Source organism: Myxocyprinus asiaticus, chromosome 18, assembly GCF_019703515.2.
Source record: "Myxocyprinus asiaticus isolate MX2 ecotype Aquarium Trade chromosome 18, UBuf_Myxa_2, whole genome shotgun sequence".
Taxonomy (NCBI): Eukaryota; Metazoa; Chordata; class Actinopteri; order Cypriniformes; family Catostomidae; genus Myxocyprinus; species Myxocyprinus asiaticus.
This window is the reverse complement of record NC_059361.1, coordinates 15709049-15933696: the sequence shown is the minus strand read 5'-3', so window position 1 is coordinate 15933696 and position 224648 is coordinate 15709049. Positions and strand designations below refer to the sequence as shown.

Genomic DNA, 224648 nt, shown 5'->3' with positions numbered 1-224648 from the left:
AAAAATTCATTTTTTACACTGGACCATTTTAAATGAACTAGTGAATTTAAAAATGTGCTTAAAAATTCATAAAAGAATCTTAAAGGAGATGGTGACCATTTACAAGACCTGTACATGCTGATTATAGCCTACTGATTAAATTCTAACCTAAAATCTTGATGTAGCCTATTATTCATTTTACCCAAGAATTTTACTGCATTCGTCAGTCTAAAGAACAGCATGGCATCATGGCTTAAAGTTTGTGGGTAAAACTAGAATGTTAGGGTGTGTTGACTAATTGAAACATTTGTCATGAGCCTGTTGGTTTATATATTTTTAATATAAAATTTTCACTCAAATTTGGTGAATCTTTGCTTGTCTTTAAAAAAAATTGCACGTCCACAAATAATAAAACCGCAAATGATGTTTTATATGCACGTACAGGGGACATTTAAAGTATAATACAGTTGCCCCCCTGCAAGCACACCTGGCCCCATCCAGCCCCACCCAAACCAAACTTTTGACATTGCATGCAATTTTCTCATGGATCAGGAAAATATTGCCATGTATAGTGACAAACAGAAGTTAAAAAAGTACATTTACTATGACTAAATCAACCTGAATACATTAGGTTACACCTTTAAAATGTATTTCTTAGGGTCAGATCAAGTAGAAACAGCACCTTAATGTAACAACGGCATGTAACCACTTTTTTGACTCACTTGTCATAATTGTATGTTTATTTGATACATATATAAAAAAAAGTGTGGCAATGTTTTATAATTGCAACTGTGTGACAAATTAAACTTTAGGTGCATTCACAGGTAAAGGAGAAATAGCACATACTTGATTGGGCTGACAATATTACCTTAAGCTCAAATAGGCTATTTGCATTTGTTCATGTTTTTAAATGCTGTGTGAATACTGTTTTAAATTTCATGTCGTGTCAAAGACCCATTTAAAGTTTCAGGCATGAAATATAAAATTAAATATGATTTTAAAAAAATATATTCAAGAATTGCATATACAGGGGTAGCATATATATGATTTGTTATTACAAAGTTCCCCTAAAAATGAATTCAACATTGGCGGAATGAAAATGTAATGTAAACTACCTTTTTTTTTGTTTTGTCATTGACATTCTGTTCCAGGTCTTTTGTGTGTTCTCATACTTCATTGCAAACCATTAATGTCTCCCAAAAAAAACAAACAGAGTCAGTGTGTCCAGATTTTAATTTAAACAAAGGAACTTTAACAGATCCTTGTTTCACTAAGCACTCAGTTCAAATTACCATATGCAGTCACACTGTTGTATTGTGTAATCTCAGGGGTTCACCCAAGAACCAAGTTTTCCTCCACTGTCACTTGGCGCCTAATACACTTAACATAATGATGCACATCATGACAGGATGTCTTAGATGACTCCGGAGGTTATTTGAGATCTGAAATAATGTAGTGGTGTAATATGTTTATGAGGACTAATATGGCACACTCTTTTGTTGTTAGGTGTCGTACTGTCCAAGGGGAGCACGAGTGCAGGCCAAATTGGAGGTGGCCCCACCATTAAGACTCAGCAAATAACTTCCCCTCGGCCACCATCAGAGCTGTTTATTTTCCTTTTCTGTAGAATGTTTATTTTCTTTTTTCTTTCTCCATATCCACCTTTCGCATTAACTTTATCTGTTTCTTGTTTTCTTTTCTGCTATCTATCCATCTCAGTTGTGCACAATGAAAAACACTTGTGCATTCCTATCTCTCTCTTTCACTCTCTGACATCTTTTGGAAAATCTGCCACTCTAATAGTTCAGGCCTTGCTTTGGGGAGTTCCGGCATCAGATCATTGGCTGGAGCTTTTTCTTTTTCCTGTGCCTTCATCTCAATAATCTGTTTGGTATTAGCATGCTGGCATAAACCCATCATCCTCAGGCTCCAAGGAGTGGCATTTCACAATGCATTTTTACGTTCCCATGGAAATACTTTTGGCCTTTACAAAGATTTATGGCAACTCCAAAAAAAAATGCTCTGCCACTGTGTCAACACAAAACTATCAAGGTGAATCTTGGACCTTAGATTTACAAACATTTTATAGACGTGAGATGATGTTACTGCATTTCCTGAAACAGCTTCAGTGAAGACAGTATCATTTTGGGGAATGTACATAACGTGATCACAAATATTACTAATTGTTCAGAGAAATCTTGAATGTCATTTCTCACAATTAGAGCCTGCACATTCCAGAGATGAGCAGTGTTGGGTAAGTTATTCAGGGAAAGTAATCCACTACAAATTGCTAACTACTTCTATTAAATTACAATCTGATTACTTTTCTGATTACTTAATCAAAAAGTAATCACATTACTAATTACCTTACTTTTTAGTTACTTTCTAAAACACTTTTTACAGAAAAGTTTTTGTCTTTTTGCTCAACGAATTTAAAATAATCTCTATATTTCCTCCTTGTTCATTGTCGCACACAAGTCATACACTCAGCACCGTACGTTTCTTCTGAATGGCTCATTATGGAGTGTAACCACTTCAGCTGTCACAGAAACAGGCATATTTTTGAAATTTGTAACCCAAGTAATAAAAGAAATTGCTTTGGATAAAAGCGTCTGCTGAATGAATAAATGTAAATGAAATCAACTTAAGTGAAAGTCAGTAGTCTGATTATTAAAGTACTTTTTTGCATTAAACAGTAGATTACGGTAACTAATTACTTTGTAATAAGATTACACCCAACACTGGATATGAGGGTGTGGTTATTACCAGCAACTGTGAAATGTCAATAATTTATTAGGCCTACTGATACATTTATGCTTACACATCTCAGGCTAAGCATTTAATTGCTTTATGTATTTTTTTATTGTTATCATACTGACACAGGTTATTAATAAATGTGTAGTAATGTAATCTAAGAAGGCATGTTTTGTTATGATAGCTCAAATTGTACAGTATGTGCATCAAAAGGTATTTGCGAAGATACTTCATATTTTATAAATGCTCTCAGCAAATTCCCTCTCTGAAGTGTCCGATGAATAATTGATGTTAGCATGTGTCTGTTTCTGAACAGTGTGTGTGTTTGTGTGTGTGTGAAAGGTGAATTTATTTGTGTTTTGTCCATGTTTTTGTTTGAACGTAGACATTGATGTTAACGCGAACTATATGTTTTTTTGGCAGGTCTGAATTAGTTTTAAGTGCTGCATAATGAGAACTCATTCTAGGAATTCACACACAACACTCCATTGCCCAAATACAATTATGCTAATGGGCAATAAAATATCACTCTAATCATTTACTGTATAAGCAGAACATGTTATTGTCAGTGGCCTCACAAAATGTTGTTTGCATTAATGAAAGTGGCCTTTTTATGGAATATATTAGGTTCACAGAATTTACCCTTGTTGTTTATTGGTGTGTTGTAAGATTTAATTATCTGAACACAGTGACAACTACTTAGCAAAACAGTGCTTTATTCAATATTTTTTTTTTTATCTAAATAAGGGGGCCTTGTTTGCCTCTACCGTAACAATAACTCTATTTTATGTTCAGGGTTGGGGAGTAACGAAATACAAGTAACGGGAATACGTATTTAAAATATAAGTAACTGTATTCCACTACAGTTACAATTTAAATCATTGGTAATTAGAATACAGTTACATTCAAAAAGTATTTTGATTACTGAAGAGATTACTTTGCATTTTATTGTTATTTGTATCATTTAATATTTAGTCCTTTCAGATGGAAAACATTTATACATATAAATGATGTGATCCAAAGTGCATTTGAACAGTGGTGAAACACTTTCTTATGATGTGTTACATACATACAAGTAGACAGAGAAGTAAGTTTGAAGTAAGTTTGGAGCAGAAGAAATAGAAATAAACCTTGGGTAAATTGTCAGCTTTACGCTAAGCTAAAATGCTATTTCTAGCCATTTTACATGCACGTTACCAGGCACGATCATATTTTTTATCAAGAAAATTCACGTTGGATCATAATTTCTTTAACTAGTAAGACCTTTGATATTAGGGCAAAAATCATATTCTTGATAATAATTTTTGTATTATTTTCCTGTAAAAATATCTAAAAATCCATCAAACAAGATCAGTTTGATTTATCTTGTTTTAGAAACAACACTGCATAAGATATTTAGGTTTTTCAGAGAATGTATTTTTAACGTGTATTTTCTCTTACTGTACTGACAGAGTTTTTATAGTCAAAACAAGTGAAAAAATCTACCAGGTGCTGAAGTATTTCAACCCAAAGTATTTAAAATACGTTACTGACCTTGAGTAATCTAACTAAATACATTACAAATTACATTTTACAGCATGTATTCTGTAATCTGTAGTGGAATACATCTCAAAAGTAACCCTCCAAACCCTGTTTATGTTGATACAAAAATGATACTTAATTTAAAAATTAAATATGCAAATATGTGTATGTGTTATAGCTTTGTTTGCAGATAAATCAGTGATTGTGTAGGCATGCAGCCATCATATTCCAGTCTGATTACATCCCCACTTGATTACATGCACACAGTCTCCCCAGCTCCCTTTTGTAGGCCTAGGGGACCGGGTAAATATTTTATTTGCAATTTCCTCTGAATTTGCTTCTGGACTCTTGCTTTTACACACAGAGACAAATATATAAACTCCAGCAGGGCCCTATAAATTGAAAGTTAGAATTTACCTTTATCTTTGTCTACTGCCCCCTGACCACACTACTCTGTGATGTAGAGAGACATTTTATTTTTAGGATACAAACGCAGCAGGGTTGTATGGACTCAGTATGTGGCTAGAGTGAGCTCTGGGTCACTGGAATGCAGTGTTAGAGCGTTGGGGCATGTTAAGAAAACAAAACTCATACAGAAAATAGCAATAGTACTGGGCTCATTTTATCCAACCCACAGTGACATGTGTCAGACTCTTAGTATGGAGAGCTAAACTTTTATTTGTGCAGCTCTTTAAATATTTATATTTAGATTAACCATATTGAGCTTGTTGCAAACATCTGACATTATGAGCTATAATGTGCATTGAATGTTAAGAAATATTAAGAAATTCTTAAGGAGTTGTGTCTACTTCATCTAACCCTTAAAATTTGTTTTGTTGGTGTAACCGAATGTATTCCGGTTAAATCAGTGATAGTAAATAATATTTTTGACATGATTCAAACCAGTTAAGTTACCACGTGAAGCATATAAATATTTTATGCTGCCCTCAGAGCAAGTTTTCTCATTACATTTACATTTAAGGTATTTAGGAGATGCTCTTATCCAGAGCAACTAACAAAACATGCTTTAGGTTCTCAAATGAAACTGCAATGCTCAACTGATGGAAAATCAGTGTTATCTGCTGGAAAAGAAGTACTGCCCATGTAATGCAAAGAGATTATATCTAATACAAATGAACATGTTAACACATGATTGTTTTAAATTATAAGCCTTTTGCTTTAAGCATTTAACTCATTATTGTTCATTTCCTCATATGAATTCAGAGGACAAAGACAATAATCATCCTACTCCAATACACATTTGTTCATTTTTTGCATAATTATTAAAAAACGTTCTCCATTGAAATGTGACTATATCCACCCACCCACTGATGCCTTCCTGCTATTGTGAGGGGTGAATGTGGTGAGTCTGTAATTTGTTTTGATAGAATATTTGGTCTTTTTTTGATGTTTTGTTTTTATCAGTGTTGGTGTGGCCCAGAGACCCAAGCCACATTAGCGGGTGATCTGTCTTCACGGCAGGCATGTTAAGTAGGCAGTAGCTGATGAACGCTATCTCTCTGCATTCCTGCTCTGGCATTGCCACTCACAGATATCTGCTATAATGAAGTGCTGATATGGCTGACTAACCATAGATAGAAATCAGAAATTGGATTCAGTGACTGACTACATAGATATTCTCTTGCAACAAAACACCAACATTCATGCACACATACACAGTACCTGCATAAGCACATATGGTTGACGTCATAACGTATGTTACCTTTGCTCGTTTTGGAAAGTTGCGGCATGAGAGAGAAACAGAGAGATTCAAAGTGACAGAAGTGAGGGAAGACTCTTCTCGAACAAAAAGCCACTATTGGCTCTGGCTTGAGAGCCAAGTCAGCGTAGTTTTTTTTTTTTGTTGTTGTTTTTTTTTTTTTTTTTTTTTTAAAGTATTGAATACCATGTAGCTGCACACATAATAAGCATAATGAACATAGGCCTGCTGGTTTGTATGTTTCACCCAAAGCACTTTTGATACACAGTGCATTTTCCTAATTTATTATGCAGTTTTTCTATTACAAATTATATTTTCATCATAACAATTTGAGTAAAACGTTGAATTAAAAAAAATATCATGAATGTCAGAATTTCAAATTATTCACTGTAAAAAAAAAAAAAATTACATTTATGGCTAAATTCCTACAGCAATCTACTGTGATTCTTAAATACAGTAGTTTGCTGTTAAAAATGTTGCATTCTGGGAGATCAAGAGCAGTCTCACTGTGAAGTGACTAGTTTTATGGTAAATAGCTGTTCTATGCAAGGCGTTAGGGGCAAATGAACATTTAAAATCATGATATCATCTTGGTGAAAGCTATAGTGACATTTTGAAACTTATATTTTAATGTGAATGTTGTGGCACATGGTTAGTGTTCATGATGTTTCTGACCAACTCCTCTGTTCTTTATCATCTCACATCAGCCTTCACTTGTCTGTCTAATGAGAAGTCAAATAAAAAAATTAAAAAAATTAACCTTTGAAGCAATGTACATATTAAATGTACAGTTTTGCCAGGATTGAATAGTGTATTTTTTATGAAAAAAACACAAACAAAAAAAACCTGCACACAGTAAAATTACAGTTTAGAACTGCATTGTGGGTTATAATGGTGAAACACCCATAAGCCTTTGCGCTTGAATAAGTATGTATGCTTTGGCAATGCATTGGGGCTACAAATATTGTAAAAAAAAAAAAAAAAAAAAAAAAAAAAAGTTTTTATTCAGACTTAGAAGTCTTAGTTTATTTAGTGTTGTTGTTGCTGTGTTTTGTTTGGAGTCACCATTACGGTGATTAGTGTTCTCTTGTGCTGGCACCTTGGACCTTCTTTATTATTATATTATGTTCTTCCAGTCAGTCAGTTTATGTTTAAGTAAAACACAAGTTGTTGCACTGTGTTACTTGGAAGACAAAACATAAGGTCAGACTGAATATCTGATCCTACCTTGCAAATGGCACTATATGTGGAAATAGTGATGCATTACACGTAAAAGCAAAAACAGTAAAGTATATTTCAGCAGAATGATATTAGCAAAATTAATGTTTGATGTTTCTGATGAATTTACAGCATAACTCAAGTTGTTATCAAAACACACACAGAAATCAACTCTCGGCATACAAAACGCAACAATGGTGACAATTAACAAACATACTTTTATGTAAAAAAGTAAAAGCTGAACATTAAAATACAAGTAACTTAGACTACAACAAAATCAACATCAAAATAAACCAGTACATAGTAAAAAATTTAAGTAATTTCTTCATGCCGCAGTGCATAGTACGTCAACAATAGTAGACAGTATGTAATTTGACGGCTATATGCTGCTAAATTACAGTTGTATACTGTAGCTGTAAAAACAGTATCTAGCTGTTAATTTCAGCAACAGCAAGACACCGTTAATTTTACAGTAACATGCTGGCAACCCTGCTGCCAGTTCTTTACTGTTTTTTTATGAGAAAATCTTTAACAGTGTGCATCCCCCTTTTTGCGCAGACTTGGACCTCCAGGTGTTTGTGCGAAACCTGATTATCCATGTTATCCCAGCATGATTTGAAAATGTTCCAAAGAGCATTCCAAAGTGTGCTTCAATGAAAGCAAGGAAAATATTCTGACCTTTTGTTGAGTTAACATGGTCAATGCAGTGTCTTTGATTATTTGATAAGTGTCCTAGAAATATTACAGAATTTTAAATATTTCTTATTTTTTTACATTATAACTTTTCTGCGTTATAGATTTTCAATGTGGACTCCCACTTCAAATGACTTTTTTCCCCTCAAATTCAATATTTCTTGTTCTCTTTCATTAGAATCACAGAAAAACATGACATTTAACACCCATTGAGCCGTTCAAGGATTAAGCATTGTCAACCACATCATAAACTTAAAAAGTTAAGTTTTTTCAACAAAATAATATTTTTCTTTTGATTTCTGCCACGAGTTGTGTGTGGCCTAGAAACATTTTGCAAGGAAATTACAAAATATTTCTGTTATGTAACGCTGATACACTGAATAGACTACACTGATGTCTGTTTTGCTTGAGTTGGCCCATCAATGTGTGCATACATATTCTACTATCCCCTGTGTAATAGTTCATATCAAAGTCGAATCAGGCCTCTGCAGAGACAAGCCCATAAGAAACATTCATACTAATGAAGTGTACACATGGCCTGATTTGTCCTGGGACTAGGAGTCAGAATACAGAGAGGAACTGAATCTCACTGATTTCTCATAGAAACTGCAAGTTTCTGGCACTGTCACCATCACTGTCAGAGTATTCCAGGCAAACAGTTCCCACCAGTGAGAAAACCACAAGCCACCATGGAGCTGTGTTAGAATGTGCACCTAAAGCCAGAACCTGACTGATTGGTGAACATACTGATTGACCATTCCACTAATTTACTGCCAAAACCAAAGTGACTGTGAGTTTGTGTATATATGTCTATTAGTCTACATTATGTTCATTTATTTGTGTTTTAATGGCTCAAAAGCCTGCAATCATTGTTATTACCATGTTGTTTTTGATGCCGTATCAAGTATTTGTTTTATTTAAATATCTTTTGTTTGTAGAGGTGGAAAATAAATCATATAGAAGTCTGTTTTGCACATGAGGCATAATCGATTAGTCAGTAGGAACCATGCAAAACTACTGCCATCTAGTGTACCAAGGGAACGCATAATGTATTTTGCTCATGTCTATTGCAGCATGAACTTACAGTAATATTACAATAGGCCTACAACTCACAAGGTCTTGCAAGCCATCAAAATCATTTAAAAAAGTTGCGCCAAATCTCCAAATGCAACCAAATCTGCATTTGTTTAGCTGTTTTGCTTTTTCTCTCAATTTATAACCTATGTAGCCTATAGATAGATAGATAGATAGATAGATAGATAGATAGATAAGGCTAAGTGTATGGCTTGTATGTGTTTCTATTACACAATACTCCAGGATACTTATGTTTACACTTAGGGAGGTCATATACTACCTCTTGCTCTGATGATTGTGGTCGTCAAGAGATCAAAGCAAAACTCCCTAATGTGCAGATGTTGACTAATTAATTGTTTGGAGACTGCTTATTAGAGCCTCTCGCACATGCATTTACAGTACACACACACATACACATTCCCTATTGGACCTTAACACCAGATGGTCTTTTTATTGACCTCTGAATGTGATCCTTACCTGTAAAATACTTATCTCCTCTTCACCTTTTTTCCTTCACACAATGGCTAACGTTTAATCCCTTGGATCTGAGTTGTTTTCACAGTGATCTGTGCTTTGAAGTGTCCAGATGGATGAATGTGAAAGACGTGGGACTGAGCATGTGCACGTATTATCCAGGCCACGCACAACTTGTGCTTTCCATAGTTTCTTTGGACTGTTGTTTATGTATTTACTCAATGTACAGGTGGTCCTTTGGAAATAGAGGATAATCTGAACCGTTCTGAGATGTTTGTTGTTCTATGAAGGGGTTTTATCATAATTGTTATAATTGTTTTTTATCAAGGTAATTGATTCCATTAAGCGGCGCATGCTGCAGGAATATATTATCTTGATTTGCATGAGCTTTGAGTGGAAAGTCATCTGAGATAGGATTCTTACGTGGGTTTGTGATTGCTGTGACTCTCTTGGGGCTGTATGTCATTATGCGGATGTCCACATCAATTTCATGTCTTTTATAGACATTTACTCACGGGTCTCTGTGTGAGTTTGTGAGTGTGTGTGTGTGTGTGTGTGTTTGGATCTGCTATTTTAATTACCATGTCCTCCAAATTTACCCAGAGCATCTGCTCAGGCATTAGCTTACTGCAACTTCAAAATACCACAAACAACATTTTAAAGCACCCGCACAGAGGCAGCAAGGAAGGACTCTGATTGAGAGACAAGGGTTGACATTTTGTCCAACAGATCCATCTAGTGGCATTACCTTAAGATCTGGTCTCCATACATGGGGAGATCTGGGAAGTGACCTGCAGCATGGAGCTGAAATCATGTCTTTGACGTCAGTCAATACATGGTCTGGACTAGAGGATGTGTGTTTGTACTGTGTATGTCTGGTTACACAGGAACCAAATGGGCGTCAGTGTGAATGAAACTGTCAGGAGAATGGCAAATCAAAAAGTATTGAACAGAGGGACACTGTAGCTAAAACACCAGATCCATCAAAATAAATTTTGATGCATTAGCAAAAAAAGAATGGAAGTATAATCAGCTGACTTTTACTGGCTGTAAAATACTGTATATCTTTTCCTGTAATATCTTACTTTTGAAGCATTTATTTATTTGGTAGTATACAAGAAACTTAAAAATAATATTATTTTGTTGCCTGATGCTATATGCAATTAGAGAACCAAAACAAAGAGGAAATTATAATTGTTTAATTTATGATTTTTAATAGAGCAAAGCAAATATACATTAATAAATTAACACAATATATAAGAAAAATGCTTAGAATTTTTAATAAGTAATTTAATAGGTAATTCTAATAATAATAGTTAATAAGTTTGCATTATTGACAAATCTGTAATTCTTCTAATTCCACACTGTGTAAATTTCCTACACTATATTGCTAGTAGCAGAAAAAAAGTTGCTACCATATTGTCTGCACACATATAAACATTATATATATATATATATATATATATATATATATATACATATATACATATATATATATTGCACCATATAATATTCAAGTACATCTGCTAGAATGATCCAGTGAGGAGTACACTCAAAAAAAAATAATGAAATGGGATGGTCTGTTGGCTGTTTTTAGATGGATTTTGGGCACTTTTCAGCTGGTCAGACTGTGAGACCTGCTGGCTGCCCAACTAAACCTATATATATAATGGGAGAAAATGATGGGAAAAGATGTTGTGTTGCTTCAGGGCAATGCAGTGCAGTAGAGTGTTATATAATCTCTGGTTATTTAAAAAAATCTAAAGTGTGTAGAAATAGAAGAAACTAGCAAAGTGATTTTATACCTTTGGTGCTGTCCGTTTTTAACCTCACAGAATCATTAGGACATTGAATAACATGCAGTCAGTCTGATCTTATCATTAGGGTGAAGACTCATGGAAAGTTTAATGCCTCAGGACAGCATTTCACAGTCGTCAGGCCCTGACCGCTGACAAATTGGTCATATTCATTAGCAGTTGCTTTCACCGACCTTGTAGTGTTTGACAAAATGATAGTTTCCATGGTAACTGATAGTGTTCCATTACCAAGAGCAAGACAGGTTGCAAGTGGACCACTCATGTTTATAAATGTAGATTGTGAAAGATTATACCATAGCTGATAACAGAGTTTGATTATGCCTTTATTATGATGCTTTTACCTCAAAGGGGTGATATAGAATAGTTGGATAGGGCTGTGCCAAATGGCACAGTCACTAATTTCTCTCATTAAATGAATGGCCTGTCACCCATCCCCACATTCAAACATTCATATGTTTGCATTCGGTGAGTTTCACTGTATCCATAGAAACAAGTCATTGGTGTTAGGCAGGGTGTTAGGAGCCCCCCTTATATCACATGTCATTTAGAGTTTCACACTTCCAGAGTACACACACACACACACACACACACACATGCACAAAAACTACAGGTAAGAGAAGGTGAAGGCTTTTTCTTAGTGTTCCCCATGAGTGTTACGAACATGTGGCAAGGTCTTTTATTATCTGAAAACGGAATTATCCCTGCTGCTTTCTAAATAATGTTCTAACCATCATGTCCTTGACCCCATTAGAATCTATCTCTTAATCTTGTATGTGTGTGTGTGTGTGGGGGGGGGGGGGGGTTAAGTGGTTTACAAGGACTTTTTTTTAGGTTATAAACTGGTATTTACAAGGGTATTATGCTATAAATGTTGTTTATGAGGACATTTCTAGTGTTCCCATAATTCAAATCGCTTAAAAAAACATACTAAACAATGTTTTATTGAAAATGTGAAAATGCAGAAAGTTTTATGTGAGGGTTAGGTTTAAGGGTAGGGTTAGGGGATAGAATCTATAGTTTGTACAGTTTAAAAATTGTTATGTCTATGGAGAGTCCTCATAATGATAGCTGCACCAACGTGTGTGTGTGTGTGTGTGTGTGTGCGTGTGTGCGTGTGTGCGTATGTGCGTGCATGTGTGTCATGTTTTGTCTACATTGTGGGGACATGTTTTGTCTACAATGTCCCCACAAATATAGTAAAACTTGAAAACACATACATTTATTGGGATTAGCCAATGTTCCTTATGAGGAAAATGGCTAAATAAACAAACTAAATAATGACGTAGTGAAAAACAAAAAATGCAGAAAGGTCTGTGTGTGGGTTAGGTGTAGGGGGAAAGTTAAGGGATAGAAATATCAGCAGCTCAGTATAAAAACAACAGAAGTCTATTGAAAGTCCCCACTATGATATAAATCCAACATATTAATATATAGATCACAGTGTTATGGTAAGCTACCAAGAGATCTTCCAGCTATCAATACATGCATAATTGTAAAAAAAAAAAAAAAAAAAGAAAAAATACAAACTTTTGATATCTCAAGAGGGAGTGCATGAAAAGAGAGAACACATATTATGGAGGGGAAAGAGAAGGATTAAAACAGAAAAGCCTAGGGAAGAAATCGGAAAGCGATCATGATGATTGACCTTCCATGGGGTAAGATTCTTATGATACACTCATATGAACAGAATGAGAGAGAGAGAGAGAGAGAGAGAGAGAGAGAGAGAGAGAGAGAGAGAGAGAGAGAGAGAGAGAGAGAGAGAGGGATGTTTGTGCATGGGGTAACTATGAATGGCTGGGTCTGATCTGTTTTGCTGCCACAGCATCTGTGAAATGACCTGTTTTTAACCTGGTTTCAATCACACTGGATCAGAGAGAGTATGTGCTGTGACATCATCACCCTTCAGTACTCAGAAATCAAGCATAATTAAACACATACCTGTACATGATTAGAGAATAAGGCAGGTTGGAATGATCTATGCTGTGATTCTTTTCTTTTAATCTCAACGCACCTGTATTATAATAACCCTAAATGGTTATAGATAGATATTTATATGTAGAACTTGAAAATGTCCATGTTCATTAAAAAAAAAAAAAAAAAAGATTCCTTAAACTTTCTTTAATGATATTTAATAGTTACATTTCAAACTATATCTATCCAAGGACAGCTCTAGGGTCAGTGGACATCCGGGCTTAGCCCAGAGACATGCATGTATGCATCATAATACACAGGATAACTTTAAAAGAAGTTTAAAAGTTACATTGGCAAAGAGTACATTTTTAAATGAAGTAAATCTTTTGATATTGTTTGTTAAAGAATGCAAAACTTAAAATTTATGCCTGAGCATAAAATGAGTTGGACTGAAAACTTCTCAGATCTACCAACTGTTTTATTCCACCACTATAGACAATCATCCACAGTCCTCCTTTATAATACTGCTCAATGCTAACATAATTTGCAATCAAATTCACTGAACACATATACATGTTTAAAACCTACAAATCCAGAGCCATGACACCAAGCTGTTATTCCTTGTCTAATTAGGAACCTGCCTAAAGAACATCCACAAATTATATCATATTCATCAACAAAATACCACAAAGTGAGAATACAAGACATTCCAAAACATTAGATTTACAAACAAATGTACAGCACAAGTAAGATTTAACATGTACACTGCTGTAGCCACTGATGACAGGGAAATCAGTCCATCCTCTTTCATATTATTGTATTTTGAAAGTGAATCCCAACTTCTTTCCAAACACTGAATTTTTAGAAGCTATTTTTGTGAGAATAAATAAATATATACATAAATATCTATAATAAGTAATGATTACTTACCCATTCGTCAATCACATATTTAATTTTATATAATCTATTCTTATTATACTCAAACACGTAGATACATAACACACACACACACACTTGTTGAAGCCAATTACAGTTAAACATGGAGAAAAGTCTTGCATAATTAACATTATGCATCCAGATCAGATCAAGTGGAAGACGTGAACCATACTCTGTGATTAGTACAAGGTTATAAAAACATTTGGGGCTTTTCCTAAAACATCTGGGGCTTAAGCCTGGTAAACCCACCCCTAGCGCCACATCTGTATCTATCTAAAGCACCATTTTATGATGATTTATTTATTTATTTATTTATTTTTTAAGGCTATAAATTGAACATGAAATCAGAATTGACTATTTACTTTCTTAATGCACCGTTCATCCGAGCACATTATTCCAAAGAAAATGTTTATCTTTCATCAAAATGTAATAACTTCCTCATGAAATGAAATGAAACTTGCTACTGAAATTACTTTCCTTTTTGGCTGATATTACCAAGGCTGTTTGCTTATGGGAATGTGAAAAATAGCTAATTAATTCCCAAAGGAAAAAATCTATTTTTGCCCCCATTGAATGTGCTTGGAACTTGGAAATGTGTCACATTACATAAGTAAATGCTGTTTCATGTTGACTTTAAGGTTCTTTACTCTTTTACTAGGCTCCTATATGGGTTCCACTATTGTTACAATTCAAACAACCCTAACCTGGGGGTATTTAGAACAAATTTTCTTAAAGGTGTACCCAGTCACTTTTACCTCATTAAATACCACTCTGTTTTTGGGCACTTTCACTCATGGATTACATTAATCATGGCTGACTGTGAATAGTGAATGTCTGAAATGGCACTGGTAACTGAAAAATATTAAGTTTGAATAATGCCTCATCCACGCAATAGGTATAGCTGCAGACCGAAGATCTCCAAATGGGGGCGGAATCGCCAAAATAGGGCGGGGTTACTCCAAAAGGGGGTTGCGGCAACTCTAAAAGGGTGCGTCAAGGTTAAGGTTAGGGAAAGGGTAAGGTTAGGGGCTCCCAATAGCTTTAATGGCAAATTGGAGCTCACGCCCCTTTTTGAAGCTATGCCTTAAGCTATACCCTTCTCCATCCACGCCTCTAGGTGTCAGTGTGAGGCCAAGGTGACATAAACAAAAGAAATCACTGAGTGCACCTTTAAAACACACTCATGAACCAAAGCAGTAATCACTTAAAAATGTTCTTAACACTGTAAATATGATAGGCAAGATAAACTTTATAATCTATGTTATAAATATGCCAGGTATCAGAGGAGCTGAAAATAACAGAATACATAAATTCAGGCATCGTCATAACCACATATTACAATAAAATCACACCAATCTAATGTACTTTCAACACTTATTTCACACACATATTAGAACCCTATTCTTTTATTTTTATAGTGCACACACACAAAGCCACACATGGGCTGACGTTAAAGTCCCAGTTTGCCATGCTGTGCTGGCAATGGCGCACTGTTTATGCAGTGGCTAGCTTCAAACTGTAACGACAGATGCCACTCTGTCTGTGTCCATGAACATGTGGTCATTTGAGTCATTAGGGTGTTCTTGTGTCTGCAGTCAATGTTATTTTCTGCCTTTTCCTATCACTGCACAAAAATTATTCTTTCATCAAAATTAATTTGAAAATATAACCAAAGATTTACTTGATTATTGTAGTTTTTGGGTTTGCTTATTCCGAAGTTTTAACAACATGATACAGCTTTCTGGAACACAAGAAATGCATCTTGCTACAGCTATTCAATTCCAATATGCTCTGATTTTGTAAGTCGAAATGACAAGCATGGCAGGTGAATTGGATTAATGTACTTTTTAGTTCAAATAGGCCAACACTAAAAAGAAAAAAAAAAAAGGTTTTGAATACACAACATTGAACAGTTTACAACAATTTGAATGTAAATAAAGAGAACAATTTGTATTGACTCGTTTCATGTGACGTCACTGTATGACTGCGCCACCATGATTGTGACCAAAATTCCATATGTGCTGTGGGATGTTTTATTTTTTTCTGTTTAATAAATCTTGAAAAAGAGAAACTGCTGTTTACTTATCAGAGCCTAAATGTTATATTTATGAAATGTTATTCAAATCTAAAAGGTTGTGGGTGAAAACAGACCAAAATGTAACTCCTTTTTTCTCTATAAATCTTGCCATTGCAGTCTCTAGGCACGATCATGATTTCAAGCACGACTGCACTTCCTAGTGCTTGAAGCATGCACAAAGCACTAAATTGTGTTTGGAAGTGTAATCGAGCTTGAAATCATGATCGCCAAGGATACTGCTGATGTCAAGATTTACAGGGTTGTACTTGCTAGTCTTCATTATTGGGGGGTTACCCTCTCCCCACCCCCCAGAATCTACACCCCTATAGTCAATAACAATGCATCATAAGATTATGAAGCATTGACTACAATATAAACAACATATTAGTCATATATGCCTCAGTATATAGCAATATTTGTTGTGACTTCAGACATACTGTATATACACTTTTCCTGGGTCATGGCATGGATCAAAAGCAATTCTTTTTATGTTTTTCTTGATACTGATTCATGGGTGTTTTTCCATTAACCACCATTTCTTCCTCCCACTGATGCTCACAAATATGGCCGCTGCGAGGAAAAAGTGATGTCACTAATACAGGTCAATAGATCTATTTTTAAGTTGATACTGTACATAGAAATAAACTCTTTGCACTTTGGTGTTGCCACCCATCAGAGTCCTCATGCCATCCCATAAATAATTTTCTAGATCCGCCCCTGAAGAAAAAGCCACGCAAAGTGTTGCCTTCATTATTTTAAGTTATACAAACACCTCACTTTTTACAGAGTATGCAGGCAGTTGTTTTATTTATTTTCCTCAGATACTTGCTTCAATTTACATTTTCCACAGCTGCTATGTGCAGTACAAACTTGACATTGTCCAATGAAAAATTCATATCTGTTTATTTTCCCTTTGCCTGTATACTTCAAATATTGATCTGCAGGTTGGTGTAGCTGTCTGCTCCTCAGTGAACATTCCAGGCATCATACATTTCTGCCACTCTTTGTCTGTGGTGCTAAAGTTACACACTGCAAAGACCCTATGTGCCCCTGAACCATCTTTTTTGGCAGGAATATATGTGTGTGGGGGGTATGCAAGACATCTGTTCAAACAAGACTGCTAGGATGGTGAATATTTAATGTAGATGCCTGCCCTCTGTGAGCTCATAAGCCAAATGGACTAGTTCTCTGTCTCTCTCCATCATGTGGAATGTCATATGTTGTTACTAGCATGCCAAGCCACCCAGTGGACTGTTGGTTAAACTTAGCTATCCCTCTAGGCCTTCACTCATTCACATTGCTGAGTGTGACCATAGGGGGACTGTGTAGGTGACTAGTTGTTAGATGAGAATCGTGGCCCCTTTTCAAACTTCTGGGCCAGAGCAACAGGAGGTTATGAGATGCTTTTTGCCCCAGTGTCTCAAACTGAATTCGAGCACCAGAGGGATTTGGAAGACCCAGGTCACGGTGCTCAACAACCGAGAAGGATATAGCTGCAGTCCGATTCCCAAACGGCCAGCAAAGACATACAATGCCCCTAACCCAACCCTTACCCTAAACCTAACCATGGGTGGAAATGCCACAGCCTTTTGGAGTGGGCCCAACCCCCTTCTGGATTAACCTTACCCCTTCTGGAGTCTTCCCTGCACTCTTTCAGAGATCTCTGGGCTGCTGCAATACCTACTTGCACCAACCGGCTTCCCCTTGCTCACGCTCTCTTTGCCAACCCACCAACTGTGATCACGATTTGATTAAGTGGCTTCAGATGCATGCAGGCAGCCCATGTGAGTCTGGCTCGCTCTGAGTGATGTTGTTTCCGACTGTGTGTGTGTGTGTGTGTGTCAGCTGTAGATGGAGAGACAGAATGAAGAAATGGCATTTAGATGATGAGTGTCTAAAGGTGTGATTTTTCAGATTTGATTTATCTCCCATATCTCATTTTTCAAAGCCTTGTCCATGCCATCACTTGGAGTCAGGCAGAGAAAGAGAGAGAGAGAGAGAGAGCGAGAGAGATGAAATAAGATCCAGTGTTTCAGACACATACACATATTCAGTAGAGTGGTGACAGCTGTGAGTACTGCTGCTGCATACATAAAAGAAAACATGAAACTGATAGAGAGAGATATTTAGGGAGGGAGGGAGGCAGAGGTATTATTTCTCCATCAGAGATGCTTTATTCAAAAAGACCTCATCCATGAGCATAAAATTGCAGGACCTTTATGCTGTCATTTAAGCTGTAGAAGCAAGTGGAGATATTCTGTAAGCTGAACACACTAAACTGAATAGATATACAGTTATTCATTTAAAAAAAAAAAAAAAAAAAAAAAAAAAATTACGTGTTGTTTTATTAGTTCAATTACATGTTTCTGTTTAGTGTTTTGTTTTTTTAAATAATAAAAATAAAAAGGGAAGATGTAATGATATGTTATTGGGTTGAAACTGGTCAGTTGATGATAATAATGATGATGCAATAATAAAGGCTAAATTAGTCATCCTGTTGTGCTGTTGCAGTTCATCTCATCACACCACAGCAACCTCTCCCTCTCTCTCTAACACACACACACACACACACACACACACACGCACACACACACACTAAAGGGAGAGATGTTGATACGTCTGATGTTTAATTTCAGATCACTTTGTGTGACAAGTTTGGGCTGAAATTTGTGGAGAAGATAAAAAATAAAAAGAAACGTAACATAAATGCAGTGCTCGCACTGAAAGTGCTGTAATTATATTACAACAACTTGAAAGGAGTAAAACTTGTCTTTTAGAAATACCCACATACACGCTGGTATTCTATGTTGGCCTACTTCTTATTCAACATAATTACTAGCAGATTGGTTTACATGGCTGAGTACTCTCCAAGAACAAACTGTTTGGGAATTGCTCATGATTGATTTGCCTGAAGAAGAAGAGAAAAAAAAGAGAGAGAGAAAAAAAAGCTTGGCTATCAAACCTAAAAAACAAACAAAACAAAAAGAAAACTTTAATTTGTTGATAAATCTTTCCCTGTAGTGCTTTGAACAGGTCTCTTAAGAGTCCAGCCAACAGAATTTAAAAAACCACAAAAAGAAAAAAAGAAGATAAATAGAATGACTAGAATGGCAGTGATGTCACACACTCCAGACACTCACCTTTAAAGATGTGCACTGGCATTTTTTTTCTCACATCCAATTTTTCTACTATATACCTACATTTTTGCAAAATTAGTTTTATGTGCCTCGTTCTATGCATAGCAGCAGTTTTCTGGTGAAATAAACACTGGAGGCGCTACTACAACGAGTTTATTCACTTTCACACAATTAACAAGTAAAATAGCTCATAAACACATATTTTTCAATCTGTTACTCATAGAGTGCTATCTTATGCCATCTAAACACTTTTACTATAACGCATGATTTGAACGACGATGCATTTTAATGCTTGCATAAGATAACCAACTACACTTAAAAGCTTATTCTGAAATGATTAAGTTGTGCGGTAGCTCAACGGATATCGTGTTGGACTTTTAATGCAGAAGACTGGGGTATGAGTCCAGCAAAGCACGCGGGTTGACACGTGAACCGAACGTATTATAAAACCATCATGGATTTATGTTGTTGCGTCCAGCTATTAAGTTATGACACAATTGGTTAGGTTTAAGGTTTAAGGTAGGGAGGTCAGTTTTGTTTATTTAAAACTAGATAAACAGATGAGATTTTTAAGGTTAATGCTCTATCATCTCACATTTGATTTTTATGACACTATTGGTTATGTTTAGGTTAAAGGTTTAGTTTAGGTTTTGTTCATTTTAAACTCCATAGAGCATTAACCTTAAAAACCTCACCTTTTGGGGGAAACATTTAACATTTCACCTCGAAACTACAGCAATATGTGTAATGAACCACGTCATTTAATTCTGCAAAAATGTTACCAGTCACGTAACTATCATGAGATTAGGCTGCTGAAATGCAAATGTACAGTATTAAATCAAAAAGCCAGTAAATGCTGCACATTAAATCTGAGACATCTAATATAAATTATGAAAGGTATATCTGGTATTTTTTCACAGATATACAAAAGCAGGAGCAATTAGAAATATTAAAGAGGACAATTCAGTAAGTATGATTAACTGCAAAAATAAAGATTTTCAAATAAAGAATAATTCATGAGCAGACACAGTTTAAAGTGTTTCTTATACACTGAAAAAAAAGTTGAAACCTATAATTGTTACCTCAATTATCTATTTCTATTTAATCTAACCCATAAAAATGACTTTCGTTGGTGGAAATGAATTTATCATGCATGTTTTATCAGATTAAATAACATTTTTGATTTTATCAAAACCAGTTAATTTAGATGTTACCACATTTAGCACATTTTAGGTTACCTGACAAAACATTTTTACAGTGTAAAAAGCCTAATGCTGAAGAAACTCGTCATTCAAGCATAAACCTTGAGCATGTCAATAACAGAAGACAAGGCCAAGCTTAAAAACACGTGTGCATGCACACACACACACACACACACACATGTTGGTGCAGCTATCATTATGAGGACTCTCCATAGACATAATGATTTTTATACTGTATGAACTATAGATTCTATCCCCTAACCCTAACCCAACCCCTAAACCTAACCCTCACAAAAAACCTTCTGCATTTTTACATTTTCAATAAAACATTGTTTAGTATGTTTTTTAAGCAATATGAATTATGGGGACACTAGAAATGTCCTCCATAAACCACATTTATAGCATAATACCCTTGTAATTACCAGTTTATAACCTATAAAAATGTCCTCGTAAACCACCCAAACCCGTCCACACACACACACACACACACACACACACACACACACACACACACATGCACACACATACCTTACTGTTCACCCTTGAATACATAAACTGACTATACACATCACATGTCAATGTGCTTTGATTGAACTGACTGTGAAGTTACAAAACATTAAATAATGATGAACTACTTTGTAATTACCACTTAATGACTGCATCTAATTCAGGGGTTGGCAACCTTTTTGACATGGAGTGCCATTTTTTATTTTTCTGGTCAATGGTGTGCACTGCCGGCTTGTGATGCGTGAATGGCTTGCACGTGCTGCACGAGTCTGTTAGGAATACTGAAGTTTCGTCACATTTTAACTTTTTGTTTAGCCTCCCATTCAGCTCATGAAAACACGGTGCGTGATCATGAGGAAGGATTACATCAAGATGTAGATTGGAATGCAGGTGTGGAATTTATATAAATAAAATAGTCTACTCCTCTCTCGCTGTTGCTGGCATGCCAGTGATTACCCCACCATGTGCCAATGTTGGCAGGCGTGCCATAGGTTGCCGACCCCTGGTCTAATTAATTAAATCTCTCTATTCCTTACACTGTAAAAACTGGCAACCTGCAGTTGTTACCTAGCTGATCTTGCCCTTAAAATCTAGTTTTGTTGGTTTAACCTAATGTTTTCGGTTGATTCAGACATCCTAAATAATATTTCTTACTTGAATCAAAGTAAATTTTGTTGGTTAAAATTTTTTTCCAATGTATTTTTCACTTCCTCTATCACATTGTACAATAAAATATATATTTTGGCATAATAAACATTATTTTTCCCAATTTAGTTGGCCAAGGTTAGATGACGATCACACCCTGGCACCATCTCATGCAGAATAATTCACAAATCAATCCAGTCAATGTGTGTAAGCTTTCTAACCAGAGCCACTGATCAATGCTGCCCCTTCTTCCAGCTGTGTGTCAGTGGTTTGCCTGCAGAGGTCATGAGATTGACTTTAAACACATTATATTGCTGCACATCCAAACTCTGGCATTAGCTGCAATTATTGTATTGCTTGCTCACGGATGATATGACAGAGCAAAACACACAGTGGCTAAAATCATTAGGGAATCATCAGCTTTAGGGAAGAATGCATTTTATCATGCACTCTCATTGCCCCCATAAACTGATTAAGGAATGATACAGGAGTTTGTTTTAAAAACAATGTAAAAATCGTTTACTTCAAAAATACTTGCGTTCTACTCACTTGATTGTATAGTTTTATACAAGACATTTTGGACAAATGTGAGTGCATTTTATAGTCTTAAGGAAATATCCCCACTAATATTGTATGATTTGTTTGTCTTGAATTCTTGGGCCATCACATAAATTAAAAATCACAGTGAATTTGTGAGGACCAAGGTCATCTGATGGCTCGTTTTGAGATAATAAGGATAAAAGGACAGGTTGCTGATTTCTGCATTCTTTTTCTATAATTTTTCCATACACTAAAAAAAAATACAAAAAAACATTTAAATGTTAATCTAAAAAAATGTGTTTCATGTGGTACCATCTTAAATAACTGGTTTTATTTAAGTCAAAAATATATTTAACATCACTGAATCAATATGAATAGCTACATTATGTTACACCAACCAAAGTTAAGGGTTAGACTAGGTAGAAATAGCTCCATGAGGTAACAAAAGTTGCCACTTTGTACAGTGTAGTATGGTTCTTTTTGAGATATTATACTTTACTGCACATTACATTACATTGTTCTTGTTACTGTGTATCATCTGCACTGCAAAATGCACTGTAAAAAGTGTAAATGTGCAGTTGTTAACCTTAAGAAGCTATCTCTACCTGATCTTAAATATTACTTTAATTGCTTGCTGAAAATAAAATGTTAACCTAAAAATGATGCTTCAAGTGAAAACATTTAAATTAACTGGTAACACTTTACAATAAGTTTCAATTTGTTAACATTAGTTAACAACATTTATTAATGAACTAACAATAAGCTGACTCTACTCATTTGATTGAGTAAACTCGTTGCCTCAACTGAATTGAGTAACAGCATCTCCAAAACGCATGTAATTAAGTTTAATTAACTTGCTGTCCATATAGAATGAACTTAACTATTTGGGTTAAAGGGAGAGTTCACCCAAAAATTTACATTTTCTCATCATTTACTCACCCTCATGCCATCCCAGATGTGTAGCGCATCTTATCACGTGGCTTGTTGAGCGCATTCCTGCGGAGACATAGCATCCACGCACAACTCACCATGCGCCCCACCGAGAGCGAGAACCACATTATAGCGACCACGAGGAGGTTACCCCATGTGACCACGGGCCAATTTGGTTGCTTAGGAGACCTGGCTGGAGTCACTCAGCATGCCCTGGATTCAAGCTCATGACTCCAGGGGTGGTAATCAGCGTCTTTACTCGTTGAGCTACCCAGGTCCCCCTTTATTCAGTTTTACTAACACATGATAGAAAAGTAGCAGCAAAATTTCAAGCAATCGTAGAATGGTCCCATCATTATACACTTCAGAAAATTGTGCATCATTCATTGAGTTCATGAGTGCACAACTACTTCTGGGCTTAAAAAGATACAACTATGAAGAACTTTTATCTTCTCTCTTCCAGGATCTACTTAATGGCTGATGTGGCACACACCTGCTCAATTGAATATGTAAGACTAATACTGTAAATTGGCAAGCAGATTTCCTTGAATCCCAGCAAACACACAAAAATCCCTGCATTTTGTGAATGCACAAAATGCTACATTAATGTATGTCCTAATCTGCAGGTGCAGTATTTTGCTGTCATTTTCAGCGACAGATCATGTGAAAAAACAAAACAGAAGCAATAAATGTTTTGTACATGAAAAACTGTGGGTGTGGGTGAGAAACAGATAATATTTAATTCCATTGTTGCTAGAAATTTTCTCCCTGCCCAGTAGGGTGTGTATGCTTGAAGAACGCGAATCACCAAAAACACAAGAAGAAGAATGTGAAAGTGAAAGTTAAAATGGAGATTGACTGAGTAGTGAGATTAATTTATAGTAAAAACTGACTAAAATATTGATCTGTTTTTCACCCATAGCTTCTGAAGACATTGATTTAAACAATGGAGTCATATGGATTACTTTTATGCTGACCTGTTTGATTTTTGGAGCATCAAAATTTTGGCACCCATTCATTATATTGAATGGACCAAAAGAGCTGAGCAATTCTTCTAAAAATCTTCATTTGTGTTCTGCTGAAGAAAGAAAGTCATACACATCTGGGATGGCATAAGGGTGAGTAAATGATGAGAGAATTTAATTTTTGGGTGAACTATTCCTTTAAGTTAACTAGATGTAAGTAGACTTAACTCAGACTTGATATTTAAATATTGTTGTTTCTACTGTTGTTAATAATTGATTCAATTTTAGATCAAACAATAGCACAGCTCAAATAAAGTTCATAACTGATTCTAGGATAGTCATTAAATAAACTTAATTCTCCAGAGAAATGCATATATACCTACACTTTAACCTTGACCAAATGGGACACTGATTACCCTAATGGTGACATCACACAAAACAACTATTTGCAACAAAACAACATAAGTAATACTATAAAAGAGCTAAAACCTCTATAAATTCTTAATTACAACTATTTAAATGCCACCATAACTTCCCTTTGACCAAGGAAACATAATAAAAAAATTCAAGCACAAAGCATTATGAATATTCCCCATAGCTTTAATTTTAAGTTTTTAATACTTAAAATTTTAAGTCTATGGATTTTTATGAAAAATAAGTTCAGTGAACTTAAACATTTGAGTTATTATGAGCATAAAACTTGATATTTCAAATAATACTTGATTAAGACAACTTGATATCTCCAGTAATGACAACTTTTAGCTAACATATTTTTTTAATCAAAAGTTGTAAACGTTAACATTTGTTAATGCACTATGAACTAACATGAACTAACAATGAACAACTGTATTTTCATTAACTAACATTAACAAAGATTAATAAATGCTATAAAAAACTGTATTGTTCATTGTTAGTTCATGATCCCTACTGCATTTACTCATGTTAACTAATGGAATCTTATTGTAAAGGATTACCAATTAATTGCTTTGATTCGAGTCAAAACAATGATTTAACATGTAATCAACTTGACTACATTTGGTTACACCATCAAATCTTATTTTAATTGTTAGATCAAGTAGAAATGACTCCATAAAGTAACAATTGCCTGCAGGTTACCATTACCATTTACAGTGCTGATGTACCTTACTTAATAATTATTTTATGGAGCCGCATATGTTTATACTATTATTGCTGTATTAATTATAGTAACGTGTAATATGCAATACAAGGGAACTGTAATGTAAAGTGTTAGTCTTTTACATAAAGCGCACGTTCCTCACCCAGCAGTGACAGATGAGAGAGGATGGTGGCTCCACCCCTCTACTAGCAGCTTCAGTGTGAGAGCTCATTCATAATGAAGCAATCTGCTGCGCGAGGCGCACACTGAATCGGCAGTAATCTACCGCGCGACACATTCATCCACATATCATAATGTGAGAGAAGCAGTTAAACTGTAAAATGTGCTGTTCGAAATGGGACCATCCTCGTTTGGCTCTTTTATGCACTAGATTTGTTGAGCAGAAGTGCATGAAGACCTATGGATAACATGCCGCGCACTGGTCAACTACAGTACATACACTTCGTGACGCGCGGATCCTCTGTAGGGAAATGAGACGAGTGAAAAGTTAGACTACATGAAAATGTCGGCGACTCATGCCTCACCTTTGCCCAACAAAACTTACCAATATGAGGATGTGGACCAGGATAAGGGCAACTGGCAGATTATTTTTGGCTTATCATTTGCCATTGCAACTGTCACTTGCATGGGAGGTTTGTACTCGCTTCTGTCGCTACTTAGGATGAGGAGTAAGTCTTCCCTGTGTATGATAGTGGCTTCACTGTCCATAGACGACCTGATCAGCGTCGTGCCGCTCACGCTCTTCATGATCCTGCAATGGAGGAGCGGAGACGCGAACCGGTCGGGCGTAATGTGCACCTTATCCGGACTCCTCTATGTTTTCCAAGGGTTGTCGAGCAATATGAAAGCCTGCCTCATGGTTGCCTACACTTTTTACGTGACAAAGCGCTTTGGAGTGTATCAGACACCTAACCGGCCTCTCGGGGTGTTCGTGGCGGTGCTCGCGGTATGGACGGTCAGTCTGGTGGTCAGCGTCCTGCCCGTGTGCGGTTGGGGTCGCTTCGCCCCCGCGTCTCTCGGCTGTCTCCCTGTGAACGACAGCTTCTACGTGCTGCTTCTCTTCGCTGTTTACTCACTGTGTTTCTGCGGGCTGGTAGTTTGCTCGGTTCCTCTGATATATCAACTCATGTGCTCCTCAGAGGCCCTAAAGGCATTTTACCCGAGCTATTTTGAAATTGCCGGCTCGGCGCCGTTGTGTGAGATACCCTCTCTTTCACGGGATAGCTTGGAGAAAAGTTTAGGAGCCTACAATGAATTCAACACGACCACAAGCAAAACGGAGACATATTCTCTCTCATATTCACCGGCAACCGGTCATTTTCAGAAGGATGTTTCGCAGAGTGCACGGCATTCCCCTGTGTTTTTCTCTCAGAAACGCTTCTCGATGATTCTGGCCATGGCTCGAATGGTTTTGTGGATGCCAATGATGGTGAGAGCGTTTCATGTTCAAAGCATTTAAGTGTATTAATCATAATCATATCGATCAAAAGTGCACTATAACCGCACTTTGCAGCCTTAAAGGCATAGTTCACCCAATAATTTAAATTCTCTCATCATTTACTCACCCTCATGCCATCCCAGATGCATATGACTTTCTTTCATCTGCAGAACATTAATGAAGATTTTTAGAAGAATAGCCTATCCATTCAGTGCAAGTGAACGGTGACCAAACCTTTGAATCTCCAAAAAGCACATCAAGGCAGCATCCATAAAACTCCAGTGGTTTAATCCATGTCTTCTGAAGCGATCCAATCGGGTTTGGGTGAAAAACCGATTGGATCGCTTCAGAAGACGTGGATTAAACCACTAGAGTCATATGGATTACTTTTATGGTGCCTTTATGTGCTGTTTTGAGCTTGGTCACCATTCACTTGCATTGTGTGGACCTACAAAACTGAGATAATCTTCTAAAAATCTTTGTGTTCTGCAAAAGAAAGTCATACACATCTGGGATGGAATGAGGGTGAGTAAATTATTAGAAAATTTTCATATTTGGGTGAACTATCACTTTAAATGTCTTTTTGAACTGAATTCATGATGCATTGTTTGTGTGAGCCAGGGGAGGCATTTTTATGTCACGTCAAGTCAAGTCAACCTTTATTTATAGAGCACATTTAAAAACAACAGAAGTTGACCCAAAGTGCTTTACAGATCAGACGAAAAAAATGACAGTGATATAAATCAGATTGATTTTAAGTTAAATATAAAACATAATAAAATAATTAAAAACATTTAAATACAACATCATGCATTTATCCAGTTTATATAGGCTGACCTACCAATACAACCTACAGTATCAGTGTAAATGTTTCCATAAATATATTTCTTTCTCTTTGTAATTTATTTGTTCTGTTTAACATCCTGGAATGATTGGATATTCATATTAAGTGATTACCTTTCATTCTCATTGGGATATGTTGCTCTTGCAGACACAGATCTTGGTGAGTCACGCTGTTCACATGCACAGCTCGTCCTTGGAGACTCTCTGTTTTTTCCTGACCTTGCTCTCCGCAGCGGTCACCCCGGTCTTCGTGCTTTCAGAGCGCTGGATCCATCTGCCGTGTGGCTGCTTTATCAACTGTCGCCAAGGTTTAGGATCCGAGCTCTCTGACGGTGGGTTTTCTGATAAAGTGATACCCGGTTGGCATAATGTCTTTTGATACCTCCAACTATTGGGCGCAGCTGTTTAATTATCATGGCATTAATGATTGTATATAATTCATGTAATAGGCCTTTTAGTTCATATAAGGTTTTCCCACTCATTTAATTAATAGAGCTTTGCACTCATGCCCTCAATTCCTCACTTTAAAAAGGGCACAGTGACATCTAAAAAAACTTTACACAATTCCCTTCATCATGTTTTTTTTTCTTTACAGCAAAGAAAAGGAGATTTGAATTCAATCTCTCCTTCCAGCAAGGCTATGGCATGTACAAGATCTCCCACGCCAAGTCGCCGTCTATCGAGAAACCCTCGTTTAACAGTTTATACAGTTGCGATTTCTCGGAGAGCAGGGTGGCAGTGCTAGACAGTGGTCAGATCGGTAAGTTCAGCACCACGGCAGCGGAGGACAGCTCCCTCCACAGCGAGCTACTACTGGAGGAGAGAGCAGACGGCCCGCCTCAGAGCTCCGTGGAACGAGACGGATCATGCAGCGTCTCTCCTCAGGTCTCAGTCTGCTGTCGTGAGGATCTTAACCTTGACAACTCGTCCGTCTTCGATGGCCCAGAAAGGAGACTATCCCATGAGGAGTGTCGTAAGATCGAGCTGACGGACTGGGAGTGGTGCAGGAGTAAATCAGAAAGGACTCCGAGACAGGTAGGATAACACTCAAGCTTCGAACCAACAAACAAAAATAAGCCTTGGGGTGTGTTTCTTTGGAGCACTTTTAAAAAAGTTGGGCTCACTTTCCATTACAGTTTTCATGTTGTTGTGTATTTACTTAAGCAATGTGTAATTGTAATGAATTATAGTTTACAGACATCATAATGAAATAAAAAAAAATCAGAGTGACTATTTGCACTTGGTGTACTAGCACCTGCCACACAGCATGGCTATTTGAACTCAAATGGTCTGATGGAAACACAGAAATTTAAGACAAACTGCAACACCAAGTTTTGATGCAGTAGCGTAGGGTGTAAAGATGGTATGGACATACTTTTTTCATGCAGACGACCCGGGTTCAATTCCCCCTTTTGCCCCCCTTTCCATCCTGTTTCCTGTTTCCACTCTTAATATTTCCTTTATTACAACTTATAATAATTAATAAATATTCATATAAAGATTAACTGCCTCGCAGTGATTTGGTCATGGTGTTACTACAGTAATAAGGTGTTAATATAGTAACCATGTTTAATTTTGTTGTGACTGATTTTACTACAAAATACTTTGGTGATACTATGGTTACTGTTGTAAAACCATGTGTGACAATCTTCCCCTGTCTAGGGGTTGGTGAAGAATTTAAATAAATGGATAAATGGAGTAAGACATGAATTTCTAGTCTCCAGCCCCAGCACTCCTTACACACGAATAAACAAAAGTCAGTTCAAATATTGAGTTGTTTCTTTTGTATAACAATAATGGGAATGTCATAAACTTCAGGAGGGGATATTAGCCAAAACCACAAACATTAAGAATCTTCTCTTAAGAGGGAAAATAACTTACCTAAAAAGAAACACAAAAGAAAAACACTCAGGACTTCCCTGTCTCCCTCTCTATGAATAAACAGGACCCGCCTCCCTACTAAATTTCCCAATATAACAAACAAAAGATAACTAAATTGTAACAGATAAATGAGAACAGTATGAATACAGTTCGTCAACAACAGACTAACAACAGCACAGCTGAAAATTACACCATCTGGGGCAGGAGAGAGGAAATTCTCCCATGGATGCTAAACGCTCAACTCTATTCTTGCGGTCGCTTACAATGCAATCTCTCTAGACAGCTCACAATCGATGCTGCCAATGCATGCCTCTCTTCTCTCATTCTACCTCTCCTTTTTATGTGAGCCACAGTCCACTTAGTGGCCAATCACAGCAAGCAGGACTCTGCGATGGTAACAGGAAACAGGTGGCAGTAATTAGTACCTGCTCAGAGGAAAGTGGAAGAGACAACAGGAGAAACTGATAGATAGAACACACCCAAATAGTGACAATTCACACACCAAAAACACAGATGTAAATAAATACATTCAGGGATGTAACATCCCCACCATTAAATTTACAACCCAGTGTTGTAAATACAAACTTTAAATTTATTAGTTTTTTTTCCCTAGTTTAACACTAGCACAGCCGGTGTACACATGATTAATTCTCGACACAGGCACGGCATTCTAACCCTTTCTTATGTCGTATGTCAAGCGCGTATTCCTGCACAATGAGTGACCAGTGTAACAAGCGCTGAATCGAGCTAACATATGAGAAAGAAAGAGCAAGGGGTTATGACAGTATAGACTACAATCGGCACACAACTACCACCTAGGTAGGCCTCAAAGTGCTGAAGTGCCAGCAGAAGGGAAAGGGCCTTCTTCTCAATGGTACTGTATAGTTGTTGACACTTAGAGAACTTCTTCGAGAAGTACGACACAGGATGTTCGATTCCTACAGGGTCCTCCTGCAACAACACAGCTCCAGCTCCCATAAAGCTAGCATCTACCTGCAACTGAAATGGTAGGTGAAAGTTAGCGGCAGACAGAACCGGTGCATTGCAGAGCAGGTCTTTTGCTGCTTCAAATGCATGCTGACATTCAGCACTCCAGAGAAATTTTCTAGAGGTACTGAGTAGATCAGTGAACGGAGAAACTACCACTGAAAAATTCTCACAGAATGCATGGTAATAGCCAGTCATTCCTAGAAATTGGCGCAACTCACGTTGATTACAAGGAGTGGGGAACTTAAAGATCGTCATCACTTTTGCTTCCAATGGTCTTAAACAACCTTGACCAACTTTTTTACCAAGACAGTTTGTCACCACCCTAGCGAACTCAAACTTGGTCAGGTTTAAAGTTAACGAGGCGTTAGTCAGACAGTCAAATACATGAGCTAGCGATTTCGTGTGGTCTTTCCAACTGTCTGAATAAATTACCACACCATCCAGATATACATCGCCATTTGTCACCCCTGACAATACTCTTTGCATAAGTCGCTGAAATGTAGCAGGTGCATTTCGCATTCCAAAGGCAAGGACCGTATACTGCAGAAAATTGTCTGGGGTGACAAACGCAGAAATTTCAGAGGCGCGAGGTGTGAGGGGCACCTGCCAATAGCCTTTAAGCAGGTCAAACTTGGTGACATACCTTGATAAACCTACCCCTATCAACGTAGTCTTCTAGGTGAGGCAGAGGAAACAAATCTGGCTTCGTTATGCTGTTTACCTTACGGTAATCAGTACAAAACCAAAACGAAGAGTCAGGTTTTGGTACCAAGAACCACGGAGAGCTCCAAGGGCTCTGGCTAGGTATGGCCAGTCCGTTTCGCAACATGTACTCAACTTCTGCCTTCATTATTGCCCTTTTTGTGGGGTTCACCCTATATGGATGCTGTTTGCACAGGGAACACTCACCTACATCAGTATCATGGGTAATGACTGTGGTCCTACTTCAGAGAACAGATTAGAATGAGTATTCAACAGCTCATTAACATCCTCACTCTGTTTCTCAGACAAATGAGAGAGACAAGTTGGCAAATCACTCAATATCTCAGAGTTTTTCAAACTCCCTGCAGCGATTTGGCTTTCCTTCACATTCAAACCATCATCTTTCAAAGTATAGACGGGAGACAAGACAGCAGTGGTAGCAACAACAGCAGGTATTTTTCAGCGGGGGTGGTGGTTTTACTCTAATTTCAAACCAGATATCATTTTAGCATGTTAACGTGACACACTCGACTCTTTCACTTTTGGTCAGGAGTACCTACAACATAATCTGTGTCACTCAGTTTTTTCTCCACATGGTATGGTCCAGCAAATTTAGCTTGGAATTACAGTCCCACTTTCGTACTCGGGACTGGCAGAAGAACAAGAATGTCACCAGGCTGAAAACTGCGTTCTATACTTTTCTTGTCGTAACGAAGCTTCATCTTAGTCTGTGCAGCACCAAGAGAATTTTAGCAATCTCCCAGGCCTTATGAAATTGCTCATGAAAGGAAGTAACATAGTCTATGACTGTTACTGTGGAAGGAGTTTTTAGCCAGTAATTTCTCACTCAAGAGCTTTAAAGAACCTCGGACCGTGTGACCAAACACGAGTTCGGCAGGGCTAAAACCTAATGACTCTTGCACTGACTCTCTTATGGCAAACAACAGCAAGGGGAGACTGTCTACCCACTCTTTTCCTGTCTCAGTACAATATATGTGAAGCATTGATTTGAGCGTCTGGTGAAACCGCTCTAGCGCACCCTGGGATTCCAGGTGGTATGCGCTCAAGAGCTTGTGGAGTACACCCACCTCTTTCAACATTTGCACAAACACTTTGGAAGTAAAGTTCGAACCTTGGTCCGTTTGGATTACCTTGGGTAAACCAAACGTAGTACAAAACTTTATCAGCTCTTTTATCAATGCTTTGGCTTTGAGTGAGCGCAAGGGGACAGCTTCAGTGTATCGAGTTGTGGTACATATTATAGTCAATATATACTGATGTCCAGACTTGGACCTAGGCTATGGTCCTACACAATCAACTATTAGGCATTCAAATGGCTCACTCATGACTGGAATTGGCTGAAGAGGCGCAGTAGGGACTTTGTGATTTGGTTTTCCTGCAAGTTGACAAATGCTACAGGTTCGGCAGAACTTAGAAACAGCAGATCTCATTTTTGGCCAAATAAAAGTACCTAGAAATGCGGCAGATTGTTTTTTGTAACCCCTAAATATCCGGAGAGAACATTATCATGGGCCAATTTTAGAACCTGCGTACTGTAACTGAATGGCAGTACAATCTGACATACTGCTTTCCAGCCTTCATCTTCAGTAAATGGAGATTTCCACCTGTGCATTAACACCTCATTCTCCCAGAAGTAAACTGCCCTTGCATCTGGCAAATGTTTATTGTTGTTTGCAGCCTCAACACAATCTGCAAGGGAAGGATTGGACATTTGTGCTGCAATCAGTGCTTCCCTATCAACTTTAAATGAGATGTCTTGAACATTCGACAACTCCTTAGATTAAGTGTGAAGTTCAGGGCCAACTGAAAACTCACACTCCACAGGATCTGAATGGGAAGGCAGAAAGTATTAGAGAGATCAATCACATCTCCAAACTTTCATTTCATTTTACCACATATGCCAGGAATATAGATGAATATGCAGACGGCGGATCAGCTGTTCCTTCAGGGTAGGTCCTTGTACCACCACCGGATGAGGAAATACTTTACCTGCCGCGATATCGTTTCCGAGAACAAGACCGACTCCATCAACAGGTAACTGTAAATGAACACCCAGCTTAACAGAACTGTGAAAAGGTACAGATTTTAAGTGCACAGTGTGGAGAAGTACATTAACACAGCCCATTTCAATGCCATGCACTAATACATCCGTGCCAGTGGACGACTCCTCAGAGAAAGGTAACACTCCCTCTAAAATAAATCACTGAGCCACTCCAGTATCTCGGAAAATTACCACTGGCTTTTCTTCAGAGTTATCACCCAGGGACACTAATGCTGTAAAGCTAGTAATTTTTAATTTCAGCACCAACTTAATGAGTCACGGACTGTACAGAAGCAACAATTTTTGGCTTTACATGCAATTTCTATTCTTCCACACCTTGCAGTCTGATATGAGGTGACCAGGATCGAGGCAGAAAAAGCAAACTCGTGAATCACTCCTCTGCATAAAGACAGATCTAAGAGTGGAACCTGTTTTAGGCTCATTTTTAGAACTGCTTGAAAATATACAGGCAGTTTCTCTCACCAAATCCCCATACATTGGTGATGAAGTATTGGACTGATGAACCGGAAAAACATTACGGTGTGTCAGCACAAATTCATCAGCCAATACTGCCACATCAGCAAGTGAAACTGTTTTCTGTTTATTCAGATGGACAACTACCTTCTCTGGTATACAACTCTTGAAATCCTCTAGCAAGATTAACTCCTGAAGTTTCTCAAAAGTCGTAATCTTACCTTGCAAGACACCACTTCTCAAAAAGTGTTCTCTTTTGCGGATTCAACAAAAGTCTGTTTGGTGTTTTTTGAGAATGACCTAAATTTTTGCCCGATGAGGTCCATGCCAATTCTTTCGAAGGGTACCTTGATTAGCAGTAGAGGGCACAATGGCACTTTTGGGGTGGCCGGTGGATTCACCAACTGACATTCACGGCACACCGCACACCACCCGCTAATGTCTCTGTGAATGCCCGGCCAAAAAAAAAAAAACAGGTCATTATTCGGTTGAGTGTTTTTTCCTGTCCTAAATGGCCAGCTATCGGATTATGGTGAGCCGCCTGGAAGAGAGTTTCCCGATGGTTCTACGGCACTAATAACTGGGTTGTATCCTCTTTTGTTTGAGTGTCCTGCGTCACACGATACAACTGATTTTAATTAATGAAAAAATATGGGTATGCGAGCGCGAAGTTAGGCTGGAGCTGTTGACCATCGATTACTCTCACTTGGTCAAAAGCGTGTTTGAGGGACTCGTCACGTGACTGCTCTAGAGGGAAATCCCCTTCAGGGAACTCTCTCAGGGCTGGAACTTCCTCCCTTGCGTCATTTTGACACAGAGCAGACGTAGATGGCCTTGGCACCGCCTATTCTGCCATAGCATTGCACGTCACACACCGAGATATTATTTCACAGGACCCGTCCACACATATTTCCCTTAATAAATTCTTAAAATCAGGCCTTTTCATCCCCAAAATCAGTGGATGGGTGAGGCAGGAATTAACCGCAGCCTCTAATCTATGCTTTCTCCCCTGAATAGTATCTCAGTGATAACCACCGGATATGTGTGAATATCCCCATGCACACACCGCACTTTCACCCATCTATTTGTGTCCAATGTTCCGTCTTGTACCAAGCATTGGTGGATAGATGTTTGGGAACAGCCAGAATCCACCAAAGCTTGATATGTATCCCCCTGGATACTCACCGGTATCCGATACGCCCCAGCTCGATCGGTGGCAGCCTGTGGAATGTCAGAAATCCGGACCAGGGTCCCCAACTCCATCACTGGACACTGGTCCTGGAAATGCCCTGACTCCCCGCAGCTCCAACAGACCGGCCCAGGCTTCCCTACCACACCCGTGAAGCTGGGCTCGTCAACCTGGGAGGGATAGCTGGGAGAGACAGGGTTAACAGGGGACACAGGTGAGGGGAAAGACCCCCCTAACCGGCAAAGAGGTTTGGGAATGGGACCACCTGATTTCCTGGGGCAGGAATGGGAAGGGCGGGAGTGGGGTTTGGGGGTAGGAGAGAGAGAAGAGAGAGAGAGAGAGTCTCCGGTCCACGGCTTCTCGGGAATCCCGTCATGTAATCCTCAGCCAGCTGGACAACTTCCTCCAGCAACGCCGGACGGTGGCACCGGACCCACTCGGCCATACCACGGGGCAGCTGGGAGATGAATTGCTCCAGTACCACCAGATCTACAATGTCACGAGCGCTGCGGGTTCCCTCAGCCAGCATCTATTTCCAGCAGGTATCACGGAGCTGCTGCACAAACACGAATGGGCAGCCGTGCCTTCTCAACCTCAAGGAGCGGAAGTGTTGACAGCTCTGTTTGGGGCTCCGGCCGACCCATTGCAAGATGGTTCTCTTCAGGTAATTATAGACGAAGAGGTTGGCTGTGGGGAGTTGTTAGGCCGGGAGTTGCGCATCCCCAGAGAGTAGTGGCAGCAACCGGGCCGCCCACTTTTCGGGCGGCCACTTCCACACCTCAGCTGTCTTCTCGAAGAGGTCAAGGTATGCCTTGGGATTGTCGGCGGGCCCCACCTTCACCAAGGTGACTGGTGGGATGGCCGAGGTGGGCTCCGGGGTTGAGGTAGCAACCCCTCATGAGCGATCAGTCTCCAAAACACCTGCCGATCTTCTGCTTTAGCCTGGAGCAGGAGTTGGAAACGCTGCTCCTGCTCCAGGTGCAGCTCCACAAGTGCCTGGTGCTGGGTCTGTTGGATGATGGCGAGGGTCTTAATCACTTCACCCAGAGGTGAGGATTCCATGATGACGTCACTCCTTCGTATGTCCTGGGTTTCGGCACCAGTGTGATACAGTGCATCCGGAAAGTATTCACAGCACTTCACTTTTTCCACATTTTGTTATGTTACAGCCTCATTCCAAAATGGATTAAATTCATTATTTTCCTCAAAATTCTACAAACGATACGGATGGGGAGTGTCGGTGCACAGCCATTTTCAGATCTCTCCAGAGATGTTCAATTGGGTTCAAGTCTGGGCTCTGGCTGGGCCACTCAAGGTCATTCACGGAGTTGTCCCGTAGCCACTCCTTTGTTATCTTGGCTGTGTGCTTAGGGTCGTTGTCCTGTTGGAAGATGAATCTTCGCCCCAGTCTGAGGTCCAGAGTGCTCTGGAGCAGGTTTTCATCAAGGATGTCTCTGTACATTGCTGCATTCATCTTTCCCTCGATCCTGACTAATCTCCCAGTTCCTGCCGCTAAAAAACATCCCCACAGCATGATGCTGCCACCACCAAGCTTCACTGTAGGGATGGTATTGGCCAGGTGATGAGCAGTGCCTGGTTTCCTCCAGACATGACGCTTGACATTCAGGCCAAAGAGTTCAATCTTTGTTTCGTCAGACCAGAGAATTTTGTTTCTCATGGTCTGAGAGTCCTTCAGGTGCCTTTTGGCAAACTCCAGGTGGGCTGTCATGTGCCTTTTACTGAGGAGTGACTTCCGTCTGGCCACTCTACCATACAGGCCTGATTGGTGGAGTGCTGCAGAGATGGTTGTTCTTCTGGAAGGTTCTCCTCTCTCCATAGAGAAACACTGGAGCTCTGTCAGAGTGACCATCGGGTTCTTGGTCACCTCCCTGACTAAGGCCCTTCTCCCCCGATCGCTCAGTTTGGCCAGGCGGCCAGCTCTAGGAAGAGTCCTGGTGGTTCCAAACTTGAAATGTTTCTGTACCCTTCCCCAGATCTGTGCCTCGATACAATCCTGTCACGTTGGTCTACAGACAATTCCTTGGACTTCATGGCTTGGTTTGTGCTCTGACATGCACTGTTAACTGTGGGACCTTATACAGACAGGTGTGTGCCTTTCCAAATCATGTCCAATGAACTGAATTTACCACAGGTGGACTCCAATCAAGTTGTAGAAACATCTCAAGGATGATCAGTGGAAACAGGATGCACCTGAGCTCAATTTTGAGTGTCGTGGCAAAGGCTATGAATACTTATGTACATGTGATTTTTTTTTTTTTTTTTTTTTTTAATAAATTTGCAAAGATTTCAAACAAACTTCTTTCACGTTGTCATTATGGGGTATTATTTGTAGAATTTTGAGGAAAATAATGAATTTAATCCATTTTGGAATAAGGCTGTAACATAACAAAATGTGGAAAAAGTGAATACTTTCGGATGCACTGTATTGTTGGAAGTTCGTTATCAAGAAGGAAGGAGTCGGGAAGCAACGAAGCAGTTCAGACAAGTGTTTATTTTCTGCCCTCTCACACAGTTCATGCAATCGTGCTTGGTGGCTTCTTAACTCAAGGTGCTCAAACAGGTTTCTTAACGGTTTCACAACATTAAATTTCTTCAACAACTTCTCAATAACATAAACTCTCTGTAAACACACCAACATCACACTCTTGTGTCACTCTCTCCCCACTCTGGCATGTTTGGGCTGCTTTTGAGGTCTCCCTTTGCTATCACTGTAACAAGAAACAGCTGTTAGAAATTACACCAGCCAGTTTGATGAACCACACCACTCCCCCTCTCCCGCAAACAGACACACGACCACGCCCCCATCCCCACAGCTACCAAATACTAACAAAGTCTACGTAAACTTCTGACCCACTGGGAATGTGATGAAAGAAATAAAATCTGAAATAAATCATTCTCTCTACTATTATTCTGACATTTGACATTCTTAAAATAAAGTAGTGATCCTAACTGACCTAAGACAGGGAATGTTTTCTTTGATTAAATTTAAGGAATTGTGAAAAACTGAGTTTAAATGTATTTGGCTAAGGTGTATGTAAACTTCTGACTTCAACTGTACCTTGAATTATGTCTAAGAACGTTTTAAAAATAATAATTAAGATGGCCTATATACACTCACATATGTAGAGTAAGAAAAATATGTTATTACTTTTTACTTTAGTGTTGTACCACCAGACATTTTTAGAGTTATTAAATAAAAACATTTGATGGTTTAAAGCTTTTCAAAATTGCATGACTGTAAATGCATATTTGAATCATTTTAGACAGCTGTATTAGCTTTATCTCTGATTTATTTAGTGTTTGCAAGGAAAAATCATAAAGCTCAGAGACACTAATAGACAAAATGAAGCCTCTATTTAATAATTGTTGGGGAATAGCTAAAAGGTTGCTGGAAGTGAAAGGATTCTACGATAGAGTGTTTATAGAGTGGATGAATTTAACTGAACTTGTATTAATGTAACACATCATAAGAAAGTTTTTCACTGCTGCTCAAATGCTCCTCAGATTACATAATTTATATGGATAAATGTTTTACAACTGAATAGTCTAAATGTTAAATTAAACAAATGACAATAAAATGCAAAGTAATCTCTTCAGTAATCAAAACACCTTTAGAATGTAACTGTATTCTGATTACCAACTATTTAAATGGTAACAGTAGTGGAATACAGTTAATCATATTTTGTATTTTAAATACAGTACATAATCCCATTACAAGTATTCTGTTACTCCCCAAACCTGTAAAAAACTTTCAGAACAACAACAACAACAACAAAAAAGCCATTTACATATATTTTTATTTTGGCTGTATTGTATCAGGAACACAATGCACTCTACAGAGACAGGCAGAGGCACTTAGTCAGATACATTGACATGATTTAATGCTGTTTTGCTGAGAATTGATTTGCTGGCTTGTTTAGGCGTGGTCTCTCCATTCAGACATCCAGCTCACTGTTTAAGTATTGCGTATGGGCCAATTTCATGTTAAATGCAAATACAGAGGGACAGTTTTTACCTGACGGTACTTTCATGTAGGTCTATGGATTAAAGGTTAAAGGTGGGCATGGTGGACCTCTGCCTTTCTTATAAAGGAGGAAGCGGGAGCTGGGTAAACATCCAAACGTAAGACATTTATTAACACACACTTTTCAGTGTCACACAAAACAGTGTACTTTTGAGCACCCCCTCAACATAGACACACACAGACAGCTTCATGCATCTCTTTCTCTCTCGAACTGTGGCTCTGACTCCTCTTTATCTTTCTCCCAGCTGATTGCGATAATTCTCCCCCAGCCGTCCATCCTTATCGCTCGGCCATGACCTGCTCGCCACATACCCCCATCACCCGTTTCTGGAGAGGGATTGTTGGCCTCTGGGGTCACAACACTCTGTTTCCGGGGAACAGGAACAGGATGGGGAGGGGGGAGAGAGAGCAGAGAGAGAGAAGAGGGCTCGCCGGCCCCCGAATACATCACCAAACGGTCCTCAGCCAGCTGGACTGCCTCCGTCAGCGACGCTGAGCAATGATATTGGATCCAGTCAGCCGTCCCTTTCAGTCGCCAGTTGACGAACTGCTCCAGCACCACCAGATCGGGCAACTCCTCAGCATTGCGATCTTCAGCCAGCGGCGAGGACTCCATAACAGCGCATCCTTCCTCCTCCAAAATCCCGGGTTTCGGCACAAATGTGGCAGACCTCTGCCTTTCTTATGAAGGAGGAAGCGGGAGCCGGGTAAACATCCAAATGTAAGACATTTATTAACACAAAAACTTTTCAGTGTCACACATAATGGTGTGCTTTTCAGCACCCCCTCAACACACACACAGACAGCTTCATGCGTCTCTCTCTCGAACTGTGGCTCTGGCTCCTCTTTATCTCTCTTCCAGCTGATTGTGATAATTCTCCCTAGCCATCCATCCTTATCTCTCGGCCACACCCTGCTCGCCACAGTGGAGTAAGCGACTCCTGATAAAGACTGTTGATATTTGAACTTAACAGCCAAACAAACACACCCCTCCCTTCAGTGCTCCTTCTGAAGCTCCGCCCCCCAAATTCATGCACATGCAATAGTGTTGTGTGGATTGGTCCTATCCACTTTGTTTATTTTCCCATTTACAGAGCCCGAGCTGTGTACAAACACTGGATTTTTTTTTCAGTGCACACACAGAATGGACAGCTAGCAGACCGTGAAGAGATATTCGTGGGATTTGACAAAAAGTGTATTGGATTAAAATGACTTAATCCACCTTTAATAGAACACAGATAGTTAGGGTGACCAGATTCCTGCTTTAGGAAAATGGGACAGCTCCCTCCCAGCAAAAATTAAATTTACGTATCGTTACCTAGGCACAGGTCAATGCAAAGTAGAGGGTGCATCCGCATCTGTAACTGTTGACGCCTTGTACTTTTCACTGGCAGAAATTTTTCTCATTGTGCGCTTGTCTTTTAAGAGGTTTATTGTAAAATGCAGAGCAGTCCAGTTCATAAGACATACGAAAATCATTGTCTTCATGGCTGTACATTTAGTCGAGATTTATCCGGTGTCCAGGCTGCATTCATTAATGAGAACACATGCTTCACAGATGCAGATGTCCTAGGCAGACATAAAACAAACTCCACTGGTCTTGCTCTCCATCTCAAGAAAAATGTCTGTCCATCTCTCAGATGTGGCTGTCTTGTTCATGTTCCACTCAGTGATGCGACGAGTGACAATGTTTTTCACCCAAGCCCACTCATCAAAGAGCATGGTTTCGTCAATCAAACTGAGAGTGGGGATTCTAGAGTATAAGTGTCGAAGATGCTCTGAATGTCTTTCCACTCTGGGATGTCTCTCAGTAGGGGCCACTCAAGTTTTTCTGTGAAATTTGGAGGTAATCCACCAATGCTGAATAAAAGTTTCTCACTGCACAAAAGAAATCATCTGCTCGCATGTCACCGGCTTCAACCAGTGCATCCAACTGCTTTTTAATGTCAGAGGGTATTAATGATTCCTCCAGCCTGTCCTGCAAGACTTTTCTCAGGTCATGAGTGTGCAAAGCTATGGCCATGCACAAAAGAATGATAAGTAAAAAGTCTTTAACTTGCGAGAAATCGCTAACACTTGGTATGGCACACTTACTTTTAGCAGCAACCGCATGCTTTTTTGTATGAACATGCTGTGCGATGTCAGTGCAGCCTCCATGGGCGGTGAAAAAGCGAGCTCCACAAATCTCACACCTCACTTTACTAGGCTCTGTCTGTGACTCCTTTTTTAGAAATGTAAACTCTTTTTGAAGATCCTCATTAAATGTAATTGCGCGTTTCTTTGAAATTTTTCCAGCCGCAATTTCATCTGTGTGCTCTTTCAAATTGACTCTTCAATCAGTTCACTAACTGGACATCTATTGATAGGGGATTGTGATTGGATAGTTTAATCCAATCACGTACTTCAAATAACACAGTGTGATTTTATTGGTTTTACAAGCTGTATCCTTGGCTACCTTCGATTAGAATACTCACGTGACTGAGAAAGCCGCATAGGCGATAGAGAAATTTTAGGAGAGTGGAAATACGGGACAAAGCACGATTTGTTCTGAATAAGTCAGGACACTAGAAAAAGTGCTTAAATACGGGACTGTCCTGGGAAAAACGGGACATTTGGCCACCCTACAGATAGTGGAATCTGACTCTTCCTCTCCACTAAACACTGGAGTCAGCTGTTTTGCATTGCAGACACCTAGCAGGGGCTCTTTTATTTAAATTAATTTTTTTCCATCACAAATGCATTTTTCATCCCTCATGCACACTGACTTTTTGATGAACATGCAATCATGTCTATGCTCATACAAAATCACATACATGACTGTATACTGAATTCTTCATACAGAGAGAAGGGGAATCTTCTTACCTCTGTAAGGTCACCTTACTCCTCTCCTCAATCTCAATTTCAGACAGAGACTTGGGCAGGAAGTTGGCAGGCCCACCAGAGTCCATCTCTGCATTGGGTATTCACCCTATATTGAATGTATTCATCTCTTATTAATGTAATTTTCCTAATCAAACCTGCTCATAGCTCTTACCTCCAGCTAGTGAACATTAATTTGATTAAGAGTGCTCCCACATTCTCTGCAGTAGAGGATGAACGTGATTACACAACTAACTGGTTTTGTCTTGTTTTGACATTGGAATTCAGAATGACTACCTGGACAGCTATTTTAAGACTCACAATTCTAGGTTAAATGTATTGCATCAACTTCTTTTACAGAAAATTTTTATTATTGAAAATCATGTGTTAGTGGTAGCTGTTGGTAGTAGCATGGATCTTAGTTAGTTTTACATAACAATTTTCTATTCTTTCTCTGACCCTTAGAATTAAACAGGGCTGCTGTGCTTTTAAAGGAATTGTTCATGCAAAAATGGAAATTCTGTTATTATTTACTCACCTTCATGTCGTCCCAAACGCTTATGACTTTCTTCCTTCTGCAGACCACAAAAAGGAAATGTTTAAATAATATATTTATTATTAGGAGACCTACTTTAATTATTAATATAGCACTCAAAAGTGTCATAAATTTGTCCATACAACTTGTGTATCATATACCATGTTTTCTGAAGGCATATGATTACTTTGTATGATGAACAGACGGTAATTTAAGTTGTTATTTACTCAAATCAAATCATAAAAAATGTCCATAAACACCCTGCAGTCCAATATGGCTACATTTATAACATCAAACCTCATTGGTTCTTCTGCGTCTTGTGACCAAACTTCGTAACAGCCTCTTTTGAAAACCTGCATTAAATTGTGACAGGAACACATAACTACACAACATCCTGATGTTTAAAGGTGCGCACACATCTGTCATATGTTGGATTTCTCTTGTCAGAAATCCAGTGATTTCATAATAAGCCATTTTCCTGCTTAGTTTCAATAGATGTTTATTTATTTATTTATTTGACTAGAGAGGAAATGTTTAGTTTGCACAGAATGTTTTAATAGAACACCAAACTAATTTACTTCAAAAGATCAAAGAAAATGTATATATGTTTAATTATATGACCCCTTAGAACAAGTTGATATTATTTTCTCTTTTCTATAGTGCCTTAAGCGGTGTGTGTTTCCTACCCTTTTTTGGTACTATTTGGTCTTGCAAGAAGTATGATAAAAAATAATGATCTCATTTTTCTCTTGCAAAGGTCTTCTTGCTATGAGGAATGTAGGATTTATGACAACAAAGGCAGTTCCAGTAAAAGCATGAAGCTAGATCATGACTTAGACATTCACATTCTCCTGTGGCAGTGACACAGAGTAGGTGGAGAGGTCATAACTGTCACCGATGGCACCCATTAACCTGGGGCAGAGAGTATTTTGTGAACTTGGGTCATATGTAAGTTTACAAGTGGTCATTTGTGTAAGATAGCCATTAGTTTGGGTTGCTCTACAGTATATGTAGAGATTGGCTGTCTTTGTGAGCAAGGCATTATCATTTTTTTTTCTTTACAGCTCTCTGGAATACTTAATTCTGATTGGTCAATCATAGTATTTAGTGGTCAAACATTTCTGAATAAGGACAGTTGACCATAGCAACATTATGTAACTGACTGCTCATCTGGGAAATCTATGTTTACATAGCTGTGCTAATTTTTTTTTTATCTCTTTGCAGTCTCAACAAATAAACTAATAAAATAATTTAAACTCATGGATCAATATTTCTTGTCCATGTATTTATTTATTTGGTAAATAGCAGTGTAATAAGCAGGGTAAAGTACAGCCAGCCTGTCATTATCACAAAACAGACTGATCACACTGTGAATTCGTCAACAGGAGGTTGAAAGTTCAGCTGCTAAAATCGGTCTGTGCTTACCAAAATTTGAACCACTTGCCCCAGTGGCCGAAGCTGAAATTATTGCTACTAGCAAACCCCAACCCTAAACCTAACCATCAGTGGACTAAAAATGCAATTTTAGAGTTAAAATGCAACGTCCAAATCACGCTTACCATTGTTTATGTGAATGCGATAACTTCCTGTTTTCCATGAAAGCAGATCCCAGAGACACACAATGTGTTATCATTAGTGCCACAAGAACAGGTGAATAGATTTGAATTGATGCAAAAATGTCTGATTGGGGATGGTGCTTGTCAGTAATTCAGCAGAATATGGTCGATGTCAGTGTACATTTGAAGCAGCATGTTTTGCAAAATTATCCCCTTCAGGGTGATACAAGACCTGATCACCCTGTCAGGATGCAATAGCCTAATGACCAGCTGGCTGTACATTATCCCTGATGTGGGTGTGATGTAAGATTCAAGTATTCATGTAGACGAATATCTGCATTTTTAAGATTTCATCAAAAATTATTCATTGCAAACAGAACAACTAGGCCAATCACACACGTAATCATAAACAACATCATAAAAGGCCTGGGACTTTTTTGCATTTGCCATTTTATTTCCATCTGCTTTTCCTGCCTTGACTCTGTGATTTGGATGATGTAGTTATTATCCTTCATCGCCCCAGTGCCTCTAACTCATCCAGCGGTGTTATTCTACTGGGCGAACTCACATCCATACCCTTACCCCAGTCACATGGTCTGTACGACCTCTGATGAGCATTATCATGATATCTGATGATCATTTGAATGATGCACTGCATTTTGGGCATAGCTTGCTTAAGGCACACATCATATTGTTGACATCTCATTTCTAATGTAACGAGAGAAGAAATGAAAGGAGGGAGAGAGAGAGAAAGATCCTTATCTACGGCTGCTGAGTTGAATGGTCAGATGAAATCAGATCAGAATGCTTGAATTATTCACAGTCCTCAGTCAAGCGTGGCATTTCAATCTATTACACACAGGCTCCATGCCGATTGTCTCACTTTATTGTGAAAGGGGTATTGCAAGTACCACCATACAGACTCATCTGAATGTCTCTTAGATGACTGATGCTGCAAGTTGCTTCCAGGAGAAAGATCTAACAAAGGAATCATGGATGTGTATGGTTCTTGCCTTAATTTAACCGAGCTTTTGTTCTCAATGGACAGGGCAAACTCGTGGCAAATGTCTGGCAAAACGGAATCACATTTATCAGCCTGCTTTTTAAATGTCATTGACTTTGTGTGTAATTGAGAGCTTTTTGACCTTTGAAATTCAAGTTTTTTTTTTTTTTTTTTTTTTTATAATTGTGTCATGCCCAACAAAAGTTACATCCTGTGAGATAGTACAATCCACTGTGTTGGACCACATTAATAAAATGTGTTAATGTGTACAATGATAAACTTGTAGCTGCATAATTGAAGGGGATGTTATTACAATTTGATCACATGCATGTTTGTTGTCATATTGTATCTGTACTGTAAAATATATTTCTATAATATGCTATAAACAGGGTTCATATAGAGTCTTGAAAGTTGTGAAAATGCTTGATTATCCCAGTTAGTTTTTCAAGGTTTGAAAAATGCTTTAATTATGAATATATTCCTTGAAAATGCTTGATTTGTCCTTAGGTTGTTGACAGTTATAAAAGCTCTAAAATTCTTGCGAATTTGAAATAGATATCATACAGTTATGTTATGTTTGTGGTGTCTCGTAACCGCAGGAGCGCACGTGCGCCGCTCCGCATCTTGTTTTGATGTCGTGCGCACACTGAAGTAGCCTACTGCACATCTCACTGTGGTAGATTGGCGCCAAAGAAATTATACTTGTATCTCCTGCTTTCATCAACATGCCAGAGTGCCGTTTCTATGACACCTGGCTGAAAGAGGAGACATAAAATATCAACAACAAGGGAATCCGTAAAGTGTGCAAAGAAAAAAAAGACGTCAATGGATGTTTGCACTTATCAGCAAAGAGACATTCTGAAGGTTTTAGATGAGACAAAGGTTTCGTTAAAACTTGAATTTACTTGGGAATAATTTACAATCAATAATACAATAAGTGGTATCGCATGAATACTTAAGTAGGGCAGAAAGTCAAAGTATGTGATAAATTAAATATGTTAAATCTAGAGCTGAATTAATAAAAATAAAATAGAAACCGTGATATCACCCCACAAAAGGCAGCAATTTAATTAAATAAATGTACTTAAAGTCTGGATTAACATGGTCCAAGCATGGCTACTGTTTTCAACTGTCTCAGCGGGTCGCAAACAGCGAACAGCCCACACACACAGGCTTTTCCACTGCACGGTATGGCTCGACTCGACTCTGCTCGCTTTTTGGGGGTTTTCCACTGTGGATAGTACCTGGTACCTGGTACTTTTTTTAGTACCATCTCGGTCGAGGTTCCAAGCGAGCCGAGCCGACACTAAATGTGATGTCAAAACCCTGCAGATCACTGATTGGTCAGAGAAAATCATCGCTACCAGCGTCATTGTTATAAGCTAGATGGCAGGTTAGCTTAACCTCGTGTGTCATCTTTGAGCTAACACAGTGGTGTCCTCGTCTGTGCTTTGGTGTATGATTTCCCAAACTCTCCTGTTTTTTTAGCTGTATTTTGTCTTGCTGCCGTCAGCCTCTTTTGAAACAAAGTTTGTCGTCTTGCTGTGAAAATCAGCCACATGCCAAGAATCAAGAACACCATTCCTACGATATCCTCCATTGCTCCTTTGTTGTAAAGGGGGGACACTCACGCACTCCCGAAAAATAAATAAATAACCAAATCTATTTGATATTTCTTTTAGTTTTCTACATGGAAATAAAAAAGTAACTACAGTAACCAGGATTGTTTTCTGTGTGTTAATGCAAGAATTTGGTTGTAATCATACTAAGGATTCCAGTCTTAGCTGTCTGTGGGTTTAAAGGAATTCTTGAAACTTTATTTTTAAAGATTGAGCAATGTTTGAAATCACGGAGGATGCTTTTTTATTATTGTATTTTTGTCAAGTAACATTTAGCATTGGATAATATTTAAATCTTCGAGTTGCTTGAAAAAGATTATTAAAGCACCTTGAAAATGCTTGAAAAGTGCTTGAATTTCACTCTTAAAAAGCTGTGCAAACCCTGTATAAAAACATCTTGGTATCCATCTATTTAGATTTCAGAGTTCTTTGGATTTTCAGTAATTAAATTAAAAGTGGTCGAAAAGTACAATGAATTTACCACTGAAGATTGTAACTTTAGAACCACTTTGATTTTATATAAATTATACTTTAAGGAATGGTTCACCCAAAAATGGAAAACAACTTTTTCGTGAGCACTTAACCCTACACTCAATTTTTTTTATTAATTATTGTTTACACTCTAATCTCTGTCTTAGCTCGTACTTTTCTAATACAATTGAAACTTTGTATTGCAGCACTTTTCATGTTACTGTCTCCTTAAGATGAATCACTTTTGTTATATTTTTCCTTTGGATAAAAGCGTCTGCTAAATGAAGAAATAGAAATGGAAATTTTATCATCATTTCATCACCCTCATGTCATTCCAAATTGGTATGACAAATATTTTTCTAATAAGGACCAACAAAGGAGAAAATTTTATGAATATTTCCGGTCCATCTTTTAAATATACAGGTAATTGCGGTTGGCTTGCAAGCTCATGTGAGAACTTGGGCTGTTAGTAGTTCTAAACATGTTCTCGCGAGAACAAGTTTCTTTCATAGTGGTCATGAATGTACAGAGATTTTCTGTGAATAATGACTTAAGTTTCAGGTTGTTTCTCAGAAAAACCTAAGTCACATAGACTAATTTTATGAGACTTTTGGTTGTTTTTTTTAAGCTTTAAAGTGAGTCACTACGCAACTGTCATTGCACTGAAAAGACGGACCGGGATGTTCATAAAATTATCTCCTTTTTTATTCTGCATAAGAAAGAAAGTCATACAGTTTTGGAACGACATTATGGTGAGTAGATTATGACAGAATTTGTATTTTGTGGGGAAGTTTTCAGTTTTAGTGAGTTGAATTTGTATGTAGTGGATGTCACACTGTTTAACTCTTAAACCATTTAGTTTTTGTCTCTTTATTTCCAAACAGAGATCCATGGCTGGGTTGGCCATTCCGTTATGTGCCTTCCAGGGCACAGTATCCCTCCATGCCCCCACGGGAAAAACACTGTCCCTCTCCACCTACGAAGTCAGCAGTGACGGCCTCAAGATCTCCCCTAACAACACCAAAAAGGTTGAAGTGTACCGTTCCAAATCAGTGGGTCACGAACCCAGTGCGGAAGAGCCCAACTCCGACAGTGGGGGTGTTGGAGCTGGAGTCGGTGACACCAATGTGAAAATCCACCTAGAGGTTTTGGAGATCTGCGACAATGAGGAGGCCATGGACAGTGTCTCCATTATTTCCAACATCAGCCAGTCATCCACACATGCACGTTCACCTTCGCTACGTTACTCTCGCCGGGAAAATCGTTTTGTGTCATGTGACCTGGGTGAAACGGCATCATACTCGCTGTTGATCCCTACCAGTAACCCGGATGCTGACAACATCAACATACACATTCCAGATACGGTGGAAGCACATAGGCAAAACAGCCGAAGACAGCACCAGGAGGCTGGAGGGTACCAGGAAGAGATACAGCTGCTCAATGAAGCCTACAGGAGGCAGGCAGATGACCAAGGGAACTAACACCAACAGATACATTAGGGTACACAAATGGGCTGAGATGGCCCAGGGAAGAAGTATGGAATGTTTGCATGGAGAATTTAAAGCTTTGGAGAAAATACAGTTAGCAGCAAGAATATCAGAGGCTGAAATGGGGAAATACTGCCTGTTTCAAAGAATCACAAGAGAGATATTGTTCTGCCAAGCTGTTTGCTTTAGTAAGCAATTTTGGTGTAAAAATAGGCTGGAAGCATTATGTGGTTTTCAGATTTTGTAACTGCCTTTAAGATTAAATGAGAGTACCCACATCTTCAAGGTAACGCACAGCAAGGAAGGGCTCGGGGTTTGGAAAGCGAGATGATTTATCTGCCAAAGTGCAGATAAAATGTGCTCGGAGGTAAAACAAATCTCAAGATGAGGTTTATGAGACAGAGAGAGAGCTTGCTCGGATGTGCCCTTAGTTTCATGCCTCAGCGAGGATAGATCAGAGGGTTATGATGCGGATGGTAACTTTTAGATTGTGAGAAGTGGAGCTGTCATGGTATGAATGAAGTGCTGGAGAAAAAGGCTGAAGTCCTTGAGCTGTTGACATATAGGCTAAAATAAAGGTTATTGAAGACTCGAAAGAGGAATGGGCTTTACTCATCTTTTTAATGTTCTGGCATTTATTAAATATAAATGTAAGTGAACAGATAGAGAGGGTTGAGGAGAAAGCTGAATAGAGGAGGATAAATTCTGTTAGGTGTGTGTGTCTGCAGTGCTTGTGAGACAGACAAAGAAAAGGATTGCGAGGGTGTGCGGAGAAGAAGCAACTAAAATAAATGACGTAATTTAAGTATTCTAGCTCAGGCACAGACCATACGGCATACTGAAAAAAAAGATGCCAAATGTGTACGTTGCAATTTTGGTAAAATACACATTACATTTTGTTTCTCTGCTCAAGAATTGCTAATAACACAGTTGGGGTGTATTTTCTCTCTGGCTAAATGTACACTTAGTATGTGTGAATTTATTGATAGCTGTATGTATGCTTGCTCCTGTATGTGGGAATTTGTACACCTTCTTTCTTGTTCTAAAGCCATGCACATATGTTATGGTTTATCAAAATTCCTGAGCTTGACTTCTGAGACAGAGACAGAGAGAGAGAGAGAAACTTTCACAGATGTAAAAGTGAGAATGATGCATAGGCCTATTTTATATGTTAATGTATGTGCAAATGAATGCTCGTTTTTGAGTCACTTAGGAATCCTTTCCCCCCATTTTCAGTGCATTACATTTGCAATCAGAAATGTGACCCAGGCCACTCACTTGCATTTAATACAGGCATAAATGTAGCTCTGCAATGAAACATTCATGGACGATTCCATGGATGCCTCAAAACTAAGATTAATGCAGGCTCTGACGATTCTGCTTATTTACATTGAAGCTTTGCCATATTAATATAGCCTATAAAACAGTTATTTAGAAATGTGAAAATGAAATACAACACATTCATAGAGGTGCACATAGCTATCAGAACTATTAATAATCAACTGCAGACATTACCTTATTGTTTTGTTATTTTAAAATGTCAAATCAAAGTGTTTTTCTTATGTATGTATATTGTGTATTCAGAAAAGCAGATCAAAATTTGTCTTTGTGTCATCAAGCAGCAAAATGCTACAAAATATTTGCATCTCTTCTCATTAAAGATTTATCTGCAGCAAACAGCCTTATTCAAGAGTTCAGATTAATTTATTGTACTCCCATTTGCTCTTCGCTGAACTGACTCCCATGGTATATACACCGATCAGCCACAACATTAAAACCACCTGCCTAATATTGTTTAGGTCCCCCTCGTGCTGCCAAAACAATGCCAACCCACATCTCAGAATAGCATTCTGAGATGATATTCTTCTCACCACAATTTTACAGATGGTTATCTGAGTTACCGTAGACTTTGTCAGTTCGAACCAGTCTGGCCATTCTCTGCTGACCTCTCTCATCAACAAGTCATTTCCATCCGCAGAACTGCTGCTCACTGGATGTTTTTTGTTTTTGGCACCATTCGATGTAAATTCTAGAGACTGTTGTGAGTGATAATCCCAAGAGATCAGCAGTTACAGAAATACTCAAACCAGCCCGTCTGGCACCAACAATCATCCATGCGATTATCTAATCAGCCAGTCATGTTCACATCAACCATCAGAATGGGGAAAAAATGTGATCTCAGTGATTTAGACCATGGCATGATTGTTGGTGCCAGATGGGTTTGAGTATTTCTGAACTGCTGATCTCCTGGGATTTTCACAGCATTATGGAAAATAAACACATGTCTGGAAGAAAATGTTAATGAATGGGAAACAATGATTAAAGCAGAAAAAACAAGTGCTCATTTAATGTCTACACATTATACATAATTATTTGCTCTATTTGGTCAAGGTATAGCACAGGGGAGACTGGGGCAAGTTGTCACAAACGCTGTATATCAGTAACTATAAGGTTTTAAGTCAGGGGTGTCCAAAGTCCGGACCAAGGGCCATCTGTGGCCCTCCGACTGCTCCGATGTGGCTCGCGAGAGACTTCAGAAATAGAACAGAATTAGGCCCACTATGGAGATATTATATGAAATTCATATTCTGGGCACTGGATGTCACTATCACGTGCAGCCGCTTTTCACAGCGCATCGTCTCCGCTAGTGTTCTTGCGTCATCCATTGGCAGAGTTCAACAGGAGTTTGGAATACCCCTTATTTCCAAGGATGAAGCGCCCCGCCAAAAGAATGAAGCATTTATTAAAGATTGACATCAGGTTAGATACTTTACTCATGTACTTGTCAGTGGCGTAGCCAAGGGTGGGCTTAGACCCAGGCCCACTCAGAGTATTACAGATTATTCTCTGACTTCAAAGATATATATTTATAAAATAGTTTAAAAAGGCATAAATTCTGATTTCTGAAAGTGTCAAATAACTGTTCGAATGTGCCATTTCTCTGTTGTTTAGGAAAATTTGGTAAAAAAAAAAAAAAAAAAAATTAATTAAAGAGGCCCACCCAAAAGTAATTTCCTGGCTATGCCCTTGGTACTTGTTCTTGTAAAAATGTCCCGATACCTCACATCATACAACTGAGTAGAGCTGCTGTTGTGTGAGTGGCTGAGCAGAATTTATTGAGCATACTCTTGCAGAATGTCCTCTGTAGCACTGGGAAGTATACTGTACTTAATTGGTTCATTCTGATATTTCGCTGAAACAAGAAAAATTATTCACGGGCTTCCCAGTGCCATTTGGGTGATGACATACTGAACAGTACAAGAGAGCGCTTAAAACATTCGCACATGCACGTCTACAAAATAAAATGAAGCACAATAATTGATCAAATTAAAATTATATTTGTAACGCAAGTAACAACAGAACAGACGCTATAATTGTATAGCTATAAAGAGTAATTCCTTGAAAAATAAAGAATAATTCCTTGTATCATTTCATAAAGTGATAAAATGTAATCTGATTCTGATTATTGTGATGGGTCACACCCAACAGTCAGTAGCAGATCTATATGTTCTTTGCAGTGCCACTGAATAAACTTCAAAAAGATAAAAAATTTGAATAAATTAGTATAATATTTTGTGTAAGATGCATCACTGTTCCATTATAAGAGTTCTTTGTGAGTGAAATACCCTATTCTTTATTTACACGTAGGGCCTACACAAGCATACCATAGAGCACAAATTATGATTAAAACTTTGCATAATATTAAGCGTACAATATAAAGATCATGCACAGTGGCAATGTAGTAGCTTCTAGCTGTTCCGGTTTCTGCCGGCATGCTGCACAAGTGTTTGTATCTTGCTAGCCTGCTTAGCATTGCTTATTCTTATTCTTATAAGTTCATCGTGTTATCCTTTGCCATTTTGCCACGTGCTTCGGGTTTTTTCGCTTTTCTACTGTTTCAACTGTGTGTATTTTACCGTGCGCACCCATTTTCTCTCCTTATCAAAAATTCAAAATCCACAACATATATGTTAGATCCAATACCAACTGAGCTCTTAAAAGAGGTATTCCCTGTAATCTCAGAACCTCTTCTTAATATTATTAACTCCTCGCTATCCTTAGGACATGTCCCAAGAAACTATATAATGGCAGTTATCAAATCGCTTATTAAGAAGTCACAGCTTGATCCTGGAGAATTGGCTAATTATAGACCTATTTCAAATCTACCATTTATGTCGAAAATACTAGAAAATGTAGTGTCCTCAAAACTATGTTAATTTCTACAGAGAAATGGTATATATGAACAATTTCAGTCAGGATTTAGGCCGCATAAAAGTACAGAAACTGCACTTATCAGTGTTACAAATGACTTGCTCTTATCATCTGATCGTGGCTGAATTTGTTTTCTAGTGCTTTTAGATCTTAGTGCTGCCTTCAACACGATAGATCATGACATTCTCTTGTATAGGCTGGAGAATTATGTTGGCATTAGTGGACTTTATAGGTTTATAGGTCCTATTTATCAGAGCGCTACCACTTTGTATGTGTAAACGAGAAATTATCAAATCAAACAAAAGTTAAGTATGGAGTGCCACATGGATCAGTTTTAGGGCCTCTGCTTTTCTCCTTATACATGCTTCCCCTGGGAGATATTATCAGGAATCATGGAATAAGTTTCCACTGTTATGCTGTTGATACCCAACTTTATATTTCTTCTTAACCCAACGAAAATTTACAATTCTCCAAATTAGCAGAGTGTATCAATGAAATCAAAGATTGGAAGGCCAGGAATTTCCTTCTACTCAATTCTGACAAAACAGAGGTACTAATTAATGGACCAAAAACCTCTAAAAATAAGCCGCTAAAATATAATTTGACTCTCGATGGATGTACTGATGCATCATCTTCTACAGCGAAGAACTTGGGTGTTTTATTTGATACCAATCTGTCCTTTGAAATACAATTTCCAATGTTTGTAGAACAGCATTCTTCCATCTCAGAAATATTGCTAAATTACGACACATGCTCTCTGTTGCTGATGCTGAAAAACTAATTCATACGTTCATGACCTCTAGATTATTGTAATGCATTACTGGGAGAACATCCAGCAAGTTCAATAAATAAACTTCAATTGGTTCAAAATGCAGCTGCCAGAGTGTTAACTAGAACCAAGAAATATGATCATATTAGCTCCATTTTATCGTCATTACATTGGCTTCCTGTTAAATTTCGTATTAATTAAAAAATTCTGTTAACTACATAAAAAAATTTTGAATGGTCTAGCTCCACAGTACTTTAGTGACCTTCTGACACGCTATATTCCATCACATTCATTACGATCACAAAATTCTGGCTTGTTAATAGTTCCTAGAAAATCAAAATCCACAAAAGGAGGTAGATAATTTTCCTATTTGGCTCCTAAACTATGGAATAGTCTCCTTAACACTGTTAAGGTAAATTAACAGCATTTGTTGCATAAAGTTAATTTCCACAAAAAATAATTTCGACTCGTCCCCCGTTTATAAAATAAAAAATCGCTGTTACAGTAAGGCACTTACAATGGAAGTGAATGGGGCCAGTCAATAAACATTGTACTATATACTGTTTCAAAAGTATACATAAACATTTAAGATGTGTTAACATGATTTTAGTGTGATAGAATCAGACAGAATATATATATATTTTTTTTTTTTTTTATTTTTTTTTTAATTAGAGACGGCTTTGACAGCTAGGTTTTTAAAATCAGCATTTAATAAAATAATCAATTTGTGCAACTGGACTTTTGACTTAAGGTGCCGTGAGCCGCATCACTGTAATAATTAAACAAATGGCTAGAAGTCAAGTCATTTTTATTTGTATAGCGCTTTTCACAACACACATCATTTCAAAGCAGCTTTACAGAAAATCATGCATTAACAAAAAATATATATATATAATAATAATGAAACTGTACTATCATTGTGTAGTTTGATTAAATATGATTGTAAACTGTGTATAAAAATAAATAATTAAATAATAATTGTATTTAGAACCACAGTGAGCAAGTCGAAGGCGACTGTGGCAAGGAACACAAAACTCCATAAGATGTTGGTTAATGGAGAAAAATAACCTCGGGAGAAACCAGGCTCACTGAGGGAGCCAGTTCCCCTCTGGCTAACCAGCATGAATATAATGCCAATATTAGATATATATATGCAGTGCAGGTCATGGTTTAAGATAGTAAACTAAGTAAGTGTTAAGGTCCAGTGTTTAAAAAAAAATATTTTTTTTATGAACTGTAAGATTAATGACTAAAGTCTTTGAAGTAAATCCTGGATTAACTGCAGAAGTTCACATAGATGAATTGTCCTTTGTTAGTTGGCTGATGAAGGTGTTTGTTGGCAATTAAATGATAGTCTATGTATTCCATTTCAAAAGTGTAGTCCATCAATAGACAAAGGTGATGCAGGCAGAGATCAATGAGGTGCATCGCAGTTCAACCGGCAGGTTATTTCGGTGAGGTTCGGTGGGGTCCAAGTCCAAGGTTCAGGCAGTTGCATATGAAGTATCCGATGTCTTACAGTTGGAGTTGGCATCAGTTCATCCTCTGAAGTCCATTGTAAAAAACTGAAAAGATGTCTGGCTAGCACCGGCTGCATTTAGTCGTCATCACTTAGAGACACATAGCAGTGGAGTCCGACTCCAAGCAGGAACGGAGCTGGATCTGGCCGGCTCTGGTAACCTTGGGATATGAATAATAGAATAATATTAGCGTAGATGTCATTCAATTTTATGCAGAGTTATAGATCATGATAGATGTTTCTGGTTCCGGCAGACCTGATTAAAGCAGCCTAATTGTGAGTTGATGGATAAATTAGGTGTATGCCTGGCTAAATAGATGAGTCTTTAGTCTAGACTTAAACTGAGTGAGTGTGTCTGCATCCTGAACTTATTTAACCCATAACATTCCTTTAAGGTATGTGTCTATGCAAAATAAACCTACCCTGACAAATAATCAAATATATAATATTCCAAGTGTACAAAGTGTTACAACAAGCCCCGGTCTCCCCGTTTAATGTACTTATTTCCAATTTTTAGAATGCGATTATTTACTCACCCCTGTGTTGTTATAACCCCACAAGTCTTTTTTCTTTGTCTTAACACAAAGGGAGAAATTGTGGAAAAAAATTGTGCTCAGTGATGTCATACAGCGGGAGTTAATGGTGACCACCTCTTCAAGCTTCACAAAGTACACAAATGTAGGGGGCCTGGGTAGCTCAATGGTAAAATATGCTGGCTACCACCCCTGGAGTTCGCTAGCTTGAATCCCAGGGCGTGCTGTGTGACTCCAGCCAGGTCTCCTAAGCATCCAAATTGGCCCGGATGCTAGGGAGGGTAGAGTCACAGGGGTAACCTCCTCGTGGTCACTATAATTTGGTTCGTTCTCGGTGGGGCGCGTGGTGAGTTGAGCGTGGCTGCCGCGGTGGATGGTGTGAAGCCTCCACACGCACTATGCCTCCGTGGCAATGCTCTCAACAAGCCACGTGATAAGATGCACGGGTTGATGGTCTCAGACGCGGAGGTAACTGGGATTCATCCTCCGCCACCCAGATTGAGGCAAATCACTACATGACCACGAGGACTTCATAGCACATTGGGAATTGGGCATTCCAAATTGGGAGAAAAAGGGAAAAGAAAAAAAAAGTACACAAATGTATAATTCAGAAGTCTAATAAATTATTGTATGCGACTAATGTCTTGTTCTGAAGGCATACGATAAGGTTTGATGAGAAACAAACCAAAATCTAATGCATTATTTAGTAAAACTCTTGACCAACCGTTGCTGTTCTGTGCATGCTCTTGAGAGTGCATGAGAGCAGCAGTTACTAGAGTTTTTCTTTGTTCAGAGATTTTGTCCTAAGCAGCCGCAACGAGTGACGGGACATTCTTTCGATCGCTTGGTTTCTATTTGCGGTGGCGCACTGTGCAGCCCCGTCCGCTATGATCTGGCACCGGTCCTGCCATTGTGTGACATCACTGAGCACTACATTTTTTTCACAATTTCTCCCTTTGTGTTAAGAAAAAGAAAGAAAGTCATATGGGGTTATAACAACAAGGGTGAGTAAACAATGACCAGTTTTAAATTTTTGGATGAACTGTCCCTTTAAAAATTATTGAATGGATTTCCCTGAAAGATTGATCAAATTTAAAATATCTTTATTATCTTGGCACCATTCATAAGTATGACATCTAACATGCAGGATTTGATTAGGCTGCTTTGAATGGTGTGCTCTAAGGTCGTTGCCAATACTTCCCTGCATCTGAGGTTCTGATTTCTCTTTAGCAACTCAAGAACACTGCAGACCCTTACAGCTGCAGGGTGTTGGAGAGAATGTGGGCTGGTGGTCACCCATCACATGCTCACAGCAGAGCAGCTCTTATTAAAATAAAGACTCTCTTTTCCCTATTTTTCTTTCTTCACAGACACTCTCCGAGTCCCTCCCTCCCTTGCTCTCACAAACAAGGCAAGTTCTTTACAAGAGCCTGACATTTAGATTGTGTTTTAAAGCAATTAACTGTGAGTTACATCTAAAGCTATCAGGAGATGGTTGTGCAGTGAGAAAAAGAGAGAGAGAGAGAGAGAGAGAGAGAGAGTGAAAGGCTACTGACAAAGGGAAAAGGGGTTGTTATATAAGAAGAGAGTGACAGAGGTGGTGATTAAAGAGTAAATGTGAAAACAAGATTCTGCTCAACATTAATTAAAAGATTTTTCAAAACAACTTTTTCACACAGGCTGAGGGTCAGGATGTGTTTTAAAAGGTAAGGACACAAAGGAAAATAAGAGAGATGGACACATCATATGACTGAAGGGCGACAGATCACATTGTTTATTCATAAGGGGATGTGTCATGCTATTTGTCAGCAAGTCACAAGTTGATACCTATGACATCCTGACTCTGTACCATATCCAAACCAAAATAACACCTTTTAATCCTGTGTGGAAAGATACGAGTATGCACACCATGTAACTCTTACGCACACACACTCTCTTTACTGCCTGCCACATCCTGCCAAAGACATCAATCTCATAGATCTCCAGCTCCCTTTCCAGCTTAAAAATGTAAAGACATCGGCTTTAGAGCACTTCCACGGGTCTATGGGTGGAGTTGAAAGCTATTAGTCAGCGTTTAAAGCTGTTTGTGAAGATCACCTGTTGGACTGGACTGATTGATACTGGAAATGATACTTTAATGGAGCTTTCATGGCATGTGAAATTGTTAGCATCAACTGGTAATCACTACCATCACCCTAAATGTATTTGGAGGTGAACTTACGAAGCATCTTAGACCTGCACGAGATTCCATGCTTGTTTAAGCTGGTTTTGTGACTGGTCTAGCCGAAGTCTTGCTGGTTAAAGGAATATTCTGGGTTCAAGTTAAGCTCAATCGACAGCATTTGTGACAATGTTGATTACCACAAAATTATTTTGACTTGCCCCTCCTTTTCTTTTAAAAAGTACAAATTTAAGTTACAGTGACTCACTTAAAATGGAAGTGAATGGGGCCCATTTTGGGGGGGTTTAAAGGCAGAAATGTGAAGCTTGTAATTTTATAAAAGCACTTATATTAATTCTTCTGTTAAAACACATAATATTTGAGCTGTAAAGTGTTTAAATCATAGTTTTTAAAGTCATTTTAGGGTTTTAGAGTTTGTTTACATTATATCGTTATGGCAACAAAGTTGTACAATTTACACAGAAAAGGTTAGTAAGCGATTTTATCACACCAAAATCATGTTAACATGCATATTGTTTATGTCTTGTGACTTTACTTTTGAAATAATTAGTATTTTAACATTTACTGATTGGCCCCATTCACTTCTATTGTAAGTGCCGAGTGTAAGTGCTGGAATCCAGATTTTTGCTTTTTTTAAAGAAAAGGAGGGGCAAGTCGAAATTATTTTTTGTGGTAATCAATATTATGCCACAAATTCTATCGATTGAGCTTAACTTATATTGAACCTGTAATGTTCCTTGAAGCTAGAAGCCTAGTGGGGGTCCCCAGGGAAGAAAAATCACAAATGAGATCTTTTTAATATCTTAAATGTTTCTCCAAAGCAGCTATGAGATAAAATGGGGAGCAAATAGAGACAAGTATCTCTAGAGTTTCATCAATATGTCCTGGAGCTTATGGTAGGCTTTAGGATGAAAATAGTGTGGAAGTACAGCCAAACATGGTATTTTATATGTAATCTTTTTGAGCGCCCAAAGTTTTTCAATATTCAGTAAAAATAAATAATGATAGATTTGTATAGACATGGTTTCAAATGCTCAACTTTATAGAGAAGTACTTAGTTGCGACTAACGTTCTAATTAGTTATTCGGGAAACCCATCCAAAGTGATACTTTAATGAAATATAAATGGTAACTCCATTATAAAGAGCAACATCTGAGTAATAAATATGCTTATGTTTTTCTTTTTCAACTGGGATGATACCTGTTACCTGTAACGTGTAACTTGTGGCACATTTAACCGTATCTTTGTGAAAGTCTATAAGTGAGTTTCAAGCAATTAATCAAAGCTATTCTCACTTTATGTAAAAGGTTTTCACATTTTCTTTAATAGAATGCATTAAAAGCAAAATATGGTAGTAGAGTGAGTGGTAGAGTGTGTGGATAGAGCAAGAGATAAAGAATGGTGGATGTGAGTTCATTTAAAAAGGGGGACTTGCTGTGGCAGTAAAGATCTAATAAATATTTCATGTCTGGGTCTGGAAGCTTCCGCAGGATAAGTCCTCTGCACCTTTCCCACACAGCTTTCCCATCACAACACAACAGGGTTCTAATTATTATCTCCTTGCTCTCTAAACAGTCATTGTTTCACCTCGCTGTAAATCCCTGCCTCTGCTTTGCTGCCTTTAAACAAGACACTAATGACAATATGAGCATAGACCAATTAGATTTTGTAAGCATTAGGACCATTAGCGCCTGAAGACGTGACGCTTAGATGCAGTAAACACACAACTCCTTTTGTTCATACTGTTTTCGCTCTGGGATACTGTAGGAAACCCAAAGACAATAACTTCACTTAGACTAGGAGATGTATCTGTAAGATTATGCAAGCGATGGAGATGCTACGCAAAGATAATTAGTGTCTCTGGTTTTGAGATGAGCATTAAAAGGATTCACCATGAGACACTGTTGTTTTCTGTGTCTTCAAAATAAAGTTTTGTTTCCTGAGGTATAAATTTTTCCTCTATTTGGTTACATCATGTTCAACCACAGGCTATATTATTATTTAGGCTGCATTCTTTGAACATTTATTAATTATTTGTTAGATGATGTTTGATGATATAACAGGGTGCCACAAAGAATAATAACCTGAAATAAGATTTCCAGAGATGTTTCTCTATGAGGTGGTGTAGTTTGGTGTAAAGAGGTTGTGGGATGATGCTCTTGGGTAATGCTTTTTATCTAAAAGACATTTACATGTGTGAGGGACATCATTTATTCCCTTTGATGAGCATGTAACTCCCTGTTTCAATAGGATTAAAGCTGAAGTATGTAACTTTTTCAGTATTAACATACTTTTTCTATCCAAGCCTAATATGCAGAGACAACTATAAGTAAGTCATCCATAGGTTAATATTCACGTAAACACTAAACGCTGTTTTCTGTGGCGCTATAAAAATTCCTGTTTGTTTTGATCAACCTGCTTAAACCCAACCCAACAACATTACTCAACCAATGGCGTGAGTTGAGGGTGGGACAATCTGACAGTTTGAACATCTGCAGACGAGGGGCATATTCAGAAACATTGTTTATTTTTCAATTCTGTTCGGTGGCGCTAGTGTCGCAGAAATTATATACTTTAGCTTTAAGGCAAAGAGGGCATTCGTTTAATTTTCTTGTTAAATAAATAAAATAAATACAAAAATTTGGACACACTTGACAGAATTTTTGTTCCTCATGATCTTAAAACATTTGATCTAAAGACCTCTGCTTGAATGCTTTAATTAGTTTTGTAGACTAATATACATTTTACCTATGTATGAATTTATTTACAAAACAAACATTTTAATTACTTTTTTGTTTAAATGGATGAGTTGGACCAGACTGTGGTGAAAGTTGTCAACAAGTGCCCAGTATACATGTGAACTCCTTCAATACTGTCTACAATGCATCCCAGGTGGCCCCATATGAATTTGGTTGGGATGCCTCTGTAATCTAGGCAACGAGTGGCTACTTTGGAAAAGCTAAAATATAAGACATTTTTGTTCACTACATACAGGGTTGGGGAGTAACTAAATACATGTAACGGGAATACGTATTTAAAATACAAAATATAAGTAACTGTATTCCACTAAGGTTACAATTTAAATCATTGGTAATTAGAATACAGTTACATTCAAAAAGTATTTTGATTACTGAAGAGATTACTTTGCATTTTATTGTCATTTGTCCCATTTAATATTTAGTCCTTTCAGATGGAAAAATGTATACACATATATTATGCGATCATATAAAGTGCATTTGAACAGTGGTGAAACACTTTCTTATGATGTGTTACATTCATACGAGCAGACAGAAAAGTAAGTTTGAATAAGTTTGGAGCAGAAGAAATAGAAATAAACCTTGTGTAAATTGTCAGCTTTACGCTAAGCTAAAATGCTATTTCTAGACATTTTACATGCACACGTTACCTGGCACGATCATATTTTTTTTTATCAAGAAAATTCATGTTAGATCATAATTTCTTTTTTTCTAGTAAGACCATTGATATTAGGTAAAAAATCGTATTCCTGATAATAAACTGTGTATTGTTTTCCTGTAAATATCCTTAAAGGTGCAATATGTAACAATTTTCGTGTAAAATTCACCTTTTTTTTTTGCCAAAGTGTGAACGGCTTGTAACGCAACTTAAAAAACGAGCCCTTCCCGGACTTCCTAGGTTGCCTATTAAAGCCTGTAGACTGATTTTCATGCGAAGGGAGCGGGTTGCTTTTGCCGGGAAAATCCAAAGGATGTAACGATTATGTGCGCTCCCGAGAACCTTGCCTCAGTAATAGCTTCTCTTCCACTATTCAACAGCGTCAACAGACAGTCTGCAACACTAGGTAACATTATATTAACACAAACTCAGAGTAAGACAAAAAAAAAAAAAAAATAAATAAATAAATAAATAAATAAATAAATAAATAAATCTACTGAATCCAGTCTGGCTAAGCGGGAACGTGATCGTGGTCGAGCGAAAACTAGAGTGAACATCGGCAGGGCATTTGATTCCTGGAGGGACCTTCGTTCGTTTTTGGGGATCAAAACCGACCCTGAATTGGCGTTCTTCTTATTGGACAGGTAAGCTTACATAACTGCAAAGCATGTGAAATATAGTGCCATAAGGATTGATCTGTGTAATTTTAGCTAATTTGATCTTGCCTGCTAACGCTGATGAATTGCAAGCTACCTTGCTTCGTAACTTTTAAATAATTCAACAATCTTCTCTTTATACTAAAAGTCAGGTATACAGGATAAATTTAAGCAAATACACTGGTTACTTATTCGTAGTACAACATATGACATACAAAACATACAATAGTGCAACATAACTGCAGTGCAACAGTAAACTCTCTGGTATAGTTCGATAGTATGTAGCTGTATGTGTGTATCAGTATGCTATGTTAGCTGATAAGTAGTTTTAGTTTAGTCTCAAAGTTTGTAGTAAAACAATCATAACTGTGTAATTTTAATTATGCTACCTCATCTCTCAGCATGATGTCGGTGAATCACGTTCAGCCTCTTTGTACATTGCGTCATTGTTTTGGTCGATGCTTGCTCACTTGTGTCCCAATGGAGTGTGTGCATGAGCACGAGCAACAAGTAGCTGGCTGCAGTTCACTTAACGGCCACAGGTGTCATTAATAACAAGCGTTTCTGAATCTTACATACTGCACCTTTAAAACAAGATCAATTAGATTTATTTATCTTTAGCAACAACACTGCATAAGATATTTAGGTTTTTCAGAGAATGTATTTTTAACATGTGTATTTTGTCTTACTGTACTGGAAGAGTTTTTATAGTCAAAACAAGTGAAAAAATCTACCAGTGCTGAAGAAGTAATCCAAAGTATTTACATTACATTACTGACCTTGTGTAATCTAACGGAATATGTTACAAATTACATTTTACAGCATGTATTCTGTAATCTGTAGTGGAATACATTTCAAAAGTAACCCTCCCAACCCTGACTACATAATTCCTACATTTTCATTTGTGCTATTTCATAGTTTTATGACTTTATATTATTGAAAAAACCTTTAATGTATGTAAATAATAATTATTATTATATGTAGAAACAATCATTATTATTACTAAACTACTACTATTATTACTAATAATACAAAAGTTTAAATAAATTAATACATTTAGAATTGCACATTTTAGGTGGACAGGTTAATTATCAATATGAGACATTTTTGGTCACTACATAATTCCCATGCTTCCATTTGTGTTATTTTATAGTTTTGATAACTTTATATTATTAGAAAAAAAAGAACAAAAATATATTTATAAGTGATATAAGTGATAGTTCACCCAAAAAAGAAAATTCTCTCATCATTTACTCAACCTCATGCCATCCCAGGTGTGTATGACTTTCTTCAGCTGAACACAAATTAAGATGTTTAAGATCAGCTCTGTAGGTCCAAACAATACAAGTGAATGGTGCTCATGCATTAGAAGCTCCAAAAAGGAAATAAAATATCTTCAGAAGTGGTCCAGTTGGTGTTGGGTGAGAACAGACCAAAATGTAACTCCTTTTTCACTGTACAACTTTACAGCAGTCTCCTTGTTGATTATGATTTCAAGCTCAATTACACTTCCTATAGCGCCATCTGGAGCTCTGCGCATGTGTCAAGCACTTGGAAGTGTAATCGAGCTTGAAATCATGATCGTACCTAGAGACTGCAATGGAAAGACATACAGTTAGAAATGAGTTACATTTTGATCTGTTCTCACCCAAAACCAACTGGATTACTTCAGAAGACATTGATTAAGCCACAGGAGTCTGGTGGACAGGCACGTGCACACATAGACATCAAAGCGGGCTTGAACACCTGCCCTTTTTTTTACTTCCAGAGAAAGTGCCCTTTTTTCTGGAGTGCATCTTTTTTTAAATAAATGAATATATATATATATATATATATATATATATATATATATATATATATATATATATATATATTCTGATGCCCTCCCTCCCTCCCTCCGCGTCTCGGCGCAGCAGTGCAGCACACATCGGCACATCAGACAGGCAGACAGAAGCCCCTCCCAGCTCCTATCCCAGTAGTGTTTTTCTTGGCTCATGTGGAGGTGAGTGGTGATGAACAAAAGACTAAGCTACCAGTGCCTCGACTTTACAGCTAATTAGCCAAAAGCCAAATATAGTTAAATTGTGTCTTGCTAACATGCATGACTCATGAGCTACTAGCTAATGTAATAAGTTAGCTAAAGTTTAGTTAAGGCAATATATCATGGCCATACAGGCTAATGTACTGTACTTAATGGAGACACTACAGGTGAATACAGTAAAATTTGTGTCTGATAACGTCATCACAATCGCCACATTGATATGCAAATTAGGCGTTAACTAATTAAAATGCGCTCATTTGCATACATTTGACAAGACACTGCAGGTGAATAGGATAAACTAAATAACTAAAGCATATCACCACAGAACTTCCCCAGTTAATGACTTACATCAAGGGTCTTTTCCCCTGAAATGTTATGTTTAAATAAGCAGATTAGTTTGTTTTGGTAAATTTAGAAGAAATCTATAGATGCAAACAGACGGAGGGTAGTAGGCTTAAAACAAACACCATCTAAATGTGTATTTTGTAAGTTTTCTTTCCACTAGAGTAAAAGAAGACATGGAAGCAAAATAGACCAAAATCTCAAAGTTGACCACTACATGAAAAAAGTGTCCTGCCTTAAACAGTAACTTCATAATTTTGATCGTAGGCTCCTCATCTAATAACTACCCATTCTATTAGTTTGTTGTATGCTGATAGAGGGAGGAAGGAGAGACAACAAGGGAATGGAAGGAATGGAAGTAACAGATTTTATTTCAAAGTTCAAGACCTTTTTTTGTAATAATTTCAGTTAAGATGCTGTATTTTTGTATTTTGTCAATCATTTTTTGCAGTGTTTTTTCATTATTTTTGCAGTGTTTTTTCCTGTAAAATTAACAAAATAGCAGCAACAGCCTTTTTCAGTTTAGTGTGAAGATTTTTGTTGATTTTGAAGTGTTATGTATTCAAGTAACACCAAAAGAATTAAAATGATTTATTGCCCTGTGCAAAATAAACAAATTATTAGTGAAACTACCTCTCCTTGGTGCAGTCACTTATTCTAAATATATACTTGAATAGTAGCATAGAAAACATGCACATTGTGGCATAGTTTCCTTTGCTGTTGCCTGCTCTTGTGATAAACCTAGTGAATACTAAAGAAGACCATGGTCTCTGTGTGAACTGATTATTTTGTAGAAATCTGTTGAGTATGAAACAATTGCGTGAGTGTGAGGGAATTAAAATAAATTGGTAAGGAAGTCAGAGTTGTGTTAATATATTTAAAGTTTTGTTTACATTTTTTTTTTATTTTAAATAAATAATTACGAGAAGTGCCCTTTTTTTCCACTTGAGCCCCTGCCCCCCAAAATGTCTGTGCACGTCCCTGCTGGTGGATTATGTTTCTGCTGACTTGATCTCCTTTTTGGAACTTCACAGGCCTGATCACCATTCACTTGCATTGTTTGGACCTACAGAGCTTAAATATTCTTCTAAAAATATTTGTTTGTGTTCAGCAGAAGAATGAAAGTCATACACATCTGGGATGGCATGAGGGTGAGTACATAATGAGATAATTTTCATTTTTTGGTGAACTATCCCTTTCATTACAAAAAACTACTAATACTACTAGGCCTACTATTTAACAATAATAATCATAATAATCATTATAAATAAATAAAGTAGGTTTGACGGGTAAATAAATTAATACATTTAGAATAGTTTATTTATTAAATATCTCCAATTCATCACCTACTTATGACAGCAACACACACTGCACAACGTTTTGCTCAGCCAGCACCTATCGGTTATCTTACGTCATTAGTTATCGCCGAACTATTTCGTCATATATGTGCGACTTGCCAGATACAAGCAGTTGAAAATCAGCGGAACGTATTTTTACGATAACAGACAACCAGAAGCATCCTTATAACTGACAAATATATGAACTGTATTCCTCGTATGTTGTTCTCGCTCGTGCTCACTGACATTGTGTATACGACTGAATCGGCGGTTGGTTGATTTAGTTTAAAACGGCATCATAAGAACAGCAGCGGCTCTGTTTCATGCCTGCGGTCGAGAGATCTGTTTTTTTCCGGTGAAAACAGTGGATCAGCTGCTGTAGTCTGACGGCATGAATCGTGGGTATGGTAGTAATAGACGGGGTCGAGGAGGAGGAGGAGGCCGGCGGTTCGGAGATGGAGGGTCCAGGTGGGATGGAGAGGCTGGATCCAGTGGAGGAAGAGGAGGATACCAGAGGCATTCCGAGTGGGACTCAAATGAAGAACAAGGACATGGAGGGGGACGAAGAGGAGGAGACGGTGGTCCAAGAGGCAAACACCCACCCCATCTGAAGGGTCGAGAAATAGGATTGTGGTATGCCAAATGGGGAGGCAAACAACGAGCTGACGCAGAGAGAAAATCTGTGAGTAGGAAGCATTTACATTCTATTTTATTTATTTATTTATTTTTTTTATTTTTTTATTAAATATATTTTTTATTTTAATTACAGTGCTTGTTAATGTTTTCTAATGATGCAATTGCACAAGTCAAAGGTTATTTTTCGAATTCACAGGAATGTGCAGCAATAATGGCTGGCAATGGCATGCTATTTCTGTAAGAGAAAATGGAAATATGAGGCAGTCAAATTATATTTATAATGTAAATTATAACATTTCATATTTTTGCTTCTTTAAAGTGGTCACTCTTTGCCTATTAAAGCTCTCCACAATGCACACTGAGGTGCATCCTAGAATGCTTTTCCTACAATCCCGAGGAAGTTCCCTTACACCCTGGGAACTTATTGGCTGTTGTTTTTTCTTTCACTATTTACTAGTCCAATAATAAAAAAAAAAAAAATAAAAAAAAAAAGTAGAATAAATAAACCTTTGTAAAGAAATTAACATGGGTACAATTTATATTTGTGTATATTCATAATCATTTCAAGCATTTAAGCATACGCCTTTATGTTATTACATGTTTTTAAGAGCATGAGAAACATAAGCAGTCAGGTGTGTTAAGATGTTTGACTTGTAGCCTATATCAATATAAAAATTGGTTGGGTCTGTTTTGTCATTTTTAGAGGGCTGTTGTTCAAATGGATGAAACGCAAGAGCAGCGCATCACTCAGTTGCTACACACTGTCCAGAGAGATCCAAGCAGAGATGCACATCCCTCTACATCTCAGACCTGGAGGGTGAAGGAGGAGCCCAGCGGCCACAGGTGCGAGTACAATATTGTACAATTGACAGCGTTTGCATGGTCATAGAAAACCTGGAAATATCATGGAATTTTAAAACGGTGTTTTCCAGGCCTGGTAAAGTAGTATAAATGACTAAAATCTTAAAAGTAATGGACATTTCTAAAGTTATATGATTTTTTCCCTATATTTTATGCTCTGCTCTATAATATTTCTTAGGCTAGATATTGCTCTTGTTTAGCGTTAAACTTGTTATGACCCCTTCAAATCACTTGCAACAGAATCTGTTCCTACTGAACCATACCATGTGAATCATGAGTTTGATAATCTTTCATTTGAGTCAGTTCTTTCAATGAATTGGTTGAAGTGACTTGAAAATCAGTCTGAATGATTCATTAGCGAATCGGTCTAAATTGGAATAATTTTGAAAAATCCTTCTCTATCAGTATTTACATTTATTCATTTGGCAGACGCTTTTATCCAAAGCGACTTACAAAAGAGGAACACATAAGCAAATCATCTTAAGGAGACAGTGGTATGATAAGTGCCATATTACAAAGTTTCACTAGCATCAGAATAGCATTCAAAACAGATTAAAGTGCAACAAGGAATTTATTTATTTATTTATTTATTTATTTTTTTGTGACTGGTTAAGTGCTCATGGAAAAGATGTGTTTTTAGTTGTTTTTTGAAGACAAAGTGAGTCAGCTTCACGGATGGAGTTGGGAAGATCATTCCACCAACGTGGTATGATGAAGCCGAAAGTCTGGGAAAATGTTTTGGTGCCCCTTTGTGTTTGTACAACAAGGCGACGTTCCTTAGCTGACCGCAGGCTTCTAGTGGGCATGTAGCTCTGCAGAAATGAGGTATGCTGGAGCAGACCCAGTGACTGTTTTGTATGCCAGCATCAGAGCCTTGAATTTGATACGCGCATCAACCGGCAGCCAGTGGAGAGAGACAAGGAGTGATGTAACGTGCTCTCTTTGGTTGATTAAAGACCAGACGTGCTGCTGCATTCTGTATCATTTGCAGGGGTCTAATTGCACATGCAGGGAGGCCTGCAATGAGAGTGTTACAGTAGTCCAGTCTAGTTATGACAAGTGACTGAACAAGAAGTTGTGTGGCATGTTCAGAGAGGAAGGGTCTTATCTTCCTGATATTGTAGAGTGTAAATCTACATGAACTTGTGGTCTTTGAGATGTGGTCTGTGAAATTAAATTTGTTATCGATGGTTACCTCTAGGTTTCTGACCGTTTGGGAAGGCGTTACTGTAGTTGCACCCAGCTGCACGGTGATGTTGTGTTCAACAGCAGGGTTGGCTGGAAAGACAAGGAGTTTGGTCTTGGCTGGATTAAGTTGCAGGTGGTGTTCCTTCATCCAGGCCGAGATGTCTGCCAGGCAGGCAGAGATTCGAGCAGTCACTGTGGTGTCGTTGGTTTGGAAAGACAAGTAGAGTTGCATGTCATCAACGTAGCAGTGGTAAGAGAAACCATGTGCCTGAATGATGGGTCCCAGTGATGTTGTGTATATAGAGAAGAGAAGTGGCCGAGCACTGAGCCCTGAGGTACCCCAGTAAGTAGCTGATGTGACATGGACACCTCACCTCTGCAGGCTACCTTGAAGGACCTACCTGAGAGATAGGAATTAAACCAGTCAAGCACAGTTTCTGTGATGCCCAGTGAAGGGAGGGTGGAGAGTAAGATCTAATGGTTGACTGTGTCGAAGGCTGCAGAAAGGTCCAGTAGAATCAGGATGGATGATCTGGATTCAGTTTTTGCCTGTCTCAGCGACTACGTGACAGACAGCAGGGCAGTTTCGGTGGAGTGTCCACTTTTGAAGCCTGACTGATTGTCATCCAACAGCTTGTTCTGTGAGAGATAGGCGGAAATTTGATTGAAAACTGCCCTTTCAAGTGTTTTTGCCATGAATGGGAAGAGAAAGACTGGTCTGTAGTGTTCACTTTGCTTGGGGTTAAGTGCGGGTTTCTTCAGAAGTGGGGTTACTCGAGCCTGCTTAAATGTAGTGGGAAAGGTTAATTATGTGAGTGAGTGCATGTAAGATGGAAGGAGAGATGGCCTGGACAGGTGAGAAAGAATGGGGTCAAGGGAACAGGTGGTGGGGTGGTTGGAGAGGAGTTTAGATACCTCAGAGTCAGTCAGAGGAAAGAACATAGAGACAGAGGAGTTGCATACAGGAGACGGGTGTTTGACAGGGTGAGATGCTGAGAATGTATTGCTGATGGTTGTAACCTTATTAGTGAAAAATGTGGCGAAGACATCTGCTGTCAGTGATGTGTCAAGCGGTGGAGGGGGAGGACAGTGAAGTGTGTTGAATGTTGTAAACAAGCTGCGAGTGTCAGTGGTGCTGTTGATCTTGTTCTGGTATTAGGACGTTTTTGCAGATTTAACGTTATCCGAAAAAGTTGCAAGCAGAGACTGAAACTTACCTAGATCTGCTGGATCTTTAGATTTCCGCCATCTCTTCTCAGCTGCCCTGAGGTCAGTCCGATGTTCACGAAGGACATCAGAGAGCCAGGGGCTGGGTAGTGTAGTACGTGCTGGCCTTGAGGAGAGAGGAAAGATGTTGTCTAGACAGGTTGTTAAAGTAGAGCTTAGTGTGTCTGTGGCAGTGTTTACATCAAGGGTGGAAAACACATTTTGTGTGGGAAGAGAGGTAGAGGCAGCAGTGGAAAAGCGAGAGGGTGAAAGAGAACGGAGGTTACGGTGAAAGAAAACCAAAGGCAGAGTCTGTTTTAATGTAGATGGGAGAGTCATGTTGAATTGAACAAAGTAGTGATCAGAGACATGTAAAGGAGTAACAAGAATATTTGAGTTGGTACAATTATATGTAAAAATGAGGTCCAGCTGGTTGCCCGATCTGTGAGTTGCTGTGGTGCTTAGTCTTTCCAAGTCAAATGAGGCCAGAAGATTATTCAGTTCAGTGGCCTGGGGCTTGTCTTGGTGTATGTTGAAATCACCAAGAACCACAAGTGGCTTACCATCCTCCGGGAAGGAGGACAGCAGGACATCCAACTCCTTGAGAAAGTTTGCCAGCTGACCTGGAGGGCGATAGATGACAACAATATGTATTTTTGTGGGTTGTATTGTAGTAATAGCATGGAATTCAAAAGTAGTATTGTTACATAGAGAAGAGTGTGGTGAAAAAGTCCAGTTGTTATGAATGAGCAAACCTGTTCCCCCACCCCTACCGGTGTTTTGAGGGGTGTGTGTGAAGAAGTTGTTGTTGGAGAGAGCAGCAGGTATGGCTGTATCCTCTGGACGTATCCATGTTTCTGTCAGTGCCAGGATGCTGAGGGTGGACTGTGTGGCAAAGGCTGGAATGAAGTCAGCTTTGTTCACAGCTGACTGGCAGTTCCAGAGTCCCACTGAGAAAGAGAGCGGAGCAGGTGCTGAAGCGCAAAGTGGCCGTAGGTTGTGTGGATTGTGTTTTGTCTTGCAGCTATATCGTGTAAACGGTCTGTTACAGATAACAGGGATGTGCTTGAAGGCATATGTTATTCTTGAAGCTGACATGTATGTACAAGGAAAATAAGAAAAGAGATAAAATTAAAAGATACTTAAGTGCTATGGTGAGTGGCGCCTTGTAGACTCGCTGGTCTTTACATGAGGAGGGCTTTACACGAGCGCTACCACTTCCGCTGCCACTTCCGCGTCAGCATTCACATCAAATATATATATGATGCTAACGAGCCGTACAGTGAAAAAAAGCAGGACATGCCTTAATGCTACTTAGCACAAAGCTAGTCACGTGGGCAACCGAAACTATGGGTTGCGCGAGCTGAACAGCACGAGAACAAACGTGAATTCAGTACACCGCAAATAAATTATGCTACACTTTAGCAATAAATAATACTCTAAAACAAGTGAAGCACTGTTTATAGACACTAAGAACAACGATGGTTTTACACACACTGGACAAACAACTCTAAATCTAGCAGTGAATACCCTGGGACAAGTCAAAAACAATATAGCACACACACCAACACATGTTTAAGCGATGCGAGTTCAAAAAAAACTTTCTTTTAAATTCTTACCATAATGCTAAATTTCACATTATGCCACATCTCAGTCTTGTTGTTGGCCAATATTATTATAAACTTTCCTCAAGTAACTCAAGATCTTTCCAAAAGCATGCAACAAATAAAATAATGCATAAGTAAAAAAAAAAAACAAACAAACAAAAAAAAACAACGAAAATAAACATTCTTGCAGAAAATATCCAAAATTATGTGAACACTTCTAGCAGAAAATACATATAAAATAAAAATAAACAAACGTTTTTAATGAATTAATGCAGAGAACATCTTTTGTCTTTCATAATATTCTTTTGCGTGCTTCATTTGAAAAAATAAACACACTGTTAACACATTTTTGTGCTTCATGTTGGCTTTTGTGAAACCACACCATAGATGTCGTGCCTGTTTTAATAACAAGCTCCTCTTCTTTTTCTTTGACTTATTTGGCAGTCATCCCATTCTGTGGAAATGCTTTTTCAGGGTTTTTCCTGGGTCAAAAATTATTGAGTAGCATGAGTGATCCCAGATGAGTGTGTCAGATGAAGAGAAAACTAAGCACATGTCATTGAATCTGCTTGGGCGGCCGCCGAAAATGTTTTAATGCCATATAAACCATGTCCGTGTTTCTTAAATTCTCTCAGTCTCATGTGAAGCCCTGCCCACTGATCGATAAGCCCACGCTGCGCACATGGATATTACATATCACGATATAGCAAAATCTCTATCGATTGACACTTTATATCGGCGCCACAGTGTATTGTCATATCGCCTAGTCCTAATTTGTATGTACGTTATCCATTTTCCTATTTCCTTGCTATACTATTTTAATAATTTTTCCTGTTCTACTTTATGCAATTATTTATCAGTTCAAGCTACGTGTAACAGAAGTGTCTCCACTTTCCAGTTACTTTGATGGTGAAGATCCTCCACAACCTGAGAATGTTATGAAAGTCTCAAAAATTGAGCCTAAAGAGGAAAAGCAGGAAGTTGAGTTGCAGGCAAATGTAAAAAAGGAACCTTATGACTCAGACCTGGAGTACTTATCCCAGAGTGTGGTGCGGAAACCCTCCCTGGACGAGGAGCTTAAGAATGATCAGCAGAAGAAAAGAGAGAAGCCTAGATACCTTGAAATGTTGGTGAGACAGATGGAGAAATCTTTTTTTTTTTTGCCCACAATAACAATGATTGTATTTAAATAAGTATTATTTATTTTTACATACAGTAAATGTTTGCTTTAATGTGGCATTTCCTTCTTCAGAAATTCAGAGAAAAGCTGCCATCATATGGGATGAAAGAGGTAAATGTAAACCTTTTGTGATTGCTGTCCAGTGTTTCCCCCTAGGATTGTTTTCAGCAGCGGTGCTGCTGTGCACGCGTCTATGAGCCTGCAATGACGGAGTCATGTTTACGCACGTCGGTGGAGTAATAGCTTAAAATGACCTTAGAATCATTATAGATGGGTTATTATATTTAGCCTTGTCATGTGTGTGTTTATTATTTACTGGGAGCTTTTGACACTTGAAGCACTCAGAAAATCACTTTCACTATTTTTATTAAACATAAACACCAATAGAAAATATAAACCTATCTAACAGAACATACATGTCACCACAGGGCTCCAGACTAACATATGAGAGCAGTGGCACTGGTGCCACCAAGTTCTACAGATGGTGACACTGGCACCTAATTTGGAAGCAACAGTGGAAAAACAAATATTTTTTGTCCTTAATTTAAAAAAATACAATAATAATTAATGATAGAAACAAATAAAAATAGTGACATTTGTTATAAATTGTATTATTTGTTTTTTATTATATTATTTTATTATTATTATATTTTGTCGCCGAAATGCACATTAGACAGTATAGCATTGAATTTGACTTGATGCAACAGTAACATCTGTAAAAAAGTGTATTGATATATAGGCCTACCTAATTTATATAGGGCTAAATTGAAACATTCTGTGTGCGATCTTACTGATTAAGTACAGTCATCTCTTTGAATTTCTGAAGGCAAACAAAGCCATTTACTTTTTCCTAAAATCAAAGAGCAGATTCTAGAACAGATTTTACACCAAAGACAAACTGATTGCTTGGTCCATAATTATGAAAAGTTGCCATAGTTCCTCCATTAGTGTCCATAGTTTTAAGTGACATTTGTAACTAGATCACAGGCATGGCTCCTTACTACCATAGTAAGTAACTTCAACAAAACTATGGCATTCTTGTTATGAAATGAAAGAAACTATACATTTAGAAATTGTAAAAACAAAATATAAACTTTTTGAAACGTACATAATTATAACAGAAATGAATTATTTAATAGGACTATATAAATAATATGCAACTATTTAGTATGAATATATCACATCTGCCAAAATACCATTGTTAAGACAGTAAGTGTTACTATAATAAATCCAAAATACAGTTTTGTTAGGGTGGTGATGTGTGGTTTGTACAGCCTTATAATTTATGTTGTGGTCAGTGTTGTTTATAATGGTGTGCCGTTAAACAGTGTTTTAAACTCGTTCAATCACCAAGGCAAGAGACACTAAGGGTTTTCATAGGATTTTTCCACAGGCAAATTTCAATGAGTCTCGTGCCACATTTCTCACAGCGCTGTTTATAATGATTTGCGCTGCGTGGGTGAGACTGCTCTGTGCTCGTGCTGCTCTGTTCATTATCCGGCTGAGAATTGATCTGGGTAGTGGCTAATGCTGTTACATTCCATTTTTCTCATACGAAATAGAAACAGACACATCATGCATAAACAACGAGAGTTGGCAAATTCTGTAGTCGTGTGTGACCTCTAAAAAAAAAACTTAAGTCTCACTGGTGGGAAAAATGATTGCAGGATGCGACCATTTAGTCGAAGTCTGGAGCCCTATATTTCTACTACCTTTGCCAAAGAAGTTATCAGAGTAAAAGACTTTCTGCTAGAAGGGTCAGGTCTCCTGCTTCTCTGTTGTGTATGTGTATGCCCTCGCGAACCGCTATTGATGGGCTGCTCTATGATGACGTCACTGTGAATACATGCATGTATATTGTGAGGTCCCTTTCGCTTCATACAGGTGTCCCATTTGACTGCACACAGTATAAGCGCGCAACTGACTGGTGCTGGCAAGTGTTACGTTGCGTCATGGATATTAATGAACCATGCGAAATGTCAATAGATAATAGCGCCGCTCATAATTTAGCAGCGGTGCAGCACCACTCCTGAATGTATATAGGGGAAACACTGTGTTTCATATATCATATGTGATGATGTCTTTTAATCTTTTTAGTTTTATGTAAATGGTTAACAAGAAAAAGAGAAACCTTTTAACCTAACGTTGGCTGATCACCCAATGAAAGTTAGTATTTTTAGGCAGATCTCTGTCTTCTCATGCACCTTTCTGTATTGTTCATATAATAGGAGCTGGTTAGGCTGATCAGTGCTAATCAGGTACTGGTAATCAGTGGAGAGACTGGTTGTGGGAAGACCACGCAAGTCACTCAATTCATCCTTGATGACTATATTCAGAGAGGCATGGGCTCTCTCTGCAGGGTGGTCTGCACCCAGCCACGCCGCATTAGTGCCATATCTGTAAGTACAGAATACTGTCTGGGAGTATTGTCAGGTTCAAGACCAGCCTAGATCATGTGCTTAAATGGGTCATATCATGATCTTTTGGGACGAAAGAGACCATTGTACTATGTGAACATACTGTAACTTTTCGAACTGAAAATGCTGTATCTAATTTCACTTGCAAAGAGGGCTTTTACATACAAATCCTAATGGTACAACAGCAAAAAAGGGCTGTTAATTCTAAGGTTCAGTGAGAGGGCGGAAAATGGTCATAGAAAATTGTATTTAAGACACAAAGGCACACAAAACATTCCAAACATTTAAAGTGGACCTCAGAAAAAATAAGTAGCATACATTTTTTTATTATGACCCCTTTAAGCACTTGCCTCACAATCTGTTCCTACTGAAGCATATTTTGTTGGTTAAAAAGGAATGTGTGTTTTAGTGTATTTGCTTGTGTTTAGGTTGCAGAGAGAGTAGCTGCAGAGCGGGCAGAGTCGGTGGGGGAGGGGAAGTCCTGTGGGTATCAGATCCGTCTACAGAGGTGAGTGAATCAGAGTAATTTTTTAATCCTGCAATCAACTACGTAAGGGGTAATGTACAGTCTGCCTGTTATCTGACTGCTCATTGTCCAGCTTATTACAAGTCTACTTGCCAAATAAATAAATAAATGGACATGAAACATTAATATGAGTTAAAAAGGGGGCCCTGGGTAGCTCAGTGGTAAAAGACGCTGGCTACCACCCCTGGAGTTTGTTAGTTCGAATCCCAGGGCATGCTGAGTGACTCCAGCCAGGTCTCCTAAGCAACCAAATTGGCCCAGTTGCTAGGGAGGGTAGAGTCACATGGGGTAACCTCCTCGTGATTGCTATAATGTGGTTCATTCTCGGTGGGGTGCGTGGTGAGTTGAGCGCGGATGCCGCGGTGGATGGCGTGAAGCCTCCACACGCACTATGTCTCCGTGGCAACGCGCTCAACAAGCCACGTGATAAGAAACGTGGGTTGATGGCCTCAGACGCGGAAGCAATTGGGATTCGTCCTCCGCCACCCGGATTGAGGCGAATCACTACGCGACCACGAGGACTTAAAAGCGCACTGGGAATTGGGCATTCCAAATTGGGTGAAGAAAAAAAAAAAATATGAGTTTAAATGATTTTATTAGCTTACTTGTAGAGATCACAGAGTGATACAGGAAGTAGGAAAGATGACTCGCAATACCGTATCGGGAAAAAAAAAAGAAATGTCACGCTTTGTTTGTCTTTAATTACTTTTTGCAGTTTATTATCATGCAGTGACAGTGATTGATGTATGTTGTCATGAAATCAGAAACCCTCCCCTCGAAATCCAAACACAAGTGGTCACTGGAGAGTGGAAACACATGAACGTGAAACCAGAACCAGGTGAAAACAGGAATGTGTCTCGGCTGACCACATGTGATCGGATTACTGAAAACGGATCTTAATACTAAGTGGAAACAGGGCCTAAGTTTGATTTTGCCTAATAGAAATTTTGAAATTGTCAACTGTCCATAAAAACCCTAACTAATTTAAAGGTGCAGTATGTAAGATTCAGAAACGCTTGTTATTAAAGACACCTGTGGCTGTTAAGTGAACTGCAGCCAGCTACCTGTTGCTTGTGCTCGCGCACACACTCCATAGGGATGCGAGCGAGCATCGGCCAAAACAATGACGTAACGTACAAAGAGACTGAATGTGATTCAACGACATCATGCTGACAGATGAGGTAGCATAATTAAAATTACACAGTTATGATTGTTTTACTACAATCTTTGAGACTGCATATTATATTTGACTCTCCAGTACTGGAACAGGGCTAAAACAAAGTGTGGATATAGGTCTGACTATGCGAGACTGTAGTTTGAAGTAATCACTTTTCTTTGCATGATACATTGACTGCATTTATACGATAGCCTATGTCGGTGTTAGCTAGCTAGCCAGCTTTATCAAAAGCTGTTAGCTGAATTAGGTGGATGATGACAGTAGCTGTTTATAAAATAGACTGTACATTATAAATATGTTGACACAATTCAGTATTGCATCACAATTCCGTCACAACTGTCATTTTGATATATCTATGTGCTATTGTTTTATAATAATAGAATGTATATATTTTCTGTATAACCAAGTTACGTTACACTAATGAATGGAGCTTTTTGCATTATCTTGAACATTGTCTAGCATTAATTTCATGTATTATTGTAGTTTACCTTGCTGAATAATTACAGATTAACATGGACATTAACCTGACTTTTAGTATAAAGAGATGATCGTTGAAATTATTTGAAAGGTAGCTTGCAATTCGTCAGCGTTAGCAGGCAAGATCAAGTTAGCTAAATTTACACAGATCAATCCTTATGGGACTATATTTCACATGCTTTGCAGTTATGTAAGCTTACCTGTCCAATAAGAAGAACGCCAATTCAGGGTCGGTTTTGATCCCCAAAACCGAACGAAGGTCCCTCCAGGAATCAAATGCCCTGCCGATGTTCACTCTAGTTTTTGTTCAACCACGATCACGTTCCTGCTTAGCCAGACGGGATTCAGTAGATACATTTTTTTTTTTTTTTTTTTTGGCTTACTCTGAGTTTGTATAGGAGTCGGTGTTGTGCTGGGAGTCGGACGTTTGCTGGATTCCATCTCTAAGATAATGTTACCTAGTGTTGCAGACTGTCTGTTGATGCTGTTGAATAGCGGAAGAGAAGCTATTACTGTCTGAGGCAAGGTTCTCGGGAGCATGCATAAACGTCACATCCTTTGGATTTTCCCGACTTCGCATGAAAATCAGTCTACAGGCTTTAATAGGCAACATAGGAAGTCTGGGAATGGCTCATTTTTTAAGTTGCGTCACAAGCCGTTCACACATTGGCAAAAAAAGGCGAATATTACATGAAAATTGTTACATACTGCACCTTTAAGCTTCGTCAACACTTTAGGCTCTGTATGGTTTTCATGGTTTGTGGAACAACATTTAGACCAATTTAAAAATAATGACAATGCTGTTGGAGGGGAGATATAGGCTGTGGATTTATATTTGTTTGACAGTACTTTAATGGTAGCCCACAGATCCAGACTGCACTGAATTTTTTAAATATCAGGTAAAATTTTCTCTCATAGACAGAATATTCTGGACTTTCATCTGAAGGAGAAATTTTTATGGATTGAACGAGAATGATTTTACTCAGTCCCACTGGAGCCACTTTGTGTTTAATTATGAGAGAAAGGGCAGATGATGTTTAATAGAGGTGAAGATGTTTAATTATGATAGATGGCTTGGAGGTCCTTTTGTAAATTGTCTTTCTTTTTTTTGCTTTTTTATTCAGTATTACTCTTATTTACTATTATTCGGGGCTGAATCAACTTATGAATGGCTTACTTTTCTACATATTCAGCTGGGGTAGCCTTTTTTAACGAGCTTCTACATATAAGCTGCCATATTTAGTCTGTATATGGGTATTTTTCAGCTTTGGGCAATAAAATGTCCTGGGGGTTGATATATATTTATATTTATATGATATATAAAAAAAAAGAGAAATAAACATAAACCATTTTAGTATTTATTGTTGGAAAATGATTTCTTTAAATTTTTCAAACTGTCCCACATTTGTGCAATCATTTCCACCACAGCAAACAATTTTGCCCCTAACCAAATTATTATTATTTCTTTTTAAGTGTACTTGTAAACCAGGTTAACAAAAGTGTCAGTGAAGAGCATTCTTGATATGAAATATGAAACAAGTGATGTTTGAGGAAAAATTCAAGGAAAAGCAAAGTAAATACAACTTGTGAGCAGAATATTTTTTATTGGGCATCATTTCCAATTAAGCTGTAATTTTGCCAGACTATGCGAAATGTGTGAAAATTGTGTATTTAAGATACATCAAATGTTAGCAAGGAGTAGGACAGTATTCCAAATCCTTGCAAATGTCATTTCCATCATAATCCTTTCCACCACAGAATTCTGTTAGAGGTGTGATGGAAATGACACTGTGGTGCAAATTTTTTATGACTTTCGAAAAAACGACAAAAATGACAAATATCCTGTGATGCCCTTTTTAAAAGCCCTTTTTAAGGTCATTAAGATGGCGCCGGCAATTAGCAGCCACAGTTGTTTGGTCTTGTAATTGGCATATTGAGATGTCTCTGTGTTTATTGTAACTGTCCTCTGTTGCATGTTGAGCAGATGTCAAACTTGACTCAAGTAATATACTGTACTGCACAAGTATTAGCGAATAAAAGAGATTCAGATTCAGATGCATATGCATACACTGTTGGACAATTTTAGTAGACAAATAAAAAAACTAAAAAAACTAGTGAGAGTGTGAAAAATGTTTTAATGAGAGTCCACATTACTAAAAGTGCTCAAATTTGAGGAAACATATATTTGAGAGAGTGCTCTGTGTGTGTTCACACAAGTGTGGGAGAACAGTGGATTTAGATAGGTCACAGGAACATGTTGTGGCAGAGAGCATAATTGGCTCTCTTCTGGAGGGGAAGAGAGGACTGATTAGATGTCTCACAAATGTTTGTTTCTTAGTTCTTTTTTCCTATCCCCCTTTGTTCCATCTTGTCGTATTAATAGTGGTTCCTGTCAAGACCAACATCACTATTACTGTTGCTCCTGCTAAGTGTTAGGGATATAGCTAATACCCGAAATATTATGACTTGTAACTCGTCATGTACCATTTGTCCTACAGACATGAATGATACTCTAAATGATGTGTGTTGTTCTGGAGAGGTGTGCTTTTAGAAGAGATCTAATTTACAGTTAGTAATTAAATATGCTTGATTTGTCATGAAAACAGTTTCAAAATGCAAAAGTCTTATTGGTCCTACAAAATAGGCTTTGTTTTTAAGCACAATACAATTCTTATTTTTATCATATTGATTTTGGGTTTAAATAGGACCTGGACATGGTCTTGACAGTTTTGTGATATTCAACCACAGAGACTTGGGCTTTTTCGACTTGGCCCAGTAAGCAAGCACCCACAACCCATTATTATTCACAAGATAAGACGTTGGAGACACATTGAATGTGCTGATTGGGCACGTTTCCATATAGTTGCATTTTTCTTTGCATGCCCTTGCTTCAGTTTATATTACTTGATTATGTAATCAAAATAGCGCCAGCCACAGAGGAACACGGAGGAATAAAAAAAATAAAATAAAAAAACGATGGGCATAGATTTTTGCAGATAACTGATAGTTGCAAAAAGCAGTTATTGGCACCGATATATTGGTCTATGTCTAATAATTAGGCGTGATCTAGAATAGACTAAACTAACATTTAGTCTAGACTATCCTTCACAGCCTCGAAATTTATATCACATGCATTGTGCACAATTATGTAGTGGAAAACGGCCAACCGAAGCATACTTTCGTCTTAAGGTCTATTGGATACCAACATTGAAATTCACTTGCCCTTTGTGTGATTTGTTAGGCAACTAGAAACCTGTTGAAAAGCAGTAAGAGAAAGTCTGCTGGTGTTTTTAAAAACTATAAAGGGTTAGGGAAGGAAATGAAGACTTGAGCTCATCAAGTGTCTAATGCCTCTTTCACACAGGTCACACACTTAAGAGCACGAAAGGAGGGAGAAAGAGGGTTACTGAGAGGTGAATCAGTGGGGAATTAGTCACTTTAGCTGTGCTTAAAGAGATGGAGTGATAATGTAGAGAAGTGTGGATGGGTGGGACGGGGAGAAGAGAAATTGGCTGTTAATCTTGTCTTGCTTTGGTGAGGAAGTGAAGAGAACTGGACCTGAGAGAATAAGGTGGAAGGGCCGAGGGCGGATAGGAAATGGATTAGAGAGGTGAGTAGAAAGACAGATGAAGATGGTCTCTTCATGCCATGAGAGGTTAATATGTGCACAACCTCTCACTTTTTTATCTCTGGTATTCTCTTTCATTCACTTATACATCAATCTAAAGCCTTTGGTAATCCCAGACACCTTTCTCTATTGCCCTAATGTGAGTCTCTGTGTGTGTGTGAGAACAGGTACATTAAATACAAAGTACATTTTAATTACTGACATAAACCTTATTGTTAGGCTTGATTTTTTCACATGAAAGAATGTTGGAATGTTATAGGATAACCATGTTTTTCACTCTACAATTTAAAGGAGTGTTCTGGGTTCAATTCAAGTTCATTTCAACTTTGTGGTCATGATGACAAAACTACAGGGTAAACCCTGTAATCTGGTAAATGGCATAACACTGGTAAATCCCTGATTTTATCATAGTAAAATCATGTACATATAATGTTTACGTCTTGTGGCTATACTTTTGAAACAGTGTTTTCAAATAAACGAGGGGCAATTTGAAATAATGTTTTGTGGTAACCAACATTATGCTACAAATGCTGATTAGCTTAACTTTTCTTGAATCTGGAACATTCTTAAATATGAGTGTATTTTGTAAGTGTATTTTTTCACTTGGTTATAATGTGAGTGCAGTAAAGACAAAATATACTTATATTCAAGATCTATTCTCTAAAAGCAAGTCTAAATATCTTATATGCTGCTTCTCATGTGAATGCATCTTTTTTTTTTTTTTTTTTTTTTTTAAGGATTTTTAGATATTTTAAAATATTTGTATTTTTAATATTATATTCAACATTCTCAGATACAAACTTTTTCTTCTGCAGTATAGCTGCTAAAGTAAATGTACGTTGTTTTAAAGGATATTTATATTGGAAAACAAGCCAAAACAAAAACAAATCAAAAACGTATTTTGTTGCAGTGTATAATGGGGCAAAGACTACCCTCTCTCATCATTTTGTTCACTTCAATCCATCTTTAACTAAAAAAAAAAAAAACAACTCTCTTATTAATAAAGCTGCATATTGCCAGTTTCCTTCATGATAAGAAATGCACAGTGACACATGTATTATGATTCAAAAAGTCGCGAGCCATCATGTTATAATCTAGCTGCAGCAAGTGCACGCGCTTGAGGGACAAGCGTCCCTGCGACAGAGTGTGCATGAGCCGGGTGCAGTTTCAATCTCTCCCCCTTAGATTGGGACACTTTGCGCAACTCATAGAAGAGGCGTTGACTGCACAGAGAAATGCCAGTTTCGGAGTTTGTAGTTATTTACATGATCTACTTCCCTATTATTTGAACTTTAATAAAGCTATAATGCATTAAATAGAACTGCATTGAAGATGTAATGCCGGGGTGTTTCCTTTAAAGACACTCGACACACAAGTTTTGTGTAAGCGGAGCAGCAGCTCCGGCTCTGCTTATTCCACATGAGAGTGCGTCTGTATTTACTTTTTTTTATTTTTGTATAATTCCCTCATACTTTGCGATCTACATCACCTAAAGCTGTTTGGAAAGTTAGAGTGCATCTGGACTGTGAGCTGTGTAATTCTTCCTCCCCTCAGTCAGGCGCAAGCTGCAGTGCTGCTCTCCCGCGTCATCATTGGAGTTTTATATGATCTCATGTTACGTTAAATGAGATCAAACGACTATTCGACAACGAAAATTTTTGTAGACAATTTTTTATTGTCGACATTGTCGATAACGTCAACTAATCGTTTCAGCCCTAGTTTGAAACAACATGGGAATGATAACAGGATCCAGGACTGGAATACATTAAATTTGTTGAAATTGCACAGGAATAGATGTAAAAAAAAATGTGTCCTAATCAACGTTCAAAAGTATTTTGGTCGGAGCCATGGCGTAGCAGTTAGCTAGCACATGCTACTGGCCTTGGTGCTCATCCAGGTGGTGCAGGTTCGAGTCTAGCTTGTGGCATCTAGTAATACCATTCCCCCTTTCTCTTCCCAATAATTTCCTGTGCCCTCTTAAAAAAAATTACAAAAATAAACTGTTTTGTTTTGTTAAATGTTTTTTTTTGTTTTATGTAGGATGTCCTGAAATAGCATTGTTGTAGTAAACAAATTTTTATGCTCCCTTTCTCCCACCTCCTCCTCACTCTCTGGCTCTGCTTTCCAGTCGGTTACCACGGAAACAAGGCTCAGTGTTATATTGTACAACGGGCATTATTCTTCAGTGGCTCCGCTCTGATCCGTAAGTGTTTTACACCTGCTTTTCTCCACTCTACTCTTTTATTACCCACATCTGTATGTATGCTTTGCCCATTCTTTACCCTGTAAAAAGCTGCTGTGTTTAAACAGTCCACAGCAGGTGTACTGCGCACACACTCATGCACACTCAAAGCACTATCAAACATATAAACTCACATACATCCAATATCACTCACTGACTGCAGAAGGGAGAAACCTACAGTTCAGCATGCCTCTTAACTTGACTCATCCACTCAGACAGATTTCACTCCAACCCACATAGAAAACACATTAAGCACTGTTGATGTTTTGCTGCTGAAATGTTCATACACACAGAAGTCTCTGATAAAAGCCCTGTTAGCGATCTGAATGCTGTAACTTCAGGCTACTTTCACACAGACAGTGTTTTGGAGTCACTTCAGTTATAGAATGCCTTTAACACTCTAAAACAGGACTGACAACTGTATTCTGCTGCTGTGTTAATGTAGCCTTCGAACATCAGGGCATCAGGAATCTTTCCCTTTGTTTCTTTATGTTCTAGTTCATTCTGCACACAAATATAGAAAGTCCTTTCCTTGTTGAAGTGCTCTGTGTGTTCGTTCAGGAATCTCTCCAGCATTAGTCATTTGGTCTTGGATGAGATTCACGAGAGGAGTCTTCAATCCGATGTTCTTCTCACCATCGTAAAGGACCTGTTAACTGCTCGAGATGATCTCAAAGTAGTCCTCATGAGTGCCACACTCAACGCTGAGAAATTCAGCAGATATTTCGGTAAGAAAATTTCAATAATGTCTGTACATGATTCAGGTGGATGTGTTGATAGTGAAAGGAGATTCAGCTCTCAGTTTAGATTATTCAAATGTAGTGTGGAAGAATGTGTGCATTTTTTTTGTTTGGTTTTTTTTTAGGTCTTTTGTAGGGATGTGTGCTGTTTTTCAGATGAGCATCCAATTAGGCACAAGAGGCTGTGCTATAATTTATATATAGTCCAGTGTTGTTAGGCACAAAGTGTAGCGGCCTCAAGTGCCTTATTGGTTTTATAAAAAGTCATAATAAAAATACATATATTTCATTAAAACATTTTATTAAAGACTCTTTACGAATGCGGTTTTCTTTCCCGTGTCAGTGTTATTCCTATTGAAAAACAATGTTGGGGTATATTGCTAATACTAGATAAAGTTAGGTGGTATAAGTTAGGGAGAGGGGTTTCTCATTCTAGAGAACATTTTATTACGCAACAAATTGTGCAAGAGGAGTCATTAAAATTTTGGTCCACTTTCCCAGAAGAGAAAGCTATTAGCACAATGAGAGAAGCTTGTTCATAGTGGTTTGCATGTTCATGTGAGAACTTGTGTTGTTTGGCGCTGAAAACTCTCATGTTCTCGCGTAAACATGCATGCTGTTGTCAACGAACTTCTCTCATAAACGCGCAATGGAAATTTTGGTTGTTTCTCACCAAAACGTATCGTATGCCTTCAGAAGACTTGAAATATGACACATGAGTCGCATGCACTACTTTTATGATACTTTTGAGTCCTTTTTTTTTTTTTTTTTTTTACTTTAACCTCGTGTGACCCATGTACACATGCGTGGATGTTGTAATTTGGGTTCACTATACGCAACGCTCAATTTAAATTCCTTTAAACTGACTGATCTCAGTTCAGAAGACTCTGGGCTGTCAGTAAAGGGTTAAACTTGTGACAAAACAACATGGTGCTGATCACAGCGGAATTTGTCTTTTGGAGAAATGGCAACAAACCTACATCTGGTAAGAAGCCTAATTGAGTTTTTATGTTGAAACCTGTTTGAGTCCAAAGAACAGAGTCTCCAGTTTAATGTGATATGCCATTTTTTAAATTTTAGTGAATTATCACGAAACTGTGAATTATCACATTGAGAATCAATGGGTTCATCCAAAAGCTGAAAATTTTTGTTTTTAGAGGCTTTATATGGAGTCAGGATTAAAATACGGTGCATTTTGAACTGTTCTGAGACCAGTGCAGACAGACAGCATACTGGAGGTTAAGTCATTCTCTAAATAGGGGGCAGGGGAGCATCATATAGCTTTCCTATGCAGCTCAGTGCATTCACTCCTATAATCTGACCAAAAGTTCAGTTTCAGGCTGCAGATGATTTTTGGACCACTCAACATGTTTGGCAGACATGAGACAATGGTAATCAGTACATAGATTCAGAATTTATTAAGTATCATTTTATTTTAACATGGTAGTGATTGGAAGATGCTAGCTATTACTTTAAATCAGAATAAGTTATGCTAATTTCTAATGTAATGTCTGTAATGTCTAAAAAAAAAAAATAAACATGAATAGCCAACACTCCTGGAAACATAAACAATTTGATAAAAAAATATTTCACAACTTAGTCCCGCTGTCCACATATGTTGCTATCAATTTTTAGGAAAACTGTTTGCTCTTGAATATATATATATATATATATATATATATATATATATATATATATATATATATATATATATAATATAAATATAAATAATTATTTTTTTTTCATGCTTATTAGGTGCTACTAGTTACGAATCAAAAAGGGAAATGGTAAATGCACACAGCAGTCACACTCAAGTCTTATGAGGTTAAAGTGAGGCACTATCAATTGTCATTGTATTGAGAAAACAGACTAAGATATTCAATAAAAAAAAATCTCCTTTTGTGTTTCGCATAAGAAAGTCAAACAGCTTTGGAATGGCATGAGGACAGAATTTTCATTTTAAAGTGTACTGTTCCTTTAACTACACATTCTGCTTTATACTGTATAATAGACTAATTAGGTTTTTGTCCTCCTCGAACACAATATGGCTGGACTTAGCATAGTGCTAATGACCGGAAAAATGGCTTCAGCTTTCTAATGTAAGGGAAAAGAGTCCAGTCGTGAACAATGAAAATCCAACCGTGTAATAAAGAAGAAACGTGACTGTGAGAATCACTGGAGATTGCCAAACCCCTTCCTTTCCTTGTTTACTGATTCTTTCTCTTTCAGATAACTGTCCCATGGTCCATATTCCTGGATACACATACCCAGTGCAAGAGTATTTACTTGAAGATGTGGTGGAAATGCTAAGGTGAGCTAATTTTTTGATTTTGGGAAATATTTACAAAATATTTTATGCCAAACTTATTAAAGACTAAAACTATTAAGTTTGTTTCTGTTGAACATGGTTCCAAACTATGTGGTGGAAACATTTAGTTGGTAGCTATTTTTCATGGTTCCTAAAAGTTTGAATCTGGTCATTAGCTAGTCCAAGCTAGTTTACGTTTCTCCATTTTAGAGGACCAACAAACGATTTTTCCACCTTGTTTTACCATGATGGCCACTAAACGCTGGGACTGTCTGACTTTGAGTTTGGGTCGTAGGTTCCGACCGCAGCAACAGGACTGCAGACCTCGCTATAATAGAGGCTTTTTTCATGGCAAGAACGTACGGCCGGAGAAAGAGCATAAAGAAGCTGAATACAACGAGAGCTGGCCCTGCTATGCCCGCACACTCAGAGACCGGTCAGTCTTAATTAAAAAACCTCTCACCCTGTTCTGTAAAGGTTGTATTATACTGTAATGTTCATTGCCTGAACTAAATCTATTCCCATAAAACAAACCTCACGCTTTGTACACACCAGTCATTAAAGTAAATGGACTTTTTGACCAAATGCATTACGGTGAGGCATTTAATTTATAAACCTGCATGTCCATTAGGGCTGCACAATTAATCAAATAAATCATTTAGGTTACAGTTACAGCTGCCATAATTAACTTTTAGAGAAGTGTCAATTGCATCATTCTGTTTAGGTCTACTACCGTAAGCTCTATTTGTTGTAAATGTTCTATTTACTATGTTGATGTCCGTTTACATAAACTTGCAGCCCAAACGTCCAACAACATTATGACGAAAAGATGTAGTAATTACTCTCTACGTTGTGATTGGCAGGTACTCAGACAGCACCATTGACGTGCTGGAGATGATGAATGATGATGACAAGATCAACCTGGATCTTATCGTAGCATTGATCCGCCACATTGTGATGAACGATGATGTGAGTCCCATACCTCTATGACTAGGTTTTTGTGTGTGTGTGTCCGAGTGTGTAACTTGGCTGGAGCAGGGACAGATGGTGAGCCACTAGTAAAGCAGAATCATGTTGGCATGAATTGTGCGCTAATGGGACTGCTTAGCAGATGCTCGTCTCCTGTCCTTTCCTCTGAACTAAACTGACGTGAACTCTATTTCCCATGCTTCTCTTGATGCCTCTGGGATTGCTTCTTTTCACAGTCAGCTCTTTTATGTGGAAGAATATTGGCATGTGTGTCACATGATTGCATGGATGTGTCAGAGAGGGTGAGATTAAAGGCATCAAACTGTTGGAGCTTCTGTCTGGTATCTCTCCCTTTCATTGCTACATTCATATCCCATTCATACCTCTACATGTTCATACTTACTCTACATGTGTACAACAGTGTGAATTCTCAAAAATTAGCAGTAAGAGTTCAAATAACCTCAATAACCCCTTTTATAGCCTTTACATTTGTCATATAACTTTTTTTGCATTTAGTTTTTCCTCTGAGGTCCACTTATAATGTTAGTCAAGGTTTTTTTGTTGTTGCCCAAAACAGACATAATTTCGTTTTTATTATTACCATTTTCCACCCTCAATTTCACACTTACAGTATAGGCACTATGGGCGCCATCCCAAATGACCCCCAAGGCAAATGCCTTGCAGTTCTCCGCCGACTCCACACTTGGGTAGGGCTGTCACGATTATGAAATTTGGCTGACAATTAATTGTCAAACAAATAATTGCGATTATGACGATTAATTGTCTCTTTAAGGGCTTTCATGATTAATTGTCATATAAATTGTCATATTTCTTAAGGTGCGCTTTCATAAACCTTAAGAAGTCATTTTTTCATATTTAACTTCAAATGTTAATTTGAATTCAAATGTTAAATCAAATAATAAATTGGGGATATATGATTTCCTTTAAAGGCTTTAAAAACATGACATGAAAAATTATGTTTTAAATATCAAATTTTTTTTTAGACTTAAAACATGTCTCTCTTTTTGGTCAACTTTAGTTTTGGTCAATTTTACATTTACAATGTTGTTGTTTTTTTTTAACCCTAAAACTATATTTTATATTATAAATGTTTTATATAAAAAATAACTATTTACTTTCTTACATTTCATACGTTATTTTAATGCTTTGATTAAACCCACAATCCCTTATTTGTCATGAAGCAAAACCTTTGAGATTTCGTTTCATCATTTCATCACTCCACAGAAATAGAGTAAACATGCTTCTCCTCCTCTGTGCCACTGTGTGTCAATAAAACTGTGTGTATGAACCTGATATGGCCAAGATAATTCGTCATTACACAATCGTTTAAAGTGAAGCCGGGGCGCTTTGCGTTCACTATCAAAGTTATTCGTTTATATTTTGCGGGTGTTTGGTGCCAGCCTCTGTTAACAGTGTGCACATCAGAGCGCTTGAGAGGCTCATCAACTCTTACGGACAGGAGCTGCTCTGGTTGAGATCCGTGGTGCAGCTCAGTGAAGCTCCGAGTTCAACTTAATGACACACAAATGCGCCGTTCATGACATTTATACAGCATATTCGCTTAAAATTCCCTTTTTTGGGTATTAAAATGTGATTGGAATTTGAATGCCCAGTAATCTCGGTTATCTCCAATAACCGTGATTAGATCAAATTGCGACAGGCCTACTCATGGGGCACTAGTCAGCACGTCCTTGAGGGTGTATGGGTTAATAAAGCAAGCATTTGGGTCAGACTTTATCGGCTAATTCACTTTTATACATAGAAAAAAATGATATGCAGGAGTCATGTCCTTGACAAGGTTAAGGAATGCATTATAAACTCATACTTAATTTTTTTTAATGAAATGACATGCAGAAAATGGCCTTATTGCCTGTCAGATATCACTGAAAAGGTGCCATGAAATATCACACCTGTCTCTGGAACAGCTCTACCCTCAGTAAACAGCGGGGAAAATGATGTTTGCGGGCCATGCTCAGATCATTTGTTTCTGCTTGTCAGTTATTGTGCGCTTTAACAGAGCAGCCCAAATATGCTTGTATAAGTGCCAGAACGGTATCCTGCTCCCGTGTCGCTCCGGGTCGGACGACAAAATGCTCAGGGGATGCTTCCTTTTCCATCTGCTCTAATACAACGGTCTGCAAGTGTATTTGTGTGTGTGCGCATGTCTTTGGAGTGTCGTTTAAAAAAAAAAGGGGGTGTGGCTAATTCAACGGCTAAAGCCCAAAGTATATATCGGTTTTGATGGGAAAGTTTAGCGTCTTCATATAGTGGAATGCGAGCCGACTAAAGGTTGACCAATAGGGGATTTTGCCGATATTGATAACTAAGGTGGCGCAAAAGGCAGATAAAAGATTAATTGGCCGATAGTTTTTAAAATAAATGTATAAAATGTCAAAAAAAATTATTATTCTATCTATACTATTGTGGGCAAAGACAAAGAGTCCAAAATGAATAAAATCCCAGATGCAGTTATTTGTTCAAGCAAAATCCCAATAATAACCAGAAAAAAATGAAGATTTGGTACGCAACGCGGGACTTTTAAGTATAAACAAGCCCGCAAAACATGGGGGACTCTTATTTTGAAATGACAAAAAAACTATTGGCAACTATCGACATAGGTTTTTGCAGATAACTGATAGTTCCAAAAAGCAACAATCGGCACAGATTAATCAGTAAAACTGATATATCGTCTACCTCTACTGCCGACCTCCTCACAGATGCATTCTTGACATGAACTTCTATTTTTGTTTCCACATTCATCTCCTGTTGTTTATCAGCGATTATATCCTCTTCTAGCGCTTCCTCGTGACAGCAATGGCTAAAATGTGAGTATTGCCACCTTGTAGACCCACTAATTAGTGCAAATAATTCCAGGCACGTGCGCATTGTGCGTTCAAGAAAAATCGTGCGCATTTAAAATCGGGCTGCGCACATTCGGTGCTCGAGCATTCTGCTCATGACCTGAGTCACATGTCTTGTACAGCGTTCACATCTGACCGAAGTGTATTTTGGGCTTAAGTCTGGTATAAGTTCCAGAATGGCTAAAATGGCTTACAGCACCTTTAAATATCTTTATTAAATAAATCCAAGCAACACATTCACAATTAAGATTTTCTAAATAAAAAAAAAAAAAAGAACCCCTGAAAAACTTTGACCACAATACAAATGCAAAAGCGCACACACCTGAATGACTGTACAGAAAGAAGAAAATAAGACCCACAAAGTCAGTTTGTTTACATATGCAGTTATAATTGAGCTACAGCTTTTTTGCATAGTCGTGCTAAAGTCTTCATCAGTCTGTCCAAGTATACATGACACGATGTGTAATCAAATATTTGAAGAAAGGACGTCAGCTGAGAAGGTGTTCAATACACATTGCATGGAACCTCTGTCTTACGTAGCATGTGCACAATGCTGAGGCCACATGTGGTCCAATTAACATATATGTCAAAGCCAAGCTACGCAAAATTCAGACTGGTACGATTTCAGTCGGAATAAAGCGTTTTCATGACTTTTAAAAAAAAAAAAAAAAAAAAGACAAAGTATTGAACTTTTAAAGGGCATGCAGACAGTGTCATATCATGCAAAATCCCTTCATTTCCCCAATCACCTTTTCTGATCGTCATTATTTGTGCTTTCTGTACTGTCTTGTCAATTAAAAGTGGCAAAATGGGATACAGCTAGAGGGCTTGAGAGAACACTGACCCTGAACTGTCAAACAAGGTTTGCTTCAATAGATGGAAAACATAGAGTGGTTCATGGAGTCAAAACCTTAACATTTGGTGAGACATCATAATTGCTGTATGACAGTTGGGAGGCATAAGTCTTTTGACCCTTGAAGAGTTCAGTGCGACAGAGACCGAGAGAGAGAGAGAGATAGACAGTAAAGAAGAGTGTATCGTGCTTTAATTTGCCATGTCCACTCTGTCAGATAGAGCAGTATGGGTTGTCTTTCAGGAGCCGAGCTTGGCGATTGGCTAATTAAGAAGGCCAGCCATGCAATTATGCAGAGGATCAAAAGCAGTTTTAATGAATGCGTTCTCTAAATATTAAGCACCCTTGTCGACTTCACTGTCTTCCGATTGTCCCTATGCTAACCCATTAAGTCCGGATTGTACACAACTGTGCTAAAATATCTAGCAAATAACTTGGTCAGTAATGTGAAGTATGAAATAATCCAGTCACACCTGCCTCAAAGTCCTTGCTTGTATCTTTATGTTCTCTTTGTTTTGGAGAAGATAAAGAGGTTTTCATATAAAGGAGTGTTTGCGTCATAAGTGTCACGGTCTGGGACATCACAGCGGAACAGTGAGATTAAGTATTGTTATTTAATCAAAACATTTGGGAATACTGAGATATATGTCAGGTTTAATGTCAGGTTTTGCACTACACAGTGCACTGGGTCACAGGATGCTTTGAACCTCATTCATACACACACAAACATACACACTGATTCCTGTTGGCATGCACAACCAGTAATATGCTAATATGCATGCATGCACTGCAAAAGTAAGTGTTCTCTTTTTAATGTGTCATGTACCCTTTATGTGATGTTGCTGGGCTGTTAAATATAGAACCAGGGCCGTCTGGGGACACTTCATAATTTATCTCCCTCCTCCCCTCCATTGACACACTGCATTTTTATGAGGTTAAAATCCTCAGATTGCTTTTGCTGACGTAATAGATTTTTATCTGGCTCTGGTGGGTGACTCACTTTTTAGGACAGACATTGCCCCTGAGATCACAGTGTGGCAATGCAATTTGTGCTTATGTCAGAGTGCAGTGATTTAAGAACTGTCAAAAATATTCTTGTCCAGTAACACAAACTGAAAACACTTAATTTGTTGGTGTCTTTGTGTGTATGGTTGGACGCAGCGCAACAAATAGAGAGTAGATGTCTTAAGACACGGCAACACGGCAGTGGTGTAAATCCGTCACTCATACTAGCCACTCGGAAATTCAGTGAATGCGGGCGGCCAAAACAGATTTAATCAATTTTGTCTCATGTTCATTGCTTTATAAGCTCTAAATATGCTTCCCATCTGAGACGCGCATATGCGTGGGGTGAATGTGGTTTCGCGCGAACCACCATAGCGCCCCCCAGAGTGCTTGCTCCCGGGATAGGATGGCACTGAGGGGATCACAAGCTTCCGTCTACATTGCAGCGCAGACCACAAAACGTGTGCAACCCATTTGAATCGAGAACTGTTTTTTCATAACAAATACTATAGTTTAATTTTTAGAAAAACTATCTACATAAATCTAACCACGGTATCCATTAGGGCTGTCAACAGGGCTGCGAAACTAAATTTGAATGTTTTACTAAAATATTATATTCAAAATTCAAATTATATTCCAATTATAAAGACATTATTTCAGGTAGGGTGAAAAATCTATGAGACATCTGATTTTTAAATTGATGTTGTCTCCTACGTGCGATTGTTTATTGCAAAGAACATATATGGCTGTTAACAAATGTGCATAAGTTCAAAAGATTTAGCCAATAATGTTATCAAATATTAAGTAAAAAATAAAACATATTTACATAAAGTAAAAATGTGTTCTATCTGTATGTTAACTTAGTGTTGCACAGTAGCCTATAACGATGCCATAGTGCTACCATGAGCTCAAGCTTCATAATACTGGTGGGACTACAGTATTTTTCATTAAATACAGTTTTATGTATGTACCTAATGCTTATGCAGCGAGACGCTAATAAGAGGGCAAGACATACAGTACATCGCCAAAGACCTCAATCTCTAAGGGCCGTTCACTCCGAATGCTGCTTTTTCTGTGGATGCGTTAGACAGACATCTTTGACCGTTGCACTGTGTCTCACTGATTTTTGAGCGTCTTGTGCAGCAGCTATGCATTTCTTTTAGACGCTGTCAATTTAAAAGAAAATTCAACCTTTAAAACGCATCTTGAGACACCTGCGTTCTGTTTTATTCATTGCACTGCGTCTGTTTTAGCCCAAGAATGTAAGTCAACATCATTGCTTGGCACATTCATTCAAGCATTTGAATATAAATTTTTAACTGAAATTTGATGTATATTCAAATATTTACTTGAGAGCCTTAATATTATCCATGGTCCTACCTGTGTTTATTGCCTTGTTATTACAAATTCCACTGATAAACAAGGTCCTTTCATGAATTATGGACAAATAATTGCCAAAGTTTTTCTCCTGTTCTGTCCTACTCCTTCTCTAACTGGCCATGTTTGCCTTCAGATTTTCCAAGAGACTAAAATCATTTGACCTGTGTCCTGCTAAGCTCATACAATTCTCGCTCAAAATGTCCAAACAAATGCATGCAGCTACAGTCTCCAGTTAACTTTATCACTTTTTGTGGGGCGGGTGACAATGCTGGCTAGTGAAAATGCTGAGTGGCTAGTGACTTTGGAACACCACTAGCCACAGTGGTCAGTGAGCCAAAAAGATAATGTGAAGCCCTGGTTTCCAGGATGTTGTAATGGAGTTTTTACTATGATCTTTTGTGGTTGCTAGTTGATTTCTTTGGGTTTTTGGTGGTTGCTTCTATAAAATAGAAATAAACTAAATTAAAATGTTCAAAGCTTTAATAATCTTGAAACATGGGGGGTGAGTTATGCGCTGAAGTTTAATATGAGCAAAAGTAAAAGTGATGCTTGCCTTAAGCTCTGTTTAATTAAAATGTGTAATTGTAGACACGTTGATGCTGCTTTGTCTTTCAGGATGGAGCAATTCTAGTGTTTCTGCCTGGCTGGGACAACATCAGCAGCCTGAATGATCTACTCACGGCTGACCAGATGTTTAAATCAGGTAGAGGTTGTAGTCTCTTAGTCTCACAGACACGTGCACAGCCAGGGTCCAAAATCAACAGTCGCTAAGTTCCAAATGCGAGTCAAAATTGGCTTTGGTGTTCCTTCACAATAAAAGAACAATATCTGACCCTTGCCCAAATTATTCTATTAGTGTCGTTTAAAAAAATAGTGCTGACACATTTCCAAACATTTGAGCAGAATTAACATTGAACACAGAATGCATCATTTTGTTGCTCAATTGACAAATACATATACACTTGCAGCCACAGCATCCTGTAATCTGAGTTTGTCATATCTTGCATCTCTTTCAGATCGCTTTATCATCATCCCACTCCACTCTTTGATGCCCACGGTCTCTCAGACTCAGGTGAGTGTAGACAGCTGCGGCGAGCTCTCTGCCTCCCACCACTGCTCTCAAATGCAATCTCTCCCTCCCGTCGGACTGCACTAAATTGAATATGCTGAGCTTCGTGTGGAGTCTAGCACCTCAAACTATCAATTGTACTATTATGTACATGAATGACACTTTGCTTCTCTCTCCCCTCAGGTGTTCAAAAAGCCACCCCCTGGAGTGCGCAAGATTGTGATCGCTACCAACATCGCAGAAACCAGGTGTGCTTGTGTGTACTTAAGTGTGTGTGTACTGTATGTGCTTATGATTGAACCTTTTTTTTTTGTGCATGTCTTTCATTATTTTTTGTGCCTGGAACTGTATGATGTGATTTGAGTCTCTGTCAAGATTGAAATACAGTAAACATTTGTCAGTTTTGTGTGATAATCAGTAATTAACTATGTTGTCACTGCTGTTCTAGCTAGCGCCATCAGTATGCAAAAGTTGAACCCTGCAGTGGCCAAGTGGCAATGGAGCCAGCTAATTAAAACCCAACTGACTCACACATGCACACACACACACACACAGCTTTAAATGGGCTTCGAGCCCCGTCTATACAAAAAAACTCCATGAAGAGTTCAGAATTCAAAGGGATTTTCTCAATATACACTCATACACAGAGAATATGTTTAGATCTCTTTTTAATTAAGCTCAGTATCAGGCTTATCTGCCATTGAAACACTGCCATTGAAATGTTTGGTCTTAGGTAATCAACTATGCTGGTGTCTGATTTCAGCTGTTATTACAGTTTTTTCAGTTGTTTAGTTCACATGTGATTAATCCTATTGCTCTGATAATTTAATATGGCTTTGATAATAAAAGTTTGCTTAAAGACAACATGAAACAGCATTTGCAGTGTATTTAAAGGAGTTTTATAGGCTCAGTACAGATTAAAGATCTATGGATAGCATCTGTGACATATTGTTCCTTATCATAGAAAATAATTTCGACTTGAATTCATCATCGTCTGGATTTGATTGGATGATGGTTTGAAGGATGGGAATGAAACCTGTCAGGTTATGATAGTATCGGTTAATATTCTTCCCTGCCCACACAACCTTGGTTACAGTAGCAGAAAAGTCATTTAAGAGGTGGAGAAATTAATACATTTGGTTGAAAGATTATGTAAACAAACTTTTGTCTTTAGAGGATATTTGCATGCTCTACTGCAGTGTTATCATCAGCACGTTGTGATATTTCTTACTTTCAATCTCTGTCTCTTACAGTATCACGATAGATGATGTTGTGTATGTGATTGATGGAGGGAAGATTAAAGAAACTCATTTTGACACCCAGAACAACATCAGCACCATGGCTGCAGAGTGGGTGAGCTTAGCCAATGCCAAACAGAGGAAAGGCCGCGCTGGCAGGTACAGATCTCTCACTGTCTCCCTCCCTTCATTTATCTTCCTTTATGTGTTATTCCCTCTATAATCAGGAGCTCTTCCTCAGTCTATTCACAAGTATCAGTGGGAGGAATTGCACACAGAGGAAGAATGTCAAACCTCTCAGTATATACAGCATCTGCCAGGAGTTTTACAGGAATGCTGTGGGATGAAAGAACCCATTTCATTTATTTTTTTTCAGATGCCACTAGGGCTTCCATGATGCATATTATTAAAGAGTATATACCAGTACCAAATCAATTTTTATTATATTGATACCAGTTTTGATACCACATCAAAAACTAATATGCTACAGAACACACTCCCTTATTAAAAAAAAAAAGTTAATAAATTAAAACAGTGGCATATGGTTTTTCCAAGTATATCTCAGTTAAGTAGACATTAAGTAAAATTTGCATCATTTACTCACCCTCATGTCGTTTCAAACCTCTATGACTTCTTTTTTTTTTTTTCTGGAACAGGAAGGTTGCAAAAATCTTGACATATTACACAAGTTCTCGTGAAGTTTCTCTCATGCCATTTTTGGGTTCATTATTCCTTTCATGTAAACTGTTAGCAATACTATAAAAAAAATCAAAAACAGTTCAACAAACAAAAACAATTAATATTTGCCAAGATATACATTTTTACCCACTTTTGAAAGGTCATGTGCGCAGCCGCGTTTTTTTCATGAGGTGTGGGATGCTTCCACAGAGCATGCATGCAAATAAGTATTTGAGCTTTTGAAAACAGAGTCACTACTTTGTATTATACAACAGTTGGTTCCGGTCATCGAATTTGATTGGACGAGAGGCATTCCAAGAGTGCTGATAGCACATACCATCAGCACTGGGACGCTTTTTGTATCGCATCGCTTGCGCTTGTGGCATTCCAAAAGTGTAAGAGCAGTGCAGATGCATAAGAGAGCAGCTAGATGTTTGAATTTATATTCATCCCAGTGATATTAAAGATTTGAGCCACCAGGTGGCGACAAAAGACCGTCTTGTGTGTGATATTAGCTAGGGCTGGACGGTTCTTTCCGATTAATTCGAATTTACGTTTTGACACGATTTTTTATTTTTCTTAAATCGAGAAACTGGGATTTTGCAAAAAAATATTGCAAACGCTATAATTAGATATGTTGTAAATCCACCAAAGGCTGAAAAAGGAAGAGAAAAAGAATTCATAGTGCTTGTCTTCATGTCGCTCACGATCTGATCAGCTGCACGTGTGAAGCTCCAAATGAATATGAACACGGAGACTGATATAAAAGACAGCAGTAATATTCCCAGTATGCTTGTACACAGTGTGACTGTAGCCCAGCTTTGTCCATCATTCAGGTATACACCAGCTTAATACCATAACTGGCCTCGGCATGCGCATGTTGATGAACGGTCTCCTTTCTTTTCTTTTCACCCATAAAAAAGCATTAGTTATGTGACCGTTGTGGGCACTTCGTTTCAAATCATGGAGAGGCTATAAATGGGACAATCAAACATCTGCTGCTCCTTTTGCCATGATGGTTCAGATAGATCGCTAGTTATTGCTTTGTTCTGTGACGTGTTTCAAGTGTACTGCATCTATAGCCAACATTTGTCAAGCGATCATTTTGACAAACTTTGCTAGTTGAGTTGTAATGATAAATTATTTAATATTGCTGCACTGCTCAGCGTGAACTCTATCTGCATGGGTTTATGAATATACACACAATTTGTTTGATATACAATTAGTACTTTGTAGATAAACTTGATAATGTATAGATATAGATTCCTGGATAACTTTCTAGATAGACTTGGTTTAGATAAAATGAATATCTACACTGGCTAAGAATTATTTTGCTGTTTTCTTATTCTATTATTTCTGAACATCTGGGTTTATTAGATTTTAATTGATTTTACATTTACATTCTGTTGACAGCTTCCCCCTGTGGTGCATTTGTAATTTTTTCTTGCACACCTTTGTTTCCTATAGTGAAAAGAGCTTGGATTTCTCTAACCAGGTTGCCTTGCATTCTAATAAAGATCATATTTATTCACAAGAATGGTGAACCATGAATCGTCCATAGGTTTGATAAAAATCAAGATGTTTTTTTTTTGTGCCATAATCGCCCAACCCTACTATGAGCGAGTTAAGCTGAGTTGACAAATTGTGTGTTGTCAATCAGTGCACAAATTTCTTTGAAGTCACTCCATGATCAACTGCACTATAGCTGAGAAATAGAGTTCAACTAACGGCTTCAGTATTACTGCAGATCACAGCCGCGAGTTGCGACAGATGGAGTAATCAAACACGCTTAGGGTGCCTACCTGATACTCAAAGTTTCCGAGGTGTGAGAAGACGTAAACATTCAACATGGCAGAGGAGAAAACGCTTCTGTGTCAAAATAAGAGTTCCCCAAGAAATATACAAGAATGAAACTGGCATCCTCCATGTTTTCTCTCTGACAACAAAACACGTGAACGCAAGTTAAATACTCGTAGGATAATTCCGATTGCACGTATGTCAACATCACTCCATGATCGGGACGGATTACTATCACACTACAGATGAGCAATAGAGTTAAACTAACAGCTGCAGCATTACTGTTCATCATTGTAACAGAAGCAGGTAATCACACACTCAGTCATTCTCTTATACACACACGTCCCTATTTCTCCAATAACTTGTTAGGAAACAGACCAAGCTGTCATTACTAGTTCTAAAATGTGGTTTTCGAATTAGTGACAGAGGCTTGGGCACATCTTACGAACTAGCAACTGCAGATACTGTGGCTAAAGAAAGCAGTTCCACACACAAGAGAGTTTTTTGGGATAGTCCTTAGTTTATCCCTACTTATTTATTTTCTTGCTCAATGAACTGTTGTATAAAAGCAATATCACACTCGCATTCTTGCTGTATTGCCCATCTATCAGCACGGCTGTGATTACCTGAGGCCTCGTGCCTACGGCTGAATCGCAGCGCTGCTGATAGCTGGACATACAGCATTATTGTGATATGCATCATGTAATATTGCTTTACTATAGATACTGTAGGAAAAACTGTTCTTGTTACTTTTTGTTTTAATTTTAGTATCAACTTGAAACTGAAGTACTAGTATTTTTGACATCCCTAAATCCCACTAACCTTGGGTTGGGCTACAGTTCAACACTCATTTTTTTTAATAAAATAAATAACACTAAAGAAATAAAAAACGAATATAAGTCTTTCTCCTCTGTCAGCAAGTCCCTTCACCTCAGTCTAATAACACACCTCCTTTCATCTATTCACATCCTCAGGTTTTTTTCCTTTTCTTTCAAGACTAGCGTAAGTGTATTCTTAAGTTTGTCTGTCCTCTGTCTCTGAGGTGAGAGAGTTCCTCTCTCAAGGTTTCTCTGCCTTTACTTTAAAGTCCACAGAGAGAGGAAAGATGTGTCCTTGAATACCTTCATTGTTATCTCAGTTATTTGATATGAAAGTGAAAAACTCTTTCTATTGGCTTCTTTTGAAGCTGAAGGCCACAGAATGCTCTCTCATAGAAGTCCTGTTCAGCTATCTTTTTTTGTTGAAGGAAATGCGTTTCTCTACTGTAAACAGATGATGTTTTTAGTGTCTATGTTAAAGATCTTTGTATGTAATGATGCTTATTTTGTATTCAAATGGCAAACTAAACTGAATATCTTCAGGTACAGTATAAGCGAAAGAGCGCCATCAATGCCTATTTACGTCTGGTGTCTACGTGTTTGGGGTTGAACTGGCACAGTGAGGAGAGGGTGTGTGTATCAGAGAGAGAAGAGATAAGTCAGCGACTAAATTTTGCTATTAAATAAATCTGCCTGCTGCACAGCACAGTCTCTGACACACCATTTCAATTTCACACTTGTTCACCATAAACGTCTAAATGTACACACGCTCACTCATTGTGCCTGTGTATATGCACACACTGTCATGCACACACACACTCCGCCTTGTTGCTACAGTAACCCCATAGCTCTGCATTATTCATTGAAAGCAATTTGACTCTCACATCAGCAAGCTTTGTCGAGTCTTGCATAGCCAGATGTTTGACTACAGCACATCCACATTGCAGCTTATTCTAGCCAAGAACCACTCACTTAGACAGGAAAAGACAGTCTGAACGACTAGATTGTGTTTATGTGCCATTTTGGGGCTCGTTTATCTGAAGTGCATTATACCACATCGAAAAAGATAATTCAAATATTCAAATAATGCTCTACAGAACTTGCTACTAATTAGGGATGCCGCGGTGTGAGTTTTTGACGATGAGATTACTAGGGGTGCAATGATCGATCGGCCACCGATCTAAATCGGCCGATCTTCGTCTTAAGTCTGTGATCTGCGATTGGCCAATCGTGCCTAGAATCAGGGCCGATCTTTTTTGCAGCATGCAGGGAATCACACATGCACGGCTACTCTAATGAATGAGCTCTTTCTCAGCCCTAGATGCATGACAGTGTGGCCTCTGGAGGGTGAATTGTTGGCAGTTCTAAGTATTCTTGAATTTAAACTTTCAGACATGCTGTTATTCAAATGAATATGCAGGTTTGTTTTTAAAAATGTGTAAGAATATGTATGAACATTAAGTTGCCCGTTTTCGAGTTATTACGGTAGTAATCTGACTCACTGCACTGTGAGCATGAAGAGGATGAAGAGACTGCAAATTGGTATAAAAATGAATTAAACAACAAATAAACATGCCTATACAAATCTGAGTATATGTGATGTAATGTGAGTCGTGACAATCAGATGTTGTGTTGAGCGATAGAGACTGTTTGAGCGATCATGAGCACTTTCAGCTTCACTCCCTTCAATATGCTCACTCGCAGTGTCAATCAAACATGCGCACTCTCCAGGTGCTCTCAGTAACTCATCAGTCACTCATCTCAGCGCTATTCTGTGAGGATCCCAAATTAAATCAGATTAATGTTGGTCACATTACCACTAATCACAACAATTACATTTTAACCATAACGGCACCGCGTCTTCACGCATTTGCTTAATAATTAGTGATTTGTTTTACAGCAAAACGCCAATCACCGTAAACAAATCATAGATATTAATGATTTCTCACTGGAGCAGTTTTAGAGCTTGTAATGGATATATTTATCTCTGCTGTGTGTGATGCTCTCATGGTTTTTACTGCTTACCAGTATGTCACAGTGACCTTTTGATATTGACAACAGAACTATTCATAACTGTTTTCAATATAAAAAAATGTTAGCAGTTCACAATTAATGCAATTTTAATGTAATTTTTGTAACTTTATAAAAAGGTTCCATTCGTTAACATTAGTTAATGCATTAGGTATCATGAACAAATGATGCATATATTTTTACAGCTTTTATTTATTGTAAAGTTAGTTAAGAAAATTACAGTTGTTCATTGTTAGTTCATGTTAGCTCAGTGCATTTAACTAATGTTAACTAATACAACTTTTGATTTTAAAAATGTAATAGTACTGTTGTAACTAACATTAAGTTCATTAGTTCATGTTCACTACAGTAATGTTAATAATTTTAACAAATGGAACCTTTTGTAAAGTGAGTTTTGTTAACTGTATGGGGCATAAACAAATAACTGCACAATATAACTTGCAAAAGTGTTGCAAAAGGCACTTTTAAAGAAAATCGGTATCGGCTGATCTTAATGTTAAAAAATCTAAGACTGGTATCGGCCTCAAATTTCCTGATCGATGCACCACTAGAGATTACCATTTGGGAAAAAATCGCGGTTAAACGGTTTTACGATTATTTGGAATTTTTCTTATTATACAACAGCACTGATGCGAAAAAATGAATATCATATAAAAATTGAACGTCTAAGTGGACGTATTTCTGGGCAATATTTGGACACTAAGGGCAGCCCTACAATAAGTAGACTGATAAATACACAAAAAATAAATGGGTAAATAATAAAATAGGGCACGACACCACTTATGCACATCCCGAGCTCAGTGATGTGCTTCAGTTATTATTCTGATTATTGTGGGTGCGCAACATGTAGCCTAGTTCAGGACATCCAACAGTTATTTTTTCTTCTGCAACAGTTTCTTAAAGCAATCCGTTGTCTGTCATACACCCCAACATAAAGAATTGGCAACAGACTCTATAGAATTACTGTCCACAACAACACCTTACAAATAAACCTGTGGACTTTGCATAATAATGGGAACATTGCTTACAGCAGGCGATTTAAAGTCTGATAATGACTCAGATTTACATTTATTGTTGAATGCCATGAATTTGTACAGAAACAATGCTTTAAATAATGAGGACGAAAAGACGCAACTTTTCAAAGTTATTCGCTGATAGTAACTACACGCGATGCACCCCGTGCTGTCATCATGCTTAAACATTACAAAAAGTAGCATCTTTTAATTCATCACTGAATGAACCCATGTAAATGTTTGCACTACCTGATACTGTTTCTAAAACAGATGATTGAACTCTCACTTAGCTAGTAGTAATTTGCATTCATCACACAGACTCTGCCAATGGAAGCAGTATGACATTGTATTTTGTGTGTGTGTCTGGGCAGGGTATCTCCAGGGAAATGTTATCACCTGTATAATGGATTGAGAGCCAGCCTCCTGGATAACTACCAGTTACCTGAGATCCAACGCACCCCACTGGAAGAGCTGTGCTTGCAAATAAAGGTATCCAATTGAAAGCTCAATCTATGTGTGTTTGTAAACTTTTCACTAAAATGCATGGCTGAATTTCCCCACAGAGATCAATATAGTATCTATTGGTCTAGCTATCTGTGAATCACACCTCTCGGGTTTGCAGACTTGTAAGTTGTTTGCATGCTGGTTGTGAATAAAACACAAATTTATGCTGTTAAAATGCATAAGACGACCTCTCACAGCTGAACTAAACATTTCCACCGGTGACTCATTCATGTTCTCTTACACACACACACACACACACACACACACACACACACACACACACAACTCACGCTCAACCTCTTTCCCCCATATTTGTGTGGCTTTAATGGGGGAGAGGTTTCACAAATAGTCTCCGGTGTGTCTAATAACCAAGCACACAAACAAACTAATGGATTAAAAGGGACATTAATCATTGTCATTGTATCTGAGAGGCAGTGTGATCATCTAACAAGGCCTTTTAGCTGTCAATTACTGCTCATTATCACCTCCGTGTGGCTGTTCAGTCCCAATTCTTGTTGCTGGTCGGTGAAACAACGAGGTCCTTATGAACCTGGGCGTTCACACTCCTTCATTACACACATGAAGGAAACAAAGCCTTGTGGTTTACTTGTTCACTTTTGGGGCTTTTCCACTGCACGGTACGGCTCGACTCGACTCTGCTTGCTTTTTGGGGGTTATCCACTGTGGATAGTACCTGGTACTTTTTTTAGTACCACCTCAGTCGAAGTTCCAAGCGAGCCGAGCCGATACTAAATGTGACGTCAAAACCCTGCAGATCACTGATTGGTCGGAGAGAATCGTCACTACCAGCATCACTGGATTTGCGACACGGGACATCAACCCGCTAGTTTTAAAGTTAGCAACATTGATAGCAGTATCATGTGTTCACGCGACTTTCGAATTGTAAAAAGAAATGGCTGTGTGCAAAAACACGCCGTGGTCAATAAACGAGGTGCAGACGTTCCTCTCGTTAGTAGCCGAGGAGTATGTTAGTAGCTCTACGGCAGTAGAGGCGGCGCAACTATGACGATCAGCGTATAATCCCACCCACGTTGAGGCTGCACTAAACTGCAGTAGAAAAGCAAGCTCAGAAAAGTAAAGCAAGCAGAGTCGAGTCGAACCATAACGTGCAGTGGAAAAGTGCCATTAGTCTGCTTAGACTGAAATTACTCTGTTTATTTTAAATGCAATCTCTCTTTCTCTGTCTTTCTCTCAGATCCTGAAGTTGGGGTCCATTGCGTCATTTTTCCGGAAAAATCTGGATCCTCCTTCAGAGAAAGCAATAGAGCTGGCCATCACACATCTGATGGATCTGGTGAGTGGATGAAGAGATGAAAGGAAGGAAAGGTTGAAAGAAGTGAAAATGTAAATAGGATGGATGAATTAGTAATATGTAAAGCATAATGTACAGTCAGCTGTTAATTATCGCAAAATCAACCCCAACATGGAAGGTCTTGCTGATTACACGGCTGCTTGCCAAATAAGTAAATGAAACATTAATTTGAGTTGAAATTATTTTAGTGCTACATCAACTAATCAATAAAATGTATAATCGATAATGATGTTCTTTATCTCATTGATAACTGAGTGGTTTAAATTGTCCTGCTGCTTCCAAACCGAGGACTTTTTTTTTTTCATACTGTATAAACTAATATTTTATATTTTAAACCCTTTTTTGTACACAATGGCTGTGTATGCTACAGCATACAATATATATATATATATATATAAATGTGAATAAAATAGAGGGAAATGAATTTAGCTTTTTTTTATCCAAATACTCAATTAATTTCAGAAATAATTTAAGATGAATCAGTTATCAAAATAATAATTTGTTTCAGTTCTAAATCATTATATTATAAAAATGTATAAAAAGTGGTCATTATAAAACAATTTATGAGCATAGAATGCTGTGATTGACCAATCCAAATCAAGTATTCAAGAGAGCTGTGTAATAAAGAGTTGAAATGATTTGCATTGAACCAGTACTTACAAGTGCACACTATGCTAAATGCAATACAGTGTATTTGTTTAAAACTCTCAAGACAATCTCTCTGATATATCTGTGTGTGTTTGCCCATGTAGAATGCCCTGGACAGGAATGAAGAGTTGACTCCATTAGGATTTCATCTGGCCCGTTTGCCTGTAGAACCTCACATAGGAAAAATGATTCTGTTTGGGGCTCTTCTGGGCTGTTTGGACCCTGTGCTTACCATTGCAGCCAGCCTAAGCTTTAAAGACCCCTTCTACATACCACTGGTACATACAGACACACCCTCTTACTTGAACACATGCATTATATCCGCAAATCATTAGTCCCCCAGACTGTAGGATCTCTTATCTAGAGCTTTTAGAGTGGTACTAAAGGGCGTTAACTAATGACATATTGTTTGTCTAATGGGTCTTTGTTTTAGGGGAAGGAGAAGATAGCGGACCACAGGAGAAAAATCCTCTCCAAAAACTCCAGGAGCGATCATCTCACTATTGTCAATGCATTTTTGGTATGCCCTCAGGTGTTGTAGTTTGTCTTTAAAGGGATAGTTCACCCAAAAATGTATTTACTCACCCTCAAGTTGTTTCTATGGAACATAAAAAGAGATGTTAAGCATACAATAAAAGTGAATGGTGTTCCATGGAAGAAAGTAAGTCACTCCCATTTGGAACAACATGAGGCTGAGTAAATTATGAAAAAATTTACATTTTTGGTGAACTATTCCTTTAAGCCATCACACTTAGGTGTGTAGCTTCTGTTTCAGATGACATTGTGTGTTATTTGGTGTTATTCTTAGGGCTGGGAGGATGCGAAGAGACAGGGCAGCAGGTATGAGCGGGAGTACTGCTGGGAAAACTTCCTGTCTGCCAGCACACTACAGGTCAGTCTGGACTCTCCATCAGTCAGCTCATTCTAAGAGGCTGTTCACACAGGATACATCCTTATGTTAAAAACAGCTAGACAGAGATAAAGTGCAAAGGAATTGAAAAAAAGACCCGTAAACAGCTAATTTACACTCTCGATACAATGAAAATGCTTATCCCATTCTCCCAGTTCACTCGCTACTCATAGCACAAGATGCTGAATAAACAGCGACATTTGGTGCAAAGGCAATGTTTATTTAAACCAACAATTAAAAGATAACGCAGATGGATCACAAGAATGCGTCCTCTGTGAATGGCTCTTTACAGATCAGCATCTTCTAGACATCCAGCTATTCTCTCTTTGAACCCAGAAAATGATATTGTGGTTTAATCTGTCCCTCTACATTTGTCCCTCCACCTGTGCTGGATGCTCCAACAGATGCTTCAGAATATGAAAGGTCAGTTTGCAGAGCATCTTTGGGCAGCAGGGTTTGTGAAAAGCAAGGACCCGAAAGATCCCAGCTCTAACATAAACTCAGGTAACACTGTCTATCTGCGTGCCTATCTAGCTGTCTATTTGTCTGTTGGCCCAGCTGTCTGCTTGCTTACCAGACTGTCTGTTTGATTTCCATTACCACTTGTAACCATTAGAGATTAGAAGGAGCCAGTTAGCTGTTCCTGCTTTTTGTGGTTTCTAAGTGGTGCATTACTGCTCTTAACATACTCTGAAGAAGAGTGTGCTGTTTTTTGGCATTTTAAAGGTGTTTGCTAAGGCTAAGGCAAACAGTACTATTTCTGTTGCTGAATCTTGGGGGTAGGAATTTGAACAAACCCTTTTAACCCTTTTAAACTTGGCTGCATCACTCAGCTCACACAGTTCTTACTACTGACATGAATGATACATCAAATCATATCGCTTGTTGAGGACGTGTTCTTTTACTTTCTTAAGCAACCTGACTTATAGCTTTTGCCTGGCAAACTATAAAATGGGTTAAAAAAATCCCATAGATGTACATTGAACGAGTGACCTGAGCCATATCTAGGGATCAGAATTTCAGAGATTTTGTGGTGACCAGTGACTAAAAATCACTCAGAACACTTTAGCAGTGGTGTAGCAATGCTCTAGCAACCATGCAGAATACCATAGCATTGTGGTGGTGAATGTTGCACAGGCAAGCACCACTCACTATTTTTAAGAAAATGTAAAAATCTACATTCCCAGAGAGCCTCCAAAAATGCCAAATAGCTGCCCCATTTCGCATCAAACGAATCCCAATTCCCCAGCCTTCTACATAACACTTCCTCGAAAGCCGCCATCCTCCCCATCTCCGTGCACCATTCTTGAAATGAGGGCACTCCAGCTGACTTCCATCCCCTTAAAACAATTTGTCTGCCGATCATAACACTGGTTAGGACCCAATTTTGTATGTGTTTATCCCCTATATTGATGACCGCCCCATCGCCTAAAATACAGAGTCTAGGGCAAAATGAAATTTGAGTGCCCAAGGTACATCACACATAAAACTCTGAACCTTCAACCAAAATTCTTGGATCTTAACACACCACCAAAAAACATGGGTTGTGTCTCCATCTTCTGATTGGCATTGCCAGCAGGTGGGTGTGTCTTTAAGACCAAGCCTATACAATCTACAGGGGGTCCAATAGAATATGTGTAAAATCTTGAATTGATTAAGGCGAACCCTTGCATCTCTAGACGCAGACTTGACAATTTTTAAAATCTTAGCCCACACTCCCTCCTCCAATACCAAGTTTAAATCTTTCTCCCATAAACTCTTGACAGAAGCTAAAGTTCCATCCCCCAGACACTGAATTAGCAGGGAGTAATACACTGATCCCTCATGACCTTTTCCAAAAGCAGTTATCACCACTCCCAGACAATGTTCCCTCTAATTTTTTACAGCACTGAGCAAATACAAATTTATCTGAGCGCAAACTTCAAAACTGTGAACAACTTGCGCAAAAATGTCTTCTGTGACTGTACCAGTAGTCTACATAAGAAGGGCATGTTTCCATAAACTAATATAGTTTTGGATGACTTCTGTTAACTGTTTTATAACAAGTACAGCAACTAATAATAATATGACAGTACAATATTTTTAAACAGCCACATTTTTATTAAACCCATATATATATATATATATACCGACATCTTGGTGCTGCTAGACATTCATCAGTCCCTTGACTGGTCCTGCAGGTCTGTGGAAGACCTCTCTCAGTGCAGCATCTAAAAAACACAGATGCACCACAATAGTAAAAACACCACATACACCACCACATTATTACAGTAATAATTATGATCAAAGTATTGCTAGGCACTATGCAAATAAAAGTGCCTCCAATCTTCTGTCTCTGTCTGTTTCACTTCAGTGATTATAGACCTTGTTTAGGTATATACACTCCCCTGTTTTTGCTTATTTCTGCTGGTCTGTACACATACACCAAAATAGTAACCTAACCTTTAAGCAAAATGTAAAGCTTCAGTCAGCTAATTAATAATTACTTTATACATTATAATGATATGCTTAAGGAATTATTACAATTGTTATTACAGTAAACAGTAAAAATATTGTCCAAGTCAAACACATGAATACTAAATATATTTATTTAGTATTGTAGCCTACCTTAAAACTTCTCCCATCTGTCCTTGTCCCCTTTCCAGTGGTTGTAGATCTTGTCCAGATTTATAGGGCCCACTGCTTGTGTAGACTGGATTCTCATTAGCTGAGCCAAGTTCGTGGTCTCAAGTCGGTTCCATGATTTAGTCTTGATACGATTCATCAGACTGAAACCATGTTAACAGTCTGCACTAGATGCTTGGAATGTTCCACAAATGTCAATCAGCTGTACAAGCTCAGTGAACTCCTCACTTTTTAGTGTCCAGGTAACCGCAGTGCTCCCATCTTTCGTTTTTCCTTTAATAGTGAACTTGAAATCCTTGTACAGCTGACAGATACGCTCTGTGGCAGACTCGTCCATTTGTTTTAGAATAGCTTGGAACTTCTCTGTCAGTCTGGTTACATCATCTGTACCATGATCAAAATCGAGTGTTGAATCCAGTGTTTCTAGGTTAAAAGCAGACCATTCTTTAAGCTCACCTTCAGGAAATCGAGCATCAAGATGGTTACAGACTTTAAGGACAAACAGAATAATATCCACTGCATTTACCGCACTGTCACTTGTTTCCAACAGCTCGTTCACTTGGTTGCTCCAGTAAACATGCTCTCCGAGATACTGAGACCGAAGTTTCTCCATTTTAGATCTGGCAAGGCAGTGGGCATCAATGATAGTAAGATTGCTTCACTGCAAGGAGACACAGAGCTGAGCTAGTTCTTCCAATACATCTCCAAGCACAGTGAGAGCAACTCTGTACTTCGGATTGGTCAGTTTTTTGTGACAATATTTTGCAGTCGGGTCATCGTTGTCAGCTTCTTTCGTGCAGTACTCTGTTAATACACTGTAATTGCGCAAAAACGCATTTACAGCTTGGCAACGTGACAGCCAACATACCTCATTCAAAGGTCTGAAAGACAGTGAATCCACCTCTAAAACATTTGCTAACTCTTCGAATTTGCTTTTCTTCTCAGAAGACCTACTAAATAGTGAATATACTGTTCTAAACAATGTTTCCACTTCCTTCTGTAATGTCTGTGCTTTCATTGACTATCAATGTGTGAACATGGGCATTTCTCACACTTTCCATAGTCTCAGCTTGTACAACTGCATTAATTGACTCCACAAATTCAAATGCATCATTTTTACTTCTCCAGCTGTCGGGAAGGCTAACATATTTCGCCAGATGATCATAAATTTCTTGAACAGACAGTAATGACGCGTTCATTTTGATGGCAAGAAGCATGTTATCGATCAGTATTTTGATTTGTTCAGGGTTTGACTTGTTCTTACTGGTGAGGTCAATATGCTTTTCTCTCGATTCTCTCGACTCCCCAAGATGCTGGTTAATCAAAGTTCCATGTTTTCGATTATATGATGTTTTCACAGCAGCATTGTGACCTTTTTGTGTTAAGTGGTGTTTTAGGTAGTCAAGTTTCCACTTGGTCCACGTTTTCCCGATGGAAAACTCTCCTTTGATTTTAGCTTCAGAGCAAAATTTGCACATGACCCCACTAGCTCCGTAGCTAAATATGTCAGACATTTTAACTGTCTTACTAGGACCATCACTTGTATCCGTTTGAACTATTTCATTTAGCCATTCTTGTTTGAAAGTCAAACTAACCTTTTTCTTAAGAGGTTCTAGAGGTAATGTTTCTTCTTTTCGTTTCGCCATTGCTGCTCACTGGACACTCTCCTACACGGTAGCTAGTCATTTTTTGCACGCGCGCAGCTTAGAGGGAACATTGCTCCTAGAGTCTCTGCCGCTTTAGGGGGGTGTATGCTACTCCCAAAAATAGTACAGAGCAGGTGGCGCAGCTGTAAATACCTAAAGAACTGAGATCTGGGAACCCCAAAATGTTGAACAAAATTTTCAAAGGATCTCAACACTCCACTCTCATATAGGTCACAGAGTGTATTAACCTCCCTCACAATCGACTCAGACCAGCAGAAAGGGGACTTATTAAAACATAATTTTGGGTTCAGCCATATGCTTGAGGCAACATTTAAATAAATGTTCGAATTAAACACTATGGACACTTTTGTCCATACCGAGTGCAAATGCTAGATAATGGGGTATAACTTAATTTCTTCGATTAGTTTGATAGAAAGGCTTTGCAATGGCGAAATAAGGGCAAGAACCTCCTGTCCAATACAAAACCAGGGAGGGGCTCTCTCAGATGGAAGCGACCAATGAGCCAAATGTCTGAGACCGAATGCATAATAATAAAACAAAATCTTGGGGAGGCCTAGCTCACCTTTGTCAATCATCCTATGCAATTTACTGAAATGTAATCTGGGACGTTTACCAATCCAAGTGAAGGACTTCGCTATCAAATTGCTTAAAATAAGAGAGGGGGACATCTATAGAGGGAGACTGTAGCAGGTAGTTGAATTTTGGAATACAATTCATTTTAATAACATTAACCTTCCCAATCATAGATAAATGTAATGAAGCCCACCTGCCCACATTGCTCGAAAACCTTTTTATTTAAGGGTCAAAATTAACTAAATCACACAAATTTGCTGGGAATAAAATACCCAAATACTTAATGCCCTGTTTGGGCCACTGGAAGGCACCTGGCTGTAAAGCCGTTACTGGACAGTACGCTGTCAGAGCCAAAGCTTCGGATTAAGACTAATTAACTCTGTATCCCGAGAACTTAGAAAAGGAATTAATAATTCTGTGGTGGCAAGGCATAGATCTAGTAGGGTCAGAGACTAATAATAAAAATATAATCTGCGTAAAGCAAAAGCTTATGCACCAGACCTCACGCCACCACCCCTGGAAAATCCTCCTCCTTTCTTATAGTGTCTGCTAATGGCTCCAGGGCAAGACAACAATAATGGGGAAAGAGGGCTACTCTGCCGGGTGCCCCTATTCGGAGTAAAATAATCTGAAATTAATCCATTCGTTTGTACCACCGCTACCGGGTGTCTATAAAGTAACTTAATCCAACCAATAAATGTATTCTCGAACCCGTACGTTTCCAAAATCTTAAAAAGATAATCCCATACAACCATATCAAATGCCTTTTCGGCATCAAGTGAGATGGTAGCGACCGGAGTCTGATAATTTGCCACTGACCACATGATATTGATGAAACGCCTAATGTTATCAGAAGAGCTACGGCCCCAAATAAACCCCACCTGATCTATATGTATAAGAGATGTCATAACTTTACTTAATCAGTTAGCCCAAATTTTTGACAATATTTTAACGTCTAGCTGGATCAGGAAAATTGGACAGTAACTTTTACACTCGCTTGGATCTTTGTCCTTTTTAAGAATCAGACTGATCCGGGCTTGTGCCATGGTTGACAGAAGCTTTCTATTCTTTAATGATTCCATATAACCTTCTTGCAAAAGTGGAGCCAGTTACGGTTACTGTTTTTAGCATTCGGTTAACAAGGTTTCACAAACGGCTAATCTTTTTTTTTCTGGACGTGGAAGAACATTTATTGCAATGGAATTTCCTCAAACACTCCTCAAAATAGCAGCAAATAAAGTGTACAGTGAGCTGTGAGCTATGAGCCTAGATAGCACAATACATAGATCTTCAAATGATAAAATCTCACATTAAATTCAAACTAAACAATCAAACTGTCACTGCCTGTACTGTATATGCGCTCTGCCTGGGCAGGTTCACATTTCCGTGAGGGAGCGAACGCAAGTATTGTCATGTGCGTGGCGTTACACTGCTGTGGTTAAACAGCCTCTTTGAGTGATTTTGATTTTTAACTGGTTTAAAATCCAGTGGCATTGAACTTTCATAGTTATTGTACGTAAAATTGCACACCAGAGCAAAACGGGGAAAAAAAATGTCTTCACGTTTATGAAGCACTGAAACTTTGCTCGTGAAAAACAACCTTGTATCATGTTTAATGGTGTAACAGTCCTCTATGCAACTTGAATTTGTTCAGAACGAAGCACAACGAATGAAACAGTGGAGGTATTTCGAGATACGTTGATAACAATTAAAGCTCTTTTTAACTTTACTTGGTGTCTAAAAATGCAGCGATCCTGCGCGAGATACTGAAAAACGGTGAGATTCAGCGCAACAGTTGAAGATGTCTGTCCAGAGCATGTTAACGGTATATAGATAAACAGCGCAGACTCACTCAAAAGATTGTTTGAACAGCCCCTAACTCGCCCTATACATGTAAAACTGACCCAAACCTGGCCGGAAAACCTGACGGCTTGTCAGAACTCATCGAATTCATGTCGTATTGAAGACTTCTCTTACACGTGTAGAATAACTGAATATTGATTTTGGTATTCAAATAGTGGCACGTTAAAGGGTTAGTCGAATGTCGACCATCCCTGCACATCCCTAGTGTGGAGTGTACAACTTGTGTGCAGCAATGAACAAGGAGGAAATGTAGACAATATATTGAATGTGTAATGAATTATTATTAAAGTATTATTGTACTATTATTGTTCATAACCCTTATGACCTTCTCTCTGCATTATGTGTTGTCCATTCTCCCGCTCTTCAAATTTTTGTTTGTTTGTTTTCTCTTTTTTACGCTTCATAGAGAATGAGAAGCTGATCAAGGCAGTGATTGTAGCAGGTTTGTACCCTAAAGTGGCCAAGATCCGTCCCAACCAAAGTAAGAAGAGACCAACGTAAGTTGCATAGATGATTCCTCCTCATGTTTTTGTTGATTATGTGGCCTCCATTTTTTTAGCCATTTTGGAAGTAGTTTTCTCATTAAAAGGCCTCAGCACATTAGAAACTTCAGTCTTGTCTGAAAGAAGATCGCTTATGGCGTCATCCCAATTTAGAAATCTTTACACACTCCTGTTTTATTGTGACAGAAAAAGGCGAAACACTAAAATTTGACTTTGTATGACAGACGAAGCATGAAGATCGATATCTAATATCCGACAGCACTTTAAGGCAGTAGAACCGATGTCCATGAAGAAACCTCTCTCGCTCTCTCTCTCTCGCTCTCTCTCTCGCTCTCTCTCTCTCGCTCTCTCTCTCTCGCTCTCTTTCTCTCTCGTTTGGCTATTGAAGTCGGGTTTATTCTGGCTCTGTTATTAGCTGTGTCACAGTGGCAGTTTAAAGATATCGTCGTCATGACGCTTAGGCCTGAAATTATGTTTGATTTCAGCTTTTACGCACAGACTTTCACTTTCTCGGTGCCGCACACCTCATTCATGCCACTGTACATCAATCTGTCCATCATTCACTTGGCTTCCATTCAGCTTCATTCTATCCATTATTCACAATTCTACATTCAACCCTGTTCTGTCTGTAATTCAAACCTTTTTGTGCTGCCTCCCTCCATTCGTTACTGCTTTACATCAGGGTTATTGTAGTTTTGGATTTTTTATTTGTCATTCCAGTTGTTTATTTTTCGTTAATTTTCACACTTTGTCTGATTTAGTTTTGTTTTTATTTTCTCAGTGTTTTCTAGTTTCAGTTTAGATAGGTATTATTTTTAGTTTTAGTATTTTATGGCTGCCAAACCTAAAATGTTTACTGATATCATTTAAATATGTCTAACGGCCTTACATTTCTCAGGGCAGTCTTGTGTTATCAGTATCTAGTGGGGTTTTCATGTTTAATTGAGGTGGATTTTAAATGTTTCAAATTTGATACAATTATTTTTATTTTATTTTAGTCAGTTTTGGAGTTATGAAAAATTATTTTAATGTAGTGCAATTGTAATGCAACACAGCTTCATAATGAATGAGTGTAGCAGACTGCAAAAGCAGAACCTCATTGAGTGTGAACTGTTATTTAATGTGTGAAAGTTACAATGAAGCTTTAGTCTGATTACTCTGGTGCTAGATTTAAGTTTTCATGAGTTGGCATGAATCTTGTCTCATAAGCTAGACTTTTCAGTCTCTTGTTGTGATATGAACTGTTTAAGACTATTGAACCCGTCTGAGGCTGGGACTAGTTTTCATTAAAATTCCTATATGAAATTGTGTTTTGCAGGCATGTGAAAGTATACACCAAGGCTGATGGGAAGGTTTGTATCCACCCTAAATCTGTCAATGCAGAGGAAACTGAGTTCCACTACACATGGCTTATCTATCACCTAAAGATGAGGACCACCAGTGTACGTATCCTTTTACATATACTGTACTCACCTACATGCATATGTTTAATTTGCTATCAAAATGAGGGTTGCCCCAGACTTCTTTTGTTTTTACGCAAAGCTTTTTATGCAACAGTTAGCTCCAGTTCTCTAATCTGATTGGACAAGTGGTGTTCCAAGAAAGCTGATATTTTAATTTAACAACATCGGGACGCTTCTCTGTTTGTATCACTCTGCTTGTCTGTGTTCACACCATTCCAGACTGACTGTCAGTCTTTGTGTTACTTGCCGACACACAGTGGTTGATCCTGCTTTGGCTTTGGTTGGAACCATTTTTGTAAGCGGAGCAAATATTGACCAAATTACTGGCCATATTAGGTTAAAATGGAATTTTCTCAAACAACCTTGTTGTTTATAGAACTGTTGTATAAAAGCATTATTACACAAGCAAGAGTGTTGTACTTAATATTTGCGCAGCCATGATTCAGCCATAAGCACAAGGGAGCTATCAAAATGAGGGCTTAGAATAGATTTACATTGATTTATATAAGTTTGTAAAGCTAATATACACTCACTGAGCACTTTATTAAGAACATCTGTACATCTATTTATTCATGTGATTATCTAATCAGCCAATCGTGTGGCAGCAGTGCAGTGCATAGAATCGTGCAGATACGGGTCAGGAGCTTCAGTTAATGTTCACATCAACCATCAGAATGGGGAAAAATGTGATCTCAATGATTTCGACTGTGGCATGATTGTTGGTGCCAGATGGGCTGGTTTGAGTATTTCTGTAACTGCTGATCTCCTGGGATTTTCACGCACAACAGTCTCTAGAATTTACTCAGAATTAAACACTGAAAAAACATCCAGTGCGTGTCAGTTCTGCGGACGGAAACGCCTTGTTAATGAGAGAAGTCAATGGAGAATGGCCAGACTGGTTCAAGCTGACAGAAAACTCAGAAAAAGCTACGGTAACTCAGATAACCACTCTGTACAATTGTAGTGAGCAGAACAGCATTTCAGAATGCACAACATATCGAACCTTGAGGCGGATGGGCTACAACAGCAGAAGACCATGTCAGGCACTTTTTTAGGACCATAGTGTTCCTAATAAAGTGTCAAGGGAGTGTACGTATATATTAATGCATATATAATAATACAGACTTACCTTAATCCCAAAATGAAACCATTTGTATTTAAAAAAAATTTTTTTTTAAATTGCGTGTATTTACAAATCATTTTTAGCTTCAAGGATGTCTCCAAAGAAAGGCTAACTTCTAAAGTAAAGCTAACCCACACACAAACACTAAGGGTGCAGGTCAAGTCCTCTTCTTTGTGTACCCATTTACTCATTTCAAAGAGAAGGACTCCAGTATTGTATATCACTCTGGTGAAGAGCTGTTTAGATGTGTCGAGAGAGGAGGACATTTGTTTGTAAATTAATGCAGTCTCCATTTTAAGAAAGTCCATCTTTTATTCAGTTTCTGTCTACCTTTCAACTGACATCCTCTCAAACAAGATCAAAGCTCCTTACCAAATCAAGGGGTACAAATTCAGGTATCTCTCTCTCTCTCTCCTCTTACTCAGTGAGTCTCAGATTTATGCCTGGAGCTGTTTTTGCCAGAAAAAGAAAAGAAAAAATATTAACTTTAGTGGTTTTCTGTCACAGTGATGTAGATAGGAGAGCCCTTTCCTGTGCAGCCCTGTTCCCATAGTGAGACAGGGTCTTGTCTGTTTTATTGTATTTCTGTGAACAAGCGGGATACTGTGGAGACAAATTGTAGCAATAAAGAACAAGGAATCAACCTAGTGACTTTTTAGTGTTCTGAATGTTAAACTATGTTAGCTTGCACTATCGTTAACATACAGAAATCTATCAATGAAACCATCTACCTACCTATATATCTTCCTTCAGTTTTTCGCAAAACTTAAATTCTACCTACTAGGGCTGTCAACAGGGCTGAGAAACTAAATTCGAATTGTCACCTTAAATATGACCAAAATTCAAATTGAATTATAATTTTAGAAGTCACCAGATTTTACCACAGCATTTTTCATTCATTACAGCTGAATGTGCGGTAGCAATATTGTCAGATAGTAGTGGTATTTGGCTGAACGCGGTGGTGAAGCTGCACAGACTATGAGCCTAGGCAGGGGCCGTTCAAGCAAACGTACAACAGAATGCGAAGACCTCGAGATGCACATTTCCATTTAGAGGAGACAGGCCAATTTTATTTAAATGAATGGAAGAAATTGGAATGGTCAATGGATGTAGAAAGGAATTCCCACCTTACAGGTAAAAGAGCCAATCAACTTTTAGATATAGACATCGCCTGTCAATCAACTTGAGAACGAGTATGAACGTTAGCTATACGAGCCAGGAAAGTTGTGTTTTTTTTAGTGTAATCTGAGGTTAAGAAGCACAATTTATGTTGTCAGATGTTACTGCTGATTTGAAATATGTTCTTTGATCGTAATCTTGACCAACTGTTTTGGAGATTTCAGTCTTTCCCAATTCAAGTGTTTACGAGCTGCACTTGTATGCCACTTGTTTACATAGAAAAATAGCTGCCCGAAAGCATTCCAAAGATGGCCGCCAGTGGACTGACTTGCTACAAAAACTTTGGTCATCATCAGTGCTTGGCACATGTCCAAATTTCGAATAAATAGTTTTAGCACCAATCGAGTGACATTGGGCTCTATTTTCGTGAGCGCGCAGAGCGCAGCCCTACATGCCAAGGCTGTGCACAATATCTTATCCAATTTTTATGAGAGCATTAATTCTAAGCTCAATTTTCATGCCAGCACAAAGCGCAAGTGGGTGTGGGTGGGAGTGTTTGTGCAAACTGTGGGTGTATTGTATGGTAATGAATTGGCGTAAAGTGCAGTTTTCTATTTTCCTGAGAAATAGGCAATTGCACTAAGACGTTCCTGCATTTGCAGTTTGGAGAATCCACCAGCAGATGGTAATAAAGTTCAAATGTCCAAACTCTGAAATAGAGTGGAACATCAAATTATGTCCCTGACAATAGCAGTTTTATGAAACATAAATTTATTAGATTTTTGTTAAACTATCTATAGTTTGGGGTTTATTTTTCAATTATTATTATTTTTATGTTTATATTTACAATTATATTTACGATTTTATTTGTACTAGTATTTTTTCCACCTGTTGTCATAGTGATTTTTAAGTCAAAAGTGGCTGATGAAAGAAGTTGGACAGAGTAAAATGTTTGGATTTTATTTATTTATTTATTTTTTTAGTGTAACTTGAATTTAGAAATGTTGTTTTTTTTTTTGTTTTTTTTTTCACATTTCAATAAATAATTTTTTTTATTTCAAAATCTACCAGTAGAAGTGAAGTTCATGCCAATACAATCACTGTTAATACTAGCCTTGATTTGCGTCAATAGATGACAATTATTACTTAATAATTAATAATTAATACTTACATTCTCTATAATTTAACGGAGCCTACAAATCCTGATGAAAACCACACTTTCCATGCGTATAAAAGGAGCGTGTCACTGTCAAAGGAAAATGCCTGACATTCAACAAGGAAGCAGTTAATGCATAAGAGGTAAATCCATATTTCTATTCTAATGTATTGCATACAGTCCATTTTTACACTACCAACTTCTTATGAATGTGCTTTTTTTGTTTATGCTTGAGGATATAGACTATATAATAGGACGCAGACACTGCAGTTACCGGAGAACTTCAGAATTAAATTGCTCTTGACCCAGCCCATTTAGCACTTTGCACGCATAATTTTGCGAAACCCACTTGCGCCTAGACTTAGTGCATGCTTGGCTTGCACGGAAATACCAAAACTTCATGGCCATGCCCATTGACTTTACACTTATGGCTCAAAGCATAGCCCTGCGCTTACTGCTAGTGCTCTTAAAATAGGGCCCATCATGTTGTGCTGCTTATTTTTGCATGCAGTCAGCAAGAACAGTGCTACAGAAAGTTGTTTAGACTAGAAATATATATATATATATTTTTTTTCCCCTTTTTCTCCCAATTTGGAATGCCCAATTCCCAATGTGCTTTTAAGTCCTCGTGGTCGCGTAGTGATTCGCCTCAGTCCAGGAGGCAGAGGACGAATCTCAGTTGCTTCCGCGTCTGAGACCGTCAACCCGCGCATCGTATCACGTGACTTGTTGAGCGTGTTGCCACGGAGACAGCACGTGTGGAGGCTTCAAGCCATCCACCGCTGCATCCGTGCTCAACTCACCACGCGCCCCACCGAGAACGAACCACATTATAGCGACCGCGAGGAGGTTACCCCATGTGACTCTACCCTCCCTAGCAACCGGGCCAATTTGGTTGCTTAGGGGACCTGGCTGGAGTCACTCAGCACGCCCTGGGATTCGAACTAGCGAACTCCAGGGGTGGTAGCCAGCGTCTTTTACCACTGAGCTACCCAGGCCCCTGACTAGATATTTTCAATATATTTTTGCAGATCTTAGCGGTCTTTATACAAAAATAGTATTTGAATGCAGAATACCATGGTCAAACTGCATAATTGACCATTGTCCCTTGCCACAAATTTTCTATATAGCTGTGCTAGTTTCAAGTCTCTTGTATCATTCTGCTGTCTTTTTCTTCACACATAATAAACCAATTTCAGCAAATCAATATTTCATGTCCATTTGTTTATTTAATTTGTAAGTAGCCATGTGATATGCGAGACCCTGGGCTTTGTGTTGTATCCTCATCACCCTGTCGGGTTTGTTTTGCGATAACGATCAACTTGCACATTATCTTTTACAGTACTTTTTTTTGTTCTCTCTTAGCAGCATAGCACCACTTCTAAATAACAGACAGGATTTTAGAAAAACGTGAGGAGAGGGAGACAGAACAGTTTTGTTCTGTGTGTAATGAGTGATATGCCTATAGAAATGTGCTGTATAGTAAGACTGAAACAGTGAAGAGAGGAAAATGGTATTAAGGAAGGCTGACTAAACCCTCGAAAAGAGATTAAAGAAAAGACATGTAGCACTGAAGTGCAGAGAGAGAGAGCGGAATGAGACCATAGAGTGAGACAGATTGAAAGGTGAAAGAAAGGTTTGTGGAGATTGAGAGAGAGAGAGATTGATTGGAGGGAGTGAACTGAGGTGAACTGAATTTCGATGTCTGCACTCGCTTTTTCGGTCCCTCCCTCTATCCTGCAGGTCTTTCTTTTCCTCATTCACTCTCACTATCTTCTCATTCTCTGTGGACACTTTGTCTTGTCAGAGCTAACACACGGTCTACAGCTCTGACCCACAACATCTCCCCGCTGATTAAACCTGTGCCTCCATTAGGCCCCTGGGCTCCTGATTAGGACTCTGTACTATGTTTCAGCAAGCGGGGAAGCTAAATTGAGCCAAAGACAGTCCCTTCTTCCTCTCTCTTATTTTTTGTTCTTGGTTTTTACAGGGGTGTTTTCACACACATTCACAACCATTCTGTTTCTTTGTATGTGGGGATGGAAAAGTACAGCTCTGCCAAAGGGCAAAGTGAAATTTTCACGCACATGCACACAAGCTCTCAGCACACTATCTAATGAGACTCATTACATTTAAGGTCAGAGATGGCCTGAAAGAAAGCTTGAGGTTGCAGGGATTGTGTTTTTTGTCTGTTCCTCCTCCACAAGCATTTATTTGTTGGGTGCTGTTTGTAATGTCAGTGGTTCCAGTATGGCCGCTATGCCAGGGCTGCGTTTCTCAAAAGCATTGCAAGCCTAAGGAGATCGTAGAAACGATCGTACAAATCATCTTGGAATTACAGACCGTTTCACAAAAGCATTGTAACTTAAGTAGTACTGCGACAAGTTTGGAGTAATCCGACTACTTATTTTCATGTCTGTAATTGGCGTAACATGGCGTAATTGTTAAGATCATAAGGCCCATTACACCTATATTTTACACTTATATCCCATATAAAAAATATAGCCTATTGAAATAAATAAACGGATTAATATTACATTAATCAAAAGTACATAATCATAAGATTGAAGTGGGTCCTGACAACCTTATTCTTGGTATACTACCTTCATTATTAAGAAATAAAATACAGCAATAGACTTCTAGCCTTAAAGCAAATTACAAGGACAAATAAGAGTACACACAAATGCAAGGATGGAGAGGAGAGAAATAATATAAAGGAAGAATATGAGGATGGAGTGGAAGGAACTATAATAGATGGGTAGATCAATAACAAGATTAAGAACCTAAAATTTGAACAAAGATGGGAACTGCTTAAAGAAATTATATATTATATGACTGAAATCAGGTCTTTTAGACTATGATCTGTCCTGTGACAGATGAGTTTGGCTCATATGCTAAGATTCAGAGAAAACTTTGTGAAAATGCAGTAACTACAAAATCCAAAATAATTTGATGGATGGACGGATGGATGGATAAATGGAAAGTAATGCCATGCCAGCACCAAAGGTTATTTTCATGTCAAAAACAAAGTAGTTTAAAGCACAATTACAAAATTAATTACAAAAAAACAACACACTATCACAGCACTGTAAAAAGATGTAAATAAAAGAGATTTAATACGTGAGGTGAAAACGGCATCTCTCAGTGACACCGAATGTACAACAGGAGACAGAAACACGCGTCCCTCAAAACGCTCTATCCAGCCATTGTCACGAACGATAACAATCGGCTAATATTGGCTGGGATGGTGCTTTACAATTCCGGTCCAATATTTCACGTTCACCCGCAGTGTGATTTTGGGGAGCTGAGATGGAGGGAGAGGGAGATATCTGATGAGCGGGAAGAGGGTGCCTGTGGTAAATTAACAGAAGCCTCAGATAGCCACTGCTAGAGACACTCCAGGCTTCTTTATGGGCACTTAAACCTATTCATTGCACAAAAATATCTTATTACCATTCTCACTCGTGTGACAACACTGACTCTCTGGTTTGCAGTAGCTGCTTCTTGAGTGAGTTGTTGCTTTTGGCCAATGATTAAAAAACCAACTAAATACTACACATTTCTGGTGCTATTTTGTGATTGGTTTGGGGGGGGGGGGGGTTGTCTACAGCCAACCCTCAATGTTTGCAACTACACCAAACTCCAAATTGCTTTTAACCAATGCACAAATCGTAAAATATTAAATATTTTATTTAATGCTGTGTTTGCCAATCGTTTGATTGGGTGGGCAAGACTCACATTTGGGTGGGCTCAGCTTACCCCTGCCCATGCCTACATCCGGTCCTGGTTCTAATACTGTTGTAGTTGTAGCATATTATTTAGGCTTATTGCCATATTCTGATTCACAATTTGTCAGTTGAGGGCGCTATTTCGCTACTGTTGTGTTTGACAACCGTAGGAAGATGCTTTGTGTCGGCCTCAACCATAGATGTACATTGATCTCAAAGGTATTGGTGCAGTGTTTTGGAAAGAGGGGACATGGCTAAATCAACGGCTCAGTCTTGTGGAAGTTGGAATGGCTAAAGTCGCTTACAGCACCTTTAAGTCTTATGGCTATACTTTTGAAACAGTGAGTATTTTGACGTGTACAGATTGGCCCCATTCACTTCCATTTTAAGTTTCTCACTGTAACCCTGATTTTTGCTTTTTGTTTTTTTTTTTTTTTTTTTTTAAGAAAAGGGAGAAGTTGAAGTAAGTTTTTGTGGTAATCAATATTATGCAGTCGACAGAGCTTAATTTGTAACCTGGAATATTCCTTTAAGTAGCACAAAGTGCATTCTCGTGCGTTCGTGTTAAGTGCACTTTTAAGTAAATGCACATAGAAAAGGAACCAACAAGAGAATGTTCTGAAGAGCTAAGATCCTTGTTATCGGGAAATGCAGCCCTGGACATTGCTAGTGTTCTGTTTGGTTTTCAGTGCAATTCAGTTCAGTGCACACTTTTAAGTGTGTGGTTTCTAGGGTTTTCTGCGTGGCTGGTTACTGGCCCCAGTCATCCATGTCAGGTTTCTTGCACTTATATACGGTAAACTGCCAACAGGAGGTGAAGCCACCAGAAGTGTTCTAGCAGCCATCTTGGTGTGCCCCAACTGCCATAGAGGTTCAATGACTGACAGCTAATAACTAAATACTGTATATATCAGTAGTTTCATGCCAAAGTTTAATGCCAAAGTCTTTCTAGCAAGTCTGTCCACTCGGTGCCATCTTTGGAACGTTCCGGGCAGCTATTTTTCTATGTAAATAAGCGGCATACAAGTGCAGCTCCTATCTACTGGAATGAGGAAAGACTGAAATCTCCAAAACTGTTGGTCCAAATTACAATTCAAGAAATGTTTCAAATTAGCAGTAAAATCTGACAACTCTGGTATCATAAATAGTGCTGCTTTACCTCAGATTACGCTAAAGAATGCAATTTTCCCGGCTAGTAGAGCTAATGCGCATGCGCGTTCTCGAGTTGAGTGACAGGTAATATCTGTATATAAAAGGTAATAGGCTCTTTTACCTGTAAAAGGTGGGACTTCCTTTCCACATCCGTTGACCATTCCAATTTCTCCCATTCATTTTAATAGAAGTGGCCCGTCTCTGCTAAACAGTCTCCGTGAATACTTAGAGTTAGGGATTTAGCTATTAACCTTAAATATGAGCATTAGTAATAGTGTATATAAAATAGAATGCACTATTAGCATATATTCTGAGTGATGTTTGGATACCTGATAAAGAGTCAAGTGCAGGTGCATCAGTCTTGTTTCTCTGATTCCTTTTTTTTTCCTGTCCTCTACAGATCTTCCTTTATGACTGCACTGAGGTGTCCCCATTTTCGTTGCTGTTCTTTGGAGGAGACATTTCCATACAGAAGGACCAAGACCAAGAGACCATTGCCGTGGACGAGTGGATCGTCTTTCAGTCCCCAGCACGCATTGCTCACCTCGTCAAGGTGAGCGTCAAGCAGGAATACGGGGTGTCCATCCGTGTTAACTGGATATGTTTAAAATTCAAGATCATATGCAAGAGGGGACTCTGGGTTGCAGTTGTACTTTATATTTGCTGTTTATAATTAGGATCTGAGGAAGGAGCTGGATGTATTATTAGAGGAGAAGATAAAGAGCCCTCGACCCGTGGACTGGAATGACTGTCAATCTAAAGATTGTAATGTCATCTCTGCCATCATTGACCTCATCACCACACAGGAAACCCCTGCTGGAGGTCCCAGGAGAGGCAGCCAGTGAGCACCAAACTTCAGCAGCTTATTAATCTGAATGACATTCAGCTTTGACATGCCAAAGTGTGATCTGCTGTCATGGCAGTGTGTAGGTGCGTTTTATCAGCACTTGCAGGTGTTGGAATAAATTCCTACAGAACAAGTCATACAAGTTATACTAAAGGTCTTTTGGGTAGTTATGGAAAAATGTTTTTATTTTAGTATTGGTGTTATTTTGTTTATATACATGTAAATGAAGGCTTTCTGTCTTGATAGTAATTCATTAAATTTGCCATAATACAGTCCATTTGTTCATGGAGGACCTCCATTCGTATCTCTCTATATTTACATACAAATAGATCAAAACATAGGTAGGTTATATATATATATAGGACTTTTAGTAGGGCAAAAAAAAAGAAAAACCTTGAAGGAATTAAATATCTTCACAAATTAAATGTACATAAAAGCTGTATAACTCTATATGCTGATTAGTTGAATGTTAACAAATGTAGGTTCTTTGATACATATTTACATTTGGCTTGATTTACAATAATTCAAGTTTACATTTTCCCTGAGAGTCAATTCAAAGAGTGAATGAGTGATTCAACATACTGAATTTGTGTTGCTATAAAACTTTCCTTCTTTACATAGCAAATCCACAATTTAAAAATGTCAACACTTTAACTTTACATACTGTGCAGGAGTGCTCTAAATTAAAATAGAAATTAAAGTGAAACAGGGTCACTTCAGAGAAGTAGAAAATGGCACATTTCTGCAGGAAAAGAAGACCCGCCCCGTAATGTTTTAATATGAGCCCTGAGCTCATTCTGTAAGCATTATATATCACATAAAACTTAAACATTTCATATAGTGTGGTTTATTTGTCCTTTGTTTAAGAGTATAAGTTCATCCATAGACTTCATGTACTGTTCATTCCTAAGTGGGAGACAGAGTTCTTTAAACAGGGTCAGACGTTTGTCTCTAGGCCCTGCAGACGGTCCATCCTCTGCATGTTCTTCTCGATAGTGGCCTGGCAGGTAATAGCCTCAGCACACTCGGACAGGAACCAGCCCCTCTCTCCATCTCGCAGGCGCTCGCCTTCATACCAGCCTGAAACCACAGACAAACCTCAATATTAACACGTGTTTACATGCACGTTCTTACACAGATTATATGCTTAATATGCTGACAAAGTGTGTGGTCATGTAAACCTATTAAACATTTTTAGACATTAGACATTTTTGTCTTTCATTTTAGTTTTTTCGATCATTTTGGCTGTTGCCAAAGGTGTGTATTTTTGGGGGAATTGATATTTCAGTTCCTAAAATACAGCTATAAAACACTGTGTACACAAAATAGTTACACTCAGGACCTTAAGGACAAAAATGTCCCAATTGAAACCCATTAAAACTTCCATATTTAATCCCAGTGCCATTAAAGCATAAAATCATGAATTCTATGTTATTATGCTTTCATTCCGGAGCCCTGGCTTCAAAATTTTAATTTTTAATATTTTCCACCAGATGGTGCCATTTTTCTCATGTTTAGCCTATAGAACAAATACATGCTTTTTTCCTATTTTCTGTTTGCTGTATTATAGAGCACTCCAGGCCAATTGAATACATGATGCAGCTAAAATTGTGTGGGTGTGTTGGTATGGATGTCAGAGTGTGTTTTGTATGTGTGTATTGAGAAATGTGTGTGTGTTTAAAAAAAGAACAGTGGCATTATGTAAACAAACTGGCATTTAAAGGGTTAAAATCCTGAAAATGAATGAATATTTGATGGTTATGATCATGACTTATGTCAGTGAAAGTGTAATATTAATATATAATATTTTTATGGCAGTTTGAGGTCCTGAGATTATTATTATTTTTTTTTTAAATAAATAGATTTATAGGAGTTATTGGCATATTGGTGTGCATGTAAATGAAAAGAAAAACTTTAACAACAAACAAAATCCTATTACAGAGCCATGGCCTAGTTAGCTTTGAAAAATTTGCCAACATGCTCATGTGGGTGATGCGAGAACTGTAATATTTTTGACACTTTTCCCCACTTTTCTCAGCATCATTTCCTGTTCTCCTACTTTCTCTATGAATAAAAGTGGGAAAGTACTTAAAATAATAATATAAACCATGCCACAGTTTGAGAATGTGTAATAATTGTGAGATTGGGAGAGGAAGTTATGGATCTGATAAACTGCATTAAGTACTGCTGAAATATTTTTTCTTCTTGAAACTGCTCTCCTTTGATGATTGTGGAGAGCTTTCGTTTTGTGAAGAGATCTCCCTTTAGGAGTTGTACGAGATGTTCTAAAATAAAACAGCCCACTTTCAACTGTCTTTTGTATATTTAATGGCCATTAAAATATTGAAGGGGACTTTGAAGCCCTATCCCGTGATCCCTGCCCTTTAAACATGAAAGGCAACCAACCAGCACCGGCTAGAGCGAGACCACTGCTTGACCCTCTGACCAGCAGCATCAAAACAGAGACCTTCGGTTGAGCCTCACATGAAAACACATCCCTGTGGTTTTAAAATGAGTCCTTTTTGAGATAATAATCATTGCAGATCCAATAACCAAAGAAAAAAAAAAAGAAACTGTTGCTGTCCGTGCAACTCGAATACAATGATGTGAGAGATCAGATTTGCATCTGAGATAAAGGAAAGACACTTCAGAGTAAATAATGGGAGGAAGCACAAGGGTCAGGATCTCACCATCCTCTGTCTGAGACACCAGCACAACATCGGCCACCTGCAGAGAGAGCTCGTCCGGCTGCCTGGCTGTGTATGTCCTCGTCACCTCCACCTGCATGGCATCTGATGGAGAAACATATTATGACATAGTGCTTTTGAAGTGGAAACATGACAACTTATAAAATGCAAACAATGCTATCATTTTAATTTAATGTTTATATAAATAAAAAAATGATCCAATGCAATAATAAGGGTGAAAATGTTACAGATACTACAAAAAATGTAAATCTTTTGTATAAATAGTTGTATCAAAATTTTTAGTGAGTGCAAAAAGTTGCCACTACGATACTAGGGTGTTCTGGGTGGTAGCCAGGGTGTTCTCAGAAGTTTTTAGCATATTGCTATGCAGATTCCAAGAGCTCACCTGAATGTATGTTTCTGGGACCTGTTTTATCATCACCAGGCAAAAATCTCAATATAAACCTAAGTGAGATGCATGATTTGAGGTATCATTTATGTTCATACCACAAACAATGTGGGATGAAAAATGGGCTGAACTTTCATACGTAGGGTTATGGATTTGTTCAAGTCCCTAACCTTAAGTATGAGCAATAGTAACAGTGATGCTTGCCTAAGCAAGCACAACTACAACCAGTCTATTAGTGTGACTAATACACTGCATGACCAGAGGGTTGAGCTGTTTCGCCAAGTCTGGTTTTACTCACTCATTCTGTCAGCGTTCTTGTTGTCACTGCTGTTCTGTCCCAGGGCGCTGATCCAGCGAGCCCTCTCATTACTGCAATAAAAAAAAATAAAAAAAACATACAACCAATACATGAATAAATTACAACCATGAGAATCCCTCATCATATACCTGTGATGTCTATGTCAACTGTAAAAAAAAAAAAAAAAAAACTACAAGAGAAGCTCTTTTTTTCCCCCCACTTCTTCACATTCCATTACTCTGCTCCATTCATAGACACACACCTCTGTAGTCGGGTACAACAGCAGGTAAGGTTACAAGGAGAAACTTGAACTTGGTGCCAAACCATTCCTAGTACAAGAAGCTTCTGTTCTGGCTTATAAGCCCTTTTGTGTTTCAATTTCTGTGAGAACACACTGCAGCTTTCACAGACAGAAAGGAAAGATGTAGATAGAAAAGAGAGAAGAGACAGATTGTGCTATTTTTCTCTGTCAAGTCCTTTGTCAAATGTATTTCTTAAACAATTTGAGCTGTGACGTACAAGAGTCAAATGCAATAGAAATATCCCTCAAGTCACATGACAGAATGTGAGGGTTGAAAGGAATCAAGCTGCCTTTTCTCAGAAATGACGTTTTGTTGAAAGAGGTTTGCTACAAGACAAAAACTACTGTAAATCAAATGAAATGTAACTGGATGAAAATCTATGTGAAAAGTCAAACTACTGAACAGTACGCACAGAAGCTGTTCGCACAGGATGCATTCTTGCTTTCCTTCTGTGCTATTTTTTTAATTGTTTGTCTATGTACACATGCGTCAGATGGACGTCTTTGGCTGTTATGTCATATGTCTTGCTTTTTATTCAGTGCCTCTTTCATGTCTTGAGACTGCATTTTGTTCATTCTGTTGAGCATCGTTTAGCTTTTTTCAAACACAAAAACATGTCCTCAGTGAGTATCGAGGCAGCTGAATGAAGACACACAGTACTTTCAAAGCTGAAGTGCACTGGATGCAAAGCGTCTAAAGTGAGTAAGCCGGCCTGCGGGATGCTAAGCCTGACCACGACACTCACAGACGCCAACCTAATTTCTCTTCCACTTTAACAATCTGAGCAGACAGCCTGAGCTGACCAGCTATGTGAGTCATGCTTGGCTCTTTCTGCTCCAGTTTACAGCATAAGGGGGTCACAAAGGCCTTTTGCCTGTTCCATTACTGGGACCGTTATTGCCGTAAGTGTGGTGTGACTCATTCATTTACTAATTATATACCAATTAGTTTTTAAAAAGAGTCATTGAAGAAAAGGGGAATCTGGAACATGAAAAATGCTTGAGGATAAACTCCCGTTAAACATGTAATTTGTTAAAATAAAATGTGCTTTGTATTTAGTTTGAGACTTTTCAAATATTATGACTCATGACAGTTTAATCTGTATGATGTTTTACCCATTTTCATAATGATTATTGTGATTACATTTAATAAGTTATACAACGGTATGGTTACAGATGAGTTCTGTAATAAGCGTCTGCGTATGAGATGCGAATAAGCACAATGCGCACACGCACAACACGCAACGTTGCACTCGCATTCTGGCTGCTGGCATAAATATAACACCATGTATACAGGGATTAGCGTTTGTATTGTGTGTATTGTGTTACATGCTGTTAATTTATTGCCTCGTTTTGATTTAAAGGTACACTCTGTAACTTTTAGATCATGTCGTCTTGAACTTACACTGACACTTGGCAGCTTGGATGCAGCATTTTTTTAAATCAATAGTTTTCAGTTACAGATGTCATTGTAGAAATGTAGTATTCACAGTCAGTGAGTGAAAGTGTCCAATAACAGGACAGTTACTGAGATTAAGCGAGTAGTATTCGGCTGGTCATGTGATTCTAACATGGCATCCCCCACGAGGGGACCCTCTCCATGCAGAATAAAACAGATTTTATAAGGTTACTAATATGATTGGTGTGCTCATGGTTTTATACATGTGTTTTAAAATTATAATTATTACAGTATATAAGTAGTTTGTTATTCTCTCTGTAAGGATTCATCAGGATGACTGTAAATACTCATATAAATAGGCATATACAAGGATTACAATAAATACTCATGTTATTGGCACACACGAGGATTACCATGAATACTTATATAAATGGGCACCATACAATTTATGCAAGTGTACTGTCATTTATTTCTCATTAAAATCAGCTTGCATCTGTAATATTGGCACATTTCCGGTTCATATTACATCCACCAAATCTTAAATAGCAGCATTTAAAAGTTGGTCAGATAGTTCAAAAATACAGATTCCAAGCTTTTAAATGACACCTATTTTTCAAATGAGTAGCTTTTAATTAAATAGCTAGCAGTTCCAGGTTAAAAGATTAAACAGATATTTTTGAATGTTTTATTTTTTTTTATCGGTTATCTTATTGGCCACAATGAGCTGTGAATTATAGATATAGGCCCAGAAATTTCATATCGGTAAGTAAATAACATCCCTTTTGCTATTTTCATTCAAAACTGTCCAATCTAACCAATTACTTCTTGTAAAATTTGTTCTTTGTGCCAGATTGACAAGATCTTTGCAGGCAACATGTAGAACTACATTTTCTGAAGAAATTATGAGTGGAAAATCCTGAATGTCAATGCAAAACTCTGTGCCACTTTGCTAGGGTGTTGTGGGTGGTTTCCAGTGTTACTTTATGGTTGTGAAGGTGTTATAAATGGTTTCAATTACATTGCTATGTGGTTGCTAAGGTGTTCTGGGTGGTTGCTAAGGTGTTGCTTACCTGGCCCAAGTCAAAAGAGACCACCCCAAAGTCTCTATATGCTCTTTTCCATGTTTGGGTGGAACGGTTCTTGCTCCATAGTGATCTGGGCTCATTGGCACGGTTACAGTTTCTTTTTCCACAGGGGTGTTACGATATCAGGATTAAAATGGACTGACCTGGCACGTGACCAGTTATGAGTCGCCACGTCAATAAAGTTCCTCTGTCCTGAATATGGTTAGCTAACAGTGGTGAGATATCTGGGCCGAGATCGGTTTGTAATCACATCGTACCGTGCTTATGCAGACATGCTACTGAAACCTAACCCCAAGTATGAGCAATAGTAATAGTGCTATGAAATGATTTAATGCAGGGCTCTTCAACCACTTTCTTACGGGGGTCAGATTAACCAGATGAAAACTTGGCGGGGGCCAACATTTTTTTCTGTATTTATCTTAACTAACACTTTCATCGCAAGTAATATGTTGCTTAAAAAACACCCTTAATACTGTGCATTTATTCAAATTTAATTAGTCACAGGGTATACTGTATATTGAATTATAATTGTTTTAAGGTCTGGCAATAAATTCCTTCATTAGATCTATCTGAAGTACAAACATGACTTATACTTTTAACTAACAAATATTTTTGGATCAACTTTACGTTATGAAAAAAAAAAAACATTTCAACTTTTTAGGGCTGCTGTTTAGACTTGCTAAAGCCCTTTCACAATATCAACCCACAATGGTCATAAAGAAGTCATGTTTACTTAAGAATGCATTTAAATTTAATTTTCTTTTTTGGAGAAAAAAAAAATAGATAAAATGTCTTCATCCATTTTCTCTATAACGTATCATCCTATTCAGAGAGGAAAAATATAGTCCTGCAAATATTGTGAATTTGCAAACAATGGCCAGTGCAAGAGCCAGATATTTATATAGGTAATCATTGGCAAAAGAAGAACGAACTGAGCTGATGCTGTTCATGATTGAGAGGGCTGACTCACAGCTGTAGAGAACCAAATATAATCAGGATATTTGAAGGTTCAGTTTCACGTTATCATTTTTTTCCAAGCCCTACAGACCCTGAACAAATGAGACACGATCGTTTGACACTTCAAGAATAGTGAATAAAAGCAAACTCCTCAGTGCATTTTCTTTGAACGTTCAGTTTTCATAATCGATTGCTTTTGTTGCCTAATGTGCATATGTGCTGACAACATCTCTGTCACAACTGCGGTGATCACTTTTTACTCCACACAACTAGGCAATTTTATATACATACATCTGATTGAAAAAGATGCTATCAAATGCTCAACTAAACGGTGTGATCCATGTTTAGCAAAGCAGTGTATTTAAACTATCGGCAGAAAAGCGTAAACGCGTGCTCCTGTCCGCACAACTGATGGCAGCTGAATGCTGTTGCACGCACCAATAAGCGTCGTTAAACTCACCGCTGATTGCTGAGGCTCGCGCCTATGAACGCTGAGTTTTGCACAGAGAGCGCTTCAGATGGCAAGACAGTTTGATCAAAAATCAGTCGGAGGGCCAGACAAAGATGATTGGTGGGCCGGATTTGGCCCACGGGTCACCAGTTGATTAGCCCTGACTTAATGTATAATGAATTAATATATAATGACTTAACAAATAATTTAATTTTTACCATTTTCCTTCACACTCTTATTCAAAGCTGTACTATGTAAGATTGTTTAGTTAAAAATAAACAAGCCATTATTGATTGAGTACATATACATCAATGTTCAAAACAATGTCCTTACCTTACCCCGATTCACTACGTTAAGCCTATCAAATTGTATTTTGAGCTGTCAGGTTCAATTTGGCGTGAAATCGCTGGGTTATGACCAGGGGCGGATTTACGATTTCTGAAGCCCCAAGTAACCGACCAACGTTCGGCTCCATTTACAAAAATTTTGCTAAAAAAATTACATAACATTTATTTTAAATCATAATTTTAAATTCATCCTATCAGCCATTGTAGCCAAGTACATTCAAAATGTTTAATGAAATAAAAATCTAGTTAAAGATAATTAATGCATGTTTTCCAGTTTTTCCACAATACAGTGATAAAAAAAGTGATATTTACCTACGTACATATATTTTTACAAAACACTTTTTGTGTGTGTGTGTGTGTGTGTGAAAAGGGTGTGCAAAACTACTTCACCCAGTAACATTTTGGAGTACCGTTGTTACAGTATATATTAATATTATAACCCAACATTTATTTAGTGTTGTCCAGTTTGTCATAATAATATTATACATTATTATTATTATTATTATTATTATTATTACTTTGATGACTTGTTGTGTACAATAGTAATATATTTCTGTCTTATTTTATTTTCATCTGGAGCTTATATTCTGACGCTGCAGTGTATTGTTCATCATGTTGCAAAAGGCTGTATTTTATGTGAGCAGTGTAGGCAATATTTGTAACTGTAACAGTAAACATACAAGACACGGCAGCCTCTCAGTACACTATAGCAGAAGGAAAAAAACAATGCCGTTTGTTAAGCTCTGAAACTTTGCTTTGTGCAGAACAATCTGGAATAATGTTAAACATTGTAACACTCACCTCTCTGCAACCTTAACTTGTTTAGCACGTTAAATATTTGTGACACCTGTGCTAAAAACAATCTAGAAGCAGCGCAACGAATGAAACAGAATGCAGGTGTTTCGAAATTTGTTTCTGAAACCTGAAGTTCTTTTTAACTTGACACAGTGTCTAAAAATGTGCCGGTCCTCTGTGAGACACTGAAGAAACAGCGAGACACGGTGCATTAGTCAAGGGCGTTTCTCCAGCGCGTTTACATAGGAAAACAATAGAAAACAGAGCAGATGCACACAAACACTTTCGGTGTGAACGGCCCCTAACTCACCCGTTCGAGTGTATCTGTGTGAGTGAAAGCACGTGGGCGAAACAAGTTCGGAAGGCCTGTATATTTTTTCATGAATTACAAACCCGAACCCAAAGTCCTACTGACCCGAACCCGGCGGCTTCGTGAACCACTCTGAGACAACAGCGTATCCGTGCGTGTACTCAGAACAACATGTCACACATCGAGCGGTTTTTGCTGAGCTTTCCTACCCGGGGCCCCCCAGGTGTCCGGGGCCCCACGCAATTGCGTGGTGGTTAAAACAGCTACTGCTTATGACGTTCATTTTTGCGTCATTACGACACACAGGAAAGAAGTACTGGCTGTCTCATGTTCAAGCTGAAGAAACTAACTACACTGTTCAGCTCAGTTCAGTAGCACTCAAAGTTCAGGACAGCATCATTGCAGTCTATATGGATGTTTATTTGTTATCCGTTTGGGTGAAGTTGTTTACCTGCTATAATGCTTGGATATGTTTTTTGGTAGGGCTGTTGAAGCTAATATTGCTTGTCATGCTTTTATGAATCGACATTACTCATGTGTTAACCGATCACAATGTATCTATGTTGACCTGTGAAGTTCCTGTGACATGTTTAATATGTATGACTTCTGAAATTGACTTTTTGTAATTGTTATATTGCATATTTAAGCTTATTATTTTTAAGTTTAATAAAGTATATTTTATCCCAATCATTATTGAATCCTCATTTTATGTTTTTAGTTTACAGTGTTACTGTGTGCTTTGCATACATATGCTATTGTAGTAACTAAGGCTGGACAATATAGTATAAAAATAATAAAGCCCTCTATTGAACTCGTATCAGCCATATCACGAGTTTAACCTCTTAAATTGAAAATTGTAGTACAATTCACACATTAATAGTAGATAAAACAATTGATTAAAAAAAAAAAAAAAATGTATCCCCTTTTCTCCCAATTCGGAATGCCCAATTCCCACTACCTAGTAGGTCCTCATGGTGGTGCAGTTACTCAACTCAATCTGGGTCGCGGAGGACATGTCTCAGTTGCCTCCGCTTCTGAGACCACCAATCCACGCATCTTATCACGTGGCTCGCTGAGCATGACACCGTGGAGACTCAGCATGTGGAGGCTCATGCTATTCTCCGCAATCCATGCACAACTTACCACGCGCCTCATTGAGAGCGAGAACCACTAATCGTGACCACGAGGAGGTTACCCCATGTGACTCTACCCTCCCTAGCAAACGGACCAATTTGGTTGCTTAGGAGACCTGGCTGGAGTCACTCAGCACACCCTGGATTTGAACTCACGACTCCAGGGGTGGCAGTCAGTGTCTTTGCTTGCTGAGCTACCCAGGCCCCTGATAAAACACTTGAATAATCATATTAAGATATACTGGTGGTGGCTGAGGTGGGTCCCCTGTTCTCTATTTAAAAGTGCTTTGAGTGTAGTGTCAGAAAAGTGATTTAAGTGTAAAATTCATTCAAATATGTAAATAAGTGTGTTGTTTATCTTCATCAAAGCAAATAATATTTCCGTTTCAAATGTTTAATTGTATAACATAATATCAACATGAAAACAGCACGTTATGACTGCAGCTCCAGTCATGATCACACACAGGCGATGTTCAGTTAAGTTCAAATTGGGAGATTCATCCGCCAGAAAAGCAGTGCCAGAACACCACTGACGTAGTGTATTCTTCCGCAAATTACTTGCAATTTTACCTTTCAACCACAGATGTCGCTTGAGAGCACAATGTTATGTAGTGCAGCTTTCATCAACCTGGTAAATATGTTGTTTATGCCAAATGAACCAACATAAGCAACAATATGAGGGGGAATTCTTGTAATGAGGAAACATACATATGACAGTCAACTATGCCACAGAATTGTTTCAGGTTCTTTCAGGGCAAAAGTGTAACACATCTATTATCTAGACATGCACATTGAGTGTCAAAAGAAAACTATGATAATATGTTCAGCCGACCTGTTCTCCCGGCCATTCTCACAGGGTGTCTAGTTAGCGTGGGAAGGGCAGCTGTCTATTTACATCCGTGGAATTCCAGCACAAATGATCATGTGTGTTCACAGGTAGTAAACGCATTCCTACTGCTCTACATTACACCAGCTGATGAATTACATATTTGACACCCAAACGCCACACAGCCACACGCATACTACTGCTTGTTGCTTAAGCGCACCATGTATGATAATACAATCATCTACACAAAGGACAGTGGGTCAGGTAGAGAAAAAGGATAGAAGAGAAACATTTCTAAACTTTCTGCTGTTTTCTAGCAGTTTTTTCAATATATATTTTTAAGCTCTTTCTTGAGTGATCACTTCTGATTTTTTTAAGTTGATTAGAAACTAAATATGGCATTAAATATTCCTTTAAATATGGTCAAGACAATTAACAGTCTTTTATCACTGTCGTTCTAAACTGGTGGGGTGTGACTCAAAAATGAATATGTCATGATAGGTTTGCAATGAGCAAAATAAAAATAAAACAATGCTAATTAGGGATGTCCCGATACGATACTGGTATCGGAATTGGGTCCGAATACCACACTCATGTACAGCTGAAGTCAGAAGTTTACATACACCTTAGCCAAATACATTTAAACTCAGTTTTTCACACTTCCTGACATTTAATCTTAGAAAACATTCCCTGTCTTAGGTCAGTTAGGATCACTACTTTATTTTAAGAATGTGAAATGTCAGAATAATAGTAGAGAGAATTATTTATTTCAGCTTTTATTTCTTTCGTCACATTCCCAGTGGGTCAGAAGTTTACATACACTTTGTTAGTATTTGGTAGCATTGCCTTTACATTGTTTAAATTGGGTCAAATGTTTTGGGTAGCCTTCCACAAGCTTCTCAAAATAAGTTGCTGGAATTTTGGCCCATTCCTCCAGACAGAACTGGTGTAACTGAGTCAGGTTTGTAGGCCTCTTTGCTCGCACATGTTTTTCAGTTCTGCCCACAAATTTTCTATCGGATTGAGGTAAGGGCTTTGTGATGGCCACTCCAATACCTTGACTTTGTTGTCCTTAAGCCATTTTGCTACAACTTTGGAGGTATGTTTGGGATCATTGTCCATTTGGAAGACCCATTTGAGATGAGCTTTAACTTCCTGGCTGATGTCTTGAGATGTTGCTTCAATATATCCACATAATTTTCCTTTCTTGTGATGCCATCTATTTTGGTAAGTGCACCAGTCCCTCCTGCAGCAAAGCACCCCCCCCCCCCCAACATTATGCTGCCACACCCATGCTTCACGGTAGGGAAGGTGTTCTTCGGCTTGCAAGCCTCACCCTTTTTCTTCCAAACATAAAGATGATCATTATGGCCAAACAGTTCAATTTTTGTTTCATCAGACCAGAGGACATTTCTCCAGAAAGTAAGATCTTTGCCCAAATGTGCACTTGCAAACTGTAATCTGGCTTTTTTTTATGGAGCAGTGGCTTCTTCCTTGCTGAGCAGCCTTACAGGTTATGTCGATATAGGACTCGTTTTACTGTGGATATAGATGCTTGTCTACCTGTTTCCTCCAGCATCTTCACAAGGTCCTTTGCTGTTGTCCTGGGATTGATTTGCACTTTTTGCACCAAACTATGTTCATCTCTAGGAGACAGAATGCGTCTCCTTCCTGAGCGTTATGATGGCTGCGTGGTCCCATGGTGTTTATACTTGCGTGCTATTGTTTGTACAGATGAACGTGGTACCTTCAGGCGTTTGGAAATTGCTCCCAAGGATGAACCAGACTTGTGGAGGTCCACAACTTTTTTTCTGAGGTCTTGGCTGATTTCTTTCGATTTTCCCATGATTTCAAGCAAAGACGCACTGAGTTTGAAGGTAGGCCTTAAAATACATCCACAGGTACACCTCCAATTGACTCCAATTAGCCTATCAGAAACCTACTGGCTAATTACCTAAAGGCTTGACATCATTTTCTGTAATTTTCCAAGCTGCTTAAAGGCACTGTTAACTTAGTGTATGTAAACTTCAAACCCACTGGAATTGAATTCAATTCAAAGTGAAACAATCTGTCTGTAAACAATTGTTGGAACAATTACTCATGTCATGCACAAAGTAGTCCTAAACGACTTGCCAAAACTATAGTTTGCTAAATTGAAATCTGTGAAGTGGTTAAAAAAATGAGTTTTAATGACTTCAACTGTACTTGTGCTCGTAAAAATGCTCCAATACCAAAAACCGATAAAATTTGACATACGAAAGTCATTCCGTAAACATTCAGCGCACAAATTAAAATCACGTTATGTCCTGGTGAGATTATTTAACCACAAAAGCTGTGATTTAATAAGATAAATATATATAGCTGGTATGTGCAATGCACATCAAATGTGAGCACTTGTGAATGTGTAAAATGTGAGCACTTGTGAAAGTGGATGCTCCTCCTTGGCTCATACACGGAAACATCATCATGAGCATCGAAGGCTCGGTTTGTAGCAGATGACAGTGAACAGAGCGCAAATTCACATTGTAGCACGAAGCACAAACAGTACATACTTATTTAATTAAATAGCAGCCTTTGTGGTTTAATAATCACTTTGACTCACGTATAGCGACCGGCTTTTCTGGACTGAAAAGCTACCGTCATTACACAGAAACACTTCAAAATAAAAGCTCTGTCAAAATAAAAGCTCAATTTAAATGAAACGAAGTATGACAAACATATATCACTACTGTAAAGTTATGTAATATTCACTGTATTACTACTACTACTACTACTACTACTACTACTAATAATAATAATAATAATAACAATAAATCAATAGTAATTGTATTATAATTACGCGATATCTCACATCTGTAATGCTCTGTTATGCAGCACTTTATTTCACAAAATATAACTCCAATGCTGTATTTTGGATTGTGCTGTGAGGTTCTGTATAAAAGTTTATTTGATAAAAATAATACAATATAATTTTTCAAATTAATTGTTAATATTTTCATTTGATTAATGGTTTAATGAATTCATTCAAGCACCATTTTGATGTTAAAGTTGAAATAAACTGTTGATATGGAGTTCAGAAAACAATAAACCAACAGGTATCAGACTTGCTATTGGCGAGTACCAAAAATGAAGTAGCGGTACTCGTTCTCCAAAAAATGGTATCAGGACATCCCTAATGCAAAATGCAACATATAAAATACAACTAACCATTTAAATATGAATAGTTAACATAGCAAAATGCATAGGCTTCAATAAATAAGAGCCTAAACAATCTACCTACACACAAGATAAGAAAGAAAGCTTGCATGCTGATGCTAACTGTCCAGATTCCTGACTGGTTAGTGTAAACAAGGTATGGAATGCTAGTGTTGTAGGTTCACGATTCAATTAATTGTGATTCAGCATTTATACAGGTGTACAACAGATTTTCCTTAAGGGCCAAGATGGTAATAGAGGAACACTTACAAACGGGACAAACAGCCAGGTAAACTATAGCACTGTACTTCAGCCTTTAGCTAGCCAACACTCTGTATTGCTCCATATTTAACAAGTGTAGATATATACTAACAGTTCCAATATTACATTAAAAGATGTGATCAGAATGCACTCAGCTGAAATTTTTTCTTCTTCTATTTATCCTGTATAATAACGTATCCCTTATTTTCTTACTGAGTGCACTTCTTTGTGTTTGTTTACCCCTTCATCAGATTATAGCAACTATGCAACACAGCTGGTTAACATTTAAAAATCAAAACAACTGTCCAGTTCATTTAGTATAAAAATTTGATGGGTAATACCAAACTTTAAACACTACCCCAAATTTCACAAGGTATTTAGTAATACTCTCTCGTTTTCATCTGTCTCCCCACAACATAGCAATGGCGCTGTCGTGACGTCATTGAAATACTATTTATAGCCCATTCATTAATTAATACATCATGTTAACAGTTGTGCATATTGTTGTGTAGATGGCAATATAAATGTTTGATTTTAAGGATTTTTTTGTTTACTTTTCTACTATATACAATTTTAGTACAGTGTTGAGGTGCCACTTGAAGAAATAACGATTGAAAACTACTCTTCAGGCATTTATCTGTGTTCTGAAATTACTCCTTGCTCACCAACTTCAACAACTCTGGTCAGATCATTCATTTACTGATACTCATTTTTTAAACACCAGAGAGACCAGCAACCCCAAAAAGACCTAACATCTATATGGTTTCTTGGGTTCATCAGTCTCATACATGATGCTTTGCTTCAACAGGCTCCCACAAGCTTTACTACAGCTGAGGGCCAAAATTCCAGACCTATCACCTCCTTTAAAGATTATTTTACTTTAGGTGAAAAGTCAATGAAGGAATCTACCAGAAAAAGAGAAGAGATAATTCAAACTCTACCTTAAGGCACAAAGAAAACAGAAGGAATATCCATAAAACATGAACATAAATGAGCCACATTCACACATTCAGCCTTCATTTATACTGACATTTAGGGAACAGAGAGCGAGCTATCTGATCCACAGCATTCCCAACTGCAGATTTAGGACACCTTTCAAATGCAGTTGTGACTGTTAATCCTACAGAATACAAAAGGTGGTGGGGGTGGGCATGCAACTCAAGCTCCTGACAGTATTTGGCTACCTAGCAACGGCTGGAACAATATGCCATCGCTATCACACTACAGTCAACTGTGCACCGCACAAAAAAAAAAAAAAAAAACTTAGCTCATGACATCACAATGGGGGTCCATATTCAAATTCAGTTTCTAAGAGAAGGAGAGTCAGGGGCTTTCCATAATGATGATGCTCACATACACACAGAGATACACACTGGTATGAAGGACTTGGTGAATATGTGAGGTTTAGCAGTGCTGAGCTATATTATTAGACACTACATTGGGTGGAGTCTGACGGAGGCCCAGAAATGTGGGTGAACTTGTCTTCTGTTGTCGAAAGGTTCCTAAAAAGAACTACTGTCATGTTGACTCTTCACCAATAGCTACTGTAGACAAGCATCTTTGTTGGATGTTATGTAATCAGAGGAACACCAACATGCTCAGCTATAATTAAACTCTTAACAACAGATAACAGATAATATGTGTCTGAAGCACCTAAATCAACATCATCACTCACAAGAACACATGTATGCACATTCTATGGCCTGTGTTTTAAAACCTATAGATGAAATTACTCTGACGTCACACTGCAGGAAACCCTGCTTCCGGGTTCTTTCGAGCTGCAGATTTCAATGGTGGAAATAGGCAATGCTGCAGTTTTAATAATCTTTTAAGCTTTATAGAATGTAATAATGTTTGTTAATGTTAATAAAAGTTATTTTAAAGGAATATCTATGGTTTAAAGTGAAGAAATTATCTGGGTTCTTTTCTGAATTATCGGCAAAACAAGTTTAAACTTGGTTCAATGAATCTGTGTGATTATGTTGGACATGTAACAGGTTGATGAATACACATCCTTCACACATTTAACACACTTCTAAAGCCTTAGAATGTGGGTACTTAGAAATGAAAACTACCATCAGACATACAATATGTGTCTTAACTGCTTAAATGATTATCCCACATACAATAAATTATATTTTACTTAGTATGATCATATTCCATATCAAAACTTAACAGCCGTTTTCGATAGAACAATAATGATTTACTCCATTCAAAATAAGTGCAAAGAAATAATTTTAGCAGTATGACATTTTTATTCACTTATCCTTTCGCAAACAGCGAAAATGCATGTGCTGTGGTGGTGGAGAAGGGTCCCGTTCCCCCATTATATTGTATATGGTGGTCTTGATCATATAAGATCATTGTTCGATCATAATTTGACCTCATATCTGTCACAGCGACAGCACTTTGGAAATTAAAAACAGCCGTTTGCGATCAGAGTTTGTGTGACTTCTTTGTTAAAAAAGTTAATATCAACCAACAGCTGCTGCAGGTCAACTGTTGTGATAACTATGACTGTGACCTGTGAAATATCATAATTTATGTAAAATGTTTTCCTGATGTAACGATCTGGTGGAAATATGAAGAAGCCCTGATCTCAAATAATCTATGGAAAACAGGGTGTTTCAACCCCACAAACAACATTTTTGGGCAGTTTCAGCGCAATTTGAGCGATGCGCCCACAGACAGCAGCTCTTTTCTGGGCTACCTATAGAACCCAGAAGTGGCTGGGCAGAGTGTTTGTTTGTAAACAGTAACTTCATCTATAGTAGGTTGCCAGCCTACAGTAGACAGCATTTTTGGGCATCATAAGTGCATTCAAACTAAACATTCCCCATTTACCTCTTGTGAATATTCCTGAGTGCTGTTAAATAAGTTTAAGGATCTAGTTTCTCCTCAGAGAAATGTGATCCTCAAATGACAGCTACTTTTTGCCTCAACTAAAAAGCTCAATAGAAAAGCGAGACTGAGAGAGTGAACCAGAAGAGGGGAAAGAAAACAACATATATTCTTACCGTTTAACTATAAAGTAAAACTAGATTTTTACATTTTCTACAGAAAGTATGGGTGTTGGCAGCCAAGGCGTAGCTTAGGTGTTTTCTGCATTTTAATATGCAGTTGCAAAGGCATTCTGGTTGGGTGCTTACTGGTCCAAAGAGAACACCCCCAAGTCCTATTATATTCTGGTCCCTAGGTATGGCTCGGGTCCCTCCTTCTTGGGCTGCACAATTAATCAAAAAAGTAATTAAGATTACGATTTCGGCTGTCGCATTAACTAATGATGATATGTAATCATGAAAATTAACAATTACAGCATTCCATTTAAGTCTACTCCTGTTGAGTCAAAGGTTTCTATTTACAACATGTTTTTGCAGCGGTCAAGTATTTTAACCAATCCCAGACATGTCTATTCAACACTGAAATGGCAATGGCAAATGAGAGACGCTTACATTAGTCCATTTTGGACGTTGTGCGGCTCGCTTGCAATGTAGACGATAAATGCATAGCAAGTGAGCAACACGACACAAACGTGAGCCCTTCTACATACTGTACACACATATCAGACTTTAAGGCAACTTACCTGAAAAGGAAAAATATAATGGGATTTATTGTGGACTGTATAAGAGACTTTCCAGCAGAAGAAACTTTTGGAACAAAACCAAAGCTATTTGGGAGAGGAAACTGAAGGAAGATTGTTTATTTAAGTCACATATTTGTCTGCACTATTTGATGTCAGGCAGGGAGGGAGGAAGGATGGGTTGTGCAAATGCATTCAGGGCTGTGATTTCTATTGGTTCCGTAAAGTGCATCTGTACCGCTGTGATTTGTTGCTGGATTGCATGATCATATGGAGTCAGAAAAATAAAACTCCAAATTTAAAGGGAAACAGATTTGTTTTGCTTTTTTAAATAAAAGTGCTTAGTGTTCTGTATAGGCATACTCTCATTCACAAATAAATAAATAAATATGTACAGACATTTTATGTAAAGAATGCTGCACACATGGCTTGTTCAAAAAATCGTCACGGTATTGACATCACAACTATGTGCACATTCAGTATTCAGCAACCTGGCCCACTCAGATGAACAACAGTGAGAACTACACCAGTAGTTTTCACAACAGGTTCAATCATAACATATTATTTACTCTTTAAAAGCACAGTAGCATATTAAGCAGCCTGTTTAATTCTAATGTTCAAAGATGTGGAAAATCATCACATAAAACTAAGTTATGATTATTTTTGGTGCAAGAAACCACTAAAAATATAAGTGGATTTCAGTAAAAAAGATAAAATGCTACAAAAGTGTTGGAAATGGCCCCCTGAAATTCATTCAAGGTTTACTCGCCTTCAAATGGAGGAGGGGGATTATTTTAGAGAGATATAGAGGAAAGGAATGACACAAATGTTCAGCTGTTTCTGTGCAGCCATCATAAATATTCACCTTTCTCTGTTCACTTAGAACTCCTCCTTCCTGACCATATTCCTGACCACAGTTCTCAAAACAAGAGAAAAAAAACACTGCTTTCTCTTCACCAAACATGTGTTGCAGTGATACACAGGTTACTTGAATGTGATGACATCTCTGTTCAACATGATTAGTGTAATTTATGAGCAGTACTTGGCACCAAGAAATGTACATTACATGCAGCTACAGGTAAAAAAAAAAAAAAAAGGGAAGGAAAGGGTGTGGTAGATCAGGAAAGCCAATAAATATCCAAATAGCGCTGTTAATGTTTGCTTAGTAGATTGTGTAAATGCAGGAAATGGATTTATATTCCAGCATATCCGTGGATGGTTAATGCACTTATGTAGTGTGATGACTGATGGGGTGGTAGAACACATGGAAACTCCCTCTTAAGGAACAGTTATGAGCTGTCATGTCAATTAAAGGCAATGGCGAATTCTCAGGGCCAGCAAAGCCTTCTCTGCTGGCCTAACATGCCAAATAAATAAATATTTTTCATCCTTTCATTTTCAATCACCTTTTTGCCTATGTATTTTTAATCGCTTTCCACTCTTAATTAATCTACAAACAAATAAGAGAAAAATGAAAAGTTTATCCAGTCAGAATTTATTCCTTGATGCTTACAAGCGAAGTGTGACTACTGTTTCACAAATCACATGCCCAAAGCAGTGAGTGAGTCTGAGCTCCACCCCCTCAGGCCTTCAGAATTTCTATAGAATCCCTCAACAGTGCAAATGAATGGGCAACTAAAGTCAGACTGTCAGATTCATCAGCCAATTAGATTGATTAATTTGTTCTTGGTGGGTGTGATCTTTAGGATATGTCCCTGTCGAGGCCTTCTAGCTGGCCTTGAGTGACGCAATCACGCTTTAAGTGATGTAATTTGAAAGCGAGTGCGAGATCTTGCTGACCAATCGGCTGTTATCACTGCCACTATCACCATTGAGAAAGAGATCCTTATGGATTTAAAAACACGAGATGTTCTGCATGACCGTGTGATTGCTTAATTTATTAAACAGGAAAGGAGGACCGATTTTCACTTCAAGCAAATTGGTAAGTGCTTTTTGCATTGTTATAGCAACATCAGGATTTTTTTTAAGTGTAAATTAGTGCTGCGTTCCATTCAACTTGGAAAGTTGGATTTTACAACTTCCTACTAGAAAAAGTACAATGGAATGCATCAAGTCAGAATTAAAACTTGTAGGCTCGTGCAGAAATTCTCAATTCCGATTTCGCCGAAATGCAGGGGCATGATGTCACACAAACATGTCGACACTCAGGGAGATATACAAAGTAAGTGATAAACATTCACTTTATTAAGTAATATCGCTACATGAGTTCGTTTCCACATTACATGATATTAAATCTTGTTTAACAAACGCCTGCAGAAACAGGTGTATAAAACATTATAATCTCTTTTGATAATTGTACACCTGAAGCACAAATGCTAGCGCTGCAGCACTGTTTATCAGTTGGGTTGCTAGGAGACATCTCTAATGAGAGTCAAACCCCTGCTAAGCTAATGGGAGCGTTGCAGTTCCGAATATCGGGGAATATCAGGGAATGGAATGCATTTATGGTCGGAGATATCAAGTAGGAATATCCCACATCCAACTTGAATGGAACACAGCATAACCGTGTACCCTGACGAAACAAAATTTATTGCAAGCAACATTTAAATCTCAAATATTATTAGATAGATTTTTCCAGGTATTATAGACCTCCTTGGTAGATTCATATGAAAAATTATGATTTTTGAATGTCTGTTCGGGAAAACAGTCATGCTGCAGTTAAAATTAGGCTTGCTTGAGCATTAAGTGTCTTTCAAGTTCTGGCTTTCGTGCGTGGATGTGTTTTTAAAATGTAAATTGGTATTATTAGTTAGTTGCAACATAATGTATAATGCCCAAAGGCATAGGGTGTCTTATTCATTGTGAAACTGTTTTCTTAATGGCATGAATCACACAGAAGGCCCAGACTTTTAATGCACGGCCCACCACTGACTAAAGGTTATGTCAGCACATGTCTACTTTACAATTTTATCTAACCTCAGACAGAGGTACTGTATGATTCACAGCATAATATGACAAAGAATTAATAAATGTGTAATCATCTTGATTTGAGTACAAGTAAAAATGAAAGAGAAAATGAAATCAAGAAATTATCTGATCTGGGAATACATTTCTTAAAATGATAAAGTTGTCATTCCTATACCTTCTACCCAATAAATTTCTATGACTTTTCCATTTGTTTGTGAATACTAATACTCAATAAGGACTTTTCTAACTCATTTTATAAAGCAATTTCTAGTTGATTAAATAATAGGAACATTTATATTCCGAATGTATTAATTTACAAGACTTTTCCAGGCCTGAAAATCTAAATTTCAATCTAAATGGTTTGATAGATATAGCAAATTAGGAAACGAAAATGCAGAACAAAGAAGTGCATAAGTGATGAGCAACTAATATGCAAGTACTTACAGTAGCTCCGCCCCCAAGACCATTGTCACGTTGTCTCCGGAGTGGTTGCTGCGGAATCTGATTTGGAACAGGTGGCTGGTCATGCTTTGTCGTGACGTTAGCATCCCCGCAGTGGTGCGTACTGGAGAGAGATTTAAGTCTTCTGCTTGACACGACCCCACCCAGATCTGATCCCTAAGTGCATAGTCTATCACCGTATAATTCTCCTCACTGAGGGAACATAGACAGAGAAAGACAGAGAGACACATTAAAGGAACATTTTGGGTTAAATCAGGACTTGTACTTCAGTTTGTTAAAGCAAATGCATTTACAATGCAACAGTTGACTTACATTGTGAGTCCATATCTGTTAACATTTTTCAAAATGTGTCAAAATGATGAAAAAACTGCTTAACACCAGCATGGAAATTACATGCTGGTCAAGCTGGTCTTTTGTGTATGTGTATGTGCATGTTTGTAAACAAGATGCAGTCCCAGTGAGAGACCAAAAAAAAAAAGTGTGTGAGAGAGTATGGGAAAGAGGCAAAATGTGATGTGTTAAAATGTGTTAAAGTGATGTGTTAAAAACCACAAATATAATTCATAGATGTAAAACAAATCTGCATAATATCATGTGTAAAGCCACAATTGATGCCTGGGTCAAAATTGACCCATGAACGCAAAAGATGTAATAATTTTGTTTTAAAAATGGTTATATCTCTTAAATATTTGTATTTTCCAGCAATGCTGGTCTTTTCAGCAGGGATTGTAATCAACAGCATCCCACAGATTTAACCCAGAATATTCCTTTAAAATCACCAGACACATGACATGTTAATGATCTTTACTACATGAAAAAGGGCTGTTAAGCTTATATATTAGCTCAGAGGGTAAAAACAAGCCGACTGTTGTATGGAGTCACCCAATGTCTTTTGCTGTTGTAACACATTTAACAGCTCGTCTTTAATTCTCATAAGACTCAACCTACTGAAGACACAATACTCCGTTTACCACCACATCCCACAATCTTCTGTGGCTAACTGCATCTTCATGCAGTCACCTGTTTCCCTGAGCGAGATGACTCCTGCCATCTGGAAGTGATTGTGAGATTGGCTTTAGGTAAGTCTAATGGGCCTTCACTACTGAGGCATGGGGCTCTCGGTCTCTGCAGAGACTTATTAACTCCAGCTAACTGCATAGCAATAATATCACGCACATGTGCTCTGCCTACAGCAGCCCCATATCTTTGACTGGGGACCACTGGCCAACCGTGACATACAAATACAAAGGCACATTTCATCATACCTCAGGGCTGACAACAGGGAACAGCTGTGGGTTTAAAGTGCATGTCACCAGCTACCAATCGAACGCTTGCTCCAAACATCAATCAAAACATCCATAGAATGGAATGTAGAGCAGCAATTCCACGAAAAAGTATGAGGAGGATAGATAGACAGAGAGAAGACTTATACAGATGTACCCAAATGGACAAGAACATATTTCACCCCAAAATCAAAAGAAAAAATATAAAGTTACATTTTGCATGAAAAAAGCCTACTTTAGGAACATTAAAATGTTTTTGCTTTGTGAAATTATTTTCATATTAATTAAACACACCCCCTCCAATTGTCAGTAGCCTATTATATTGCAAAATATTCACTTATTACTGTAGTAGTGAAAATAAATATTTATATACATTTAAATTGTAAAGTATATTTGTAAATTATAACTAATGATATAACCAATTATCAGTATACAACCATGGTTGTATTTGTTATACTGAATTTAATTTATGCTGATTTTAATAAAAAAATATTTTGTCCTGACAGGATGATTGATGCATTACTGTATTAATCTAATGCTTTTTTTTTTTTTTTTGGAATTATAATAAAGAAGAAAAAAAAATGGTTGTGGGTGATGGTAATGACTATTATGTACAGTAACAATGCAAAAAATCTTAAAAATAGGCTTCATTTTCGTAATGCAAAACATAATTTATTTTGAAAGTCTGTAAGGTACATATGTTCAGTCCATTCAATATTTCGCAATGTTACGTGCCTGGCTGTAAATCGTTCAGCTGACAAAACTATGAAATAACCTTTTTGGTCACCGTACATTTGTGGAGAGATGTATTGTCATGTTTCATCATCTGAGCAATTGACGTTCAGGTACACAACAGTACAAGCTATTAAATTAACTATACATCTTTAAGCCTGTGCTATTCTGAGTAATTTTGAAACTTTGTACTGAGGCAATTCTTCTGATACTTCCTCCTTATACCGTGTCATCACCAGACACGATGCACTGAAGCATCAAATGCTTTCTCTTTCATGTTAAGAAAAGTTTTTTCCTAACCAGCAGCAATCACGATAAATGAGGAGCGACAGGACAGTCTGTCAATTGCTTCGTTTCAACACTTGTGCCGTTCAGCTGGTCCAAAATCCTGCTCCTTATAACTGTTCATTAAACAGTAAATATCTTCTGATTGGCTGTAATTGTGCTGTCATGCAACATTATTATGTTCAGTGTTTACAGACAAATTGCTTGTCACTGGAATCTTATTGCATTGTGTCCGTTCAGGACAGGGTGTTAAGATGAATTGCTTATATTGTAGTAGTCCTAAGCTGCTTTGGATGAAAGCTCCTGCTAAATGGATGAATATAAATGAAAAGTGCAGGAATAATCTTCTGTTTAATACCGTTTTGAGATCAAGCCTTTCTTCGAGAAGCGACTGCGGACTGTGTGTGTTTGAATTAGTGTGTTCATGTGTAAGCAGTGCTATTTTTAAAAGCATATAAATACTTGTGTTGTGTCATAAGTCAACATGTCTTCAGCCAGACAATAAATTGTGTTTGTGTAGAGATAATTGAATAATTGGAGTCAGATCCTCCTGTTCAGTTCCTGAATATCCTCTGGGCTCTGCCCAACACACTCACAATGCCATTAACATTCCACCGGCAGAGGATGACAGATCCGACAGAGAGGGAAAAAGGCCAGTGCAAATAATCAGATGTCTGGAAGTAACACTGAGAAACTGGAGATCAAGAAGCACAATAAAGGGAGAGAAAGGACCAGAACAAGGAGGAAAGTGAGGGGAATACATGGCTGCCACAGGAAGAAAGGTTGTGTCCACACTGCGATTAAAACAAAATCGAGACGGAGAATCCGCAAAATACACTGACTTACGGGGAAAATTTTACCACAAAACTAAACATATTCACAGCATATTTAACCATTTAACAAACAATGAAAAACTACCCTTCTTATTAGGTGAACACAAGGACTGCTGCGTGATAGTAACACAATATGTGTCTGTCTGCGACAGAATGAGGGACAGTGAGTGAACTGATCCAAGTCTGTGTCTCCATCATATTTTACTATGACTCTATATTCAGTTGAAGTCAGAAGTTTACATACACCTTAGCCAAATATATTTAAATTCAGTTTTTCACAATTCCTGACATTTAATTGTAGAAAACATTCCCTGTCTTAGGTCAGTTAGGATCACTACTTTATTTTAAGAATGTGAAATGTCAGAATAATAGTAGAGAGAATGATTTATTTCAGATTTTATTTCTTTCATCACATTTCCAGTGGGTCAGAAGTTTACATACACTTTGTTAGTATTTGGTAGCATTGCCTTTAAATTGTTTAACTTGGATCAAATATTTTGGGTAGCCTTCCACAAACTTCTCACAATAAGTTGCTGGAATTTTGGCTCATTCCTCCAGACAGAACTGGTGTAACCGAGTCAGGTTTGTAGGCCTCCTTGCTCGCACATGATTTTTCAGTTCTGCCCACAAATTTTCTATCGGATTGAGGTCAGGGCTTTGTGATGGCCACTCCAATACCTTGACTTTGTTGTCCTTAAGCCATTTTGCCACAACTTTGGAGGTATGCTTAAGGTCATTGTCCATTTGGAAGATGCTTTTGCGACCAAGCTTTAACTTCCTGGCTGATGTCTTGACATGTTGCTTCAATATATCCATATAATCTTCCTTCCTCAAGATGCCATATTTTTTGTGAAGTGCACCAGTATAAGAGGTCCTTCCTCAATCACTTGATCATTAACACAGAATTGCCGTTGTGTGTTTGATTGTGGTGTGCACGTCAGTGTAATGTTCCCGGACACACTGCAAAGGTTCCACCCTTTTCCAGCCAGTGTTTAGAACACACTTGTAGCTGAATAAATGTCAGAATCTAATGTCAAAATTGGTAAATCTGTTAACTGCTATTAGGAAAAATTAACGCATTAAATATTTTAATTAATCATGTGCACAAACACGTTAATTTTGACAGCTCTAATAGATAGATAGATCACTGCATATTACAGCTGCCAGTTTGAAGTTTCTATCTGATGTTCATACCGCTATAATGACATCCTCTCCAGCAGCCAAGAGATGTTCCAGCGCCAGGGACAAAACATTCACACACGTACACACACTCGCATTCATGCAATCACACACACAAGCCTCTGTGCTGGACTGAAAGGCATGCTGTATCTGGGTAATAACACTGTAACCATCATCTCCTCTGAGAGAAGGATGATGTCATCACTGTATTAGCCCAAAATGTTCTATGTTCTACTATGTTAAAACTATGGTATGCTCATATTTTTGGTAATTATCCCTGGTGTATATACACAATAATCACATTACTTACCACTTAATAAGTGTTCTGAACATTGTGTCCCTTTCTATTGTCTATAACACTGATAAATATTGATCCCCAAAAATAATCTGCAAAATACAACAGATATGATGTAATATGTACAGTGTGTGTGTGTGCGCGCACGTATGGAATGGAAGAGAGTGTCGTGAAGGAAGAAAGGAGTAAAAACAGCCATCTGCTTTTTAAGAGTGAGTTACATAACCATTCTAAAGAAAATGAGTGAAAACAGTGGAGAGAGAGGGAAAAAAATTGAGAAGAGTGATGGAGTGGATGTCGTGCACAAGTCTGTTTTGCTCCAGATCTGAGTGAGTAGCGTGACTTGGGCACACCAGTCATACTATACAGACCGCATATCATAACAAATATCACACAAACACACATGCAGTCCGTCGCACAACTCTTCGAGTTCAGATGATTGAAAAAACTTCTTTTCTCTCTTTTTAATTTTTCTATTATATCCCAGACAGAGAGCTTGTGGGCTGATTGGGCCAAGGCTGGAGGAGAAATGAAAACCATATTTTTTCCACGAGGTTGTCCCCTTTTCATAGAGTGCAGAATGTTCTCAAAAATTACGAGAACAAAAACAAAGCAAGCATGAGTAAAGAAATTACTCACTGACAGACTGACTGACAATATGCAGTGAGAGGGAGTAGACTTTGTACAAACATGCTTAATACGACATGTGACACAAACACAGATTTCTCTACAATGAAGTACAAAGTTGCAAGAAAGATTTTATATTTTTGCAACATTCCAGGGAATAAACCAACCAACCTACAAACTCACAAAGGGACATTTTTTAAAAGAAAAAAAAAAGAAAAAATCCCACTCTGTCCCAAATTTCATTTCAATTTGAAATTAAATTTGAAATAAAATTTCAATAATTCATAATTTCAATTAAATATTGTCCCAGACACAAGCATAAACAACACTGCATGACAATATACTGTATTTTGTTGGTCACTTAAACAATGTTTGAAAGATTAAACAACCACAATACTCTTATTACTATTTCTGCTGAATATAGTATGTATACTGTGGACAGTATGCTTTTCTGCATGCATGGAATACCCAATACGCGACAACACATTTAAAAAAATGTGCAGTATACAACAGATCCCACTGTATTGAGTACTGTATTCCACAGTGCACTGCGCTTAACTCAAAATCAATAATAATATGTCACAATTTTCCAAATTTTGACTCATTATTTGTTCGGCTGCAAAACATTTTTCTCACATAAACTTGGATCAAAAATACAAAGTAACCATGCTTACAGTATTTCTCAGATGACTGCTGGATGCCACTGCTTCACATAATTAAAAAAAAATAAAAATAGGCAGAATACAGTGTATGCTACGCAGTATGCAGTAGTGCCCGACCGATTTATCGGTCGGCCGATATTAGCCTTTCACCGATATATCGGTATCAGCGTATGTTTACCGATATGCGCAGATATGAAAACTTTTTTTTCAGAAAATTTAATGCAGTAAACAATGCTTTAGAATTGATGTCATAACATAGTTTGTCCAGCAGAGTGTGCTCCAACTCCACTGTTTACAGAGCTGAGCTAACGAAGTTCTAGTGATGGTAGTTCTGCAGACAGTGCGGAGTTAAGCGGTGCGGAGTTAAGCTGTGTGTCCTCACGGTAAGTTGCTAACTAGTTTGTAAAATACATACTGGAATGTTAATAAACAATGACCCCATCAATTTCCCTTTTGAATAGAACTAATATAACGTTAAACTGGTCCTTGATAACCATGTCACTCATGTTTATCACATCTGTTTGCTATGTTAGCCAGTAGTTTGTCAGAGCATCTTTTTGCAGCTCAGCAGACAACGGTGGTGGATTGTGTCTGTTGAGTGTTGATTTCATGCTATGTTGTTACCTAATTGGTGAGACGCAATGCTGGAAAGTAAATAAAGTCCATCTTTTGCTCTCCGTGAAAACAAGCTTATAGCTAACTAGCTAACCACGTAGCTACTTTCATACATTGTCAGCTGAGTGGAAGCTAATGTGTAAATATGTATTCACCAAACTGTTTTGTTCAGGAGTCACAGTTTGGTACCCCCTTCAACCGAACAATTCCAGTCGTTACATTTACAAAATGAAATATTTAAAAGTCTGGTTTTCCACTGTTGAAAGTTTCCCCTGAACTTGTATAGCAGAATACGGTGTAACAACGCTTGACACGGCAGGTGTAAATGCTTCTTGTTTTACAACCTGCCTCTAATTGACTGGCAGTATTAAAATAGTCAGCATTTGACTGATACTAAACAGTTTATTTTGCTATTTATTTTATTTGTATTTATTCTTTATTTAAATGGTCAGCAATTGACTGATACTGAACATACAGTACTGATGTTTATTTAGCCATTTATTGTATTTTTATTTATTCTTTATTTTGTCAGTGTTCATTTCTAGAATTTGTTGACAATGTATAATAATAATGTCAAATATTCTTTGATAAAAATATTTGTTTAAGAAAGCAGCCTTCTGAGTACCTTTGCATAGTCATATCGGTGAAAAATCGGTGAAAAATCCACATAGAAAAGGTCTGTTTTCATTCCAGCTCAAAAGTTGGCTATCTCGGCCACCATATCGGTAATCTGTGAATTTTCCCCCTCTAAAATCAGTATTGGTATCAAAAATCCCATATCAGATGGGCTCTAGTATGCAGTAACTAATAAGTAAGCTAGTTCCTCTGTTTTCACTCACTATCTCCAAATCTAAAAAAATGGCACAAAAATAACAACAACAAAAAATGCTTCATGCAGGATTTCGCTTTCACTGAGGACAGAAAAACTACTTGAGGCTGGAAACGTGTTGCTATGAACCTAGTTAGGATAATGTGTAACCATGGAGGAAAAAAAAAAAAGGAAAAAAAAAAAAAAACAGGCCATGATATCTCAGCTCTAGAGAGCTTTTTCATCACCTGTAAGTTTATTTTAACCCCTTCTCACGTAAGATCAAACTGGTGTGATTACACTAGACTGGGCTCAGGCACGTATGATCAAACTGGTGTGATCTGCATTCCTACTGCTGTTTACCAGCAAAAGAAGGACTGAAGCGGCTGTCATAAGGAACCAGCTGCTCAAATAGTATTTTCACCATCAGTTACAAACATTCAAACAATCACTTAATAAATGTTTAAATCCGTTACCGTCGGAGCACACTGTTTTGATCCAGCGATGCGACCATGTTTTCTGACATCAAACAAAGAATATACAAACTAGTCAAGCCACACAAGCCTTCTCCCATCCTGTCCGTCACTCATTCTAACCACTTCCGGTGCTGGGAAAGTGGAAGGGCTAGGCTTTAAGAACCTTCTATGGTGAACTCAAAATCCCATGTTGCATTGCATGTAAACAATATGGTGGCACGCATAGCCGGCAAGTGCATTTCCGATCGCATCTCATCTATCATAATCAATCATTATAAACATCTAAAAACCACATTATATGTTTGATAATATATAATCTGACCTTCAGTGCACCTGCTGTGATATAATCTATCCTTCAATGCATCTGCTGTGAAGTGTAAGGTAAGATTATTTTTTATTACAGCATGTTTTAAAGAACTCACGCTGGGAGGTCTGTCAGTACAGGAGAAACTCACGTGCGAAAAGGTTAAGAGAGTTGCCAAAATTCTGCCTTATAAGTAATTTTATTTCATTTCAATTTCTTTTCTTTTAACAAATATTATTTTGGTTCTTTCACCCCACTTTGGTATTAGTGATGCAGCTAACTTTGTCCTACTTCTAAAACACAACCAGGCTCAGGCTGTACCTTCATATCCATCCATTTCAGCTCAACAATTTCCTGTTCTCTATAGTGTCCTCTGGGGCACAATAACAGCAGGGAAAGAACAGAGTAACATGTTGGACACGGTATGAGAACTCTCATTTGTGGTCTCTCCAGCTCACCTTTTCTTTCTTGTGACAATGAGGACATCATTGAAGAGGAAGAAATAGACTTGCTGGCGAGACGTCCTCTTGGAAAAGATCCCACTTTCCTCTACGAAGGCCGATAGCTCCCCACGCTTCACCATCCAGCGAGAGGAGGAAACAAGTGGGAATGGCTGAAGAGAGAATGTGTTGAAGGTTAAAATATGAGCCAGATGGACAGAATCGCTAAGAAATATGTATTCATCTTTAACTAAATCACAGATAGTAAGAGTGTTAAAATAAAAAGTCTGAAAAGCACAATGCACATATAGCCTCTCAGATAGGGATGTGAATGTTGGAAATTTTGACTGCTCAACTACTCAACAAATAAATCAGCTGAATGCTAAGGGTGGAACGGAGGTCAAAGGAATGGGCTCCATTTATTATTAATTGTTGGTCTGTGTACAGTACATGACATGTGTCAGATGAATTTCTTTGGACACTACATCATGTTTCACCATTTTTTAGCAGCTGGTGCTATAAAGGGCACATTTTTAAGATGGTGTATGAAACAGATTAAATATACAGTAGCTCAAATGTGACTCAAGATCACTGCAATCTGTTCCACTGCATTCCATCAGGTGTTTTTTACCACAAACCAGTGTACAGTGTCTGTGTACAGTTACTGCCCAAACAAACCACAAGATATCAGCGACAACGGCACCATACCCTAGGGGTGGGTGATATACTGGTAGACACGATAAACCGGTAGAAATGTGACAACCGGTATACATTTTGAATAATCGCCTCTAACACGGTTACGCAAAATCGCCACCGTGTGGCAAGAAATGCGCACAGCATTCTATTCATGTTACATATACATGGTATAAACTCTGTCGGAGAAATGAAGGAGGAAGGCGAAGTGGCTGCTAGTTCATTAAATCCTGTGAACGAGAAGATTAGGAGGAGATTGTGAATAAAAAGGTGCATCCTCTGTTGTATGGAATTGGTCTGGCTTTAGAAAAAAAGACAGGACAGTGCAGAGCGGCATCACTCAATCCAGTTTCTCTCGATACCGAGCACAAGACCATTTTAATTCTACTGAGATTTTTTACCTTAAAGCACTATGCAGGAAGTCAAAATTCTCAAATGGTTTGATAGACCAACATTCTAACCACTACTGACTAGGAACAGCTAAGCTGGCACAAACAATCTGTCATGCACCAATAATTATATATTTTTTTAATATACACATCATCACCCTTACTAAAATTATGTTCAATGATATAAGATATTAGGAAACAAACCTGTCAAGTTTGCATTCAGATATTCTCTACAGGGATGACTTAAATCATTAAAGGCCAAATGTAGTATTAATTTGTGTTGGATATTTTTTTACTTATATAATATTTCCTTTGTTGCAATGCTTTGAGAAGATGTTGAGTTTCTTGAGAAAAGTTTATAATAATAATAAGAACACTAGTCAACAAAATCAGCCTGAAATGTGGCATAATGTGATTTTTAACATACTGGTAAGGTTGATTTAAAGCCAAATTGAGCTTTTTTTATTTTTATTTTTTATTATTTAACTATGTTTGTCAAGTTCCTAATAAAGAAAAAATTATATTAGGAAGTAGTTTTCATTTATAAAGTATTTGATTCGCTGACTGGATTATTCAAAAATAGGCATTACAATATGGTTATTAAATATATAAACCAATTTGTGTGTGTATATATATATATATATATATATATATATATATATATTATTATTATTTTTTTAGAAAACATTTTACTATATCGTGATATATATCATTATTGTGATATACAAGTACTCGTATAATGATATAAGGTTTTGGTAAAATGGCCCAGCCCTACCATACCCAATCAAAAGATTAAAGCTGAAACATGTAATTTCTGCGACACTACCGTCACAAAACGGAATTGCAAAACTAAACATTGTTGAAACAGATTTGTGAATACACTCTCCGTCTGCCAAACAAACAGATAGTCCAGCCCCAAACTCACACCACTCATGCTATGTCGGGTTTAATGGGTCACTCAAAACAAACAGATTGGCTTTAAAAATGAAATGTTATTAGAAAAGTTGAAAAAAAGTTACAATTAGTGTTTTCATGATCGAAAAGTACTTGAAAAGATACTGATCGCTATTCCTACTTTCAGATTCGTATAGTAAATGATCATTATATATAAATATTCAATATTTCAAATGACTGAGAGCACTGCAATTCAAAACACTCCTGTGTCAAGTCATAGCACTTCAGCTGTATGCATGCGTGTGTGCGTGCCTGTGTGTGTGTGTATGCTGTCTGAGAATGAACAGAGCGTTGTGAGATCTGCTGACCTTCTAACAGCTGGACAAAGCAAAGTCTTCTGATTATGCAGAAACCGCTAGTCATCTGCTAGAACCACATGTGCCAGCAGAACTTTCCCACACAGCTCACACACAAGGTTGGGCATATGGGTGCATTCTGTAAGTGTGTCTTAGTGCATTACTGTGTGCATGCAAAGTGAAAGATTGACATACACATCCACTCATAGACACAGTTGTGCCCGGCCAAAGATAAAGCAAAGTGCGTTTGAGAATAATGTAGTGGGAAAGAATTTGTGATGAACATAACGTGAAGACCCTGAGCAAGCAAGCAGCATGTACATATGCATTCTGTGTTTGAAGATAAGTTTACTTTAATGTACAAATAAAGATATTTCAAAAAACAACTACACATGACAAATTCCACTTGCTTGTGATACAAGGTACTACATGAAGGTTAAAGTAAATCTGCAAAGTTTACTGGCAAGTGAAGTGTAAATGCCATGATTAAAAAGATTGACAGTCTAAACCCTTGCTAATCTCTGTGAGAAAGACACAGTATGCGCTTACACAATATTAAACCAGATTCATTCTCTCCACAGGACTTTAAACAGACCATGCTGGATTAACCTCTCAAAGTGACTGGGATCTGTGCAACTCTAGTTAGACAATCTGAGAATACTGTGTTTGGCGGGATATTACTTAACAGTGTTATGGACATATGGACTTATGTAAGTGCCTAGTGAGCTCTCTCTGTAGCTGATGTTTAAGTTCCTCATCAGATGGAATTAAAGACACAGTGACAGCCAGATAGCGACAAAAGAGCCTTTAAACCTGTTTCACTGGCCTGTGGGAGCTGTCACACACCAGTACACATCTCTCTCTAAAGGTTGGGAATCATACTTCTGGTTGCATGGTCCAACTCGAGAACAAATTATTGATGAGCCAGATGAATAAATTAAAAAGACTCACAAATTGGGTCTTTTTTGACTTACTCACTGATCTGCAAGTCAATACTTTTAGTCATGGACAACTCAAAATGAAGCATAAATGTTATTGTGTTATGTGTGCGTAAGACTCAAGAGACATAACTTACACTTGTTTTATTCTCTTACCTTAATTTTAAACTCCAGCTGGGAATTTATGGTGTACATCATTTCTGTTCTCTCCATTGTGCGAGCGCCCTCATTACATTTCCTCACAAGCTGTGTACACACAAACACAAAACATGGTGATTATTAACTACTGTAAGTCTTACTTAGACAACACTTGAGAAAACTCCCAGTATGTCTCACCTTGCTGACAGCATGAAGAGCTTTCTTACAGGCCTCGTAATTCGCTGAGTCTTTGGGTGTCTTCTGGCATATGGTCTAAAAAAAAAAAAAAAAAAAAAAAAAAAAAGATCTTTGAACTGTTGCTGCTTCTGTAAACTTTTGAATATACTGTGAAGGCAAAGTAGAGTCCCTACAGAACTAATTTTCCTTTTCATACAATTGCTTTTTGTGGTTTACTGTTCATGAAGCCATTCGAACATGTTATCTCTAATAGAGTTCCCTAGAACTTTCTCTCACGCTTGCCGTATATTTCCCAGCAAGAGTTTCACTTGTTACTGAGCTGTGGGGAGAGTGAGAGAGAGAGAGAAGGAAATAAAGAAAACCAAACCCAACTTTCTCATGCTCAGAGCCAGCCAGCTCAGCTCTACTGTCCCAAACTAGGAAACTCACTGTCAAGCTCAGGGGACCAACAAACAAAGCGACAGAGGGATGGAAAGATGAGAGAGTGAGAAAGCTAGAAACAGACTACAGTAAGGATAGAAGAATGGTGATAAATGAAATCATGAGTTGTGAGGACAGTGAACGTGGAGATGTTTCAAGGTATTTTTTTGGATGGTTCATCCACTCCCTCACTTCATTTTACATATACAATCCTCTGGAGAGAAAAAAAAATAAATAAATAAAAGACTTAAAACCCATCCAACCCCTTTACAATATGCTGAAATATGGCATAATAAGCACAAACACTATTAATAAAAATCTACATTGATGGGAAACTGATGGGATGATGGGAAATCGCAATATCCCAGGATTTTTCTTCAACAGTAACAATATAACCAGAGTTAATATAACAGAAAAGGACCGGAAGAGAGTAGGAATATGAGAGGAAAGAATGAAGGGGGGAAAAAGAAAAAGAGGGAGTAGCAGGAGACTTTAATTGGCTTAATGTGGTGTGTTACATAAGAGTGGAAGTCCTCCAGGTCATAGCTACCACACCACCAGACACAGAGATGCTACAAATGTTATCAAAGCTGGGGGTGGGAGAACACAAGATGTATATGATTGAATAATATGTGTAACAAAGTGAGAGCCCCTGTGGGGAAACTCTGGACAGAGTAGTTTGCTTCAGGATAAAATAAGGAAAAAGCAAGACAAATGTCAGTATATTCTGAGGACCTGGCTCATCGCAGCATATCTGTAACCTTTTTTCAGCAGTCCTTGAACAATTAGACTATCCCTACCCCAGGCATGATGTGCTTGTGGTGAAATGATATAATGGATTAAAGACAACATGAAACCATCATTGACCCCATTCACCTTCTTTATATATTTCTTATTGTGATACAACAATGCACATTATTCTATGCATGTTGTATTATGGTTGACAAAAGTTCTGAGCGGTTTTAAGCATGTTGCTTTGTGGTTGCTAAGGTGTTCTGAGTGTTTTTAATTAGCATGTTGTATTATGGTTGCCAGGTGTTCTGAGTGGTTTTTAGCATGTTGCTAAGGTGTTCTGAGTGTTTTTTTTATCATGTTTTATTATGGTTGCCAAGAGTTCTGAATGGATTTTGCATGTTGTTATGTGGTTGCTGGGTGTTCTGGGTGTTTTTTAGCATGTTGCTATGTGGTTTCTGGACAACTGACCCAAATCAAAGGAGCCCACCCCTATAGGTTTTATTTTACACAATTCATGTGTGTTTCCTGATCGGATAGCACTCCGATCATGAAGACCAAGTGTAAATGCCCTCCAAGACATATTTAATATGGATATAAATGCATCTGCCTGTTCAACTTACATATAGAAACTTTACTACACCCTAAAAGCAACGATTTGAAGTTTAAAACGTTTTATACCACGGGTCTGTTGAATGCTTGATTCTGATTGGTTGATGGACATTCTAAGATGTGCAATTATTTTTCAAGTACATGCACGGCTATGAAGTAGTTCTAGGTCTCAACAGCATAACGGTTCCACATCACTTTGCCAAATTATTTCAGTTATTTCAAAGAGTCCTACAGGCTACCACAACAAAATAACCAATTAAAACAAAGACAATGGTTAAGTACATTGGATAAGAATGGCAAACAATGTCTATAATATCCTACATTTATTTCCATTTCGATTGAAAATCGTCCTTGGGCTCCCTCTCTTTCGCTCTCATCTCACCCACCCACCACACACACACACACACACACACACACACAAACTTGTTTTTATATCATTGTGGGGACTCCATAGACTTCCATGCATTTTATGTATTTTATACAGATCTAATGATAATTTCTATCCCCTAACCCTACCCCTAAACCTAACCCTCACAGAAACCTTTCTGCATTTTTATATTTTCAAAAAAACATTGTTTAGTATGTTTAATAAGCCATTTCTCTCATGGGGACCGCTGACTGGGCCCCACAAGGTAGGTGATCTCAGGTTTTACAATCCTTGTAGGGACATTTGGTCCCCACAGTGTAGTATAAACATGTACACACACACACACACACACACACACACACACACACACACCGTACATGCTACCAGCCTACCACAGCAAAATAACCTTATAAACAAAGACATTGATTAAAGTAAATCGGTTAAGAACGTCAAACAATGTCTATAATATCCTACATTTATTTAAATTTCGGTTGAAAAGCTCCCTCGTCTCCCCCGCACTTACACACGCTCACACACATACATACGCACGTGCACGCACGCACACACACGTGCACACACACCTGCACACACATTGAGACTCATGTCGCAACCAACAAATAGAGCCGCACCCCCGTGATTTGATCAATACTACAGTTTCTATTATCCTAAAAGAAACTTTAATATGTTAAACTTTTTATGTTTCAATATATTTTGCCCTAATCAGCCTCACAAAGCTATAGTAGAAAGCACCGCGCTACCCCTCCCCCTCTTTTTCTCTCGCACACACGCACACACACACACACACAAAACCTTGTTACTGCAATGCCAAAAAGCAGCGCATCCTCCGTTGCTAGTTATAAAGTGATGTTTTCGAACTAGCAACGAAGGCTTGGCACACCTGCATCTCAGTAGGGTTAAAAACGGAAATATGGCGACACTCGCTGCTGCTGAGGAGTGCTTAAACTTACATCTTGGCGATTTAGAAGCTATGTTACTTTTGACGAGAGCTGCAAAAAATAAAGGTAAACCCACAGGTGATCTCTCTCAGTTTCTGAGCTTCTCTCTTTCGATCCCTCAAAAACAAACTCACACACACACACGCACAAACGCACTAACTTGTTACTCCAGTAAGTGCTCCATTAAAGCAGCGCACACCTCGCTATCCTCCGTTGCTAGTTCTAAAGTGATGTTTTTGAACTAGCAATGAAGGCTTGAGCTTTATCAGAGCAAGACGCTGAATCCACAGTGGAAGAAAGTAGTTTCACACACAAGAGCGTTTTAGGGACGAAAACCAGAAATTGTCTTGAGATAAAACCCTGAACGATGTCTTAATGTATGGTAACCCTGGTATAAATGGAATCATTGACTCCGTCCCATTGAATTACTGAAAAATAATGCACACCCGAGGTGCAACGGTCACAACGCACACCACCTCGGGTGTGCATTATTTTTCAATAATTCGACGGTCCGTCATCAATTATTCCTTAATTATCGATTTGTTTCTTACACCAACCTATCGATTTGCTTCAGAAAACATTCACTGATCGACTGGAGTCGTGTGGATTACTTTTATGCTGCCTAAATCTGCCTTTTGGACCAACAAATAGCCAGCAGTCTAATGGCACCAATTATCTTGCATTGTAATGACAAAAAGAGCTGACGTGCTTATAAAAATATTAACTTTGGTTCTGCTGAAGAAGGAAAGTCATACACATCTGGGATGGCTTAAAGGTGAATCAATCATGAGAGAATTTTCATTTTTGGGTGAACTAAACCTTTAAACATGGCTTGGGTCCCTCCTTTAGTGTATGTCTAGGGAATTTGAGTCACGATTTATCGTCCACCACGCGATTACACATTACACAAAACAATTTTTACTCTCAACATGCAGTGAAAGGATCTCGCTGACGTATACTTCACCACTATACTACACAATTTCAGCCAGTTGCCAAATGTATACATTTTAGTCACATAGGTTGCAGTTGTGAGTGATTTCCTCTCACTGCAGCAGAGGGTTGCGCATAGAGTAAAAGATTGATCTTGGGATTTAAAAATCGATATCGAGATCACTGCATCTGAAAATCTATATTTTTACCCACCCCTACACATCACAGAAGCTAATGCATTATATGAATCCTGTTTCATGTTGTCTTTAAGTCCAAAGACTGAGAAAGCAGGTATGTGAGAGCTGGTATCAGTTTTGCAGATGTATAAAGGTCACAGACTGGGTTCAAGGGTTAAGGCGGAGGGATAGTGTCACTCACATCCATCAACAAGGGCAATCGTGTGACTCTCTGCATGGGAAGGATGAGGAAGGAGATCATGGGAAGGTTCCGGCAGTCTGGGTGGGCCTCAATCCGTGTCAACACCTCCTTAAAGGACAGGCTTTTATTTCTGAGGAGATAAATGGAGTATTATACTAGCGACTGGTCGCAGAGTGTCACATGATCACTGTGATATAGCACTGCTCTGTGCAGTGAGCCATAAAACTAGGGAGGAAGGTAAGAGAGGAAACCTGATCTTTGTCCAATAAAAATTTCAGATCTGCTGGGCTAAAGGGTAAAAGCAAAAGATGACTTTTACCCTTTAGGTTACTCTGTGTGACAGCTCTCTGTTGTCAGTTTGACAGAGCTTAAACGAGTGACTGCTGTATGAGAGTGTGTGTGCTGTACTCACAGGAGTCTCTGTAAGGTTCTCTGCTGGTACACTTCATTGGAGCAGTAAGTCACATAGGGGTCAAACTTCGACTGGGCGTGTCTTATAACAATGTCACTTATGTCATCAATCACAATGTTCTGCTGGTGTCGATCCTCGAGTTCCTTGAAGAACCTGAAAAAGGGGAGAAAAACAAGACAGGAGGAGAATTAGAGTCATAGGGTAACATGCCTCGCATAACATTGACATAAGTCAGAGCCAATGCTGGGAGCACCCTGTTTTAGTCATTATGAATGCACAAACACGCACGCAGATACATACATGCAATACAAAGCAAGGAAGCTGTTCCAACACCTCCTTCCTTAAACTGTGATCACATCAGAGCATAGGATGTCCCAAAGTCCCTCAAATGACCAACAAGGGGACAGCAGCACACACATTATTTTCCTCACACTCAAAAAAGCATACACATACACTCTTCCTGACAGGACATGCACATTTCACACTTTATGACCCTATGCAGGGTATTCCCATTTTTTTTACAATGATCCAGAGGATGCATCTTGGAGCCATCTGTGGTGGAACCCAGCATGACCTCTGGTTCCACAATCTCACAATAGAACACGGACAGGCACAACCTGAAGGCTAAATCTGGAGATGATGTCAGTCAGGTTGTTAGCACAGGAGCTGTGGCCCCAGGCACTTCCTACAGGTGTTTGGAGCCCTATTAGCTTTATGGAGGGACAAGAGTTAACTGATGGATTCCAAATCAACACAACGAAATATACTTGTTACAAAGATACTTATCAAGCACTGGGGGAACATACTGTATATTCAGCAAAATTTATGTTTTTGCAAGAAACAAGCATCTATTTGTGGTCTTAAGGGTTGAAAGGTTACTCTAGGCAAAGTTCGGCTGCTGGTATTCCCTTGTCAGTGTGTATATTTAAGTGTTGTAAAATCAATAGACAGAAAAGGCTAATAAATTATTTATGGTATGACAGACATGCACACAGGTTTTGAGTGTTTGTGTCACATGTAGGCAGACTTACGGTATAATGGGCAGATCCAGCAAAAGGAGAATTGCAAAACTTATTTTTGTTCACTTACAAAACTCTATCAACAGCAATATAGGCACCACACCCGAGAAATTTGAGCTTTTTTATGTGAGCAATCCATCAGACTATCCAACACACAGGCACAAGTGCAGATTGTGTGCACATACAAATGCAGTTTGGCATTTTAGGAATGCTTGACACTTGAACCAGTGCAGAATCAAGGCCACTGTGTGTTCTATAATGTGTGTGTTTTTGGTTCATCTGTCATTTACAGTAGGCCTCAGTGTCAGTTAAAACGAGGCTGATGTTTCATTTTTTACATGGGAACGCATGGAGAACCAGAAAGGACAGTCCCATTTTGTGCACAGCCAGAATGAAGAATGCAGTTGGATAAGGCAATTAGACAATAACATCACTGTAGTAGCATTTACTATGACATCACATTAACAAATTACCGCTCAAAAATTAGACCCACTAAAGGTGCGGTCACACTAGACTTCGCGCTCCATTCACCACCATTTATACACATTTGAACATGGAATACTGGAAACACAAGCTCATGCACAGAAATGTTGGATTCCGCTGCACACAAAAGTTCAAGTTTTGTGACGTGTAACCTGTGAATTTGTATGATGAGAAATTGTGTGGAAAATAGAAGATCAAAACCTTACAGATTGACCTCTTGGTTCAATACAAACAATACATATTTCAAAGCTGCATATTTTTATTTTTGTGGGAAAGTAGAATAGTGGTATATTTTACCATTTTGTATATTATGTCATTTGTTATGTGATTTATTATTTATTGAAAAAAGAAGCCCTAGAGCAGGGGTTTTCAAAGTCAAAGACAGTGGGCCTCCTAGGGCTGCCCCCTAACAGTCGACCAAACCTTAGTCGATGAGAAGAGCCGACCAAGTTTTGATTGGTTGGCTGGTCGCAGAAAAAAACTCTGGTTGGATGCTAGGTGGTACTATAGGGTCATTTTCATTAAGCAGGGTTAGGGTTAAGCCTACACAATAAAGACACCTTGATTTCAAACTTTGAACTTTATTTATTTATTTATTTGAACTAAAAATTAAGTGCAATTAAAATGTGTGTTGTTCATCTTTTTGAAAGATGGTTTTACAACAGTTGTCAACATATCTCTGGAAAAGAACCTACTTCATCTGTGCATTCTCTACCGGTCGGGTATTTCGTTGTCCGTGAAAATACATCATGTGTGTGAATAAATTTGTTTTGTTCCCACCTTCACTATATTATATATACTGTATATATATATATATATATATATATACTGTATATATATATATATATATATATATATATATATATATATACCTCGCAATATCCAACTACATTGGCAACCCCAGGGCTGAGGGATCCGTGAATATTCTTGCTTTAGTGATTTTGCATTGAAAATTAAATTTATTTATTTAAAAAATGAAAAACTTAAATCAAAATACATTTCTAAATTCAAATTGCACTCCAAATGAAACGAAAAAGCAAATAAAATAATGAAGTGATAAAAGAATAATATACATATACACCTTTCAATTTACCGTCAGGCAAGTATCCGTATAAACATGCAGGCAGAAAATTACTTACACAAATGAAGACATAAAAACAATTATAAATGTAAAAATAATAATTATAATGATGATAATCACTGAAATACAAATCATGGTTCGAGGTGAACGTGTTTTTGTATTATTTTATGTTGTAATCACAGATATATAGGCTGCAGAGTTGCGTTCACAATGAATTGCTCTGTGGAAATAAAGCGAACTAAACTCAAAGCACCTCCTGAGCTGAGATGTCTGAGGTCATTTGCAGCACTCATAGATGATACTGTTCTTGCAAAAAAAAAAAAAAAAATTCAGAAGACAGAAACAGTGAGAAACTTTTACATGCGCATGTTCCACAAGACCGCAAGCCTCCGTATCAGCATGTCATACATGCACATAGATGCTTTTCTGTCATCTGTTCTTAATAATATAATAAAGTGTTTCTTCATACGCGTGTCTGTGTGCCGCGGGGCAAATTGTTTGTAATATAAATTTGATAATAATAATAGCCTAATTAAATAATTATTTAATACATGGGAAAACGAGCCAAATATCGTTTTGACATCAAAGGCATCAGCTATTAGCGATCACTCTGACCATAGTCGATCCCTGAGATCATCATCTGTTGGCACAACCCTAATGTGCATTTTCTCTATAAATTAACTAAATGTTCAGACAGTCTCCTTACTGGTTTTTCCGACACATTCAGAATCATTACCATTTGCCGGTGTCACTGTGGTTCGCTTCGTGCGTGCGCTTGTAAAGTTTATATTTTAAAGGCTTATTATTACGGTCTAGTATTTCTCTCTAATGTAGAACAGTGTTGAAACTCAGCCCTGGAACTCAAACCATTTTCTGATGCCCCCAAAATATATATAAGTAATTCAATTAATATCATAAACGTGCGACAACTAGTTAACTAATGGCTTAAATTAATGACTACTAGTCGACTAGGAAAATCTTTGGTTGGGGCAGCCCATGGGCCTCCCTTGTGACACAAGGTACACGATGCCCCACCCAAAAAGGCACCCACACAAACACATCTGAACAGATTGTCAGACAATTGTTTGACATTATTTAATCATTTTTACAATGTATTGTTTAACAAGAAAAGTGCAAAAGTTATTAACTGAATTATGACATTGAATATACAATGACCTCTGGTTTTTATACAACTTTTTATATTAAACTTTTTAGATTATATCATTTTTACAGTGGTGGAAAAAAATAAATAAGCTCTGTAACAGAGAAGCACACACACTCCTCACACAGCTCTGAGAACAGATTTTTTTTCCCATTGTGGACTGAAGCGTCAGATTAAGTGGAGTGAGTGTTTACAGATCGGTTCTTTGGAAGCACATCTGGCTTTAAATGAGTCTCACCATGAAATATCCCACTAAACCAGTCCTTCAGCAGAAAACATTGATCCACTGACTGAAAAACATGGGGGTTGGGGGCAGATTGTTTGCTCTGAGAAACAGGCAACAGGGAGGTGGTTTTTGAAAGTAGAGAATTAGGGTAAATACCCAAAAGAATTAGGGTAAAGTCAAATACCCTAACATATGACCACACATTTACATGTTACATACATACGTATGATATGACCACTTTAAATGAAGAATCATGGCCAAACATGGGTCTTACTATGAATCACTGATAAAGCAAAAAGATACTTTTCTATTTACTGCATTTCTTCCCATGCTAGGTATTACACATGTTATAAGCATATATGATAACCTAAGTGTTCAAGCAAGGCTCTTAACTTCAGTTTAGACTAACATTCACACAACCCATCTCTCAGACACAACATATGTTTAATAAGAGGGGCCATGTTTAATAACCCCAGACAGTATGCATTTAATGCAGTTATCCCAGGAGTTCATTATATTTTACTGGAGTGGTGCTTGTTGCCAGATGTCTGTAAATGTATAAGAATGCAATAAAAGTTTGAAAAAAAATGAGCCTGACCCATTTCCATACACTCTTAAAAAAAATCCACTTAATGACACCACTCCCTATCTATACCTGTCTATAGCTGGTGAACATTTTATCCATTTATATAAAAAGTGAGTGTGTTTTTGCTGTCATTCTAGCCTGCTGGACTTTGATAATCAAGATTGGACATGATCCGGCTGGCCTAAGGTGTGAAGTGCTCTAAAGGACCTGTGTGAAGACAAGCAGACCAGAATCCCTGTCATTAGAAACATCAGAGCTCTGCATGTTTACTGGAGAAAGACTGTACAGTGTAGACAGGAAGTACAGAATAAGGACATCTCTCTAACACACATACACACACTTATACAGCTGGCCAATTAAGCTAACCCATGGTAACGGATGGTCTTGCATGTGGACATGCTGTCCCTGAATTCACAGAGTCTGTCTGTGTCCGTGTGTGTTCAAAGAGAGTTTTGCTTCTTGAAATGTCCAAAGTCCCATGAAACACATATAATAAACAGCATGATGTAACCTGCATTAAGCAAGATGTGGAAAAGCAGCACTTGGCTTTTATAAATTATGTTGCTGCACAGCAGGCATAGAAAGTTCTATCGTCTGCTAAACATCCTTGTCTAATTTACCTAATTCAATCTTTATCTATCCAGTGTGCACTATTTTCCCGCAAATACCCTAAAGGCTGGGACAACACTGGGATGTAAGATTCTGCCTACAAAGCTATCTGCTGTTCTGTCTTCCAGGATATTTGCAGCCCATATAATTTGAAAGAGGAAAACATCCCAGTATTAGTGTGGAACGAGCGTCTATTCCCGTAAATGAGGCTGACATGGTCTCCAGATGGACTGTGCTGTTTCTCACAGATGGGGGAGAGCAGAAGAAACTGAGAAAGTGAAAAACAAAAGTGTTTCCCTAAAATACAGCTCTAAAATATAGGGGTAAATACTGTCTGCAGGGCATTACAGCTCACAACAGAACATGTATTTATGAGTGTGGGCACCAGGGATCATGGACACACTGTATGAGTGTCAGAATATAGCACGGACAACACAGACGAGAAGCACATATTCACACACACACATAACATGGACAAACACTGGTCTTCTTCCTCTTCTCTGCTTGGTGAGTGCAGGGTTGAGATAGTGTCTGAATGGAATCAATGGTCCAAAAGGCTTGAATGCCACAGTGTGTGTAACCCTGGTTATACAATGAGGGTACTATGGTAAGTAAAGGTTTCTAGTCCTAGAAGTCCAAGATCTCATAGACAGTAGGGTACAGCGGGGCTAAAGTCGAACCTTAAGGAAAATGTGCTTTTTTCTGGTCTCAAAGTGTATCAAGATTGAAAAAATATTATTTTTATTAACATAATTTGAAATAAAACGGAATAAAAACGGAAGGTTGTTTTGATTTAAATTATTATTATTTATAAAGGAAGCGGGAAGAGGGCCTTTTACCCCACACCTGGGCTTATAGTGATATTGTGTAGATATAGGGACAACAGTTATAGGGCAAAATTTGTCAAATCAAGCCAATGCTTTTGAGACATCAGGTTGCTTTTTTGAGTAACAAATTAAGATAATGCTTATTCAAAATAACTACTTCAGAACAGGGTTAACCATTTCCTGTTAATTTCATATTCTACAGTATAAATACATTAATCGCCATTGTGATGGGATCAGTCAATTTGAGCCCACTTTGAACATAACAAATCTATTCCCACCACTTAAGAAAAACAATGTGTTTAATGGGGGTAACAGGGTTTTTTTTTTTTTTTTTTTTTTACATGAAATTCTATCCTTTCACTTATTGTACAGTTATTTAAAAACTTTTGCATTGAAACTTTTGATTTGATTTTATCATTCAGGAATTGATTGGATTGTGTAAATATAGGCTAGCTATTTGGCTATTGGTTACCATTATCCAAAAGCCCACATGGCCTCATCAACGTGATGCAATGTAATAAAACTAAACGCACAATCTCATTTTATCAATGACTAAAGTCACAGTGGAAAAAACCCTCCCAATACAAGACATTAAGCCTTCTATAATCCACTTCAAGCACTGATATAACAGTTTACTAGTGTATGATTAAAGCTACAGCCTAGCACTCAACAGATCAGCTAAATTCAGCCTCGTAAAAACTGATCAGAGAACAGTAGGCACTATAATTTAGTCTAAAGGCAAGCTATTCATTTTCCCAGTCCTCCACAAAGTGCTAAAAGCTTCTCTTTACAAAAGTGAATCAAACCATATAAATACTGTACAAATCATTGTTGAAATTTATAATAACTAAAGCTCTTCAATGCAAATACCGTAAGTGTCTACATCCAATGACACTGTAACCTCGTTACTGTACAACACAGATGATATTGAAGGTTTGTGGTCATTGCTAATGCATGTTTATTTCACTTATTTGGTTATTCAGTAACCTTTGCTGTTCGTGTCTGTCTGCATTTATCCTGTCAGCTCTTTACTGGGTTATTATGTTACTTTACAAAACTGAACTTTGGCCTGAGCTATTTACCACTCACTTCAATCTACACAGTTACCATTAAAGTCATTCAATTCAATGAAAAATAAAAATACCTTTTACGATTCTTAAAAACTGCAATATAAAAAACCTAGTGCAGTGTTTCTCAAGTCATCGGGGCATGACATCCAAGCAATCATGCCCTTTAAATTAAACAATCTACATCCATTACATAAAATAAAAAATAAAAAAAACACTTGGAAGATAAAGTACCAAGAACTGCAAAGAAACTCAGAACAAGAAACTGTTGAAACAGCAGATAACGTCTCTGTCTCTGCAACGCATACGTTTCAATTTATAGTTTCAAAGAGTACCTGAAGCATCAGGTGCATATGGTGGAATTTCCCTTGACAGATCAAATGGACCCTTTTTCACATTTCTGTGTTTGGAATGCCAAATTAAACTATGCTTGGGGGGTGAATTTCTATAGCTGTGAATGGGAGACCATTCTAACAGCAAAAAAACAAAAACAAACAAAAAAAAAACTTTTTTCTACAACTTTATCAAAATAAAAATAAAAAAATAGGAACGAAATAGAAAGAGATAGATTAAGGCAGTCAGAAGAGAGAAATATCCCTTGGCAGTTGTGTTGACAAGTTATTTTAAATAATGCCAGGGTAATACAACACAAAGAATAATATTATAAACTGACACTAAACAATAAAAAAAATGAAAATATGTATATATAAAAAATAAAAAAAACTGCTAGATTCACACTGCTAAATAAAGAGGAAACACATCATCACAGTATGTGAAACACACTTGGTACATTACCGAAAGTGGTGCAAAAACGACAATAAACTAAAAATATGTGTACAAATTATGAGCAGGTGTTTGAAATCATAAATACCATCAAGTTTTGCTATGTTATTGGACTCAGAGTATACCCTGTCCCAGAAAATCCAGTATCCCATTTCAGGTCATAAGAAACTGGAAAAGGACATCCAGTTATGAGGATTCAGTTTTCTATGATTCTACTTCATATATTGAACATGCACTGGCAATCTCCAATTTCGCTTGAACATTTGAAGAAAGTCCAGGTAAATCATGTAACCCTTGCAAGTCAGAACAAGACCTTCAGCTAAAATCAGTGGCTCATGTCAGCCATGTAATGTCATCTCACCCAGGTTTCCAGTTTTCATACTTAGAAAACAACAAGATTTGGTCTATGCTAAGGTCTATACCCACACGATATACAATTAAAGGTGGGCACAAACAAGCCTAAGAGGGTGACACCTTGCTGTCTTTATGTACCAATAAAAAGCATTGAGATATAAGATATTTCAGATACTTGCACAAATCTGCAAAATGTCACAGATAACAGAGATGTCTATCAACAAACTGCACAATATATCTCAGATGAGGCTTTAGTCAGACAAGTGTTCTTACTTTTTGCTGGCCTCACAGACATCAGCGATGTTGGAGAATAGATGGTGATGGTCTGTTTTGTTAATGGTCTCGCTGAGCTCGAATGAGTTCTTGAAGAGACGGACAAGAATCTCCAGACTGTGTAAGTAACTGTGCTCTGATGAGATAACCTCAAATATGGCCTGAGGGAGAGAAATTTCATTCAGACATGTTCAGACATTTTACAGAGCCTCATGTTCATTGATCACTGCTGTCATTACAGATACCATACTTGGTTAGTTGATGTAAAACAGGACAATAACAGACGAAAGGAACTGATTAACATACCAAACATGTCTGACTTATCTAAAAGGCATTGATAATTTGAGCAATAATCTGGCACAATGTATTTGCCTTAAGCTCCTCTACTGAAAAGCATTCCTTACATCAAACTCATTGATCTATTTAAATTAGGATTTATTTGGAGCTCACTAATCAGTAATCTCCATTGTAGTGGCTGTTTCTGTCCAAGTTTCCTCATATCAGATTACTTAATCAGTCAAATATTTTTGGAGCAAATATGGCTACTGTACCAGAGCTTAATATAATACTGAGAGAAAGAATACAGGGATTCATCTGTGTTAACAGTTTAATCAGACTAAGGAGATGACTGTGTCGAGAGGCAGTTCAGAGAACAAAGTATTGAGACCCAAAGAACTGGAATCCAGACATTAGGCCCAAAATTTAAATTTGAGCAACACTGCAAAAGCCAGGGAGAAATGAGAATGAGAAAGCCACAACCTGACATGTGGAATATTACCTCTTGTCTCTTTCGTTCTTCTTGGCTTAACGTCTCACACATTCCACTTTTTTTAACCTGGAATAGAGAGGAGATAAGTCGAGGATGAGCATCTCTCTGATTTGAAATTAAATCTGATCATGCATCAAATATAAGACACACATTTCGGAGTGTGTGTGTGTGTGTGTGTGTGGTGGAGAAAAAAAGACTCTCAATATCTCTATAGCTCTACTCTAACAAAGAACTTCTTCTCCAACAATCATTCAGTGACCACCTTCCACAACTGAACTCATTCAAGAAGAGAGACTAGATGTGTTTATCCTGTGTCAAGGAAAATGGCATTGCTTTTCAAATGAACATGTATGGTTTGTGTTTTTTTTTTGGAAATATCATTGGTATGACTTCTTAATGACTACATGTGAGGTCTTCTGTGTGTGTCTTGGGATGGCATTAGGGCGTGATGCTAAATCAAATAAATCTTAGTGATTGTGTGCAGCTCGTGTGTGTCGATTTGAGTAAAACCAATTGACCTTATCATGTTTCCTCCTGCAACACCGCAGACACCTGAGGCACATTCTAATAATTCTTACCCAGGTCAGAAAAACAAGGTAATAAAGGCACAGTAGCGTACGGACCAAGAAAAAGTAATTCTACACTCGAGAAAAACCTCTTACACAGAACAAACCCAGAGCTGGGATCAAATTTACACTAACAGAGGAAATCAGACTAGGGACTCAGGTCCTACAAGTGGCTCAAATGACCAAAGCCCACCGGAGATCCCAAACCCAGCCTAGATGAGAGGAAAACAGCTTCTTTTTCTTTGTCCATTTATTTCTAATATTCCCCCATTCCATTCTGCCATAGATTACATTTGCAGTCATTATCCCCTTTTCTCCCAATTTGGAATGGCAAATTCCCACTACTTAGTAGGTCCTCGTGGTGGCGTGGTTACTCACCTCAATCCGGGTGGCAGAGGATAAGTCTCAGTTGCCTCCACTTCTGAGACCGTCAATCCGCGCATCTTATCACGTGGCTCGTTTGTGCATGACACCGTGGAGACTCCACATGTGGAGGCTCATGCTACTCTTCCCGATCCACGCACAATTTACCACATGCCCCATTGAGAGCGAGAACCACTAATCATGGCCACGAGGAGGTTACCCCATGTGACTCTACCCTCCCTAGCAACCAGGCCAATTTGGTTGCTTAGGAGACCTGGCTGGAGTCACTCAGCACACCCTGGATTCGAACTCGCGTTTTTACTTGCTGAGCTACCCAGGCCCCCAAAAGTCATCTTAAGACTGTAGAGCAAACATGAAGGACAAAGAGTTAACTGTTTCAGTGAGTGAACTGGGAGTGGTCTAAAAAGTCTGATAACAACTCCACCCAGACAACTTCAGCTTTTACCAGGTTTCAGTGCAAAGGCTGCCAGCAGGAGCACTACAATAAAGAGATGATGTGATGTAACATAACCTCAAGATGTGTAGATACAACTTCCCATATCAAAACACCTGCCTTGTTGAAGAGAATCAAAAGACTTCAGAGAAACCATGTAAAACTGAAATTGAAAAACACTATCTATCTTGAGGTCTGCCGCCAAGGTTTCCAGGGAATATGTTTGGCAGACTTCGTTTTACTTTTTGATCAAATGGTATAGATATCATTAACAAATGCACATTACAAAAAAATCCAGCCAAGCCGCCCAGTGCTATTAACACCTATACATTTTTGAAATTTCAATCCCAAACCATCATAAATAATAGGTTTGGCACATTAAACACATCTCAACATACTGCCCACTCTATAGCACAATTGTCCAGACTTTAACAGGTACAGCATTGGCTAAAACACAGTTTAAACTTTTACAATTTTAAAATAAAGTAAATATGAGTAGTGCTCACTGCCTACGCAAAACTACTCACAATGTTAGTGTTGTGGGTGGTTGTCAGAGCACTGCTATATGGTTGTTTGGGTGTTATAGATGGTTGCTACGGGCTTGCTAGGGTGTTATTGGTTGCTGCTGATATATTCTGGAATATAATGACGTTCTGGTCCCTAGATATGGTTAGGGTCCCTCATTTATTGTAAGTCTATGTTACATGATTTGAAGTATCATACATGTCCACAGCACAACGGTACAGGACCTGCTAAGCATTGAAGTGTAATACTTAGGGTTAGGGGGTTTTCCAAATCCCTTAACCCCAAGCATGAGCAATAGCAATAGTAACTCTTGCATTAGCGAGCACCACTAAAAATCAAATGAGAGTTGATGTTCTTAAAGTCCAGCTATTACTACAATAATAGTATGGATCTATCAAAATTTTCACCTGCACATATATTTGATGGAGTGTTTTCACAGGTGAACACACCTGCACTGTCTTACTTAACAGAGTCGATGCTCTTGCCAAAACACACAGTACCCCACACAACCAGAAATCCCTTGTAATCCCAACTACTGTATCCTTTTCAAGGTTGCTTGTACTTTCTTTCGTACAGTTTGTCCTCTCTTTTTTGTTTGTCACTCTACACTTTTCAATTTCTCAAATGGTTTGCCTAGATCTTTTTTCCTGATGTGCCTCCACACCCCTAATCTTTATGTCCCTCTCTTATTTCAAATGAATAGTTCGCCCAAAAATGGAAATTCTCTCATCATTTACTCAACCTTATGCTGACTCAAACTTGTGACCATCTTTCTTCTGCGGAACACAAATAAAGATATTTTTTTTGAGATATATGAATATATAAGTCAATAGCGTCAAACAATTCCAAGCTACAAAAAGGACATAAAGGCAGCATACAAGAAATGTACACAACTCATGTGGTTTAATCCATGTCTTCTAAAGCGATATGATCACTTTTGTATATTTATATCTCCATCAAAATTTCTTTGTTTGTGTTTCGCAGAAAAAAGAAAGTCACAAGTTTGAGATGGCATAAGGGTGAGTAAATGATGAGAATTATCATTTTTGGGTGAACCATTTCTTTAACAACTCTCTCTACTGCAGGTTTTTTTGGATTGTGCTTCTTTATTCCTGTTAATCAAGACTGATCAAGTTTGCTTCACTCTCAATCTTAGCTGCATTGGAACATTCCTGCTTAAACACTCCCAGATACTGTATTGGTAGAAAAAAAATAAATAAATAAATAAAATAAAAAAAAAAAAGGAAACAGAACGTCTAAGTGGAAAAAAGTATTATAGCATCTCAAACTAAATTACGTAATTCCATAACTGGAGACAGCGCACTGCTTTATCCATCTACATATTCTTCATTTTTCCATGGGGAAGAATCCTCTAGTATTTGCCAAGGAGCTGGCACCTTGCCTGACCATTTTTCAAAGACCCAGCTTATCCCAGCCCACTCTCCTTCTCTTTCCCTCCCACATTTGGATAAAAACCACCTGCTTTCTTTCTTTCCCTCTCTCGCTCACTCTCTGTCTGTGAAGCAAGGCTGAGGCTGAGCCACCCAGCACAACGAGGCCGGACGACATTCCTTACGATACCAGCATTCCCGAATGCTGCCAAAGCACAGTGTTTGTGTTAAGGTTCAGAGACAAATAATAATTTATTTCCAATGTATAATTTTAGGCATCCATCAAAACTCAAACATTTTGAAAGGTGAGCCTGTGTGTGTTTTTGTCTCCATGGTTCCTCACCACACTGAGTTGACTCCAGGAAGTCCTGATGGGTTTGTATTGGATCACAATGCCTTCATCTGGTTGAGATTCTTTGTACTCTGCATCCTCATCAGAATCATTGTGTAGGGCTTTCTCTTGGTAGTTCTGATACAGAACCTCATCCTCTGATATAAAAAAACACACACAGATAAACTTTGTGAGACTTTGTGCAAAGAAATTATCAAGTGAATAGCAAGTCTGAACTACACACTTCACATTTTTATAGATATTACTTTGTGTCATCCTTGTCTCATATCTAAAAATCATATGGCTAGCATTTACAGTGCATCCAGAAAGTATTCACAGCGCTTCACTTTTTCCACATTTTGTTATGTTACAGCCTTATTCCAAAATGGATTAAATTCATTATTTTCCTCAAAATTCTACAAACAATACCCCATAATGACAACATGAAAGAAGTTTGTTTGAAATCTTTGCAAATTTATTAAAAATAAAAAACGAAAAAATCACATGTACATAAGTATTCACAGCCTTTGCCATGACACTCAAAATTGAGCTCAGGTGCATCCTGTTTCTACTGATCATCCTTGAGATGTTTCTACAACTTGATTGGAGTCCACCTGTGGTAAATTCAGTTGATTGGACATGATCTGGAAAGGCACACACCTGTCTATATAAGGTCCCACAGTTAACAGTGCATGTCAGAGCACAAACCAAGCTATGAAGTCCATGGAATTGCTGTAAACATCCGAGACAGGATTGTATCGAGGCACAGATCTGGGGAAGGGTACAGAAACATTTCTGCAGCATTGCAGGTCCCAATGAGCACAGTGGCCTCCATCATCCATAAATGGAAGAAGTTTGGAACCACCAGGACTCTTCCTAGAGCTGGCCGCCTGGCCAAACTGAGCAATCGGGGGAGAAGGGCCTTAGTCAGGGAGGTGACCAAGAACCCGATGGTCACTCTGACAGAGCTCCAGCATTTCTCTGTGGAGAGAGGAGAACCTTCCAGTAGAACAACCATCTCTGCAGCACTCCACCAATCAGGCCTGTATGGTAGAGTGGCCAGACGGAAGCCACTCCTCAGTAAAAGGCACATGACAGCCCACCTGGAGTTTGCCAAAAGGCACCTGAAAGACTCTCAGACCATGAGAAACAAAGACTGAACTCTTTGGCCTGAATGGCAAGCCTCATGTCTGGAGGAAACCAGGCACCGCTCATCACCTGGCCAATACCATCCCTACAGTGAAGAATGGTGTTGGCAGCATCATGCTGTGGGGATGTTTTTCAGCGGCAGGAACTGGGAGACTAGTCAGGATCGAGGGAAAGATGAATGCAGCAATGTAAAGAGACATCCTTGATGAAAACCTGCTCCAGAGCGCTCTGGACTGAGGCGAAGGTTCATCTTCCAACAGGACAACGACCCTAAGCACACAGCCAAGATAACAAAGGAGTGGCTCCGGGACAACTCAGTGAATGTCCTTGAGTGGCCCAGCCAGAGCCCAGACTTTAACCCGATTGAACATCTCTGGAGAGATCTGAAAATGGCTGTGCACCGACGCTCCACATCCAACCTGATGGAGCTTGAGAGGTCCTGCAAAGAAGAATGGGAGAAACTGCCCAAAAATAGGTGTGCCAAGCTTGTAGCATCATACTCAAAAAGACTTGAGGCTGTAATTGGTGCCAAAGGTGCTTCAACAAAGTATTGGGGGGGGGGTTGGTTAATAAATTTGCAAAGATTTCAAACAAACTTCTTTCACGTTGTCATTATGGGGTATTGTTTGTAGAATTTTGAGGAAAATAATGAATTTAATCAATTTTGGAATAAGGCTGTAACATAACAAAATGTGGAAAAAGTGAAGCGCTGGGAATACTTTCCGGATGCACTGTATTTTAATAAATTTGTGCATAGAAATGATTCACCAATTAATTTGACTCATTGCTCAAGTGTATTACCAGAAATCCCTGTATAGCATTTTGTTTTTTAGCAAAATAAATATTTATTTTAATACCAGTATTGCTGTTTATCACTATGCTTTCAATTTACTTTGTTAGGTTCTTTACTAAAAAGTGAAGCTACTGATAAGCTGGTAGCAGAATTACCATCCTTAAAAGATCAAAACGTTCAATCATGCCTAACAAAGTAACAGAAGAGTACACAAAGACAAAGGATGTTCACTTCGTCTCAGTTGAGAGCACTCATATATATATATATATATATATATATATATATATACACACACACACACACACACATCACACAGAAAGGTCTGCAGGATGACCAATGCTTACCCTCACTGTCAAAAGTCTGCTGGGTCGGCAGGCCTTTTTTTCTCTCCATACTCTGCAGGAAGCACAGGTGATTGTATAGATGAGTTTCATAAATGGGATTACATAGCAACCACAGTTCCTCATTTCAAATCATAACTGAAGCTATAAAGTATTTTTTTTAAACAGAAATACATTTGCATTTATCAATCCTCCAGTAAACAGTTATACAGAAATGCACAGTCATTTTGATCATGGCTAGACCAACACTAAATCTTTGCACTTTTTTCATGTTTTCTAAACAGATCTGTGGAATTCTTTGGTATGAACTGTTGTGGAATAGATTAACTTTTATTGATAGCTAAAAGCTTTATAAACCTCTTCAACTCTGGGGCATTTTGGGGCTGCCGCCTGCAATCTTTCACACTCAAATGAAAACTACCCAAATTAAAAAAGTTACTCCAATTATACATAAATAATATTGTATACGTTTACAATCTTATGATGGATATAATTTTTTTGTTGTCCTAAATTTGTCAGCATGTAATTCTGGTTCTGTTCACTCCATCTCCCTTCAAAAAGTCTTATTTTATTTCATTAAATGGTAGCAAGTACTAGAAAAAAAAAAATTCCTCTTAACACCTTCCATCACAAAATGCCCGTCTGAAATGTAGGTGGCGCTCTAACACATTTCAGCCCTCGCAGATGTGCTCGTCCATAGACATTCAGTTTAATTTTCTGTTCATGCACAACCCCCCATTGTTTCATTGAATATCTCGGCCTCTGAGTGGACTAGAAGTTCAATCTATGTGTCATTAGAAAGCTGAACTCCTCCCCTTTGCAATGGTAATTTAGCATCAATAGTCGATAACATATATTTTCAATGATTTGTTAAGCATGCCTTTCCTGCTGGAATGCACATTTTGTTCTGGACACAGAGATATAACATTGGATTATTCGCTCACAGACAAGTAAAAAATGGCTCTTTTTTTTTTTAGAAAACTGCCTAAGTAAACACAGATATAAAGTTGTATCTATTTGGGGCTTATAGCAGCAGTGATCGGCGTATAAAAGAGACATTTGTATTTGATGTCTTACAGATATCATATTTCACTTTGTGATTCTTTTGAAAATCTTTCAACCTGTTGTATTAGGGCAAAATAAAACTGAATAAACTGTACAGTCACCTTCCTGAGAATGAGATCTGACATATTTAATATATATTCATTTGATATATGATTTGTCTATTTAAGTGCTTTTTGAAAAACTTTTATATTCATATTAATATTTCTACCACATGACCTCTAGGTGACGCTGATTTGCGATGCAAATGTTTTCATACCTTATTTTGTGATTTTATGTAACATAAATCCAGAAGTGATGGTTATCTCTGAAAAGTTCAGATTAGCTTTCAAATGATAAAAATGCATATGCCTGACTGATGTATTCAGAGACTTGAACATTTTAAGTTCAAACTTTTTTTGCGATATGGCACCCCCTTTTGGACCTACCGGCAGGTCCGCAGAGTTGAAGAGGTTAAATGTTACCAAAAATATTGAAATACTGCCTTTTAATCAAACAAACATTTGTTCAAAACTACTTCCAAATTCAATTATGAGGAAAAACAAATAAATGCAGAATGACTTTGAACTGACTTGTGTCGTGTAGGCCTAGATCACATGACAGTATATCAAGTCACCTGCTCCAATCTTTTCCTATCTTCCTCTCTTCGTAAAAGGGAAACAATTGCTAGATTTATTAGGCTGTTAGGTCAACTAATAGTGTGCTGTCATTGTTCACACAGGCCTGTCAAATTCTGAAGGATGGACTGAAGTAATGGGTGCCTATTGTCACTTGCAGGCAACCTTTGACCTTTTTGATTCTAAAGATGACCTTTGTGCTTTAGACATGGCTAATTTGATGGCAGTGATATTTGGGAATGGTAACAGACCTAAATAACCCTCAGTCTTGCAGTTTACAAATCTGTTACAGTTCCTTGCTTTTCAATGTCATGCTACCTGTAGATTAAAAAAAATATTTGCCCTTCTTATGCATCAATAACTAATATGTATCTAAAGTAAGAGTAGAATAACTTTTGACAAAGCTGTTGAGTGTTTCTCAAACAGATTAATCACCTCCATAATACTACTTAAATACATAAACGCTGCTTCCCTCTCCATGCAATACCTTAAAATAATTGCACAATTACAAAATGCACAGATTAGTACTTCACAGAGGTACAAATTGTCTCCTGTGTGACTATTGTATTGGAAAACAATCCGTTGCAGGATGCAGACGGCAGCATATTATTATGACAGTGATTTGAAACTATTAAGCTGCTTTGAAACGATGTGTATTGTGGAAAGCTCTCAAAAACGATTCAGTTGTTAGCTCACCTTACTCTTGGATGGACTGGGACTAGCTGGAATCTCCTTGTCCTCTGCGACTCCTTTCAGTACAGGCTGGGATGGCCATTTGGCTTTTGGGTCTGAAGATGGCACATCCACATCTACGCCACTGACTACTGCCCGGCGATATGATTTGGAGCGCAAGCCTCTTGTCAGTAATCCCGGGCTCTCATCTCCATCCTGTTCATCCTCCTTACTTGGGGAGAAAGAAGACCCAGTCTCAAACATGCTTCGAGGCCGGAAAGCACTTTTACTGTTCTGAGAGGGCTTGCTGAAGTGTGTGTCAGAGGCCAGACCCTTGGGTATGATCTGCTGGGTGCCCATCTTCTGCGCTGCAGCACTGTGAGTGCTCAGTACAATTGGGGAAGAGGGTTGCTTGCCCTCAGAGCCCTGAGAAGACCCTGAACTCTGTCGCTGCAACAGGTCTCCCCCCAACCTGTCGGCAGGGGATGGGGTGCGAGGGGTCGGGGGGTCCGAGGGGATGCTAAGGTTGGAGGAAAGTGAAGGTATGCTGGAGATGGAACTGTGAGATGGGGAGCTACGGAGGCTGAGAGGAGACCCACGGACATCCTGAGATTGGGGTGATGGTGAAAGTTGACGTTTGGAGTTCTGAGGGGATAAGCTCTGTTTTGGGGAAACCGTGTCTGATGTTGGAGACACATCACCAAAAACAATCTGATCCCTCTGAGAGGTGAGTGAAAATTGACTGGAGAGACGCTTAAAGGGCTCTATTATGTTCTTATCGTGCCAAATACTGAGACCATTCCCATTCTTAGTGGGCAGAGTTGGAGTCTTAGGGGGCCGAGTTGCGTTTGAATTCTTGACATCCTCTGATTTAGTAAACTTTGACAGAAAGAAACGTCCGTTAGACAAATGTCCTACACTAATACTCCTAACCACCCGAGACTTCCTTGTGGGTTTGTTCAGAGTGTGTTTCAGCACCGCAGTGTTTGGTGCAGTAGCGCTGATCTTTTCTGCAGGTTGAGTGAGAGTGATGGTGCACCTATCATCCACGGGAAAGTCTGTCATGAGAACTCCGTCTATTTGGTAACTGAGAGGTCTGGCTTTGGGCTTCATGTCATTTGGGCTTCGTCTCTTCCAGATGGGAGTGATATTGTTATTGGAGAGATCCACTTCGTTGCCGAAATCCATACTGAGTGTACTCGTATCACTCAACGAACATCCTGACCCTTGTCTTAACAGAAAAAAGAAGGGAAAAGTTGCATGAGTGTAAAGTGAACTGCGCCCTGCCTTACAGTATCGAACACTTATTAACGACGTTCAAACGACAACAAGTTGACAACGCGTTTACGAAACTTTTTGACAAATGATGCGCGAGGAGGTAGCGTTAACTCCACAATTATACGTTTAAAAGTAATATTTCGGCTGGTTTTCACCTTGGCGAAGACTTCAAATGAACACTGTTAAGTTTTGTGAGCGATTTAAGAGGGTTTTGTAAGTTTTTATCAGGAGGGAATAATAGTTAACACTGATTCCCGTCATCATCTTCTCACACGGTTTATGAGGCGCGCGCTGTTACAGTAAACTCTCGCGCACAAACAGGTTAAAGTAATGCGGCATACCTCTGTGTGAAGATTATTTATAATCCGCTTTTTAGTCCTGTTTTCCCGCTCGTGTGAAGGAGAATTCCAATGAAGTCGAAGTTTTCCCCCATTTAATAAAAAAACATAAGTGCTCTAAACTCCACAAAATCTGCGTTGTTTATCTCTAATCGCAGTGTATCGTTTGTGATACTTCAGTCTCTTGTGTGGTCAGACTGAGACTGTAGTCGTGCAGAGAGTGATGTTTGTTAGGGAGGGCACAAGAGTTCCCAAGTTCATGTGACGTCACGTGCACTCGAAGAAGCTCGAGCTCGGTGTGTGTCAGCTGTGACAGGTAAACTTTAAGAGAGAAAAGTTTTATCTCGAGACTGAGGAGAGGCGGGGAGTAATGACAGAACAAAATGATAATAAACTAAATTCATTTTATTTTTAAATTAGTCTAAATTTTGTTTTGCATTCGGTGCTCAATTTAGAGGAGATTCTGAGAATTGAATAAACTGGGTGTAGAAAACAGGAGCTTGTTAGCGCCATCTTGTGGTCTTTGACTATACCAACAATGTATTCACGGAACATTTATTTATTTTAACCCTTTTGTGACCTTTTCATTTTCATTTTTTCGATCATTTTGTCTGTGTTAATGACAACGGCATACATTTTGCCAAAAGTGTGTATTTTTGCCGCAAGCATTTTAAGTCTGGGCCTTCAGTGTTATTCATGCCATTAAGAAAACATAGTTTCACAATGAATAAGACGCCGTATGCATTACGTGGAATTCAACTAGTAATAGCAACTGACATTTTAAAAACACGTCCACGCATGAAAGCCAGAACTTGAAACGAAACTTAATGCTCAATCAAGCCTAATTTTAGCTGCAGCATGACTGTTTTGTGAAATGAACGTCTCCCGAACAGACATTCGAAATTCATAATTTTTCATATGAATCTACCAAGGAGGTCTATAATACCTGGAAAAATCTATCTAATAATATTTGAGATTTAAATGTTGCTTGCAATAACTTTTGTTTCGTCCGGGTACACGGTTATGCTGCGTTCCATTCAAGTTGGATATGGGATATTCCTACTTGATATCTCCGAACATAAATGCATTCCATTCCCTGATATTCCCCGATATTCGGAACTGCAACGCTCCCGTTAGCTTAGCAGGGGTTTGACTCTCATTAGAGATGTCTCCTAGCAACCCAGCTGATAAACAGTGCTGCAGCGCTAGCATTTGTGCTTCAGGTGTACGATTATCAAAAGAGATTATAAGGTTTTATACACCTGTTTCTGCAGGCGTTTGTTAAACAAGATTTAATATCACGTAATTTGGAAACGAACTCGTGTATCGATATTACTTTAATAAAGTGAATGTTTATCACTTACTTTGTATATCTCCCTGAGTGTCGACATGTTTGTGTGACATCATGCCCCTGCATCTCGGCGAAATCTGAGTTGAGAATTTCTGCACGAGCCTACAAGTTTTAATTCTGACTTTAAGATGCATTCCATTGCACTTTTCCTAGTAGGAAGTTGTAAAATCCGACTTTCCGAGTTGAATGGAAAGCAGCGCTACTTTTCAAAACTTGATCCGACACTGAATGCTCCAGCAGCCTAATTTACACTTAAAAAACTCCTGATGTTGCTATAACAATGCAAAAAGCACTTACCAATTTACTTTAAGTGAAAATCAGCCCTCCTTTCCTGTTTATAAATTAAGCAATCACACGGTCATACAGAACATCTTGTGTTTTTAAATCCATAAGGATCTCTTTCTCAATGGCGATAGAGGCAGTGATGACCATCTGGCGCTCTTCGCTTTCAAATTACATCACTTAAAGCGTGATTGCGTCACTCAAGGCCAGCTAGAAGGCCTCGACCGGAACATATCCTAAAGATCACACCCACCAAGAACAAATTAATCAATCTAATTGGCTGATGAATCTGACAGTCTGACTTTAGTTGCCCATTCATTTGCACTGTTGAGGGATTCTATAGAAATTCTGAAGGCCTGAGCGGGTGGAGCTCAGACTCACTCACTGCTTTGGGCATGTGATTTGTGAAACAGTAGTCACACTTCGCTTGTAAGCATCAAGGAATAAATTCTGACTGGATAAACTTTTCGTTTTTCTCTATTTGTTTGTAGATTAATTAAGAGTGGAAAGCGATTAAAAATGCATAGGCAAAAAGCTGATTGAGAATGAAAGGATGAAAAATATTTATTTATTTGGCATGTTATGCCAGCAGAGAAGGCTTTGCTGGCCCTGAGAATTCGCCACTGACATCTATAAAACACTGTGTACACAAAATAGTTACACTCAGGACCTTAAGGACAAAAATGTCCCCATTGAAACCCATTAAAACTGCAATATTTGATCCCAGTACCATTAAAGCATAAAATCATGAATTCTATGATATTATGCTTTCATTCTGGAGCCCTGGCTTCAAAATGTAATTTTTAAAATATTTTCCACCAGATGGCGCAATTTTTCTCATTTTTAGCTTATGGAGCAAATACATGTTTTTTTTTTTTTTTTTTTTCTATTTTCTGTTTGCTGTATTATAGAGCACTCCAGGCCACTTCAATAAATGATGCAGCTAAAATTGTGTGGGTGTGTTGGTATGGATGTCAGAGTGTGTTTTGTATGTGTATTGAGAAATGTGTGTGTGTGTGTGTGTGTGTGTGTGTGTGTGTGTGTAAAAAACAACAGTGGCATTATGTAAACAAACTGGTATTTAAAGGGTTAAAATCCTGAAAATCAAAGAATATTTGGAAGTTATGATCAGGACTGATGTTGGTTAAAAAATCTAAGTCAGTGAAAGTGGAAAATAATATTAATATATAATATTTTTATGGCAGTTTTTTGACATGGACATTTTTGTCCTCTAAGTTACTGTGTGAGGTTTTTTTTTTTTTTTAATCTGACACTGCACAAAAAATAATAATGCATCAAAATCAGTGTTGTTGCTAATCATTGACATATCCCAGACTGTGAAAATCCCCCCCCCCCCCCCCAAAAAAAAATACTCTTAGCATTTAGTATATATATATATATATATATATATATATATATATATATATATATATATATATATATATATATATATATATATATATATATATATTCATAAAAACAACAGTGGCATTATATAAACAAACTGGCATTTAAAGGGTTAAAATCCTGAAAATGATTGAATATTTGGTAGTTGTGATCAGGACTGATGTTGGTTAAAAATATTAACTCATTGAAAGTGGAAAATAATATTAATATATAATATTATTATGGCAGTTTTTTGACGCGGACATTTTTGTCCACTAAGGACCTCTGAGTAACTTTTTTAAATTAACGCACAAGGGTTAAGGGTCTGACATTTATTAAGTAGTATCGCTGCAGTTATATTGTCATGGTGGCACAGCAGCCTAATGGTTTAAGACATCTATCTGCAAGCCTTGTTCCCTTGTCCTTCACTGTTTAACTCCAAAAACTCTAGTCTGCTCAGTTACAAATCTCTTGGTGATGACATAAGAGGCGGCAGTGAATGTGCACAGTTGTACCACTAGATGGCACTAAATATTTGCCTAAATTGCATTTTCAACGTGAGATCCCTTTTTTACATCGTACTAGTTTTGTTCTTTGTGATATTTGTTAGCTTTGACATTTTGCCCCTAATTATTGTAGTGTTGTACATCAAAGAAGATGCTACATTGGCAACAGCATTTTGCAGGATTGATAGTAAGTCTTGAGAATCATATGGAAGGACTGACATTGTATTTCTCTTGAAAATGTTTATCATGTACCTGGAGTTTAAATTGAGCATGGCAGAGTGACTGAGAAAAGTATATGCAAATAAGTTTGAGGGTCAGTTCCATCCGAATTCAAAGATTTCAGAACATAATCAGGACAAATATTTTCTGTGAGTCAAATTTTCTGCAACACAGGGCAGGAAGCTTATGCAAACAGCAAACTTGACTGATTTCTGACATAAAACATCACAGTGAATAATTCGATGAATAAAAATGAGTTGAATTTTCAGTGCTTAGAAAAAAGAAGTACATTTCAATGTTGTATATATATGAACTCAAGAAAAAATACTTGAAATACTTTAAAAGTTGGCATATCCTGTGGTGTGACAATGCCAGATAATCTGAATCTATTTTAAATAACATTCTGCTAATTTGTTTATAATTATTGTGCATGCTTAGATTTATTGAGAGACTACATGGAATATTTTTGCTTATTTAAAAATGGAGGAAAAACTTGACCAGTTTAGACTGATCTCACAGTGAAATCAGAAATAGTAGGTTGACTTTTTTTTAGCTGAAATCGGTCTGTGCTTACCGATTATTCAAACACAGCCCCCAGTAGCCAAAGCGGTAAGTGCTGATGGACGTATTGGCACTTGTGAGCTCCATTTTCCCAGTGAAATGTCCACAAAGGGGTGTCAAAAGTGAGTTGGGAAGTTGTTGTCAAATGTATAGGCTGTAACAGAGTGAAGCAGAATGCATATTTTATAAACTGAACCCCTCAACCCAAACCTTACCATCAGTGGAGTAATTTAATTTTAGAGGGAAAAATGCAACCTCCGAATCGCACTCGTCACTGATTATGCAAACGTGATTACTTCCTGGTTTCAATTCTGGATCTGAGCCCAGGTCTCCCATGTTTTTGAAGCAACCCACTTCCGGTCACACCACAGAGAAGAAGGTAAACACACTGGAGCAATGCAAAGGAGATGCTGCTTGTCAGTGAGTCTGCATAATGTGGCCAAACCTAGGGTACAGGAACTCTTGGAAACAACACGCCTACTTCCCATGTGATCATGTTGCCCGGTTCCATAGATATACACTTTCTCTTATACATTCATATATACATTTTAATCTAAAACTGTGTACACTTTATGTATCTACAAATCACATATACGTATAAATACAAAAATTTTTGCATCAGTTCTTTAGAGTGGGATCTACATAACAAAATGTTGTATTTTGTTTAGATTAAAAGACTTTATAGGTGAAATCAGGCGTTAAATATGACCTGTGAACCACATGGGTTCACTGAAGGATGGCTGTGGCAAGGAGGAGGGCGGGCCTGGGCCGTGATGACGAACGCCCGGCCCCTAATCAGGCTAATCAAGCTGACGAGAGGGATAAAGGCCGCCAGAGGCGGCAGTTCGGGAGAGAGAGAGAGCTGCAGGCAGCTGCCTTGTATATGTTTATGTTTGTGTCTTTTTGTTTAATTAAATATTATTTGATGCTTTGTCCGGTTCTCGCCTCCTCCTTTTCCTTTTACCCCTGTTACAATGGCCATTGCATTCTTATTTTAATCCCTCATTCTCACTGTCTATAGAGTTCACCTTGACTTCAAGAGCCAGTCCAGCTTTTCCTTCCTTCATCATCCTCTCTGTGAAAAATAGTCCACAGTGCGCAGGCTTGTAAATATAGAGTACCCACTCAGTCTTTTCATGTGTGGGTTATATGTGTTTGTAGTGTTTGGAGAGAGGGGACATATGCCTGGAGGAAAGACAACTCTGCACACCCACACATTCACTCCCTGCCGGGATTTCTCTGTTCATCCTGTCATCTTTAGCTTCTCTTCAAGCATGGGTCTTATTTTGGCCTTGCTCTTTCTGTCTCAGAAATACATCGAGTACGGTTTCAGCTCTCTGTGTTTAAAAAACAGTCCTTTCAATATAACTCTGTAAATTTGACTCTAACAGATATAGTTAAAAGAAGATACAATTGGGACAGCATCTTGCAGCAACGATGATGAGTCACTGAGTAGTGTTCATAAGTGACTGATACAGTGTTTCCCCAGAGAGTGTTTATCATGTACTCATGGTTAAATTGAGCGTGGGCTGAACGTCTGAGTAAGTGGATGCAAATAAGTTTGAGGATCAGGCATTTCGACAGGCTTTTTGCCCGCCTTAAAACCCCATCAGGAATCAGAGATTACAGCAGATAATTGCTGATGCTGCAGATCCAATCAAGCCTTCTGACTCATTTAGACTGATAATTATTCATGGATGCCAAAAAAGGAAAATAATCTTCATCACTGTAAAAATAAAAACAATACTTGAGGCACCATTTGGGGTTCCACAGATGCCACACTGGCAGAACCCTCTGAAGAACCTCTTGGCACCCTTTAAAGGAGTCTCAAATATCCTATTTATGAACTGACTTGATTGTCACACTTTTACTTCTCTTGGTGTATGTTTATGAAAGTCAGGAAAAAAAATATACAGTTCATTGAACACACATTAACTTTTGTGATAACTTGCCCCAATTGCAGGGCATGTTGTTACACTGTATGGGGTAAGTTCACAATGGATATTGCCATTAAGCTAGTGGTGATATTTTTATTATTATTATTATTATTATTATTATTTTTAAATCTACTCCTGCATTAAACAGCCTAATTTAAAATGATTATGAGGCACAAAACGATTCATGATAAACCTGCCCTGATAAAAATGAAACAACATGCCTGACCTGACCTTTTTAAAAATGCCTTTTTCCTGAGAAAAATCTGCCTTCATAATATAGTTGTGAATATAGTTATAGTTGTGCCATAATGCATACCGGTGATGTTTGATTGAGTGTCTTGTTTACCCAAGAGCTATACAAAATATGAGAGTAAAAAATTTACTTTAAAGGGTAGAATTTAAAAATATTATTCTAATTTAAGAGGGTTTTGATCTTGTTGTTTAAAACTAACATACGAAACCTCCGTTAGAGAAAACACACTTTTGCACAAATGGACTTTTGACTCCAAATCTTATTGTTATTTAAGGGTTAGTTCACCCAAAAATGAAAATTCTGTCATAGTTTACTCACCCTCATACCATCCTAGATGTGTATGACTTTCTTTCTTCTGCTGAACACATTTGAAGAAAAACAGAAAAATATCTTAGCTGAGTAGGTCCTTAAAATGCAAGTGTATGGTGATTAGACCTTTGAATCTCCAAAAAGAACAGACAGTCAGCATTATAGTCATCTATACAACCCCACTGGTTAAATCAATGTCTTCTAAAGCGAAAGGATCACTTTTACTGTGAAAAAAGATCCATATTTAAGTACTTTTTAACTATAAATCATTGCTTCCGTTCAGCAGCAGTACGCACGTGTGACGTAATCACATTGGCATGGTCACGCAAGAACAGATACGCGTGCGCACACCCGGAAGAGCAGCACTATTTACAATTGAGTTGGAGGAACGCTGTACAGAAGCTTAGTTTATCTGTTTGTTTACTCACAAAATGTTTGTGTGTTCATCTTTCTGCTGAAGAAAGAAAGTCATATATATCTGGGATGACATGAGGGTGAGTAAATGATAAGAGAATTTTCATTGTTGGGTGAACTATCCCTTTAAGATATGGCCCTTGTGACAACTTCCCTGTTTGACAACAAGCCCCAGTCTCCCCTATATATTTCAAGTGGCCCGAAGCCTTTCTTTTGTTATTGAAGGAACTAAAGATTAAGTTTCACAGAAGAAAGGGTGCCTAGTGTTTCTTAAGACAGCTCCACCAATGTGGCATCTGAACCCCAAAAGATGCCTTGAAAAAATTTTCACAGTGTAGAATGTTTTGACCTATTGACCTATTGAAGATCATATTGACTTCCACTTGGCAATCAGTGCAGTCACACATTTCCCAGTCTCTTCATCCCATCCAGTCCTAAAAGTATCCCAGAGCTTTACAACCCTTTCACATCAAATAGAGCTCTTTTGGTTTTTATAGAAACAGATCTCTAAATGATGGAAAGTGGCAGTGAAATCAGTGGTATTTATTTTACACAATCTTCTATGTGGGTCAATTCTTTGAGGAACAGGTGGGAAAAGTGGGCAGTTTGTGAAAATGTCATTTTTCCAACAGACAGTGGATGTGTAAGCACCTCTGACAACCCCTCGAGATCTTGACATGTATAAATTAAATTCAGCCCTCAACAGTTACCCAAAATAGAGCCTCACCCATCTTCAGATCACATGAACATACTGTACCTATTACTGTCATTCACTGTTTTCACTGAGGTCTGAGCTTGCTCTTCTGGTTTGAAGACACTAGTCTCTTCGTGTCACACAGTGTGGGTTTGGTGGTCTGAGCGTCAGAAGAGGTCAGTATTGTTTATGCAGTCTTTTCCATTCAGACTGTTGGTAGCTGTGTTTGAGCTGTGGGCCAGTAGAGGTCTTGGTTTTGAGGGCATTTAGAAAAGCAGGACCCCCACTGTTTTCACATATTGCTTCTGCACTCAGTAGTTCGATATTCCACTGAACTGTTCAGTAATATTCTCACTTTCACTCTTTGTCTTTGCATACACATAAACTCACAAAGAGCATCAATTAAGATAAACTTTGTGAGAACAAGCGCAGATAGTTAAACAACAACGTTGGCAGCTAAAAAAAAACAAAAACATATATTCTTTGCCCTCTCCTGCAGGGCAAGAAAAGAAGTCAGAGAGAAAAATATTACAGGAGTAGGAAAAATAAATCAGGGTACAAAACAATACTGTATCTGTCAAATATTTTTGCACTGTTTGTTGTCAGTTGTTGAACAGTGTATATTACTCTCTCTCTTTTTTTTAAATAATCTGTTATTTATTTATATAAATATATTTATTTCAGTCATTGAGTCTGTCCTCTACACTTAATAGACAATAACTGTCTGGTTTGGTTCGGCTACCAAGTCAGACATCAAAAGATTTCAAAGGATAGTTCGGACTGCTGAGCGGATTATTGGTTCTCATCTTCCCACCCTCCAAGAACTGTACACCTCCAGAGTGAGGAAAAGGGCTGGAAAAATCACTTTGGACCCCATTCACCCAGCACACTACCTTTTTGAACTGTTGCCTTCTGGCTGGCTCTACAGAACACTGAGCACCAAAACAGTCAGGCACAAGAACAGTTTCTTCCCTCAGGCCATTCACTTTATGAACAGTTAAAACTGGCCCCAATACTCTCCATTGAGAAAGGAACATTGTGGCAATAACATCATGTGCATATTTAGCTATTCATTCATATTTATATTCCATTTATATTTGTCATATCTCTTCTGCACAATACATTAAATCACCTTGCACATAACTGTATATCTGTATATAACATATTTGAACAACATTGTTGCCTTACTGTAGTTTCCTCTATATATTTATCTGTTGTATCTTATTTTTTATTCTTATTTCACTGTTTACGTATATATGTTTATATGTATATTTCAAATGTTTGTATGTATTTGTTGTATATGTATATTTTTTGCATTCTCTTTGCACTGGAAGCTTCTGTCACCATGACAAATTCCTTGTATGTGCAAGCATACTTGGCTATAAAGCTCATTCTGATTCTGATTCTGATAAAGGCATGCGTACACGGTGTGATTTTCAGCTGCCGTGCAGAGATATATCTATCTGCAGGTCCGCAGAGCCATACATCACAACAGTTTCAGGCCGGAGGTTAGGGCCGAGAGAATGGAGCCACAGCAGTTTCCAGACCGATGCTTGCACCACCTACAGTTTTGAAGCGTAATTTCTTACATTTGTATGCTTTATTAGATTTAAAACGTGCTGTTAAATAACATTTGTTAATGCAGTAGATGTCATGAACGAACAATGAACTATATTTTTAACCATTATTTATTAATCTTGGTAATGTTAATGGATAAACACAATTGTCCTTTTAAGTTCATAGTGCACAAACTAATGTTAACATATGCAACTTTTAATTGTAAAAATATATTAGTAAATGTTAAAATTAATATTAAACAACATTATTAAACAAATTTAGCAAACTAATGTTAACAAATGGAACCTTATTTTAAACCATTACCCATTTGACTATTTTATATGAGATAATATGATTTCTTTCATGTTCATGATGTTACAAATAGTGCTTAAGAAAGGAACAAAGAATGGGCATTTAATGTCATATACATTTAATCATATCAAATTAAAAATAAACATTCAATTTCGAAGCCTGGCAAAAATGCACATTGAACAATTAGAAAACTAATAAGAAATGTTAATATTAGGGGCCTGGGAAGCTCAGCAAGTAAAGACGCTGACTACCACACCTGGAATCCTGGGTGTGCGGAGTGACAGGGTGAGTAGAGTCACACTGGGTTAACCACCTCGTGGTCGCTATAATGTGGTTCTCGCACTCGGTGGGGCGCGTGGTGAGTTGTGCGTGGATGCCACAGAGAATAGCTTGAGCCTCCACGCACACTAGGTCTCCATGGTAACACGCTCAATAAGCCACGTGATAAGATTGACTGTCTAAGACGCGATGGCAACTGAGGTTCATCCTCCGCCACCCAGAATGAGGCAAGTCACTACGCCATCACCAGGACTTAGAGCGTATTGGGAATTGGGCATGCCAAAATTGGGGAGAAATAAATAAATAAATAAATGAATGTTAATATAGATAAAATAGAAAAAAATGTATAATTTAAACAACTTGTAAACAACAGCAACATTTTAACAGAAACACTCAAACTTTATATAACAAAAAGATGACTTAAAACTGTGATGGTGGTGATTGTAAATGAGAATGAAGTTGTTGACTGGGGTGGGTGGCCTGGGCAACTACCCATGTCACCCATGCCTAAATCCGCCACTGATGGTGAGGGTATTTTCATTATTGTAAACTTAGTTAAAGATGCAGGCACCTCTCCCACAAACTGAAACAACCAAATTACACTGGAGATAAAGGTGCTGCCACACCATGGCTAATTAGATAATCGCATGAATATGTAGGTGTACAGGTGTTCCTAATAAAGTGGTCGGTGAGTGTATTAGGACATCATAAAAAGGGAAATAGGATAATAATATTTGTCATTCTGTGTTAGTATTGTTTTGATCCAACACATCTCTGTTCCTTCCAAATATGATAGTAATATAAGCCAGGAGAGGAAGTCACATTCTCTATAATATTGATTCTCGCATAAACAATGGATATAACGGACATACTGGATGTTTACATCATATCTTATAAGGCAAATATACAAGGAGACAAATAAATATGTATATTTGCAATTATTGTTCAAGTCTGCCTGTTTAACAGCAGTGTGCACACTAGTGGTTTTCAGTTCCAGTCCAGGGGATCCACAGTAATGCACATTTTGGATCTCTCCCTTATTTAACATATTCATGGAGCCTCTACTGACAAGATGATGAGCTGAAAGTGTGTTAAATAAAAGACACACTAAATCTAAAATATGCAGTGTTGTTGGTTCCTAAGACTGGAATTGAAAACCACTGTTGTCAAAAAAACCATTTGGCTCGACTTTATGGTTATGTCTCTGGCACCTTACTGTCAAAGTTGTGGCAGTGTCTAAATATCTGGGCTTGGAGTGGTTTGAATCCTGCTTGAACCCACGTATGACTATTCCAGTTTTGCAATGTACTTCATATCTCTTCAGAGCTTTGCCTATAATTGCTGCTTTCAGCCATATTGTTTTATTGTTATTATTATATTAGAGCAATACACCACAGTGCTGCTAAAACATTACACACATAAGACAGAAATTAGACTTGTTAATATATTCACTCTATTAACTAGTCTATAAACTTTTTCGATTTAAAAAACAGACTCATGCTTGCTAAAGCACACTATTAAAATATAATTTTTAGCCTAAAATACATTGGCGGCCAAAAGTTTTGAATAATGTACAGATTTTGCTCTAATGGAAAGAAATTGGTACTTTTATTCACCAGAGTGGCATTCAGCTGATCACAATGTATAGTCAGGACATTAATAACGTGAAACATTACTATTACAATTTGAAAAAAAATTTCAGATCTTCTTAAACTACTTCAAAGAGTTCTCATCAAAAAATCCTCCACGTGCAGCAATGACAGCTTTGCAGATCCTTGGCATTCTAGCTGTCAGTTTGTCCAGATATTCAGGTGACATTTCACCCCATGCTTCCTGTAGCACTTGCCATAGATGTGGCTGTCTTGTCGGGCACTTCTCACACACCTTACAGTCTAGCTGATCCCACAAAAGCTCAATGGGATTAAGATCCATAAAACTCTTTTCCAATTATCTGTTGTCCAATGTCTGTGTTTCTTTGCCCACTCTAACCCTTTCTTTTTGTTTTTCTGTTTCAAAAGTGGCTTTTTCTTTGCAATTCTTCCCATAAATTCTGCACCCCTGAGTCTTCTCTATACTGTTGTACATAAAACTGGTGTTGAGTAGGTAGAATTCAATGAAGCTCTCAGCTGAGGACATATGCGGCATCTATTTCTCAAACTAGAGACTCTGATGTACTTATCCTCTTGTTTAGTTGTACATCTGGCTTTCCACATGTCTTTCTGTCCTTGTTAGAGCCAGTTGTCCTTTGTCTCTGAAGACTGTAGTGTACACCTTTGAATGAAATCTTCAGTTTTTGGGCAATTTCAAGCATTGTATAGCCTTCATTCCTCAAAACAATGATTGACTGACGAGTTTCTAGATAAAGCGGTTTCTTTTTTGCCATTTTTGACCTAATATTGACCTTAAGACATGCCAGTCTATTGCATACTGTGGCAACTGAAAAACAAACATGAAGACAATGTTAAGCTTCATTTAACGAACCAAATAGCTTTCAGCAGTTTTTGATATAATAGCAAGTGATTTTCTAGTACCAAATTAGCAATTTAGCATGATTACTCAAGGATAAGGTGTTGGAGTGATGGCTGCTGGAAATGCGGCCTGTCTAGATTTGAAAAAAAATACTTTTTTCAAATAGTGATAGTGCTGTTACATTACATCAGTAATGTCCTAACTATACTTTGTGATCAGTTGAATGCCACTTTGGTGAATTAAAGTACCGATTTCCTTCCAAAACATCAAAATCTGTACATTATTCCAAACTTTTGGCCACCAGTGTATATCTTCTTTTCTTTTTTTTTTTTTACTAGTGAGACTAGTAAACTAATTTTTACTAGTGAGACATCTGCAAATGTATTCATGTGTACCCATTTTAAAAGGAAAATCTATTTTAAAAATAACTTTATCACCAGTTAATTCTTGGATATTTTTATTTGTATTGTTACTAGAGAGTGTAATTTTCAATGAGAATACCAATAACTAGACCTATATTAATAACTACCAGAGTAGAGACTAGAGATAAGAGGAATATTAATTATTTTTCATTCCTCAATGAAACTATGAATTGTTTGACACTGGAGTCTGCATGTTCTTTCTCTCTCTCTCTCTCTGTGGGTGTATGTGTGTGTGTGTGTGTTTTCTCTTTCTTCTCTAGTTCTCATCATCTTCAGGGCTTGAAAATGTGTGTATTATCCTTACTTTGCAAAGTTGAGACCTCTGGAGGGCACAGCCAAATAAAGACATTCATTAACAGCCTGCTTTGCTAATCTTATTCTATCTAATATGATGTATTACTATAATTTCATTGCACCTCTTTGGGGAATTGTTTTTATAATTTCTAAGGGAAGGGTGTTCTGAAATCCTGATTATTCTCCTTCTGCTAACTCAGTGAATGGATTCTTCAGTCAAACTATTGATTAAGGACAGCGTAACACAGAGAGAGGGCGAGTGTGTGGGCGGGTTTGAGTGGTTTACGAGGAAAAAATTTTAGGTTACAAACTGGTATTTACAAGGGTATTATGCTTTAAATGTGGTTTATGAGGACATTTCTAGTCTCCCCATAATTCAAATCGCTTAAAAAACATACTAAACAATGTTTTTTTGAAAATGTAAAAATGCGGAAAGCTTATAGTGAGGGTTAGGTTTAGGGGTAGGGTTAGGGGATAGAATCTATAGTTTGTACAGTATAAAAATCCTTGTGTCTATAGAGAGTCCTCATAAGGATTGCCGCATCAACGTGTGTGTGTGTGTGTGTGTGTGTGTGTGTGTGTGTGTGTGTGTGTGTGTGGTGTGTGTGTGTGTGTGTGTGAAAAATATGCTTCATGTGGTACAATCTAAATTAACTGAATTTATTTAAGTTAAAAATAGTATGTAACATCACTGAATCAACCTGAATACAATAGGTTACACCAAAAAGAAGTAAGAGTAAAATGAACATTTTTAACAAATGCAGGTTACTTTTTACGTTGTATGGAACAATAGCCTTAATTCAGAAAGCTCATTCAGAGTCATTCATGAATAGATAGAAAGTGCAGCAATCATTCAAACTTCAAAATCAAACTCACCAGGTGCGCTCTCGGTTATGGTTATGTGAAATTTCTAAACCTCACCCATGTTAAGTGAACAAATCTAGTCTACTTTCTACATAGGCAATCAACTTTAGGAAGACTATTACCATGCATGTTTTGAAAGTTAAACATGATTTCAAGCAACAACCACAAATAAGTACAACAATTATGAATCACAAAACAATTCATGAAACAGCAAAAATGAAAAAGATAACCGACAAAAATATAAACCATTGTTATGGCCAACAAATATTATAATTGAACATTTTATTACAGCATTGAAAATGCATGTGACAACATACCCTGACCTAACATACCCTTGTCCTGAAGAGAAAGTTCAAACTTTTGATTAAAATGTAGGCTATATTTATTATATGTCTGACCCTTTCCTATGTATGACAATTGTTTTTGTGTTCACTTGTTTACCCAACAGCTGTAGTTACATTTATGAACACTCAAAAAACAAAAATACCTTTAAGATTTAAGCATTTAATTTTCATGATTAACATAATAAAATCTTTATAAAATAAAATAAAATTTATATAATTTTGTTAAACATTACACAATTCAATTTATTGGAATTTTTCATGAAATTGAAATGCTTTAATCTTAAAAATAGGCTGAAACATTTTTTTGTTCTTTTTGAGTGAAGATATATAAATAGCAGCAAATCTAATGCACATAAGTATGTTTAAATAGTTTGAAATGTCATGAAATTTGAAATATATTATTGTGTATACAGTATTAATTTTTGAATATATGGCTTATTTTACAGTTGTAAATCGTGTTTGCAAGGAAGGTTTTTATAAAGTGTTACTGATTATGCCACTTATTTCATTAGCATAAAAGGTCAATGCAACATCAAACATGTTCACTTTTCCATACACTTCCTCTCTTTGTAGCTGTGAATGCCTTGGAAGCATATGCAAGCAGATAAAAATAATGTGGACCGAGAACCACCAGGCTGAGGGAAATGCCAGATCTGAGAATGAGAAAAAGGACAACAAGACCCACATGGTATACATCACTTTATTATCTATCAAATCATTAGTTTAATGTGAATGTGGTGGGCATAGTATGTTGACTTGTGCTCTTTGTTGCATAAACAGGGTCTGTATGTCTCAAATCTGGCATATATCTTGGACAGTGAGCAGCTCTGAAAACTGTTCAACTCATTCGGAAAAATCACCAACGTTAAGGTATTTTTTATTTTTTTCCAAAGGAATTGGTAACAAATTAAATGAAAAAGATGAATATTTGAAGAGACCAGCCACATAATTAAGTTAAATATGTGACCTTTTCCACACCTGAAGCCGCCAATAAGGCCTTGTCCAAGATGAATGGCCGTGTTGTCGCCAACTGGCCAATGAAGGTCTCTCTGTCTCAGCATGTGGAGGGGACAGCCCAAACTGAAAACCAGGACAACAGCTATGAAAAATCAATGCCTGTCCTGTGCACCAGACAGCTTGCTCCCCACTCTGGGAACATCGTGGCCACTGCTTCACAGATCACTGAGGTTAGATAACATTTAAATGGAAATTTAAATGGCAGCTGTTGAGTGTTCACTAATTTGCTTTAATTTATTGGGCTTAGTTGCAAAGTTAATGACGTGTGTGTCCAGGTGACTGAAGCCATACTTTAGTCTCAGGACTCCATTGAGGCTGCTGAGACATCACTTAAAACAGAAGAGTCCATGGCCCGTAGACAATGGAGAACCTTCAGATGGTTTTCCCAATTCCAAGGTTTGAGCATATCTTTATTCTCAGAGGAATATTATTTGAAAAAGCAGTTTTATGTAGGTCCACACCAATTATGGAGTATTGTTAAGTGAAACATGGCCTGTATATTCACCTTTCAGGCTGACTGTGATCATGGAGAGTTCTTGCATCATGAGACTGCAATGCCTGACTGTGAGTCACCCCACTTCCGTCCGTTGTATTATAGCTCTAGTACTTTCACTGACACATTTAGTTCTAGCATGTATAATCTTCACATTTTTGTGCTTATACTGTATGTTTTGTTATTGTTGTACATTGGCAAATGTGCAGAGCTGTCAGGAGGCCTCAGCAGACATAGAGCCTCCACAATGTGAGGAGCTCAAGAAAATGGCCCATGAAAACTCACTCATGGGAGAGTTTTGTCTCCTGCAGTGCCATTTCTTTACAGATAAAAACACTCATACGCAGTTTTCAGTGTTCCTGACAGCACTTGCTCTCCTTTTCTGCCAGTATCTCAATCTCTGGACATCATTCAAAGTGATGCCAATGAATTGACTCCAGATTCCCAGCAGGTACAGATTATTTGCTGTCTTTCTGGTCTTCTAATCAAAAGACTTTTTGAGTAGCCTATGAAGACGTTTAGCTGGCAGCCTTGGCAGCTTAAGCTTGAGCACAGCATTTATGTACATTTGTGTGTCCAGGTGAATGAAGCCACTGAGTACCGTGAAGTCCCTGAAGCTGCCAAGACATCAGTTGACTTAACTGATATGTTAGACTTTAATGGCCTAGAAACAGGAGAACCTTCAGAAGACTTCCCCAATTCCAAGGTATGAGCAAATCTCTATCATCAGAGGAATACCATTTGAAAAAGTAGTTTTATATAGGTCTACACCATTTATGGAGCATTGCTGAGTGAAACATGGCATGTGTATTCTCCTCTCAGTTTACAGTGACTATGGAGGGTTCTGGCATCTCCATGCCACAACTCGCCGAACTCTAAACCAGCCATGACGAGGCTGCAATCTTGGACTTTGAGTCAACCCACTTTTAGACTTTACTTCCGTCCTTTATATTATCACTCCTGTACTTTATTTGACACCTTTTGTCATGTGTGATCTTCACATTTTTGTGCTTTATATGTTTTGTTGTTTTATACAGTGACAAATGTGGAGAGCTGTTAGGAGGCCTCAAAAGCCATAATGCACCCATACTATGAGGAGATCAAGATATTGGCCCGTAAACAATGCAGAAAATTCAGAATGCTTTCTTAATTCCAAGATTTGAGCAAATCTTTATTCTCAGAAGAATATTATTTGGAAAAATGTGTATTATGTAGGTCTACACTGTCTACACCATTTAAGGAGGATTGTTAAGTGAACATGGCCTGTATATACTCCTTTCAGCCGACTGTGATCGTAGAGAGTCCTTGGACCGTAGACATTGCAGAACCTTCAGAAGGCTTTCCCCTGGCCAAGATTTGAGCCAATCTTTATTGTCAGGGGAATATCATTTGAAAAAGTAGTTTTATATAAGTCTACACCATTTATTGAAGATTGTTAAGTCAAACATGGCCTGTATATTCTATTTTCAGTTGACTGTGATCATGGAGAGTCCTGGCATCATGAGGCTGCAATGCCTGACTGTGAGTCACCTCACTACTTCCATCTGTAATATTAACACTTAAGTATTATGTATAATCTTAACATTTTTTAGATTATACTGTATGTTTTGTTGTTTTTGTACAGTGGCAAATGTGCAGAGCTGTCAGGAGGCCTCAGGAGCCATAGAGCCTCCACAATGTAAGGAGCTCCAGAAAATGGCCCCTAACAACTCACTCATGGGTGAGTTGTGGCTTCTGCAGTGTCATATAATATACTAATACAAACACTCTTACAAAGTTTTCAGTGTTACTGACAGCACTTGCTCTCCTTTCCTGCCAGTATCTCAATCCCTGGACATCATTCCAAGTGAAGCCAATGAATCGGCTCCAACTTCACAGAAGGTACAGTTTATTTGCTGTCTTGCTTTTTTTTTTATTTTTTTTTATTCTGTTAACTACATACAAAGCTTTGAATTGTCTAGCTCCACAGTACTTAAGTGACCTTCTGACACGCTATATTCCATCACGTTCATTACGATCACAAAATTCTGGATTGCTAATAATTCCAAAAATATCAAAATCCACAAAAGGAGGTAGATCCTTTTCATACTTGGCTCCTAACACTGTTCGGGATGCAGACACACACTCAGTTTAAGTCTAGACTAAAGTTTCATCTATTTAGCCAGACATACACTTGATTTATCCTTCAACTCACAATTAGGCTGCTTTAGTTAGTTCTGCTGGAACCAGAAACATCCATCATGATCTATAACTCTGCATAAAATTGAATGGCATCTATGCTAATATTATTCTATTTGTTTCCATGTCTCAACCTCGGGATTCATATCCTGAGGTTACCAAAGCCTGCCAGATCCAGCTCCATTCCTGCTTGATGTCGGACTCCACTGCTACGTGCTGCTGAGAGATGATGACAAACTACAGCCGGTGCTAGCCAGACATCACTTCGGTCTTTTAACTTCAGAGGATGAACTGATGCCGACTACAACTGTAAGACATCGGATACTTCATATGCCACTGCCTGAACCTTGGACTTAGGATGGACCCCTCCGAACCGCACCAAAATTACCTGAAGGTTGAACTGCGATGCACCTTATTAATCTCTGCCTGCATCACCTTTGTCTATTGATGGACTACACTCTTGAAATGGAATACATAGACTATAATTTAATTGCCAACAAAAGCCTTCATCAGCCAACTAACAAAGGACAATTCATCTATGTGAACTTCTGCAGTTAAACCAGGCTGGACTTCAAAGACATCTGAAAGTTCATAAAAAATATTGTATTTTTATTTTTAAAACACTGGACCTTAATGCTTACTTAATTTACAATTTTAAAACCATGACTTGCACTGCACACAAATAACTAATATTGGCATTATATTCATGTTGTTTTGCAAGAGGGGAATTGGCCCCCACAGTGAGTTATTTCTCTTCATTAACCAACATCTTATAGAGTTTTGTGTTCCTTGCCACAGTTGCCTTCAGCTTGCTCACAGGGGTTCTAAATACAATTATTATTTAATTATTTAATTTGTATACACATTTTACAATAATATTTAATCAAACTACACAATGTTCACTGTAAGACATTATAGATATTAGAGTTTCTTTTTTTTATTTTTTATTAATGCATGATTTCCTGTAAAGCTGCTTTGAAACAACGTGTGTTGTGAAAAGCACTATAGAAATAAAAATGACCTGACTTGACTTGCTGGTCTTCTCTGACTTAATCAAAAGACTATTTGAGTAGCCTATGAAGACATTTTTTCTTGCAGCCTTGGCAGTTTAAGCTTGAGCACAGTAGTGATGTACATTTGTGTGTCTAGGTGACTGAAGCCACTGAGTACCGTGAAGCCAGTGAAGCTGCCAAGACATCAGTTGACTTAACTGATGTGTTAGCCTTTCATGGCCTAGAAAATGGAGAACCTTTAGAAGGCTTCCCCAATTGTAAGGTATGAGCAAATCTTTATCATCAGAGGAATACCATTTGACAAAGGAGTTTTATTTAGGTCTACACCATTTTTGGAGCATTGCTGAGTGAAACATGGCATGTGTATTATCTTCTCAGCTGACTGTGAATATTGAGAGTCCTGACATCTTCATGCTACAACTCATCAAGCTTCAAACCTGCCATGAAAAGGACTGTGAGTCAACCAACTTTTTAGCTTTACCTTCATCCTTATATATATTTTATCACTCCAGTACTTTATTTGACACCTTTGGGCATCTGTGATCTTCAAATTTGTTGTGCTTTATATTTTCTGTTGTTATTGTACAGTGGCAAATGAGCAGAGCTGTCAGGAGGCCTCAGAAGCCATAGAGTACCCATACTATTGGCCCGTAGAAAATGCAGAACCTCCAGAATGCTTTCCCAATTCCAAGGTTTGAGCAAATCGTTATTATTAAGGGAATATCATTTGAAAAGAATATTTATAAAGGTTTACACCATTTATGGAAGATTATAAAGTTAAACATCTCCTGTATATTCACCTTTCAGCTGGCTGTGATCATGGAGTGTTCTTACATCATGAGGCTGCAATGCCAGACTGTGAGTCACCTCACCTTGTGGCTTTACTTCCATCCGTTGTATTATAACTCTATTACTTTAGTTGATACATTTGGTCCTATCATGTATAATCATCACGTTTTTGTGCTTATATGTTTTGTTGTTGTTGTACAATGGCAAATGTGCAGAGCTTTGGCTCCTGCGGTGCCATATCATTTTCTAATACAAACACCTATACCCAGTTTTCAGTGGTCCTGACAGCACTTGCTCTCCTTTCCTGCCAGTATCTCAATCTCAAACCAGTTTCCCAGCAGGTACAGTTAATTTTCATGATGGCATCACTCACTGTCTTGCTGGTCTGTTCTGACTTAATCAAAAGAGTATTTTAGAAGCCTATGAAGATGTTTAGCTGGCAGCCTTGGCAGTTTAAGCTAGAGAACAGCAGTGATGTACATTTGTCTGTCCAGGTGACTGAAGCTGCTGAGTACAGTGAAGCCAGTGAGGCAGCCGAGACACCAGTTGACTTAACTGATATGCCAGCCACTAATGGCCTAGACAGTGGAAAACATTCAGAAGGCTTCCCCAATTACAAGGTATGAGCAAATCTTTATTCTCAGAGGAATATTATTTGAAAATTGAATTTTATATAGGTCTACACCATTTCTGGAGAATTTTTGAGTGAAACGTGGCTGTGATTATGGAGAGGCCTGACTACTCCTTGCCAAAGCACACCAAGCTCCAAACCAGCCATCAAGAGGCTGCAATACCTGACTGTGAGTCACTCCATTTTATTGGCTATACTTCCGGTTGTTATATTATCACTCCAGTACTTTAATGGACATGTTTAGTATTATGTATAATCTTAATTTACATTTTTGTGTTTATATGTTTTGTTTTTGTTGTACAGTGGAAGTTGTGCAGAGCTGTCAGGAGGCCTCCGGAGCCATAGAGGCTCCACAATGTGAGGAGCTCCAGAAAATGGCCCATGAAAAATCACTTATGGTTGAGTTTGTCCCCTGCGGTGTCTTATAATATACTAATATAAACACATTTACACAGTTATGAGTGTTCCTGACAGCACTTGCTCTCCTTTTCTGCCAGTATCTCAATCCCTAGACATCATTCCAAGCGATGCAAGTGAATCGACTCCCCAGCAAGTACAGATCTTTTTCATGGTGACATCTTGCCGATCTTCTCTGACTTAATCAAAAATGAGAGGAAGTCCTTACACATGTCTCTTTCTCTACTGTATCAGGAAGGTAAAGTCAGGAGTCTTCATTCTGGGGACCCTTATTGGAAAATTGTTTAAGGTCAGGTGTGAGCTGTCTCATAAGCTGGAGTGTCCTTGGCCTCTGGACCCTTCGGTCAGTACAGTTTCAGTGTAATCTGTTTAGCATATATATTTTCTAAGTGTCAGGATGAATATATTTTGTGTTAAAAAGTGGATCTTGGCTTTACTGTGCTACGTTGAATGCATGTTACTGTTTTATCGTGTAATCAGTTTGTTTGTATGTTTCCAGACAAATGATGCAGTGATGAATCAGTCCATGATGCAAAAGAAAGACTGCAGAAAAATGAAACTAATACAATGCAATTAAGGGGAAAAAAGTGCAAAACAATAAAAAAAAACATGGGTTTTGAACGCATTTGAGCTTTTTCATGGTACTTTTGGGCTTTTTTATGTCCTTCTGAATTAGTCTTTGATATTAAACAACTTTGAGTAAAACTGCATTGGTAAAATTTGGTGACAAAATGGATGAATTTTAACATGTTAACATTAGTAGATGAATTAGGTATCATTAACTAACAGTAAAACAATATATTTTCACTGCATTTATTTATCTTGGTTAATGTTAAATTATAAAGATAAAATTGTACATTGTTAGTTCATGTTTGTTCATAATGCTTTGACTTATGTTAACACATACAACTTTTAACTGAGCAATTAAAAATGTATTACTATATGTTGAAATTAACATTAACCAAGATTAATAAGTGCTGTAAAAGTATGGTTTATTATTATTATTATTTTAACCAATGTAGATTACTAATGTTAATGAATGCAACCTTAATGTAAAGTGTTACCGAAACAAAGCTCACAGTTCCTTTAACCCTCTGGGGTCGACGGACGTGCCGGCGCGTCCTGCTGGATTATTTCCTCATAACAGCGGAAACAATTTAAAATACTCCATACTTTTTGGGCATATAGATAAGTGTAAGACATCATTAGAAACTATAAAGGGTCTACTTTTATTTGTGTACACAATAACAACAGAATCATGTGCTTTTGTAAAATAAAGCATAAACTGGTTACATTCAGCACCACATCCACATGATCTTTCTCTGCCACCAGATACATGCTAAGTTCGAAATGGCATACCATACTAATCTTACTATTTTTGCCTTAGGCCTATATTGCACAAATAGTAAGAGCTGTATGGTAGAATGCCATTTCAAACTCAGTGTGTATATGGTAGCAGAGAAAGATCATGTGGATGTGGTGCTGAATGTTAAAGAGAAGTTAAGCAAGTGCCATATTTTCTTTAGCAGACCAAAAATGAGCAATCTACACCATAGTATAATCCCAAATGTGCAGTTTGTACTTAAAACAATGTAGGTACATTTAACTTTATTTCTATATTTCTACAATAAGTTCACACCACTTTTTAAAGACAGATATTGTATACTGTGTGGTTTGTGGAAATACCATCATAACATATTTTTGTGGGTCATACTCAACAAGGCATCACACACTTCAATTTGGTTAATTGGCCAAACAAGAAATGTTCTGATTAAATCTGATCAGTTCTGCTAACTGAACTTTAAATGAAACATGGTGACTTATGGGCATGTGAAAATAGTTCTAATTTAGAATCTAATTTGGTGAACCCTAATAATTGCACAACCCTGTTTATCATTATGAGAGACAACTTTGAGGCAACAAATTAGCTCAAATTCTCTGAGTGTGATAAACTTGTTAGGGTTTACTATATACACTTTCAACAGGATACCAAAACTATTGATGGTAGTATTTCCTCTCTTTTGTGTGTGATTTAATTTTTTTTTTCTGCTAACAGCAAGGTTTCCAACTTTTCTCTGCATCTGAATTGTAACCTGTGTGTTTCTGTGCTGGGTGTTTAAGGATGTTCTTGTTTGTCTCCCAGGAGGACGTAGTGGATTCTTAGCTTGTGTTGGAGCAGCTTGACGACTGATAGGGATGAGGTGGTTCCTCTTGGACCATCACTTATGACATGGGAAGCATAGTCATCTAATGTTAATGAGAATATTTTTTTTGTTGTTTTTTTTTGTATGATATAATGATGTGTTCTATCCCCTAACCCTACCCCTAAACCTAACCCTGACTTTATTATAGTAATAAAAGTATTGTAAGAAAAAAAAAAAAAAGGATAAGGAGAGCCACATTAAATTATGTGAAACACAATCTGTGAATTATAAATAAATACATCTACAGTATAATATACACAATGGTCTGTGTTTTTATTTTATATTAATACAGTTTACAAAATCATGAAAATGCATGAGCACATGATGTGAAAAAGATCTGGAAGCAGCTGCATTTAAGGAGCACCAGCTCTCTATTAATCACATTGGTTTTGAAATAGAATGTTCAGCAAGAATATAGGGGTGTGGTTTTTAGGTTTTCACATACCTTTTGCTGTATAGTGTATTTATTGGCAGAGTTTCTCGCTGCTTTAGCATCCACACAAAAGACACACTTCCACAGTATGACTCACACACAATTATACAAAGTTGTAATAAACAGAGCCATGAAAGACACTGCAATTTCTTTACAATATGCCATCAGAGGAGTGTAATCTCCCTGTCCTCTCAAAGTTACAGTCCCCTGTCATCATCATTGTGCCTCTCAGACTCTTTCATTTCCATTTCTATCAAAGGTACATACAGTATATTTTCTCTATTGCATTTTATTCTTTTCAGTCTTGCAATATGCAATGCCTTCCGGGAAATTAAGTGTTCTTCTACTATGGTCCATTAATTGAAAGTTATTTTTTTTAAATTAAATATATAAATTAAATACAGATGTCTATAGGTGGCATTTCAAACATTATACTATCTAATGTTTCTGAAAACACCCCATACTGTTTGTTGTGACTATGAAAATGTGTTTATGGGTAATTCATCCTGAAAAATAAAAAGCTATGGAAAAACATCACTTACAGCAGTTATATGACTGTCTTTGAATTTCATTACATTTTAATTCTTCCTTAAATTCAAATTTGAATTACAATTCTACACCCTGTATGTTGCCTCAATTCAAAAGCATTTCAAATTCAGGAATTGCATTGGAAATTAAAAAACAAATAGTTCACAACACTGAGGACTTCTACTTTTACTGTGGGAGAATATCAGGAAAACTACAGTATGAAGAAGAGAGAGGAGGAGTGGGAAATGGCAGGAGACAGCAGACAGGAAGACAGATCTGATTCAGTAACAGGAAGTCACACTTTATGTGAAGACAGCAGCACATGTCAAACTACTCCCAGTGGAAGTCACAGCACTAATGTGGGGCAACATCTCAGCAAGCCCATCACCAGCTCTCCTCTAACTCAGCTGTGGGCTCCCACTCCTCCAATATTCTCCTCTATCTGTCAAATAAAATGGTAGTGTTGTTGAGATTGGGTCTGTCTGTCCTCTGGGAGCTCCTGTCTGAATCCCTGATTACAATTAGTCCATCCAGACACCATCTTTCTTAGGCATAATTGCATTCTGGTTCCATTTTTAATTGACAAATGGCAGTAAAATGAAACTGCTTCGGAGTATGAGCTGTCTGCCCATTCCATAATCCCCTCTGGGAGTCAGCACAAGGCTTTGGAGAGACTACAAGTGTCTGAATATGCGTACTTTCCTGCTACACAGAACGCAAAAAGCACATCATTTGAGTAGGATGTCCAAAACACTGTATTCATGATGCAGTAGACAAACAATGCACAGATTACATACAGAATTTGCTGAGATTCTGAAAATCTTATTAGGCCGAGGAAACTAAGGAGCGTCACGTTAAAAAAAATGTCAAATAAATAATATTGTAGAATTGTGAGGCGAGCAGCTCTTTTATTTTGCTATAGGTACCAAGTGTTTCCTCGTGGTTAAATTGTACTTATTTAACAACACCCGAATCAATAGTTTTTGTGCTTGTTGTTAGTATATCATAGGGGCCGTTCACACAGGACATGTCTGCGCTGTTTTGGATTTGCTTTTCTATGTAAACATGCACTATGTCTTTGACCATTGAGATGCATTTCACTGCTTTTTCAGCATTTCGTGCATTGATTGCAGCATTTTTAAGACAATGAGTCAAGTTAAAAGAACTTCAATTTTTAAAAGCACGTCTCAAGATGCCTGCATTCCAGACTGATCTCACTGTGAATCTGGCAAACTTAGTTTGAAATTTCTTCAGCTGAAATAGGTCTGCACTTACTAAAATTCAAAGCACTGCCCCCAGTGGCAGAAGCTGGAAAGGACGTTGAACGTTTGGGCATGTGTTAGCTCCATTTTCCATATTAAATGTCCGCAGTATGGTGCCAAAAGCAACTTGTATTTTTAGCTGTAAATTAGGTAATATATGCATATTTTATTAACTATATGTCCTAAACCAAAAACCAACCCTAAACCTAATATTCAGTGCAGTAAAAATTTATTTATATGAGGGAAAATGCATTCTCCACGGCCCTTGTCAGTAACTAGGCAGTAAGGGGTCGATGTCAAATCCGTGTATCTTCCGTTCATTCCATAACCGTTTTGAAATAAAAAACTTTATTAAATAAAACAGGGTTTTCCCCCTTTTTTTTAAAAAAAAAAATGAATGAAGAATCCAGAAAATTACGTTTTAGAAAACTGACCTTAATACTGATTTTGTAAATTCAATTTTCCAATTAGCCTACCTGTAACACATCTGTAGGCTGTTATTTCCCAAAATATTTTGCGTAAAGGCTAACAATAATTTGCGTAAAGGCTAACAAGGATTGACTCTTTTAACCTACTTTATGTTCTGCTGTTCCTGTGGATCTTAATTTTATATGCGGACATGGGATAATGTAATATATGTAATTAACAGAGTTTCTCCCTGATTTTAAACCCATGCGAATTGGTGATGCCAGTAATTTTTCCTGACTTTTGATGGACTGCACGTTCCCGTGCCGATAAAGATTATAGCGTAGGCTATTTGACCTTCTATAAAACGGCCGATAAAAATAACCCCTGGTTATAATCCCGTGCAAACTGACATGCTGGTAAAAAGACTGCATTGTCCAACCTGTGAACCCTTTAACTTTTGTTGTTCCTCAAGTTATTCAAGTGTCTGAACGTTGGCCAAGAGAAGACACCAGAAATTGTTCACTTCAGATGAACTGCAATAATGCTGGCTGTTGCGTTTGTACTGATGCATGTTTTTCTCAAGCATTTTATGCTGTCAAGTGTTTATTTAGCCATTAAATTTTTTTTTTTTTTTCAGTTAAGAAAATGAGAAAGTAGCTAGACAAGCATGTAATATTGTGATTTGCAACCCGTGTTTCAGAAAATATTTTGCAGAGGGACAAATAGGCCTCTAATATGAACGGATTATCCATATTTTTTATTCAGAAGTGTGATTCTAGGATTTCAGGCTCACTAATATCACCTTTTCTGTTGTATTTTGCCAGATATTTCTCAGTTCTCAATAATCCCATCATGTTTAACGTTTCCTGCATAATTAATCAGCACTGCCATACATTTTCTGATAGGTCAGTTACGTTGCGATAGTGTGTAAATGCAGAAGACACACCCATCTCTGTGATTTCTGCAGACAAGTCCCTTGTAATTCCACAGTAAATTTACAGACATCTGTAGTAATAACATACAGACATGCATCCGGTAATCTAATCCCATCCGAATAGGGCTTTCCTTCCCCCTCAAAAGTCCCTTTTCTTTATATCCCTTAAAATAACAATGATATCAGTAGTTTTTCCACAAAATGCCATATTTTACTATACTATTATTTATCATCTGAATAGTCACATCCTCTTACCCATGGAGGCTGCCATCTTTGCTAATGGGCGCTCAGTTCTGGGACTGATCACTCATTAATGGGAATAGATAGGGAAAAATATAAATCAATTCATGCTTTTAAGAGCCCTTCAAAAACAATCTGTCACCGGATGATGATGTGCTATAATGTAATGAAATAATTGAAATTGAAATGGTTCTAGGAATTTTTTATTTTTTTTATTTCGTAATAAAACACAGCTACTTTTGAATGGCTGTCTAGGAAAAACATGCTTTTTGCCATTGGGTGGTTTAGTTCCAGCATCTACCAGCAGGTGCTAACAGGGACCTGCTAACCAGCCAATTCCTGACCCACTGCTCTTACACTAAGTAAAATCCTATATACTGTATGTTAGGTCTCTTATCTTTACACGCCTGGTGGTGACTTTTGTAAGTGATGATGAGAAGAGAATGTAAAATCGTAAAAAAAAAAAAATAAATAAATAAGACAAAAAAGAAAATCGTAAATATATACACTATATTGCCAAAAGTATTCACTCACCCATCCAAATAATTGAATTCAGTTGTTCCAATCACTTCCATGGCCACAGGTGTATAAAATAAAGCACCTAGGCATGCAGACTGTTTCTACAAACATTTGTTTAAGAATGGGCCGCTCTCAGGAGCTCGGTGAATTCCAGCATGGTACTGTGATAGGATGCCACCTGTGCAACAAGTCCAGTCGTGAAATTTCCTCGCTACTAAATATTCCACAGTCAACTGTCAGTGCTATTATAACAAAGTGGAAGCGATTGGGAATGACAGCAACTCAGCCACGAAGTGGTAGGCCACGTAAAATGACAGAGCGGGGTCAGCGGATGCTGAGGCGCATAGTGCGCAGAGGTCGCCAACTTTCTGCAGAGTCAATCGCTACAGACCTCCAAAGTTCATGTGGCCTTCAGATTAGCTCAAGAACAGTGCGTAGAGAGCTTCATGGAATGGGTTTCCATGGCCGAGCAGCTGCATCCAAGCCATACATCACCAACTGCAATGCAAAGCGTCGGATGCAGTGGTGTAAAGCACACTGCCACTGGACTCTAGAGCAGTGGAGATGCGTTCTCTGGAGTGACGAATAACGCTTCTCCATCTGGCAATCTGATGGACGAGTCTGGGTTTGGCGGTTGCCAGGAGAACGGTACTTGTCTGACTGCATTGTGCCAACTGTGAAGTTTGGTGGAGGGGGGATTATGGTGTGGGGTTGTTTTTCAGGAGCTGGGCTTGGCCCCTTAGTTCCAGTGAAAGGAACTCTGAATGCTTCAGCATACCAAGAGATTTTGGACAATTCCATGCTCCCAACTTTGTGGGAACAGTTTGGGGATGGCCCCTTCCTGTTCCAACATGACTGCGCACCAGTGCACAAAGCAAGGTCCATAAAGACATGGATGAGCGAGTTTGGTGTGGAAGAACTTGACTGGCCTGCACAGAGTCCTGACCTCAACCCGATAGAGCACCTTTGTGATGAATTAGAGTGAAGACTGCGAGCCAGGCCTTCTCGTCCAACATCAGTGTCTGACCTCACAAATGCGCTTCTGGAAGAATGGTCAAAAATTCCCATAAACACACTCCTAAACCTTGTGGAAAGCCTTCCCAGAAGAGTTGAAGCTGTTATAGCTGCAAAGGGTGGGCCGACGTCATATTAAACCCTATGGATTAAGAATGGGATGTCACTTAAGTTCATATGCGTCTAAAGGCAGATGAGCGAATACTTTTGGCAATATAGTGTATATATATATTTTTTTTTTGTAAGATTTTCGTTTTTCTCTTCAATTTTAGTTTTGAGAAGGGAGACTGAGAAACAAAAAATAGAAAAAAGGCTAATTCTAAAAAATGAATCAATTTGTGTATGTTTGTTTTTTACTTTCGCACAATAAATAAATAAATAAAAAAAACACCAGTTTTTAAATTTTTAATTTTTTTTTTAACGGAAATGAAATGAACGGAAGACACACGGATTATGTCAGGGTACCTGAACTTTCGGGAGCAACATGTGATCTGTAATTTTTCCATTCGTTGTGCTGCATCTAGTTTTTTTTTTTTTTTTTTAAGACAAAATGCATTCTATATACACAGCCCCATAGGTCAAAGAATAAACGTTTCAAAGGACAATGCCAATATAGTGTATGTAGAATATCCGGGAATGTAATTATATTACATACCTGCATAATTTACTTCATCAATGGTTCCTTACAAAGGTCTTTATCGAATTCAGTACTATGAAAGTAATTCGGACACAGCCATGCATTGCTCTGCTATGATGGCTACAGGTGTTCTGTGGAGAGTTCTGGAAGATAAAAGCAGTGAACTTTATCATCATAAACCTTTTATGTCAGATATCACGAGCTGACCACATCAACCTCTTCAAACGTCCTCACACAGGTGTGAACCAGATAACAAAGTTCACGTTCCCCATGGCAGTATTTCCTTTTACTCAGCAAGGTATAACATCAATCCACAGATGTATGGAGTTACTGGTTCTGGTAAAAATGGGTTCAGCCAGGTCATGGCCTTTTACCTCTGTGCTGAACTCTGCTAGTGAGACCCTGTGGAAGTAAGAAACTATCGCTGTGGAAACAGTTGCAAGGATACATGAGTATGGTATTAATGCTGTGTGAACAGCATAGATTTATGAATCTTTGAAAGAACTCTCATCTTACTTACTGTCTCCAGGCCTATTTGAGCTGCCCAACTGCTTTCACCTCTGACATCTGAATAGTGGGTGGCATTGTTGATTGACAGAAGGAATTGAGGGGTTTTGTTTTGGGATGTGTGCTGAATAGCAATGGGACAACATTTCATTGGTCATCCAAGTAAAGATCTCATCACCAATTCAAGGAATGTTTAATACAAGATAAGCTGTACTGAGAGGAGCATCAATCTCAATTACCACAGAAAATAATTTTGACTCATCTCTCAGTTTGTTTGTTTTTTAAACAAAAAGCAGTTACAGTAAGGCACTAATAGTAAGCAGTGCCATGCTCTTTGAGTGTTTAAAAGCAGAAATGAGAAGATATTTTTTTTATTAAGGGACAAGCCAAAATTATTTGTTACTTGTGACATTATGACATTGTCCCACATCTGATATGTTGTTTCAAACAGGTTTCCCTAACCCTAACTCCCCCCTGTCTTCCATTGTTCAGGCAAAGAGATAGTCCCACCCCAAACTCCCACATTTGATTGAACCAATGTTACTACTGTATGTTGAGCCAGTCGGGATGCTCAAATGAATAGAGCAATATTTTGATAGTGGCACAGAGCTTTAATGTTTATTTCCTTGTTTATAAGAGGAATTAAATCTGCAAATTAAACCGTTAAACTGCATTGTAGGCTAAGATTGGAGAAAGTATTAACATGCATTACCTTTAACTTGTAATGAACTCAGAACATTCCTTTTAATATGTCTGTGGCTTTTGTATATTAAAGAGAAACAAATATATATAAAATAATTGCCAATTAGAAGCATATTCTGATAATAGTGTTGGTTTCTTTCACAACAAATACACAAAACAATTCCTTCCCCATCCAAAACACCCACAAACACATCATTCATTCATCTCCCTATTCAGCAATACAGAGAGGCAAAACTCAGTTGTTGCTTGGCAACTATAGCATGCACCTTTGCTAGAGAACAGCAACTACTAAAACAAAAATCTTCAAAAGAATACACAAACACAAGCAGAGAGAAAGGGCCATACAATATGCACAAAAACAACAGAACCCCAAATACAACCTACAGCAACTGTCATTCAGCAGAAGTCAAGTTTCATTGAGGAATTTTCATGCTAACCCAGATTTTGACTGATGATCCAGATGTCAGCTCCAAGGAGAGTGAACATATGCAATTGGCACCAGTGTGGCACTTTGGGAAAGTTAGTGAGTGACTGAAAAGAATTTGTGAGGATGCTAGGTCAGAAGTCCAGCATTGGGTCAAACCCCCCACATTCCTACCCCTGTCAAACCCATCACTATGGCAAACACACCGAGGGGTTCCTTGCAGTGGGGGAGGAGGGTAGCGTTTACAATGGACTTTAAATGAGTCTGCCTCTAAACAACGTCTACACAAAGTAATTGTGCATATGTACACATGTATCCTTGCCATCTACTTAATTTGGCTAGTTCCTACCAAGTGACAAATTTATTAGCAACACAATTTTACTGGGTTTGTTTGTAGCATATGCATGGCCTTTGAGGTCAACAACAAAAGATATTTTAATCGAATCCCCTGCTTTTTAAAAGTTTATTAGCCTGTTTATTTAGCTATCTTAACTAAATGTGATTGTATGGTTAGTTACATTTTGTTACTGTATTACCAGAACATTTAGTAGTGTTTTATGACCTACGTATCTCATACTCACTTACAGTATAAAGAACTGTGAAACATTTCATGAGTTCACAGGTTCATATTGTCCTAACCTATAAAGGTAAAAGGATTTTGTGTGCTGTCCATAACGGAGGGGCTCTAATATCCCCCTAGCCTATCTGACTAAAATAAAAAATAGAAATAGAAATAAAATGTAAAAGTAATAAATTATATAGGTGTTAAAAAGTAAGGTGTGGATGGGGAGGATGGATGCCAGAAGGAATGTCACCAGAGTGAGAGAAGCAGCCAATTATCCTTGAGATTTAATTGACAGGACTAGATGAACAAGATCCTCCCGAACTTACATCTGGAACATTTTTTTATTTTTTAAGTTAAAACCTAAATTTACTGTGTATATAACAGAAGTCAGCAGCAGCAGCCTATGTGCTGTCTTTGAGAATAAGCATTTCCACTGAGAATGAGGAATTATGTTTGTGACAGCATCCTCAGACAGGCAGGAAGCAGAGGAAGTGGGACTCTCTTCTCTTATGAGGGAATGGAACTGGAAGTTACTCAGACATATCCTTACAGGATGACTCCAAGTCTCACTTCTTTTCTCTTTGCCAGGATGAACTGTACTCAGAAGGGACAGGAAACATCTTTCATCTTTATTTGACCTCATCTTGGGACTTTTGACCAAAATAAGGCTGTGGTCAACAGCAGCATGACCTAGTTCCATCGGCAGAACTGTACAGCAAGAAAATGAACTGCAAGAAAGGCAAGAAATGATTTTGCATCAATTTATTACTGTATATGGGTCAGGGCAAGCAAATAGTATTCATAACATTATTATGTCCCTTGTACTTATGTTGAGGTTAATGATGCAAACAGATGCTTAAGTACCTCACTAAATGGTGGTGTGATTACAAGTCAGCCTTTGCTGTCCCATAAATTCCTCCAATGTTATTCTGCTCTGAAACATACAGGGTGAACATGTACTTGTCATAAAACAAAAGGGAAGTGGGAGAACAACTGGAAGCTAAACTGATGGGTCAGAAAAACAGTTAATCATAACAATGACCACATCTATCTATCTATCTATCTATCTATCTATCTATCTATCTATCTATCTATCTATCTATCTATCTATCTATCTATCCATCCATCCATCCATCCATCCATCCATCCATCCAACCAACCAACCAACCAACAATCTTATCTCTTTCTTTATTCGTTATTTAATCAAACTGTCAAATTTAGGACATTTGTACACAAAATTGGAGCAAAAATACAAAATACATTTCCAAGATGATAATTGGATGCCACTATTGGGAACTAGTCCCCACATAGGCTGCATATTTATTGCAATGGGCATTAATCCCTTAATCTGTTACCCTCCACAATATTCATTTGCCGGTAGACTGTGGCTATCCGCTTTCCTACAGCAATCATGAAGCTGTATTTATGATTCGGGTCAAAGTGCCAACTTCGTGTGCCACTTTAAACTCACCATGAAAAGCGCTTGCAAACAAAATCTGCGTTTTGGTGATTGTTAAGATTTGGTATGCTTCTGTGGTAATTAAAATGTGCCTTACAAAGGCTGAAAAATACTTGATTTCTATCACAAGTCCCATCTGTGCTTGTTTTATACATCAAATAGTGTTAAGAGCTCCTTCATCATTTGAATTTAATCATCATGATGGCGCCGTGGATAGCTGCCTCGGTGTGGAGCTCCTCATTTCTTTTGTTGTTTTTGTTTGTTTGTCCTGTGTTTAGTAATCTTTTTCCAGTCAGTTTTAACAGAGACGAACTGCTAAACATTCGACAGCATATACCAGACAATCTTTTCCCGGTTTTCGAATATTCAGACTTTTTGCTAGACATTTTAGTTGGAGGCGCAGCTCTGCTTTTCAAGAGACGCAGGCGAGGGAGACGAGCCAGTGCGCTGGCCAAACTCTGAAAAAACAAGTTTTCAGCTAACAACCCTGCATCAGTGTGGAGTGGCATGAAACAACTCACAAATTACAGGACTCCTACCCCCAACCCTGTAGGGAACCAACAACTGGCTGACGACCTGAATGTGTTCTACTGCAGATTTGAAAGGCCCAATCTCACAGCCCCCCCACTCTGACCTTCACTTCACACACACCAACGCCTTCTGCAATGCCCCCCCCCCCACCTACTGCTACTCAACCTGCACTTAAGATCTGTGAAGATAATGTGAGCCACATCTTTCGTAAACAAAAGACGAGGAAGGCTTCAGGCCCAGATGGCGTCTCACCAGCGTGTCTTCGATCCTGTGCTAACCAGCTGGCCCCCATCTTCACACAGATCTTCAATAGATCACTGGAGCAGTGTGAAGTCCCATGCTGCTTCAAATGCTCAATCATTATTCCTGTCCCAAAGAAACCAAAAATCACAGGACGTAATGACTACAGACCTGTTGCCCTGACGTCTGTGGTCATGAAATCATTTGAGAGACTGGTGTTGGCCCACCTGAAGAACATCACTGAACCCTTTCTAGATCCCCTTCAATTTGCTTATCGAGCAAACAGGTCTGTGGATGATGCAGTCAACATAGGATTGCATCATATCCTGCAACATCTGGACAGAGCAGGGACATATGCAAGGATTTTGTGGACTTCAGTTCAGCTTTCAACACCATCATCCCAGCTATACTCCAGAATAAATTACACCAACTCTCTGTTCCCATGTCTATCTGTCAGTGGATTACCAGCTTTCTGACAGGTAGCAGCTTGTGAGACAGGTGAAACTCACTTCTAGCACCTATACAATCAGCACTGGTGCCCCCCAGGGATGTGTGCTCTCCCCACTACTCTTCTCCCTCTACACCAATGACTGCATCGCCAAGGACCCCTCTGTCAAGCTCCTGAAGTTTGCAGACGACACCACTCTCATCGGCCTCATCCGAGATGACGATGAGTCTGCAAACAGAAGGGAGGTTAAACAGCTGGCTGTCTGGTGCAGTCAAAACAACCTTGAGCTGAACACGCTCAAAATGGTGGAGATCATTGTGGACTTTAGGAGGAACACCCCAACACTGATCCCCCTCACCATTCTAAACAGCACTGTGGCAGCAGTGGAGTCATTCAGGTTCCTGGGCACTACCATCTCACAGGACCTGAAGTGGGAGACACACATTGACTCCATTGTGAAAAAGGCCCAGCAGAGGTTGTACTTCCTTCGCCAGCTGAGGAAATTCAACCTGCCACAGGTGCTGCTGATACAGTTTTACTCAGCAGTCATTGAGTCTGTCCTGAGCACTTCAATAACTCTCTGGTTTGGTTCAGCTGCGAAATCAGACATCAGAAGACTACAAAGGACAGTTCAGACTGCTGAGAGGATTATTGGTTGCCCCCGCCTCCCCTTCAAGAACTATACACTTCCAGAGTGAGGAAAAAGGCTGGAAAAATCACCCTGGACCCCACTCTCCCTGCCCACTACCTTTTTGAACTGTTCAGAGCTCTGAGCACCAGAACCGTCAGACACAGGGACAGTTTATTCCCTCAGGCTATCCATCTCATGGACAGTTAAATTGCCCTATTGAGCAATAACTATGTGAAATACATATTTTACTCTTTCTTATATTTATCCAACACATCCAACCTCTTCTGCCATTTCATTCCTCTAAAAAAACCAAAAAAAACATTTGCACTGTACAAAACAGATTTGTATTTGCACTGTACATAACAGATTGTATTAGATTTGTGTGTATGTATGTATGTGTGTGTCTGTACGTATGTGTATAATTATTATTATTATTATTATTTTATATTATTATCTATGTCTTGCTGCTGTTTTTGTATTGTTTTTGTATTGTTGTACACCGGAAGCTCCTGTCACCAAGACAAATTCCTTGTATGTGTAAGCATACTTGGCAATAAAGCTGATTCTGATTCATAATTTTATCACTGACAGGGAAGAGCTGTCAGAGATTCTCTTATTTACTGAGATAACAACCTCTGTCGTGTTAGCGTGTTAAGAGTTTCGACCGCCTTATCCTATTTTATGCTTAGAGGTCTGCACGGACCTTAAAATTAAACCCGAACCCGACCCGTACCGAAGACCTACCTGGCCCGAACGATACAGTCAGATTATAAGCCTGAACCCCACCCGAAATCACTCACTATCTTTATAATTTCTTCTCCGAGCAAGTACTGTTGCAATAGGCTATAATTTATGTAAGCCTATAGGCAACATTTGTAACAGTACTGAAACAGTAAACATACAGTTTTAACAAGGCACGACAGCCCCTCAGTATACTAGAGCAGAACGGAAAAAAAGCATTGATTTACCATTGCAATCTGTAATAATATGAAACAATACGACAGTCCCCTCTTTACAGCCTGAACTTGTTCAGAATGTTGAATCTTTGTGACACCTGCGCTCTGGAAGCACATTGTCCTGTCACAAACCTGGTTTAGCTGGACGGTCAGATTCATTTCAGACAAATGAGGTTGAATTCACTTTGCTTCATTCTCGTTTTCTGCAGCATGTTTTACGAAAGATGCCAGTATCCATCTATATTGCTGCTCACTGTATTTCTCCACTATGGTCTACTGTCGTTAAAATAACTGCGTCTGCAAGTTAAAAAAAGTATTTGAGGATATTGAAAAAGTATTCGAGGATACAGTGCTGAAAGATCAGTGCTATCTGCGCCCGAGCGCTTGAGCTGTACACAGCTCTGTTGATTGTCGCGCTGATCACTTGAAGTATAGGAACGGTGAGATGGGGTAGCAAATGTCAAGATGTCTCTCAGTCCGGATGGAACCAACCCGAGGTCCGGACCGGACCGGACTGTTTTACACATCATAAAAAACTTTTGGTATCATTGTTAACCCGCTATGTATAATCAATGTCTGTTCCAATGAATTTGGCACAGTTTAAGAGCGATTTTAACATGGTTTCACATTGTAACATGGTTGTCCATGTTAACGTGGGACATTGGTTTGAATGGGAACTGGTGATTACACTTGTCAGAGTAGAAAATCACATGTATAAGTCGAGTAGAAAAGCATGTGGCATCATGACCTAAGCATCATATGTGACAACAATAGGCCTATACTCTTAAATTACTTATATATATTAAACAATAGCTTGATAAAGTTGATAAAACAATTGTTACTGTTCACATAGAAGGTCTGTTGATCTAGGAGTAGTGTGTTTGCTAACCATGCATACAGACCTGGGTTCAATTCTCTGTGAGTACCTGCATTGTTATTTAAATTGTTAAAATATTATTGTAAAAATGATTTTTTTTGTTAGGCAAAATCTTAAGATTTTCAATCTTAAATCTTAAAATTGTTTGACAATTTTAAAAAGCCTTTAGAAACTTTAGAAAACTATTTCATGTGTTTTTTTGTTTGTTTGTTTGTTTGTTTGTTTGTTTGTTTGTTTGTTTTTTACAGTAATTCAACCATTCTCAGAAAATTCAGAAGAGTATACTGTAATTACTGGCTGTTAGATTCAGTTGCAATTTTGATTTATTTATTTAAAACAATATAATAAATTGTGTCTTTGTGATTTACAAAATTGTTTTCAATAGACTTGTAAAATATACATGATAATCTACAGCAAAGCTTCAAATTTGCCCTGACTGATTGGGATTTGAACCCAGAATGCAATGTTTGCTGCCAATATGACTTACCACTGAACCAGTGTCCTTCCTATAACTATTCATTCACTTTGCCCAAGGCCATAACCAGAGGGGGAGGGGGACCATTTTGGGGGTGAGGGGTCGTGGGTATCCTCGGCCCTTTAAAATAGCAAATGTGGTAAATGCAATATTTTTTTGAAAAAAGGCTTTAAATGCATTAAAGTTTTTTAAATCCAAAATTTGATAATTTTTGGTTTTAAATTATATGCTTTTTTTAAGTTCACACAGTTAAGACAAACACTGTGTCTGCATAGCTAGCAGTTTGCCTATTTCAGTCATCTTTTCTTTCTTTTTTGCTGTATCAAAGAAAAGACTATTATAATTTGAATTTCTTTTAATCACTGATGTATCTGTAAAATGACGACATCAGCTGGCTTGCAAAAAGAAAATACACAAAATGATTTACTGTCCTCAAGTTTTCCCTCATTGTTTTTTCCTCCCAGTAGAATATTAAAACAATCTTTTCAATTCAATCTTCAAGAATCCTAACGATGCTCTTTTACATACAAAAACACTTCATGTTGAGCACTGTTGCCAAGGTCCAAAGAGGGGAAGAAAAAAATCATCATTAAAATACCACAACACTAAGCTTTTCTATGGCCACAGAAAGCTGGGAATAAAGTGCACAAGTCATATGGACAACTGTTATGATGTCTTTATACTGAACCTCTAATAACGATTTATAGTATTTGTCCTTTTTGAAGCTTGACAGCTCCTGCTCACTATAAACTGTTATTCTATGAAACATAGCTGCTTAAAATATCTAAAGTAACAGCATATGGGTTTTAAACAACATAAGGGTGAGTAAATGAGTGAGTAAAAGTCAATTTTTAGGTGAACTACTCCTTTAACTAGTGGCTTGTTTTTTGAGCACAGACCTGACAAGGACATGCTCAAAATAAAAACAGTCCCTTATAAAAGGAGACTCTAAAATGGTTTGCACCATTGGAAATTACTTTTAGTTGGTACAATATTTTAATAAAAAAACAGTGGTCAAATTTTGAATATTAAGTTAAATACTTATGACACTAACACTCTTAACCTGAACTGCTTGCTGATGCACAGTACTGGAATTTAAATAATCCACTATGAAGTTCCCGCTTAGCTTCTTAAACTTGAGTCCTGCCTTCATCGATTTGATCTCATATGACATTGACGAGTGGTGTTAGACTACAGAGCATGCTAAAAATTACCTTTTTTAAACCATTATGTTATTCCTGCAACAAATGACAATTATACAACAGCACATAATGGACTGCAGCAGAACAGCAACAAGGATATCAATTATTGGGGGGAGGACAATTTGGCCATATCTGATTATTGGAGGGGAATTGTCCCCCTCAATGTATATTGTGGTTACGGCCCTGACTTTGCCGGTGAAAGTTACTCAAACTATTAGCCATTATTCATTATAAAGAAATACTTTATACTCAAGATGGTACTCAAGATGGTGCCGAGTATGGCTGCTGCGTTGTGAGCTCCGACACAACATTGTAATGTTTTGTTTGTTTTGTTTACAATTCTTATGTTTTTTTGTCTTGGATGTTGTCTGCCTTATTGTCTACGACAGACAAACACTTTTGGACATTGATTCTGCAATTACACACCGTAAACCAGACTTCAGATTCCTTAATGCCGACCCGCTTTTTACAAACACACCAGCGGAGCTCTTTGTTTGGACTGCCCAGCTGTGGAAATGCAAAAGGAAAAGGGGAAACAGAGCCGGCGTTCTCATCAGAGTAAGATGTCGCGCAAATCGACCCCCGCTACCCAGTATTCTACTGGCAAATGTTCAGTCTCTGGACAACAAGCTCTGCGAGCTGAGAGCGCAGATCTCTTTCCAACGAGAGACAAGGGACTGCTGCATTATCTGCCTTACAGAAACTTGGATGTCTGCGGAGATTCCAGAGTCAGCCATTAAACCCGCAGGGTTCTCCGTGCACCGAGTGGACAGAGCAAAAGACCTCTCTGGTAAAAGCAGAGGTGGTGGTGTATGTTTTATAATCAATAAATCCTGATGTGATCAGAGGAACATACATTCTATCAAGTCTTTCTGCTCTCCTGATCTGGAATTTCTCATGCTTCTGTGTCGACCATTCTGGCTACCGAGGGAATTCACAGTGGTCATTATCACTGCTGTGTACATCCCGCCACAAGCCGACACAGACTGGGCACTCAAGGGAGTATGGGAGTATAAGTGAGCAGGAAACCGTGCACCCTGAGGCCACGTTCATTGTGACCAGGGACTTTAACAAAGCCAATCTCAAATCAGTCGCACCAAAATACCACCAACACATTAGTTTTAACACACGAGGGGACCGGGTTTTGGACCATTGCTACTCTCCCTTCCGGGATGACTACGAATCCCTCCCCCGCCCACCATTTGGCAAATCGGACCACTCTTCCAATCTGCTTCTGCCCGCTTACAGGCAGAAACTGAAACAGGAAGCACCCACCCTCAGAACAATCCAGTGCTGGTTGGACCAATCAGACTCTACTCTACAAAACTGTTTTGATCACGTGGACTGGGAGATGTTCCAGTCTGCCTCTGATGATGACATCGAGCTTTACGCTGATAGCGTAATGTGTTTCATCAGAAAGTGCATAGAGGACGTTGTTTCGACCAAAACAATACAGATCTACCCGAACCAGAAACCTTGGATTAATAGCGATGTTCATGCGGCACTTGATGCACAGACCTCTGCTTTTAATTCCGGAAATGCGGAGGAGCATAAACAAGCCAGTTATGCCCGGAACAGCAAAACGTCAGTACAGGAACAAGATTGAAGGACAGTTTAACACCACCAACTCTAGAAGCATATGGCAGGGAATTAACATCATCACGGACTTTAAAGGGAATAAAAACTCTGCAGTGAACACCGCTGCCTCTCTCCTGGATGAGCTAAATACTTTTTATGCTCGTTTCGTAGGAAATAACACCGCCCTCGCGGAGAGAGATCTCACGGCCGAAGCTACAGAGGTTAGTTCACTCTCTGTCTCTGTAGCGGATGTAATCCGATCCTTCCCGACGGGTGAATATCCGCAAAGCCGCGGGTCCAGACGGCATTCCGGGCCGCATCATCAGAGCGTGTGCGAACCAACTGGCTGGTGTTTTTACGGACATTTTCAACCTTTCCCTCTCTTTGTCTGTAGTCCCCACATGCTTTAAAACGTCCACCATTGTGCCTGTTCCAAAGCAATCCAAAATCACTTGCTTAAATGACTGGCGTCCTGTTGCTCTGACCCCCATCATCAGCAAATGCTTTGAGAGACTAATCAGAGATTACATCTGCTCTGTGCTGCCTCCATCACTGGACCCATTGCAGTTTGCTTACCGCAACAACCGCTCCACTGATGATGCCATTGCATCTACAATACACCCTGCTCTCTCCCACCTGGAAAGAAAGAACACTTATGCGAGAATGTTGTTTGTAGACTACAGCTCAGCATTCAACACCATAGTGCCCTCCAAGCTTGATGAGAAACTCCAGGCTCTTGGCTTAAACAGCTCACTGTGCAGCTGGATCCTGGACTTCCTGTCAAGCAGACGCCAGGTGGTTAGAATGGGCAGCAACATCTCCTCATCACTGACCCTCAACACTGGAGCCCCACATGGCTGTGTTCTCAGCCCACTCCTGTATTCACTGTACACGCTCCAATGCCATCATTAAATTTGCTGATGATACGACAGTGGTAGGTCTGATAACTGACAATGATGAAACAGCCTACAGAGAGGAGGTGCACACTCTGACACGCTGGTGTCAGGAGCACAACCTCTCCCTCAACGTAAGTAAGACGAAGGAGCTTGTGGTGGACTTCAGGAGAAGAGAAAGAGAACACAGCCCCATCACCATCAATGGAGCACCAGTGGAGAGAGTCAGCAGCTTCAAGTTCCTGGGTGTCCACATCACTGAGGAACTCACATGGTCGGTCCACACTGAGGCCGTTGTGAAGAAGGCTCATCAGCGCCTCTTCTTCCTGAGACGGCTAAGGAAGTTTGGAATGAACCGCCACATCCTCACACGGTTCTACACCAGCACTGTAGAGAGCATCCTGACTGGCTGTATCTCTGCCTTGTATGGCAATAGCACCGCCCACAACCGCAAAGCCCTGCAAAGTGTGGTGCGAACTGCCAGACACATCATCGGAGGTGAGCTTCCCTCCCTACAGGACATACCAGGCGGTGTGTAAAAAAAGCTTGGAGGATCATCAGAGACTCCAGCCACCCGAGCCATGGGCTGTTCTCACTGCTACCATCAGGCAGGCGGTATCGCAGCATCAGGACCCGCACCAGCCGACTCCATGATAGCTTCTTCCCCCAAGCAATCAGACTTTTGAACTTTTGATCTCTCACGATCAAAATACATCAGCACTGCACTTTATTACTCTTATATCTCACACCGGACTGTCATAAATTATATTCTCTCTTAACAACACACTGGCAACTTACTATCAACTGACAGCCTGAATGTCAATACAGTACAATACAACCTACTGTATATTTTATATATACTATATATACTATTTTTATTGTATAATGTGTATTCTATATTGTGTGTAATGTATACTGTACATTGTATGTTATTATTTGTATATTGTGTTGTGTGTAATTATGTGTATATTAGATTTTAAATTGTGTTGTGTAAATCTGATGTTTATTGTAAATTGGTATATGTCTCATCACTGTCCCAACTACTATGTTGCTCGGAACTGCACCCAAGAATTTCACACACTATTGCACTTGTGTATATGGTTGTGTGACAATAAAATTGATTTGATTTTGATTGATTGAGTTGAATAAAAGCAACTGAAAGTATATTATTGACACATATCAGCATGCTTTAGTGTTGCAACTAAAATTATTCAACATTACTACTCTGACAAATGTAATCGCCAGTTCCCATTCAAACCAATGTCCCACGTTAACATAGACAAACATGTTACCCTGTGAAACAGTTAAAATAGCTCTTAAACTGTATCAAATTCTTTAGAACAGACATCGATGAAAAAAACGAATGATACCAACATTTTTTATAATGTGCAAAACGTCTTTTCTTTGCTCCTTGACAATTCATATTAAACAAATCTGCTGAAAAGGCAAGCTGTGGCAGGTGCCGCAAGAGATACAAATATTTTATCTTTTTCTGAGCGGTTGCGGCAACCGTGTCTGGCTTAGTCAGTAAGTGAATGGTTTATTCACAGCCAATCATACAAAATTTTAACTGAAGAACTAATGATTTCATATAACTACTATATGAACTATATACACAGTTAAAGAAACAATATGAGACCAGTTTAAAATCTGTTTTGTCCAGCTACATCTAATTTTTACAATAGAGTGTTGCCAGGGCACTTTTCAATCAGGTGAGGTAAAATAGGTGCAGAATATTTCTCTCACATACATTGCAAGTCTGCTGCTGCTGCATGTAGGTGACTTTGTGAGTTCTTGTTGATTGTAACTATGGCAACAGCCGCCCCTGAAATTGCGACACTAGCACCGCCTTGACTGCACAAAACGCTTCCTCTACTAGAGAAAGTGGCAGCCGCGTGGCGATTCCACCGCTTGCCGCTTCCTGTGTGAAACGGCCTTAACTCGTCCATTTGCGCGAGTGAGAGCGGAGAGGGGTGAAATGGAGACCTGCCACCACCGCAGGCAGCTCTCACTCCACCTGCCACCGCCAACGGCAGATCCCACTCAGCTATCACTCATCCTGCCACTGCTGCAGACAGCTCTCACCGGCTCCGTTACTGTTTTAAGTGCCTCCCTTTCGATCCATCAGCATCACAGACAGCTCCAACTCACACATCACCGTTACCTGTGCCTCTCTTGTGATCCGCCACCGTATACAAACATGCGCATGTACTGTTTCCATAGACTAGGATATTTAAAACATTAATATGCATATTCTGTTGCCTTGACAATCCTGTCTTTTTCTTTTGCACAAGAAAACTTGATCCAACCTCACAATGTACAGCCTGCATCGCTTCAATATGTGCACAACAGTAAAAAGAGATGTAGTTTACTCTTTAGCATAGTTTTAGCTCACTGCGAATTGTAAATTGTCTGTATGTATTGTCTGTACTCTTTTTCTGTGGAGTGTTCTGTTGTTATTTGTATTAATACATGTTTCTACTGGTCATGTATGTCATATGTTAGGCCTACTTGCAGTTCAGAGGACATTGTTTCATTTCATCCCCTGCCACATAGGAGAGAAACGATAATAAAAGCACTTGAACTTCAACTTACAGATTTAAATTTGGCTGCTGCAGAGTGCAGTAATAAAGTAATGGGGAGACAGTAAAGCCTAACTTATTTACAATAAAACCCTACCATCCAGCGAGAATGCTTTGTGCCCACGGTATCTGTGTCAGTGTACGTATCTATTCATTTTTAATTACAAAAGATAGACTACATCAGAATTACAATTGTTGTCTGTTTGTGATTGTGGGAGAAAAGTTTTTAATTTTATTCATTGCTTGGCACCTTATTTTAATCTTTGTTAACTGTTATTCTGTCTTATTTTGTTATTATCATATATAATTTTCTTGTCAGTAATTGTTTAGTGAATTAATGCTTTGGTAATATTGTATGTAAACACAATGATGCCAATAAAGTATTTTTACTGAAATGGAATTGAACTGAGTGTGTGTGTGTGTGTGTGTGTGTGTGTGTGTGTGTGTGTGTGTGGGTGTGTTTGTTAACTGCTTTTAACAAAATAACCCTTTTACCAAAATAACTTTACAGGAGGACAAATATAACTATAGTCATGTCAAAACCAAATCAAATCACTTTATTGTCACACAACCATATACACAAGTGCAATGGTGTGTGAAATTCTTGGGTGCAGTTCTGATCAACATAGCAGTCGTGACAGTGATGAGACATATACCAATTTACAATAACATCAAATTAATACAGCACAATTAAACATCTGTTATACACATAATTACACACAACAATATACAAATAACAACATACACTGTACAGTATACAATACGCACTATATAGATACACAATCAATAAAAATAAAAAATAAAAATATATAAAAAAGTATATATATATATATAGAATGTACAGTATTGTACTGTATTGACATTCAGGCTGTCGGTTGATAGTCAGTTGTTAAGACAGAATATAATATAATAATAATATCATTTATGACAGTCCGGTGTGAGATATAAGAGTAAGGGTAATAAAGTGCAGTGCTGATGTATTTGATCGTGGGAGATCAAGAGTTCAGAAGTCTGATTGCTTGGGGGAAGATGCTATCATGGAGTCGGCTGGTGCGGGTCCTGATGCTGCGATACCGCCTACCTGATGGTAGCAGTGAGAACAGCCCATGGCTCGGGTGGCTGGAGTCTCTGATGATCCTCCAAGCTTTTCTCACGCACCGCCTGGTATATATGTCCTGGAGGGAGGGAAGCTCACCTCCAATGATGTGTCTGGCAGTTCGCACCACCCTTTGCAGTGCTTTGCGGTTGTGGGCTGTGCTATTGCCGTACCAGGCGGAGATGCAGCCAGTCAGGATGCTCTCTACAGTGCAGGTGTAGAACCGTGTGAGGATGTGGCGGTTCATTCCAAACTTCCTCAGCCATCTCAGGAAGAAGAG

The 224648-nt window shown here is 38.2% G+C and overlaps 3 protein-coding genes and 1 long non-coding RNA gene across 5 annotated transcripts; 3 read left to right on the top strand and 1 right to left on the bottom strand.

Moving 5' to 3' along the window:
* Window positions 1-25471: 25471 nt before the first annotated feature.
* LOC127456359 (probable G-protein coupled receptor 149) lies at window positions 25472-50649 on the top strand. Its single transcript, XM_051724805.1, has 4 exons — window positions 25472-26667; window positions 27668-27851; window positions 28115-28554; window positions 47790-50649. Exons 1-4 carry the CDS (start codon window positions 25735-25737, stop codon window positions 48384-48386), a joined length of 2154 nt encoding a protein of 717 aa, XP_051580765.1. The 5' UTR covers window positions 25472-25734; the 3' UTR covers window positions 48387-50649.
* Window positions 50650-65493: 14844 nt separating this feature from the next.
* LOC127456343 (ATP-dependent DNA/RNA helicase DHX36-like) lies at window positions 65494-123371 on the top strand. 2 transcript variants are annotated; one of them, XM_051724789.1, is made up of 25 exons: window positions 65494-66079; window positions 66737-66876; window positions 71794-72025; window positions 72148-72186; window positions 74304-74474; window positions 74921-75000; window positions 82429-82503; window positions 83104-83270; window positions 85512-85593; window positions 85886-86026; window positions 86454-86559; window positions 93295-93382; window positions 93696-93751; window positions 93932-93996; window positions 95002-95145; window positions 101695-101812; window positions 103044-103142; window positions 103913-104086; window positions 104242-104328; window positions 104617-104700; window positions 105123-105222; window positions 111853-111943; window positions 113268-113391; window positions 122091-122243; window positions 122368-123371. In XM_051724789.1, exons 1-25 carry the CDS (start codon window positions 65789-65791, stop codon window positions 122533-122535), a joined length of 3075 nt encoding a protein of 1024 aa, XP_051580749.1. In that variant the 5' UTR covers window positions 65494-65788; the 3' UTR covers window positions 122536-123371. The 2 variants fall into 2 exon arrangements, with proteins under 2 accessions (XP_051580749.1, XP_051580750.1); XM_051724790.1 differs by lacking the exons at window positions 65494-66079; window positions 66737-66876 and adding an exon at window positions 68180-70280.
* A 103-nt stretch (window positions 123372-123474) lies between these two features.
* LOC127456345 (rho guanine nucleotide exchange factor 26-like) lies at window positions 123475-180230 on the bottom strand. The gene is made up of 15 exons (XM_051724792.1): window positions 180036-180230; window positions 178441-179647; window positions 176069-176120; window positions 173795-173940; window positions 170162-170218; window positions 169384-169544; window positions 160914-161066; window positions 160502-160631; window positions 156107-156181; window positions 155927-156016; window positions 152519-152673; window positions 143944-144153; window positions 125932-126002; window positions 125228-125329; window positions 123475-123617 (listed from the first exon to the last, which is right to left on the bottom strand). Exons 2-15 carry the CDS (start codon window positions 179602-179604, stop codon window positions 123475-123477), a joined length of 2709 nt encoding a protein of 902 aa, XP_051580752.1. The 5' UTR covers window positions 179605-179647; window positions 180036-180230.
* Window positions 180231-197385: 17155 nt separating this feature from the next.
* On the top strand, window positions 197386-199183 carry LOC127456168 (uncharacterized). Its single transcript, XR_007899798.1, has 3 exons — window positions 197386-197516; window positions 197620-197715; window positions 197815-199183. It is a non-coding gene; the product is annotated as an uncharacterized LOC127456168 (long non-coding RNA).
* The last annotated feature ends 25465 nt before the right edge of the window (window positions 199184-224648 follow it).

Excerpts from the sequence above, each read along its gene's own strand:
- LOC127456359 (XM_051724805.1), top strand. The coding sequence starts at position 25,735 with ATGAAAATGTCGGCGACTCATGCCTCACCTTTGCCCAACAAAACTTAC. Across the intron at positions 26,668-27,667 it reads TTTTGTGGATGCCAATGATG|ACACAGATCTTGGTGAGTCA; the intron begins GTGAGAGCGTTT and ends TTGCTCTTGCAG. Across the intron at positions 28,555-47,789 it reads CAGAAAGGACTCCGAGACAG|AGATCCATGGCTGGGTTGGC; the intron begins GTAGGATAACAC and ends ATTTCCAAACAG.
- LOC127456343 (XM_051724789.1), top strand. The coding sequence starts at position 65,789 with ATGAATCGTGGGTATGGTAGTAATAGACGGGGTCGAGGAGGAGGAGGA. Across the intron at positions 104,701-105,122 it reads TGTCTGCCAGCACACTACAG|ATGCTTCAGAATATGAAAGG; the intron begins GTCAGTCTGGAC and ends ATGCTCCAACAG. Across the intron at positions 105,223-111,852 it reads CAGCTCTAACATAAACTCAG|AGAATGAGAAGCTGATCAAG; the intron begins GTAACACTGTCT and ends TACGCTTCATAG.
- LOC127456345 (XM_051724792.1), bottom strand. The coding sequence starts at position 179,604 with ATGGATTTCGGCAACGAAGTGGATCTCTCCAATAACAATATCACTCCC. Across the intron at positions 156,017-156,106 it reads CTCTTCATGCTGTCAGCAAG|CTTGTGAGGAAATGTAATGA; the intron begins GTGAGACATACT and ends GTGTGTACACAG. Across the intron at positions 123,618-125,227 it reads GGTGTCTCAGACAGAGGATG|GCTGGTATGAAGGCGAGCGC; the intron begins GTGAGATCCTGA and ends CTGTGGTTTCAG.